At 43.3% G+C, this 288,358-nt stretch overlaps 2 protein-coding genes and 3 long non-coding RNA genes across 8 annotated transcripts; all 5 read left to right on the forward strand.

Annotated features, from left to right (window-relative positions):
• Window positions 1–2,927: 2,927 nt before the first annotated feature.
• On the forward strand, window positions 2,928–6,473 carry LOC140699611 (uncharacterized). Its single transcript, XR_012077823.1, has 3 exons — window positions 2,928–3,072; window positions 4,842–4,950; window positions 6,346–6,473. It is a non-coding gene; the product is annotated as an uncharacterized lncRNA (long non-coding RNA).
• A 200-nt stretch (window positions 6,474–6,673) lies between these two features.
• Window positions 6,674–54,900, forward strand: LOC140699562 (uncharacterized). 4 transcript variants are annotated; one of them, XM_072972217.1, is made up of 8 exons: window positions 6,674–6,898; window positions 14,173–14,332; window positions 17,508–17,681; window positions 47,858–48,010; window positions 48,547–48,670; window positions 53,455–53,548; window positions 53,828–53,948; window positions 54,660–54,900. In XM_072972217.1, the coding sequence occupies exons 3-7, from the start codon at window positions 17,524–17,526 to the stop codon at window positions 53,920–53,922; spliced, it is 624 nt and encodes a 207-aa protein (XP_072828318.1). In that variant the 5' UTR covers window positions 6,674–6,898; window positions 14,173–14,332; window positions 17,508–17,523; the 3' UTR covers window positions 53,923–53,948; window positions 54,660–54,900. The 4 variants fall into 4 exon arrangements, 1 of the variants encoding a protein (XP_072828318.1); XR_012077728.1 differs by lacking the exons at window positions 6,674–6,898; window positions 14,173–14,332; window positions 17,508–17,681; window positions 47,858–48,010; window positions 48,547–48,670 and adding an exon at window positions 18,225–18,286; XR_012077726.1 differs by lacking the exons at window positions 6,674–6,898; window positions 14,173–14,332; window positions 17,508–17,681; window positions 47,858–48,010; window positions 48,547–48,670 and adding an exon at window positions 29,049–29,321.
• Window positions 54,901–90,109: 35,209 nt separating this feature from the next.
• On the forward strand, window positions 90,110–223,846 carry LOC140699575 (trafficking protein particle complex subunit 9-like). The gene is made up of 3 exons (XM_072972236.1): window positions 90,110–90,185; window positions 121,301–121,427; window positions 223,319–223,846. Exons 1-3 carry the CDS (start codon window positions 90,163–90,165, stop codon window positions 223,565–223,567), a joined length of 399 nt encoding a protein of 132 aa, XP_072828337.1. The 5' UTR covers window positions 90,110–90,162; the 3' UTR covers window positions 223,568–223,846.
• Window positions 111,784–115,749, forward strand: LOC140699582 (uncharacterized). Its single transcript, XR_012077785.1, has 5 exons — window positions 111,784–112,049; window positions 112,601–112,744; window positions 113,379–113,500; window positions 114,528–114,751; window positions 115,489–115,749. It is a non-coding gene; the product is annotated as an uncharacterized lncRNA (long non-coding RNA).
• LOC140699604 (uncharacterized) lies at window positions 132,640–152,034 on the forward strand. The gene is made up of 3 exons (XR_012077814.1): window positions 132,640–132,868; window positions 133,464–133,589; window positions 151,845–152,034. It is a non-coding gene; the product is annotated as an uncharacterized lncRNA (long non-coding RNA).
• Window positions 223,847–288,358: the final 64,512 nt, after the last annotated feature.

A 288,358-nucleotide genomic window follows, 5' to 3' on the forward strand; every position in this document is an offset into this window, starting at 1 on the left:
CAGGCACCAGGCTGGGAGGGGTGCTACCGGGCCCCCTGCCACCCCAGAAGGGACCCCCCTCCACCCGACCCTCCACCTCACTCACTGCAGGTTCATGTCCCGGCAGGGCCAGGTCACACTGAAGCCACCAGCACACACCTCAGTGGGGCAGCTGGCCCCGTCTGAGCTGCGGGCGTGCCTGGTGTGGGGAGAGGCCCAGTTAGAGGAAGACGGTTCCTCTACTGTTCCGAGTTAAGGTGCAAGTCAGTGCCCATCACTCAGGAGAGCCAGGCTGGACGGACCTCATTGTGGTGACTAGGCTGTCTGAGTTCACTTATTACTTTCTATGTTTGAAGGCCCTGGAGGGAGAAAAAGTGAAGGTTCTAGTACTTATTTTGTGTTTCCCACGTACCAGGTGTGGTAAGCAAGCCACTTCAGACAAGGCCCAGAGCAACCACGTAAATAGGCCACGGAGCAAGTCGTGCAGTCAGGCCTCTGTGGTCCCGAAACCCGTTTCCCCATCGGCTCCATAGTTACCAGTGGAAACTAGGTGGATTTATGGGACTGTGTGCTCCTGTGGGGGCTGGGATATGTGTGTTTAAGTCCACATCTTCAGAAACTCGGCTAGAACCATAGCCACTGATTGCACAGTGGCAGAGGAAGGGAGGATTCCAGCCTCTGGTCCAGCTCGTGTGCAGCTCAGAAGTTCTTCCTCCTGTCCTGAAAATAACACCAGATCTGAGGGAGCTGCAAACCCACTGCTCTTCTTAGATCCCAGAAAACTGAGGGGGAAAGCTGCTCCCAACCCAGAGAGGTTGCAAAGGGAACAGCGGGCAGGCTTGGAGAGTCACAGCTCCCAAGGCAGAACCTGCTTTTGTAAGAATCCCGGGGGCAGGTAGATTTAACAGGTCCCTGAGGCCAGCAGGAGGCTCAGTGTGGGGAAATCAGAGTGTGACAACTCCAGGGGGCCAGTCAGAGGGGCCCCATGCTCTTTTTCATGTATTTTACATCCAGGACCGTGTCCTGTTCTCAGAATGAAGGTCAGAGGATAACTCCTCATGCTTCCTGCCTGGAAAGGAGAAAATAACTGTATTGAAATACACCCAGAACATTCCGTTTCATTGGGGGAAGTTGTTTTTTGTTTGTTTGTTTTTTTAATGAGAAATAATTTTACCAGAGCCTAACCAACCTGGGAGAAGGGAAATCCCTTCTGTGTCACCCAAATTGGGGTGGGGGGAAAGAGACACACTTGTGGAGGTCACAGCTCAGGGCACAGGCTCAATGAGAACTAATCACAGGACTGCAGATGCCCTGCTCTGTCCCGCTCCCCCAACACCTTACCTCCATGTCAGTAGGGCCCGTGTGTAATAACAGGAGTAAAACTAAAAGAAGTAAATGTCTCAGGAGTGTCTAGGGAAAACCCAAAGACAGCGGGGAGATCAAAACAAGGACACACAGGCTGTTTTAGCCTCTCACACCAATAGCTGTAGCAAACTACACACAGCCCAGCCCCAGTAGATAAATAGACAACCTCACAGAAGAAATTATTTATTTTGGTTCTCTTACCCAGTGCATTCCATGGTGCATCCTCGCCTAGAATTGAGTGGAAGCAAGTCCATCTCAGAAGGGACATAACTGAAGAGGGATGGCTTCCCAGACTCTGAGGGGCAGAGAGAGCACCAGCCTGGGTTAGAGAAACGTGAGGGGTGGGGTAGGGTGTGGGCTGCCTTCTTCCCCAAATAAGGAACCTTCCTGAGGCCAGCACAGTAGGAGGGAGGGCCATGGGGTGGAAGCAGCCAGACTTCATCCTGAGAACTGATGGGATGCCTCAAAGGGACAATTCAGGTGCCCAAACTGGGCCCTGAGTGTGGGAGCCTGTCGGTCTGACTCAGAGCCCAGGACTGAGGTGGGCGCACAGCAGGCCGGTCTTACTTGGCCGGATCCATTTCACTTCTCCGAAGCCCTGTGTAAAACATGAAGCGTGGACGGCCTGGTGAGCACAGCTCTGCCCTCAAGACCGGTTTCAACTCCTCTCTTCCCAGAGAACAGCATCTCTGAACCCATCCTGGGTGACCTCACAGAGATCACCCTAGTGGCCCAGGCTAGTGACCGGGAACATGTACCTTCCTGCAGGCAACCCCTGACGTCCACTGATGCATCATGTACTGGCAAAGAGTGAGTCCCTGTGCATTGGTCTAACAGCAGAGACTCTGCCAAAGGCCCAAGAGGTGGTGTGTGGGACATGCAGGGGTGCAGGAGTGTAAGCAGTGCAAAAGTGTAACTGGTGACAGGGGTGCAGGGGCTGTGGAGGGCGCAGGCATTTCAGGGGATGTGGGGGTGGAGGGATGCAGAATTGCAGAGTGTAGCAGGGGTTCGGAGGTGCAGGGAGTGTAGGGATGCAGGGAGGTGCTCAGGGACGTGGCCAGGATTAGAAGGCAAGTGCACATCCTTGCTGTCAGCCTGACCCCGGGAGGCTATTGCAATGCTTTGGGGCGGCGGCGGCGGCGGCGGCGGTGGCGGTTGGGAGGCTGCCCGGGCAAGCCGGTCGATTTCTTCTCTTCCCTGCAGCCTGGCCTGGGGTGGGGCTTGGCCGGCGGAGATTCGCCAGATGTTGGACTCCAGGTAAGCTTGCTCCTGGGAGGTGGGGCGGTTAGGTCAGCGGGCGGCGGCAGCGGTAGAGGGGCGGAGCGGGGCTACCCCTGGCGAACGGGTGGAATAGCTGCCATTTCCCGGCTGCTGGGCCTGGGAGCGGCCTCTGCTTCCCCAGGTCGCCGGACACTCCTGTCCCACTCAGCTTGCTGAGTGCGGAGTGGGGGCGGGGCCGTTAAGGTGCGGGGCCCACGGGGGGAGGGGGGCTGCCGCGGGGGAGCCGGTCAATTCGCTCCGCTCTCCCCAGCGGCGGAGCGAGGGGCGGCTTCTGCTGCCCTAGAGGCGGGACGCGGTTCTCCAGAAGAGCTTGCTCCTGGGAGGCGGCGGCGGAGGCGGCAGGGGCAGGGGATGTGTTCCAGGGAGCTGCTCCATTTCTTCTCTCCCCCGCGGCCTGGCTTGGGGGCGACCTCTGCCGCCGGAGATTTGCCTGAGGTCCGACTCCACGTGAGCTTGCTCCTGGGAGATGGGTGCGGTGCGGTCAGGGGGCTGGTAAGGTGGTGGCTGCGGGCATAGGGAGGCTGCCCCGGAGGAGCTTGTGGATTAGCTCCATGTCTGCACCGCGTGGCCTGAAGGCGGCCTCTGCTGCTCCAGGTCCCGGGACACCCCTGTCCCACTTTGCCTGCTGGGGGCGGGAGGCAGGGTAGTCAGGGTGCAGGGGTGGCGGTGGTCGGCGGCCTGCAGCGGGGGAGCGGCCCATTTTCTCCCATCTTCCCCGCGTCTTGTCCTGGGGGCGGTCGCTGTTGCCCTGTGTTACGAGACGCGTGTATCCTAGTCGGCCTGACCCCGGGAGTTGGACTTGGTACTTTGGGGGTGGTGGCAGCAGCGGCAGGTTTTCCCATGGAGCTTGTCCATTTGCTCCCACTTCCCCCCATGGTTTGCCCTGGGGGCGGTCTCTGTTGTCCCAAGTTCGCCGGACGTCCATCTCCAGGTCAGCCTGCTCCCTAGAGGAGGCCACTGTGAGGTCATGGGCAAGAGTGGTGGCTGCTGCGGGGGTAGGGGCTGCCTTGGGGAGCTGGTGGATTGGCTCCTGTCTCCCCAATGGCCTGGTGTGGGATTGGCCTCTCCTGCCCCAGATCACCAGACGCACCTGTCCCACTCAACCTGCTGGGGGAGGGGCGCCCTGGGCGGTGACTTTAAGGTGCGGGGGTGGCGATGGCGGAAGTAGAAGACCTGCAGCGCGGAGCCTGACAATTTGCTCTCCTCTTCCCGACGACCAATCCTGGGGGCGTCCTCTGCTGCCCAAGAAGCCGGATGCCCGTCTCCAGGTCAGCTTGCTCCTGGGAGACGGGCCCGATGCGGTCGAGGGGCAGAAGCAGTTGCGAAGGCCGGCTGCCCCGCCTAATGGGGCCACTTCTTCTCCTCTCCCCTGACCTGGCCAGGGGACGTCCTCTCCGGCGCAAGATTCGCCTGACACCCCACACCCGGTCTGATTGCTCCTGGGAGGTGGGCGCAGTGAGATCAGGAGGTGGAGAGGACAGGGGGCTGCCACTGGAGAGCTGGAGGATAAGCACCAATCTCTCTGGAGGCCTGACGTGGGGGCGGCCTCTGCTGCCCCTCGTTCCCAGGTCACACTTCTTCGGGTCATATTTCCCCGGGGTTGCAGTAGTGTGCGGGGGCCGCGGGGTGTTGGCGGGGGTATGAAGCCTGCCGCTTGGGAGCAGGGGGTTTAGCTCCCATCTTTTCCGCAGCTTGGCCTGAGGGCAGCCTCTCTTGCTCCAGGTCGCAAAGCAGTTTCCCTGACAGCTTAGCCACCAGAGGTGGGCAGGATGGGCTGAGAGCGCTGAGGCAGCCGCCAAGGCAGCGACGGAGGGGGCTGTCCCTGGCCAGCTGATCAATTTGTTCCCATCTCAACATTTGCTGCCCCAGTTTCGCAGAACGCCCTTGTCCAGTTTATTCTTCTCCAGGGAGGTGGGCGCAGTGCATGCAGCCCGAGTTCTGGGCTCTCCCTTGGGAGGGGCAGAAATCTCTTGTTCTCCTTTGTCTTTATTCTTCAGCGAAGTGGTTACTGGACGCAATTCTTAATTCTGAGAAAGTGTATCCTGTGTTACGGAAGAGCTGCTGGACAGTGAGTTTTCTGGGTGGATTTTCATATCAGCTGATGTCCCAGGCAGGCAGGAAAGCTATTACTCAGAGCTTCTTAGTCTGGGGTTGGTGATGGCCCCGCCATCCTCACCATGCTTTTTAAAAATATGTTACTCCCCTCTTTTTCCTAGGTGACATTTTAGGTTATTGGGTCTCAGATTGCTGGCACACTCATCCCTGTTCTCAAACATTTTTAAACTTGGGTGAAGTGATAAGTAGGGGAAGATGATTTACTGAAAGGTAAGACTACTTAAATTCGCATTAAAGCTACATTCTGTCAATCTTTCTCAAATGATTTTTCTCTGATTCTAAGTCCACGACCTAGTGAATGTTGTACTCCTGTGTAAATCATTGATCTTCACATCACATTTCTTGAGTGGTCAACGAGATTTGTTAATTAGATTATTCCTGAAAGGAAAAGTTCAGGCTTTTCAGAATTCCTTGTCTGATGTCACCCAGGCAGTCACAGTAGAAGACAGAGCTGATATAAAAATCCCTCAGCTGCCTGAACTGCAAAGCTTCTGGGATTACTGATCCCTGAAATGCAGGTGACTCTTGATGATAATCTGGGGGATGGTTTATATGATCAGATTCTTCCAGTCCTATAAATGGGTTCCGTGGCCCCAGCCCTGGGAGAACTGGTCATAGGGGCCATATCGTGAGGGGTGGGATGGGAAGACAATGTGTAAGAGCTGGAATCACTGAGATTCCACACTCGCTAAACACAGACTCCAGAGCCTAATTGTTGTCAGGTTCTGTTCTGGATTTGAGAGTGTGTTCATACATGATTCTTGCCCTTCTGGAGTCACTGCCTGGATGGGAGTAACCTTTACATAGATCTGTGGAGGATGACATTTAAGTAGATAGGCTGTTATGGTTCTCAGTGTGCCCAGGCTTGCTCTTCCAGGCACTCGTGGGACTAACGAGAGTCATGTTATTCACTCATTCACTGATTTATTACCCTTGAATTGATCACTCGTCCCACAGTAAGTGAAAGTAGGTATCAGGAAGCTGAGTTTTGTCCCCTGTCCTATCACTGATTGTATCTGTCAGTCGGGCGCCCTGCGTATGCATTGTGAAATGGTGGTATTTCGTGCCCAATGGGGCAGCACTGTCAGTTCTGAGAATCAGGGGAGACACGTGGGTAGGACAGCACCCTGACACACATGGCACCCCCCACCCCTTGAGACAGAATTGTCGATGCTCAGGTGACCCGATGTAGACCGCGGTGCTAAACCTGAGCATGTTTAGTGATCCTGGTGGCTATGAAAATACAGACTACCAGTCGCTACCTCTGGAGACTCTGAGGGTGTGCACCCCAGAATTCTGCATTTTAAGAAGCACTTTAACGAATCCTGATGAAGAGATCTGAGTGTCCCACGGAGAAACACTGGTGTGCGAGACACCAATATTGAGAATTCTCAGGGAACGGTGTCTTTTCAGGTTGGTCCAAGGGCCCTCACTTTAGACTTTTGCCTTGGGTTTAATTGTATGTGTTCAGAAGTGATGTCTTTCACTTCCAGTGCATGTCAGTATGCTCTGTGCAGGGATTTGCTCTCAGTAGATGGCAAAAACTGATTCTTCAGGTCACCGAGCTAAAGTGTGAACGATATTTTATTTTGGTTTTCTTTATAGCAATGCAGAGTCTCCCGAGAAGAGATTCAGACTGAACAGCTTTGTGTCAGACTTTGGAAGATGGCTGCTGCCCAAGGTGTTCTCTGGCAGTGCAATCACGAATCTAGGTCCCTCTTTCACTGCTACATCAATGGAGTGGACCACTTGGACAAAGCCAAAGCTGGTATCCCTACCATAGCCCTTTACAGTGATATTCCGCTCCAGGAAGCCATCAGAAGCAGCAGGTGGCCAGAGGAGGAGCCGAACAGACTCATGAAATGTGACATCCCCAACTTTATCAACACGGACCAGAACTCTTCCTTTGTGGAAAATGATTTCCTGATTTTGTAACTACCGATTGTTCTAGAAAATAAGCCAGTTGCCCAGAACTCACACAAAGACTTGAATTGAGAAACGTGCTTTGTCAGGTATCTTTCTGAAGATGCGAAGTCTGTCTTTGTATGGCAGGAAGCCCCCTTTCACAAAACTGAATGTGTTTGTGTCTGAGAGAGGGAAATGGAGACAGAAAGACGAAGAAGCAGAAGAGAGCCCCCTCAGAAGAGAGCTAGTTAAGGTGAGTTTTTGTGCCTTTAAAAAACATTTGGGGTTTTAGGGGGAACAAAGTATTTACACTGTCTTATTCTCCTCGTTGGAAACCTTGGCCCCGTCGTCAGAGTCAGCGGCCTTGAACGGGGGTTTCACGCTGCGTTTCATCTGGCGCTGCCACTTCCACGCTCTGCCTTTAGCACGTTGCTTTGCCTGTCAGGGTTGCCACCCTTTTAACTGTAAGGTGAGGAGTCTGGAGTGGATGATCCACCCCAACTCTGCTGTTTTGCAAATTTCTGATTTCGTATTCAGATGAGGCTGGGATACATACACCTAGAGCAGTATAAACCAGGCCCTACCTCCTGCCTATTGCTGGGGCATCCCTCAGGCCTGTGCCTTCTACTCAACCCTTTACTGATCCCAGCTTTTGTCAGGAGCCCAAGTGCCTACCGGGATGGCAGGGGACTTGTCTTTCGTGGTCACGGTGGCCAAGGATTCTATTGGTTGTTCTGAAACAACTCTTCCGAGATCCTCCACCCACCCCTGCTCAAACCTAATGACAGCCCTACGGTTCCTTTCCTAGGAGGAGGATCAATCCATGGTGCATTTTATGACAATCCTGTCCCCAGGAATGCACGGAAGTTTATCAGCTGAGTGAGGGGAGGTGCCTCTGTGTCCCTGTATCTCTGTCTGCTCACAGTTCGCGGCCACTGGCTACTGAACAAGAAAAGTGCTATTCACCATGTTGTGTGTTTTCCAAATGTGTAGGTGATGGTCTTGTGGCTCGTGCATGGGCTTTGATTTGGGATGGTGAAGGGCTTATAAATACCTCATCAACATGTATTCGAGATGGCCTGTTGCCACACAGATTTGATTCATGAAGGCGTCAAGCCTGCACACTGGTTTGGAAACAACTTGGTTTTGATCATTCACACTGCATGCATGACTCGCTGCTAATCTCTGGGTGTTTTTTTCATTTCAGATTTATTCACTCCGTGTCTTGCTTAAGCTGAAAAATACATTTGTTTCACCAGAATATCCTCTGATTCTTTGTTTACACACATCCAGTTTTTTTAATTCCTTTAAAAATGATTCTGTGTTTATAATGCCTCCTAATTTCTATCATCTCTGTGTTGCCAGTGGCCTGAGACATGCACCAGATTTGATGCCGGAACTGTTCCACCAAAAGAAATCCCTTTGTCGTAATATCTTTTGAGGAAAATATTATTCTTTAAGGCTCTAACAGTAAATCGTAGAACAAAGCATGGAACATTTCTTGTAGTTAATACATGTTCATGCAAAAAGAAATGATATTTTCATTAAACAATGTTGATTTTAATAACTTTTACAAATGTGAACATTATTATTCATAATTTAAGTAACCAGATAAAACCAGTTATTTATTATGAAGATTGAAAACTATTTACACAGTCTCTTAATTAGAAGTAGCTTTATTAGAAGACTGAAGGGTATTTAAAAGATGGAAAAATACCCATGATGACACCATCATTTTTATTAACTAAATATCAAGAACTGTGCAGGGTTAAGATTTAACCCTCTGCAAACTGCCAAGTTAGCATGAGGTAGTTTGTGGATGCTGCCAGAGGACAGGACACTCCCCCAGGATCAGAGACAAAGGACTTCCAGCCAGCACAGCAGGCAGCCTGTGGTTCAAGTTCATATTGGTTCCTGAGTTCCTTTCCTATTGCTGTTGTAACAAAGGACCACAGACTCAGTGGCTTAAAGCAATACACATTCATCTTCCCACTGTTCTAGGGTGCAGAAGTGCAAGGTCAATGTCAGTTGCTTAAACCAACGAGTGGCCAAGGCTAAGTTCCACACCGAGGCTCTTGGGAGGGATTCGTCTTCCTACCTTTCGCAGCTTGCAGAGGTGCTCACACTCCTTGGCCCAGGGCCCTGTGTCACTGTGACCTCTGCTGCCACTTTACATCCCTGTCTCTGACTATATAGATATAGAGGAAGAGTCTTCTACATCTGGTATGGACCCTTTTTCCTAAATGGACATTGTATCCCTATTTATGTGCAGATGAAAACCCCTTCCCTCCAGGGTGCGGTGGCATCAGCTCACAAGATGACCACTCTGGGCTTTAAGTGTCCTCTTTGTTTTGTCATCAGGGAACTTCTCTCTCCATAGTTAGCTCTGTATTACATTGTTGTTATATTTTACCCGGAATTACTGAAAGTTTTACTTAAAAGAGATCCTGATTAGCTCTGTTTACCTGTTTCCAGAGCTGAAAGCTTCAGTTCTAGAGTATCTGTTTGATTTTTCTTAAAAATACATTCCAGTATATTTCTCTGGTGAAAGTCTCTACCCTGTTATCTATTCTCCCATCATTTCCTTATTTTCTTGAATATATTAAAAGTATTTTATAGCCTTTATTGGTAGCTCTGATGCCTACATCACCTGGGGGTTTGCATCCTTTGTCTAATGCTCCTTATTCTCATGTTATCTGTCATATAGTCTGGACATGTTGCATGTCTAGAAATTCTTTATTACATGGCAGACATTGCAAATGAAAAATCCATGTTATCTTCCGTGAGAGCTTTTCTACCTTCCCGTTAGGCAGACAGTGTGAGGGACTGATCATGTCACTCCAATCAGGCGCTGAGGTGGATCAGGACTAAAGTGCCTTTTTTCTTAAAACAGCTTTGAGGTATACTTGGCAAAATAATTTTCACACGTTTAAAGTGTACAGCTTAATACGTTTTGACATAAGAATATCCCCAAGAAACCGTGACCACACTCAAGACAGTGAACATACCCATCACCGACAAAGCTTCTCTCCTGCTTTTTGTTGTCCCTCCCTCCCTCCCCGTCTCTTCCCCTGGGAACCATTGATCTGCTTTCTATCACAACATATTGGTTTGCATTTTCAAGATCCTTATATGAATGGATTCATGCATTATCTACTCTATGTTGTCTGACTTCTTTCATTCAGTGTAATTATTTTGAGAATCATCTGTGTTGCTGTATTAATAGCTTATTTGTCTTATAGTAGAGTATTGTTTAGTGCTGAGTTATTACTGAAGTGTTTAATGTGAGCAGTGTTTGTATAGACCATCATTTCTTTCTGCATTTACTTCTTGATGGATGCATGGGTTATTTACAACTTGAGCTGTTATAAATAAAATAGCAGTGAATATTTGGTTACAAGTCTTTGTATGGACATATGAGTTTCCTTTCTAAAGCACCAGATGAGGAATGTCTGGGTTATATGATACATAGGTGTTTACCTTTTTAAAAGAATCTGTTAAAGACTTTTCTAAAATGGTTGTACTATTGTAAATTCCTCGTGGTGTGTATCAGTTCTGGTTGCTCTACTTCCTTGCCAGCACCTTGTAAGGTCAGTCTTTCTAATCGTATTCTTTCTAGTATGTATGTGAACTAGTATCTTACTGTGGCTTTTAAAAGTATTTCTCTAATGACTAATGACATCTTTAATCAGCATCTTTTCATATGCTTATTATCCATCTGGATATCTTTACTGAAGTGTGTTTTCTGGCCTCATTCATTCATTCAGGTGTTTGAATTATTATTGAATTTTGAGACCTCTTTATTCTGGATCAGATACAAAGAGAGACCTTTATCAGATTTATGATCTGCAAATAGCTTCTGTCTATGGCTTGTCTTTTCATTTGCTTAGCAGAGTTTAGAAGAGCTTTGAAGAGTCTTCATGTTGACAAAGTTCACTCTATCAGTTTCTTTTTAAAATAGATGATACTTTTGGTGTCATAGCAAAGAAATATTTGCCAAACCCAAGGCCGTAAAGCTTAAGCCTATGCTTGTTCTCCTAGCTGTTTTATAGTTTTAGATTTCCTATTAAGATCTATGATCCATTTTGAGGTAAATTTTGTATATTTTGTGAGGTGTGGATCAAAGTTCATTTTTTTTTTTGTGTATCACTATCTAATTGTTCCAGCACTACATGTTGAAAAGACCCTTTCTCCACAGCATCCTTTTTGAGAATCAATTGTCTGTATAAGTGTTGGTTTAGTTCTGAACATTCTATTGTGTTCCATTATTCTATTTTCCTGTTTTACACCAACACCATAATTTCTGATTACTGTAGCTTTATAAAATAAAGTCTGAAAATCAGATAGTGCAAGTCTTCCAACTTTGTTTTTCTTGTTCAAAGTTGTTTTGGATATTTGGATCCTTTGAATTTTTATATGAATTTTAGAATAAGTTTTTAAATTCCTTACATCCTGTTCTGCCAAAATTCCACCCATGTCTTTGGCCGTCTCCAAAGCCACATTTTCTGAAGAAGTCTCTCTACATCCCAGGTGAAAGGAATTTTACTTTTGTCTGTGCTCAAATCACATTTGATAATATTTGATTACATTTAATCATATTTGGCTATATGTACTTGTCTGATCTTTCCAGCCATATAGTAAATCTCAAAAGATTAGGAATCTTGACTTGGTTCCCTCTGTGTGCTGAGAAACTAGTTCTATGCTTTGCAGGAGTGAGCCCTGCAGTAAGAGGTATCTGCAGCACACATCTAGCTCATTGCTTGAATATTGTCAAGGAATTCTGCAGATTTAGAATTGTTTATTGATTGTTGTCTCCAAGACGGCTCAGTCTTTTTTATTTCTATTGCTACTGCTGCAGTTTCAAAGAACAATGGGCTAATTATTTTCCAAATATCAAATCATACTCTAATTGTGTTGTCACGCAAGTTATGTGCTGCTGTGTCTTAACAACCTGCTTAGTGTTCACAGGCTCCTTCACTCATGGAACATTTGTGAGAATGTCATATCCTTAGAGATATCAATGCTGACTTTGGCGACCTGAGCAGCAGTATCTGAACTCACTCCTGCTGTTTTTCCAGTGTCCCCTCTAGCCCTCCTCCAGCCCTCCATGGGGGGCCCTGCAGTTCTGCCCTAGGAAAGCCTGTTGCTTCTCAGGAAGACTTCCCTACGAAACATAATCATGTCCTTCTTGTGGGGACATTCAGTCCAGAGACCTGAAAGCAGGGGAAAATGTTTAGCCTGCTTTTGGTAGAACCTAAATTCTTCCATATTTGTTAGAAGCAATTTCAATGAGGAAACTGTTTTGGCATCTAACAAATCAGCATAAATGACTGATGAGGAAGATCAGCTTCCCCATCCCACTCAGTCATCATGTTGATGTGACACTCACATTGGCAAACATTTTCTCCTATGAGCAACGTAAAGTTCAAGACGTTATGAATGGCTTTTTGTTTTTATTTCTTAGACTTTCCACATTCATTGTGTCTCGTGAGATTATATGAATCCTGCTTATTGTCAGCCCAGCACTAAACTTTTTAAAAGGATCACGTGTTTAAAAGGCTAGTGGGCAATTTTTTAGAAGACAGAAATCCTTAGATTTTGGTCCTAGAGTTGAATCTTGGTTAGTGGTGAATGAAAATTCCCGTTAAAATTTTAAATTCAGTGATATAAAGTCTTAAAAATAGTTAAATATTAGTCAATTTCATTAAACACTATAAGAGTTATTTACCTTTAAGCCTGTTTCTGGGGCAATTTTGCAATGATTCCCTCCCTTTATCGATTCCCTCTTTATCAGAATCCTTGAGAGGCCCCTGTCATCATTGTCACTATCGTCATCATCATCATGGAACTGATTCTTCTGGATGATTCTAGGAAAATAAAGAGATGGACGGGATTATGAGTAGGACAGTGTGTGCATATAGAATAAGAACAGCTGTCAGACATTAGATGCAAGATACCCATTTCATTTAGAGAAGAATGTGGTCATGAAATCCTGATGTGGTGAATGAAGGAAGCGGTGGGAACAGGATAGTCAATGGAAAGGAGGAGGAAGTGAGTGAAGTTGAGAGCATAGGTCCTTGGTTAGTTGATCAGCACATTGGTGAGAATGAGAGGAGTGTGATGGCAGAATCATGTCCCTCCCCGGCCACAGGGTAGCCACCTGTGACATGTTACTGTACATGGCAAAAGGGTTGACAGATATTTTAGGATAAAAATCTTAGAGGATTTCTGTCTCCTAAATTGTCTATTAGTTAGCCTTTTAAACCCATGATACATTATTAAAGATTAGTGCAGGGGCACAAATAAAAAGGATTCATATAATCTCACCAGACATACTGAATGTAGAAAGGATAAGGAAGAAAAACAAAAAGGCACTTATAAGTGCCTTGAACCATAAATTGCTCATGAGAGAAAATGTTACACAAGGTGAATGTCACAGCCACATACATACTGACTGAGTGGGATGGGACAAGGGGATCCTGAGATGAGACAATAGGGTGAGTAGCCCGGATTGTCCAGGTGGGCCCAATGTAATCACAGGTGTCCTTAAAATGGAGGATATTTCCCAGCTGAGTTTAAAATCAGAGGGAGGTGTAGCGATGGAGCAATGTTCAGAAAGGCTGCTGACCATGAAAATGGAGGAAGTTGAGGGGCACAAGCTATGGAAGGTGGGTGACCTCTGTAAACTGGGGGGAAAAAAAAGGAAACATTCTCTTCTAGACCCTCTAGAAGGAAGGAACCCTGCTGGTACCTTGAATTTAGCCCAATGAGAACTGTGTTGGATCTCTGACCTACACAGCCATAAGCTGAAAATTCTGTGCTAGTTTAAGCTATTAAGCTTATGGGAATTTGTTACAGTGGTAATAGGAAAATAACATAGTGAGCGGTAGTGTAAGGGATTAAAGGTGTAGGATCGGGTGTGGAGAGAATTCTGACATTTACACCTAAAAAACAACCAGGTGAAGTGGGAAGGTGATTTAAGGAAGACCTACCTGGCAGGGCTGTCAAGCAGACTGGAGCGAGCGAAGCCTTGGAGTTAGAGGAATCAATTAAACCTCTACAAGGAAAATAAGAAATAAAATGTAACAGGGCTTCAGTGTTAGTAGATGTAGGAATGGAAATGGGTAGAGAGATATAAACATTATTTTGAAATTAGCTACAGGTTTGATGACTGCATGTTTGGGAGAGTTAGCCGATGTGTGGATTGAATGCATCCCCTCAAAATCCATCTGTCGATACCTCATCTCCCAGGGTGATGGTACAGGGAGGCGGGGCCTTTGCGAGGTGATTAGTAGGATAAAATGAGGTCATGAGAGTAGAGCCCTCATGAATGGTATTAGTGTTCTTATACAGGGCCCCAAAGTGCTTGCTTCTCTCTCCTCTCTGGGCCATGAAGACAGTGGGAAGACAGCCATCTTCGAGCTGGCAATCCTCTCCCAGATACATTGACCTTGAAAGCCTCAGCCTCCAAACCGTAAGGAATATGCTGGTTGTTTAAGCCACCCGACCCACGGTAATTTGTTACAGAATCCCAGACTGACGAAGACAGTGGAGAATGCCACTGCGTTTGGCACTGATTGCCTGGAGAATGCTGAAACCCAGGGAAGTGGGCAGCACAGACGTTTACTCATTTAATCCTGCCAACACTGTAGGGGATAGAGTCAACATATTCCTCGCTATTTAAAAGGTAAGGAAAAAGAGGCACAAATAATAACAACGACAACGACAACAACAACAACAATAACAATAATTTGTCCAAGATTCACACAGAACTCCCTGGAGGGAGAGTGAGAATTAATACTTATGCAGGCTGGCCCCAGAGCCCCTGCTCATAACTAATAAGTCAGATCACCTTGCTTATTGGGATCAGTTTTTTCAACTGTGATATGAGTGTACTGTGTCCAGTAACTTATAATTTCAAAATACCTCACTGTAAGGGAATCATTAGTTGCAGGCATTACAAACCACAGAAAGCTAGACATACAAAAATAACTTGTTAGGGCAAGATAACCAATAATGTTTTTAAATATTATACCTGCTGACCCTTTGCAATAAAGTGTTTATTTATAATTCTGTCTGGCTACAGAATAACATCATAATCCTGCATGTGGCTGGTGGCTCCCGTGTTGGACAGCACGGGTCTAGAGAATTTAAATAACTTGCCCAGCCTTGCCCAGGAAGCTCGTGGTGGGATCAGAACTATAGTCTGGGACTGTTCCTTCCTATCCAACAAGTCCCTCATGGAAGTTTAGAAGCTTCTCCTTTGGTGCCCAGATGTCTATCCGTACTTATGACATCTTGTCAGGTGCCCCGGCCTGCTCCTGAACATCAGCCAGAACCCACTTCTGCTCTTTTTTGGCGAGGTAATACCTTCTAGCAACTTTCATTACCTTCTTGGCATCAGTTCTTACCTGGAAGGGTAGTGGCTAGAGATGGAAATGTGTCCACATGACAGGTTTTTCAAAAATATAGTAGGAGTGGTCAAGAGAAGAAAACCTCAGGAATACGAGTGGAAGCATGTCATTTAATATACCAAATGCGTACTTTCAATGTATGTTTGTGTTTCCGAGTCCAGGCTTGTTCTACTCGTGTATTACAGGCCAACACATCAGGAGACAAGGATTTGGGGCAAGAAAGAGCGGCTTAAATTTGTAAAGCCAGCGGAGAAGATGGTAGACCAATGTCCTGGAGAACCATCATCCCAAATCTGAATTCAGGCTCTTATATTAAAAAGGGGAAGCGGGAATGCTTGGTTGTTGCAAACTTGGTGTATGAATTCTTTGTTGTTAGAATCCTTTGTTCTTGCAGCTCTTCACCTGGGTCAGATCCGTGTAAACCTCCAACAAGCAAATGTTATTTTCTATTCTGTATCTTGTTATCTTTATACGAATGGAAAAGTGTTAATATCCTTCAAAGTCAGAGCCTTGAGAATAGGGTCTCCTGTATATTTCAGGATCTAGGCTACATTGTTTCACAAAAGGTGCAGAAACAACAAGACTAAGCCTAGGACACAGGGCACAGGGTTAAAGTCAAAGGAACAGATCTAATATGGAGTCAGATTTCTTCTTTCCTATTTCAGTAGTGCCATGGGGAAGGCACTTTGGGCAGCTTTCTGTAGGGTCCTGGAGGCTTTCTCTCTCAGCCTCTGTGCACCTCTATTGAAAACCGGTCATCGCTATTGGCCTGCTGGAAAACCACTCCGCCTGTTTTGCCCTGAAGTTGTGTTCTGTTTATAACTCATCTCTACTCCTTGGAAAACAACTCAATAAAGACTCAGTTGGTTTTCCACCAGCCCTGGGCAGGGGTGAGGGATAGCATGTTATTATTTTATAAAAAAATATATAAAAGAAGTTTTAAGACAACACTGGACACATAGGAGAGAGACAAACAATGCTTCCTGGCTTAAATCAAAAGTGATGACTCAGTGAGTCTATGGCTGCTGTATTTGCTGAGCTAGTTACTCCTTTGCTCCATTACACATTTATTTTAACTGAAAAAGAAATATATGCATATGGATAAAAAAATTCAAACAGAGCAAAAAATACTCAAGTGAAAGAACTTTTCCCTCATCCTCTGTTCCTACACGCCTCCCTGGAGATGCCAATGTTTACAATCCTTTGTGTGCTTTTCCAGATATGCTATGCACGTTCCCACCAATGTATGTAAATTCCTTTAAAGTTTTACTTATTTTTAACTTAAAGGGACTTAAATCCTCAAGTGGCTTCTGCCACAGTAATAGAAAAGAAGAAATCTGACTCCATATTAGATCTGTTCCTTTGACTTTAACCCTGTGCTCTGTCTCCTAGGCTTCATCTTGCTTGTAAAACAATGTTGCCTAGAGCCTAAAATATACAGGAGAGCCTATTCGGAAGGCTCTGACCTTTAAGGGTATTTAACACTTTTCCAATCATATAAAGATAACAAGTTGCAGAATAGAAAATAACGTTTGTTTTGTTGGAGGTTTACAGGGATCTGACCCAGGGAGATAGCTGCAAGAACAAAGGATTCTAACCAGAAGGAATTCCTACACCAAGAAGTTTGCAAAAACCAAGCACATAGGAAAGCAGCCTGAATTCTGACTTGGGGAGATGGTTTTCTAGGACATTAGTTTGCCATCTAGGTCTACAGAAACTTGCTATTCCATGCCCCAACACTTGGTCTCCCAACTTACTGGCCTGTCCTGCACTGAGGAGAATGAATTTGGACTCAATAACACTTCTACCTACCTAGCAAGCTGGGTACTGGGACTGAGGGCAGCTCTCCCACACACAGGGGCCTAAGGTGAGCCCTTGATTATTCCCAGAGGTTGGGGTGTGGTTTACCCAGGAGGGATGGGGACTATACACCAACACTCAGGCAGTCTGCTCCTTCTGGGGCTCTGACATTTTACCTCCCGCTCCCTGCCAGCCCAACACTTGGGACAGTGGAGCTAAGGCAGAGATCGTGCCTGCCTGTTTCCCAGCGTGTAAAAGGGGAACATGTACTCTTCCCAAGGTAGTTCTGAGAAACAACACCTGCGGGTGCTTGGTTCCCGGAGCAACAGTAAACCTAGCTCCTTGTGGGGGCAACGGGTGTGATACCCGTAGGGTTTCTGCAGAGACCTTAGCTGGAGGGCTGGGCCAGGGACGTAAAATATGAGCTGTGGGCAATGACGGGTTAGAGAAGGGTGTATAGGCAGGACTGCTGCCTCCTTCGGGATGCCCCAAGAGGTAAAACGCTTTCTCCCCATCTCTGCTACTCCCCTCCCAATTCCAGATAACTGCCTTCTCTCTGCTCCTCCTGTCCATGTGTCTCCCTCCACTTTTCCCCTCCTCCCCTCCTCCTCCCCTCTTCTCCCTCCCTCGGTTCCCCTTCTCTCTCAGGACCCAGAGCAGATCGATGGCCCTCCTGCGCATGCGCAGTCGCTGCCAGCTGGACCGCGGTTTGGAAGCTCCAGCTCCGAGCCGGGGATCGGCCCCAATGGCTTCTCAGCTCTGTCGCCCTGTAGGCCTTTGGCTCCTGCCTGGGGCCGGGGCCTCTGGCTGTGGAAGTGCAAGGTGAGGGGATATCGGGAAAGGGGTGAGGCGGCTGCGGGAGGGCGGTCGGCGTGTCACAGCCCCCCAGGGCGCCAGTCAGCGTGTGTTCAGCTGGATTGCTCGGGCCAGGCCCCTCTGCCCGCGCCACCTGCCCTGGCGCACCGGCCACAGCTGCCCAGGGCCAGGTGTGCCCCTGCCGCCTCTTGACCCAGCCGGGCTCCCCTCAGTCCGCGGCTGGCGTCCCCTTCCCCTCTCCCTCCCTCGAGTCCTCTCCTCCCGGGCTTCCTCTCCTTGGCCGCCGACCCGTCCCCACCACTGGGCGGGCTGTGTCCCGGGCGGGCGGGGTCTGCACACCCGGACGGGGCGGGCGGCTTGGGCTGGGGCTGGGGCTGGCCTCCAAGCGGGGCTGCAGCCCGCGTCCCCCACCCCGCTCTCCCTGCCCCGCGACCCCGGGGCTGCCTTCCTCTCCCTTTCCCGATCCCTGAGGTCAAGATTAGCGGCGTGGGCGCTGCTCCCTGGGCTGAGAGCCCGCGGCTGTAATGCCCAGCTTCTCCTGGTGGAGTCGGGAAAATGGAGCAGCAGTGCTGAGGGAGCTTCTGTCTCCTTGATCAGTATTTCTGCCCCAGGTAAGTACCTTGAACTCTTTCAGGTGTTATGATGGCGGTGCTTGTTGATGTAACGTGTTTTTATACTGAGAGGAATTACAGTGGTGAAAGCAGGGCTTTGTTCAGTTAAAAATGAGCTGAAGGCATGAGGCTGTCTCATCCTCCATCCTTCACTCTCCCAGGGTGAAACGTGAGACCGTTGATCTTAAAAAGATACTTATAGTCCCTAACTAGTCCAGCCCAGCTATTGTGTGTTAACAGGAACAGCACAACCCGAGGCGTTGGAGACCCAGTGACACTGCACTACTAAAGAGCTCCTGGCAAAATCTGGTTTGTTTTGTTTTGTTTTGTTTTTCTTTGTTTTTCTTAAATTGTGGGACAGACTAGTAGTATAGAGGGAAAAATAATTGGCAAGAAGGATTTTTTCATATAACAGCTTTATTGTGATATTGTTCACACACCATGAAGTCCACCCACTTAAATGTTACAATTCAGCAGCTTTTAGCATATTCACATTTGTGCAACCATTATTATTCCAGAACGTTTTCATCACATCAGAAAGACCAGTTGAAATGCATGACCTATCCACCCCTTCCCAGTGGTGGTTCTAAAGAAGTTTCTTGGCTGTTCCTGACCATAAATTAACTTGTTACATTCCATGAAATATCTAGGAGGAATTCTAATCAGAATTGCAATGAATCTGTCTATCAAAGCAGGAAGAATTAATGTCTTTATGGCATAAACTTCTACACATGAATATATCTGGGACCCTATCTTTTCATCTATCCAGAGCCATGCCTATGGGAAATCCTCATTAATTCTTGGGTTTGTGAATGATGAGGCTCAATACATCATTAGATGCAACTGTAGCCTTTCACTGAAGAGAAAAGTAACCTCGTAGAAGCCAAGTGATTCTCTGATGGTTAGAATGAGTGACCGCCAGTGCTGGAGTGTTCGAGTGGACTTGGTGCTTGCAGAGTTCTCCACCACCTACAGCTAAGGGGATTACCGTGTTCTTTTACTTTTTTTTATGGCGTTGCTTTTATTTTTACTTATTATATAAAATTATTTTTTATTGAAGTGTAGTCAATTTACCATGTTAGCTTCAGATGTACAGCAGAGATTCAGTTATAAGCTTATGCATATGTTTATAAATGTTTTTCAGATTGTTTTTAGTACAACTCATTACAAGTAATTGAAAATAGTACCCTGTGCTATATAGTAGGTCCTTGTCATTTATTTTATATTTATTAATGTGTATCTGTTAATCCTCCCTTTCCTGCCTGCTAACAACAGTTTGCTTTCTATGTCCATGAGTCTATTTCTAGCAGCACCGTTTTTGCTAGCAATATATGCTGGTTGGCTCTTTTCTGTTTCAGTAATTCCATCTTATGTGTGGGCGTTTTTCTTCTGGTGGGCCTGTGTGTGGTGTGCACACGTGGTAATAGAGATCTGTATTTGGGAGGACTCCAGGCCTTGTGTAGTCCCTCGTATGGAGCGCCCACTGAACTGATGCTTGAACTTGGAAGAAAACAGTAAAAGTTGGAATTTCCACCATGGTTGAGACTTCCAGGTTTCTATAACCTGTTTAGCCCACCTAAATTTTGGCTGCACCCATACTGGATAATTTGGTGGAACTTCATGGTATGGTGGTATAGAGACAGGGCCTTGTATGCTTCTTCTCTTTCCTTTTTCTAACAGTCATTCTCCTGGGCCTTCCAGGTACTCCCCCAGAAGGGCCCAGGGCTGGCTTGGTGCTGCACTTAGGCAATATTTGTTAATAAGTCCCTTTCCTCATCTCTTCTGAGCCTCCATTTCCTTCTCTGCACAATGAGGGCTTAGACTAGATAAGTGCTTTTCAGTTTCTTTTAAAGCCATGTTTCCTTTGAGAAACAGAAAATGCAAATCTCTCCTCCCATCCCAACCCTTTAGATTTTGACACGTCCTCCAAGGAGTCACATAGCTCTTTGTGGTAAATTGATGTGATTGTGATTCCACGTGGCACAGAAAAGACTCTTCAGAGATTGATTGCAGGGAGAGGGCAGGAAAGGGGCATTATGTCACACTTTCTTGTGTGAGCACTGGAGCAAAGGCTTGGGTTTAAATATGGTGTCTGATGTGGCATCTCTCTAATCTTGCACAATGTGATAAACCTCTATCCCTAGTTTCTTAATGTGTCAAGTTGGGGTGGTAATATTTTAAGGCTTTTGTGAAACATTATACACATAAGCCATTTGTGTCTCTGTAGATACAAGACCTGCTAGAGAGTCGGAATTTCTTTAAAAATACATATATATTGTCCACAGCACTCTGTCTGTGTGTATTTTGAAGTTCCTGGAGGGTGAGGGTTGAGTGTAATGTCCATTGTGGGACAGGTGGCCCATGGGTCTGTGTGCCTCAGATTTCCCCCTCCTCCCCAGTCCTCTTCCTCTCAGTCCAGGATGAAGTTCCCTAGTAGATTTACACAGAGGTCTTGTGGAAATGGCTCTTCATTTTATTGTTTCACCAAGAAGGGCTGCCATCATGATCTCTGTGGCCAGGTTTTGGTGACCTGAAGGCTATGCAATTGGGGATTTCTATTTAATAAAAAGAAAAAAAAATTACAAATACAAAATTAGACCTAGGTTGGTGGCAAGGGCTTTTGAAAGTGGGGACCATTAGCTTTGTTAGCTTCAGGTGCAGTGGCCTCTGGCCACAAGGACACATCCTCATGCTCTGAAGTTGGAGGGACCAGTGGGTTCAGTGGGAATATTTACTGAGTGCATCTCATGGGCTGCGCATTGTCTTAATTGTACTGTGTGTTCCTTATTTGAGACAGTGAGCTCATTTAAACACAATAGCCTCTTTAAAATATTAGACTTTTTATTTTTAGATGTAATGTAGATTCCCATGTAGTTGTAAGAGATAATATGGAGAGGGCCTATGGGCTCTTTGCCCAATTTTCTTTAATGGTTCCATCTTGCAAAGTTGGGGTACTATTCATTCGTGACTCACTAATCCTTTTAGGTTTGTGTTATTGCCCTCATTTCTATTTATGAATAAACTGGTGTTTAGAGAAGCACACAGGTCTGCCCAGGTCAACCACGTGGTTAGTGTAGATTTGGGTGGAATGTGGGCTTGGCATTTCCAAGCAATACCATTATGATGGTCTGTGGCAGGGAGCAGCATTCATTTTGCTTGTTTATTCATTCATTCAACAAACATTTATTGAATAAACTCTGTGGTTCAGATGCTTTCATAGGGTTATCTGATTCTTCAGCAGTATGGAGAATCAGGTAATATTTTGTTTTTTTTTTTAATATGAGAAAAATATCTCTGAGAGGTTATAACCTCCCCAAAGGAAAAATAGCTCATAAATGAGGGATAGTACACTTGTACAGTTCCTTCTTCTTATGCAGGTGGTACCCTAGGCATTTTACATCTGCATAATTCCATAATCCAGATATATTCTTGTAAGGCAAGGAGTTTTTTTTTAATTGAATTATAGTCAAGTTTACAATGTTGTGTCAATTGCAAGGTGGGTTTTTTTTTTGAATTTTGAATTGAGAAAATATTTTTTGAGGGGGTTAATTAAGTTTATTTATTTGTTTCATTGTTCTAAAATGAGGTACTGAGGATTGAGCCTAGGTCCTTGAACATGCTAAGCACATGCTCTACCACTGAACTGTACCCTCCTCCCCAAAGCAAGTTTTCTTACCCATTATTCTGCACCTTAGGAGTTCAAATAAATTGGAGTTGAAATCCAGATATTTTGATCCTACTATGGTTCTTTGCATTATATCCTGCTGAGGGGTGGGGAAGCAGTTCCTTTATTCATTCCTTTATTCAGCAGTTTTGAGCACCGACTGCATCAGGGCCTGCCTAGGTGGTTGGAAACAGAAAACAAGAAATGACCCTTTTCTGCAGGGGATGGAAGCCTAGACCAAAAGCTGGGCAATGTGATCTGAGCTTCAGTAGCCATGTGCAGACGCTGAGGACAAACTTATCCACGATTTGCTTGGACTTCCCTTGCCTTCTGGCTGGTGCACACCAGGTCGCTGCAACCCAGTGAGGCCCGCAGCCCACAGCACAGTATGTACATCGATTTACCCTCCCTTCTCGGCAGGGACTGCAACATGAGCGCCCCTGACTACGTGCAGTGTGCTGAGGACCACCAGACTCTCCCCGTTGTCGTCCAACCCGTGGGGATCATCTTAGAGAATTTCTTTTGCATCTATAATGGAATCTCCTTGGTGAGCCAAATCAGCCCGTGCGGCTCCCAGTGGGCACTCTGTATCTACTATAGGTATCACTATGTGCCCGAGAATGGATGGAGTGACTCCCAGACCCACCGCAATGTCGTGGGCCTTGTCACCATTACCAACTGCCTCTTGGCCAAGACCTTCTAGAAGCTCCATGCACAGAGGAGCTGTATGGCACCACGCGCTATGACTCTCAGCTCTTTGTCTTTGTGCTGTATGGGGAGGTGGCCGAGCAGCCGCGCACCGACGTGGCCTTCAATCTACGAGGACTGCAGGCTGGTGGAGAAGAGGATCGACGACTTCACTGAGTCACTCTTCATCTTGCCCAAGTCCAAGTGGCTGGATGGGGCCCCCGAAAATTCTGGGGAGAAGACCCCCCTCCTCTACATCCTATTTGAGTAGGAGGACATCGTGGGACTGGACACAGACAGCAGGCAAGTCAACCTGAAGGCCGGGCCACCCTGGCTGTGTGAAAGATTGCTTCCCTACATCCAGAATGGGATCAGCAAGGAGGAGGGCTGTCTTGTAGCCAAGGCGGGAAGGAGGTGCAGCCCGCCGGTTTTCAGACATTTAAAAGTAAATCTGCTTTTGTTTCAGAGAGATACTTTTAGGGTTAGTGTGGACACTTACTCCCCCTTTTCAGCCAGGAAACTTGGTGGGACCCCTGGAGTTGCTGTCCAATAGAGTAGCCACAGCCACTGATGTTAGGAGTGCTGGGGAGGAGGCTGGTCTGAGCTGAGATGTGCTGTAGGTCAAATGCACATCAGATGCTGAAACTTGTCTAGTAAAAAGAATATAAACTATCTTGTTACTTTCTATATTGATTACATGTCAAAATGATAGTATTTTACATACAGTAGAATAAGTAAGGTCTGTTCTTAAAATCAGTTACTTGTTTTTTTTTTTTTTTACATTTTAAACGTGGCAACTGGGAAACATTATTTACATGACTCTCATTTCATTCCTGTTGGACAGCCTGTCCTGGGACAGTTTCATCCCTTCGCTTATAGATGAGACTCTGATTCCCGAGACGCAGAACGAGGTGCTGGTTGAGCTCGGGGTGGAGCCGGTGTCTCCTGCCTCCCAGGCCCAGCACTAGCACGGCTCAGGCCCTCTCCCCTGCCTGACAGCCACCATGCCAATTTAGGACATCAGAAACACTGCCAGGGGCATCCGAATGAGCTCCTTATGCAGGGAAAGGCGTGTCACGGAGAATGGAACAGAGCAGGGAAAAATTCGTCCTCACTTTGTCCCTGTGATTATGGCAAAGGCCCCACTCTGCCTTGGAAGGGCAGACGAGCTCTTCTGGGCTGCCTACCCCCTCACCCTCTACTATGTTTCCCTGTGTATCTTTCAAGCTGTCCCTCGGGCAGAAGAGGGTGAGATGTCTTTGCCGAGAGGTGGTCCCCCTTTACTGGGGAGATTGAGGGGAGCTGTGTCCCCCCCGGCCTGCGGTCTCGGGCCTTGAGTCTCGAGAGCGTTCATGGCGGTCCCACAGGTGACGGTCGGAGGACATGACACGTGCTGCCGGGCCCGCTGTGCAGGAGGGGCTCTGTGATTGTCTGATTCTAAGGTCAGATTCTCCTTTCTTGTTGTTGGTAAGATGGAGGAGAAGATGCCAGAGAATTGATAAAAAGAAAATCCACAACAGTCCTGTGAATGACAGACAAAGGGGATCCGTGTCCCACCTGCGTATGGTGCCTGGCGGGCTCTGGATTAATTTTCACTTCCTCCCCGGACATTCCTCTATGGCTTAAGGAAGGGGAGAGGCATGTCGTGGCCATGATCTGTACTTGTCCTCACATGGTCCTGTGATCTACATGCCCACACTACCCTTCTGCTCCTTGGAGATGAGGTGTCAGGTTTAGGAAACTGGGCACTGCTGAGGGCATAGCTGCCAGAACCGTGCTACACCAAGGCTGGCTCCGTTCACCTGACCTGTCACCTCCTGTTGAGTCCCAAGGCGTCATTCAAGGTAGGCGCATCGGTGCAATGTAAGCAGGGACCACCTTCTCGCCCTGGACAGACTGGTGGGTGAGCAGTGGAAGCCCGGAGCCCTGCACCAGCCCCCAGGCCAGTGCCTCCTCTTTCGTCAAAGGAGGCACTGGTGACATTTTTGCTCAGCAACTGCTTGGCTTTGAGTCTGCAGACCCACCAGAGAATGCCAGATTGTTTTTGCCTTTTGAAGTCTGCCCTTGGGATTTGGTGGAGTAGCTGGATGTGTGCTTAGCCCATAGTGGTTGACACTGTCACCATTGTTTACCCGGAACCTCGTGTACCAGGCATGGCTCCAGGCATCAAAATACAGCAGCGCATTAAACCTCCCTCCTTGTGGGTCTGTCTGTTTTGGTACCACAAGGGCTCAGCCAGCATCTGAACGTCAGTGAGATAACGCGGCCAGTGAGCTCGGGTCAAGCACGTTCTCCTCCAGTCACTTTTACTCCATAGTTGCTTTTACTATTCCACAGTCATTAATTTTTTAAACAATGCTTTGGTTCAGGAGCAGAACCTAATTCTCCCCTGTTCCTCTTGGTGGGAGTGAGTAACATTGTCCAGCTTGAAGTGTGAACACATTTTGTAGCCCAAAAGCTGTCTACACACAACTAGGTGAAGTTTTGGTTTGGGGCGCTGACCACGTTGGGGTCCCCCGGCAGCACCGCTCCCCTCAGGCCCCTGCCTTCCCTGGATCAGGAGGTGAGGGTGGGTCTCACCGTCCCCGCGTCTCTCTCCTCATCACACTCACGTAATTTCTTGCAAATGCTGTCAGTTATTTTTGTTCTTGTGTGTTTCTTATTTTCGCTTTTCCTCTTTTCCTTTTTCTATTTTCCTTTTTCTCTTATACCACCCTGTGAGCATGTTGTTGGGTCTGAAAATGTGGGCTGTGCACACCCTGCATTGGAATAGCCAGATCGCCCTCTGTGCTGTCTCCATCGCTTTAAAAAGCAAAAACTTAACAGTTGCCATGATTCATATATTATCCTAGTCATCTTCTTATTTTCTAGTTTTTTGGAATTTTTGCTCTGTTAGCACATCACCCACTGGAGTTTGATACCTGTTAAAGTCCTTGTTTTGAGGAACCTGTTTGTTCCTCCTTATATTTGGTAACAAATGCTCTCTTACTAATTTTGTTTATTTGTTTTGAAGAAGAGAGATGCGAATTGATTTAGGCGGCTGCTGAGGGATTTTTTTCATGGAGTATTTAAACTTGGAAAGTCAAAATCTGCAGCACCTTGCTTGATTCTGGCTTTTACACAAACGTGCTCGGCACACGGTTCCTGGCTGTCGCTGTGTGACGTGCGTGACTGTGCTTCCTGGCCGGCGGTCACTGGTGAGGAAGTGGCCGGCTCGGGGGTGAGCAGCTGCAGTGGACTCTGTTGGAGGAAGCAGTCACCAGTTTTTTGTTTTTCTGGTTTTATTTTTGCATTCACCTTCCCAGAGCCATTTACTTTATTTTGCATTCATAGAGGGGCAGGAGCGGGTCTAAAACCATGCCACTCTTTTGTTCCCTTTATGAGGCTGGTTTTTCTAAGTATCAGGAAAACATTGCCTTGTCCTAAGGAGCTGGTTCACTTGGATCTGGTGGACACAGGGACCGCTAAAGGGGACCGTAGCTTCCTCTCTTCTTCAGCCAGTGGGTATTCAGAGCCGGGTCTGTGGTTTGCCTCAGCAGCCGTGCAGGCCTCCCTGCACCGGCCTTTACTTTTACCCCTTTTTGGCAGTTAATAGCTGACTCTGTGTCTGTTGCAGCTGATGTCCACCACTGACGGCCATGTCGTTATTTTGCGGTAGTGAGTCTCCAACACCCCTGTCAGCCGTGAAGGGACCTTGCATTCTCACCCCGACCCTGTTTCATCTCACCCAGGGGAAGGGTTTGGCCACCACCGTCATGCTGGACATGAGGCCTTGTTTCTCCTTTCATGCTCTGGTCCAAATGTGGACACTTCATCCTTCACTGACTTGGTCTCGCTTGAGACAGTCCAGACTTTCTGAAAGAGTCCATCACATTCTGGGGGGGGAACAGAACAAAAGTAAGAGTCGCAAGTAGGAGTCAAGGCTGTCTGGGTTGGCAAATGCAGGCTGGGATCTGTGATGTCTGGTCTGTGCCCTGGAAACAGGCCTTTCCCGTGGCTCCCGAGAGAAAAGGGGTTGGAGCGAGAACAGACTTGCCTGGGTTCCTACCATCCTCATCTACTCACTGACATGAGTGTCAGCTAACTAGGAGCTCCCCCAAACCTCGGGCCCTTCAAAGCTCAGACCACGGGAGATCCTTGAGTCCCTTCTCCTGGTCCTTCTTTGTGAGAATCCAGTGCCTTCTGAGGTGACCGGCAGCAGGAGATGCCTATCCCTCCAGGGAACTCCCATCGGAGGACTGTGACTCAGTGCACCTTGCTGTGAGCTTAACGGTTTCCATCCGTGCTCCCTGCAGAACCAGACTTGAGACTGGCTTAGCGACAGAAATGACAAGACTGATTCCAGGGCAGGGCCAGGTGGAGGGAACAGTGGAAATTGAATGTGACCTCAAAAACCTAGGTGGGTGATGGGGCTGTTACTAAAATGGGGAGCCTGGGAGGTACCTGCCAGGAATCGAAGTCTAGAGTAAATGGTGGTCATAAGGCTTTTTTTTTTTTTTTTGACATAAGGCATTTTTAAGATGCCATTTGTCATCCAAGTTAGGACTTCCAAGAGGCACTCGGGTCTATGAGCCTGGGGCTCAGGTGAAGGAGCCGGACTAGAGATACACGTTAGGATTCGTCATTCTTAGCTGGTGTTCACAGCCGTGCAAGTGGATCAGCTCATCTCAAGAGGTGCAGACTTTGGCTGGTGGGGGCAGGGCTGTGCCTGGTTTGGAGGAAAGCCCAGACCATGCAGCTTTGGTGTGTCAGTCAGCGGCGTTTGTGATTTTCAGAGCAATGGCATTTATCCTTAAGGTTCTGGGGGTTGGGCAGGGCCACCCAGGAAGAAATCTGAAGGGAGGGTTTTGGCCACGTGTGCACATCTTGGGACGATCCAGAGGCTGCAGGGTCCACAAGGGGAAACTCCTCAGAAGCTGGAGTCGCAGTGGGGAGTTGGGAGAATGTAGTCACACTCTCCTGTGAGGAAGGGAGGGAGGCCTCGGGAGTCCGCACCCTAGCGGACTCTCTTTCCCACGAACAAAAGGCAATCAGACAGAAGATTTGAAGTGAGAAGGGATGGGCGCTGGGAGAGGAGCCAACCTGGAGAAAGGTGGTTGAACAATTCTGGAATAGTCTCCCTGAAAAATAGAGTTAAAAATACCCAGACTCTTAAGAATATTGATAGTGACTGGGGAGGAGGCAGTTGTTTTTCTGGCCTCCTAAGGGTAAGGTATGTATCCAGGGATACACAGAAGAATCGGGCAGTCTGTTCCGGGGGCTTCACCCGTACCAGGGGGAAAAGTGCAAGTTTAAAGGGGGAGAAGGGCAGCTGAGGGAAACTAGCCAGGCCCCGTGTCACGTACCAGTCGGCCGCCCTACTTGCGTGTTGCATTCACATCCATGCCTCCCAAATGGGCGGTGGCAGCCCTGTTTTGAAGATTGGGAAGCCTTCTCAGAGGGGTTAAGGAATTGGTCCATTTAGCGGCTAGTAAATGCTGTAGCAGGATTCAAGCAGGGCCTTGTCAGACTTCAAGGGCATGTTCTCTCTACTAATTCCGGTACCTCCCCGTTGTACCTGAAATGGTGAAGTGAGTCAGTTTCGGACCCTTTCAGAGAAAGTACGCTTTAAGTGCCTCAGGACTGTTGCACAAAGCTCAGTGTTCTTTGATGGTTCGGAAGCACCGCAGTGCTTTTTGCTCCACAGATGTAGGGTCTTACTCTTTTGACGATGGTGTGGTTGTAAATGGTGTACAGGTGCAAAACCACACTTAGCAGCTTCTGAAGGGAAACTCTCCAGTTCTCCCTTGATCCACTTTCTTCCACGGGATGTAACTGTGCTGCAGCGTAGGCCTGAGCTTTCCGTATGGAGTGAGGGTTTGATATCCAAATTAAACATAAAACAGTCAGATGGAGAAAATCGAAGATGACAATATATTTTCGGGTTTCATTAGACAAGATATACTATCTGTTAATGGCCCATAAAGCGAATGAAATTGAGTACAGAACATTGCATTTCTTACTTTCTACTGAGAGATGTCTTCCAACATAAGATTCTCTGCTTTGGAACTTCAGCTCTGCCACTAGGGCGCCTGTCATTGTGTTGGTGTGATTGCATTTATACAGTGCATGTAATCTGGGCTTCCTTAGCCCCAAACACTCCAGTGCAGAATCATAGGCTGCAGCCATCACTTAGTTATACAAATACTTCTAAAACTATATGATACCAAAAGAAAATAAATAAAAATAGAGAGAGGGAGATTGCCTTTATCAAAGTTCCTTTGGATTTTAACTGCAAAGTGTTGTTGAGCAGCTCTGGTTTCCTTTGGATATGAATATATACATTTCTTTGCATGTAACTTGGATTTTAGGCTTGAACACCAAGCTCTTGTTTTCCATGAGCCACAAAAATCATAGCCAAATGACACACCTATGAAACATTTTATTCTTTTTATCTGAGACAGAATCCTTGAATTTGGGACTTGAGCTGTGATTTTGCTGTTTGCTCTTCCCACCCCTCTTGTCACCTCACTCCTTTTTCCCACGTGGCCTCCAAGAGTTCATGGTCTCAAAGGAACAGGTGGACAAATACCAGTTGGTCGCCAAGAAGTGCTGCTGTAGACGGAGCCCAGCCAAGAGCTAAAGGACATCATCAGGGAGGACTTCCTGGAAGAAATTGGCTCTACATTCAGTTCTGAGGACAGAGTAAGAGTCAGCCATGAGAAGGAATCAAGAGGGTGACTCAGGAGGCAGGAGCAGCCCGGGTAGAGGCCTGGAGGCTTGTGGGGTGGGGACTCGGGGAGACTGCCCTGTGTGGTCCAGGGTGGTGGGTGACCCTGCTTTGAAGGACACTGGAGAGGGCCTAGGGGTGGAGGGCTTTGGAGGAGCTTGGTTTTTACTAGAACTGACACAGAGGAGGCAGTGAATGGTGTCAGCAGGAAGTGACCTTTAGGAGAGCAGCTCTGCCTGTCCTTTTGAGTCCCACCCCTTCATTCTTTTATTCATAACACACGCAATTCTGAGTGCCTAGGGGAGAGGGGGTGGACCCACAGTAGTAAGCAAAATGTACTTGCTTCTTGAGAGCTTAGCAGTGTCAGAAGTTGACTTAGATTAAAATGTTCTATTAACACAGCAGGGCACCTAATCCAAAGTGCGGAGGTTGGAGGGAAGGAAGGCTTCCTTGACAAACAGTTAAAATGAGCCTGGAGGCTAGTGGGAAGCAGCAGTCACAGGGCCCCTGAGGTCACTGGGGACCTGGTACTGAGGTGAGGATAGGCAAGCAGGGTCGGGGGTGGGGCTAGAACTCTACCAGGGAGCCTCTGAAGGGTTTGAAGTGGGGGAGATGTAATCAAATTTGTGCTTTGGGAAGGCTGCCTTGGCTGTGTGTGTGTGTGTGTAGCAGGGAAGAGGGGGAGGGTGTCACCAACTGGGAGGGTCATTAGAAGACCATTCACAGGCTCGGAGGCCACCAGTGGGAGAGGGGCATCGGGGCTGCTTGGGGACCGCAGGGGCAGGGTGGATGCCGGATTTCCTTATGGGGAGGGCTTGTTAGCGGGGTCGCTCTAGCGACACCTTGTGGCTGGAAGTAAACAGATGGAGGCCGCCAGGTGGACTTACCTCTTCTCTCCTTCCCTGCCTTGTGTGATGATCTTAGCTCTTCCAACATATGGAAAAGAAGAGCTAAGTTCCAGAGTAGCCCAGGACTTTGCTGAGCTCGTTCAAGTGAGATTTGATAGGATTTAGTCTTGTGTTGAGATCTGTAGGTTAACTTAGCTAGAAACGTCCCGTCTTTTGGATTTCCATAGGGGTATTAATTCTTGATAAAGATTGCTTTCTTGGTGAGAGGAAATTTAATACAACTGATGTCTTTCTCAAAAAAAATCTTATCTTTTAAGAAATTTAATATTCAAAATAATAGGAATATTTTAAAATGATAAACTAAGGCTTTCGTGTAGTTTCTTTGGTTTCTGAGTTGATGTGTAGGTAGACCCTTTGCATTACATAATAGCACATCTTTGTCAGTATTTAAAGAGCTGTTAGTGAGCGCCCTAGACCCCACTTTTGAAAGCATCATTAAAGCTTGCTCTGAAATAGTGAAGTCATATAGGTCTTTTTTGCAGAAGCCAGATATTTGGTTTATAATCTGCAGCATAGCTCCCTTTATAAAATAATAATAGGTTCAAAATTAAGAAAGTGGAAAATAATTGATTTTTTTAAAAACTGAAACATAAACTTTCTTGTGCTAATGTTGCAACTGGAAATTTCGAAAAGAAAAATCCCACTGTAATATCATCTACGTGAAATACATATATGTCTGTCACGTTTGAATAGTAACTGCACAGTGGTTTTTGAAGTCAGGATCATTCCAGCTCAGATACTGGCAGTGATGGTTGCTGGTTTTCAATGGAAGAACCTAAATTTGCTTTCTTAGCTTTATTCTTTTCTTTTTCTTTTCTTTTCTTTTCTTTTCTTTTCTTTTCTTTTCTTTTCTTTCCTTTTCTCTCTCTCTTTTTTTTTTTTTTTTTTGGGTAGTGCGAGGGTTGAGTAGTGCTGTGCCAGCATGACTTGGGAGCAATTTGGGGGCAGATGTCGTGCAGCAGCAGTGAGATATTTCCATGCCTTTTACTTTCTGGACATCACCAGGGAACATGTGTGGTTTGTGCCTGCAGGATGCGATGCTGCAGGACTCCCTGGTCCATCAATGTTATGTCTTGGAGCTGCTCCGGTCAGTGAATGATTTTCTGTGGCTTGGAGCTAATGTGGTCTGATGCAGATGATCAGATGTGTAACTGAAGTACTTTTACTTGAAATAAGAGAAAAGCTAGCAAAAATGTCTCTAAAATACAGGATGAGGGAGGAGAATTGGCTGAGCTGCTTGCAGTGGGGAATATTCTCAGGTGACTCCCTCACTGTGTCTCCTGTCACTCTCCCCCACAGCCCTGCACGGCAGTCCTACTGAAGCAACCATGCACTTTCTCAGAAATGCGCTGAATTTCCTTGTGCCTCTGATTGTTCACTTTTTTTTTTTTTTGAAAGCACATCTTGCCCTTTGCTTAAATGCCGGCCTTGCTAGCCACCACTTACACTCATTCTTCTGGACCTCGTCCATATATAGCTGCTGAATGGATGAACAAAATGTAGTATCTCCATTTAGCGGAACATTATTCAGACATAAGAGTGAATAAAAAAGAAAAAATAAATAAAGGGGAATATGAAAAATCCATCTGCTCTGGGAAGTCCACCCTGACTGCTCAACCCGGCCTTTTCCCTTTGAAACCCCATCCCTTATACCCCTCTCTACTATTTTTGATAGTATTTACCACCTTCTAATAAAGTTTAACATTTTCAAAGGAAAGAGACATGCTGATACCACTTCAACATGGGAAAGCCTTGATAACAGCACGTTAATTGAAAGGAACCAGACACAAACGGCCGCATATTGTTGATTTCAGTGATCTGAAATGCCCAGAATAGGCTCATGCAGTGGCAGAGAGCAGATGATGGTTGCAAGGGGCTGGGTGGAGGAGGGTTGTGGAGTGACTGCTAGTGACAGGGGTGTTCTATTGGGGTGATGAAGTGTTCTGGAAATAGATGGTGGTGAGGGCTGCACAACCGTGAGTATGCAGAAGGCTACTGAGCGCTGTCTCTGGGAGTGCCTGTTGTTGGGGCGGCTTTATTTTGTTCTCATCCTGTAATGTGAAGGGTCATCTTGTGCTGAGATCATTCAACTCCTGTGAGTGGTAAGGCTAAGAGACTTTGCAGAGTCATGTTTCTTTTTTCCCCCTTGCTGAGTGTAGGCAAAAATGGTTTAAGCCTGAGAAAGTGCTCCATATGCAGAAATGTCTTTCAGTTTTGCCTGGTGTAAAAATCTTGAGAGCTTTTTAATCGTTTAGGACAGTCTGTAGGGAGAAACAGCCCGTGAAGCCTGGGTGAGACCTGGAAGAGCCGCTCTTCCCTCCCAGACACGGGTGGGGATTTCACCCCAGTTCAGGCAGTGAAGGGCCAAGACCCGTGAGTGAAGTTGACAGTCATGAATATTTATGTGTATCCGCTGCTTCATCTTGGATATTAATTTCTAGCTGAGTCATTTTGTGGCGGCAGACTCTTCCTACATCAGGAATTTATAGTATCTGCTCTTTGAGGTGAAGACCTGACAGACTTGATTATTTAACAGTCTATCTTGTATTGATATCTCAAATTCCTTTGTCAATCGCAAAACAGCAGAAATACAGACGTCCTTTAATGCCGATGCGACCTGGAGCAGGTTTAGTTTCTGTGCCTCAGTGGCCTTATCTGCGGGTGGGGAAGTTTATAACAGTGCTTCCCTCAGAGGAGCTGGTGAGAGGAGACTGAGAAGCACAAATGGAAGACTTACACGAGATGCTCATGAATGACAAAATTTAGTGCTGTCAGCCTGGTGAGGCCTCAGGGACAGAGATGTCAGAACAGAGCAGCCCTAGCCGGAGTTCGATCCGCATTGGCAGGTTTTATGATCACTATCACCACTGTGGGTTATCAGGTAGTTTTAAGACTTGGTAATATGAATTCATGAATAATGTTAAAGACTAGACAACTCAGATCCGGTTTACATAGTTCTCAAGATTTCCTGTGATAAATGGATATTTTTTCCCCATCTTAAATCTGAGTGGATTCTCTAAAAAAATTCCGTAGTCCTCCATCTTTTCCCTTTAATTCTCCTTTTTAAAAAAAAAAAAGTTTTTAAATGGAGTTACTGGGGACTGAACTGAGGGCCTCACGCGTGCTGAGCACATACTATCTCAACTGAGGTATACGCTCTCCCATAATTTTTTTAAACTTTACTTTCTTAGTATGCAGAGGTTAGAGGCCTCTAATTCTTTTTTTGGAGACTTGTCTATAAACCTGTAAATCTAAAATTAATGGACAAAATTTGGTTTATTAAAAAAATCATTAGAACTTTCTTCAATCCATTCAAAAGGAAATGCTTATTGAGTTAAAATGTTTCTCCTTTATGGTGATTTCTAATTTTTGGTCTCGCTTAACTTATTAAAAGTAATCCTCATCATCATAATGACCAAGCTTGCTGTGAGTGGACACCTACCAAAGGCTAAACTGTTTTTCTCATGTTTTACTTCAAAGCAGGTATTTGACGATAGGTATAAATGTCGCCTTTTTGTAGCTGAGGGATTGAGAGGTGGGCAGCTTGTCCCAAATCAAACGCAGCTGGCGGTGCCTAGCTCGGTGCTGGAACCCAGGCTGCACAGGATGCATTCTCAATTTCTCCTCTGATCAGCCTCCTGTTGAGTGGTTTCCAGAACACCTGTGAGTCCATAAATGACCGATTTTGGCGATCTCAGCCTGATGAGGCCTTCAGAGGAGAGACACCATTGAGAATGTGAGACAGAGTGGCATAAATTAAAATTGTACATTTTCACAAATGTTGCATTCTCAGGTAATGACTTAAATAGTTTATGTTTTCTTTATTTTAGTGCTATGTAAGCACTAAAAACAAAACATTAAAAATGATTATAGTGCAAAATAGGAGTGGGCTTTGAAAGTCCAATCATTGCTATTGATGTTGCTTGTTTTTCTCTAGTGGTGCTTTTTGACAGAATAATTTACAGTGACTGAATTTATTTTATGTATGTAGTCTTAGTATGGAGGAAAAGTTTGTCAGTGAATATTGAAAGTAAAATCTTTACTCTTTTCTTTACTGATGATAAATATGTACGTTGTTTCCATGGCTTAAGTATATTTCCTCATTTGTGAAATTTGAGTGATGCCGTTTACCGTGTCTGACTGTGAGAGGTAGATGCCTTGTATACAATGCATCCAAGAGCTGCTTAGTAAAAATGTGCTGTCACAATGACAGATAGTTTAGAAGGATCAACTGTGAATACTAAAGAGGGTGGCTTGTTTCTGATGCATATTCAATATGGATATATATGAATATGGCTTAAAGTAACAAGGATTCAGGGTTTTGTGTGTGTGTGTGCGTGCAGTATGAAGTTTTAATGAAATCTGTATCATTCTATTGAGACAGGGACTAGTTAAATTGACTTAAGCAGACGACCTTGAAGATTATTTACACAGAATGTGTATTGTTACAACTCAGTGTACATGCTGCCGTGTAACTATACACTCAGACATTTAAATTCGTAGGAATCTGACCAGAAGCATTAAGTTTAGAAAAATCCACATTGATCATTTTCAGGGAATAAGCTTCTCTCTTTTGTGATTAAAGAAAATTTTGATTTACTTTTCTGCACTCTTAATAGGTTTTAAAATATCAAAACATTGATTTGACATGTCAGCTTTTTTAATAGAAAAAAGCTCATGCTGTTTTAATATGTAAATAAATGTTTTTGTATTTCAATACACTTCTATGACTTCCTGGCTCTTTGAGAAGTATTTTGCAAGATACTTAGATTACCTACTGTTGGAAAAAATACAGACATGACATTTATGAATATAGGGCTAGTACAGGTCTGTTGGTTTTTGCTACAGTGCAAGACATGAGGACTAGGAGAGCTTTGCTGCTGATGGCCAGGAGGATAGATCCCAGATCTCAGTCTCCCCTCCTGTAAAATGAAGTGGCTGGACTGGATTCTTTCCACTTCAAAGATGAGTTTCCATGAGCCTGTGTCTTTTGTATATATTCAGGAGTATTAGCAATATCTGATTAAGTACTGAATACCCCTCCCTTTCCTGAAGCGAAGTGCAGTATGTGCTACAAAAGCATTTAGTTATCTGATTCTTGTTTCTGATCCACAGACAATTTTTGTGTTGCATCTTTCCAGGCAATCTGGAAGGCCTTTTAAGCCATAGGTGGCGCTGTTGCACTTTCTTACAGTCTTAACTTTCCTGTTTGTAAAGGAAGTCTTAAACAACGTTATTTTTTTTTTATTCCTTTGCTTAGTGCTTCAGGGTAGCAAATTGTCCATTATGTCTGACTACCTGGAAATATTATTCTGCTTATGACTTAGTTTTATTCTGTGATCTCGCTGTGAACATTTCAGACTTCCTGTGCAAACAGTGGCAACATCGGACTTTTCTTTTTCTTTTTTTACATTTTTTATTGATTCATAATCATTTTACAGTGTTGTGTCAAATTCCAGTGTTCAGCACAATTTTTCAGTCATTCATGGACATATACACACTCATTGTCACATTTTTTTCTCTGTGATTTATCATAACATTTTGTGTATATTTCCCTGTGCTATACAGTGTAATCTTGTTTATCTATTCTACAACTTTGAAATACCAGTCTATCCCTTCCCACCCTCTACCCCCTCCCCGGTAACCACAAGTCTGTATTCTCTGTCCATGAGTCTATTTCTGTCCTGTATTTATGCTTTGTTTTTGTTTGTTTGTTTGTTTTGGTTTTTTAGATTCCACACAATAGCGATCTCATATGGTATTTTTCTTTCTCTTTCTGGCTTACTTCACTTAGAATGACATTCTCAAAGAGCATCTATGTTGCTGCAAATGGTGTTATGTTGTCGGTTTTTATGGCTGAGTAGTATTCCATTGTATAAACATACCACATCTTCTTTATCCAGTCACCTGTTGATGGACATTTAGGCTGTTTCCATGTTTTGGCTATTGTAAATAGTGCTGCTATGAACATTGGAGTGCAGGTGTCATCCTGAAGTAGATTTCCTTCTGGATTCAAGCCCAAGAGTGGGATTCCTGGGCCATATGGTAAGTCTATTCCTAGTCTTTTGAGGAATCTCCACACTGTTTTCCACAGTGGCTGCACCAAACTGCATTCCCACCAGCAGTGCAGGAGGGTTCCCCTTTCTCCACTGCCTCTCCAGCATTTGTCATTTGTGGATTTTTGAATGACGGCCATTCTGCCTGGTGTGAGGTGATACCTCATTGTAGTTTTGATTTGCATTTCTCTGATAATTAGTGATATTGAGCATTTTTTCATGTGCTTTTTGATCATTTGTATGTCTTCCTTGGAGAATTGCTTGTTTAGGTCTTCTGCCCATTTTTGGATTGGGTTGTTTATTTTTTTCTTATTGAGATGTATGAGCTGCTTATATATTCTGGAGATCAAGCCTTTGTCGGTTACATTTGCAAAAATTTTCTCCCATTCCATAGGTTTTCTTCTTCCTTTACTTCTGGTTTCCTTTGCTCTGCAGAAGCTTGTAAGTTTCATTAGGTCCCATTTGTTTATTCTTGCTTTTATTTCTTCTAGGAGAAAATTTTTGAAATGTATGTCAGATAATGTTTTGCCTATGTATTCCTCTAGGAGGTTCATTGTATCTTTTCTTATGTTAAAGTCTTTAATCCATTTTGAGTTGATTTTTGTATATGGTGTAAGGGAGTGTTCTAGCTTCATTGTTTTACATGCTGCTGTCCAGGTTTCCCAACACCATTTGCTGAAGAGACTGTCTTTATTCCATTGTATTCTTGCCTCCTTTGTGGAGATGTGTTGATCAAAAGTTTGTGGGTTCATTTCTGGGCTCCCTATTCTGTTCCATTGGTCTATATGTCTGTTTTGGTACCAATACCATGCTGTCTTGATGACTGTAGCTCTATAGTATTGTCTGAAGTCTGGGAGAGTTATTCCTTCAGCCTCTTTCTTTCTCTTCAGTAATTCTTTGGCAATTCTAGGTCTTTGATGGTTCCATATAAATTTTATTATGATTTGTTCTAGTTCTGTGAAATATGTCCTGGGTAATTGGATAGGGATTGCATTAAATCTGTAGATTGCCTTGGGCCGTGTGACCATTTTAACAATATTGATTCTTCCAATCCAGGAGCATGGAATATCTTTCCATTTTTTAAATTCTTCTTTAATTTCCTTCATCAGTGGTTTATAGTTTTCTGTGTATAATTCTTTCACCTCCTTGGTTAGATTTATTCCCAGATATTTTATTACTTTGGGTGCTATTTTAAAGGGGAGTGTTTCTTTACTTTCTTTTTCAGTTGATTTATCGTTAGTGTAAAGAAATGCAACTGATTTTTGAACGTTAATTGTGTAACCTGCTACCTTGCTGAATTCTTCAATCAGCTCTAGAAACTTTTGTGTGGACCTTTTAGGGTTTTCTATATATAGTAACATGTCATCAGCATATAGTGACACTTTTAACTCTTCTTTTCCAATTTGGATCCCTTTTATTTCTTTCTCTTGCCTGACTGCTGTGGCTAGGACTTCCAGGACTATTTTGAATAGGAGTGGTGATAGTGGGCATCCTTGTCTTGTCCAGATTTTAGTGGGAAGCTTTTGAGATTTTCACCGTTGAGTACTATGCTGGCTGTAGGTTTGTCATATATAGCTTTTATTATGTTGAGATATGTTCCCTCTATACCCACTTTGGCGAGAGTTTTTATCATAAATGGATGTTGAATTTTATAAAATGCTTTTTCTGCATCGATTGAGATGATCATGTGGTTTTTGTCCTTTCTCTTGTTGATGTGATGTATTACATTGATTGATTTGTGTATGTTGAACCAGCCTTGTGTCCCTGCGATGAACCTCACTTGGTCATGATGTATAATCTTTTTTATGTGTAGTTGAAGTCTATTTGCTAAAATTTTGGTGAGGATTTTGGCGTTTATGTTCGTCAGTGGTATTGGCCTATAATTCTCTTTTTTTTTGTAGTGTCTTTGCCTGGTTTTGGTATCAGGGTGATGGTGGCTTCATAGAATGAGTTTGGGAGAATTCCCTCCTTTTCAATCATCTGGAAGAGTTTGAGAAGGGCTGGTGTGAGTTCTTCTTTTATGTTTGGTAGAATTCCCTGGTGAAGCCATCCGGCCCTGGACTTTTATTTGTAGGGAGGTTTTTAATTGCTATTTCTATTTCCTTTCTAGTGATCAGATTGTTCAAGTGTTCAGTTTCTTCCTGATTCAGTATGGTGGACAGTATGTTTCCAGAAATTTGTCCATCTCCTCTAGGTTATCCAGTTTGGTTCCATATACTTTTTCATAATATTTTCATATGATATTCTATATTTCTATTTTGTTTGTTGTAATTTCTCCATTTTCCTTTCTTATTTTGCTAATTTGTGCTCTCTCTTTTTTCTTCTTTGTGAGTTTAGCCAGAGGTTTGTGGACTTTATTTACTTTTCCAAAAAAAACAGCTTTTGATTCTGTTGATTTTTCCTATGGTCTTGTTAATCTCTATTGTATTTAATTCCTCTCTGATCTTTATTATTTCCTTCCTTCTGCTGCTTTTTGGGGCTTTTCGTTCTTTTTCTAATTCATTCAGGTGTTGGGTTAACTTGTTTATTTGAGATTGTTCTTTTTTGAGGAAGGCCTGTATTGCTATAAGCTTCCCTCTTAGCACTGCCTTTGCTGTCCCATAGGTTTTGAGTGGTTGTGCTTTCATTATCATTTTTCTCAAGGTATTTTTTAATTTCAGCTTTGATTTCCTCATTGATCCATTGTTTTTTCAATAACATATTGTTTAATGTCCATGCTATTCTTTTTTTCTCTTTTGTTTCTCTGTTGTTGATTTCCAGTTTCATGGCATTGTGGTCAGTAAAGATGCTTGAGATAATTTCTAACTTCTTAATATTGTTGAGGTTTCTTTTGTGCCCAAGTACATGATTGATCCTGGAAAATGTTCCATGTGCACTTGAAAAGAATGTATATTCTATTTTTGGGGGGTGTAAAGCTCTGAAAATATCCACCAAATCTAGTTTTTCTATTGTAGTATTTAATTTCTCTGTTGCCTTGTTTATTTTCTGTCTGGAAGATCTGTCTAGTGATGTTAATGCAGTGTTAAAATCTCCAACTATGATTGTATCCCCATCAATATCCCCCTTTATCTCTGTTAGTAATTCTTGTATGTACTTAGGTGCTCCTATATTGGGTGCATATATATTAACGAGTGTAATGTCTTCATCTTGTATCACTCCTTTAATCATTATAAAATGTCCCTCTTTATCTTTCTTTATGGCCTTTGTTTTAAAGTCTATTTTGTCTGAAATCAGTACTGCAACACCTGCTTTTTTGGCTTTTCCATTTGCATGGAATATCCTTTTCCATCCTTTCACTCTCAATCTATATGTGTCCTCCCTAAAGTGGGTCTCTTGTATGCAGCATATTGAAGGTTCTTGCTTTATTATCCACTCTGCCACTCTATGTCTTTTGACTGGAGCATTTAGTCCATTAACATTTACAGTAATTAATGATAGATGTGTGTTTATTGCCATTTTGAACTTATCTTTGCAGTTGAATTGATATATCCTCTTTGTTCCTTTCTTCTTCCTTTTGTGGTTTGGTAATTTTCCTTTCTATTATCATGGATTTTATTTAATTTTTGTGACTCCCTTGTAAATTTTTGACTTGTGATTACCCTTTTTTGTAAATCTATTAACCTATACCCGTTTTTATTAAACTGATAATAACATGATCTCAAACCCATCCTTCTGTTAAAAAAATTTAAAAAAGAAAGAAAAAAAGATTCTATATTTCCCTGCCTCCCTCTCCCACTCTCAGTGATTTGTATGTCTTCTTTTATAATTTCGTGTTTTCTTTATTTGTAATTCATGGGTTATCACCTTTCCAGCTGTACGTTTCTCATTTCTGTAGCATCCTGCTGCTTTTCAATTTAGAATAGCCATTTCAATATTTCTTTTAGCATGGGTTTAGTGTTGCTAAACTCCTGCAGCTTTTTTTTTTTTTTGTCTGTGAAACTCTTTATTTCTCCTTCTATCCTAAAGGGTGGCCTTGCTGGATAAAGTATCATAGGCTGCATCTTTTTTTCATTCAGGGCTTTGAATATATCTTGCCACTCCCTTCTGGCCTGTAGTGTTTGTGTAGAGAAATCAGCTGAGAGCCTTATGGGGGTTCCCTTGTAATTCACTCTTTGCTTTGCTCTTGCTGCCTTTATAATCATTTCTTTATCCTTGACTCTGGCCATCTTGATTATGATATGTCTTGGTGTGGGTCTATTTGGGTTCTTCCTGTTTGGGACCCTCTGAGCTTCCTGTACTTGTATATCTGATTCCTTCTTTAAGTTTGGGAAGTTTTCAGTAATGATTTCTTCAAAAACCTTTTCAATCCCCTTTGATCCTTCTTCCCCTTCTGGGACCCCTATTATGCGAAGATTGGGATGCTTTATATTATCCCATAGGTCCCTTATGCTATTATCATTATTTTTTATTTGCTTATCTTGTAGTTCTTCTGAATGGGTGCTTTCTGTTGCCCTGTCTTCTAGATCACTAATTCGTTCCTCTGCATTAACTAGTCAGCTTTGCACAGCTGTTAGATCATTCCTCATCTCTGTCAATGAGTTTTCCCATTTTGCTTGGCTCTTCTTTATAGCTTCAATTTCATTTTTGACATATTTTATTTCTCTAAGCACTATCTCTTTTAATTCCTTCAGCAATTTGACCACTCCTTTTTTGAAATTTTGATCTAGTTGGCTATTGAAGTCTATTTCATTGAGCTTTCTTTCAGGGGATTCCTCTTGTTCTTTTAATTGGGAAAGTTTTCTCTGCTTCTTCATCTTGCTCATACCTCTCTGGCATTGTGGTTTATGGAGCATCAATTCTCTATTTTGGATCTTAAGAATTTTATCTATCTAATGCCTATTTAGGAATAGAACTTAGAAAAAAAAGAAAAAAAAAGAAAAAAGAAAATAAAGAGAAAAAAGAGAAAAAAATAAGAGAGAGAGAGAAAGATTTTTAAAAGAAGGGAGAAAGAGGGCTTGAAAACATTGTATAATGAATAATAGAAGAGCGGGTTGAAGTAGAGTATTAATCGGGTGGAGACGTCCTTTTAAAACCTTTAAAAAATAAAAAAGGGGGGTGGGGAGATGAATATATGTGTTTGAAGCCTGTGTCTAATCAATAACAGGACATCAAAATCCAAGAGAAATAGAAATGAATTAAGAAGTAAAAATTAAGAGAGTAATTCAAAATAGAACAGGTAAAAACAGATTAAAAACAAAACAAAACAAAAACCAAAACCAAAAAACAAAAAACAAAACAAAACAAACAAACAAAAAGGGTTGTTGTCGTTGTTCTCCTGGAGTCTGTGTGCTTTTAATGTGAAGTCCTTCTGTCTTCGTCCTGTTTTGGAAGCTCAGCTTGTTTTCATATTTCATAGGCCCTCCGTTGGCGCCCTCTTCTGTGCTGCTCCCAGCACTTGTCGGCAAGCAGATCGCGCCTCCTCCTAACACGGGGTCAGATGCAGCTCTCTTTTGCTGCGGGCGGGCGGGTAACTGCCCCTCTGGATGCCGCAGTCAGATGTTGCAGACTGGACAGGCATGATGGCGGGTCGTGCCCCCTCCCAGCACCTCGGTCAGGGGTTGTGTTCCTGCCCGACAGGCGGGGGGCCGCTCTCCCCCTGCCTGCGCCGCCGGTAGCTCCGCTGCTCTGTGCGGCTGCGTGCTCTGCGCCGGCGCTCCGCCCTGGCTGGCGCTCCGAACATCGGACTTCTCTTGCAGTGTTAGAAACCAGTGAGCCGGGATTTTATAAAAGAGCTAGAAGAGGCCTCTGGAGCACCTTAAAGCTGAAAAGTGTACTGAGTTCCCTAAGTATTATCCCCACCGCTGTGTGTCAATGGGTGGTAGGAGATTTGGTACATATACGAAGGGGTGTAGTGTTTTGACTTGGGTTTGCGTGCACGCGCTGCCACTGAGCTAAGTGATCCTGAGTCAGTTCGTTCGGAGTTTTTCCCTCGTCTGTGAGATGGGGACACTCATTTCTGCTTTGTAGAATTGTGAGAATAAGAAATTATGTAAAGTGTTTAGCACAGTGTGTATGTCAAGAGGGCTCATAAACTTAACTGCTGTTTGGTGTGAAGCCATCATTTGAGAGTCTTTGGCAATTACTGAGAAACAGGAAAATAAGGAAAGCTGGTTTTATGATGAAAGATATTTGAGGAAGTTCCATAGTCCCTAAACACATAATTTAGCATCAGCAGAGTCAGGACCGTTACACAGTCGCCCTGAACCAATGTTAAGCCACAGAATTTTTTGTTACTTCATATATGTTGGGGCTTAAGGGGACCCAATACTTATACACATGTTGTGTCCAGCAGCCAACTGAGAGATGACAAAGAAGAACAGGCAGGCGATAAATGTCTCCTTTATTACTGATGAAGCTACGTTCTCCATGAAACTCAGGGCTGTGGGAGAGTGAGTGTCATGACACTATGTCCCAGAATTAGAGACTCACGCAGTCCCAGGTAACTCTGGGCCACAGCGAGCATTCCCTTGAGAGGATCTGGCCCATAATGCACAGGAGTGTCTTGCCATGGAGCTGAGCATCCCAGCTGCTTCCTAATGGTGGCCAACACTGGAGGGAAAGGAAAGGTTTCATATGCCCTGCTTGTCTCCCCGGACTCACACCTCAATCTGTTAGTGTGAGGAGGGATAGCCGTGGGCCAGTGGTCAGGGGTGTGAAGGGAGAAGCAGTCTCCCATGGACCAGAGGAGTGGGGAGGAGGGATCCCCTCCCTCAGTTTAAACAGGTGGTGGCTTGAAAGAGAAGGGTGCTCCTCAAGAGTTTATAAGAGGGGAAATAAGGATTTCCTTTGGGACTCAGACTAGCCATGAAACACAGAAGATGATTAGATGGGAGACTTGTAAATCACTTTCTTATTAAATTGACATTTGTTGGGCACCAAAAATATGCTACATTCTTTTCTGAGAGTTTTACAGAAATGAATCCTTCAATCTTCACAACAAGTGAGTAAGAAAGATTTGATTGTTATCCCAGGTTTAAGTGTGGAAATTGAGGCACACAGAGGGTAAGTAATTTGGCCAAGGTAACAGAGCTAGTAAGTGGCAGAGCTGGGGTTTAAACCCTGGCTATCTGGTTTCCAGGCTCCCAGGGATGAGCTTTGGGAGTTTAGAGGTATCTGCATCCCTGGATCTCTGTACCTCTGCATCAGTTAGACCAGAAAGGACAGGGAAAGGGGAGTTATACAGGGGCTCACAGTCGTGTCTCAGCCACTGCCCATGAACTGTGCCCCGTGATTGGCGTTAATTGTTTTCCAGGCAGTAGATCTGTTCTTATAACAGAAATTTAGTCCATTGAGTTAATCTAGAAACTCTTCCTGCTCTGCTTCTGTCCAAGCTTGCCATGTGACTGCCTGCCCGAGATTGGGCCATGGAGGAGAATCTGTACTCATGGTTGAACTCTGATATTTCAATCTCTTTTGTAGTTTCACATCTCCTGTTACATTAATAAATTGAATTTCTGGTTTTCTTGCATCAGTGTGTCATAAGTTTGGTTAATGTGAAACCAGTCCATGGGAGCCCAGGGGTGCTGACGGTATAATTTCTGAGCATGTGGCATTTCTACCCGTGCAGATATGGCTGGATGATGTCCACCTTCCTCACTGATTTCTCCCAGCAGCAGGGTCCTCTCCCACCCCTGGATGTGAGGATGGGATCTCTCTGAGTAGGTCAGTCAGAGGCCGAGTCCACCAATCAGATGAAGTACCTGGAAGTGGGTTTAATAGAAGAAAAGGGCTTCCAGGTAGTCCGATGGGCTGTTCAAGTCCGTATGGTGAAAAGCTGTCCACTGTCTGTGGTTGAGCTGCTTCTTTGCTGTTTAAAACTCTGTATTACATGAAGGGATTTTAAAATGCAGAAAGGTGTGATTTCAGGTGGTACATCCGCACCGGTGACTAGTGCTGGATGACCGCCTTTGTGAGGAATAGACGGAGTCTTACAAACTTCATAAAACAGCTTTAAAAGCTCTGCATATGGGGTGCACTTCGTATGGGATCCAGTTCATGACTGGTCGCGCTGAGAGGGCACGTAAATGATGATGGCAGAAAGGACACGGAGGCATCAAAAAGGTCTCAGTCATGTTCCGTGTTTAGAGGATGGAGCACAGTGTAATATATTTGAGCTGGTTTTTCACTGAACACTTTAGAGTATTTTCTAGGACTCCCCAATCCCCCAAGGTTCCATGCAGCTGGGTGTCCCCTCAGTGCAGCTCTGTCAGCGCTTTCCCTGGGCTGATGCGGTGTCACGGGGAGCAGGACGGTAAGCGTCCCCGGCTCCTCCGAGCTCCGTCTCCTCATCCGCAGAGCCGGGTTTCTCATGCGTGTCTACTTAGTAGGGTTGCTGAGAATCACACGTGATGGTTGTCAGGTGTGATTTGTGGTTGTCTCTGTGATTGGCGTATAGTCAATATTTGATAGAAACACTTGTTTTTTATTATAATTGTGGCTCCTAGATTGCAGTGGTTTTTAGTCTGCATTTATTTTTTTATATGAATTTATTCTTATTTTTAAATAAACACTTGTATTTATATATTTTCATGAAGGTACTGGGGATTGAAGCCAGGAACATGTGCATGCTCAACAGGTGCTCTACAGCGGAGTAATACCCACCCTCCTTGTCTGCACTTTAAAATAAATATTTCAATACACAAAATATTTCTTAAACACTATCATGGGTCCTATTTTCTGCATAGACAATTGAATACATATGCCATCTCAATACGAATAAATGTCGTAGGGACATACCTTTCTAAATCTTTTAACGTGTTTTAAAACGGTCATAGCTAGTGAAAAACACGAGTCTTGGATCCACTACTTCTTAGGGTCTGCTTTGCCATCATGGGGAATTACATTCTACAGAGAAGGCTAATTGGATCTCATTGATATTTGGATGATTTTGCAATGTTCAAGGCTTTCAAAAGCTGACCGTTTTGTATTTTAAACTAACTACAAAGTTATCTTCTAGAAGTTGTAAGTCCTTAGCTTGTGAAGTGCCCAGTAATTCAGTTTGTATATGTCTGTGTCTCTGTGAACGCGTATGTGTGTGATTTCAGGAATGTAGCAATAAGTTCCATATAGCCTTCTGAAACATTTCTCCTCCAGTTCAAGGTGTAAGTATATATTTACACAAATAAATTTTGTGATTTGGCATATTGGTGGGAATAAGAGGTTCTCATAATTGTTTCAGAAGGGTTGGGGAGCATGAGCTTAGAAAATGAGAGGAGATAGAGGCAGGGAGGTTCTTTAAACTTTGTGCAAGATGAGAAACAGTAGCTTTTCTTTTTTCTTCTAAAGCAAACTGGCACTGAATTGTAAAATACTAATACTCAGAATTGCTTTTCTGATCAGAGACAAGTTCCTCAGATTTTTCAAGGCAACATGAATGATGAAATGTGTTTTAGCAGTTATCTTTAAAAGTAGCTTTATTTTTCAAGTAAAAGGCTATAGCCTGTTCTTTTTTTCCAGCTGTACAAGAATTTCTCATTGATCCAGGTACGTGATCAATGTGTTTAGTTTCTCTGGGTTATTTTTTTTTTAAGTGCTTGATTCATTCTGGTGTGAATGAATGTTTAAAATTTCTGGATTTTGATCATTAAAACTTGCTGATTTATCAGAACTGCTAAAAACCTGATGTTTGTTCCTTGTTTGGTGGGGCAACCTATTGATTTATGTTGTCTGTTATAGAGGGAAATTCTTCCTCTAGCCTGTAGATAATTAAGTGAATGGTTTGCAGTGTGCCTTAAAAATCATTTGAATGCATTGAGCATGTTTGTCCAGTGAATTTTGGATTGAGTCATAATAATGACTTTGCTTTGATTCTGTGGCTTTTGTCCTCTCCACAAGAATTCGAATTCTCTGTTGAATTTTGTATTCGTGTTCTTAACAGGGGAAGGAATTTTGCATATTTTACAGAGGTGGGTTTTCCTATCCCCTCTGAATTCCTTCTGTAATTGATACAGCGAAAATCTGTTATTGCAGTGCTTAATTATTTCATAAAAAATGTTTTGGCTTAATCAGAAACAATGACAAAGAATGATAAGAAAAAATATGAAAACCTTCCTTCCTTTGAAGAATAGAAATGAGGTGTTCAGACTCACGCGTGCTTTGTACCTGACACACTTACTCTCATGTCATTGTGTATCATGATTCGGAGATGGAGTTGCTTCAGGTTTATAGATTTTTGTTGTAACATTTGTGTTGAATTCATTCTCTAGGCATGATGATTCCTGTTGCCTTTGTGGAAAGTGTAGATGAAGGGAAACAAATGCTTTGTTTTGTTTTCAGGAGGCCTGAGATGTTGATGAGAAAAGAGTAGAGGGTGGGCTGAGGAAAATAGTGACAGACCCTCACCTCCAGGCTGAAATTGATGAGCAAAGAAATCAATTAAGTGTATCGGTATTTGACTAATAGAAGTCAGACAGCCCAGACTGTCTAGTTATGCCCAAAGGAAAGTACTGAATTCACCTGCAGAATTAGGTGCTTTTCCATGTAGAAGCAGCTTAGCGCAATCAGAAAAATCAGTCTTATGATGAGATATAAAAAGAATACAATATCTTTTATTTCTGAAACTTTTCTACGGAAAGTTGTGTAGAGCTAAAATTAATTTTCAAGCACCAGGAGTTAAGAGTTTAGGTGGTTCTGTGGGATCGTTATTCAGGGATGTGTCTAGACCCTGCTGGAGTGGCTGAAGCTGGCAGGAAAAGACCCAGAGCCAGGATTTGTCATCCTAGGATGTCCTCCATAATGGTTCCATGTGGGAGCCCATGATTGGGTTAACAAATTGTAACACATCCCAGCCGACTGTCAACTTTAAGAAGAAAAAATGTGCTTAGTAACTGCTTTAAAGCAAGCACCTGTGCATCCTCACTTCTGTCTCCTTGCCATAAAAAGGAGAGACAATGCCTTGCTTACATATTTGAGGGTATAGATAGCACTCTGCTTATTGCACAGCAATGACCCAGGCCCTCAGCTATAAACGCCGGGCCTGTGTGGTGTTAGATAGTCTATTATCCCCAAAACAGGGACCAGGCTGGTCTGGTGGTCTGCTTTGTAATAAACATGTCTAAAAAATGTATCTTGTTCCCCTCACCCCATGACTTCCCTAAAGGTAAACTAAGCCTTAGTACTCATGGTGGAGTCTACAATCTCTGTCTCATCCCTTCTTTCCCCAAGTTCCTGCCTACTATCTCACAACTGTTAATGACTTTTTCCTTTGATTATACACAATAAATATGGGAGCATTTGAGAGACTCGTGGAGTTGGCTCCCTAATCCCTCTCGCTATCTTTCCTTTTTCCACAGTCTTGAGTAATTCATTCCTTGTCGGTAAGACTTCCGCCAGCCAGAACCCACAGTTCCAGGTGAGAAGGATGCAGGCTTTATCCCTCCTACCCGAGGGAGAGAGAGTAGATAATTGAGATATGCTCCCCTGTGGTCCCTTCCTGCCCCAGGGCCACTCCAGTTCACCTGCAGCCTTTTGGCCTCTGCTCAAAGGGCCTCTGTCCCAGGATTGACTGCAGCCTTTTATTCCCTTGTCAACATTCCCTGTGCCTTTCAGAGGTTGGTCTCTTCTCTGCAATTCAACCCTGGCAGATATGATGGTGGTCAGCATGCTTGTGGGCAGTTACTTGGGGAATCCCAGGAGCCATGCTGATTCTCCTGAGTCATTCGGGGTTACAGAACTGTCAAGCACTGCAGGAAGGCCATTCACGTGAGTTCAACACAGCATTACATCACTTTCATTTTATTTTTGAATTTTCAGTGGAGAAATTATTTGTAGCACACTGTTCCAGATTTTAGGCCGCCTGCTTTCCTCACCACCATTTCCTTGTTGGCTCTGGTGCTTGTTTTAAGAACCAGGTTTCTCCTCTGGTCATTTGTAGCAGCTGGGCTTGCCGAATCCTTGAATTGCATTTGAAGCAGAATGCTTCTTCGTGATGTCAAACTGATTTTCCTTGTCATGACTGAATATTTCGTGTACACTCAGTAACAGTTTCAAGTGAAATGCTCTTGTCCAATTTCGGTTAACTAATATTTGCTGATCTCCTGTTTTCATGCTGAGGGCAGTTTCTTCTTCCTGTAATAAATGTTAACAATTTGCATTTACTATGGAAGGTACTAGCCCAAGGTGCTTTTGTTCTTAATAGTTTTAATACAAATCACCCATTAAAATGTACAGCGGATTTTACTCTATGCCCAGAAATGTGCATCCCAGTCAATCTTAGAACATTTTCATCCCCCCAACAGGAAACCCAGTACGCATAAGCAGACATTATCAACTTCCCCATTCTCCCCAAGCCCCAGGGAGCCACTCTTCTGTCTCTGTGGATTTGCGTGTGCTGAACATTTCATGCAAATCAAGTCACTTCATGTAAGTGGAACCATCTATTTTGACTGACTTCTTTCACACTGAGTAACGTTTTCAATATTTGTCCACGTTGTGGCCCTGGGTCAGTACTCTATGCTTTGCTATTGCTGAATAATATTCCACTGTATGGCTGGGCCCCTCTGTTTACCCATTCATCACGTGATAGACATTTGGGTTGTTTCTGTTTTTTGGCTCTGAAAAGTAATGGAGAAAAGTAATGGTGAAAATTTCTGTAGGAGTTTTTATGTGAACATTTGTTTTCAGTTCTCTTACTTCTGTGCCCAGGAAGCAGAATTGCTGGATCATTCAGAAACCAAATATTCAATTCTCTGAGGACATGCCAGGATGTTTTCCAAAGAGGCCACGCTGTGTTACGTTCTCACGAGCAAGGGCTGCGAGCTCCGCTTCCTCTGTGTCCTCATTAATGCTTGTTAATCTTTTTTTGATTATAATCTATTGTAGTGAGTGTGAAGCGGTTTCTCCTAGTTGTTTTGACTTGATTTCCTTTAGAGCTAATGTTATTCAACATCGTTTCATTGTGCTTATTGGCCATTTGTATATTTTCCTTGAAAATATATTTTCAGATCCTTTATTCATTTTTTAATTGAGTTGTCTTTTTATTGTTGAGCTGTGGAATTTTATTTTTGATACACAAATTCCTTATCAGATAAATGATTTGAAAAAATTTTCTCCTGAGTGTTGTTTTTTCACTTTCTGGATGGTGTCTTTTGAAGCAAAGTTTTAAATTTTAATGAACTCCAATTTATCTCTGTTTTCATTTTTCCTTGTGCTTTTGGGATAATATTAAATATCTGATGTATTTTATTTAAACTTGTATATTTAAAATAACTTAATTCTTAGACTGTTCTAGGAGATGGGTACTGTTGTTGTCCCCAGTCTATGCATCGGAGACTGAGATGCAGAGAATTTCACTGACATATCAGTGTCAAAGCTACCCAGTGCTGTGGGAATTCAGACCCTCATATTTTCCCCTAGCATCTGAGCTCTTCACCACCATGCTCCACTCTTTCCAGGAATCGTTAAAGAAAAAGTCTTTACTTTTTTGATTTCTTGTTAGATTTTTTTCTCATTGGGGACCTCATCTCCTAATTTTACTTTTGGATATCGGTGTAGATTTATTTTAGGTCTCATATATGGAGAAGCATTGCTATCAGTTAACTTCTTTATTACTCACTCTCCAGTGATGATTGTTACTAGTTGACCTAATCAAGTCATGCTTAAGTCTTTCCTGCTCATGACACTAACAGCAGAGTCATGACTTATAGAATGCTCAAAGAAGAAAGTACTTGACTGATTTTATTTTGCTACCCAATCAAATCAATCAAATAAAAACCCCAGTGTTGACACAGACTATAAGCCCTCCAGAATAGGGTCACTGTCTTCCTTGTGTTTCATTTGTTGGGTCACATTGTCTGGATAGTGCCTTGCTGTCCAGCAGTTTTGTGAGGATACGGTGCTCGTGAATCATTTTAAGGACAGAATTTTGACAATAGACTGCTGTTTATTTCATGAGGGAAAAGGTAGTATAGAATTACTTCTCAGATCTGTTTTAAAATTAAGCTTTGAATTTTGAGAATAGTTCAAGAAACCATAAAAAGATGTTTTTCACTAATTTTAGATCTATCTTAGACACATTATGTTTACATAGCAGAGTAACTTATCAAGTAGATTTGACAAGAGGAGTGTAATATTGATTATTTGTTTTAATTGAAATATTCTACCTGGGATAAAGTAATCAGTGCCTATAAATGAACAAATATGTTTGTATTTCTATGCAACATGGGAGCAGACTTCATATGTTTCTATATAATATATATGACTGTGTGTTTTAATCTTTCTGTCAGTGTTTGAATAGTTTTTCAGCAATTTTGTAACTTTAGAATTCTTCTAAGAAAATCACCCCCGATTCTAGTGCAGTTTGTAATGTGTATCCTGTCTTATGCATGGGATTCCACTGTCCCCTCAGTGAGGAATTTCCTCTCCTATTGTGTTAGTAGCAGGAACTGTGATTTCTAGGCCTTTGCTCTCCATGTGTTTGCAGTTGGCTGTCAGTCACGATTTTCCCTTTCCTGAGTTTTCATTGTTATATTAGGATTTCTGAAAATAACTATTAATATGTTGCATTGGTCTCCCTAGAAACTTGACGTCTTAGTGCTTTTCAGTTTTCAATTTATGAAAAATGCAAATGCACTCTTGTTTTTAAGTTGTCCTTTTTCACTAGATATTTGTTTATCTCTTTATTGATAAAATAATTTTTTCCCAATGAATGAATCGGTGTGCATGTTTTAAAGGATAACTTATTTTTTATTTTTCTTATTGTAACAGTAATATTCATTGTAGAGAATTTAGTAAATAAGGATAAACACAGTAATAACTTCACAATGGCCTCTAATCTCACCTGGAGGTACAGTTGTAAGGTTTGAAATTGAGAATTACAAGTCCTCTCAAATTGTTCTTTTTCAAGTACGTTTTGTTTACTGAGATCCTCGAATTTCCAAATGAATTGTAGCAGCAGATAGTTTCTGCAGAGGAGCCCGCTGGGATTGTGATCGAGACCACGTTGAATATACGAATCGCTCTGGGGAGCACTGCCATTCCAAGAGCACTGTCTTTTGATAGAGGAATGTGTGTGGAGTGTCTGTCCTTGTATTTAGGTCTTCTTAACTTTTTTTTTCAACAATGCTTTGAGTTTACAGAGTACTATTTTACTTTTTTTATCTTTGCCTTTATACTGAGGACAAGTGTGCAAGTTACCGGGATCAGAAATGTATTTGAGCCCCGCAACTTGCTGCCACCATGGATGCTGCGCTCTTGCTTCGCCCGCTGTACAATCTTGCACAGAATACGACCTCAGTAACTCTCTCTTGAATGAATGATTATATGATTGTTGGATGATGCTTGAGAGTCATTGTGATGATTTTTTCCCCCAGCCTTTCCTCAGTTCTTAACTATGCCCTTTCCCTTCCTAAACTCCAGCCTGGGTTTCAGCCTGCCTGTGGCATTGATTTTCCCTGTTTGTGGACTCTTCCTTTCACTAGTTCACGATAAAGTTACATGTGGGCTGTGGAAACTTGCTAGATGTCAAGAAAGAGCAAATCCATTGTATGCTAATATTTTTAGAGTGTGTTATTGTTTTATCGATTGAAATTAAATGAGGCTGCCCCCTGAGCCCTCCCGTGAGCTCTTTTCGCCTTCCTACAGCTGATACTGCTCTAATTGCTGCATGTGCCCTTTCCCCAGCTTTGGTTTTGGAATTGAATAAGTCACCATCACTGGAGCCCTCTCTTTAAAAGATAAAGAGAACATTTGCTCCTTCTCCCTGTTTGGGGACTTCGATGAGATGAGATCCCAGATAAAGAATGGAGCCCCACCTCATTCTGACCTCCGCTCTTTCCGTTCATTTCTTCACAGGAAAAGAGTACTATTCAACAGTATAAAGATTAATTGTGAGCTAATGAGATAGACAGGACAACCGATCATTTATTAAATACCCTTTCATGATAGAAACAAATGTATTATACACACAAACAGCACACAAAGCACGGTAGTACCATGGTTACATTCGTGCGACCGAGTTCGATTCCTGCTCTGGAGTGACAAGTCCTGTGTGATGGAGAACTGGTAGGTTGGCTTAGCCTCTCCAGAACTGATTTTCTGTCCTGCAGAGACGGGGCTCGCTAGGCGTCCCGCCCCGTAGAGGTGCTGTGGGGTGTAAATGACGCGCGTGGGCAGCCCGAGCACAGCTGCTCGTTCCTCGTAAGTGCAGGGTAGCATAGCTTTTGCAGTGACGGCTTTATGACCGCCCCATGTAGACTGTCAGTGCTCCAAAGGGATGCCTTGTGGTTTGGAGATGGGATTCTCACTTCTGTAAATACCCAAGTATAGTGTTATTGGGCCTTGCTGATTTGAGTCTATTCTTTAGAAAGTACATATTGTAGATATATTTTTCAAGCATGCGTACTTTTTTTCTTTTACTATTTAAAGTTCTACCCTCTCATCTCTTGGTGTTACTTTTCATGGAATCCAGGAAACAGTCCTAAGCTACCTGCCTCTTCACACTTTTCCGTGGTGGTTTCCTTCCCTGATTAGAAGAGGGTTTTGCATAGGAAATTTTATTTGTTCCCCTTTTCTTGGAGTCTCTCTCTCTGTCTGCCCATCTCTCACCTCTCAATCTGTCCATTTCTCAACCCACTGATTCTTCTGACATGTTCCAAAACGCATTTCAGGCAGCTTACAGAAGAACAGATACTAAATAAACAGGTGAGAAAATGGAGCCAAGTTCAGACAGTGAGGCTAGGAGGCGAGCCTGTGTGAGGGTTGCAGGCGTGAGACACACGCCTCTGCCCTGTGACTTATAAGAACGACAGCAGCAGTGTGCTTCAAGCTCCCAGCAGACACAGGGAAGCAGGGTTTGTGGGAGATGCTTACTGGCTGTGAAATAAATAAGTGGCTTAGGAGAAGCTCAGCCTTTCCAGCTACTAAGGCTCAGGAGAATATTTTGAGTGTCTTCCAAAATCAGAGTATGGCATCTTTTCTTTTTTCAGAGTTCTATGTATAGTTGGTTACATTCTATACCTGGAAATTTCTCCAAAACTCCTTCCCACGTGAGTCCCATGGCTCGGGAATTGGGTGGTTCTGCTCATTGACGGGGGTTGGCCAGAAACAGAAAATGAGAGCCTCAAAGGAGCCTGGGATTTGTCAGTTATGTTTTGTCAGTGCTGTAGGGTTCAAGAAATGCTTTCACCATTTCTCTCCATCTGAGGCAGCAGCGTGATGTCTTACCAGCATCAGGAGCTCAGGGCCACAAGATGGTGGGGGTTGACTGCACTGCCGTCAAGACAGCTGAGCTAGTCACTGCAGGTGTGGTTCTTTTACATACTGCATTTCATGTTCTTTACTAGAATGTTTCAACAGGGAGTTAATTAACTGAGTTAATTAACATTTAATAAATATGATGCTTTGTTGAAAAGACAGTTATAGGCAGAATATAAGCCGTGAAGTCTTTAAAAACGGTTTCATTACTGAAATTTCATTTGGGTAGATACACAGTTTATCTTATATATGCCTCTCTTTTAAAGTAACAAAGAAACAAGACAGAAAAGGCAGAGGATGATTTCTGTTCTTCCTCTCGGCTTGCAGGTGCCCTCACCCCCAGTAGCATCAATCCAGACACCAGCACTGACACTGGCCGTGCTCAGAACTGCCTCAGGCCTGAAGACACTGCTGACAAATAGAAGGGGATCACGCCCTGTTACAGCAGGTGCTCTCAATTTGTGGGTCCTTATGTAACTGCATGGTGTTAATCAGGATCGCCCGTCCTACATTGTGTGATGCTGCTGCCTTGTCTCCTAGTTACTTGTTTCTCTAAGTATTCTTGTATTATTCTCCAATGCTTAGTACTACACACCTAAAAATGCTTTTTTTCAGATGAAAAAGAATGTGCATTTAAAATAATAAGTCTGAAAAAGTGGGCAAAAGAGGCTATCCTTGTCCCGCTATTCAAAGATAATAATTAACACGTTAACATATATTTTCGTCAGTGTGTATCACCTCTGTCATAAAAAACCAGAGAGCACTCTGTGACTGTTTGCTGTGTGGACACCTCCAATTTCCATTCGGCTTTTTATATGTTTTTCTACAATATTCTATCTCCTCTGGCATGATTTTTGATGACCAGTATAGCATTCTGTCTTGTGGAGGCATCGTCCATTTTACTTCGGACTTAAATAAACTTTTAAATTCCAAGTATACTTAACTGAAATACTGAAAAGAGAACTGTGGTGGTACAGGAAGACCCTACCTCCCTTCCCCTTATTTCCGAAGATTAAAAGCTGTTGAAAATTTGGTATATATATTTCATGACCTTTATGCCTATGACATACATATATACACACATATGAGAATTCCATGTATACGTGTGTGTATATAAGCTTTATTTAAAAATGAGACCATACTATATGTTTTTCTGCAGCTCGCTTTGATCACTCAGGTGTATATCATAGACGTCCTCCCACTCCAGACTCACCCGGTCCTTTCAGTAGAGTGGAGGGGTCTCCTGATTTGCGGGTGTGGTCTCTTTCCCACGCACACCTTTGGTGAGAGAATGCTGTGGACAAGGCCCTGGACCACGGCGAAACGCCGGCTCCCTCATTGCTCGCAGCTCGTCGTGATTTACCGCATCATTGTCTTGATGGTGGACAGTTAAGTTTTCTCCATTTTCCAATGTCAGAAAGGATATTTGACTGGCATCCTTCTTGTACAGACATTCCTGTGATCTTTTATGAGTATTCCTTTAGTTAAGGTTTCTGGAAATTTAGTCCCTGGATGTGACATTTACATTCATCACAGACTCCTTTCAAGTGACTCTAGAAATTCCTTCCATAGGGGAATGAAAAGATGCACAATTACTTATGTAACGAATTCTCTATTGCTGGATATGATTTCACTTCAGTTTTTCTTCCCACCATTGTAAACAGTGCTGTGTAAATGCCCTGATGGGTACATCTTTTTGGACTAAATTTGTTTTATCCTAAAGGAAACGATTTGTAGAAGTGGTGTTGAGTCAGTGTGTACGTACGTTTTTCAGAGTTTACATATCCATTGACATGTCGTCCTCTGAAAATGTCGCTCATGGTTTCTTCTCCCACAGATGGACACTAGCTAGAATATCTTTTAAAAATATTTGCCAATATGATGAGCAAAAGTGCTTTTTCATTGTTTTAGTTTGCATTTGATGACCAGTGAGGTATTGAGCATTTTTCACTCATTAGCCATTTGACTTTTTTAAAATGAATGATTCCTTTTATCCTTTGCACACATTTAAGTGGGGGAGCTTCTTGTTGCTTTGTGAAGCTCTTTGTATACTTCTTGTCTTCAACAACATGTATCACAGAGCTTTTTCTTGTCATTTCTTGCCTTTCATTTTGTTTAGGAGGATTTTTATTTTGGTAGTGTCTCAAAATATTCTTATGATAATAAATGTATTCCTTATGGGTTTTATCTTTGACATTATTCTTAAAAATAATTTCTTATATGGGAATAAATCTCTGTAGGTTTTTTTTTAATCTCTAAGATGGAGATGATAATAGTGCTTGTTAATGTAAGGGTAAGTTGAGTTAATAAGAGCAAAGTGTTGTTTTTGCTGTTATTAGTACTTTTTAATATTTACATCACTGTCTGTAATTTATCTTGTGGTCCTTATGAGAGGAATAGTATTTATTCTTTCCAGGTGATTCTCAGATTGTCTCAGGACAATTATTGAAGTCATACTTTTCTCTTTGATTTGAAATCCCACCTTTACAAATTACTTATGTACACTAGAGTCTCTTTTTGACCTCATGGTTCCCTTCTGTCAATCTGTCTTTCTTACTCCAGCACCATAACTTACATATTGTAAAAATTTATTTAATAATTGGCAGTCTGAATTTTTTTTGATTCTTTTCTTCCATCCCAAATTTTCTTGTCTAGTATTATGATTTTATTATTCCTGAAGAATTCCAAAATATTTTGTTCAAGTTAAAAAAAATCAGATTGGAGTTGTCATGGGATTTTTTAGTAAGTTTTGAATTATTCTGATGAGAACTTACATCTTTACAAAACTGCTTTCCTCCATGCAATTTGTTTATGTTTCTACATTCTCACCTCTTACTTTACCCCTCAGTACAGTCCTGAAGTTTCTCCATTTAGAACATGGGCATTATTTTTTAACTTATTCCAGATTATTGTTTCTGTTTTTGTCAATTTTGTAAGTGAAAATTTTTTGCTATTATATTTTTAAACGCTTAAAACTGAAATTTAGAAAGGAAGATTCGGTTTGTAAATACTCACTTTGTAATTTGTCATTTAAAATTGTAAGTATTAAGTAGTTGTTCCAGAATCCTTTCTTTTTTGTTTTTAAAAATTTGTGTCAAAGATTCTCAAAATGGTCATAGCTAAGTAGTATAGGTGGGGAGACAGATGGAGAGAGGTAGTGTGGCTCATGTACAAACTGTGAGCAGTGTCATGGCTGCCTTTAGGCTGGAGAAACCACAGAAGAGCCCAGGTTAGACAAGGAATGGCTTTTTATGCACTTGAAAGCCAGCTTTCCTGCCTGTATGGTGAAGCCTGGTGGGCGTGGCAGGTAGATGATCAAGGTCTGATCAAGGTCATTTGCTGCACAGAGCGCTGTGTCTGTGAGAAATGGTGACCATTGCCATGGGAAATGCTTGGTGCCAGGAACAATGCAGGGGAGCTGGGGAGCCTGTGTTAAGGATTTTCCAGTCCTGGGAGTGGGAAGATCAGACTCTGCATTCAGATCTGTGTTTGAATTAATCCTCTTTAATTTACTGGACCTCTGACTTTTGTCAAGTTATGCAACCTGTTTGAACTCCTGCTTTGTTGTCTCTCAAAACAGGAGAATTGCAGCCTGCTGCTAGAGTGTTTGATCAGGGTAAATGATTTGTGTCTATAAGATGCCACATACAGTCACAAGCTCAGTGAGCAATGAGCTGTCCCCTCTTCTCCTGCAACTCAATGCTCGATAAGTCATCAGCGGAAAGCGAGTCCCTAAATTGTATGTGGTGCAAGGAAGAACAAAACTAACGTCTTGCCTTTCCCTGGCAGTATTCTTACTTCTTTGCTTCATGTACCTCTTTTCTCCTTCACTCTCCCCTTTCACCTCCTCCACCAAGAGCCTGAGACTCTCTCAGAACACTAGATTCAAATTACTTAAATGTTGGCTCATTCCCATGAAATGACAGTGACTTAAAAAAAGCTGTACACATCCCAGAATTCATTGTATTTGATTTACACACACACACGTACACACACACACACATCAGGCTACCTCCCATTTGCTGAGGGAGAAGCACCACTTTTACTGAGTTTTCATTTACTGAGCATGAGAGCAGTCTCTTAAGCAGAATTTCACCTGGCTTCGTACATGGTTTTTTAAATTGGATTTCTGCTTTTTGTCCATAAAAATATTCTCCTATTAGAAGACAGGAAGTGGAGACATAGATGTACTGCTGAGATATTGGTGTTATCATATTTGAGTTTTAATGGACATAAGACAGCATAGAGTCATAAATTTTTATGGATGAGAATCCATGATGATGTACCTTGGACAAGAACCTGGGTCTCCTGCCATCGTGTCCACGCGGGTGAAGAGGCAACTGGGTGGGGGATGGCAGGGAACCTTCTTGCTTGAGTTCCAGGTTCTTGTTAGTTTTCATTGCTCAGCTGCCTTTAGTTTATGTCCATGAGGCCTCTCATGGGAAGGTCACTATGTCCTGAGAGACTGAGTTACTAATCAGCAGAAAGCTCTGGACCCACTCATATTTTCCAGAGTTTTTCTGCTGACCTGCTGACACTTTATATAAATGAGATCTAACAAACTACTGGATATAAAATCCTTATTGTTATCATTTGCCCTCAAGTTCAATAGGAATGGGGTGCTGTCTCAGGCTGTCTAAGGCTAGATCTGAACAAAGATAGGGTGATAGGCTGTGCTGCTGGACCCTCCCCAGTCAAATGGGATTTCCACCTTAGTTTTTAGAATCAGGCAGATGAGTTCAAATCTTGTCTTTATCAGTTATTAGATTTGTGACCTTGGGGAAATAACTACTTTTTTGGTTCCAATTTTCTTTATCTGTAAATAAGTTCAGTATTTATTTTAGGGTTTTTGTTTTAGAATTGAATGAGCTAATTCCCTAATTTATTCCTAAAATACTGATCACATGGTTCTATGCTGGTGCCTTAGTAGTTGATTACTAAGGGACACAACAGTGAGAATGGGGGTGGGGCCCCTGGATCATACAGCTTATATTCCAGGATATGCTTGTAAAAGACAGGATTGCAGTGGATTTTTAGTAAATGTCCATTCCTTTCCTAATCCCCATTGATTGTGTATATATCTTTATACTAATATATGAACAAATTTTTTGCAATTTAAATCTCTTTGTAGTATTTAAAGAATGTAGCTATAACAAAAATACGTGAAATAAAATGACATGACTTTTATTTTCCTTTCAATAAGCAAAACAAAATAAAATAGAAAAGAAAAGAAAAAGTATTGAAGGAGTAGAAATAATTTTATTTCCGTGGAATCAACTCCCTATGTTAGGTTTTTCCATTGTGTTGTTCAACAGCATATAAAATTGACAGGTTGTGACTTCAGTGTTGATAGCTAGGTGAGTATAGTTTCTTTTTGTGGTTGTCTTTGATGAATTATTTGCACTAGATCATAAATGATGTGCATGTTACATATTGGAAACAAGGAAACATTGGAGACATACTACCTCCAATGCAGTCATTTTGTTACCGAGTCCAAACTCGTTCTGCTAGCCGCATGATAGGCCAATAAACCGGGAGATGAGGTGTTGGAGCAAGGAATAGTGACTTCACTTGCAATGCTGGCAGACCCAGAAGACGGCAGACTGATGTCCTGGAGAACTATCTTCCCCAAGTAAGAATTCAGTCTCCTTTTATACTAAAAAGGGGCGGGGTTGTGGTTGGTTGTTGCATACTTCTTGCTTTATGAATTGTTTGTCCTTTGAATCCGCTGTTCTTGCAGCTGTCCATGTGGATCAAATCATGGTACTCCTGTAAAACCTCTAAAAAAACAAAGGCTATTCTCTAGTATGCAACTTGCCATCTCTACAGAAGTGCAGATGAGCTAACATTTTTAAAGATCAGGGCCAGGAGAATAGGCTTTCCTGTAGATTTCAGGCTAAAGGCAACTTTCTTTTTCAAATGGTGCAGAGCTACCAAGTCTGAGCCTAGGAAACAGGGCACAGGTTTAAACCCAAAGGAACAGATCTAACATAGGGTAAAAACAGTTATATTTTATTACAATTCCCTTTCCAGCTTCATAGATAATTTTAGTAAGAAACATGAGCAATTTTGTATTTTTGCTTCTTAATAACCGATAAGTGGACCAACTATATTTTGTGAGCAGGGATGCTGTGCAGGCATTGGGGTGACAGCAAACTCTTGTTGGGGGTGGCCGACCCTGCAACATCTCTGATGCCCCGTGAGTGTTGGTGAGGGTCCCCGTAGCCAGGGGCTCTCTTCAGGAACCAGCATATGGGCATTGACCTCTGGAGACCTCTTTTTCGGCTGCAGGAATTTTTTTTCAGATATTGAGATTGAAAAATCACTCCAGCTGGGAATAATTAGGGAAAAAAAGAAAAGGAAAAGGGTTTGGAGTAGAGTAGAAGAGTAGGACATAAGATCATGGAGCCTGAGTGCTTGGCAGCGGGGCCTCGGGAGAGAGGGGAGCAGAGGTGGGGAGGGGCCTGGCTCCGGAATCAGCTCCTGTAATTGTCCCCGCGCCCAAGCCACATAGCTTTAAATTGGCCTGGGCCACCTCTCTGGGCTGGATATCACCCTGGGGAGAACCGTGGTATCTGTAAAGTAAAATGACTTCACAACTATTGCACAGAGCTGCAGGTGTAAGAGAGCCTAAGCCTGTCTCAGAGTGCAGTGGACAAGCAGAAAGGAATGGCAAAATTTCCACTGACAGTTGAAATTTTGTTAAATAGCCTGCTACAGTTGTTTGCATCACTTGAATGAATGCAGGCATATTTCTGTGGGCATTTATAGGTTCACTCAACCCCACCAGCCCCTCTTGCCCACATCGGAGAAGGGCTTTCTCAAGCACAGTGCCCCTCCTGCTTGGGTGGAAAACGCTGCTGGTCCTTGCCTGGGGCCGGGCTGCTGCAGGGCACTGAATCCCCGAGGCACGGACTGTGAGACACGACAGGAACATCTCTGCCCTTGCCTGGGTGTCTCCGTTTCCCCTGCAGTGTAAAAATGCCGGTGACTGAGTTAGAAGCATGCTTCCAAGCTGTCCATGTCCTTGGCATCCAGAAGCAGAGCCTGGAAGCTTCAGAATTTATCCAGAATGCGGTCTACATTCACCTTCAGCAGGTGAGTGTATGTCTTTACACAAGTGGAGGAATTATTGCAGTTTTCCTGGAACTTTCTCACTACAAGTCCATTTGATTTTTCTGTGCTAGGATTCAGTATGGCCTGATAAAAACTCTGGAGTGAGATCTTGAAACCCTGATGAAGAGCATAATTTATTTCATTTCTCTATATGATACTCTTTTACTTTTAAAATTCAGAATTTTTGGTTGTTTCAGGAATATTTTGGGGGGGCTGGAGAATCATCTTTGCGACCTGTTGCTTTGTGACTCTCACCTGTCTTCTGTCACTTGTGAGGCGGTTCCATTTGTGACCCTGTCCGGGTTGTTCATGTTATAAAACATAAAGCCTGTAAAAGTACAGTCCCTTTTCCTCTGAAGACATTCCACAAATACTCCTTTAACCTGGGTGTGGTTTTAAGAAGACAGAATTTTTAGAACATGTCCTTGCAGGTTGCTAGTGCAAAATCCCAAAATCAATAGTCTAGCTCAACACCTAAAATCTTTCTAATTTACCTTGGACTTGTATGGATAAGTGAAGCAGTTTGCTAAGAACTCAGACCAGGTTTAGAATACAGGCTGGTGTAGCTCAGCAGGTCCTCCCAAGCTGATGCTCTGCCAGAGGGCGGGGCCGAGGGGAGAGGGCGGGTCCTGCCCTCCCTGAGGTGACAATTTCATGGCAAAGACTTTCACCTGGTGAAGAACTTGGAGTTTCTTCTAAGAAGAGTGGGTCTGAAAAGAGTCCAAAAAGCGCGGGAGTGGCACAGTCCCATTTGTCTCAAGTAGGGGAGAGCGGCTGTGGGGCCACTTAGGAGACTCGTGAGTCCAGGTGGGCAGTGTTGGTGGCTTCCACTTGAGCGGTGGGATGGTCAGTGTTTAAAAGCGAACATATTGAAGGCATGTTTAGATGGTAAAAAGGAAAGGATGAAGGCTGTCTGTGAATGCAGAATGGAGTAAGGCCCAGGTTTCTGGGTGGATTAATGAGTTAAATGATGGTCCTTCTGTGCTCTGAGGAGGGAAAGCTGCAGAGGGAGTTCTGTGGAAAACTGATGAGTTCAGCTGTGGGTAAAGTGAAAGGTTGTTAGATATGTGGTCTGGGAGCTCAGGTGAGAGCCAGTAGTGAATAGGGGGAGGTGAGAGGGACTTTCAAATAATTCTGTCTTGTGAACATACAAATAAGTATGAGTAATGACACAATTAACACCTCTATATTCTGGATTTAAAGCCCAGTAACATTTTGCTATACTGACTGCAGAGGTTCTTAATATTTTTTAATAGAAATAAGTAGAAACAAAATAGTGGAGTTAGTGAGCATCTTAGAGTAGATATGTGTCCTTGTATGTATTTTTATACCTCATCTGTTTATAACCATAATCTACAAAAAGTTATCTTGCTTAGCATAAGAGTTAAACACAGGGACGTGACACACACTGTTGGGGGTTGAAGCTGATCTTCTCGGGCAAATTATGGACCCTCTCTTTGCCTTAGTTGTATCGTCTGTGACTGCCCCAGGGCCCTTCATCACAGCTGATTTCCTAGAGTAGATGTTGGGAGGGAGGCTGCTGAAGGGATTAAGAGGTGGCAACTGCTATGGATATTGAAGAGAGAGACAAAAACAGATTAAAGCCGATAAACTGAGTACAAATACCATCTAAATAGAAGGAATCCACAGTGTTTTGAGCCGCTTATCATAAGAGAAAGAAAATCACGTGGATCCAAAGCTCTTGAGCATATGAGTATTGTGGGTGGGAGGGTGTCTTTATAAAAGTGTTGAGAAAAGGCCTCTTTGTTTTCCTTGGCATTCCCAGTAAGGATGGGGAGCAGAAGCAAAACCCTCTGCTTCACAGTTGAAGGTGCTGTTTTGTGCGAAACTGACCAAAGTTTGGAAACCAGTCATCAGCGATGCTGGCAAATGAAGAGGCTTCTGGATTGGGTGGGGCACTTGCTGTGACTTCCAGGTGACCTGCTGGCTGGGGGCTGTGAGGCGGGCAGTAGTTTTGCAGGGTGGCCCGGGCATAATCCCTGGCTCTGATGCTGCTGGTCTGATTAACAGATCTGGGCGCACACTGTCCTAATGGGGCAGCTCGGGATGTGGCCTGGGACACCTGCCATGCTGAGAGCGAGAAGAGGGCTCCCCTGAGGGGGTGTCCCTGCGGAGATTGGAAACCTACACCTGCAGGGAAGGAAGAGCCTCTGAGCAGCGGGCCGGATGCACAGGCAAGACCAGCCTGAGCAATGAGGTTTCCGGGAGCCGGAAGTCATACAGTGGCCCAAACGGCCTTGTTCCTGAGAGACTGGAGGGAATAGATGCTGAAAAGGCAGGCTAGGGTCAGACCCTGTGGTGGGTTATGAGTGACAGGAGAGGATTGTTCAGGCAAGCATGAGAGAACCCTGTGGGCGTCCCAGCTGGGGTGTCACGCCGAAGGGAAGAACAGAGATATAGACTTTGCCACTTATTAGCTGTGTGACTTTGAGCAATATCACCCCACATCTCTCTCTATATATATTCATCTGTAAAGTGACACAGCGACAAGGTCGTGTCATCAGAAGTATTAGCTTAGCTCTGATCCTCTTTGTCCAGTCCTGTCAGTGCTTCCCTGCAAGGTACTGCAACGGCTGCCCTTACCCTGAGACGGGAGGGCATAGAGGGACAATGTAATTCCCGAGGGCAGGAAGGGGTTGCCTTAAAAGCAGACATGTAACCGCCTGCAGCTGCAGACCTGCAGGCAGTTTGGTTGACGGTCCTTGAGAGGACTTTGGAGGCCTTAGCGTCGTCTTAAGTCTTGTTTCCCCTTGGGGACCGGATTTGCCTTTGGGGATTGATGTTGAAGATTTGAGCTTCTGCAAAGCTGTTTTCAGAGATGTGTATATACGTAAAATATCATATAAAATAAAATGATTTATTTAACGTGTGCGACTTTGTAGCTGTTAGGAACAGCTCTGTTGGCCTGGTCTCCACGGAGGACACCAAGGGTGAGCAGAGCGTGCAGGAGGGCAGGCAGCCTGCAGTGCTTCTGTGGGGTGTTCTCCCCAGCAGGGCGCTCTGCTGAGTTGAGTCTTCTATGAGTTTGGTTGCCAGAGGAGCAGACAGCAAATTAATGAGTTCTGGAGGGATTGTATAATGACAGGAAGAAATAGGAACCTGGAGATTTTCCAGACTAAAACACGCTTTTGGTTCCTGATTCAGTGTGTTCCATTACAGAACTGATGAGTTGTGTCTATTCTGGAACATCATTGAAATAAACGTTCAGCCTAAATGTTAAGGGCTTTTTTTATTTGGCTGGAGGACTCGAGCCGGGATGACATCCTCTCACATCACTCTGAGGGACTGCTCCCAAGAGGTAGGGGAGGAGCTAGGATATATAGAAGCATACAACAAGGACCAGGTAATTGGAACAATAAAATATTGCTTGTTATCTAAAGAAAACCAGATATCTCAAGTTCAAGTATTTACTGCTTTTCTATGTATGGTGAGAAGCAAACATCTGGGTCTTTGAATTCATTCTTTTGGCAAGCACCTGGCTATCTAGGGCCAGTATCCTGTCCTTTCTTACTCTGAGTCTGCTCAGAGGGCACCACTGTGAGTGGCTGAGAGGCCGGGCTGCAGGCATGTACTCGCTGGGGGTTGGCAGCAGCCGCTGATGACTTGGATTCAGCATTCTTTGTTTACTGTCATGGATGCAGTATTTTCATTCACATTGTAGTATTTTCATTCACAGTGCTCCCGTTTGGTCCTAAATTCGACCAATATTTTGAGAGACATTTCATGACCAGTTTTGTCCCACGGTGCTAGGATGGCTCATTCCTAGTTCAGGTGAAGAATCTTCTGAGTTGCCATTCAAGGTGTAATTTTTTTTATCAGGCCCTGTTGATAACTAAAAGTTATCTGGATCACCTGTCTTACTAGTCTATTATGATCCAGAAAGTGTTAACCCTTCTTTGCTCATTTCCATACCTAGAATCACACTATTATATTTATTTTATTCAGGGTTATAAATTTTATCTGTTTCTTCAAGATGTTTAGCCATCATCAATCTTGTGGGCCTAGTTACACATTGGGAAATGTAACAGACAACAATTTTATAAAATAGACAGGTTATAAATAATACAGCTAGTAATGTTAATAAAGTCACGAGTAAGAATTTAATAGTCGAGAAGTTGTATTTTTGGGTTAAAATTTTGCTTGTGTTTCTGAGTTTGATCCTATGAGAAAGTTCATATTTATGGTCAGGGTCAGAGCAGGTATTAATTGGCCAGGTGAAATCTCCCACCTTGTAAGATCAACGGTGGCCTAAACAGAACTATAATTTCTTTTGAGAATAACATTTCTGAGGGCTATCTAGTTAGAGCCTTGGAGTAGGGAAACCCACCAAGGTAACACAGAAGTACTAGACAGGTAATTTATCATAAACTTAACAAGTGGAGTAGTTCATAATCAAAGGTTGGAGAAATTATCAAAGTAATTGGTATACAGTCCTGGTCCGGTGTCTTGGGTCAGCTGTCTAGCTCAGATGGCGTCTTCTTCTCATCCTGGTCTGGTAGCTTTTTCTCCATTTGGGCATTGTTTTAAGGTGAGCAGCTCTCGATAGGCCAGTGCACTGCAGGGGATGTTTCTGATAGGAAATGAATCCGAGACTCCGTTTCCTTCAGCTTTGGTTTGTATGGTCTAGTTAAGAGTACCTGAAAAAGGGTCCTTCCATTCAGGTTGGAGACAGTTCTTTAAGTCATGCCTGTTGCAGTATGTATAATCCCCTGGCTGCAGGTCATGAGGCATTGGAACTTTACCCAAGGATAGATTACTGAGCTTCAGAACAAACCTAGAGTATCCTTTTCATAATTCAATTAAACTGTACAGTAATGTGACATAACAGCAAGGAATGATCTGGGAACTGTCTTAGTAAATATGGACCTCAATTAACAAAACTAGAATTTAATATCCACTAAAATATAATTTTTTTCTCTCTTAAGTTACCCTCAGTTTTCTCAAATATAGCCAAATCAAGATTAATTTTTTACAAGTTAAGCTTGATTATTTGATCATATAGCCTTTTTTAAATTGGCTGTGTTGGAAGTTTTAATACGGAGTCTCAGGGTAGAATGCTAAGGTTTTCTAAGGCCAAGAAAGCCACGTCAAGGCTTTTCATGGGTTTCTGCCTTACAGATTTAGGTAAATTCTTTTCTCTTTAAAATCCTTAAAATACCTTTATACTCCTATATCTGTTAGGAGATGATCTCCCTAATTTGTTTGATAAAGCCACTGGGGACCTAAGTGTTTTTAGTCTCTTGAGGGATCAGATAGAGAGAAAAGATAACTGTTCCAAGTGTGATTACATAGGTATAATGTATCAAATTGCTGTGAACCATAACTAGCTTAAGGAGAAGAGATTCTTTATGTCTGGGAAGCAGGTTAAAAGCCACTAGTATTTCAAACAATATCAAAAATTATAACCATATTCAACAGGTTAATCAGTCCCATGTAACTAATTCTTTTAATGAGAGTTTTCATTAGAACTTTAAAATGTCTTACCCAGTTTAGTTCACTGCTATAGTGTGAAATTTATTAGAAATCAGTAAATCTCCTTGAAGAGAAAGCATTTTGCAAAACCATCAGAAGAAAACAATTAACTGTCTATAAATGACAAAAGATTTAAAAGCATGGTTAAACACCATTACACTATAATCAATAAAGAAACATGTTCTCTATACCCATAATTATCACTGGTAACATTTCAGATATACCAGAATTTTAGGGAGTCCATATAATTTCTACAATATCTATATTAATAATATTGGCTCATTCAATATAACCTTAGAAGTTTTATGATTCATTTGACAATTCCATGTTATTTAAAATGCCAAATGAAAATTTATAGTTTAAAGTCTCTCTTTGGGATATTTCAGGGGCCTTCTGTAGCATCCCAAACTTAACTGGAGATTAAAAGAATTTTAATTAATTAAATTAATTTTTATTTAATTAATTAGAATTTTATATTTGGGGAGCTTTTTGAAAGATTTCAGAACACTTGGTCAGATAAACATATAGATCACTGTAAAGTAGTACTAATTCATTAACAAGAAAATACGTCAAATGTAAAGGCAGAACAGATCAGCTAAGTGGTATAAGAAGTTTTACAATCTGTTACTGAAGGTGGATTAACATTTTAAGAAAATTTTTTCCTCTTAACAGAGAGAAAAACAATTCTAATCTTGTACCAGCTTACTTGTAAGATTCATTTACGTTGCCCAATTTGTTTCTAAACTTAGCCAATTCTGACCATGTACAAAACTCTTTCCTCGGGGTTCCTTTTCCACAAGCCTTCCACAGCTTTCTATACTTATATTAGTGTGTCCCTTATTTTTCTTCCATTCAGAAGTAACCAGGTTCAGGAGAAAGTCACTATTTTTCATTAACAAAATATAATTCCATTCTTATATCTTCCTTTACATATTTATATTACTTTCCTAGGATACTGAGATCATTCCCTTACTAATAGAGACTATTTCCGTGTGGCACCAACCATATATTAATATTTCTATACACCTTTAGTTTCACTGTAAGAGGAAGTTAAATGTTAAGTAATTCGTATTTCAATGTTATTTTATCTGAAAATGGCATAGCTATTTAATAAAATCTTGTAATTTAACTTAATTTAGCACAACACTAGAATTTAACGATACCAAACATTTAGAGATTATCTTAAGCATACATTTTAAAAATATATTTTAAATATTTACCCAAAGCTCTCATCTCATTTGCATTTAATTTACTTAAAATTTTACCACAGCACATTACTTTTATTTCTTTTCTGACAAATCTGCAACAGATATAACAGGATCTTATTTGACTTTCATTAAACCTAGGTACAGTAAAGGTATTATACATAATATTGAAGACTTTAAAGATGTCTATATTAATTAGAACATACTTAAACTAAACAATATCAAATATTATCTTAATATTGAATATTTTCCAATTCACATGACGCTGAAAGTCAATTTGTTCAGTTTTTATTTTAAAAATACTTAATGTTCAAGCTCTTATATTTTTATGTCAATTAAGCAGAGCTCTTTGACTTTGAATTTTTTTTCTTTAGCAGTAGAAATATCTCACTTCTATAATGTGTACACAGGCTTATAATCAGACAAAAGCTAGAGATCTCATAGCTTCACTTTAAAACTTACTTATAAGATAGGTATAATAATAGTTGGAGTAAGCTGAATTTGCTTGCTCAAATCACTAAGGCTTACTATTTATGAAACAGACAGTTAAAATTTCTTCACAAAGTCTGAAGGACCCGTCAGAGTTCTGAGTTCTAATATGCCAAAAATTTCTTGGCCTTAAGTTTTATTTCGTTGAGCTATTTAGGCTCAGTTCTAGGTCACTGTTTGTTGTATTTATATTTCTGATCTGCAAGACAAAGACACTGACTTCCAGGTCCCCAGATAACTGCTCTGTCACCCAGGCCGTATTTTATCTCCTTAATTGGCATTTTTGTATCAGTGAGAAGAGCTGTAAACAAAGAATTCCATGTTTTAAAACTTTAAGGTTTACTTAATTATGTCTTCCAAAACTTGCATAAGGCATTTAGTAAGGTCTCTTTTCCTTGTGTTATAAGTTAAACCCAGGGTAAACCTGTATTTTTTTATTAGCCACTCAAATTAGTTTTTAGTTTTACATTATATTGGAAGGCTTATGTAACTATATTGGTTTATTTTAATTTGTTCAATTAATATTTTCATAGGGACAGATATGTGCCCAGCCTTATAATACCAAGAAGGGGAAGCGTTTTTCCTCTGAAACATACGTATCCCACAACATAAGCAAAAGTTTTGTATAAAGACCATTTAAATATACCAATTTCACAAACTTTTATCTCAATTTTATTAAATCTTATACCTTTAATTTTTATATTTATTAAGTTTAATCAATAATTCTTATTTCTAGAAGGAGTGCAAGAAACCTTTTTTGTGTGTGTTTGCATTGTATATAATTTTATAGAAGTCTCTAGGATGCCCAAGTTTCAGCCAAAGAGCTTAGGCACTTCTCAGTTTTTAATTTCATTAATTGGTCTGTTATCCCAATTATTGATCAAGTATTTCAGTCTATATATACATATATTTTAAACTGTGGTAAATAAAATGGACTTGTTTGAACTTTAATCTTGGGGGGGAGTAGGCGAACTATTTGGCCCTTTTTTTTTTAACTTTACGTTGTGTAGTATCAAAACCTTGTTTGTAAATCCAAAAATGTCCATTTTATTTATTTGATTCAAAATAACCATATAAAAATATTTATCCTTTTGGGATAAGCCACTTATTATTTTTTTGACATTTTTACAATCATTTTTCCAGTTATTCAACCTAATTAACATTAATTATCCTAAATTTTTATTAGCATATCTAGAAACATTTATCGGGAAGGAAAAACACAAATGTAGCTTTTCAAACCAGTTTTATTTTTTTAACTAAGTTCTTAGGTTAACCATTAGATATATTTTTCTACATTTAAACTTGATTTTAATAGACACCAATAAAACAGCTGTTTATAATGAGATCTCTTTAAACTTTCACCAATTAAAAAGTTTTTCCAAATTAAAAAATCCATCATATGGCCATCAAATTATATACAAATATATATATAGTGATTTTAAACCAATAAGATGAAGAGGCCCTTCCACATGAGAGTCGGGGTGTTGCCTAAATGAAATTCAAAGGTTTACTCTCCAAAAGCTAAAAGCCTTTGTGGTCCAAGCTGATGCAACAAAGTTTAAGATGACAAAATATCTGAAAATTGGTACAATCAAAGAATTGCTTAGAATCCCAATTTATTTGCGTGGCCACCATATGTACACAATACTTGAAACTTTTGTATGGCGGAGTCCAAGGTTTCCTTTAAAAAATAAACTAAACATACATATACATACATACACACACTTAAAACACACAAAGATAAAACATTTAAATTTCAAGGACACAGGAAGAGAAATCCAAGTTCCCCCTAAAGGGGATTTTGTTTTTATAAGTTCAGAATTCCAAAAAATGCTTTTATCAGGCCTGGTTAGTTATTTTCAGAGTAAGTTTTTTTTTTTCCTTTTTCCCAATTAATGTTGTAAGTTTTGTATGTACATAAGCCTGGCTGGGGTAATAGTTGGAGACTGGCAATCTGTCATTTATTTTTCTTTTCTTTTCTTTTCTGTTCTTTATTTTTTTTTGAAAGTTCTATTCCCCATTGTAAGGTCGGGTTCTCAAAATAAATTTGTTAGTAAGATTTCCCACAGGGACAACTCTGTGGCATGAAGTCTTTGTCTCTACCACTCCTGGAAGACCCTCTGTCACCCGAGAAAGCTGTCACCAGCCAGGAGGATGTTCCGAATTTTGGAGTTGAAAGTTTCCTCATAAGAGTTTTACTTTTATCCTGAAAAATTCAATGGAGGTAACCAAATTGAGGAAAATATTAGACCAGAATCTTACCTAACCACTCAGTCCTGAACCCAGTGTCTTCCAACTTGGACTCACTCGGGATGTCTCCACTGGGTGAATATTTTCCTCATATGTTTCCACCAGCCCCACTTTGGACATATCCTTTAGGTGGGTATTTCCTATTTCCTTTCAAACAGGCCCCACACAGTATGTCTCCACTGGGTGGGTAATTCACCTCAGTTTCTTTCAACTGGAGGGCCACGTACCTGGATACACCGCCAGATAAAACTTAGGATCATCAACCAATATGTGAGATCCGAGAACCAGGAGAGACTCACCCAAATTCATCTGGACTCCGCGAGGAGGCAGATGGGCACAAAGGGCCACTGCTGGTACCAAGGCTCCGGTTACTCGGAGAGTTCAGGTGGAGAGAAATCTGCTGTGGTGCTTCATGGTGTCCAAAACTGTTGACTGAAATACATGTGCAGTCTAAAAGTTAAGAGTTATGTTTTATTTGGCGGGAGGACTCGAGCTGAGAGGACAGCCACACAGAACTCTATGAGGGACTGCTCCCAAGAGGTTGAGGAAGAGCTAGGATATATAGGAGCTTTACAACAAAGACCAGGTTGTTGGAACAATAAAAGATTGCTTGTTATCTAAAGAAAGCCAGGTATCTCAAGTTCAAGAATTTAGTACTTTTGTATGTATGAGAGGAAGCAAATATTTGGACTCACTGAATTCATTTTTTAGACAAGCACCTAGCTATCTCGGGCCAGTAGCCTGTCCTTTCTTATTCTGAGTCTGCTCAGACGACACCATTGTGAGTTGCTGTAGCAGCTGGGCTGCAGGCCTGTCCTAGCTGGGGGTGGTGGCAGCCTTTAATGACTTGGTTTCAGTATTCTTTGTTTACTGTCATGGTTGCAGTATTCTCAATCACATTGTAGTATTTTCGTTCACAGACTGATTATGGATAATCTGCAACCTTGGAAAGCAACCGAGATGGAATTACTGCAGGTACCTTCTGCTTTAATAAGCCGTGTGCAAACATAAACATGGAGGAAGCATGCACTTGGATTTGGTGGTGCAGGGAAGGGTTTCTGCACATTACAGGAGAACGCAATGCAGAAATCCTTAAGTCCACCTTTCTTTACTGTAGTGGTTTCTGAGAACATTTTATGGTAATTAACCAACATTGACAAACGGCACAAATTGCATTTAAGAGCTGGCTGGCTGAAACTTGTGTATTGGACAGGTGGAATTCATAGGCAAGTGGTCAGGTGGATTGGAGAGAGATGGAGCCAAGGCCTGGGCCCAGATTCCAGTTTAAATCGCCATTTCTTCAACCTAGGGCCTTGGAATAGAATTCAAATTCTATTAACCTGTTGGTGAATCTGTGAAATTGGCATGATAATATTCGTTTCATTCTGGGATTGTTGTAAGATCTAAAGAGTATTATAGCACACATGAAGCACTTAACGCACTGGCAGTTAGCAGCGTTCACTGTGTGGGGCCGCCCCGCTTAACATGTGTCAGAGCCGTAAAGGCAGCATTTGTCTGTTGAGGATGCACTTGTAGCCCCTTGGCTAGGTTATGAATTTGGTGATTTCCTTTAATCCTTGTAACTCTATGTGCCATGGACAGTTATTTTCATGGACAGATGAGGAATCTCATGGTAAAAAGACTGTATAATTTGCCCAAAATCAGACCATAATTTTGGGTTCAGTGGCCTCGGTTCAGCATGGGCCCCTGGGCCTTCTCCCCTCTCTGTTCAGCACCAGAGCCAGATATGGAGTCGGCTGTTTCCCTGCCCAGGGTATCAGGCAGGCCGCAAGACACATCTGGCCCTGTGCTGCTTGAGCAAAAACTCCGAGGAGAGACAGTTACAAAAGGGATAAACATAAAAACAGACGACAGCAAATTGTGATCAGCTCTGAGAAGGAAAGGAACACGTCTCGCCGTGCAGAGCTGGGAGCTTTCCCGTCGGGGCTGGTCTGGGGGTGTTCATCTCAGCTAAACAAGTTCTGCTGCTGCACCAAGGCAGGAAGGCAGGGCGCGTGTGGCCAGGTAGACAGGGTCTCATTGATCGTACTCATTCCCCATTAAGCGGCAGCTTTCACGGGCACTTACCTAGTAAACAGATGTGGGCCATAATCATCACGCACTTTGCTTGGTAGTTTTATTTGCCCCAGCTTTGAGATGAGGTCATTGAACCCGGGGAGTTTGCTGCATGCCCGTGATTACCTTGCAAATACCCCAACTGTTCTTTCAATCTAGACTGGTGTGGCTGTCATGCCCCAGCCCTGTGAATGGCATCGTGTAGCTTCTCCCAAGTGGCCCAAATGACTGACATTGATATGCTTAATTCGTTGGAAATGGTATGTGGCAATAATAGAAAAAGGTAGTAAGAAATTGTTTGGAAAACTGGAAAAAACCTATTCTTCCCCAGCTGGGGGAGCGTAACCTGTATCATTCACCCTACTCACTGCCTGTCACCTCCTCCCTGCCGACTCCGTGTTCAGAAGCCACTCTGAGCCTTGGGAGAACATTTTTCCTCATGACACTTTTGACTAGGACCCGCGACATCTCTGTCCCTGGTTAACTCTCTCTTCAAAGCCATTTAAATTTTTTGCAGGCTCCTCCACTCAGATGTAAGAATAGCCTCTTTAAACTTCTTGATGCAGCTCCTTAATGAAGATCTTGCGATGGAAACCTAACCAAAACTGGGATGTATGCACAGTGACTGCAACCTCAGCACATTGTGAGTTCATAATCAGAGGGGTGGGTGACTCAGGAAAGGCTTTTTTAAGGTAACAAGGGGAAAGTGAAAGGACGCAGGCTGTTTGAGAAAGAAACATCTCGGTCACAGCCAACAAGACACCTGTGTTCAGGATGGGGTGTGGCGAGTGCAGAGTTCTCACAAATAAAGAAGTGATGTGATGGGAGGGAGGACAGCTGGGTACTTTATTGGGGAGAAAAAAGTGGGCTGAACATTTCCTGGTTGAACAAGAGGATTGTGACATGATGTGCTTGTATTTTGGAGAGAAGGGTTTTGTGGGGACAGGCCTAGGATTACGCTGTCTGGCTGGGGAGTCAGCACAACAGAGAAACAGAGATCCTGGCAGACCCCAAGGCCCAAGCTGGCGAGAGGCTGCCCGCAAATTGGAGCCCTGGAGGCTGGTTCTGTCCCTTAGCTGGGGACTCAGACCTCGCTTCACAGCCCAGTCCTGTTGATACAAGAATAAAAAGCGTTGGGCATGAGAAGGGCTGTGTCCCACGCTTTCGTTTAGCCCCTGGGATGTGCCCCAACAGATTTTGTTCTTTGACTTCATGCAGTAAAGAATTCAAGAGCAAGCCAGTGTTGAGTAAAGGTATATATATTCAGAGAGATACATTGAAATGCAAGAGAAACGTCACGAGGTGTGGGGGTTTGATGCACAGATTAGAAGTAGGTACACACTCCACAGACAGAGTGTGGGCCTTCTCCAAAGAGGGAGAGAGAGTGGTGACCGCGAGGTGGCGCTGTGTTGCTTGTTTTCTTGGGCTTGGTGGTTTCATATGCTAATAAGTAGAAGGACCAGCCCTAGGGCAAGGGGCTGGGATTCCCAGGGAGTTGGCCATTTCCCACCCTTTGACCTTTTGTGGCTATCATTGGGACTGCCATGTGCCTGGGGCATGTTATTCACCACGTTACTATTACAATGGGTGTTTACTGAATCTCAAGATCTGCTAGAAGTTAAATCTCTTCATCCTGAGCCTCAAGGCCTTTTGGGGGTTGAATGCTTCACCATTTTGATGTCAATTGCTGTGGCCTTCCTTGAATGGCTGTGCTCTTCCCCCTTCCATCCTGTATCACTGTGATGACACAAAGACAGTAAAGGCTGGGCCCTAACCGTGCTCCTGCATTTAAGGGCGGGAACTGTGGGGTGGGCTTATGATGACTCTGAGTGGTGAGAAGGATGTTTCAGATTTTCTCACGTGAGACATGGGGATCTACCAGCAGCCTCCCCAGATTTATCCCACGGGCATTATCCCTTGTGTTGTTATGGAAACAACAGGCCAGCCAAGAAACAAGAATCACACAGAGGGTTGGAGTACTGAGATTTATTACGCTGGCAGGCTCAGAGAGGTTTCTTTTCCAAAGCTCTGAGCACCTCCAAGATGTGCACATGAGGTTTTATAGGATTAATTACAAGTATGGGGCTATTAGCCAATAAGGCTCAAACAACAAAAAGCAAGGAATCAGTACACTTAAGCTTATCAATTTGGAACAGATCCCGTTACTGACAATTGTTGTCCTTGGATTTACGTGTTAGCTTATTAGCCCAGTAAACTGACACTAAACTTCAGGTTTACCAGGTAGCTCAGCAAAACTTAGATCAGTAAACCGACACTTATCACACTTAGATTTGTGACTTAGCTTGTTAGCCCAGCTGGGGTTTTCCTTCACAGTGTCACTTATCTTTTCTATTTTTCTTTTTATCTTTTATTTAAGTATTTAATCCAAATTTAATATCAGAGTTTTTTGGGAAAGATATTTCTCTTTATCTTTTCTTTGGGGCTCTTTTGGGGAGCAGGTAATTAGATGTATTTATCTGTTAGTGGAGGCCCTGGGGCTTGAACCCAGGACCCCGTGCACGCTAAGCACACGCTCTACCACCCGCCCCATCATCTTTTTGCTTTAGCTGCCAAGAATCTTACAGCTGAATTTCTAGTCGGCCTTTAACACTTGCCCTGACTTCATGTAATCCATTTTTATGAGTTTATCTCCCCCTGGTTTCATTTAAGTATTGAATGTCCATTTTCTCTTCACTCTCCGTTTTGCCTTTTTGTTGTTATGGTTGTTAAGCTGTGTTTAAAAAAATGTTTAAATTCTCTTTTAGCAAGAGTCTGATTGTAAATATATATGTAAACAAACAACACAAATAAATGCTTTTATATATTCTAAGCTGTTTAGTAGTTACATAAAAACCGAATTGAATATTAAAGTGATAACATTTTAAAAATATTTTTTAATTTTTTATAGAGATATAGCTGATTTAAAATATGATATTAGTTTCAGGTGTACAAAAATGCTCCATTTATAGTTACTGTAAAACATTGTCTGTATTCCCTGTGTTGTAAGATACATCCCTCTAGCGTGTTTACATTACATGTTGCAGTTTGTGTAAGAAAGTTGGGTAACGCAGAGTCTGGTACGTGGCTGTGTCTGACGCAGGTTCACGCTCACCCTGCCTGTCAGAGCTCAGGCCTTCACTCCTTTCTGCAGGGGAGCCAGTGTAGGCAGCTCTCATCAGTGCTGGCACCACCCTCTGAGTGGCAGTGACAGCAGTGACTGTGTGTGGACGTGCAAATTGTTGTTCCAAGAGCTTTATATGCGTTTCTGAATTTAATAATTAAAGCCCTCCTGTGAGGAAACGTTTTAAGTTTTTAATGCATAATGCATTTTATTTTGATATTGATAGATTTCAAATCTCCGGAAAATTTACAGGAGTACTACAGTAAACGCTTAGATACAGTTCACCTTAAAGGGCACTATTTGGCTTTTTGTGTCTGGCTTATTTTAACATAAAATTTCAAGGTTCATCCATATTGTAGCCTGCATCAGTACTTTATTCTTTTTGTTTGATAATATCCTTTTCCATTTTATTTTGGTTTTAGTCTATTTAAAAATATTTTCATTGAAGTCTAGTCAGTTTATAATGTTGTGTCAGTTTCTTGTGTACAGCACAACACTTCAGTTAAATAGGAACATACCTGCATTCATTTTCATACTGTTTATAAACATAAGATACTATAAGTTATTAAATATATTCCCCTGTGCTATACAGTATAAACTTGCTGTTTATTCTTTACATACTCAGTATCTGCAAATCTTGAACTCCCAATTTATTCCTTCCCACACCCTCCCCCCTCTGGTAACCATAGTTTGGTTTCTGTGATTCTGTGTCTGTTTCTGTTCTGTAGATAAATTTATCTTATTGTTTCTTTTTTTTTTTTTTTAGATTCCACATGTGAGCAATCTCATATGGTATTTTCCTTTCTCTTTCTGGCTTACTTCACTTAGAATGACATTCTCCATGTCCATTGATGTTGCTGCAAATGGCATTATTTTATTATTATTTTATGGCTGAATAGTAGTCTATTGGACAAATATGCTACAACCTCTTTATCCAGCCATCTGTCAGTGGACATTTTGGTTGTTTCCATGTCTTGCTATTGTAAATAGTGCTGCTGTGAAGATTGGGGTGTAGGTGTCTTTTTGAATTAGGGTTCCTTCTAGATATATGCCCAGGAGTGGGATTGCTGGGTCACCTGGGAGGTCAAGGTTTTGTCTTTTGATGAACCTCTATACATTTTTCCACAATGGCTCCACCAAACTGCATTCCCACCACAGTGTAGGAGGGTTCCCAATTTTCCGCAGCCTCTCCAGTATTTATTGTCTGTGAACTTCTGAATGATGGCTATTCTGACTAGTGAGAGGTGATACTTGATAGCAGTTTTGATTTGCATTTCTCTGATAAAGATATTGAACATTTTTTCATGTGCCTACTGGCCATTTGTGCGTCTTCATTGGAGAAATGTTTCTTTAGGACTCCTGCTAATTTTTGAATTGAATTGTTTGTTATTCTTTCTTATTAAGTGTAAAAGCTGTTTACATATTCTGGGAATTAAGCCCCTAGCCGTTTCATTTATTGCAAATATTTTCTCCCATTCCATAGGTTGGTTGTCTTTTTGTTTTGCTTACTGCTTTCTTAGCTGTGTAAAAGTTTGTAAGTTTAATTCGATCCCTCTTGTATATTTTTGGTTGTTTTTCTATTGCTTGAGTAGACTGCTCTAGGAAAACATTGCTGAGATGTATGTCAGATGTTTTGCCTATGGTTGTTTCTAAGAGGTTTATAGTGTCTTGTCTACATGTTTAATTCTTTAACACATTTTGAATTCATTTTTGTGTATGCTGTGAGGGAGTAGTCTAACTTCAATGATTTACATGCAGCTGTGCAGTTTTCCCTACACCATTTGCTGAAGAGGCTGTCTTTACTCCATTGTATGTTCTCACCTCCTTTGTCAAAGTTTCAATGACCAAAAGTTTGTGGGCCTATTCTTGGTAAATTTGTTTATCCGTTCATTGATGGATGGATATTGTTAGTAACTTTTGGCTACTCTGAATGATACTGCTATGAATATTGATGTGAAATTTTTTATGAGAATATGTTTTCATTCTTTTGGCTGTACAATTGGCCCTCCATATCTGTAGTTTCCACTACATGGATCCAGATGGCTGATTGTAAAGGGACTCGAACATCCTTGGATTATGGTATCCAGGGTGTGGGGTTCCTGAAACCAACCCCCCAAGGATACTGAAGGATGACTCTTTATGTAGGAGTGGAATTGCTGAGCCATATAACTCTAAGCTTTTGAGGAAATACCAGACTTCTCCAAAGAAGCTGCACCATTGTCCCTTTCCCCTGGTCGCATATGAGGTTTCTCTGCCTCCTGAATTTGTTATTGTCCATGATTTGGTAATAACCATCCTAGTGGGTGTAAAATGAGATCTCATTTTGATTTTGATTTGGCTAGTGATGCTGAGCATCTTTTCATATGCTTATTGGCCATTTGTATATGTATCTAAATTCGTGGTAAATTTAAAAATTGGGTCTATTTTATTGTATTGTTCAGTTGTAAGCATTCATTATATATCCTGGATGCTACTCTCTTATTAGATACATGCTTTGCAAAATTTTTCTTCCATTCTGCACATTGTCTTTCACTATATTTTTTTAAACATTAAAACAATTTCTTTACAGGGGATGTAGTTAGATGTAATGATTTATTTTATTTTTCTTGCTAAGCACGCACTCTCTGACTTGAGACACCCTTTTCCCCCGTCATTTCACTTTCTTGATGATATCCTTTGTAAGAAAAAGGTTTTAATTTTGATGAAGTCCAGTTTATCTGCTTTTTTCTTCCATCAATTGTGCTCTCGGTATTGTATCCAGGAAACCAAAGCCTAACCTAGGACCACAAAGATTTATACTGTGTCTTCTTTTAGAAATTTTATAGGTTTAATTTTTACATTTCTGTCTGTGATCTATTTTGTTTTAATTTTTATTTGTTATATAAAATATGGGCGTTCAGATTCCAGATTGATTCTTTTGCCTGCAGATACCCAGCTGTCCCTGCACCATTTATTGAATAGACTATTCTTTCAATGGGGTGTTTTTGGCCCCCTAGTGGAAAACTGTAAGTGTAAGTTTTTCCCCCTGGGTTTTTATTGTGTCTCATAGATTTATTTATCCAAACTTATGCCAGTATCATACTGACATATTACTATAGAATTTTAGTACCCTTCAAAGTGAGTCCCCCAACTTTACTCTTCTTTTGCAAGGTTGTTTTGGCTATCCTGGGCCCCTTGCACGTCCATATGAATTTTGGGATCAGTTTTTCAATTTTTGCAAAGAAGTCAGCTGGAATTTTGCTAGGGATTCCACTGTATATGTAGATCATTTTGAGGAGTCTTAACATTTTTAATAATATTGTCTATCATTCCATGAAAATGGGATGTCTTCCATATATGTAGATCTTTTAAAATTTATTTTGGTGATACTTCAAAAAGTTCAATGTACAAATCTTGTAAATTTTTGTTAAATGTATCTCTCATTTTATTTTTAATGCTGCTGTAATTGGAAATGCTGAGTTTCTTATGGGTGGGACTATATATCAATCTTCTTATTTCTAGAAGTCCTTAACAGCAAATACCCTAGGTATATATTTACTACATAAATCTATCCACAACTATTCCCCGCCCCGTGTTATAAGAAACCAAGACCCAAGTTAAGCTACCTGAACACCTATGTGGAAATGTGAAATGAGACCCTTGGGTGGGGCTTTGTGCAGATGATACTGGAGCTTATTCAGAATGGCTTCATCGTAATTTCTTTTAAACAACCCTTTCGGTGTATTTAGTCAGATATATTAAGAACATGCCCTATTGATGTGCGGAGTAGCTAAGACTATGATTTTCAAATAATTTCTAGTGAGAGTATTGATCTTGAAACCTAATTTGCATCAATCATTGAAGATTTAAGTTTCAGGAGCTTTGACTAAAGAACACCTGTCTTTAATCAATAATGACAACTAAATGCTCAAGCAACATGTAAGAGCTTGAGCAAACTGCCCCCGCCCCGTAGTGCTGGGTGGCTGCAGCTGCAACTGGAGTCAGCGCTTACCTCTCCCAGTACGCTTGTGCTGATCTGTTCAAAGGGGATCGTCCAACAGTTTGTCAGTAGTCTGTTGGACAATGTCATAAAACATTGATTGAAGGTTGCTGGAATGCAATATATTCTTATTAATATTAATTAAGCACATATTGAGTGCTTATTGTATGATGGAATTGTCCCTCAGCCTCACATGAATATTATTTCTCATAAAACCTCACATATTTCCTTGTTATTCTCACTTTACAGATAAGGAGACTGACAATTAGGTCTCTCTTTTGGGGGGAGCTCATCATCACTGATGGGAAGTTATAAGGAAAAAGATATTGATTCATCATGAGAAAACATTTTTCTGAGGGTCAGCAAAGAAGAAGATGAACACTGAAGAAAATGATCATTGTTCTAGTGAGACAAGCCCTGGGTTGTGCGGAGTCAGCATCCCTGTCCTAGACAAGGCACGTGTAGAGCTGCGTAGTGGGTGAGGCGGCGCGGCCGCGCAGGGAACGCGGATGCTGGGGCCTTAGGCTGTGCTCAAGCCCGGTGGGGCTTTCTCCTAAAGGCAGTGGACCATCATTGACAGATTTTAAGTAGGAGAGTGGGGTGATCTCGTAGTTCACTTTTGTCTTGTAGAATGCTTAGAAACATTTAGAAGGCTTGGCAGGAGGTGATGTGATGAGTCAGAGTAGGGTGGCTGCGAGGTGTAGCAGTGTTCAAGTTTCAAGTTGTTTTCAGGCCCAGGCTTGTGGCTCAGTAGCCGTGTCAGTTTGAATGACGCACGCAAGGAAGTGAAACAATTTATCTAATCAATTGAAGCAGTGATGTACCCAATTCCCAGGACTGTTGTGGAGATCCAGTGAGATAACGTTTGCAGTGTGCAGCGTGGTCCCCAGCACAGAGTCAGGGCTGAGTGAGTGTCAGTGAGTATCTGGTAGCTCAGGTGTGGGTGGTGGGATTCGGTGACTGAGGATATCTGGGCCCTGAAAGAGGGGTCCATTCACATCTGTGAGTGATGGGCCTGAGTTGGGAGAGGCATGGAGACCTTACCCCCCGACCAGAGGCCCTGGGCAGGACGGCTATGGGAGGAGCACGATGAAGTCAGCTCTTTGCAGGTGGAGTTAGAGGTGTCCTTGTGACATCTACGTGCAGTGTCACGAGCTGAAAGAGGAGGTCTGGGCCCAGGCTGTGCATTTTCCCATAAAGTCAACTCCTGAGGATGCCGAAGTATTGATCACTGAACGGAAGTCATACTTTACAGGACAAATGAATATTAGTATCAGCTCTGTCATCAAAGCTCACGTCTATTTATTCATCACTCAGTTTGCTAATTGGGTACTTACAGAGCTCACTTCACCGTCCTCCCGTGGGCTCAGGCTCCACAGAAAAGAGCTGGTGTGTCTCCCTCTTTTCCAGAAGAATACACATTTAGCTTGTAGCCTTCTGTACTTTGCCAGACTTAGGATATTAGTTTGTTGGTTTAATTGTTTTTTCTGTTGGCCATGTCCTGACAGGAGAGTAATTTTACCTCATGGTCATGTTTCAATTAGCTGTTACTGAGAAGTGCTGATCTGATACATAGTGTATGTATTATATTAAATTTGTAGAGTAGTTATCATTTTTCTGTCTTTGCCCTTTAATTTTGTTTGCCCCTTCAGTGTTCTATCCTTTTTGGGGCCTTATATTTTTTTAATTAAAAAATGTCTGTTAACAGTTAAGAAAACAAAAGCAAAGAAAAAATGCACATGAGAGCTAAATTTAGAAAATGTCTAGTGTGTTTTCTATCTCGGCAATGGAGGGTTCTAGAAACTCGTGAAAAGTTTCATTACACAAGTTCCTTAAAATGCTGGTTAAGAAATAAAACCTTCCTTCCTCATCTTTCAAGCTGCACAACTAATTGTCAAGAAAGTGAGGGGAAATTCTCAGAAGCCAAGAAAAACGAGAAAGCAGGGTTTCTGGGAGATATGCGAGCCTTAGAATCCCTCGGGTATTGGTTCGCTCCTGAACTGATTTTCAGTTGCCTTGACAGGAGGGCAGGATGTGAGCCCCAGGCCTCTCACACTAGGAGTTGGATGGGGGTTCATATTATGGGCCAAGCCCATCCTGAGGATCTTGGTTTACTAAAGGGTGAAAGAGGAAAAAAAAAATTCCTCAAGACAAGAAAGTAAGGAAAGTCAGTTTTGTTGGAAGAGGGGAAAAATAACAAATCCAAAGTAAGGATATAGTTTAAAGCTGTTCTGGCATGAGAGTGACCACAAACTCCTGGCAGAAAAGCACAGCTACTCCTTGATTGATAAGTTGAGTTTTGAATGAATCAGTGAACAGCCATTCCGAAAACGGCCTCCAGAGTCTTGTGGATCAAGATACTGGACAGCAAACACCTCTCTTCCAAGGTCTCATTCAAATAACCTGAAAGGTTTTAAAGGAAAGAAGCCATAATCATAGTTCTATTTATTGACATTTCTATATGCTACGAATTCAGAGGTGACTATGAAGTTGTCTCCTCTTTTATGGACCTCACTTTCTTTTTGGGGAGATAAAATGACATAGTTGGTTATCTTGGTGAGGGAGGAGTTAGTCTGTTGCAATTAGTCAGGAGAGGAGATTAAGAAACAGTGAAGGGTGGGTGAACTTTTTAGCTGAGGACAGTCTTGTTCACTTGGCTTTTAATTGCAGGCTCAATGAGCTGTCCCTGGAGGGAATAGATCTTACGGATGATGAACTTAGCTCAGGCCTCTTTGGAATGGACAAGTGAACCTGGAGTAAGACAGTCAAATCTGTGCAGACATTAAATTCACTTGAACGTGCTCCATCCCTGAGCCAAAGATAGGACAAATATGCAGCACTTCTTGAAGACAGAGGAGTGGTTTTTAAGGTTCTTCAAGAATGAATCCCAGGGAACCGAGATGGCCAGTTGTCAAACTGAGACTTTTTTCTTTGGACGGTGTACCCAGCAAGGGTATTGGACTTTTATATGTTTCCATTTGTCTTTAATACATGTCTGTTGATGAGGACGTGGGCACAAGTGTTTGACACCTTGTCGAGGCGATTTTGGATACCTGCCTAGAAGCACGGGCACAGTTGCTGCTGCGTCATACATCTTGCAGTCCATCCCTTTCTCCGGCTCTGTAATCACGGCAGAGTGGTTCCTTGTTGACCTGTCCATCTCCTCTGTGACATCAAACCCATGAAAAGACCGGAGCATATTAACTTGGCTTTGTTAAAGTCAAAGGTACAGATCAAATATGGAGTCAGATTTGTTCTTTCCTATTTCAGTAGTGCCATGGAGAAGGCAGTTTGGGCAGCTTTTTGTAGTGTCCTGGAGGCTTTCTCTCTCAGCTTCTGGGCGCCTCTGTTGAAAACCCTTCATAGCTGTCTGGCCTGCTGGAAAAGCACTCTGCTGTTTTACCCTGAAGATGTGTTCTGTTTATAAACTCATCTCTACTCCTTGGAAAACAACTCAAGAAAAACTCAGTTGGTTTTTCACCAGCCATGGGCAGGGGTGAGATAAACCGTGTTATTATTCCATAAAATAATAGTAATAATAGTAATATTAATAGTAGTAGCAGTATTAGTAGTAATAATAATACTAATAATAATAATTATATTAAAAGAATTCTTAAAACACGACTGCACATTGGAGAGAGTCAATAAATGCTTTCTGGCTTAAATCAAAAGTGATGACTTAGTGATTCCATGGCTGCTGTATTTGCTATGCTAGTTACTCCTTTGTTCCATTACACATTTTTTTTAACTGAAAAAGAAATACAAGCAAATGGTTAAAAAAAAAACTCAAAAACACAGCACAAAAATACACAAGTGAAAGAAGTTTTCCCTCATCTTCTGTTCTTTCAGCCCTCTCTGGAGATGACACTGTTTGCTATCCTTTGGGTGCTGTTCCAGATATGCTTTGCACATTCCCACATATGTATGTAAATTCCTTTAAAATTTTAGTTATTTTTAACTTAAAGGGATTTAAATCCTCAAGTGGCTTCTGGCCGGGTAATAGAACAGAACAAGTCTGACTCCATATTAGATCTGTTCCTTTGAATTTAACCCTATGCTCTGTCTCCTAGGCTTCATCTTGCTTGTAATCAATGTTGCCTAGAGCCTGAAATAAACAGGAGATCCTATTCTGAAGGCTCTGACCTTTAAGGATATTTAACACTTTTTCATTCATTAAAAGATAGCAAATTGCATAATAGAAAATAACTTTTGTTTTGTTGGAGGATTGCAGGGATCTGACCCACGCAGATAGCTGCAAGAAGAAAGGATTCTAAGAAGAAGGAATTCCTACACTAAGAAGTTTGCAACAACCAAGCACACAGGAAAGGAGCCTGAATTGTGACTTGGGGAGATGGTTTTCCAGGACATTAGTTTGCCATCTAGGTCTACAGAAACTTGCTATTCCGTGCCCCAACATCTGGTCTCCCAACTTATTGTCCTGTCCTGCACTGAGGAGAAAGAATTTCGACTTGGTAACACTCCTATCTACCTAGAAAGCTGGGCACTGGAGCTGAGTGTTATGGAAACAGGCCAGCCAAGAAAAGCACCAATCGGGGTGTTGGGTGTACTCAGAAGTATTATGCCGGTGGGCTCAGAGGGGCTCCTGCTCCGAAGTTCTGAGCACCTCCAAGACGTGCACATGAGGTTTTAAAGGCTTAATTACAAGTAAGGGGGAATTAGCCAATAAGGCTCAAAGAACAAAAAGCAAGGAATCAGTACACTGGAGCTTATCAATTTGTAGTAGATCACATTACTGACACTTGTTGAGCTTGGAATTACGAGTTAGGTTGTTAGCCCAATAAACTGACACTAAACTTCAGATATATGAGATAGCCCAGCAGAATTTAGATCATTAAACCGACACTAATCACACTTAGATTTGTGACTTAGCTTGTTAGCCCAGCTGGACTTTTCCTTCACATGAGGACAGCTCTCCCACACCCAGGGAACTACTGTGAGCCCTTGATGTTTCCACTAGGGTTGGGTATGGTTCACCCAGGAGGGATGGGGACTATACACCAACACTCAGGCAGTCTGCTCTGTCTGGGGCTCTGATCTTGTACCATCCCGCTCCCCGCCAGCCCAACACCTGAGACAGTGGAGCTAAGGCAGTGATCCTGCCTGCCTGTTTCCCAGCGTGTAAAAGGGGATTATGTACCTTTCCCAAGGTAGTTCTGAGCGACAACACCTGCGGGTGCTTGGTTCTCAGAGCAAGAGAAAACCCAGGTCCGCGTGGGGGCAATGGGTGTGATCCCCATAGGGTTTCTGCAGAAGCATCCGATGGAGGGCTGGATCAGGGAGGTAAAACTTGAGCTGCGGGACTTGAAGGGTTACAGAAGGGTACAGAGGCAGGTCTGCCGCCTAGGGGTGCCCCAGAGGTAAAGCTTTTTCTCTCCAACTCCGCTAAGACCCTCCCCTCTCCAGATCCCTCCCTACTCTCTGCTCATCGTGTCCATCTGTATCTCTCCAATTTTCCCGTCCTCTCCACCCGCTCCCATCTTCTCCCTCCCTCCCTGTCCCACCTTCTCTCACAGAACCCAGAGAGGATCGCTGGCCCTCCTGCGCATGCGCAGTCAGTGCCAAGTGGTCCGCTGGTTGGAAGCTCCATATCCTAGCCGGGGATCGGGCCCAAAGTTTTCTCAACTCTGTCGCCCGGTAGGCCTTTGGTTCCTGTCTGGGGCCGGGGCCTCTGGCTGTGGAAGTGCAAGGTGGGGGGCTCCCGGAAAAGTGTTCAGGCGGTTGCGGGAGGGCGGTCCGCCTGTCACAGTCCCCAAGGGCGCCAGTCAGCCCGTGTTCAGATGAATTGCTCAGGCCAGACCCCTCTACCCGCGCCACCTGCCCCGGCGCCCCGGCCACAGCTGCCAAGGGCCAGGTGTGCACCTGCCACCTCTCACCCAGCCGGGATCCCCTCAGTCCGCGGCTGGCGTCCCCTTCCCCTCTCCCGCCCGCGAGTCCTCTCCTCCCTGGCTTCCTCTCCTTGGCCGCCGGCCCGTTCACGCCCCTGGGAGGGCTGTGTCCGGGCGGGCGGGGACTGCGGACTCTGACGGGGCGGGGGGCTGGGGCTGGGGCTGGGGCTGGCCTCCGAGCAGGGCTGCAGCCCCCGTCCCTCCCCTTTCCCTCCCCCCCGGGGCAGCCCTCCTCTCCCTTTCCGGCTCCCGGAGGACCAGCTCAGTGGCGCGGGCACTGCTCCCTGGGCTGAGAGCCTCAGGCTGTAACGCCCTGCTTCTCCAGTTGGAGTCGGGAAAAGGGAGCCTCAGTGCTGAGCGAGCTTCTGTCTCCTCCCTCAGTTTTTCTGCTGCAGGTAAGTACCTTGAACACTTTCAGGTGTTATCATGGCTGTGCTTGTTGATGTCACGTGTTTTTATAGTGAGAGTGATTACAGTGGTGAAAGCAGGGCTTGGTTCTGTTAAAAATGAGCTGAAGGCATGAGGCTGTGACATCCTCCTTCCTTCCCTCTCCCAGGGTGAAAGGAGTGATCCTCGATTTTAAAAAGATAGTTACAGTCCCTAACTAGCCCAGCCCAGCTAGTGTGTGTTAAGAGGAACAGCACCACCAGAGGCCTTGGAGACCCAGGGATATTGCAGTCCTAAAGAGCTCCTGGCACTGTTTGGTTTGTTTTGGTTTTTTGTTTTTCTTAAATTGTGTGATAGACTAGTGGTATAAACAGAAAAATAATTGTCAAGAAATATTTCTTCATGTAACAGTGTTATTGTGATATAGTTCACACACCATGAATTCCATCCATTTAAATGGTACAATTCCGCAGCTTTTAGCATATTCACAGTGGTGCAACCATTATTATTCCAGAACGTTTTTATCCCTTCAGAAAGAGCAGTGGAAATTAATGACCTATCCACCCCTCCCCAGTGGTGGTTCTAAAGAAATTTCTTGGCTATTCTTGACCATAAATTCACTTGTTACATTCCAAGAAAAATCTGGTAGGAATTCTAATCAGAATTGCAATGAATCTGTCTATCAAAACAGGAAGAATTAATGTCTTTAAGGCATAAACTTCTTCTACCCATGAATATATCTCGGACCCTATCTTTTCCTCTGTCCAGAGCCGGGCCCATGGGAAGTCCTCACTACTTGTTGGGCTTGTGAATGATGAGATTCTATACATCGTTAGTTGCAGCTGTAGCCTTTCACAGAAGAGAAAAGTAACCTCAGTGAAGCAAGTGACTCTCTGATGGTCAGAAAGAGTGACAGCCAGTGCTGGAGTGATCCAGTGGACTTGGTGCTTGCAACCAGAATTCTCCACCACCTACAGCTAAGGGGATTAGAGTATTCTTTTACTTTTTCTTAATGGCGTTGCTTTTATTTTTACTTATTTTTTTAAATTATTTTTTATTTAAGTGTAGTCAATTTACAATGTTAGTTTCAGGTGTACAGCAGAGATTCAGTTATAAACATATGCATATGTATATACATATGTTTTAGATTGTTTTTAGTATAACTCATTACAAGAAATTGAATATATTTCCCTGTGTTATATAGCAGGTCCTTGTCATTTATTTTATATTTACTAATTTGTATCTGTTAATCCCCCCTTTCCTGCCTGCTAAACACAGTTTGCTTTCTATGTCCATGAGTCCATTTCTAGGAGCACCGTTTTTCCTAGTAATATATGTTCTTTGGCTGCTTTCGGTTTCAGTAATTCCATCTTATCGGTGGGCGCTTTTCTTCTGGTAGCCTTTATGTGGTTTGCACACGTGGTAATAGAGATCTGTAATTGGGAGAACTCCAGGCCTCGTGTAGTCCCTGGTACAGAGTGTCCACAGAATTGATGGTTGGACTGGGAAAAAAGCACAGTAAATGCTGGAATTTCCACTATAGTTGAGAATTCCAGGTTTCAATAACCTGTTTAGACAACCTTAATATTGGCTGCACCCATACTGGGTAATTGGTGGAAATTCATGGTATGGTGGTGTAGAGACAGGGCCTTATATGCTTCTTCTCTTTCTATTTTCTAACACTCATTCTCCTGGGCCTTCCAGATCCTCCCCTAGAAGTGCCCAGGGCTGGCTTGGTGCCGCGCTGAGGCAATATTTGTTAATAACGCCCTTTCCTCTTCTCCTCTGAGCCTCCGTTTCTTCCTGTGCACAATGAGGGCTTAGACTAGATAAGTACTTTTCAGTTTCTTTTAAAGCCATGTTTCCTTTGAGAAACAGAAAATGCAAATTTCTCCTATCAACCCAACCCTTTAGATTTTGATAAATCCTCTAAGGAGTTACATAGCTCTTTGTGAAAAATTGATGTGAGTTTGATTCCAGGTGACACAGAAAAGACTCTTCAGGGATTTATTGCAGGGAGAGGGCAGGAAAGGGGCAGTATGTGACACTTTCTAGTGTGAGCACTCGAGCAGGGACTTGGATTTAAATACGGTGTCTGATGTGGCCTCTCTCTAATCTTGTAGAATGTGATAAACTTTTCTACCTCAGTTTCTTGATGGGTCAAGTTGGGGTGATAATATTTTAAGGCTTCTGTGAAACATTATACACATAAGACATTTGTGTCTCGGTAGAAACAAGATCTGCTAGGGATTCAGGGATTTGTTTAAAAAAAACTTCTTGTCCATAGCACTCTGTCTGTGTGTATTTTGAAGTTCCTGGAGGGTGAGGGTGAGTCTAAAGTCCATCGTGGGACAGGTGGCCCCTATTTCTCCATGCCCCAGTTTACCCGCTACTCCCCAGTCCTCTTCCTCAGTCCAGGATGAAGTTCCCTAGTAGATTTACACAGAGGTCTTGTGGAAATGGCTCTTCATTTTATTGTTTCACCAAGAAGGGCTGCCATCATGATCTCTGTGGTCAGGTTTTGAAGGGCTGCCATCATGATATCTGGTAAGAATTCTATGCAATTGGGAGTTTCAATTTAATGAAAAGAAAAAAATTACAAATAGAAAATTAGAACAAGGGTGGTGACAGGGGCTCTTTTAAGTGGACACCATTAGCTTTGTTAGCTTCAGGTGCTGCGGCCTGTTGCCACGAGGACCCATCCTCTTGCTCTGAAGTTGGAGAGACTAGTGGGTTCAGTGGGAATGTTAACTGAGTGTATCTCATGGGCTGGGCATTGTCCTATTTGTACTGTGTGTTCCTTATTTGAGACAGTGAGCTCACCTAACCTCAATGACCTCTTTAAAATATTAGACTTCTTATTTTGAGATGTAATGTAGATTCCCATGTGGTAGTAAGAGATTATATGGAGAGGGCATGTGGACACTTTGCCCAGTTTTCTTAATGGTTCCATCTTGCAGTGTTGGGGTACAATTAATTACTGACTCACTAACAATTTGAGGTTTGTGTTATTGCCGTTATTTCTATTCATGATTAAACTGGGGCTTAGAGAAGCACACAGGCCTGCCCAGGTCACCCACATTGTTAGTGCAGAGTCGGGTGAACATGGGCTTGGGATTTCCAGGCAGTACCATTATGATGGCTTGTGGCAGGGAGCAGCATTCACTTTGAATGTTTATTCATTCATTCAACAAACATTTATTGAGTAATCTCTGTGGGTCAGATGCTTTCTTAGGGTTATCTGATTCTTCAGCAGTATTGAGAATCAGGTAATATTAATATTTTTAATCTGAGAAAATTAGCTCTGTGAGTTTATAACCCACCCAAAGGAAGTATAGCTCATAAAGGAGGGATAGAACATTTGAACAGTCACCTCCTTTTATGCAGGTGGTACCCTAGGCATTTTACATTTGAACACATCTGTAATCCAGATATATTCTTCTAAGGCAAAGATTTTTTTTTAAATGAAGTATAGTCAAGTTTACAATGTTATGTCAATTGCAAGGTGCTTTTAGACTTTTGAATTAAAAAATACATTTTCAGCTGGGTAATTAGGTGTATTTATTTGTTTCATTTTTAAAATGAGGTACTGGGGTTTGAACCCAGGACGTCATACATGCTAAGCATGTGCTCTACCACTGAACTGTACACTCTTCCCCAAGGCAAGTTTTCTTATCCATTATTATGAAGCTTAAGGGTTCAAATAAATTGGATAGAAATCCAGATCTTTTGATACTACTGTGGTCCTTTTCTTTATATTCTGCTGAAGGGGGTTGGGGAAAGCATTTCCTTTGTTCATTTCTTTATTCAGCATTTTTGAGCAGTGACTTTGCATCAGGGCCTTGCTAGGTGCTTGGAAATATAAAATAAGAACTGACCCTTCTCTGCAGAGGCAGGAAGCCTAGGCCAAAAGCTGGGTAATGTGATCCGAGCTACAGTGGCCATGTGCAGACTCTGAGGACAAACTGTACCGTTGGATTTGCTTTGGCTTCCCTTGCTTTCTGGCTGGTACACACCAGGTCACCGCAACCCAGATGGGCCCGTAGCACACAGCAGATTATGTACCTCGATCTCCTCTCCCCTCTCGGCAGGGCCTGCAACATGAGCATCCCTGACTACGTGCAGTGTGCTGAGGACCACCAGACTCGTCCCGTTGTGGTCCAATCCATAGAGATCATCTCAGAGGAGAATTTCTTTTGCATCTATCAGCTACTCACCTTGGTGAGCCATATCAGCCCATGCGGCTCACAGTGGACACACTGTATGCACTACAGGCACCACTATGTGCCCGACAATGGGTGGAGCATCTTCCAGACCCACCGCAAGGTCGTGGGCCTTGTCACCATTACCGACTGTCTCTCTGCCAAGGCCTTCGAGAAGCTGCACGTGCAGAGGGGCTGTATGGCACCTCGTTCAATGAGTCTTAGCTTTTGTCTTTGTGCAGCATGGGGAGGTAACCGAGCAGCCGCGCACCGAAGTTGCCCTCAAACTAAGAGGACTGCAGGGTGGTGGAGAAGAGGATCGAGGACTTCACTGACTCACTCGTCATCTTGCTCAAGTCCAAGTGGCTGGATGGTGGCCCCAAGATATCTGGGGACAAGATCCCCCTCCTCTGCATCCCGTTTGAGAAGGAGGAATTCATGAGACTGAACACAGAGAGCAGGTAAGTTTACCTGGAGGCCAGCCCACCCTGGCTGTGTGCCGGATTGCTTCCCTACATCCAGAAAGGGATCAGCAAGGAAGAAGTCTGTCTTGTAGCCAAGGGGAGGGGAGGTGCAGCCCGCCGCTTTACAGATATTTCAAAGAGAATCCGCCTTTGTTTCAGAGAGATCCTTTTAGGGTTAGTGTGGACCCTTACTCCCGCTTTACAGCCAGGAACATGGTGGGAACCCTGGAGTTGCTGTCCAAGAAAGTAGCCAAAGCCACGGATGCTAGGAGCACTGGGGAGGAGGCTGGACTGAGCTGAGATGTGCTGTAGGTCAAATGCACATTAGACGCTGAGGCTTGTCTAGTAAAAGTACATAAACTATCCCTTTACTTCCTATATTGATTACATGTCAAAATGATAGTATTTAACATACAGTAGATTAAGTAAGATCTGTTCTTAAAATCACATTCTAGTATTTGTTTTTTGTTTGTTGGTTTGTTTCTTTGTTTAAAATTTTAAACGTGGCAACTGGGAAACTTTCTTTACATGGCTCTCATTTCATTTCTGTTGGGCAGCCTGTCCTGGGACAGTCTCATCCCTTTGCTTATAGATGAGATGCTGAACCCCGAGAGGCAAAACGAGGCGCTGGTTTAGCTGCTGCTGGATCCGCTGTCACCTGCCTCCCAGGCCCAGCACCTTTTCAGCTCAGGCAGTCTCTTCCTGCCCGACAGCCACCATGCCATGTTAGGACATCAGAAACACCGCCAGGGACTTCTGAATGAACTCCTTATGCAGGGAAAGGCGTATCACGGTGTTTGGGACAGAGCAGGGAAATGTTCATTCTCAGTTTGTCCCTGTGATTAAGTCAAAGGCCCCACTTTGCCTCGGAAGTACAGACGAGCTCTTCTGGGCTGCCTTCCCCCCCACCTTCTGCTCTGTTTCCCTGTGTATCTATCGTGCTGTCCCTCGGGCAGAAGAGGGTGAGATGCCTTTGCCGAGACGTGGTCCCCCTTTTCTGGGGTGAGTGAGGGAAGCTGTGTCCACCTAGCCTACGGCCTCTGTCCTTGAGTCTGGAGAGGGCTCATGGTGGTCCCACAGGTGACGGTCAGAGGACCTGGCATGTGCTACCAGGCCCGCTTTGGAGGAGGTGCTCTGTGATTCTTGAACTTACGTAAGATCAGATCCTACTTTCTGGTTGTTGGTAAGTTGGAGGAGAAGATGCTAGAGAATTGATAAATAGAATGTCTAGACCAGCCCTGTGAGTGAAAAGCACGGGGGACCCGAGTCCCACCTGCGAGAGCCCACCTAGCAAGCTCTGGATGAATATTCTGTTCCTCCCCGGACATACCTCTATGGCTTAAGGAAGAGGAGAGGCATGTCGTGGCCATGATCTGTACTTGTCCTCACAGGGCCCTGTGATCTTCATGCCCGCAATCCCCATCTACTTCTTGGAGATGAGCTGACATGTTTAGGAGCCTGGGCACTGCTGAGGGCATAGCTGCCAGCACCGTGCTACACAGAGTCTGGCTCCGTTCACCTCATCTGTCAACTCCTGCTGAGGCCCCAGACATTAGTCAAGGTAGGTTCATCAGCGAAACCTAAGCAGGGACCTTCTTCTCCCCCTGGACAGACTGGTGAGTGAGAAGTGGAAGCCTGGAGCCCTGCCCCAGACCCCACGCCAGTGCCACTTCTTTTGTCATAGGAGGCACTGGTGACATTTTTGCTCAACAAATGCTTGTCTCTGAGTCTGCAGACCCACCAGAAAATGCCAGCTTGTTTTTGCCTTTTGAAGTCTGCCCTTGGGACTTAGCGTAGTAGCCGGATGTGTACTTAGCCCACAGTGGTTCAGCGCATTAAACTTCCCTCCTTGTGGGTCTGTCTGTTCTGGTACCATAAGGGCTCAGCCAGCATCTGAACGTCAGTGAGATAACGCGGCCAGTGAGCTAGGGTCAAGCATATTCTCCTCCAGTCACTTCTACTCCATTGTTGCTTTTACTATTCCACAGTCATTAATTTTTTAAACAATGCTTTGGTGCAGGAGCAGAGCCTCATTCTCTCCTGCTACTCTTGGTGGAAGTGAGTAAATCTGTCCAGACTGAAATGCGACCAAAATTTGTAGCTCAAAAGCTGCCTCGACGCTTGTAGGTGGAATTTTGGTTAGGGGCGCTGAACACGTTGTGGTCCCCTGGCAGCGCCGCTCCCCTCAGGCCCCTGCTTTCCCTGGAGCAGGAGGTGAGGGTGGGTCTCACCATCCCCACGTCCCTGACCTCACACACTCACGTAAATTCTTGTACATGCAGTCAAAATCATTTTTGTTCTTGTGTGTTTCTAATTTTCTCTTGTTCCTCTTTTCTTTTTTCTTTATTCCTTTTTCACTTGTACTGCCCAGTGAACATGTTGTTGCTTCTGAAAATGTGGGCTGTGCACACCCTGCATTGGAAATAGCCAGATTGCCCTCCGTGCGTCTCCATCGCTTTAAAAAGCAACAACTTAACAGCTGTTTTGATCCATCTATTATCTTAGTCATTTTTTAATTTTCTAATTTTTTGGAATATTTGCTTTGTTAGCTCATCACCCACTGGTGTTTGATACCTGTTGAAATCCTTGCTTTTGAGGAACATGTTTGGTCGTCCTTTTATTTGGTGACAAATGCGCTCTTATTAAATTTGTTTGATTGTTTTGTAGAAGTAAGATGCGATTTGATTTAGGCGGCTGCTGAGGCATTCTTTTCATGGAGTATTTAAACTTGTAAGGTTTAATTCTGCAGCATTTTGCTCGATTCCTGCTTTTACACAAACGTGCTCGGCACGCGGTTCCTGGCTGTCGCTGTGTGACGTGCGTGACGGCGCTTCCTGGCCGGCGGTCACTGGAGAGGAAGTGGCCGCCACGGAGGTGACAGCTGCAGGGGCCGCTGTTGGAGGAAGTGGTCACCGTTTGGTTCTTTAATTTTTTTTTTTTTTTACATTCAACTTCCCCGTGCCATTTACATTACTTTGCCTTCATAAAGGGGCAGAATTGGGTCTAAAATCCATGCCACTATTTTGTTCCCTTTACGAGGCTGGTTTTTCTGAGTATCAGGACAACATGGCCTTCTCCTAAGTAGCTGGCTCACCTGGATCTGTTGGACACAGGGACTGCTAAAAGGGCCGTAGCTTCCTCTCTGCTCCAGCCAGTGGGCATTCAGAGCTGGGTCTGTGGTTTGCCTCAGCAGCCGTGCAGACCTCCCTGCCTCGGCCTTTACTTTTAACCCATGTTGGCAGTAAAGAGCTGAATCCGTTTCTGTTGCAGCTGACGTCCACCACTGACGGCCGTGTCGTTAGTTTGTGTTAGTCAGTCTCCAACACCCCAGACAACCGTGAAAGAAGATGATTTGGCAGACCTAGGACCTTGGATTCTCACCCCTACCCTGGTTCATCTCACCTGGCGGAATTGTTTGGTCACCACCATCATGCTGACCATGAGGCCTTGTTTCTCCTTTCATGCTCTGGTCCAAATGTGGACACTTCATTTTTCACTGAATTTGTCTCGCTTGAGACAGGCCAGAATATCTGAATGAGTCCATCACATTCTGGGTGGGGAACAGAACAGAAGTAAGTGTCACAAGTAGATGGAGTCTAGGCTGTCCGGGTTGGCAAATGCAGGCTGGGATCTGTGATGGCCGGGCTGTACCTTGGACACAGGCCTTTCCCGTGGCCCCTGAGAGCCCATGAGTTGAAGTGATAACAGCCTTGCATGGGTTCCCTCATCCTCATCTGCTCATTGGCAAGTGTGTCTGCTAATTAGGAGCTCCCCCAGACCTTGGGCCCTTCAAAGCTCAGACCACGGGAGAACCTTGAGTCCCTCCTCCTGGGACTCCTGTGTGAGAATCCAGTGCCTTCTGAGGTGAACAGCGGCAGGAGATGCCTCCCCCTCCAGGGAGCACCCTACGGAGGACTGTTAGTGCACCATGCTGTGAGTTTGTGTGTTTCCGGCCATGGTCCCTGCAGAACTACACTTGAGATGGGCTTATTGACGGACTGATTCCAGGGCAGGGCTGGGGGGGACGGAACAGTGGAAATTGAATGTGACCTCAGACACCTCGGTGGGTGCTGGGGCTGTTACTAAAATGGGGAGTCTGGGAGATACCTGCCAGGAATGGAATTCCAGAGTAAATGGTGGACATGAGGCATTTTTAAGATGCCATTTGTCATCCAAGTTAGGACTTCAAAGAGGCACTCGGGTCGATGAGCCTGGGGCTCAGGTGAAGGAGCCGTACTAGAGATACATTCTTAGCTGCTGTTCACAGCCTTGCATGTGAATTAGATCATCTCGAGGGCTGCAGACTGAGGCTGAGGTGGGGTAGGACTGTGTCTGGATTGGAGGAAAGCCCAGACCATGCAGCTTTGGTGTGTCAGTCAGTGGCGTTTGCCATTGTCAAAGCAATGCCAGTTATCCTTAAGGGGCCGGGGGCTGGGCAGGACCAGCCAGGAAGAAATCTGAAGGGAGGGTCATGGCCAAGTGTGCGTCTTGGGAAGGTGCAGAGTCTGCAGGGTCCGGGAGGATAGACTCCTCAGAAGCTAGAGTTGGAGTGAGGAGTGGGGAGAAGTTTGTCACAATCACCTGTGAGGGAGGGAGGGAGGCCTTGGGAGCCCCACCATACCGGACTCGTTTTCCCATGAACAGAAGGCAGTTAGACAGAGGATCTGAGGTGAGAAGGGATGGGCACTGGGAGGGGAGCCAACCTGGAGAATGGTGCTTGGAAAGTTCTGGAATAGTCTCCCTGAAAAATAGAGTTAAAAATACCCAGACTCTTAAGAACATTGTTAGTGACTTGGGAGGAGGCAGTTGTTTTTCTGGCCTCCTAAGGGTAAGGCATGTATCCAGGGATACACAGAAGATACGGGTAGTCTGTTTCAGGGGCTTGATCATTACCGGGGGAACAGTGCAAGTTTAAAGGGGGAGAAGGGCAGCGGAGGGAAACTAGCCAGGCCCCGTGTCACGTACCAGTCGGCCGCCCTACTTGCGTGTTGCATTCACATCCATGCCTCCCAGGTGGGCGGTGGCAGCCCCCTTTTGCGGTTTGGGAAGCCTTCTCAGAGGGGTTAAGGAATTGGTCCATTTAGCGGCTAGTAAATGCTGTAGCAGGATTCAAGCAGGGCCTTGTCAGACTTCAAGGGCATGTTCTCTCTACTGTTTCCAGTACTTCCCTGTTATACCTGGAATGGTGAAGTGGGTCAGTTTTGGAGCCTTTCAGGAAAAGTATGATTTAAGCGCCTCTGGACCGTTTTACAAAGCTCAGCGTTGTTTGATGGTTCTGAAGCACGCAGTGATTTTCGCCCCACAGAGGTAACGTCTAACTCCTTTGTCGATGTCGTGGTTGCAAATGATGTACAGGTTCAAAACCACACTTCGCAGCTTCTGAAGGGAAACTCTCCAATTCTCCCTTGATCCGCTTTCTTCCACGGGATGTAAATGTGCTGCAGCATAGGCCTGAGCTTTCCGTATGGAGTGAGGGTTTAATATCCGATGTTAGCATAAAACGGTCAGATGAAGAAAATCGACGTTGACAATTTATTTTTGGGTTTCATTAGTCAAGATATACTATCAGTTAATGGCCCATATTACAAATGAAATTGAGTACAGGACATTGCATTTCTTCCTTTCTATTTAGAGTTCTCTTACAGAATAATGTTGCCTGCTTTGGAACATCAGCTGCACCACTCACGGCACCTATCAGTGTGTTGGTGTGATTGCACTTACAGAGTGAATGTAATCTGGGCTTCCTCAGCCCCGAACACTTCAGTGCAGAATCACGGGCTGTAGCCATCTGTTAGTCACGCAAATACTTCTAAAATTATATGATGCTAGAAAAGGAAGAAGAGAGAGAGAGAGATTGCCTTTATCAAATTTCCTTTCAGTTCTAACTGCAAACTGTTGTTGAGCAGCTCTGGTTTCCTTTGGATATGAATATATACATTTCTTTGCATGTAACCTGGGTTTTGGACTAGAACACCAAGTTTTTGCTGTCCCCAAGCCACAAAAATAGTAGCCAAATTGGACCCGTGTGAAATAGTTTATAGTTTTTTCTGAGAATGTATCCTTGAATTTGGGACTTGGGCTGTGATTTTTGCTTTTTGCTTCCCCCACCCGTCTTGTAATCTCTCACTCCTTCCCACGTGGCCCCCAAGGGTTCGTGGACTCAAAGGAGCGGGCAAACACCCAGTTGGTCACCATGTACTGCTGCTATAGATAGAGGCCAGACAAGACCTAAAGGACATTATCAGAGAGGACTTCCTGGAAGAAATGGGCTCTACATTCAGTTGTGAGGACAGAGTAAGAGTCAGCCAGGAGAAGGAGTCAAGAATGTGGCTCAGGTCGCAGGTGCAGCCCGGGTAGAGGCCTGGAGGCTTTTGGCGTGGGGACCTGGGGAGAGTGCCCTGTGCGGTCCAGGGTGGAGGGAGCCCCTGCTGGGGAGGACACTGGAGAGAGTCCGTGGTGTAGGGCTTTGGAAGAAGTTGAGTTTTACTAGAACTGACACAGTAGGCAGTGAAGGGTGTCAACAGCAAGTGACCCTAAGGAAAGGTACTTCTGGTTTTGCTTCAGATATACTACAGACAAAAGGGTCGGGATGGGCGAGAGCAGGTATGTCAGTCCCTTTGAGACCCAACCCGTCATTCATTTATTCATAACACGTGCACTTCAGTGAGTCTAGGGGAGACAGAGTGTAGCCACATTAGTAAGCAAAATGTATTTGCTTCTTGAGAACTTAGCATTGTCAGAAGTTGACTTAGCCTAGAATGTTTTAGGAAGAGAGGAACAAATTGTGGAGGTTGGAGGGAGGGAAGGCTTCCTTGGGAAACAGTCAAAATGAGCCTGGAGGCAAGTGGGAAGTAGGAGCAGGTCTGGGGGCTCCTGAGGTCACTGGGGACCTATGTCCTGAGATGAGACTGGGCGAGCAGGGCCTGGGGTGGGGCTAGAACTCTACCAGGGAGCCTCTGAAGTGTTTGAAGTGGGATTGATGTAATCAAATTTGTGCTTTGGGAAGGCTGTCATGGCTCTGTGTATCTGTGTGTAGTGGGGAAGAGGGGGAGGGTGCCACCAACTGGGGGATCATTAGAAGGCCATTCACAGGCTGGGATATGGGCATCGGTGCTACTTCGGGATGGCAGGGGCAGTGTGGATGCCGGCTTTCCTTATGTGGGGCTTGTTACCGGGGCTGCCCTAGAGGCACCTTGTGGCTGGAAGGAAACGGATGGAGGCCGCCAGGTGGACATTCCTCTTCTCTCCTTCCATGCCTAGTGTGATGATCTTAGCTCAGCCAACATTTGGAACAAAAGAGCTAATCTCCCGGGTTGCCCAGGCCTTTGTTGAGCTCCTTCGAGTGAGATCTGGTAGGATTTAGGTTTGTGTTCATATCTGGATGTTCACTTAGCTAGAAACGTCCTGTCATTTTGATTTCCATAGGGGTTTTTATTCCTGATAAAGACTGCTTTCTTGGTGAGAGGAAAATTAATACAGCTGTTGTCTTTTTCAAAAAACATCATATATTTTAAGAACTTTAATATTCAAAAGAATAGGAATATAAAAATATTTAAGGAAGACTTTGGTGTGGTTTCTTTGCTTTCTGAGCTAATGTGGAGTTAGAGCCATTGCATTACTTAATAGCACATCCTTGCCAGTATTTAAAGAGCTGTTAGTGAGCGCCCCAGGCCCCACCTCTCAGAATCGTTAAAGTTTGCTCTGAAATAGTGAGGTCATAAAGGTCTTGTTTTCAGAAATCAAAAGGTTTTAAATACGCACCATAGCTCCATTTATAAAATAATAATAAGTTCAAAATTAAGAAAGTGGAGGATAATTGATTTTTTTTAAAGCCTAAACATAAACTTTCTTGTGCTAATGTTGCAACTGGAAATTTTGAAAAGAAAAATCCTACTGCAATATCATCTACGTGGTATATATATATCAGTTTCACGCTTGAAAAGTAACTGCGCAGTGGTTTTCAAAGTCAGGAGCATTCCAGCTGAAATACTGGCAGTGGTGGCTGCTGGTTTTCAATGGAAGAGCCTAAATTTGCCTTCTTAGCTTTTTTTTTTTTTTTTTGTACTGAGAAGGTTGAGTAGTGCTTTGCCAGCATGATTTTCGGGCAATTTGAGGTCAGATGTCGTGTACCAGCAGTGAGATATTTCCATGCATTTTATTTTCTGGACATCACCAGGGCACATGTGGGGTTTGTGCCTGCAGGCTGGAATGCTGTAGGACTCCCTGATCCATCACCGTTATGTCCTGGTGCTGCTCCAGTCAGTGAATGATTTTCTGTGACTTGGAGGTAATGTGGTCTGATGGAGATGATCAGATGTGCAGTTAAAGTGCTATTAATTGAAATAAGAGTAACCTAGACACATTGCTCTAACAATACAGGATGAGGGAGGAGGATTGGCTGAGCTGCTTGCAGTGGGGTGTCTTCTCAGGTGACTCCCTCACCGTGATTCCTGCCAATATCCGCCCCAGCCCTGCACGGTAGTCCTGCCGAAGCAAGCAAGCACTTTGCTCAGAAACGCACTGAATTTCCTTGTGCCTCTGTTTGTTGGCTTTTTTTTTGAAAGCACATTTTGCCCTTTGCTTAAATGCCATCCATGCTAGTCACCTCTTACACTCATTTTTCTGGACCTCGTCCATAAATAGCTGCTGAATGGATGAACAGAATGTAGTATCTCCATGTAGTGGAACATTATTCACACTTAAGAGTGAGTAAAAAAGAAAAAAAAAGAGGAGAATGAAAAAGCCACCTGTTTGGGAATTCCACCCTGACTCTTCAACCCACACTTTTCCGTTTGAAACCCAATCACTTATGCTCCACTCTACTCTTTTTGATAGTACTTACCACCTTCTAATAATCTTTAACGTTTCCAAAAAAAAAAAAAGAAAGAGATGCTGATACCACTTCAAAATATACAAGCCTTGATAACAGCTTGTTATTTGAAAGGAAGCAGACACAAACGGTCACAAATTGTTGATTTCAGTGATCTGAAATGCCCAGAATAGGCACATGCAGAGGCAGAGAGCAGGTGATGGTTGGAAGGGGCTGAGTGGAGGGGGATTAGGGAGTGAATGCTAGTGATAGGGGGATTCTTTTGGGCTGATGAAGTGTTCTGGAAATAGAAGTTGATGAGGGCTGCACAACCGTGATTGTGCAGAAGACTGCTGAGCGCTGTGTCTGGGAGTGCCTGTCGTTGGGGCATCTTTATTTTGTTCTCATTCTGCAATGTGAAGTGCCATCTTCTGCTGTGGTCATTCTACTCCTGTGAGTGGTGAGGGTCAGAGACTTTGTAGAGTTCTGTTCCTTTTCTCCCTCTGGCTGAGTGTAGGCAAAAAAATTTAAGCCTGAGAAGTGCTCCATCTGCAGAAATGTCTTTCAGTTTTGCCTGGTGTAAAAATCTTGAGAGCTTTTAACCGTTGAGGCTAGTCTGTGGGGGTAAATAGCCCATGAAGCCTGGGTGAGCCCGGGAAGAGCCGGGCTTCCCTCCCAGACACAGGTGGGGATTTCACCCCCTTTCAGGCAGTGAAGGGCCCAGACCCGTGAGCAGAGTTGACAATCGTGAATATTTACGTGTATCCGCTGCTTCATCTTGGATATTAATTTCAAGCTGAGTCAGTTTGTGGCGGCAGCCTCATCCTACATCAGGAATTTATAGTATCTGCTCTTTGAGGTGAAGACCTGACAGACTTGATTATTTAACAGTCTGCCTTGAATTGATATCTCAGATTCCTTTGTGAAAAGCAAAACAGCAGAAATACAGACGTCCTTTAATGCCAATGTGGCCTGGAACAGGTTTAGTCTCTGTGCCTCAGTGGCCTTATCTGTGGGTGGGGAAGATGATAACAGTGCTTCCCTCAGAGGAGCTGGTGAGGGGAGAGTGAGAAGCACAAATGGAGGACTTACACGAGATGCTCATAAATGACCGAATTTAGTGCTCTCCGCCTGGTGAGGCCTGAGGTGCAGAGATGTCAGAACAGAGCAGTCCTAGCCGGAGCTCGATACGTGATGGTAGCTGTTATGATCAGTATCACCACTGTGGTTTATCAGGTAGTTTTAAGACTTGGTAATATGATTTCATGAATAATGTTAAAAGACTAGACATCTCAGATCCAGTTTACATAGTCCTCAAGATTTCTTCTGAGAATTGGATGGTTTCTTCCCCATCTTAAATCTGAGATGAGTCTCTAAAAAATTCCCTATTCCTCCATCTTTTTGCTTTAATTCTCTATTTCTTACAAAACAAAGTTTTTAGATGGAGTTACTGGGGACTGAACTGAGGGCCTCATGCATGCTAAGAACATACTCTCCCAAATGAGGTATAATCTCTTCCCTGATTTTTTTTAAAATTTACATCTTAGTTTTCAGAGGTTAGAGGCCTCTAATTCTTTTTCTGGAGACTTGTCCATGAACCTGTAAATCTACAATAAATGGACAAAATTTGGTTTATTAAAAAAAAATCTATAGAATATTCTGCAATCCATCCAAAAGGAAATTCTCATGGACTTAGAATGTTTCTCCTTTAAGGTGATATCTCCTGTTTGGTCGAGCTTAATTTATTAACTGCCATCCTCCTCATCTTCATGACCAAACTCGCTGTGAGTGGACGCCTAACTGAGGCTAAAATGCTTTGCTCATATTTTACTTCATAGCAGGTGTTTGATTGTAGGTATCAGTGTCTCCTTTTTTGTAGCTGAGGGATTGAGAGATGGGTCAGCTTGCCCCAAATCACACGCAGCTGGCGGTGGCTAGCTCGATGCTGGAATCCAGGCTGCACAGGATGAATTCTCAATTGCTCCTCTAATCAGCCTCCCGTTGAGTGTTTTCCCGAACTCCTGTGAGTCCATAAATGACCGATTTTAGCTATCTCAGCCTGATGAGGTCTTCAAAGGAGAGACACCAGTGAGAATGTGAGGCAGAGTGACATAAATTAAAATTGTACATTTTCACAAATGTTTTATTCTCAGGTAATGACTTTAAAGGTAATATTTTTTTAATTTAGTGCTTTGTGAGAACTAAAAACAAAACATTTAAAATAACTATTGTGCAAGAGAGAAGTGGTCTTTGAAAGTCCAACTGTTGCTAATGATGTTACTTGTTTTTTCTAGTGGTGTTTATTTACTGAAAAATTTCCAAACACTGAATTTGTTTTATGTAGTCTTAGTATGAAAGAAAACTTTGTCAGTGAGTATTGTAAGTAAAATCCTTACTCTTTTCTTTCCTGATGATGAATATCTTAGTTGTTTACCTGGCTTAAGTATATTTCATCATTTGTGAAATTTGAGTAATATGGTTTACCTTGTCTGACTGTGAGAGCTGGACGCCTTGTATACAAAGCACCGTATAGGTGCTTAATAAAAATGTGCTGTCACAGTGACTGATAGTTTAGAAGTATCAACTCTGAATACTAAAAAGTGTAGCTTATTTCTGATGCATATTCAATATGTATATATATGATATACATTAATATGGCTTAAAGAAACTAGGATTCAGTTTTTTTATAAGTGCAGTATGAAGCTTTATTGAAATCTGTGTCATTCTAGTGAGACAGGGACTACTTAAATTGCCTTAAGCAGACGACCTTGAAGATTATTTACACAGAATGTGTATTGTTACAGCTCAGAATTCATGTTGCCGTGTAACCATCCATCAGACATTTAATTTCTCGGGATTCTGACCAGAACCATTAAGTTTAGAAAAATCCACATTGATTATTTTCAGGGAATAAGCTTCTCTCTTTTGTGATTAAAGAATATTTTGATTTTTTTCTGCACTCTTTTCAGGTTTTAAAATTTCAAAATTTTGATTTGACATGTCACTTTTTTAATAGAGAGAATAAAGCTCATGCTGTTTTAATATGTAAATAAATGTTTTTGTATTTCAACAAACTTGTATCATTTTCTGGCTCTTTGAGAACTATTTTGCAAGATACTTAGATTACCTACTGTTGGAGAAATACAGACGTGACTTCTATGAATATAGGCGTAGTACAGTTCTGTTGGTTTTTACTACAGTGCAAGACATGAGACCTAGGAGAGCTTTGCTGCTGATTGCCAGGAGGACAGATCTCAGGTCTCAGTCTCCCCTCATGTAAAATGAAGTGGCTGGACTGGAATCTTTCCACTTCTAAGATGAATTTCCATGAGCCTATGTATTTTGTTTATATTTAGGAGTATTAGCAATATCAGATTAAATACTGAATACCCGTCCATTCCCCCGAAGCAAAGTGCAGTATATGCTACATAAGCTTCTAGTTACCTGATTCTCGTTTCTCATCCTACAGTCAATTTTTGTGTTGCATGTTTCCCGGCAACCTGGAAGGTCTTTTTAGCCATAGGTGGCGCTGTTGCAACTTTTTACAGTCTTAATTTTTCTGTTTGTAAAATAAGGCTTAAACAATGTGATTTTATTTTGATTTCTTTGCTTAATGCTTCAGAATAGCACAATGTCCATTATGTCTTTCTACCTGGAAAAATTTTTCTGCTTATATCATAGTTTTATTCTGTTATCTCGCTGTGAACATTTCAGACTTGCTGTGCAAACAATGGCAAAATCGGCCTTTTCTTCTAGTGTTAGAAACCAGTGAGCCGGGATTTTATAAAACAGCTAGAAGCTGCCTCTGGAGCACCATAAAGCTGAAAAGTGTGTTGAGTTCCCTGAGTATTGACCCCGCCGCTGTGTGTTAATTGGTGGCAGTTGATTTGGTACATATATGAAGGGGTGTAGTTTCTTGACTTGGGTTTGCCTGCACGTGCTGCCACTGAACCACGTGATCCTGAGTCAGCTCGTTCTGAGTTTTCCCCTTGTCTGTGAGAAGGGGACGCTCATATCTGCTTTGTAGAATTGTGAGAATTATTAATTATGTAACATGTTTAACACAGTGGGTACGTCAAGAGAGCTCATAAACTTTAGCTGCTGTTTTGTGTGAAGCCATCATTTTATAGTCTTTGGTAATTACAAAGAAACAAGAAAATAAGAAAAGCTGATTTTATGATGAAAGATATTTGAGGAGGTTCCATAATTCCTACACCCATAATTTAGCATCAGCAGAGTCAGAACTGTTACACAGTCGCCCTGGACCAACGTTAAGCCACAGAAATTTTTGTTACTTCATATATGTTGGGGCCTAAGGGGAACCAATACTTATACACATGTTGTCTCCAGCAGCCAACTGAGAGATGACACAAAAGAGTAGGCAGGCGTTAAATGTCTTCTTTGTTACTGATGAAGCCACGTTCTCCATGAACTTCAGGGCTGTGGGTAAATGAGTGTCATGATACTGTGTCCCAGAAGTAGAGACTCACCCTGTCCCAGGTATCTCTGGGCCACAACAAGCCTTCCCTTGAGAGAATCTGCCCCATCATGCACAGGGCTGTTCTGCCATGGAGCTGAGCATCCAGGGTGCTTCCCTAGGGTGGCCAACACTGGAGGGAAAGGAAGGGTTTCACATGCCCTGCTTGTCTCCCTGGAATCACAACTCAATCTGTTAATGTGAGGAGGGCTAGCTGTGGGCCAGGGGTCAGGGCTGTGAAGGGAGTAGCACTCTGCATGGCCCAGAGGAGTGGGGAGGAGGTATCCCTTCCATCAGTTTAAACAGGTGGTGGGATGGAACAGAAGGGTGCACCCCAAGAGTTTATAAAAGGAGAAATAAAAATTTCCTTTGGGTATTAGTCTAGCCAGGAAACACAGAAGATGATTAGGAAGGAGACTTGTAAACCACTGTAATATTAATTTGACATTTGTTGAGCACCAAAAATGTGCTACATTCTTTTCTGAGTGTTTTACAGAAATGAATCCTTCAATTTTGTCAACAAGCGAGTAAGGAAGGTTTGATTGTTATCCCAGTTTTACAGTGTGGAAATTAAGGCACACAGAGGGTAAGTTGGCCAAGGTCACAGAACCAGTAAGTGGCAGAGCAAGTATTTTCACCCTGGCTGTATGGTATTGTGGCTCCCAGAATGGGCTTTGGGTGTTTAGATGTATCTGCATCCCTCGATTTCTGTACGTCTGTGCCTCAATTAGCCCATAAAGGACAGGGAAAGGAGAGTTACACAGGTGCTCACAGTCGTGTCTCGGCAACTGTCCACGAAGAGTGCACCGTGATTAGCATTAATTGTTTTCCAGGCAGCAGATCTGTTGGTATAACAGAAATTTAGTCCATTGAATTAATGTAGAAATCCTTCCTGCTCTGCTTCTGTCCACACTTGCCATGTGACTGCCTGCCCGTGATTGGGCCGTGGAGGAGAACATATACTCATGGTTGAACTCTGATATTGCAGTCTGGTTCATAGTTTCACGTCTTCTGTTACATTAATAAGTTAAATTTCTGGTTTTCTTGTATCAGTGTCTCATGAGTTTGGTTAATGTGAAACCAGTCCATGGGAGCCCAGGGGTTATGACGGTATAAATTTTTAGCACGTTGTGGCACTTCTTGCCGTGCAGACCTGACTAGGGGATGTACGCCTTTCTCACTGATTTCTCCCAACAGCAGGGTCCTCTCACGGATGTGAGGCTGGGAGCTCTCTGAGTAGCTCAGTCAGAGGCCAAGTCCACCAATCAGAAAATGATGAAGTACCTGGAAGTGGGTTTAATAAAAGTAAAGGGCTTCCAGGTAGTCTGATGGGCCGTTCAAGAAATTTGGTGAAAAGCTGTCCACTGTCTGTGGTTTAGCTTCTTCTTTGCTGTTGAAAAGTCTGGAGTAGATGAAGGGATTTTAAAAAGCAGAAAGGAGTGATTTCAGGTGGTACGTCCACACCGGTGAGAAGTGATGGATGACCGCCTGTGTGAGGCACAGAGTCTTACAAACTTCATAAAACAGCTTCAAATGCTCTGCCATCTGAGTGCACTTCATATGGGGTCCAGTTCATCACTGGTCACGCTGTGAGGGCAAGTAACTGACGATGGCAGAAAGGACACGGAGGCATCAAAAAGGTCTCAGTCATGTTCCCTGTTTAAACAATGTGGCACAGTGTATTATATTTGAGCTGGTTTTTCACTGAACAGTTTTTAGTGTTTTCTGGGACTCCCCAGTGCCCCAAGGTTCCATGCAGCTGGGTGTCCCCTCATAGCAGCTCCGTCAGCGCTTGCCCTGGGCTGATGTGGTGTCACGGGAAGCAGGACGGTCAGCGTCCCCGGCTCCTCTGAGCTCCGTCTCCTCATCCGCAGAGCCTGGTTTCTCATCCGTGTCTACTTAGTAGGGTTGCTGAGAATCACACGTGATGGTTATCAGGTGTGAATTCTGGTTGTCTCTGCGATTGGCAAATAGCCAATAATTGATAGAAACTCTTGTTTTTTTATTGTAATTGTGTCTCCTAGATTGCAGTGGTTTTTAGTCTGCATTTTTTTATAACTTTACTCATTTTTAAATATGCCCTTATTTTATTTATATTTTTTGAGGTACGGGGGACTGAAGCCAGGACATTGTGCATGCTATGCAGGTTCTCTACAACTGAGTAATACCCACCCTCCTTGTCTGCACTTAAAAATAAATATTGCAATACACAAAATAGCTCTTAAACTCCATCATGGGACCTGGTCTCTGTATAGGCAATTGAACACGTATACTATTTCAATAAGAATAAATGCTGTTGAGACATACGTTTCTGAATCTGTTAATGTGCTTAAAAGCGATCATAGCTAGTGATAAACACGAGACTTGGATCCAGTACTTCTTAGGGTATGTTTTGCCATCATGGGAAATTACATTCTACCGAGAAGGCTAATTGGGTCTCTTTGATATTTGGATGCTTTAGCAGGTGATCAAGGCTTTCCAAAGCTGACAGTTTTGTATTTTAGACTAACTACAAAGTTATCTTCTAGAAGATGGAAATCATAACCTTGTGAATTTCCCAGTAATCCAGGGGGTATGTGTCTGTGTCTGTGTCTGTGTGAACGTTTGTGTGTGTGATTTCAGGAATGTAGAAATAAGTTCCATATAGACTTCTGATATCTTTCTCTTCCAGTTCAAGGTATAAGCATATACTTACACAAATAAATTGATTTTCTTTTGTCATTTGGCATATTGGCGGGAATAAGAGGTTCTCATACTTGTTTCAGAAGGTTTGGGAAGCATGAGCTTAGAAAACGGGAGGAGAAAGAGGCAGGGAGACACTTCACACTTTGTGCAGGATATGAGAAACAGTAGCTTTTCTTTTCTCTTTTCTTCTAAAGCAAACTGGCACTGAATTGTAACACACTATTACTCAGAATTGCTTTTCTAATCAGATACAAGTGCCTCAGATTTTTCAAGGCAACATGAATGATGAAATGTGTTTTAGCATTTATCTTTAAAAGTAGTTTTATTTCTCAAGTAAAAGACTATAGCCTGTTTCTTCCAGTGTCACAAGAAATTCTCATTGATCTATGTACATGTTCTATGTGCTTATTTTCTTTGGGTTTTTTTTAAGTGCTTGTTTCATTGTGGTGTGAATGAATGTTTAAAATTTCTGGATTTTGATCTTTAGAAAATGCTGATTTATCAGAACTGTTAAAAACCTGATTGTTCTTTGGTCCTTGTTTGGTGGGGCACCCTGTTGATTAATCTTGTCTGTTAAAGAGAGAAATTCTTCCTCTAGCCTGCAGATCATTAAGTATATGGTTTGCAGTATGCCTTTAAATTTCATTGAATGCATTGAACATGATTGTCCAGTGAATTTTGAGTTGACTCATAGTAATGACTTTGCTTTGTTTCTGTGGCTTTTACTCCCCACAAGAGCTTGAATTCTCTGTTGCATTTTGTATACGTGTTCTTCACAGTGGAAGACATTTTTTACAGAGGTGGTTTTTCCTAACACCTCTGAATGCCTTCTGTAATTGATACAACAATAATCTGTTATTTCAATGCTTAATTATTTCATAAACTAGTTTTTGGCTTAATCAGAAACAATGACAGAGTGATAATAAAAAATAAGAAAACTTTCCTTCCTTTGAAGAATAGAAATCAGGTGGTCAGGCTCACCCATGCTTTGTGCCTGACACACTTAATCTCATGTCATTGTGTATCATGATTCGGAGATGGAGTTGCTTCAGGTTTATTGATTTTTGTTTTAACATTTGTTTTGAATTCTTTCTCCAGGCTTATGTATCCTGTTGGGTTTGTTGAAACTGTAGAAGGGAAACAAAAGCTTTTTTTGGTTTCCAGAGGCCTGAGTTGCTGATGATAAAGAGTTGAGGGTGGGCTGAGGAACAGAGTGACACTCCCTCTGCTCCCAGCTGAAATTGATGAACAATGAAATCAATTAAGTGTATCGGTATTTGACCAATAGAAGTTAGCGAGCCCAAACTGGCTAGTTATGCCCAAAGAAAGTACTGAATTCACCTGCAGAATTAGGTGCTTTACCAAGAAGAAGCAGCTTAGAGCAATCAGAAAAATCAGTCCTATGATGAGATATAAAATAAATATAATATCTTTTATTTCTGAAACTTTTCTACGTTAAGTTGTGTAGAGCTAAAATTAAGTTTCAAGCACCAGTAGTTAACAGTGTGGGTGGTTCTGTATGATCATTATTCAGGAATGTGCCTAGACTCTGCTAGAGTGGCTGAAGCTGGCAGGAAAAGACCCAGAGCCAGGATTTGTCACCCTAGGGTGTCCTTCATAATGGTTCCATGTGGGAGCCCATGATTGGGTTAACAAATTTTAACAGACCCCAGCCGCCTGTCAAATTTAAGAAGAAAACGTATGCTTAGTAACTGCTTTGCAAGCAGGGCCCTGTGCATACTCACTCCTGTCTCCTTGCCTTAAAAAGCAGAGATAATGCTTTGCTTGCGTAGATGAGGTTTTAGATAGCACTCTGCTCATCGCAAAGCAATGACCCAGGCCCTCAGCTATAAAGGCTGGGCTTGTGTGCAGTTAGATACTCTATTATCCCCCAAACAAGGACCTAGCTGGTCTGGTGGTCTGCTTTGTAATTCACATGTCTAAAGAATGTATCTTATTCCTCTCACACCATGACTTCGCTAAAGATACACTAAGCCTTTGTACTCATGGTGGATTCTACAATCTCTGTCTCATCCTTCTTTCCCCAAGTTCCTGCTTACTATCACTCAACTGTTAATGACGTTTTCCTTTGATTATACACAATAAATATGGGAGCATTTGAGAGGCTCGCGGAGTTGGGTCCCTACGCCCTCTCGCTTTCTTGACTTTTTCCACAGAGTCTTGAGTATTCATTCCCTGTACGTAAGACTTCTGCCAGCCAGAACCCACAGTTCCAGGTGAGAAGGATGCAGGCTTTATATCTCCTACCCGAGGGAGAGAGAGTAGAAAATTGAGATCTGCTCTTCCGTGGTCCCTTCCTGCCCCAGGTCTACTCCAGTTCACCTGCAGCCTTCTGGCCTCTGCTCACAGGGCCTCTGTCCCAGGACTGACAGCAGCCTTTTCTTCCCTGGTAAACATTTCCTGTGCCTTTTAGAAGTTGGTCTCTTCTGTGCAGTACAACCCTGGCAGATGTGATGGTGGTAAGCGTGCTGGTGGGCAGTCACTTGGGGACTGCCAGGAGCCATGCTGATTCTCCTGAGTCTCACATTCGGGGTTACAGAACTGTCGAGCAGCAGAGGAAGCCCTTTAACGTGAGGCCAGCTCAGCATTGCATCACTTTCATTTTATTTTTGAATTTTCAGTGGAGAAATTATTTGTAGCAAACTGTTCCAGATTTTTGGCTGCCTGCTTTCCTCACCACCATTTCCTTGTTGGCTCTGGTGCTTGTTTTAAGAACCAGGTTTCTTCTCTGGTTATTTCTAGCAGCTGGGCTTGCCGAATCCTTGATCTGCATTTGAAGCAGAATGCTTCTTCGTGATGTCAAGCTGATTTTCCTATTTCTGAATATTTCGTGTACACTCAGCAACTCTTTCAAGTGAAATGCTCTTGTCCAATTCTGTTAACCCACATTTGCCGATCTCCTGCTTTCATGCTGAGGGCAGTTTCTTCTTCCTGTAATAAAAGTTAGCAATTTGCATTTACTATTTGAAGGTTCTGGCCCTAGGTGCTTTTGTCCTTAACAGTTTTAATACAATTCACCCATTAAAATGTACAGCGGTTTTTACTCAATGCCCAGAATTGTGCATCGCAGTCAATCTTAGAATATTTTCATCCCCCAACAGGAAGCCCTGTATGCACAAGCAGTCATTCCCATCTTCCTCATCCTCCCCCAGCCCCAGGCAGCCACTGTTCTCTCTCTGTGGATTTGCCTGTGCTGGACATTTCATGTAAAACAAGTTATTTCATGTAAATGGAACTGTCTATTGTGACTGACTTCTTTCACACTGAGTAACTTTTTCAATGTTTTTCCAGGTTGTGGCCTGGGTCAGTACTCTATGCTTTGCTATTGCTGAATTATATTCTACTGTATATCCGGGCCCCACTGTTTACCCATTCATCAGGTGATAGTCATTTGTGTTGTTTCTGCTTTTTGGGTGTGAAGAGTAATGGCGCCGTGAATACTCCTGTAGGAGTTTTTATGTGGACATTTGTTTTCAGTTCTCTTACTTGGGTGACCAGAGAGCAGAAATGCTGGGTCATTCATAAACCAAATGTTCAACTCTCTGAGGACCTGCCAGGCTGTTTTCTAAAGTGGCCACGCTGTGTTACATCCTCACCAGTAAGGGCTGCGCACTCCGCTTCCTCTGTGTCTTCATTAGTGCTTGTTACACTTTTTTTTATTATAACCTATTGTAGTGAGTGTGAAGCGGTTTCTCCTAGTGGTTTTGACTTGATTTCTTTTACAGCTAATGATATTGAACATCGTTTGATTGTGCTTATTGGCCATTTGTGTATTTTCTTTGAAAAATACATTTTCAGATACTTTATTCACATTTTAATTGAGTTCTCTTTTTCTTGTTGAGTTGTAGGAGTTTTTTCTTTTATTTTATCTGAATACTTAATCAGTTAAATAATTTGAAAAAATTTTCTCCTCTCTGTTGTTTTTTCACTTTCTGGATGGTGTCCTTTGAAGCAAATTTTTAACATTTGATGAACTCCAATTTATCACTGTTTTCTTTGTTCCTTGAGCTTTTGGGGTAATATTTAAAATCTGAGGTATTTTATTTAAACTTTTATATAAAAAATAACTTAATTCTTAAGACCGTTCTAGGAGATGGGTGCTGTGGTTGTCCACAGTCTATGGATAGGAGACTGAGGTGCAGAAAATTTCACTGAAATATCAGTGTCACAGCTACCCAGTGCTGTGGGATTTCAGACCCTCATGTTTGTCCCCAGCATTTGTGATCTTCACCACCATGCTCCACTACTGCCTGGAATCGTTAATGAAAAAGTTTTCCTTTTTTGATTTCTTGATTGTTTGTTTTCTCATTGGGGAACTCACCTCTTCATTTTCCTTGTAGAGATCTGTGTAGGTTTATTTTAGGTCTCATGTACTTATTTATTACTCAGGCTCCAGTGATGATTGTGCCTAGTTGATCTAATCAATTCATGCTCAAGTCTTTCCTGCTCATGACACTAAAAAGAGTCATGATTTACATAATGCTCAAAGAAGAGTGTACTTGAGTGATTTTATTTTTCTAACCAATCAAACCAATCAAATAAAAACCCAGTGTTGGAACAGATTATTAGCCCTGCAGAATAGGGTCACTGTCTTCCTTGTGTTTCATTTCTTTTGTCACAGTGTCTGGATAGTGCCTTGCTGTCCAGCAGTTTTGTGAGTATACGGTGCTCGTGAATCATTGTAAGGAAAGAATTTTGACAACAGACTGTGTTGTTCATTTCACGAGGGAAAAGATCATATAGAAATACTGCTCAGATTTATTTTAAAATTAAGCTTGGTGTTTTGAGAAGGGTTCAAGAAACCATACAAAAATCTTTTTCACTAATTTAAAATCTATCTTAGACACATTATGCTTACATAGCAGAGTAACTTATCAACTAGCCTTGACAAGAGGAGTGTATTATTGATTATCTATTTTAGTTGAAATATTCTACCTGGGATAAAGTAATCAGTGCCCATAAATGAACAAATATGTTCGTATTTCTATGCAACATGGGAGCAGACTTCATATCTTTCTATATAATATATATGACTGTGTGTTTTAATCTGTCTGTCAGTGTTTTTATAGTTTTTCAGCAATGTTGTAACTTTAGAATTCTTCTAAGGAAACCACCCCCAATTCTAGTGCAGTTTGTACTGTGTATCCTTTCTTATGCATGGGATTCCACTGTCCCCTCTGTGAGGAATTTCCTCTCCTATTGAGTTAGTAGCAGAGTTAAAGGAACTATGATTTCTAGGCCTTTGATCTCCATGTGTTTGCAGTTGGCTGTCAATCAAGATTTTCCCTTTCTTGAGTTTTCATTGTTCAATTAGAATTTTGGAAATAACAATTAATATGTTGCAACACTCTCCCTAGAAACTTGATGTGTCTGTGCTTTTCAGGTTCCAATTTAGGAAAATGTAAATGCACTCTTGTTTTTAAATAGTCCTTTTTCACTAGATATTTGTTTTCTTCTTTATAGTCAAAATATTTTTTTCCCAATGAATGAATCGGTTTGCATGTTTTAAAAAATACCTTACTTTTTATATTTCTTATTCTAACAGGTATATTCATTGTACAGAATTTAGAAAATAAGGATAAACACAATTATAACTTAAAAATGGCCTCTAATCTCACCTGGAGATACAGTTGTAAGGTTTGAAATTGAGAATTACAAGTCCTCTCAAATTGTTCTTCTATTTCAACTACGGTTTGGTTACTGAGATCCTCGAATTCCCATATGAATTGTAGCAGCAGATAGTTTCTGCAGAGCAACCCACTGGGATTGTGATCGAGTCAACGTTGAATATATGGATCGCTCTGGGGAGCACTGCCATCCCAAGAATGCTGTCATTTGATCCAGGAATGTGCGTGGTGTGTCTGTCCAGGTATTTAGGTCTTCTTTAATTTTTTTTCAGCATTGCATAGAGTTTACATTGGATTATTTTACTATATTTTTTGCCTTTATACTGAGGACAAGTGTGCAAGGTACCGGGATCAGAAGTGTATTGGAGCTCCGCAACTTGCTGCCACCGGACGCTGTGCTCTTGCTTCGCCCACTGTACAATGTTGCACAAAATAGGACCTAAGTAACTTTCTCTTGAAAGAATGATTATATGATTGCTGGATGATGCTTGAGAGTCCTTGTGATGATGTCTTTTTCCCAGAATTTCCCCTCTTCTTAACTATGCCCTTTCTCTTCCTTTCCTCCAGCCTGTGTTTCAGCCTGCCTGTGGCATTGATTTTCCTTGTCTGTGGACTCTTCCTTTCACTAGTTCATGATAATGTTACATGTGAGATGTGGAAACTTGCTAGATGTCAAGAAAGAGCAAATCCATTGTATGCTAATATTTTTAGAGTGTGTTATTGTTTTATCGATTGAAATTAAATCAGGCTGACCCATTGAGCCATCCCCTGAGCTCTTTTTGCCTTCCTACAGGTGATACTGTTCTCGTTGCTACATGTGCCCTTCCCCCAGACTTGGTTTTGGAGTTGAGTAAGTCACCATCACTGGAGCCCTCTCTTTAAATGATGAAGAGAACATTTGCTCTTTCTCCCTGTTTGGGGACTTGGATGAGATGAGGTAACAGATAAAGAATGGAGCCCCACCTCATTCTGACCCCCGCTCTTTCCGTTCCTTTCTCCAGGGGAAGAGTACAATACAAAAATATAAAGATTGTGAGCTAATGAGATAGACAAGACAACCGATCATTTATTAAATACCCTTTCATGCCAGAAACAAATGTATTATACACACAAAAAGCACATAAAATACGGTAGTACTTTGGTTACAAACGTGGGTCCGAGTTCAAGTCCGGGTCTGGAGTGACAAGTCCTGTGAGATGGAGAATTGGTGGGTCGGCTTAGCCTCTCCTGGACTTGTTTTCTGTCCTGCAGAGATGGGGCTCGCTAGGCGTCCCTCCCCCGTAGAGGTGCTGAGGGCTGTAAAAGACGCGTGTAGGCAGACCAAGTACAGCTGCTCTTTCCTCGTAAGTGCAGGATAGCATAGCTTTTGCGGTGACGGCTTTATGACCACACCGTGTAGACTCTCAGTGCTCCAAAGGGATGCCTTGCGGATTGGAGATGGGATTCTCACTTCTGTAAATACCCAAGGATTGTGTTATTGGGCCTTGCTGATTTGACTCTATTCTTTAGAAAGTACATAATGTAGATATATTTTTCAAACATGCATGCTTTTTTTCTTTTATTATTTATAGTTCTACCCTCTCATCTCTTGGTGTGACTTTTCATGGAATCCAGGAAACAGTCCTAAGCTACCTGCCTCTTCACACTTCTCCGTGGTGGTTTCCTTCCCTGACTAGAAGAGGGTTTTGCATAGGTAATTTTGATTGCTCCCCTTCTCTTGGAGACTCTCTGTTTGTCTGCCCATCTCTCACCTGTCCTTCTGTCCATTTCTCTACCCACTCATTCTTCTGACTTGTTCCAAGAAGCATTTCAGGCAGCTTACAGAAGAACAGATACCAAATAAACACGTGAGAAAATGGGGCCAAGTTCATACAGTGAGGCTAGGAGTTGAGCCTGTGTGAGATTTGCAGGCGTGAGACACACGCCTCTGCCTTGTGACTTATAAGATAGACAGCATCAATGTGCCTGAAGCTCCCAGCAGACACAGGGAAACAGGGTTTGTGGAAGATGCTCATTGGCTGTGAAATAAATAAGTGGCTTAGTAGAAGCCCAGCTTTTCCAAATACTAAGGATTAGGAGAATATTTTAGTGTCTTCCAAAATCAAAGTATTGCATCTTTTCTTTTTCAGAGTTTTATGTATAGTTGGTTTACATTCTATACCTGGAAATTTCTCCAAAACTTCTGCCCACGTGAGTCCCATGACTCGGGAATGGGGTGGTTCTGCTCATTGACGGGTGTTGGCCAGAAACGGAAAATGGCAGCCTCAAAGGAGCCTGGGATTTATCACTTATGTTTTTTCAGTGCTGTAGATTTCAGAAAATGCTTTCACCGTTTCTCTCCATCTGAGGCAGCAGCGTGCTCTCTTACCAGCATCAGAAGCTCAGGGCTACGGGATGGTGGGGTTTGACTGCACTGACGTGAAGACAGCTGAGCTAGTCACTGCAGGCTTGGTGCTTTCACGTAGTGCATTTCATGTTCTTTAATTGGTTTCAACAAGTAGTTAATTAACTGAGTTAATTAACATTTAATAAATATGATGCTTTGTTGAAAAGACAGTCATAGGCAGAATATAAGTTGTGAACAGTTTAAAAACGGTTTCATTACTGAAATTTCAGTAGGGAAGATTCAGTTTATCTTATTTACGCCTCTCTTTAAAAGTAACAAAGAAACAAGACAGAAAAAGCAGAGGATGATTTCTATTCTTCCTCTCGGCTTGCAGGTGCCTTCACCTCCAGTGGCATCCATCCAGACATCAGCACTGACACTGGCCGTGCTCAGAATTGCCTCAGCCCTGAAGACACAACTGACAAATAGAAGGGGGGGCGCCCTGTTACAGGGGGTGCTGTCACTTTGTGGGTCCTTATGTAACTGCGTGGTGTTATTCAGGATTGCCCTTTCTACACTGCGTGACGGTGCTGTGGTGTCTCCTAGTTATTTGTTTCTGTAAGTACTCGTGTGTTTTTTCCAATGTGTGGTACTAGACATCAAAAAATGCTTTTTTCAGGTGAAAAATAGTGTGTATTTAATATAAAAGTCTGAAAAAAGTGTCAAAAGTGTCTATCTTGTTCCCAGTACTCAGAGATAATAATTAACACTTTAAAATCTATTTTCTGTTCTTTTCATCAGTGTGTATTACCTCTGTCATAAAAACCAGCGAGCACTGTGTGCCTGTTTACTGTATGGAGACCTCCATTTTCCATTCGGCTTATTACACATTTTGCTACAATATTCTATCTCCACTGGCATGATTTTTAATGACCAGTATAGCATTCTGTCTTGTGGAGGCATCGTCCATTTTACTTTGGACTTAAATAAACTTTTAAACTCCAAGTATACTTAACTGAAATACTGAAAAGAGAACTGTGGTGGTACCGAAAGTCCCCTAATTCCCTTCCCCTTATTTCCAGAGAGTAAAAACTGCTGACAATGTGGAGTATGTATTTCATGACCTTTATGCCTATGTCATATATATATACACATACATCACGAATATGAGAAATCTATGTATATGTGAGTGTATATATGCTTTATTGAAAAATAAGTCCATACTATATGTTTTCTGCAGCTCGGTTTATTCACTCAGGTATATATCATTGACTTCTTCCCCCTCTAGACTCACCCAGTCCTTTCAGATAGAGTAGAGGGTTTTCCTGATGTGCAGGTTTATTCTCTTGTGTAAGGACACCTTTCGTGGGAGAGTACTGTGGACAAGGCCTTGGACCACGCCGAAACGCCGGAACTTAAGTGCCCACAGCTCGCCGTGATTTACCGCATCATTGTCTTGATGGTAGACACTTAAGTTTTCTCCATCTTCCACTGTCAGAAAGGGTGTTTGACTGGAATCCTTCTTATACAAACATTCCTGTGATCTTGTATGAGTATTTCTTTAGTTAAAGTTTCTGGAAATTTAGTCCTTGGATGTGACAACTTCATAAATCACAGGCTCCTTTCAAGTAAATCTAGAAATTCCTTCTCCTGTGGGGAATGAAAAGATGTAGAATAACTTATGTAACCAATTCTCTATCGCTGGATATGATTTCACTTCAGCTTTTCTTCTCACCATTTTAAACAGTGCTGTGTAAATGCTCTGATGAGTACATCTATTTGAACTGATTTTTTCTAAATGAAACAATTCCTAAAAGTGGAGTTCAGCCTGTGTGTACACACGTTTTTCAGAGTTTACATATCCATTGACATGTCGTCCTCCAAAAGATCGCTCACAGTTTGTTCTCTCAAAGATGGACACTAGCTAGAATATCTTTTAAAAATATGTGCCAATATGATGAGCAAAAGTGCTTTTTCATTGTTTTAATTTACACTTGATGACCAGTGAGGTATTGAGCATTTTTCATTCATTAGCCATCTGACTTTTAAAAAGTGAATGATCTCTTTTGTCCGTTGAACACATTTAAGTGAGGGAGCTTCTCGTTGCTTTGTGACAGCTCTATGTATATTATGAACATTAGCCCCTTGTCTTCATCAAGATGTATCAGAGAGCTTTTCCTTGTAATTTTTTGCCTTTCATTTTGTTCAGTAGGTTCATTTTTGTTGTGGCCCAAAATAATCTTAAGATAGTAAATGTCTTCTTTTTGGGTTTTATTCTTGATATTATTCTTAGAAATGCTTTCTTATAATGGTATAAATTTCTTCTGTAGGTTTTTTTAATCTCTAAGATGGAGATGATAATGGTACTTGTTATAGTGAGGAGAAGTTGAATTAATATGAGCAAAGAATTATATTCGCTGTTATTAGTACTTTCTAATATTCACATCACTTTCTGTAATTTTTCTTGCGGTCAATATGACTGGAATAGAATTTGTTCTTTCCAGGGGATTCTCTGATTGTCCCAAGACAATTATTGAATTCATACTTTGCTTTTTAACTTGAAATCCCACCTGTAAAGAATACTTATGTACACTAGAGTCTCTTTTTGAGCTCATGGTTTATTTCTGTCAACCTTACTTTCTTACTTTAGCACTATATCTTACATATTGTAAAAAATTATTTAATATCTGACAGTGCGATTTTTTTGATTCTCTTTACCATCCCAAATTTTCTTGGCTAGTATTATGACTTTATTATTCCTGAAGAATTCTAATATAATTTTTCAAGTTAAAAAAAAAAGAAGTGTTGTCATGGGATTTTTTAGTAATTTTGAATTATCTTTAGGAGAACGTACATTTTTTCAAAACTGCTTTCCTCCATACAAAATGTTGTTGTCTCTACTTTCACACCTCTTACTTTACCCCTCAGTACAGTCCTGTACTTTCTCCATGTACAACATGGGCATTGTTTTTGAGTTTATTCCAGATTATTGTTGATGATTTTGTTAATTTTTTACGTGAGAATTTTTTGCTATTATATTTTTTAACTGTTAAAACTGACACCTAGGAAGGAAGATTCGGTTTGTAAATACTCACTTTGTGACTTCTCATTTAAAATTGTAAGTTTTAAGTACTTGTTACAGAATCCTTTCTTTTCTGTTTTTAAAAATTTGTTTCCAAGATTCTCAAAATGGTCATAGCAAAGTAGTATAGGTGAGGAGACAGATGGAGAGAGGTAGTGTGGCTCATTTACAAACTGTGAGCACTTTCATGGTTGCCTTTACGTTGGAAAAGCTGCTGAAGAGTCCAGGATAAACCAGGGGTGGCTTTGTATGCACTTGAAAGCCAGCTTTCCTGCCTGGTGAAGCCTGGTGGGCATGGCAGGTAGATGATCAAGGTCGAATGGAGGTTATTGGCTGCACAGAGTGCTGTGTCTGAGAACTGGAGAATATCACCATGGGAAATGCTTGGTGCCAGGAACAATGCAGAGGAGCTGGGGACCCTGTGTGTTAAGGATTTTCCAGCCCTGGGAGTGGGAAGATCAGACTCTGCATTCAGATCTGAGTTTGAATTCATCCTCTTTAGTTTACTTGTCCTCTGACTTTGGTCAAGCTATATACCCTCTTTCACTTCCTGTTTTCTTATCTCTCAAAATAGGAGAATTACAGCCTGCTGCTAGATTGTTTGGTCAGGTTAAATAATTAGTGTCTATAAGATGCCACGTACAGTCACAAGCTCAGTGAGAAATGGGCTGTCGGCTGTTCTTCTGCAACTCAGTGCTTGACAAGACATGGGGGAAAGCCAGTCCCTAATTTGTGTGTGATGCAAGTAGGAACAGAATTAATGACTTGCCTTTCCCTAGCAGTACTCTTACAGCTTTGCTTCATTTACTTCTTTCCTCCTTTCCTTTCCCCTTTCCCATCCTCCACCAAAAGAGCCTGAGACTCTCTCAGAATACTAGATTCAAATTAATTTAAAGGTTGGCTCATCCTCATGAAATGATAGTAACATAAAGAAAATCTGTGCACATCCCAGAATACATTGTATTTGATTTACACACACACACGTGTGCGCACACACACACACAATCAGGCTACCTCCCACTTGCAGAGGGAGAAGGACCACTTTTTCTGAGTTTTCACTCACTGAGCGTGAGAACAGTGTCTCTTACACAGACGTTCACCAGGCTTCGTGCATGGTGTTTTTAATTGAATTTCGGCTTTGTAGCCATAGATATAGTCTCCTAATAGAAGAGAGAAAGTGGAGACATAGACATTCTGCTGAGATATTGGTGTCATCATATTTTAGTTGGAAAGGACTTAAGACAGAATAGAGTCGTAATATTTTATGGGTGAGAATCCATGATGTTGTAACTTGGACAAGAACTTGGACCTTCTGCCATCTTGTCCACAAGGGTGAAGAGGCAACTGGGCAGGGAATGGTAGGGATCCTTCTTGCTTGAGTTCCATGTTCTTGCTAGTTTTCATTGCTCAGCTGCCTTTAGTTTATGTCCATGAGGCCTCTCATGGGAAGGTCACTCTGTCCTGATAGATTGAGTTTCTTATCAGCAAAAAGCTCTGGACCCACTCATATTTCCCAGAGTTTTCTGCTGACCTGCTGACACTTTATATAATTGAGACCTAAGAAACTACTGAATATAAAATACTTATTGTTATTGTTTGCCCTCGAGTTCCATAGGAATGGGGTGCTGTCTCAGGCTGTCTAAAGCCAGATCCGAACAAAGATAGGGTGACAGGTTGTGCTGCTGTTTCTCCACAGTCGAAGGGGATTACCACCTTAGCTTTATATTCAAGGCAGATGAGTTCAAATCTTGCCTTTACCAGTTATTATCTTTGTGAATTTGGGGAGAAACTGTACTTTTTTGTGTCCAAATTTGTTTATCTGTAAATAAGTTCAGTATTTATTTTAAGGTTTCTGTTTTAGAATTGAATGAGCTAATTCCCTCATTTATACCTAAAATAGCGATCGCATGGTTCTATGCTGGTGCCTTGGTAGTTGATTACTAAGGGACACGGCAGTGAGAATGGGGGTGGGGGGCCCCTGGATAATAGAGCTTATATTCCAGGATATGCTTGTAAAAGACTGGATGTGCAGTGGATTTTTAGTAAATATCTACTCCTTTCCTAATCTGCATTGATTGTGTATATATCTTTATACTAATATATGAACAATTTTTATTGCAATTTAAATATCTTTGTAGTATTTACAATATCTAGCTATAAAAATACGTGAAATAAAATGATTTGAATTTATTTTCTTTTCAATAAGCAAAACAAAATAAAATAGAAAAGAAAAAAGTTTTGAAGGAGTAGAAATAATTTTATTTCTGTGGAATCAATTCCTTATAATAGGTTTTTTGTTCGTGTTGTTAAAAAGCATATAAAATTGATAGGTTGTGACATACTGGAAATGAGGAAACAGTGGAGACATACTACCTCTAAGGCAGTCAATTTGTTACCAAGTCCAAACTCATTCTGCTTGCTGCATGACAGGCCAATAAATCGGGAGATGAGATGTTGGAGTAAGGAAAAGAGACTTTATTTGTAAAGCTGGCAGGCCCAGAAAATGGCATATTGTTATTCAGTAGAACTCTCTTCCCCAGGGCAGAATTCAGTCTCCTTTTATACCAAAAAGGGGCGGGGATGTGGCTGGTTGTTGCAAACTTCTTGTTGTATGAATTGTTTGTCCTTGAAATCCTTTGTTCCTGCAGCTGTCCATGTGGGTCAAATTATGGTGCCCCCGTATAACCTCCAAAAAAAAGAAAGGTTATTCAGTATTTTACAACTTGCCATCTATACATAAGTGTAGAAGAGCAAATATTCTTAAAGATCAGAGCCCGGAGAATAGGCCCTCCTGGATATTTCAGGCTAAAGGCAACTTTCTTTTACAAAAGGTGCAGAAACATCAAGTCTGAGCCTAGAAAACAAGGTACAGGATTAAAGCCAAACGAACACATCTAACATGGAGTGAAATTTGTTCTTTCTATTACAATTTCTTTTTCTCCCTCATAAATAATTTTACTAAGAAACATGAGTAATTTTTTTATTTTTGCTTCTTAATAAAGGACTACAACTATATTTTAGTGAGCAGGGATGCTGTGCGTGCCTTGGGGTCACAGCAAACTCTTATTGGGGGTGGTCGACCCTGCAACATGCCTGATGCCCCGTGAGTGTTGGTGAGGGCCCCCTAACCAGGGGCTCTCTTCAGGAACCACCATATGGGCGTTGACCTCTGGCACCTCTTTTTCAGCTGCAGGAAATTTTTTCAGATTCTATGATAGAAAAATCACTCCAGCTGGGGATAATCAGGGAATAAAGGAAGAGGAAATGGGCTTGAAGTAGAGTAGAAGAGAAGGACAGAAGCTCAGGGAGCCTGGGGGCTTGGCAGCGGGGCCTCAGGGGAGAGAGGAGCAGAGGTGTGGATGGGACCGGCTACGGAACCAGCTCCTGCTGCTTTCCCTGCACCCAAACCACACAGCTTTTAATAGGGCCCAGGACTCTCTCCTGTCTAGATGTCACTCTGGGCAGAACCTTGAGAATCGAAGGTAAGGGGTGGGCAGCACTCACCTAGGGGGTCACTGAGGAATTTGTTCAAGTCCACATTGACTTTTCCAGTCATGTGCCTTCACCTGTTCTTTATCTCAGGATCTGAGAAGCAGAAGCAAGGAACTCAGGGAGAGATCCAGGAAGATATCTGACTGTGTTAAGAGACGACAGTCACAGTGACACTGGGAGGGAAGACACTTGCAGCAAAGTAAAATAAATTCACAACTATTGCATCAGAGCTGCAGGTGTGAGAGAGCCTAAGCCTGTCTCAGAGTGCAGGGGACAAGCGGAATGGAATGGTAAAATTAACACTGACAATTGAAATTTTGTTAAATAGCCTGCTACTTTTAATTTTATCACTTGAATGTATGCAGATGTATTTCTATGAGCATTTATAGGTTCACACAACCCCACCAGCCCCTCTTGCCCCCATGGGGGATGGGATTTCTCAAGCACAGTGCCCCTCCTGCTTGCTTGGGCCACGCTGCGGGTCCTCGCCTGGGGACGGACAGCTACAGGACACTGAGTCCCCGAGGCACGGCCTGGGATACATGATAGGAACATCTGTGCTATTGGCTGACGGCCTCCATTTCCCCCTGCAGTGTAAGAATGCCGGTGACTCAGTTAGAAGCATGCATCCAAGCCATCCTTCCGTGTCATCACCATCTAGAAGCGGTGCCTGAATCTTCTGAATTTCTGCAGAATGTGGTTTACAATCACCTTCAACAAGTGAGTGTGTGTCCTCTTTCAAGTGGAGGAATTACTGCCGTTTTCCTGGAACTTACCACTAGTCCATCTGATTTTTCTGTGCTAGGATTCAGTATGGCCTGCTAATAACTCTGCAGTCAGATCTAGAAACCCTGATGAAGAGGATTATTTATTTTCTTTCTTTATATGATAGTATTTTACTTTCAAAATTCTTAGTTTTCAGTTCTTGGAGGAATTTTTTCGGGGGTTGGAGAAACAACTTTGCTCTTACCATCTATATTACCTTTTGCTATATGCGTCTCACCTGTCTTCTGTCACTTGTGAGGCGGTTCCATTTGTGACCCTGTCCGGGTTGTTCATAGTATAAAACATAAAATCTGTAAAAGTACAGTCCCTTTTACTCCGAAGACATTCCACAAATACTCCTTTAATCTGGGTGTGGTTTTAAGAAGACACAAACATTAGAATATATACTTGCAGGTTGCCAGTGCAAAATCCCCAAATGAATAGTCGAGCTCAACATCTAAAATCTTTCTAATGTACCATGGATTTGTATGGATAAGTGAATTAGTTTGCTAAGAACTCAATCCTCCCAAGCTGATGCTCTGCCAGATGGTGGGGCCGAGGAACGAGGGCGTGTCCTGCCCTTCCTGAGCTGATATTTTCATGGCAAAGACCTTCACCAGGTGAAGAAATTGAAGTTTCTTCTAAGAACAGTGGGTCTGAAAAGAGTCCAAAAAGCGTGGGAGTGACACAATCCCATTTGTCTCAAGTAGGGGAGAGTGGCTGTGGGGCCACTTGGGAGACTCATGAGTCCTGGTGGGCAGTGTTGTTGGCTTCCACTTGAGCGGTGGGACGGTCAGTGGGTAAAAGTGAACATATTGAAGGCATGTTTAGATGGTAAAGAGGAAAGGGTCAATGCTTTCTGTGAAGGTAGGATGGAGTAAGGCCCATGTTTCTGGGTGGATTAATGAGTTAAATAATGGTCCTGCTGTGTTCTGAGGAGGGAAAGCTGCAGAGGGAGTTCTGGGGGAAAACTGATGAGTTCAGCTGTTGGTAAAGTGAAAGGCTCTTAGATGCGTGGTCTGGGAGCTCTGGTAAGAGCCAATAGTGAGTAGGGGGCGGGGAGAGAGACTTTCAAATCATTTTGTCTTGTGAATATACATATAAGAATGAGTAATGACACAACCCCTCTATATTCTGGATTTAAAAGCCAGTAACATTTTGCTATATTGACTGCAGGGGTTCTTAATTTTTTAATAGAAATAAAATAAATAGAAACAAAATAGTGGAGTTAATGAATATCTTAGAGTTGATGTGTGCCCTTGTATGTATTTTCATACCTCATCTGTTTATAAACATAATCTACAAAAAGTTAACTTGCTTAGCATAAGAGTTAAACAGAGGGACGTGACACACTCTGTTGGTGGTTCAAGGTGATTTCTTAGGCAAATTATGTAGCCTCTCTCTGCCTTAGTTGCATCTTCTGTGACGGCCCCCGGGCCCCTCATCACAGCTTATTTCCTAGACTAGATGTTGGGAGGGAGGCTGCTGAAGGGAGTAAGAGGTGGCAACTGCTAGGGTCACTGAAGAGAGAGACAAAAACAGATTAAAGCCGAGAAACTGAGTGCTAATACCCTCAAAGGAGAAAGAATTCCTCAGTTTTTTGAGCCACTTAGCGTAAGGGAAAGAAAATCATGTGGATCCAAAGCTCTTGAGCATATGAGTATTGTGGGTGGGAGGGTTTCATCAGAAAAGGGTTGAGAAAAGGCCTTTTGGTTTCCCTTTACGTTTCCAGTAAGGATGAGGCGCAGAAGAAAAACCACCCGCTTCACTGTAGAAGGTGCTGTTTTGTGAGAAACTGACCAAAGGTTGGAAACCAGTCATCAGTGGTGCTGGCAAAAGAAGAGACTTCTGGATTGGGTGGGGCACTTGCTGTGACTTCCAGGTGACCTGCTGGCTGGGGGCTGTGAGTCGGGCAGTAGGTTTGCAGTGTGACCTGGGCATAATCTCTGGCATTGAGGCTGCTGTTCTGACTAGCAGAGCTGGGCAGACACCGTCCTAATGGGGCTGCTCGGGATGAGGTCTGGGACACCTGCCGTGCTGAGGGCGAGAGGAGAGCTCTCCTGAGGTTGTGTCCCTGTGAAGATTAGAAACGTCCTCCTGCAGGGGAGGAAGAGCCTCTGAGCAGCATGCCAGATGCACAGGCAAGACCAGCCTGAGCATGGAGATTTCAGGAAGCCGGAATTCATACAGGCCCGAACAGCCTTGTTCCTGAGAAACTGGAGGGAAAAGATGCTGCAAAAGCATGCTAAGTTCAGACACTGTGGTGTGTCATGAGTGATAGGAAAAGACTGTTCAGGCAGCCACGAGAGAACCCTGTGGGTGTCCCAGTTGGGCGTCACACAGGAGGGAGGAGCAGAGTTATATACTGTGTCACTTATTAGCTGTGTGACTTTGAGCAATATCACCCCACCTCTCTGTATATATATCTACATCTGTAAAGTGACACAGTGACAAGCTCGTGTCATCAGAATGCTTAGTTTAGCTCTGATCCCCTTTGTCCAGTCCTGTCAGTGCTGCCCTGCAAGGTTCTGCAGCGGCTGCTCTTGCCCTGCGATGGGAGGGCATAAAAGGGCATTGTAGTACCCGAGGGCAGGAAGGGATTGCTTTAAAAGCAGACATGTAGCCTCCTGCAGCTGCAGACCTGCAGGCAGTTTGGTTTATATTCTTGGAGAGGACTTTGGAGGCCTTTGCATTGACTTAAGACATGTTTTCCCTTGGGGACCTGATTTGCCTTTGCAGATTATTGTTGAAGATTTGGGCTTCTGGCAAAGCTGTTTTCAGAGATGGGTATATACGTAAAATATCATATAAAATAAAATGATTTATTTAACGTGTGCGACTTTGCAGCTGTTGGGAACAGCTCTGTTGGCCTGGTCTCCATGGAGGACACCAAGGATCAGCAGAGCATGCGGGAGGGAAGGCAGACTGCAGTGTTTCTGCGGGGGGTTCTCCCCAGCATGGTGCTCTGCTGAGTTGACTCTTCTCTGAGTTTGGTTGCCAGAGGAGCAGACAGCAAAGTAATGAGTTCTGGAGGGATTGTATAATGACAGGAAGAAATAGGAACCTGGAGATTTTCCGGACTAAAACACGCTTTTGGTTCCTGATTCAGTGTGTTCCATTACAGAATTGATGAGTTGTGTCTATTCTGGAACGTCATTGAAATAAACGTTCAGCCTAAATGTTAAGGGCTTTGATTTATTTGGCTGGAGGACTCGAGCCGGGATGACAGCATCTCAGATCACTCTGAGGGACTGCCCCCAGGAGGTAGGGGAGGAGCTAGGATATATAGAATCTTTACAACAAAGACCAGGTAATTGGAACAATAAAATTTTGCTTGTTATCTAAAGAAAACCAGATATCTCAAGTTCAAGTATTTACTGCTTTTCTATGTATGGTGGGAAGCAAACATTTGGGTCATTGAATTCATTCCTTTGGCAAGCACCTGGCTATCTAGGGCCAGTATCCTGTCCTTTCTTGCTCTGAGTCTGCTCGGAGGGCACCACTTTGAGTGGTTGAGAGGCCGGGCTGCAGGCATGTTCGCTGGGGGTTGGCAGCAGCCGCTTTTGACTTGGATTCAGCATTCTTTGTTTACTGACATGGTTGCAGTATTTTCATGCACATTGTAGTATTTTCATTCACAGTGTTCCCCCTTGGTCCTAAATTCGACCAATATTTTGAGAGACATTTCATGACTAATTTTGTCCCACGGTGCTAGGATGGCTCATTCCAAGTTCAGGTGAAAAATCTTCTGAGTTGCCATTCAAGGTGTTAGTTTTTTTATCAGGCCCTGTTGATACTAAAAGTTCTCTGGATCACCTGTCTTACTAGTCTATTATGATCCAGGAAGTGTTTAACCTTCTTTGCTCATTTCCATACCTAGAATCACACTATTATATTTATTTTATTCAGGGTTATAAATTTTATCTGTTTCTTCAAGATGTTTAGCCATCATCAATCTTGTGGGCCTAGTTACACATTGGGAAATGTAACAGACAACAATTTTATAAAATAGACAGGATATAAGTAATAAAGCTAGTAACGTTAATAAAGTCATGAGTAAGAATTTAATAGTCGAGAAGTTGTATTTTTGGGTTAAAATTTTGCTTGTGTTTCTGAGTTTGATCCTATGAGAAAGTTCATATTTATGGTCAGGGTCAGGGCAGGTATTAATTGGCCAGGTGAAATCTCCCACCTTGTAAGATCAACAGTGGCCTAAACAGAACTATAATTTCTTTTTAGAATAACGTTTCTGAGGGCTATCTAGTTAGAGCCTTGGAGTAGGGAAACCCACCAAGGTAACACAGAAGTACTAGACATAGGTAATTTATCATAAACTTAACAAGTGGAGTAGTTCATAATCAAAGGTTGGAGAAATTATCAAAGTAATTTTTATACAGTCCTGGTCCGGTGTCTTGGGTCAGCTGTCTGGCTCAGATGTCGTCTTCTTCTCATCCTGGTCTGGAAGCTTTTTCTCCATTTGGGCATTGTTTTAAGGTGAGCAGCGCTCTATAGGCCAGTGCACTGCAGGGGATGTTTCAGATAGGAAATTAATCCGAGACTCCGTTTCCTTCAGCTTTGGTTTGTATGGTCTAGTTAAGAGTACCTGAAAAAGGGTCTTTTCATTCAGGTTGGAGACAGTTCTTTAAGTCATGCCTGTTGCAGTATGTATAATCCCCTGGCTGCAGGTCATGGGGCATTGGAACTTTACCCAAGGATAGATTACTGAGCTTCAGAAACAAACCTAGAGTATTCTTTTCATAATTCAATTAAACTGTACAGTAAAGTGACATAACAGCAAGGAATGATCTGGGAAGTGTCTTAGTAAATATGGACCTCAATTAACAAAACTAGAATTTAATATCCACTAAAATATAATTTTTTTCTCTCTAAAGTTGCCCTCAGTTTTCTCAAATATAGCCAAATCAAGATTAATTTCTTTACAAGTTAAATCTGATTATTTGATCATATAGGCTTTTTAAATTGACTGTGTTGGAAGTTTTAATACGGAGTCTCAGGGTAGAATGTTAATAAGGTTTTCTAAGACCAAGAAAGCCACGTCAAGGCTTTTCATGAATTTTTGCCTTACAGATTTAGGTAAATTCTTTTCTCTTTAAAATCCTTAAAATACCTTTATACTCCTATATCTCTTAGGAGATGATCTCTCTAATTTGTCTGATAGAGCCACTGGGGACCTAAGTATTTTTAGTCTTTTGAGGGATCAGATAGAGAGAAAAGATAACTGTTCCAAGTCTGTATACATAGGTATAATTTATCAAATTGCTGTGAACCATAACTAGCTTAAGGAGAAGAGATTCTTTATGTCTTGGAAACAGGTTAAAAGCCAGTAGTATTTGAAACAAAATCAAAAATTATAACCATATTCACCAGGTTACTCAGTCCCATGTAACTAATTCTTTTAATGAGAGTTTTCATTAGAACTTTAAAATTTCTTACCCAGTTTAGTTCAGTGCTGTAGTTTGAAATTTATTAGAAATCAGTAAATCTCCTTGAAGAGAAAGCATTTTGCAAAACCATCAGAAGAAAACAATTAACTGTCTATAAATGATAAAATATTTAAAAGCATGGTTAAACACCGTTACACTATAATCAATAAAGAAACCTGTTCACTATACCCATAATTATCACTGGTAACATTTCAGATAAACCAGAATTTTAGGGAGTCCATATAATTTCTACAATACCTATATTAATAATATTTCTCATTCAATATAACCTTAGAAGTTTTATGATTCATTTGACAATTCCATGTTATTTAAAATGCCAAATGAAACTTTATAGTTTAAAATCTCTCTTTGGGATGTTTCAGGGGCCTTCTGTAGCATCCCAAACTTAACTAGAGATTAAAAGAATTTTAATTAATTAAATTAATTTTAATGTAATTAGTTATAATTTTATATTTGGGGAGCTTTTTGAAAGATTTCAGAACACTTGATCAGATAAACATATAGATCACTGTAAAGTAGTACTAATTCATTAACAAGAAAATATGTCAAAGGTAAAGGCAGAACAGGTCAGCTAAGAGGTATAAGAAGTTTTACAATCTGTTACTGAAGGTGGATTAATATTTTAAGAAAATTTTTTCCTCTTAACAGAGAGAAAACCAAATCTAATCTTGTACCAGCTTACTTCTAAGATTCATTTACGTTGCCCAATTTGATTCTAAACTTAGCCAATTCTGACCTCGTACAAAACTTTCCTCAGGGTTCCTTTTCCACAAGCCTTCCACAGCTTTCTATACTTATATTAGTGTGTCCCTTATTTTGTCTTCCATTCAGAAGTAACCAGCTTCAGGAGAAAGTCACTATTTTTCATTAACAAAGTATAATTCCATTCTTACATCTTCCTTTACACATTTATATTACTTTCCTAGGATACTGAGATCATTCCCTTACTAATAGAGACCATTTCTGTGTGGCACCAACCATTGATTAGTATTTCTAAACACCTTTAGTTTCACTGTAAGAGGAAGTTAAATGTTAAGTAATTCATATTTCAATCTTATTTTATCTGACAATGGCATAGATATTTAATAAAATCTTGTCATTTAACTTAATTTAGCACAACTCTAGAATTTAAAGATATCAAACATTTAGAGATTATTTTAAGCATACATTTTAAAAATATATTTTAAATATTTACCCAAAGCTCTCATCTCATTTGCATTTAATTTACTTAAAATTTTACCACAGCACATTACTGTTATTTTTTTTTGACAAATCTGCAACAGATATAACAGGATCTTATTTGACTTTCATTAAACCTAGGTACAGTAAAGGTATTATACATAATATTGATGACTTTAAAGATGTCTATATTAATTAGAACATACTTAAACTAAACAATAACGAATATTATCTTAATATTGAATATTTTCCAATTCACATGACGCTGAAAGTCAATTTGTTAAGTTTTTATTATAAAAATACTTAATTTTTAAGCTCGTATATTTTTACATCAATTAAGCAGAGCTCTTTGACTTTGAATTTTTTTTTTTAGCAGTAGAAATATCTCACTTCTATAATCTGTACGCAGGCTTATAAAAAGACAAAAGCTAGAGATCTCATAGATTCACTTAAAAACTTACTTATAAGATATTTATAATAATAGTTGGAGTAAGCTGAATTTGCTTGCTCAAATCACTAAGGCTTACTATTTATGAAACAGATAGTTAAGATTTCTTCACAAAGTCTGAAGGACCCGTCAGAGTTCTGAGTTCTAAAATGCCAAAAATTTCTTGGCCTCAAGTTTTATTTCGTTGAGCTAATTAAGCTCAGTCCTAGGTCACTGTTTGTTGTATTTATATTTCTGATCTTCAAGACAAAGACACTCTCTTCCATGTCCCCAGAGAACTGCTCTGTCACCCAGACCCAATTTTATCTCCTTAATTGGCATTTTTGTATCAGTGAGAAGAGCTGTAAACAAAGAATTCCATGTAATAAAACTTTAAGGTTTTCTTTATTATGTCTTCCAAAGCTTGCATAAGGCATTTATTAAGGTCTCTTTTCCTTGAGTTATAAGTTAAACCCAGGGTAAACCTATATTTTTTTATTAGCCACTCAAATTAGTTTTTAGTTTTACGTTATATTGGATGGCTCATGTAACTATATTGGATTCCTTTAATTTGTTCAATTAATATTTTCAGAGGGACAGATATATGCCCAGCCTTATAATACCAAGAAGGGGAAGCGTTTTTCCACTGAAACATATCTATCCCACAACATAAGCAAAAGGTTTATACAAAGACCATTTAAATATACCAATTTCACAAACTTTTATCTCAATTTTATTAAATCTTATAACTTTAATTTTTATATTTATTAAGTTTAATCAATAATTCTTATTTCTAGAAGGAGTGCCAGAAAACTTTTTTTTGTGTGTTTGCATTATATATAATTTTATAGAAGTCTCTAGGATGCCCAAGTTTCAGCCAAAGAGCTTAGGCCCTTCTCGATTTTTAATTTCATTAATTGGTCTGTTGTCCCAATCATTGATCAAGTATTTCAGTCTACATATAAATATATTTTAAACTGTGGTAAATAAAACGGACTTGTTTAAAGTTTATTGTTGGGGGGGAGTAGGTGATCTCTTTGGCCCTTTTTTTTTTAACTTTACATAGTGTAGTATCAAAACCCTGTATGTAAATCCAAAAATGTCCATTTTATTTATCTCATTCAAAATAACCATATAAAAATATTTATCATTTTGGGATAAGCTACTTATCTGTTTTTTCGACATTTTTACAATCAATTTTCCAGTTATTCAACCTACATAACATTAATTATTCTAAGTTTTTATTAGCATCCCTAGAAACATTTATCAGAAAGGAAAAACACAAATGTAGCTTTTCAAACCAGTTATATTTTTTTATCTGAGTTCTTAGGTTAACCATTAGATATATTTTTCTGCATTTAAACTTTATTTTAATAGGTACCAATAAAACAGCTGTTTATAATGAGATCTCTTTAAACTTTCACCAATTAAAAAGTTTTTCCAAATTAAAAAATCCATCATATGGCCATCAAATTATATACATATATATATATATATATATATATAGTGATTTTAAACCAATAAGATGAAGAGGCCCTTCCACATGAGAGTCGGGGTGTTGCCTAAATAAAATTCAAAGGTTTACTCTCCAAAAGCTTAAAGCCTTCGTGGTCCAGGCTGATGCAGCAAAGTTTAAGATGGCAAAATATCTGAAAATTGGTACAATCAAAGAATTGCTTAGAATCCCAATTTATTTGTGTGGCCACCATATGTACACAATACTTGAAACTTTTGTACGGCAGAGTCCAAGGTTTCCTTTAAAAACTAAACTAAACATATATATACTTACATACACACACTTAAAACACCCAGAGAAAGATAAAACATTTACATTTCAAGGACACAGGAAGAGAAATCCAAGTTCCCCCTAAAGGGGATTTTGTTTTTATAAGTTCAGAATTCCAAAAAATGTTTTTATCAGGCCTGGTTATTTTCAGAGTGAGTTTTTTTTTTTTCTTATTCCCGATTAATGTTGTAAGTTTTGTATGTACATAAATCTGGCTGGGGTAATAGTTGGAGACTGGCAATCTGTCATTTCTTTTTCTTTTCTTTTTTGTTCTTTATTTTTTTTGAAAGTTCTATTCCCCATTGTAAGGTCGGGTTCTCAGAATAAATTTGCTAGTAAGATTTCCCACAGGGACAACTCTGTGGCATGAAGCCTTTGTCTCTACCACTCCTGGAAGATTCTCTGTCACCCGAGAATGCTGTTACCAGCCAGGAGGATGGTCCGAATTTTGGAGTTGAAAATTTCCTCATAAGAGTTTTACTTTTATCCTGAAAAATTCAATGGAGGTAACCAAATTGAGGAAAATATTAGACCAGCCACTTACCTAACCACTCAGTCCTGAACCCAGTGTCTTTCAACTTGGACCCACTCGGGATGTCTCCACTGGGTGAGTATTTTCCTCATATGTTTCCACCAGCCCCACTTTGGACATATCCTCAAGGTGGGTATTTCCTGTTATCTTTCAAACAGGCCCCACCCAGTATGTCTCCACTGGGTGGGTAATTCACCTCAGTTTCTTTCAACTGGAGGGCCACGCACCTGGATACACCGCCAGATAAAACTTAGGATCATCAACCAATATGTGAGATCTGAGAACCAGGAGAGACTCAGCAAAATTCATCTGGACTCCCCGAGGAGGCGGATGGGCACAAAGGGCCAGTGCTGGTAGCAAGGCTTCGGTTACTCGGAGAGTTCAGGTGGAGAGAAATCTGCTGTGGGTCCCTTCATGGTGTCCAAAACTGTTGACTGAAATACATGTGCAGCTTAAAAGTTAAGAGTTTTGTTTTATTTGGCGGGAGGACTCGAGCCGGGATGACAGCCTTTCAGAACTCTCTGAGGGACTGCTCCCAAGAGGTTGAGGAAGAGCTAGGATACATAGGAGCTTTACAACAAAGACCAGGTTGTTGGAACAATAAAAGATTACTTGTTATCTAAAGAAAGCCAGGTGTCTCAAGTTCACGAATTTAGTGATTTTGTATGAATGGGAGGAAGCAAATATTAGGACTCACTGAATTCATTTTTTAGACAAGCACCTAGCTATCTCAGGCCAGTAGCCCGTCCTTTCTTATTCTGAGTCTGCTCAGAGGGCACCATTGTGATTTGCTGCTGTGGCTGGGCTCCAGGCCTGTCCTCGCTGGGGGGTGACGGCAGCCTTTAATGACTTGGTATCAGTATTCTTTGTTTACTGACATGGTTGCAGTATTCTCAATCACATTGTAGTATTTTCGTTCACAGACCGATTATGGATAATCTGCAACCTTGGAAAGCAACCGAGATGGAATTACTGCAGATACCTTCTGCTTTAATAAGCCGTGGGCAAACATAAACATGGAGGAAGCATATACTTGGATTTGGAGGTGTAGGGAAGGGATTCTGCACATTACAGGAGAACGCAATGCAGAATTCCTTAAGTCCACCTTTCTTTACTGTAGTGGTTTCTGAGAACATTTTATGGTAATTAAACAACATTGACAAATGGTGGCACACATTGCATTTAAGAGATGGCCGGCTGCAAACTTGTATATTGGACAGGTGGAATTCATAGGCAAGTGGTCAGGTGGATGGGAGAGAGATGGAGCCAAGGCCTGGGCCCAGATTCCGGTTTAAATCGCCATTTCTTCAACATAGGGCCTTGGAACAGAATGCATACTCTCTTAACCTGTTGGTGAATCTGTGAAATTGGCATGATAATATTCGTTTCATCCTGGGATTGTTGTAAGATCTAAAGAGTATTATAGCACACATGAAGCATTTAACACGCTGGCACTTAGCAGTGTTAACTGTGTGGGGCCGCCCCGCTTAGCGTGTGTCAGAGCCGTAAAGGCAGCATTTGTCTGTTGAGGATGCACTTGTAGCCCCTTGGCTAGGTTGTGAATTTGCTGATTTCCTTTAATACTTGTAACTCTGTGTGACATGGGCAGTTATTTTCATGGACAGATGAGGAATCTCAGGGTAAAGAAGACTGTGTAATTTGCCCAAATTCAGACCATAATTTTGGGTTCAGTGGCCTCGGTTCAGCATGGGCCCCTGGGCCTTCTGCTCTCTCCGTTCAGCACCAGAGCCAGAAATGGATTTGGCTGTTTCCCTGCCCAGAATATCCAGCAGGCCGCAAGACACCCCTGGCCCTGTGCTGCTTGAGCAAAAACTCCGGAGGAGAGGCAGTTACAAAAGGGATAAACATAAAAATAGACGACAGCAAACTGTGATCAGCCCAGAGAAGGAAAGGAACACGTCTCGCCGTGCAGAGCTGTGAGCTTTCCCTTCTGGGCTGGTCTGGGTGCGTTCATCTCAGCTAAACAAGCTCTGCTGTTGCAGCAAGGTAGGAAGGCAGGGCGCGTGTGGGTAGGTAGACAGGGCCATATTGATCGTACTCATTCCCCATTAAGTGGCAGCTTTCACGGGCACTTACCTAGTAAACAGATGTGGGCCATAATCATCACGCACATTGCTTGGAAGTTTTATTGACCCCAGCTTTGAGATGAGGTCATTGAACCCGGGGAGTTTGCTGCATGCCCGTGATTACCTTGCAAATACCCCAACTGTTCTTTCAATCTAGACTGGTGTGGCTGTCATGCCCCAGCCCTGTGAATGGCATCGTGTAGCTTCTCCCAAGTGGCCCAAATGACTGACATTGATATGCTTAATTCGTTGGAAATGGTATGTGGCAATAATAGAAAAAGGTAGTAAGAAATTGTATGGAAAACTGGAAAAAACCTATTCTTCCCCAGCTGGGGGAGCGTAACCTGTATCATTCACCCTACTCACTGCCTGTCACCTCCTCCCTGCCGACTCCGTGTTCAGAAGCCACTCTGAGCCTTGGGAGAACATTTTTCCTCATGACACTTTTGACTAGGACCCGCGACATCTCTGTCCCTGGTTAACTCTCTCTTCAAAGCCATTTAAATTTTTTGCAGGCTCCTCCACTCAGATGTAAGAATAGCCTCTTTAAACTTCTTGATGCAGCTCCGTAATGAAGATCTTGCGATGGAAACCTAACCAAAACTGGGATGTATGCACAGTGACTGCAACCTCAGCACATTGTGAGTTCATAATCAGAGGGGTGGGTGACTCAGGAAAGGCTTTTTTAAGGTAACAAGGGGAAAGTGAAAGGACGCAGGCTGTTTGAGAAAGAAACATCTCGGTCACAGCCAACAAGACACCTGTGTTCAGGATGGGGTGTGGCGAGTGCAGAGTTCTCACAAATAAAGAAGTGATGTGACGGGAGGGAGGACAGCTGGGTACTTTATTGGGGAGAAAAAAGTGGGCTGAACATTTCCTGGTTGAACAAGAGGATTGTGACATGATGTGCTTGTATTTTGGAGAGAAGGGTTTTGTGGGGACAGGCCTAGGATTACGCTGTCTGGCTGGGGAGTCAGCACAACAGAGAAACACAGAGATCCTGGCAGACCCCAAGGCCCAAGCTGGCGAGAGGCTGCCCGCAAATTGGAGCCCTGGAGGCTGGTTCTGTCCCTTAGCTGGGGACTCAGACCTCGCTTCACAGCCCAGTCCTGTTGATACAAGAATAAAAAGCGTTGGGCATGAGAAGGGCTGTGCCCCACGCTTTCGTTTAGCCCCTGGGATGTGCCCCAACAGATTTTGTTCTTTGACTTCATGCAGTAAAGAATTCAAGAGCAAGCCAGTGTTGAGTAAAGGTATATATATTCAGAGAGATACATTGAAATGCAAGAGAAACGTCACGAGGTGTGGGGGTTTGATGCACAGATTAGAAGTAGGTACACACTCCACAGACAGAGTGTGGGCCTTCTCCAAAGAGGGAGAGAGAGTGGTGACCGCGAGGTGGCGCTGTGTTGCTTGTTTTCTTGGGCTTGGTGGTTTCATATGCTAATAAGTAGAAGGACCAGCCCTAGGGCAAGGGGCTGGGATTCCCAGGGAGTTGGCCATTTCCCACCCTTTGACATTTTGTGGCTATCATTGGGACTGCCATGTGCCTGGGGCATGTTATTCACCACGTTACTATTACAATGGGTGTTTACTGAATCTCAAGATCTGCTAGAAGTTAAATCTCTTCATCCTGAGCCTCAAGGCCTTTTGGGGGTTGAATGCTTCACCATTTTGATGTCAATTGCTGTGGCCTTCCTTGAATGGCTGTGCTCTTCCCCCTTCCATCCTGTATCACTGTGATGACACAAAGACAGTAAAGGCTGGGCCCTAACCGTGCTCCTGCATTTAAGGGCGGGAACTGTGGGGTGGGCTTATGATGACTCTGAGTGGTGAGAAGGATGTTTCAGATTTTCTCACGTGAGACATGGGGATCTGCCAGCAGCCTCCCCAGATTTATCTCACGGGCATTATCCCTTGTGTTGTTATGGAAACAACAGGCCAGCCAAGAAACAAGAATCACACAGAGGGTTGGAGTACTGAGATTTATTACGCTGGCAGGCTCAGAGAGGTTTCTTTTCCAAAGCTCTGAGCACCTCCAAGATGTGCACATGAGGTTTTATAGGATTAATTACAAGTATGGGGCTATTAGCCAATAAGGCTCAAACAACAAAAAGCAAGGAATCAGTACACTGAAGCTTATCAATTTGGAACAGATCCCGTTACTGACAAATGTTGACCTTGGATTTTCGGGTTAGCTTCTTAGCCCAGTAAACTGACACTAAACTTCAGATTTACCAGGTAGCCCAGCAAAACTTACATCACTAAACCGACACTTATCACACTTAGATTTGTGACTTAGCTTGTTAGCCCAGCTGGGGTTTTCCTTCACAGTGTCACTTATCTTTTGTATTTTTCTTTTTATCTTTTTTTAAATATTTAATCCAAATTTAATATCAGGGTTCTTTGGGAAAGATATTTCTCTTTTTCTTTTCTTTGGGGCTCTTTTGGGGGGCAGGTAATTAGATGTATTTATCTGTTAGTGGAAGCCCTGGGGCTTCAACCCAGGACCCCGTGCACGCTAAGCACACGCTCTACCACCCGCCCCATCATCTTTTCTTTTTGGTTTAGCTGCCAAGAATCCTACAGCTGAATTTCTAGTCAGCCTTTAACACTTGCCCTGACTTCATGGAATCCATTTTTATGAGTTTATCTCCCCCTGGCTTCATTTAAGTATTGAATATCCATTTTCTCTTCACTCTCCGTTTTGCCTTTTTGTTGTTATGGTTCTTAAGCTGTTTATAAAAGAATTGTTTAAATTCTCTTTTAGCAAGAGGCTGAATGTGAATAAATATGTAAACAAACAGCACAATTAAATGTTTTATACATTCTGATCTGTTTAGTAGTTACTTAAAAACTGAATTGAATATTAAAGTAATAGCATTTAAAAATATTTTTTAATATTTTATAAAAATATAGCTGATTTAAAATATGATATTAGTTTCAGGTTTACAATAGATGCTCCATTTATAGTTACTGTAAAACATTGTCTGTATTCCCTGTGTTGTAAGATACATCCATGTAGCGTGTTTACATTACATGTTGCAGTTTGTATAAGAAAGTTGGGTAACGCAGAGCCTGGGACGTGGCTGGGTCTGACCCAGGTTCACGCTCATCCTGCCTGTCAGAGCTCAGGCCTTCACAACTGTCTGCACGGGAGCGAGTGGAGGCAGCTCTCATCAGTGCTGGCACCACCCTCTGAGTGGCAGTGACAGCAGTGATTTTGTGTGGAGGTGCAAAGTGTTTTTCCAAGAGCTTTATATGCGTTTCTGCATTTAATAATAAAAGCCCTCCTGTGAGGAAGCGTTTTAAGTTTTCAATGTATAATACATTTTATTTTGATATTGATAGATTTCAAATCTCTGGAAAATTTACAGGAGTAGTAAAATAAGTGCTTAGATAGAGTTCACTTTAAAGGGCACTATTTGGCTTTCTGTGTCTGGCTTATTTTAGCATTAAGTTTCAAGGTTCATCCATATTGTAGCCTGAATCAGTTCTTTATTCTTTTTGTTTGATAATATCATTTTCAATTTTTTTTCGTTTTTGGTCTATTTAAAAATATTTTCATTGAAGTCTTGTTAGTTTATAATGTTGTGTCAGTTTCTTGTGTACAGCACAACACTTCAGTTAAATAGGAACATACCTGTAGTCATTTTCATACTCTTTTTAAACATAAGTTACTATAAGATATTAAATATATTCTCCTGTGCTATACAGTATAAACTTGCTGTTTATTCTTTACATACTCAGTATCTGCAAATCTTGAACTCCCAATTTATTCCTTCCCACACCCTCTCCCCACTGGTTACCATAGTTTGGTTTCTAAGTCTCTGTGTCTGTTTCTGTTCTGTAGATATTCTTTTTTCTTTCTTTCTTTTTTTTTAGATTCCACATGTGAGCAATCTCATATGGTATTTTCCTTTCTCTTTCTGGCTTACTTCACTTAGAATGACATTTTCCATGTCCATTGATGTTGCTACAAATTGCATTATTTTATTATTATTTTATGGCTGAATAGTAGTCTATTGGACAAATATGCTACAACCTCTTTATCCAGCCATCTGTCAGTGGACATTTCGGTTGTTTCCATGTCTTGCTATTGTAAATAGTGCTGCTGTGAAGATTGGGGTGTAGGTGTCTTTTTGAATTAGGGTTCCTTCTGGATATATGCCCAGGAGTGGAATTGCTAGTTCATATGGGAGGTCAATATTTTGTCTTTAGAGGAACATCTATACAGGTTTCCACAATGGCTCCACCAAACTGCATTCCCACCACAGTGTAGGAGGGTTCCCAATTTTCCGCAGCCTCTCCAGTATTTATTGTCAGTGAACTTCTGAAAGATGGCTATTCTGACTGGTGAGAGGTGACACTTGATTGCAGTTTTGATTTGCATTTCTCTGATAATGATATTGAACAATTTTTCATGTGCCTACTGGCCACTTGTACGTCTTCATTGGAGAAATGTTGCTTTAGGACTTCCGTAAATTTTTGAATTGAATTGTTTGTTTGTTTTTCTTATGAAGTATAAAAGCTGTTTACATATTCTGGGAATTAAGCCCCTAGCAGTTTCATTTATTGCAAATATTTTCTCCCATTCCATAGGTTGGTTGTCTTTTTGTTTTGCTTACTGTTTTCTTAGCTGTGTAAAAGTTTGTAAGTTTAATTAGATCCCTCTTGTATATTTTTGGTTGTTTTTCTATTGCTTGAGTAGACTGCTCTAGGAAAACATTGCTGAGATGTATGTCAGATGTTTTGCCTATGGTTGTTTCTAAGAGGTTTATACTATCTTGTCTACATGTTTAAGTCTTTAACACATTTTGAATTCATTTTTGTGCATGCTGTGAGGAAGTAGTCTAACTTCAATGATTTACATTCAGCTGTTCAGTTTTCCCTACACCACTTGCTGAAGAGGCTGTCTTTACTCCATTCTATGCTCTGACCTCCTTTGTCAAAGTTTCAATGACCAAAAGCTTGTGGGCCTATTCTTGATAATTTTGTTTATCCGTTCATTGATGGGTGGATATTGTTAGTAACTTTTGGCTACTCTAAATGATACTGCTATGAATATTGATGTGAAATTTTTTATGAGAATATGCTTTCATTCTGTTGGCTGTACATTTGGCCCGCCATATCTGTAGTTTCCACTACATGGATCCAGATGACTGATTGTAAAGGGACTCGAACATCCCTGGATTATGGTATCCAGGGTGTGGGGTTCCTGAAACCAACCACCCAAGGTTATTGAGGGATGACTCTACATATAGGAGTGGAATTGCTGAGCCATATAACTCTAAGCTTTTGAGGAAATACCAGACTTCTCCAAAGAAGCTGCACCATTGCCCCTTTCCTCTGGCCGCATAAGAGGTCACTCTGCCTCCTGAATGACATTTGTTATTGTCCATGTTTTGGTTATAACCATCTTAGTGGGTGTAAAATGAGATCTCATTTTGTTTTTGATTTCCCTAGTGATGCTGAGCATCTTTTCATATGCTTATTGGCCATTTGTATATCTATTTAAATTCGTGGTAAATTTAAAAATTGGGCTTATTTCCTTGTATTGTTCAGTTGAAAGCATTCGTTATATATCCTGGATACTACTCTCTTATTAGATAAATGCTTTACAAAATTTTTCATCTATTCTGCACATTGTCCTTTCACTATATTTTTTTTAAACATTAAAACAATTTCTTTACAGGGGAGGTAGTTATGTAATGATTTATTTTATTTTTCTTGTTAAGCATGCACTCTCTCACTTGAGATACCCATTTTCCCTGTCATTTCACTTTCTTGATGATGTCCTTTGTAAGGAAAAGGTTTTAATTTTGATGAAGTCCAGTTTATCTGCTTTTTTCTTCTATCATTTGTGCTCTTGGTTTTGTATCTATGAACCAAAAGCTTATCCTAGGCCCACAAAAATTTATACTGTGTTTTCTTTTAGAAAGTGTATAGGTTTAATTTTTACATTTCTGTCTGTGATCTATTTTGAATTAATTTTATTTGTTATATAAAATATGTGTGTTCAGATTCCAGATTGATTCTTTTGCCTGCAGACACCCAGCTGTCCCTGAACCATTTGTTGAATAGACTATTCTTTCAATGGAGTGTTTTTGGCCCCCTAGTGGAAAACTGTCTGTAAATGTAAGTTTTCCCCGTGGGTTTTTATTGTGTCTCTTAGCTATATTTATCCACACTTATGCCAGTATCATACTGACTTAGTACTATAGCATTTTAGTACACTTTAAAGTGAGTCCTCCAACTTTATTCTTCTTTTTCAAGGTTGTTTTTGCTGTCCTGGGCCCCTTGCACGTCCATGTGAATTTTGGGATCAGTTTTTCAATTTTTGCAAAGAAGTTAGCTGGAATTTTGATAGGGATTCCACTGAATATATAGATCACTTTGAGGAGTCTTAACATTTATAATAATTTTGTCAATCATTCCAAGAAAATGGAATGTCTTCCATATATGTAGATCTTTTAAAATTTATTTAGGTGATACTTCAAAAAGTTCAATGTAGAAATCTTGTAAATTTTTGTTAAATGTATCTCTCACTTTATTTTTAATGCAAAGGCTGAGTTTCTTATGGGTGGGACTATATATCAATCTTCTTATTTCTAGAAGTCCTTCACAGCAAATACCCTAGGTATATATTTGCTACATAAATCTATCCACAACTATTCCCCGCCCCATGATATAAGAAACCAAGACCCAAGTTAAGCTACCTGAAAACACATATGTGGAAGTGAGAAATGAGACCCTTGGGTGGGGCTTTGTGCAGATGGTACTGAGAGCTTATTCAGAATGGCTTTTTCTTAATTTCTTTTAAACAACCCTTTCAGTGTATTTAGTCAGATACATTAAGAAAATGCCCTTTTGATGTGTGGAGTAGCTAAGACTATAATTTTCAGATAAATTCTAGTGAGAGTGTTGTACTTGAAACCTAATTTGCATCAATTTTTGAAGATTTATGTTTCAGGAGATTTGACTAAAGAACACCTGTCTTTATTCAATAACGAGAACTAAATGCTCAAGCAACATGTAAGAGTTTGAGCAAACTGCCCCCGCCCCGTAGTGCTGGGTGGCTGCAGCTGTAACTGAGTCAGCGTTTACCTCTCCCAGTATGCTTGTGGTGATCTGCTCTAAGGGGCTCGTCCAACAGTTTGTCAGTAGTCTGTTAGACAATGTCATAAAACATTGATTGAAGGTTGCTGGAATGCAATATATTCTTATTAATATTAAGTAAGTACATATTGAGTGCTTACTGTATGATGGAATTGTCCCTCAGCCTCACATGAATATTATTTCTCTTAAAACCTCTCATATTTCCTTGTTATTCTCACTTTACAAATAAGGAGACTGAGAATTATGTCTTCTCTCTTTTGGGGGGAGCTCATTATCAATGATGAGAATTTGTAAGGAAAAAGATATTGATTCATCATGAGAAAACATTTTTGTGAGAGTCAGCAATGAAGAAGATGAACACTGAAGAAAGTGATCATTGTTCGAGTGAGACAAGCCCTGGGTTGTGCGGAGTCAGCATCCCTGTCCTGGACACGGTATGTGTAGGGCTGCGTGGTGGGTGAGGTGGCGCGGCCACGCAGGGAACGCGGATGCTGGGGCCTTAGGCTGTGCTCAAGCCCGGTGGGGCTTTCTCCTAAGGGCAGTGGACCATCATTGACAGATTTTAAGTAGGAGAGTGGGGTGCTCTCGTAGTTCACATTTGTCTTGTAGAATGCTTGGAAACATTTAGAAGGCTTGGCAGGAGGTGATGTGATGAGTCAGTGTAGGGTGGCTGCGAGGTGTAGCAGTGTTCAATTTTCAAGTGGTTTTCAGGCCCATGCTTATGGCTTAGTAGCTGTGTCAGTTTGAATGACACAGGCAAGGAAGTGAAACAATTTATCTAGTCAATTGAAGCAGTGATGTACCCAATTCCCAGGACTGTTGTGGAGATCCAGTGAGATACACTGTGCAGTGTGCAGCATGGTCTCCAGCACAGAGTCAGTGCTGAGTGAGTGCCAGTGAGTATCTGGTAGGTCAGTTTAGGGTGGTGGGACTCGGTGACTGAGGATATCTGGTCCTTGAAGGAGGGGTCCATTCGCATCTGTGAGTGATGGGCCTGAGTTGGTAAACGCAGGGAGACCTTACCCCCCGACCAGAGGCCCTGGGTAGGACGGCTCGGGAGGGGCACCGTGAAGACAGCTCTTTGCAGGTGGAGTTGGAGGTGCCCTTGAAACATCTACGTGCAGTGTCACGAGCTTAAATAGGAGGTCTTGGCCCAGGCTGTGCATTTTCCTAAAATCTCAAGTCCTGAAGACGCCAAAGTATTGATCACTGAAAGTGAAGTCATACTTTAAAGGACAAATGAATAGTAGTATCATCTCTGTCATCAAAGCTCACGTCTATTTATTCATCACTCAGTTTGCTAATTGGGTACTTACAGAGCTCACTTCACCCTCCTCCCGTGGGATCAGGCTCCACAGAGAAGAGCTGGTGAGTCTCCCTCATTTCAAGAAGTAGACACATTTAGATTGTAGCGTTCTGTACCTTGCCAGACTTAGGATATTAGTCTGTTGGTTTAATTGTATTTTCTGTTGGCCATGTCCTGACAGGAGAGTAATTTTACCACATGGACATGTTTCTATTAGCTGTTACTGAGATTTTCTGATCTGATACATAGTGTATGTATTATATTAACTTTGTAGAGTAGTTACCATTTTTCTGTCTTTGCCCTTTAATTTTGTTTGCCCCTTCAGTGTTATATCCTTTTTGGGGCCTTACTTTTTTTTAATTAAATAATATCTGTTAGCAGTTAAGAAAACAAAAGCAAAGAAAAAATGCACATGAGAGCTAAATTTAGAAAATGTCTAGTGTGGTTTCTGTCTCGGCAATGGAGGGTTCTAGAAACTCTTAGAAACCTTCATTAGACAAGTGTTATAAAATGCTGATTAACAAATAAAACCTTCCTTCCTCATCTTTCAACCTGCACAACTAATTGTCAAGAAAGTGAGGGGAAATTCTCAGAAGCCAAGACAAACGAGAAAGCAGGGATTCTGGGAGATACGTGAGCGTTAGAAGCCGTGGGGTGCTGCTTGGCTTCTGGACTTATTTTCAGTTGCCTTGACAGGAGGGCAGGAGATGAGCCCCAGGCCTCTCAAAATAGGAGTTGGATGGGTGATCATATTATGGGCCTAGCCAATCCTGAGTATCTTGGTTTACTAAAGGGTGAAAGAGGAAAAAAAATTCCTCAAGGCAAGAAAGTAAGGAAAGTCAATTTTGTTGGAAGTAGGGAAAAATAACAAATCCAAAGTAAGGATATAGTTTAAAGCTGTTCTGACATTAGAGTGACCACAACCTCCTGGCAGAAAACCACAGCTACTCCTTGATTGATAAGTTGTGTTTTGAATGAATCAGTGAACAGCCATTCTGAAAAAGGCCTCCAGAGTCTTGTGGATCAAGATACTGGACAGCAAACACCTCTCTTCCAAGGTCTCATTCAAATAACCAGAATGGTTTTAAAGGAAACTATCAATAATCTGAGTTCTATTTATTGACATTACTATATGCTAGGAATTCAGAGGTGACTATGTAGTTGTCTCCTCTTTCATGGACCTTACTTTCTCTTTGGGGAGACAAAATGACATAGTTGGGTATCTTGGTGGAGGGAGGTGTTAGTCTGTTGCAATTAGCCAGGAGAGGAGATTAAGAAAACAGTGAAGGGTGGGTGAACATTTTAGCTGAGGACAGTCTTGTTCACTTGGCTTTTAATTGCAGGCTCAATGAGCTGTCACTGGAGGGAATAGATCTTACGGAGGATGGACTTAGCTCAGGTCTCTTTGGAATGGACAAGGGAACCTTGAGAAAGACTGTCAAATCTGTGCAGACATTAAAGTTCACTTGAACGTGCTCCATCCCTGAGCCAAAGATAGGACAAATATGCAGCACTTCTTGAGGACAGAGGAGTGGTTTTTAAGGTTCTTCAAGAATGAATCCCAGGGAACCGAGATGGCCAGTTGTCAAACTGAGACTTTGCTCTTTGGACGGTGTACCCATCAAGGGTATTGGCCTTTTATATGTTTCCATTTGTCTTTAATACATGTCTGTTGATGAGGACGTGGGCACAAGTGTTTGACACCTTGTCGAGGTGATTTTGGATACCTGCCTAGAAGCACGGGCACAGTTGCCGCTACATCATACATCTTGCAGCCCGTCCCTTTCCCCAGCTCCGTAATCACGGCAGAGTGGTTCCTTGTTGACCTGTCCATCTCCTAAGTGACATCATAACCCATGAAAAGACCGGAGCATATTAACTTGGCTTTGTTAAAGTCAAAGGTACAGATCAAATATGGAGTCAGATTTGTAATTTCCTATTTCAGTAGTGCCATGGAGAAGACAGTTTGGTCAGCTTTTTGTAGTGCCCTGGAGGCATTCTCTCTCAGCTTCTGGGCGCCTCTGTAGAAAACCCTTCATAGCTGTCTGGCCTGCTGGAAAAGCACTCTGCCTGTTTTACCCTGAAGATGTGTTCTGTTTATAAACTCATCACTACTACTTGGAAAACAACTCAATAAAAACTCAGTTGGTTTTCCACCAGCCATGGGCAGGGGTGAGGTAAACAGTGTTATTATTTCATAAAATAATAGTAATAATAGTAATTGTGATATTAGTAGTAGTAGTAGTAGTAATAATAATAATAATAATATTAAAAGAAGTCTTAAAACAGGACTGAGCACATTGGAGAGAGTCAATAAATGCTTTCTGGCTTAAATCAAAAGTGATGACTCAGTGATTCCATGGCTGGTCTATTTGCTAAGCTAGTTACTCTTTGCTCCATTACACATTTTTTTTAAGTGAAAAAGAAATACAAGCAAATGGTTAAAAAAAAACTCAAACAGAGCACAAAATACACAAGTGAAAGAAGATTTCCCTCATCCTCTGTTCTTTCAGCCTTCTCTGGAAATGTCACTGTTTACTATCCTTTGGGTGCTTTTCCAGATATGCTTTGCACATTCCCACCTATGTATTTAAATTAGTTTAAAATTTTAGTTATTTTTAACTTAAAGGGATTTAAATCCTCAAGTGGCTTCTGGCCGGGTAATAGAAAAGAACAAATCTGACTCCATATTAGATCTGTTCCTTTGAATTTAACCCTATGCTCTGTCTCCTAGGCTTCATCTTGCTTGTAAAACAATGTTGCCTAGAGCCTGAAATAAACAGGAGATCCTATTCTGAAGGCTCTGACCTTTAAGGATATTTAACACTTTCATTCATTAAAAGATAGCAAATTGCATAATAGAAAATAACTTTTGTTTTGTTGGAGGATTGCAGGGATCTGACCCACGCAGATAGCTGCAAGAACAAAGGATTCTAAGAAGAAGGAATCCCTACACTAAGAAGTTTGCAACAACCAAGCACACAGGAAAGGAGCCTGAATTGTGACTTGGGGAGATGGTTTTCCAGGACATTAGTTTGCCATCTAGGTCTACAGAAACTTGCTATTCCGTGCCCCAACATCTGGTCTCCCAACTTATTGTCCTGTCCTGCACTGAGGAGAAAGAATTTCGACTTGGTAACACTCCTATCTACCTAGAAAGCTGGGCACTGGAGCTGAGTGTTATGGAAACAGGCCAGCCAAGAAAAGCACCAATCGGGGTGTTGGGTGTACTCAGAAGTATTATGCCGGTGGGCTCAGAGGGGCTCCTGCTCCGAAGTTCTGAGCACCTCCAAGACGTGCACATGAGGTTTTAAAGGCTTAATTACAAGTAAGGGGGAATTAGCCAATAAGGCTCAAAGAACAAAAAGCAAGGAATCAGTACGCTGGAGCTTATCAATTTGTAATAGATCACATTACTGACACTTGTTGAGCTTGGAATTACGAGTTAGGTTGTTAGCCCAATAAACTGACACTAAACTTCAGATATATGAGATAGCCCAGCAGAATTTAGATCAGTAAACCGACACTTATCACACTTAGATTTGTGACTTAGCTTGTTAGCCCAGCTGGACTTTTCCTTCACATGAGGACAGCTCTCCCACACCCAGGGAACCACTGCGAGCCCTTGATGTTTCCACTAGGGTTGGGTATGGTTTACCCAGGAGGGATGGGGACTATGCACCAACACTCAGGCAGTCTGCTCTGTCTGGGGCTCTGATCTTGTACCATCCCGCTCCCCGCCAGCCCAACACCTGGGATAGTGGAGCTAAGGCAGTGATCCTGCCTGCCTGTTTCCCAGCGTGTAAAAGGGGAATATGTACCTTTCCCAAGGTAGTTCTGAGCGACAACACCTGCGGGTGCTTGGTTCTCAGAGCAAGAGAAAACCCAGGTCCGCGTGGGGGCAATGGGTGTGATCCCCATAGGGCTTCTGCAGAAGCATCGGTTGGAGGGCTGGATCAGGGAGGTAAAACTTGAGCTGCGGGACTTGAAGGGTTACAGAATGGTACAGAGGCTCGTCTGCCACCTCTGGGTGCCCCAGAGGTAAAGCTTTTTCTCTCCAACACCGCTACCACCCTCCCCTCTCCATATCCCTCCCTAGTCTCTGCTCATCCTGTCCATCTGTATCCCTCCACTTTTCCCCTCTGCTCCACCCACTCCCATCTTCTCCCTCCCTCGCTGTCCCACCTTCTCTCGCAGAACCCAGAGAGGATCGCTGGCCCTCCTGCGCATGCGCAGTCAGTGCCAAGTGGTCAGTGCCCTGAAGACACAACTGACAAATAGAAGGGGGCCGCACCCTGTTACAGCGGGTGCTTTCACTTTTTGGGTCCTTATGTAACTGCGTGGTGTTATTCAGGATCACCCATTCTGAACTGTGTGATGGTGCTGCGGTGTCTCCTAGTTATTTGTTTCTGTAAGTACTCATGTATTTTTTCCAATGTGTGGCACTAGACATCTAAAAATGCATTTTTCAGATGAAAAATAATGTGTATTAAATATAAAAGTCTGAAAAAAGGGTCAAAAGGGTCTATCCTTTTCCCAGTATTCAGAGATAATAATTAACACTTTAAAATCTATTTTCTGTTCTTTTCATCAGTGTGTATTAACTCTGTCATAAAAACCAGCGAGCACTGTGTTCCTGTTTGCTGTATGGAGACCTCCATTTTCCATTCGGCTTATTACAATTTTTTTTACAGTATTCTATCTCTGCTGGCATGATTTTTAATGACCATTATAGCATTCTGTGTTGTGGAATCCCCGTCCATTTTACCTTGGACTTAAGTAAACTTTTAAATTCCAAGTAAACTTAACTGGAATACTGAAAAGAGAACTGTGGTGGTACCGAAAGTCCCCTACTTCCCTTCCCCTTTATTCCTGAGAGTAAAAACTGCTGACAATGTGGAGTATATATTTCATGACCTTTAGGCCTATGTCATATATATATACACATACATAAATGTATATGAGTAATCTATGTATATGTGTGTGTATATAAGCTTTATTGAAAAATAAGGCCATACTATATGTTTTCTGCAGCTCGGTTTATTCACTAAGGTATATATCACAGACGTCCTCTCCCTCCAGACTCACCCGGTCCTTTCAGATAGAGTAAAGGGGTCTCCTGATGTGCAGGTTTGGTCTCTTGTGTAAGGACACCTTTCGTGGGAGAGAACTGTGGACAAGGCCTTGGACCACGCTGAAACACCGGAACTTCAGTGGCCACAGCTCACCGTGATTTACCGCATCATTGTCTTGATGGTGGACACTTAAGTTTTCTCCATTTTCCACTGTCAGAAAGGGTGTCTGACTGGCATCCTTCTTGTACAAACATTCCTGTGATCTTGTATGAGTATTCCTTTAGTTAAGGTTTCTGGAAATTTAGTCCTTTGATGTGACAACTACATAAATCCCAGGCTCCTTTCAAGTGAATCTAGAAATTCCTTCTCCTGTGGGGAATGAAAAGATGTAGAATAAATTTTGTAACCAATTCTCTATCGCTGGGTATGATTCCACTTCAGCTTTTCTTCCCACCAATGTAAACAGTGCTGTGTAAATGCTCTGATGAGTACATCTTTTTGAACTGATTCTTTTTGTAAATGAAACGATTCCTAAAAGTGAAGTTCAGCCTGTGTGTACACACGTTTTCCAGGGTTTATATATCCATTGACATGTCGTCCTCCAAAAGATCACTCCCAGTTTGTTGTCTCAAAAATGGACACTAGCTGGAATATATTTTACAAATATTTGGCAATATGATGAGCAAAATGATTTTCATTGTTTTAGTTTGCACTTTATGACCAGTGTGGTATTGAGCATTTTTCACTCATTAGCCACCTAACTTTTAAAAAGTGAATGATCCCTTTGTCCTTTGCAAATATTTCAGTGAGGGAGCTTCTTGTTGCTTTGTGACAGCTCTATGTATATTATGAACATTAGCCCCTTGTCTTCATCAACATGTATCACAGAGCTTTCCCTTGTCATTTTTTGCCTTTCATTTTGTTCAGTAGGTTCATTTTTGTTGTGGCCTAAAATAACCTTTAGATAGTAAATGTTTTCTTTTTGGGTTTTATTCTTGATATTATTCTTAGAAATGCTTTCTTATAATGGTATAAATTTCTTCTGTAGGTTTTTTTAATCTCTAAGATGGAGATGATAATGGTACTTGTTACAGTGAGGAGAAGCTGAATTGATATGAGCAAAGAGTTGTATTTGCTCTTATTAGTACTTTCTAATATTTACATCACTTTCAGTAACTTTTCTTGTGGTCATTATGACTGGAAAAGAATTTGTTATTTCCAGGGATTTTCTGATTGTACCAAGACAATTATTGAATTCATACTTTGCTTTTTAATTTGAAATCACACCTGTAAAAAATACTTATGTACACTAGAGTCTCTTTTTGAGCTCATGATTTATTTCTGTCAATCTTACTTTCTTACTCTAGCACTATATCTTACATATTGTAAAAATTTATTTAATATCTGACAGTGCAATTTTTTGATTTGCTTTTCGATCCCTATTTTTCTTTGCTACTATTATGACTTCATTTTTCCTGAAGAATTCTAATATAATTTTTTCAAGTTAAAAAAAGGATAAGTGTTGTCATGAGATTTTTTAGTAATTTTGAATTATCTTTAGGAGAACGTACATCTTTACAAAACTGCTTTCCTCCATACAAAAAGTTGATGTCTCTACTTTCATACTTCTTACTTTACCCCTCAGTACAGTCCTGTACTTCCTCCATATACAACATGGGCATTGTTTTTGAGTTTATCCCAGATTATTGTTGATGTTTTTGTTAATTTTTTAAGTGAGAAATTTTTGCTATTATATTTTTTAACTGTTAAAACTGACACCTAGGAAGGCAGATTCGGTTTGTAAATACTCACTTTGTAACTTCTCATTTAAAATTGTAAGTATTAAGTACTTGTTACAGAATCCTTTCTTTTCTGTTTTTAAAAATTTGTTTCCAAGATTCTCAAAATGGTCATAGCTAAGTAGTATAGGTGGGGAGACAGATGGAGAGAGGTAGTGTGGCTCATGTACAAACTGTGAGCACTTTCATGGCTGCCTTTACGTTGGAAAAGCTGCTGAAGAGTCCAGGTTAGACCAGGGGTGGCTTTGTATGCACTTGAAAGCCAGCTTTCCTGCCTATATGGTGAAGCCTGGTGGGCGTGGCAGGTAGATGATCAAGGTCGAATGGAGGTTATTGGCTGCACAGAGCGCTGTTTCTGAGAACTGGAGACCATCGCCATGGGAAATGCTTGGTGCCAGGAACAATGCAGAGGAGCTGGGGACCCTATGTGTTAAGGATTTTCCAGCCCTAGTAGTGGGAAGATCAGACTCTGCGTTCAGATCTGAGTTTGAATTCATCCTCTTTAGTTTACTTGTCCTCTGACTTTGGTCAAGCTATATACCCTCTTTCACTTCCTGTTTCCTTGTCTCTCAAAGTAGGAGAATTACATCCTGCTGCTAGAGTGTTTGATCAGGTTAAATAATTTGTGTCTATAAGATGTCACGTACAGTCACAAGCTCAGTGAGAAAAGGGCTGTTGCCTGTTCTTCTGCAACTCAGTGCTTGACAAGACATGGGGGAAAGCCAGTCCCTAATTTGTGTGTGATGCAAGTAGGAACAAAATTAATGTCTTGCCTTTCCCTAGCAGTACTCTTACAGCTTTGCTTCATTTACTTCTTTCCTCCTTTCCTTTCCCCTTTCCCATCCTCCACCAAAAGAGCCTGAGACTCTCTCAGAATAATAGATTCAAATTAATTTAAAGGTAGGCTCATTCTCACGAAATAATAATAACATAAAAAAAACTGTGCATATCCCAGAATACGTTGTATTTGATTTACACACACACACGTGTGCGCGCACACACACACACACACACAATCAGGCTACCTCCCACTTGCAGAGGGAGAAGGACCACTTTTTCTGAGTTTTCACTCACTGAGCGTGAGAACAATGTCTCTTACACAGACTTTCACCAGGCTTCGTGCATGGTGTTTTTAATTGAATTTCGGCTTTGTAGCCATAGATATAGTCTCCTAATAGAAGAGAGAAAGTGGAGACATAGACATTCTGCTGAGATATTGGTGTCATCATATTTTAGTTGTAAAGGACTTAAGACAGCATAGAGTCATAACATTTCATGGGTGAGAATCCATTTTGTTGTCACTTGGACAAGAACCTGGATCTTCTGCCATCTTGTCCACGTGGGTGAAGAGGCAACTGGGCAGGGGATGGCAGGCATCCTTCTTGCTTGAGTTCCATGTTCTTGCTAGTTTTCGTTGCTCAGCTGCCTTTAGTTTATGTCCATGAGGCCTCTCATGGGAAGGTCACTCTGTCCTGATAGAATGAGTTTCTTATCAGCAAAAAGCTCTGGAGCCACTCATATTTCCCAGAGTTTTCTGCTGATCTGCTGACACTTTATATAATTGAGACTTAAGAAAATACTGAATATAAAATCCTTATTGTTATTGTTTGCCCTCGAGTTCCATAGGAATGGGGTGCTGTCTCAGGCTGTCTAAAGCTCGATCTGAACAAAGATAGGGTGATAGGTTGTGCTGCTGTACCTCCAAAGTCAAAGGGGATTTCCACCTTAGCTTTTAGAATCAGGCAGATGAGTTCAAATCTTGCCTTTACCAATTATTATCTTTGTGTCTTGGGGGAGAAATTGTACTTTTTTGTGTCCAAATTTGATTATCTGTAAATAAGTTCAGTATTTATTTTAAGGTTTCTGTTTTAGAATTGAATGAGCTAATACTCTCATTTATACCTAAAATAGTGATTGCATGGTTCTATGCTGGTGCCTTGGTAGTTGATTACTAAGGGACTCCGCAGTGAGAATGGGGGTGGGGGACTCCGGGGTAATAGAGTTTATATTCCAGGATATGCTTGTAAAAGACTGGATGTGCAGTGGATTTTTAGTAAATATCTACTCCTTTCCTAATCTGCATTGATTGTGTATATATCTTTCTACTAATGTATAAACAATTTTTATTGCAATTTAAATATCTTTGTAGTACTTACAATATGTAGCTTTAAAAAATACGTGAAATAAAATGATTTGACTTTTATTTTCTTTTCAATAAGCATAACAAAACAAAAGAAAAAGAAAAAAATGTTTGAAGGAGTAGAAATAATTTTATTTCTTGGAATCAGTTCCGTATAATAGGTTTTTTGTTCGTGTTGTTAAACAGCATATAAAACTGATAGGTTGTGACATTCTAGAAATGAGGAAACAGTGGAGACATACTACCTCTAATGCAGTCACTTTGTTACCAAGTCCAAACTCGTTCTGCTTGCTGCATGACAGGCCAATAAATCGGGAGATGAGATGTTGGAGTAAGGAATAGTGACTTTATTTGAAAATCTGGCAGACCCAGAAAATGGCATATTGATATCCAGTAGAACTCTCTTCCCCAAAGCAGAATTCAGTCTCCTTTTATACTAAAAAGCGGCGGGGATGTGGCTGGTTGTTGCAAACTTCTTGCTGTACGAATTGTTTCTCCTTGGAATCCTTTGTTCCTGCAGCTGTCCATGTGGGTCAAATTATGGTGCCCCCGTATAACCTCCAAAGAAAAGAAAGGTTATTCTCTATTTTGCAACTTGCCATCTGTACATAAGTGTAGAAGAGCTAATATCCTTAAAGATCAGAGCCCGGAGAATAGGCCCTCCTGGGTATTTCAGGCTAAAGGCAACATTCTTTTACAAAAGGTGCAAAAACATCAAGTCTGAGCCTAGAAAACAAGGTACAGATTTAAAGTCAGACGAACACATCTAACATGGAGTGAAATTTGTTCTTTTCTATTAGAATTAATTTTTCTACCTCATAAATAATTTTAGTAAGAAACATGAGCAATTTTTAAATTTTTGCTTCTTAATAAAGGACTAAAACTACACTTTAGTGAGCAGGGATGCTGTGCGTGCTTTGGGGTCACAGAAAACTCTTGTTGGGGGTGGTCGACCCTGCAACATGTCTGATGCCCCGTGAGTGTTGGTGAGGGTCCCCCTAACCAGGGGCTCTCTTCAGGAACCACCATATGGGCATTGACCTCTGGAGACCTGTTTTTCAGCTGCAGGAAAATTTTTCAGATTTTGTGATGGGAAAATCACTCCAGCTGGGGATAATCAGGGAATAAAGGAAGAGGAAAAGGGCTTGAATTAGAGTAGAAGAGAAGGACAGAAGATCAGGGAGCCTGGGGGCTTGGCAGCGGGGCCTCGGGAGAGAGAGTAGCAGAGATATGGAAGTGACCGGCTACGGAACCAGCTCCTGCACCTTTCCCCGCACCCAAGCCACACAGCTCTTAATTGGGCCCAGGAATCTCTCCTGTCTGGATGTCACTCTGGGCAGAACCTTGAGAATCGAAGGTAAGGGGTGGGCAGCACTCACCTAGGGGGTCACTGAGGACTTTGATCAAGTCCTCATTGACATTCCCAGTCATATGCCTTCACCTGTTCTTTATCTCAGGATCTGAGAAGCAGGAGCAAGGAACACAGGGAGAGATCCAGGAAGATATCTGACTGTGTTAAGAGACGACAATCACAGCGACACTGGGAGCGAAAACACTTGTAGCAAAGTAAAATAAATTCACAACTATTGCATCAGAGCTGCATGTGTGAGAGAGCCTAAGCCTGTCTCAGAGTGCAGGGGACAAGAGGAAAGGAATGGTAAAATTAACACTGATAATTGAAATTTTGTTAAATAGCCTGCTACAGTTAATTCTATCACGTGAATGTATGCAGGTTTATTTCTATGAGCATTTATAGGTTCACACAACCCCACCAGCCCGTCTTGCCCCCATCGGGGATGGGATTTCTCAAGCACAGTGCCCCTCCTGCTTGCGTGGGCCATGCTGCGGGTCCTCGCCTGGGGCCGCACTGCTACAGGACTACTGAGTCCCCGAGGCACGATCTGGGATACATGACAGGAACATCTGTGCTCTTGGCTGAGGGCCTCCGTTTCACCCTGCTGTGTAAGAATGCCGGTGACTCAGTTAGAAGCATGCATCCAAGCCGTCCTTCCGTGTCATCACCATGTAGAAGCGGTGTCTGAATCTTCTGAATTTCTGCAGAATGCGGTTTACAGTCACCTTCAACAAGTGAGTGTGTGTCCTCTTTCAAGTGGAGGAATTACTGCCGTTTTCCTGGAACTTACTCACCACTAGTCCATCTGATTTTTCTGTGCTAGGATTCAGTAAGGCCTGCTAATAACTCTGCAGTCAGATCTAGAAACCCTGATGAAGAGGATTATTTATTTTCTTTCTTTAGATGATAGAACTTTATTTTCAAAATTGTGAGTTTTCTGTTCTTGGAGGAATTTTTTCGGGGGTTGGATAAACAACTTTGCTCTTACCATCTTTGTGACCTGTTGCTATATGCGTCTCACCTGTCTTCTGTCACTTGTGAGGCGTTTCCATTTGTGACCCTGTCCTGGTTGTTCATGTAATAAAACATAAAATCTGTAAAAGTACAGTCCCTTTTACTCCGAAGACATTCCACAAATACTCCTTTAATCTCTGTGTGGTTTTAACAAGACACAATCATCAGAACATATACTTGCAGGTTGCCAGTGCAAAATCCCCAAATCAATTGTCTAGCTCAACATCTAAAATTTTTCTAATCTACGTTGGATTTGTATGGATAAGTGAAGTTGTTTGCTAAGAACTCAAGACCAGGTTTATAATACAGGCTGATTTAGCTCAGCAGGTCCTCCCAAGCTGAAGCTCTGCCAGAGGGCGGGGCCAAGGGGAGAGGGCGGGTCCTGCCCTCCCTGAGCTGACAGTTTCATGGCAAAGACCTTCACCAGGTGAAGGAATTGAAGTTTCTTCTAAGAAAATTGGGTCTGAAGATTCCAAAAAGCGTGGGAGTGACACAATCCCATTTGTCTAATGTAGGGAAGAGTGGCTGTGGGGCCACTTGGGAGACTCGTGAGTCCAGGTGGGCAGTGTTGGTGGCTTCCACTTGAGCGGTAGGACAGTCAGTGGGTAAAAGCGAACAGATTGAAGGCATGTTTTGATGGTTAAAATGAAAGGATCAATGCTGTCTGTGAAGGTAGGATGGAGTAAGGCCCAGGTTTCTGGGTGGATTAATGAGTTAAATAATGGTCCTGCTGTGTTCTGAGGACGGAAAGCTGCAGAGGGAGTTCTGGGGGAAAACTGATGAGTTCAGCTGTGGGTAATGTGAAAAGGTATTAGATGTGTGATCTGGGAGCTCTGGTGAGAGCCAGTAGTGAGTAGGGGGCGGGGAGAGAGACTTTCAAATCATTTTGTCTTCTGAACATACATATAAGATTGAGTAATGACATAACCCCTTTATATTCTGGATTTAAAACCCAGTAACATTTTGCTATATAGGCTGCAGGGGTTCTCAATTTTTTAATAGAAATAAAACAAATTGAAACAAAACAGTGGAGTTAATGAACATCTTAGAGTTCATGTGTGTCCTTGTATGTATTTTGATTTCTCATCTGTTTATAAACATAATCTACAAAAAGTTAACTTGCTTAGCATAACTTTTAAATAGAGGGACGTGACACACTCTGTTGGTGGCTCAAGGTGATTTCTTGGGCAAATTATGTAGCCTCTCTGTGCCTTAGTTGCATCTTCTGTGACTGCCCCCGGGCCCCTCATCACAGCTGATTCCCTAGAATAGATGTTGGGAGGGAGGCTGCTGAAGGGAGTAAGAGGTGGCAACTGCTAGGGACACTGAAGAGAGAGACAAAAACAGATTAAAGCCGAGAAACTGAGTGCTAATACACTCAAAGGAGAAAGAATCCCGCAGTGTTTTGAGCCACTTAGCATAAGGGAAACAAAATCACGTGGATCCAAACTCTTGAGCATATGAGTATTGTGGGTGGGAGGGTGTCATCAGAAAAGGGTTGAGAAGAGGCCTTTTGGTTTCCCTTAACGTTTCCAGTAAGGATGGGGCACAGAAGCGAAAACCACCCGCTTCACAGTAGAAAGTGCTGTTTTGTGCAAAACTGACGAAGGTTGGAGACCAGTGATCAGTTGTGCTGGCAAATGAAGAGACTTCTGGATTGGGGCACTTGCTGTGACTTCCAGGTGACCTGCTGGCTGGGGGCTGTGAGGCGGGCAGTAGGTTTGCAGTGTGACCTGGGCATAATCCCTGGCTCTGAGGCCCCTGCAAGTTTCTGCAGCGGCTGCTCTTGCCCTGCGATGGGAGGGCATAAAAGGGCATTGTAGCACACGAGGGCAGGAAGGGGCTGCTTTAAAAGCAGACATGTAGCCTCCTGCAGCTGCAGACCTGCAGGCAGTTTGGTTCATTGTCGTGGAGAGGACTTTGGAGGCCTTAGCGTCGTCTTAAGACTTGTTTTCCCTTGGGGACCAGGTTTGCCTTTGCATATAAATATTGAAGGTTTGGGCTTCTGGCAAAGCTGTTTTCAGAGATGGGTATATACGTAACATATCGTATAAAATAAAATGTTTTTATTTAATATGTGGGACTTTGCAGTTGTTGGGAACAGCTCTTTTGACCTGGTCTCCACGGAGGACACTAGCGGTCGGCAGAGCGTGCGGGAGGGCAGGCAGCCTGCAGTGCTGCTGCGGGGGGTTCTCCCCAGCATGGTGCTCTGCTGAGTTCACTCTTCTCTGAGTTTGGTTGCCAGAGGAGCAGACAGCATAGTAATGAGTTCTGGTGGGATTGTATAATGACAGGAAGAAAGAGGGAGCCGTAGTTCTTCTGGACTACTACACTCTTTTGGTTCCTGATCCAGTGTGTCCCATTACAGAATTGATGAGTTGTGTCTATTCTGGGACTTGATTGAAATAAACGTGCAGCCTGAATGTTAAGAGTTATGTTTTATTTGTCAGGAGGACTCGAGCCAGGATGACCGCCTCTCGGAACACTCTGAGGGACTGCTCCCAAGAGTAGGGGAGAAGCTGGGATTATATAGGAGCTTTACAACAAAGACCAGGTAGTTAGAACAATAAAACATTGCTTGTTATCTAAAGAAAGCCAGGTATCTCAAGTTCAAGAATTTAGTGCTTTTCAATATACGGGAGGAAGCCAACATTTGGGCTCACTGAATATATTCTTTAGACAAGCACCTAGCTATCTAGGGCCAGTAATCTGTCCTTTCTTATTCTGAGTCTGCTCAGAGGGCACCGTTGTGAGTGGCTGCAGGCCTGTTTTCACTGGGGTGCGGCAGCAGTCGCTGATGACTTGTTTTCAGCATTCTTTGTTTAGTGACATGGTTGCAGTATTTTCATTCACATTGTAGTATTTTCGTTCACAGAAAATTATGATATTACCCTGATTATGGATAATCTGGAACCTTGGAAAGGAACCGAGATGGAATTACTGCAGGTAACTTCTACTTTTATAAGCCGTGTGCAAACATGAACACGGAGGAAGCATACAAAAGGATTCGGTGGTGAATGGGAAGGGTTTCTGCATGTTACAGGAGAAGGCAAGGCAGAATTCCTCTTCTTTGTGGGCAGGGACGTGAGTCCAACTTTCCTTTCTGAAGTGCTTTCTGAGAACTGTTTATGGTAATTAAGGAACATAGACAAACGGTGGCACACATTGCATTTAAGAGCTGGCCGGCTTCAAACTTGGGTATTGGACAGGTGGATTTCATAGGCAAGTGTTCAGGTGGATGGGACAGAGATGGAGCCGAGGCCTGGGGCCATATTCACGTTGAAATCGCCATTAACTCACCATAGCGCCTTGGACTAGAATGTAACCACTCTTAATCTTTTGGTGAATCTGTGAAATGGGCATGATAATATTCGTTACTTCCTGGGATTGTTGTAAGTTCTAAAGGGTATTATAGCACACATGAAACACTTAACACACTGGCACTTAGCAGTTTACACTTTGTGCGGCCACCAAGCTTGGCGTGTGTCAGAGCCGTAAAGGCAGTATTTATCTGTTGAGGATGCACTGGTAGCCCCTTGGCTAGGTTGTGAATTTGGTGATTTCCTTTAATACTTGTAACTCTGTGTTCCATGGGCAGTTATTTTCATAGACAGATGAGGAATCTCAGGGTAAAAAGACTATGTAATTTGCCCAAAGTCAGACCATAATTTTGGGTGCAGGGGCCTCGGTTCAGCATGGGCCCCTGGGCCTTGTGCCTTCTCCGTTCAGCACCAGATCCAGATGTGGGCTCGGCTGTTTCCCTGCCCAAAATATCCGGCAGGCCGCAAGACACAACTGGCCCCGTGCTGCTTGAGCAAAATCTCCGGAGGAGAGGCAGTTACAAAAGGGATAAACATAAAAACAGACGACAGCAAACTGTGATCAGCCCTGAGAAGGAAAGGAACACGTCTCGCCCTGCAGAGCTGGGAGCTTTCCCGTCGGGCTGCTCTGGGGGCGTTCATCTCAGCTTAACAAACTCTGCTGCTGCACCAAGGCAGGAAGGCAGGGCGCGTGTGGCCAGATAGACAGGGCCTCGTTGATCTTACTCATTCCCCATTAAGCGACAGCTGTCTCGGGCACTTAACTAATAAACAGATGTTGGCCATAATCATCACGCATTTTGACTGGTAGCTTTATTGGCGCCAACTTTGAGAGGAGGTCATTGAAGCTGGGGAGTTTGCTGCATGCCCGTGATTACCATGGAAATATTCCCACTGGTCTTTCAACCTTGACTGGTGTGGCTGTCATGTCCCGGCCCTGTGAATGGCATCGTGTAGCTTCTCCCAAGTGCCACAAATGACTTACATTGATATGCTTAATTCGTAGGAAATGGTATGCGGTAATAAGGGAAAAAAGGCAGTAAGAAATTGTTTGGAAAACTAGAAAAAAACCTATTCTTTCCCGGCTGGTTGAGCGTACCCTGTATCACCCACCCTAATCACTGCCTGTCACCTCCTTCCGGCCGACTCCATGTTCAGAAGCCACTCTGAGCCTTGGGAGAACATTTTGCCTCATGAAACTTTTGACTAGGTCCCGTGACTTCTCTGTCCCTGGTTAACTCTCTCTAAAGCCATGTAAATTTTTTGCAGGCTCCTCCACTCAGATGTAAGAATAGCCTCTTTAAACTTCTTGATGCAGCTCCGTAATGAAGATCTTGCGAAGGAAACATAGCCAAAACCTGGGAGTTATGCACATAGTGACTGCAACCTCAGCACTTTGTTAGTTCAGAATCAGAGGGGTGAGTGACTCAGGAAAGGCTTTTTTAAGGTAACAAGGGGAAAGTGAAAGGACGCAGGCTGTGTGAGAAAGAAACATCTCGGTCATAGCCAGCAAGGCACCTGTGTTCAGGATGGGGTGTGGCGAGTGCAGAGTTCTCACTAAGAAAAGAGTGGTGTGATGGGAGCGAGGACAGTTGGGTACTTTATTGGGGAGGAAAAAAAGTGGGCTGTACATTTCCTGGTTGAACAAGAGGATTGTGACATTATGTGCTTGTATTTTGGAGAGAAGGGTTTTGTGGGGACAGGCCTAGGAGTACGCTGTATGGCTGGGGAGTCAGCACAACAGAGAAACACAGAGAACCGGGCAGACTCCAAGACCCATGCTGGGGGAGAGGCTGCCTGCAAGCTGGAGTCCTGGAGGCTGCTTCTGTCCCTTAGCTGGGGTCTCAGACCTCACTTCACATCCCAGTCCTGTTGATAGAAGAATAAAAAAACGTTGGGCATGAGAAGGGCTGTGTCCCAGGCTTTTGTTGAGTCCCTGGGATGTGCCCCACCAGATTTTGTTCTTTGACTTCATGCAGTAAAGAATTCAAGAGCAAGCCAGTGTTGAGTAAAGGTATATTTATTCAGAGAGATACATTGACAGGCAAGAGAAACTTCACGAGGTTTGGGGGTTTGATGCTCAGATTAGAAGTAGGTACACACTGCACAGACAGAGTGTGGGCCTTCACCAAAGAGGGAAAGAGAGTGGTGACCGCGAGGTGGCGCTGTGTTGCTTGTTTTCTTGGGCTTGGTGGTTTCATATGCTAATAAGTAGAAGGACCAGCCTTAGGGCAAGGGGCTGGGATTTCCTGGGAGTTAGCCTTTTCCCACCCTTTGACCTTTTGTGGCTATCATTGGGACTGCCATGTTGCCTGTGGCATGTTATTCACCACGTTACTATTACAATGGGTGTTTACTGAATCTCAAGATCTGCTAGAAGTTAAATCTCTTCATCCTGAGCCTCAAGGCCTTTTGGGGGTTGAATGCTTCACCATTTTGATGTCAATTGCTGTGGCCTTCCTTGAATGGCTGTGCTCTTCCCCCTTCCATCCTGTATCACTGTGATGACACAAAGACAGTAAAGGCTGGGCCCTAACCGTGCTCCTGCATTTAAGGGCGGGAACTGTGGGGTGGGCTTATGATGACTCTGAGTGGTGAGAAGGATGTTTCAGATTTTCTCACGTGAGACATGGGGATCTGCCAGCAGCCTCCCCAGATTTATCTCACGGGCATTATCCCTTGTGTTGTTATGGAAACAACAGGCCAGCCAAGAAACAAGAATCACACAGAGGGTTGGAGTACTGAGATTTATTACGCTGGCAGGCTCAGAGAGGTTTCTTTTCCAAAGCTCTGAGCACCTCCAAGATGTGCACATGAGGTTTTATAGGATTAATTACAAGTATGGGGCTATTAGCCAATAAGGCTCAAACAACAAAAAGCAAGGAATCAGTACACTGAAGCTTATCAATTTGGAACAGATCCCGTTACTGACAAATGTTGACCTTGGATTTTCGGGTTAGCTTCTTAGCCCAGTAAACTGACACTAAACTTCAGATTTACCAGGTAGCCCAGCAAAACTTACATCACTAAACCGACACTTATCACACTTAGATTTGTGACTTAACTTGTTAGACCAGCTGTGGTTTTCCTTCACAGTGTCACTTATCTTTTCTATTTTTCTTTTTTGCTTTTTTTAAGTATTTAATCCAAATTTAATATCAGGGTTTTTTGGGAAAGAAATTTCTCTTTTTCTTTTCTTTGGTGATCTTTTATGGGGGCAGGTAATTAGATGTATTTATGTGTTAGTGGAAGCCCTGGGGCTTGAACCCAGGACCCCGTGCACGCTAAGCACACGCTCTACCACCCGCCCCATCATCTTTTCTTTTTGGTTTAGCTGCCAAGAATCCTACAGCTGAATTTCTAGTCAGCCTTTAACACTTGCTCTGACTTCATGGAATCCATTTTTATGAGTTTATCTCCCCCTGGTTTCATTTAAGTATTGAATCTCCATTTTCTCTTCACTCTCAGGTTTGCCTTTTTGTTGTTAAGGTTGTTAAGCTGTTTTTAAAAGAACTGTTTAAATTCTCTTTAGCAAGAGGCTGAATGTGAATAAATATGTAAACAAACAGCACAATTAAATGCTTTTATACATTCTAAGCTATTTAGTAGTTACTTAAAAACCGAATTGAATATTAAAGTGATAACATTTTAGAAATATTTTTTAATTTTTTAGAAAGATATAGCTGATTTAAAATATGATATTAGTTTCAGGTGTACAATAGATGCTCCATTTATAGTTACTGTAAAACATTGTCTGTATTCCCTGTGTTGTAAGATACATCCCTCTAGCATGTTTACATTTCATGTTGCAGATTTTATAAGAAAGTTGGGTAACGCAGAGCCTGGGACATGGCTGTGTCTGACCCAGGTTCACGCTCACCCTGCCTGTCAGAGCTCAGGCCTTCACTCCTTTCTGCAGGGGAGAGAGTGGAGGCAGCTCTCATCAGTGCTGGCACCACCCTCTGAGTGGCAGTGACAGCAGTGATTGTGTGTGGAGGTGCAAAGTGTTTTTCCAAGAGCTTTATATGCGTTTCTGAATTTAATAATAAAAGCCCTCCTGTGAGGAAGCGTTTTAAGCTTTTAATGTATAATACATCTTATTTTGATATTGATAGATTTCAAACCACCGGAAAATTTACAGGAGTAGTAAAATAAAAGCTTATATACAGTTCACCTTAAAGGGCACTATTTGACTTTTTGTGTCTGGCTTTTTAGCATAAAGTTTCAAGGTTCATCGATATTGTAGCCTGAATTAGTACTTTATTCTTTTTGTTTGATAATATCATTTTCCTTTTTTTCGTTTTTGGTCTATTTAAAAATATTTTCATTGAAGTCTAGTCAGTTTATAATTTTGTGTCAGTTTCTTGTGTGCAGCACAACACTTCAGTTAAATAGGAACATACCTGTATTCATTTTCATACTCTTTTTAAACACAAGATACTATAAGATATTAAATATATTCTCCTGTGCTATACAGTATAAACTTGCTGTTTATTTGTTACATACTCAGTATCTGCAAATCTTGAACTCCCAATTTATTCCTTCCCACACCCTCTCCCCTCTGGTAACCATAGTTTGGTATCTATGACTCTGTGTCTGTTTCTGTTACGTAGATAAGTTTATCTTTTTGTTTCTTTCTTTTTTTTTTAGATTCCACATGTGAGCAATCTCATATGGTATTTTCCTTTCTCTTTATAGCTTACTTCACATAGAATGACATTCTCCAGGTCCATTGATGTTGCTACAAATGGCATTATTTTATTATTATTTTATGGCTGAATAGTATTCTATTGGACAAATATGCTACAACCTTTTTATCCAGTCATCTCTCAGTGGACATTTCGGTTGTTTCCATGTCTTGCTATTGTAAATAGTGCTGCTGTGAACATTGGGGTGTAGGTGTCTTTTTGAATTAGGGTTCCTTCTGGATATATGTCCCAGAGTGGCCTTGCTAGTTCATATGGGAGGTCAATTTTTGTCTTTAGAGGAACATCTATACACTTTTCCACAATGGCTCCACCAAACTGAATTCCCTCCACAGTGTAGGAGTGTTCCCAATTCTCCGCAGCCTCTCCAGTATTTATTGTCAGTGAACTTCTGAATGATGCCTATTCTGACTGGTGAGAGGTGATACTTGATTGCAGTTTTGATTTGCATTTCTCTGATAATGATATTGAACATTTTTTCATGTGGCTACTGGCTATTTGTACGTCTTCATTGGAGAAATGTTTCTTTAGGACTTCTGCCAATTTTTGAATTGATTGTTTGTTTTTTTTCATATTAACTGTAAAAGCTGCTTACATATTCTGGGAATTAAGCCCCTAGCAGTTTCATTTATTGCAAATATTTTCTCCCATTCCATAGGTTGGTTGTCTTTTTGTTTTGCTTACTGTTTCCATAGCTGTGCAAAAGCTTGTAAGTTTAATTAGATCCCTCTTGTATATTTTTGGTTGTTTTTCTATTGCTTGAGTAGACTGCTCTAGGAAAACATTGCTGAGATGTATGTCAGATGTTTTGCCTATGGTTGCTTCTAAGAGGTTTATAGTGTCTTGTCTACATGTTTAAGTCTTTAACACATTTTTAATTCTTTTTTGTGTATGCTGTGTGGCAGTAGTCTAGCTTCAATGATTTACATGCAGCTGTTCAGTTTTCCCTACACCATTTGCTGAAGAGGCTGTCTTTACTCCATTGTATGTTGTCACCTCCTTTGTCAAAGTTTCAATGACCAAAAATTTGTGGGCCTATTCTTGGTAATTTTGTTTATCCGTTCATTGATGGATGGATATTGTTAGTAATTGTTGGCTACTCTGAATGATACTGCTATGAATATTGATGTGAAATTTTTTATGAGAATATGTTTTCATTCTTTTGGCTGTACATTTGGCCCGCCATATCTGTAGTTTCCACTACATGGATCCAGATGGCTGATTGTAAAGGGACTCGAACATCCTTGGATTATGGTTTCCAGGGTGTGGGGTTCCTAAAACCAACCACCCAAGGGTATTGAGGGATGACTCTACATATAGGAGTGGAATTGCTGAGCCATATAACTCTAAGCTTTTGAGGAAATACCAGACTTCTCCAAAGAAGCTGCACCATTGTCCCTTTCCCCTGGCCGCATATGAGGTTTCTCTGCCTCCTGAATGACATTTGTTATTGTCCATGTTTTGGCTATAACCATCCTAGTGGGTGTAAAATGAGATCTCATTTTGTTCTTGATTTTGCTAGTGATGCTGAGCATCGTTTCATATGCTTATTGGCCGTTTGTATATCTATTTAAATTCATGGTAAATGTAAAAATTGTGTCTATTTCCTTGTATTGTTCAGTTGAAAGCATTCGTTATATATCCTGGATACTACTCTCTTATTAGATACATGCTTTGCAAAATTTTTCTTCTATTCTGCAAACTGTCTTTTCACTATATTTTTTTTAAACATTAAAACAATTTCTTTACAGGGGAGGTAGATAGATGAAATGATTTATTTTATTTTTCTTGCTAAGCACGCCCTCTCTGACTTGAGATAACAATTTCCCCTGTCATTTCACTTTCTTGATGATGTCCTTTGTAATAAAAAGATTTTAATTTTGATGAAGTCCAGTTTATCTGCTTTTTTCTTCTATCACTTGTGCTCTTGGTTTTGTATCTAGGAAACCAAAGCCTATCCTAGGCCCAAAAAGATTTATACTGTGTCTTCTTTTAGAAAGTTTATAAGTTTAATTTTTACATTTCTGTCTGTGATCTGTTTTGAATTAATTTTATTTGTTATATAAAATATGGGTGTTCAGATTCCAGATTCCAGATTCCAGATTGATTCCAGATTCCAGATTGATTCTTTTGCCTGCAGATACCCAGCTGTCCCTGCACCATTTGTTGAATAGACTATTCTTTCAATGGAGTGTTTTTGGCCCCCAGGTGGAAAACTGTTTGTAAATGAAAGTTTTCCCCGTGGGTTTTTGTTGTGTCTCTTAAATTTATTTATCCAAACTTATGCCAGTTTCATACTGACTTAGTGCTATAGAATTTTAGTACACTTTAAAGTGAGTCCTCCAACTTTACTCTTCTTTTTCAAGGTTGTTTTTGCTGTCCTGGGCCCCTTGCACGTCCATATGAATTTTGGGTTCAGTTTTTCAATTTTTGCAATGACGTTAGCTGGAATTTTGATAGGGATTCCACTGAATATATAGATCATTTTGAGGAGTCTTAACATTTTTAATAATATTGTCAATCATTCCATGAAAATGGAATGTCTTCCATATATGTAGATCTTTTAAAATTTATTTTGGTAATACTTCAAAAAGTTCAATGTACAAATCTTGTAAATTTTTGTTAAATGTATCTCTCACTTTATTCTTAATGCTGTTGTAAATGGAAAGGCTGAGTTTCTTATGGGTGGTACTATATATCAATCTTCTTATTTCTAGAATTCCTTCACAGCAAATACCCTAGGTATATATTTGCTAGATAAATCTATCCACAACTATTCCACGCCCCGTGTTATAAGAAACCAAGACCCAAGGTAAGCTACTTGAAAACACCTATGTGGAAGTGAGAAATGAGACCCATGGGTGGGGCTTTGTGCAGATGATACAGAGAGCTTATTCAGAATGGCTTCTTCTTAATTCCTTTTAAACAACCCTTTCAGTGTATTTAGTCAGATACATTAAGATTATGCCCTTTTGATGTGTGGAGTAGCTAAGACTATAATTTTCAAATAAATTCTAGTGAGAGTGTTGTACTTGAAACCTAATTTGCATCAATCTTTGAAGATTTATATTTCAGGAGATTTGACTAAAGAACACCTATCTTTATTCTGTAACGAGGACTAAATGCTCAAGCAACATGTAAGAGTTTGAGCAAACTGCCCCCGCCCCGTAGTGCTGGGTAGCTGCAGCTGTAAATGGAGTCAGCGCTTACCTCTCCCAGTACGCTAGTGCTGATCTTCTCAAAGTGGTTCGTCCAACAGTTTGTCAGTAGTCTTTTGGACAAAGTCATAAAACATTGATTGAAGGTTGCTAGAATGCAATATATTCTTACTAATATTAAGTAAGCACACATTGAGTGCTTACTGTATGATGGAATTGTCCCTCAGCCTCACATGAATATTATTTCTCTTAAAACCTCATATATTTCCTTGTTATTCTCACTTTACAGATAAGGAGACTGAGAATTAGGTCTTCTCTCTTTTGGGGGGAGCTCATTATCAATGATGGGAAGTTGTAAGGAAAAAGATATTGATTCATCATGAGAAAACATTTTTGTGAGAGTCAGCAATGAAGAAGATGAACACTGAAGAATGTGATCATTGTTCGAGTGAGACAAGCCCTGGGTTGTGCGGAGTCAGCATCCCTGTCCTGGACACGGCACGTGTAGAGCTGCGTGGTGGGTGAGGCAGCGCGGCCACGCAGGGAACGCGGATGCTGGGGTCTTAGGCTGTGCTCAAGCCCGGTGGGGCTTTCTCCTAAGGGCAGTGCACCATCATTGACAGATTTTAAGTAGGAGAGTGGGGTGCTCTCGTAGTTCACATTTGTCTTGTAGAATGCTTGGAAAAGTTTAGAAGGCTTGGCAGGAGGTGATGTGCTGAGTCAGAGTAGGGTGGCTGCGAGGTGTAGCAGTGTTCAATTTTCAAGTGGTTTTCAGGCCCAGGCTTGTGGCTTAGTAGCCGTGTCATTTTGAATGACACACACAAGGAATTGAAACAATTTATCTAATCAATTGAAGCAGTGATGTACCCAATTCCCAGGACTGTTGTGGAGATCCAGTGAGATACACTGTGCAGTGTGCAGCGTGGTCTCCAGCACAGAGTCAGTGCTGAGTGAGTGCCAGTGAGTATCTGGTAGGTCAGTTGAGGGTGGTGGTACTCTGTGACTGAGGATATCTGGTCCCTGAAGGAGGGGTCCATTCACATCTGTGAGTAATGGGCCTGAGTTGGGAGACGCAGGGAGACCTTACCCTCCGACCAGGAGCCCTGGGCAGGACGGCTATGGGAGGAGCACCGTGAAGTCAGCTCTTTGCAGGTTGAGTTGGGAGTGCCCTTGAGATATCTACGCAGAATCACGAGCTTAAAGAGGAGGTCTGGGCCCAGGCTGTGCATTTTCCTAAAATCTCAACTCCTGAGGACACCGATGTATTGATCACTGAAAGTGAAGTCATACTTTAAAGGACAAATGAATAGTAGTATCATCACTGTCAACAAAGCTCACGTCTATTTATTCATCACTCACTTTGCTAATTGGGTACTTACAGAGCTCACTTCACCGTCCTCCCGTGGGCTCCGGCTCCACAGAGAAGAGCTGGTGTGTCTCCTTCTTTTCCAGAAGAAGACACATTTAGCTTGTAGCCTTCTGTACCTTGCCAGACTTAGGATATTAGTTTGTTGGTTTAATTGTATTTTCTGTTGGCCATGTCCTGACAGGAGAGAAATTTTACCTCATGGTCATGTTTCAATTAGCTGTTACTGAGAATGGTGATCTGATACATAGTGTATGTATTATATTAACTTTGTAGAGTAGTTATCATTTTTCTGCCTTTGCCCTTTAATTTTGTTTGCCCCTTCAGTGTTATATCCTTTTAGGGGCCTTACTTTTTTTTAATTAAATAATGTCTGTTAGCAGTTAAGAAAACAAAAGCAAAGAAAAAATGCACATGAGAGCTAAATTTAGAAAATGTCTAGTGTGTTTTCTGTCTCGGCAATGGAGGGTTGTAGAACCTCTTGGAAACCTTCATTAGACAAGTTTCTTAAAATGATGATTGAGAAATAAAACCTTCCTTCCTCATCTTTCAAGCTGCACAACTAATTGTCAAGAAAGGGGAAATCCTCAGAAACCAAGACAAACGAGAAAATAGGGATTCTGGGAGATAAGTGAGCGTTAGAATCCGTGGTGTGCTGGTTGGCTCCTGAACTGATTTTCAGTTGCCTTGACAGGAGGGCAGGAGGTTAGCCCCAGGCCTCTCACATTAGGAGCTGGATGGGTGATCATATAATGGGCCTAGCCCATCCTGAGAATCTTGGTTTATTAAAGGGTGAAAGGGGAAAAAAAAAATTCCTCAAGACAAGAAAGTAAGGAAAGTCAATTTTGTTGGAAGAGGGGAAAAATAACAAATCCAAAATAAGGATATAGTTTAAAGCTGTTCTGGCATGAGAGTGACCACAAACTCCTGGCAGAAAAGCACAGCTACTCCTTGATTGATAAGTTGTGTTTTGAATGAATCAGTGAACAGCTATTCCGAAAAAGGCCTCCAGAGTCTTGTGGATCAAGATACTGGACAGCAAACACCTCTCTTCCAAGGTCTCATTCAAATAACCAGAATGGTTTTAAAGGAAAGTAGCAATAATCTGAGTTCTATTTATTGACATTACTATATGCTAGGAATTCAGAGGTGACTATGTAGTTTTCTCCTCTTTTATGGACCTTACTTTCTCTTTGGGGAGACAAAATGACATAGTTGGGTATCTTGGTGGAGGGAGGTGTTAGTCTGTTGCAATTAGCCAGGAGAGGAGATTAAGAAAACAGTGAAGGGTGGGTGAACTTTTTAGCAGAGGACAGTCTTGTTCACTTGGCTTTTAATTACAGGCTCAATGAGCTGTCCCTGGAGGGAATAGATCTTACGGAGGATGGACTTAGCTCAGGTCTCTTTGGAATGGACAAGGGAACCTGGAGTAAGACAGTCAAATCTGTGCAGACATTAAAGTTCACTTGAACGTGCTCCATCCCTGAGCCAAAGATAGGACAAATATGCAGCACTTCTTGAGGACAGAGGAGTGGTTTTTAAGGTTCTTCAAGAATGAATCTCAGGGAACCGAGATGGCCAGTTGTCAAACTGAGACTTTGCTCTTTGGACGGTGTACCCATCAAGGGTATTGGCCTTTTATATGTTTCCATTTGTCTTTAATACATGTCTGTTGATGAGGACGTGGGCACAGGTGTTTGACACCTTGTCGAGGCGATTTTGGATACCTGCCTAGAAGCACGGGCACAGATGCCGCTGCGTCATACATCTTGCAGCCCATCCCTTTCCCCAGCTCCGTAATCACGGCAGAGTGGTTCCTTGTTGACCTGTCCATCTCCTCTGTGACATCATAACCCATGAAAAGACCGGAGCATATTAACTTGGCTTTGTTAAAGTCAAAGGTACAGATCAAATATGGAGTCAGATTTGTTCTTTCCTATTTTAGTAGTGCCATGGAGAAGGCAGTTTGGGCAGCTTTTTGTAGTGTCCTGGAGGCTTTCTCTCTCAGCTTCTGGGCGCCTCTGTTGAAAACCCTTCATAGCTGTCTGGCCTGCTGGAAAAGCACTCTGCCTGTTTTACCCTGAAGATGTGTTCTGTTTATAAACTCATCTCTACTCCTTGGAAAACAACTCAAGAAAAACTCAGTTGGTTTTTCACCAGCCATGGGCAGGGGTGAGATAAACCGTGTTATTATTTCATAAAATAATAGTAATAATAGTAATATTAATAGTAGTATCAGTAGTAGTAGTAATAATAATAATAATAATAATAATATTAAAAGAATTCTTAAAACACGACTGCACATTGGAGAGAGTCAATAAATGCTTTCTGGCTTAAATCAAAAGTGATGACTCAGTGATTCCATGGCTGCTGTATTTGCTATGCTAGTTACTCCTTTGTTCCATTACACATTTTTTTTTAACTGAAAAAGAAATACAAGCAAATGGTTAAAAAAACTCAAACAGAGCACAAAAATACACAAGTGAAAGAAGTTTTCCCTAATCTTCTGTTCTTTCAGCCCTCTCTGGAGATGACACTGTTTGCTATCCTTTGGGTGCTGTTCCAGATATGCTTTGCACATTCCCACATATGTATGTAAATTCCTTTAAAATTTTAGTTATTTTTAACTTAAAGGGATTTAAATCCTCAAGTGGCTTCTGGCCGGGTAATAGAACAGAACAAGTCTGACTCCATATTAGATCTGTTCCTTTGAATTTAACCCTATGCTCTGTCTCCTAGGCTTCATCTTGCTTGTAATCAATGTTGCCTGGAACCTGAAATATACAGGAGAGCCTATTCTGAAGGCTCTGACCTTTAAGGATATTTAACACTTTTTCATTCATTAAAAGATAGCAAATTGCATAATAGAAAATAACTTTTGTTTTGTTGGAGGATTGCAGGGATCTGACCCACGCAGATAGCTGCAAGAAGAAAGGATTCTAAGAAGAAGGAATTCCTACACTAAGAAGTTTGCAACAACCAAGCACACAGGAAAGGAGCCTGAATTGTGACTTGGGGAGATGGTTTTCCAAGACATTAGTTTGCCATCTAGGTCTACAGAAACTTGCTATTCCGTGCCCCAACATCTGGTCTCCCAACTTATTGTCCTGTCCTGCACTGAGGAGAAAGAATTTCGACTTGGTAACACTCCTATCTACCTAGAAAGCTGGGCACTGGAGCTGAGTGTTATGGAAACAGGCCAGCCAAGAAAAGCACCAATCGGGGTGTTGGGTGTACTCAGAAGTATTATGCCGGTGGGCTCAGAGGGGCTCCTGCTCCGAAGTTCTGAGCACCTCCAAGACGTGCACATGAGGTTTTAAAGGCTTAATTACAAGTAAGGGGGAATTAGCCAATAAGGCTCAAAGAACAAAAAGCAAGGAATCAGTACACTGGAGCTTATCAATTTGTAGTAGATCACATTACTGACACTTGTTGAGCTTGGAATTACGAGTTAGGTTGTTAGCCCAATAAACTGACACTAAACTTCAGATATATGAGATAGCCCAGCAGAATTTAGATCATTAAACCGACACTAATCACACTTAGATTTGTGACTTAGCTTGTTAGCCCAGCTGGACTTTTCCTTCACATGAGGACAGCTCTCCCACACCCAGGGAACTACTGTGAGCCCTTGATGTTTCCACTAGGGTTGGGTATGGTTTACCCAGGAGGGATGGGGACTATGCACCAACACTCAGGCAGTCTGCTCTGTCTGGGGCTCTGATCTTGTACCATCCCGCTCCCCGCCAGCCCAACACCTGGGACAGTGGAGCTAAGGCAGTGATCCTGCCTGCCTGTTTCCCAGCGTGTAAAAGGGGATTATGTACCTTTCCCAAGGTAGTTCTGAGCGACAACACCTGCGGGTGCTTGGTTCTCAGAGCAAGAGAAAACCCAGGTCCGCGTGGGGGCAATGGGTGTGATCCCCATAGGGTTTCTGCAGAAGCATCCGATGGAGGGCTGGATCAGGGAGGTAAAACTTGAGCTGCGGGACTTGAAGGGTTACAGAAGGGTACAGAGGCAGGTCTGCCGCCTAGGGGTGCCCCAGAGGTAAAGCTTTTTCTCTCCAACTCCGCTAAGACCCTCCCCTCTCCAGATCCCTCCCTACTCTCTGCTCATCGTGTCCATCTGTATCTCTCCAATTTTCCCGTCCTCTCCACCCGCTCCCATCTTCTCCCTCCCTCCCTGTCCCACCTTCTCTCACAGAACCCAGAGAGGATCGCTGGCCCTCCTGCGCATGCGCAGTCAGTGCCAAGTGGTCCGCTGGTTGGAAGCTCCATATCCTAGCCGGGGATCGGGCCCAAAGTTTTCTCAACTCTGTCGCCCGGTAGGCCTTTGGTTCCTGTCTGGGGCCGGGGCCTCTGGCTGTGGAAGTGCAAGGTGGGGGGCTCCCGGAAAAGTGCTCAGGCGGTTGCGGGAGGGCGGTCCGCCTGTCACAGTCCCCAAGGGCGCCAGTCAGCCCGTGTTCAGATGAATTGCTCAGGCCAGACCCCTCTACCCGCGCCACCTGCCCCGGCGCCCCGGCCACAGCTGCCAAGGGCCAGGTGTGCACCTGCCACCTCTCACCCAGCCGGGATCCCCTCAGTCCGCGGCTGGCGTCCCCTTCCCCTCTCCCGCCCGCGAGTCCTATCCTCCCTGGCTTCCTCTCCTTGGCCGCCGGCCCGTTCACGCCCCTGGGAGGGCTGTGTCCGGGCGGGCGGGGACTGCGGACTCTGACGGGGCGGGGGGCTGGGGCTGGGGCTGGGGCTGGCCTCCGAGCAGGGCTGCAGCCCCCGTCCCTCCCCTTTCCCTCCCCCCCGGGGCAGCCCTCCTCTCCCTTTCCGGCTCCCGGAGGACCAGCTCAGTGGCGCGGGCACTGCTCCCTGGGCTGAGAGCCTCAGGCTGTAACGCCCTGCTTCTCCAGTTGGAGTCGGGAAAAGGGAGTCTCAGTGCTGAGCGAGCTTCTGTCTCCTCCCTCAGTTTTTCTGCTGCAGGTAAGTACCTTGAACACTTTCAGGTGTTATCATGGCTGTGCTTGTTGATGTCACGTGTTTTTATAGTGAGAGTGATTACAGTGGTGAAAGCAGGGCTTGGTTCTGTTAAAAATGAGCTGAAGGCATGAGGCTGTGACATCCTCCTTCCTTCCCTCTCCCAGGGTGAAAGGAGTGATCCTCGATTTTAAAAAGATAGTTACAGTCCCTAACTAGCCCAGCCCAGCTAGTGTGTGTTAAGAGGAACAGCACCACCAGAGGCCTTGGAGACCCAGGGATATTGCAGTCCTAAAGAGCTCCTGGCACTGTTTGGTTTGTTTGGGTTTTTTGTTTTTCTTAAATTGTGTGATAGACTAGTGGTATAAACAGAAAAATAATTGTCAAGAAATAATTCTTCATGTAACAGTGTTATTGTGATATAGTTCACACACCATGAATTCCATCCATTTAAATGGTACAATTCCGCAGCTTTTAGCATATTCACAGTGGTGCAACCATTATTATTCCAGAACGTTTTCATCACTTCATAAAGACCAGTAGAAATGAATGACCTATCCACCCCTCCCCAGTGGTGGTTCTAAAGAAATTTCTTGGCTATTCCTGATCATAAATTAACTTGTTACATTCCAAGAAAAATCTGGTAGGAATTCTAATCAGAATTGCAATGAATCTGTCTATCAAACCTGGAAGAATTAATGTCTTTATGGCATAAACTTCTTCTACCCATGAATATATCTGGGACCCTATCTTTTCATCTGTCCAGTGCCTGGCCCATGGGAAGTCCTCACTACTTGTTGTACTTGTGAATGATGAGATTCTATACATCGTTAGTTGCAACTGTAGCCTTTCACAGAAGAGAAAAGTAACCTCAGGGAAGCAAGTGACTCTCTGATGGTCAGAAAGAGTGACAGCCAGTGCTGAAGTGATCTAGTGGACTTGGTGCTTGCAACCAGAATTCTCCACCACATACAGTTAAGGGGATTAGAGTGTTCTTTTTTTTTTCTTAATGGCGTTGCTTTTATTTTTACTTATTTTTTTAAATTATTTTTTATTTAAGTGTAGTCAATTTACAATGTTAGTTTCAGGTGTACAGCAGAGATTCAGTTATAAACATATGCATATATATATATATATGTTTTAGATTGTTTTTAGTATAACTCATTACAAAGAATTGAATATAGTTCCCTGTGTTATACAGCAGGTCCTTGTCATTTATTTTATATTTACTAATTTGTATCTGTTAATCCCCCCTTTCCTGCCTGCTAAACACAGTTTACTTTCTATGTTCATGAGTCCATTTATAGGAGCACTGTTTTTCCTAGTAATATATGCTCTTTGGCTGCTTTCAGTTTCAGTAATTTCATCTTATCTGTGGGTGCTTTTATTCTGGTGGCCTTTATGTGGTTTGCACATGTGGTAATAGAGATCTGTATTTGGGAGAAATTCAGGCCTCTGTAGTCCCTGGTACAGAGTGCCCACTGAATTGATGCTTGAACTGGGAAAAAGGCACAGTAAAGTTTGGAATTTCAACTATGGTTGAGAATTCCAGGGTTCTATAACCTGTTTAGACAACCTTAATATTGGCTGCACCCATACTGGGTAATTTGGTGGAAATTCATGGTATGGTGGTGTAGAGACAGGGCCTTGTATGCTTCTTCTCTTTCTGTTTTATTACACTCATTCTCCTGGGCCTCCCAGATCCACCCCCAGAAGTGCCCAGGGCTGGCTTGGTGCTGCGCTGAGGCAATATTTGTTAATAAGGCCCTTTCCTCTTCTCATCTGAGCCTCCGGTTCTTTCTCTGCACAATGAGGGCTAAGACTTGATAAGTAAGACTTTTAAAGCCATGTTTCCTTTGAGAAACAGAAAATGCAAATCTCTCCTCTCAGCCCAACCCTTTAGATTTTGATAAGTCCTCCAAGGAGTGACATAGCTCTTTGTGGAAAATGAATGTGATTGTGATCCCAGGTGAAACAGAAAAGACTCTTCAGAGATTGATTGCAGGGAGAGGGCAGGAAAGCGGCATTATGTCACACTTTCTAGTGTGAGATCTGGAGCAGGGGCTTGGATTTAAATATGGTGACTGACGTGGCCTCTCTCTAATCTTGTAGAATGTGATAAACTTCTCTACCTCAGTTTCTTGATGTGTCAAGTTGGGGTGATAATATTTTAAGGCTTTTGTGAAACATTATACACATAAGCCATTTGTGTCTCGGTAGAAACCAGACCTGCTAGGGATTCAGGGATTGGTTTTAAAAAATCTTGTCCATAGCAGACTGTCTGTGTGTATTTTAAGTTCCTGGAGGGTGAGGGTGGGTCTATAGCCCATCGTGGGACAGGTGGCCCATAGTTCTCTGTGCCCCAGATTACCCCTTCCTCCCCAGTCCTCTTCCTCAGTCCAGGATGAAGTTCCCTTGTAGATTTACTCAGAGGTCTTGTGGAAATAGCTTTCCATTTTATTGTTTCACCAAGAAATTCTGCCATCATGATCTCTTTGGTCAGGCTTTGAAGGGCTGCCATCATGATATCTAGTAAGAATTCTATGGAATTGGGAGTTTCTATTTAATGAAAAGGAAAAAAAATTACAAATAGAAAATTAGAACAAGGGTGGTTTCAGGGGCTCTTTGAAATGGACACCATTAGCTTTGTTAGCTTCAGGTGCTGTGGCCTGTTGCCACGAGGACCCATTCCCTTGCTCTGAAGTTGGAGGTACCAGTGGGTTCAGTGGGAATGATAACTGAGTGTATCTCATGGGCTGGGCATTGACCTATTTGTACTGTGTGTTCCTAATTTGACACAGTGAGCTTACCTAACCTCAATAACCTCTTTAAAAAATTAGACTTCTTATTTTGAGATGTAATGTAGATTCCCATGTGGTAGTAAGAGATTATATGGAGAGGGCATATGGACCCTTTGCCCAGGTTTCTTAACGGTTCCATCTTGCAGTGTTGGGGTACAATTCATTACTGGCTCACTAACAATTTGAGGTTTGTGTTATTGCCCTCATTTCTATTCATGATTAAACTGGGGCTTAGAGAAGCACACAGGCCTACCCAGGTCACCCATTTTGTTAGTGCAGAGTCGGGTGAACGTGGGCTTGGGATTTCCAGGCAGTACCATTATGATGGTCTGTGGCAGGGAGCAGCATTCACTTGCTTGTTTATTCATTCATTCAACAAACATTTATTGAGTAAACTCTGTGGGTCATACGCTTTCTTTGGCTTATCTGATTATTCATCACTACTGAGAATCAGGCAATGTTTATATTTTTAATCTGAGAAAATTAGCTCTGAGAGGTTATAACCCCCCCAAAGGAAGTATAGCTCATTAAGGAGGGATAGTACATTTGTACAGTCACCTCTTTTTATGCAGGTGGTACCCTAGACATTTTACATTTGCAAACATCCGTAATTCAGATATATTCTTGTAAGGCAAGGATTTTTTTTTTAATTGAAGTATAGTCAAGTTTACAATGTTGTGTCAATTGCAAGGTGTTTTTTGACTTTTGAATTAAAAAATACTTTTTCAGGAGGGTAATTAGGTGTATTTATTTGTTTCATTTTTTAAAATGAGGTACTGGGTTTTGAACCCAGGACCTCGTACATGGTAAACATGTGCTGTACCACTGAACTGTATCCTCTTCCCCTAGGCAAGTTTTCTTATCCATTATTATGAAGCTTAGGGGTTCAAATAATTTGGATAGAAATCCAGATCTTTTAATCCTACTGTGGTCCTTTTCTTTATATTCTGCTGAAGGGGTTTGGGGAAAGCATTTTCTTTGTTCATTTTTTATTCAGCATTTTTGAGCAGTGACTTTGCATCAGGGCCTTGCTAGGTGCTTGGAAATAGAAAATAAGAAATGACCCTTCTCTGCAGAGGCAGGAAGCCTAGACCAAAAGCTGGGTAATATGATCTGAGATACATTAGCCATGTGCAGACTCTGAGGACAAACTGTACCCCCGGATTTGCTTTGGCTTCCCTTGCCTTCTGGCTGGTACACACCAGGTCACAGCAACCCAGATGGGCCCGTAGCACACAGCAGATTATGTACCTCCATCTCCTCACCCCTCTCGGCAGGGCCAGCAACATGAGCATCCCTGACTACGTGCAGTGTGCTGAGGACCACCAGACACTTCCCATTGTGTTCCAACCAATGGAGATCATCTCAGAGGAGAATTTCTTTTGCATCTATCAGCTACTCACCTCGGTGAGCCATATCAGCCCATGCGGCTCCCAGTGGACATTCTGTATCCACTACAGGCACCACTATGTGCCTGAGAATGGGTGGAGCGTCTTCCAGACACACCGCAAAGTCGTGGGCCTTGTCACCATTACCAACTGTCTCTCTGCCAAGGCCTTGGAGAAGCTGCACGTGCAGAGGGGCTGTATGGCACCGGGCTTAATGACCCTCAGCTCTTTGTCTTTGTGCTGCATGGGGAGGTAGCCGAGCAGCCGTTCACCGACGTGTCCTTCAATCTACGAGGACTGCAGGGTGGTGGAGAAGAGGATCGAGGACTTCACTGACTCACTCTTCATCTTGCTCAAGTCCAAGTGGCTGGATGGTGGCCACAAGAATTTTGGGGCAAGATTCCCCTCATCTGCATCCCTTTTGAGAAGGAGACACAGACAGCAGGTAAGTTTACCTGGAGGCCAGCCCACCCTGGCTGTGTGCCGGATTTCTTCCCTACATCCAGAAAGGGATCAGCAAGGAAGAAGTCTGTCTTGTAGCCAAGGGGGGAGGGAGGTGCAGCCCGCCGGTTTACAGACATTTCAAAGTGAATCCGCCTTTGTTTCAGAGAGATCCTTTTAGGGTTAGTGTGGACACTTACTCCCGCTTTACAGCCAGGACCATGGTGGGAACCCTGGAGTTGCTGTCCAATAAATTAGCCAAAGCCACTGCTGCTAGGAGCACTGGGGAGGTGGCTGGACTGAGCTGAGATATGCTGTAGGTCAAATGCACATCAGACGCTGAGGCTTGTCTAGCAAAAGTATATAAACTATCTCTTTACTTCCTACATTGATTACATGTCAAAATGATAGTATTTTGCATACAGTTGATTAAGTAAGATCTGTTCTTAAAATCAGTTTCTAGTATTTGTTTTTTGTTTGTTGGTTTGTTTCTTTGTTTACTATTTTAAACGTGGCAACTGGGAAACTTTCTTTACATGGCTCTCATTTCATTTCTGTTGGGCAGCCTGTCCTGGGACAGTCTCATCCCTTTGCTTTTGGATGAGATGCTTAACCCCGAGAGGCGGAACGAGGCGCTGGTTGAGCTGGGGCTGGAGCCGGTGTCTCCTGCCTCCCAGACCCAGCACCTGTTCGGCTCAGGCCCTCTCTTCTTGCCCGACAGCCACCATGCCAAGTTAGGACATCAGAAACACCGCCAGGGACTTCCGAATGAACTCCTTATGCAGGGAAAGGCGTATCACGGTGTATGGGACAGAGCAGGGAAATGTTCATTCTCAGTTTGTCCCTGTGATTAAGTCAAAGGCCCCACTTTGCCTCGGAAGTACAGACGAGCTCTTTTGGGCTGCCTACCCCCCCACCTTCTGCTCTGTTTCCCAGTGTATCTATCGTGCTGTCCCTCGGGCAGAAGAGGGTGAGATGTCTTTGCCGAGAAGTGGTCCCCCTTTGCTGGGGAGAGTTAGGGAGGCTGTGTCCCCCCGTCCTACGGCCTCTGTCCTTGAGTCTGGAGAGGGCTCATGGTGGTCCCACAGGTGACGGTCGGAGAACCTGGCACATGCTGCTGGGCCCGCCGTGAAGGCAGTGCTCTGTGATTCTTGAACTTACCTAAGATCAGATCCTACTTTCTGGTTGTTGGTAAGTTGGAGGAGAAGATGTTAGAGAATTGATAAAAAGAATGTCTAGACCAGCCCTGTGAGTGAGAAGAGAAGTGGACCCGAGTCCCACCTGCGAGAGCCCACCTAGCGGTCTCTGGATGAATTTTCTGTTCCTCCCAGATATACCTGTATGGCTTAAGGAAGGGGAGAGGCTTGTCGTGGCCATGATCTGTGCTTGTCCTCACAGGGTCCTGTGACCTACATGCCCGCACTCCCCTTCTGCTTCTTGGGGATGTGCTGGTATGTTTAGGAGCCTGGGCACTGCTGAGGGCATAGCTCCCAGCACCGTGCTACACAGAGTCTGGCTCTGTTCACCTCACCTGTCAACACCTGCTGAGGCCCCAGGCATTAGTCAAGGTAGGTGCATCGGTGCAACGTAAGCAGGGACCACCTTCTCCCCCTGGACAGACTGGTGAGTGAGCATTGGAAGCCTTGAGCCCTGCCCCAGCCCCCACGCCAGTGCCTCCTCTTTTGTCATAGGAGTCACTGGTGACATTTTTACTCAACAAATGCTTGTCTCTGAGTCTGCAGAGCCACCAAAGAATGCCAGCTTGTTTTTGTCTTTTGAAGTCTGCACTTGGGACTTGGCGGAGTAGCCGGATGTGTACTTAGCCCACAGTGTTTGACACTGTCACCATTGATTACCCAGAACCTCATGTACCAGGCATGGCTCCCGGCATCAAAATACAGCCGCGCATTAAATCTCCCTCCTTGTGGGTCTGTCTGTCCTGGTACCATAAGAGCTCAGCCAGTATCTGAACGTCAGTGAGATAACGCGGCCAGTGAGCTCGGGTCAAGCACATTCTCCTCCAGTCACTTTTACCCCATTGTTGCTTTTAGTATTCCACAGTCATTAGTTTTTTAAACAATGATTTGGTGCAGGAGCAGAGCCTAATTCTCTCCTGCTACTCTTGGTGGAAGTGAGTAAAACGGTCCAGACTGAAATGCGACCACAATTTGTAGCTCAAAATCTGCCTAGACGCTTGTAGGTGGAATTTGGGTTAGGGGCGCTGACCACGTTGGGGTCGTCCGGCAGCACCGCTCCCCTCAGGCCCCTGCTTTCCCTGGAGCAAGAGGTGAGGGTGGGTTTCACCATCCCCGCGTTCCTGGCCTCACACACTCACGTAAATTCTTGTACATGCTGTCAAAATCATTTTTGTTCTTGTGTGTTTCTAATTTCTCTTGTTCCTCTTTTCCTTTTTCTTTATTCCTTTTTCACTTGTACTGCCCAGTGAGCATGTTGTTCCATCTGAAAATGTGGGCTGTGCACATCCTGCATTGGAAATAGCCAGATTGCCATCCGTGCTGTCTCAATCGTTTTAAAAAGCAAAAACTTTACAGCTGTGTTGATCCATGTATTATCCTCGTCATTTTGTATTTTCTTAATTTTTGGACTATTTACTTTGTTTGCACATTACCCACTGGTTTTTGATACCTGTTAAAATCCTTGCTTTGAGGAACCTGTTTGGTCCTCCTTTTATTTGGTGACAAATGCGCCCTTATTAAATTTGTTTCATTGTTTTGAAGAAGTGAGATGCGAATTGATTTAGGCGGCTGCTGAGGGATTCTTTTCATGGAGTATTTAAAATTGTAAAGTCAAATTCTGCGGCAACTTGCACGATTCCTGCTTTTATACAAATGTGCTCGGCACGCGGTTCCTGGCTGTCGCTGTGTGACGTGCGTGACGGCGCTACCTAGCCGGCGGTCACTGGTGAGGAAGTGGCCGGCTCGGGGGTGAGCATCTGCAGGGGACGCTGTTGGAGGAAGCAGTCACCGTTTGGTTCTTTAATTTTCTTTTTTTGCATTCAACTTCCCCGTGCCATTTACTTTACTTTGCCTTCATAAAGGGGCTGAATTGGGTCTAAAATCCATGCCACTATTTTGTTCCGTTTACGAGGCTGGTTTTTCTGAGTATCAGGAATACATGGCCTTCTCCTAAGTAGCTGGCTCACCTGGATCTGTTGGACACAGGGACAGCTAAAACGGCCATAGCTTCCTCTCTGCTTCAGCCAGTGGGCATTCAGAGCTGGGTCTGTGGTTTGCCTCAGCAGCCGTGCAGACCTCCCTACCCAGGGATTTACTTTTAACCCATGTTGGTAGTAAATAGCTGAATCCGTTTCTGTTGCAGCTGACGTCCACCACTGACGGCCATGTCATTAGTTTGTGGTAGTCAGTCTCCAACACCCCAGACAACCGTGAAGGAAGATGATTTGGCCGACGTAGGACCTTGGATTCTCACCCTCACCATGGTTCATCTCACCCGGTGGAAGGGCGTGGCCACCACCATCATGCTGACCATGAGGCCTTGTTTCTCCTTTCATGCTCTGGTCCAAATGTGGACACTTCATTTTTCACTGAATTTGTCTCACTTGAGACAGGCCAGAATATCTGAATGAGTCCATCACATTCTGGGTGGTGAACAGAACAGAAGTAAGTGTCGCAAGTAGATGGAGTCTAGGCTGTCCGGGTTGGCAATTGCAGGCTGGGATCTGTGATGGCCGGGCTGTACCCTGGACACAGGCCTTTCCCGTGGCTCCCGTGAGCCCAGGAGTTGGAGTGAGAACAGCCTTGCCTGGGTTCCCACATCCTCATCTGCTCACTTTCAAGTGTGTCTGCTAATTAGGAGCTCCCCCAGACCTCGGGCCCTTCAAAGCTCAGACCACGGGAGAACCTTGAGTCCCTTCTCCTGGGCCTCCTGTGTGAGAATCCAGTGCCTTCTGAGGTGGCCAGTGGCAGGAGATGCCTCCCCCGCCGGGGAGCACCCTACGGAGGACTGTTACTCAGTGCACCATGCTGTGAGCTTGTGGGGTTCCGGCCATGGTCCCTGCAGAACCACACTTGAGATGGACTTATTGTCATAAATAACAGGACTGATTGCAGGGCAGGGCCGGGGGGAGGGAAGAGTGGAAATTGAATGTGACCTGAGACAACTAGGTGGGTGCTGGGGCTGTTACTAAAATGGGGAGTCTGGGAGATACCTGCCAGGAATCGAATTCCAGAGTAAATGGTGGACATGAGGCATTTTTAAGATGCCATTTTTCATCCAAGTTAGGACTTCAAAGAGGCACTCGGGTCGATGAGCCTGGGGCTCAAGTGAAGGAGCCGGACTAGAGATACACGTTGGGAGTCGTCATTCTTTGCTGGTGTTCACAGCCTTGCATGTGAATTAGATCTTCTCGAGGGCTGCAGACTGAGGCTGAGGGGGGGCAGGGCTGTGCCTGGGTTGGAGGAAAGCCCAGACCATGCAGCTTTGGTGTGTCAGTTAGCGGCGTTTCCCATTTTCAGAGCAATGCTATTTATCCTTAAGGGGCCGGGGGGTGGGCAGGGCCAGCCAGGAAGAAATCTGCAGGGAGGGTCGTGGCCACATGTGCGTCTTGGGAAGGTGCAGAGGCTGCAGGGTCTGGGAGGGTAGAGCCCTCAGAAGCTGAAGTTGGAGTGGGGAGTGGGGAGAATGTAGTCACAGTCACCTGTGAGGGAGGGAGGGAGGCCTAGGGAGTCCCCACCCTACCGGACTCTCTTTCCCATGAACAGAAGGCAGTCAGACAGAGGATCTGAGGTGAGAAGGGATGGGCAAAGGGAGGGGAGCCAACCTGGAGAATGGTGCTTGGAAAGTTCTGGAGTAGTCTCCCTGAAAAATAGAGTTAAAAATACCCAGACTCTTAAGAACATTGTTAGTGACTTGGGAGGAGGCAGTTGTTTTTCTGGCCTCCTAAGGGTAAGGCATGTATCCAGGGATACACAGAAGATACGGGTAGTCTGTTCTGGGGGCTTGATCATTACCGGGGGAACAGTGCAAGTTTAAAGGGGGAGAAGGGCAGCGGAGGGAAACTAGCCAGGCCCCGTGTCAGGTACCAGTCGGCCGCCCTACTTGCGTATTTCATTCACATCCATGCCTCCCAGGTGGGCGGTGGCAGCCCCCTTTTGCAGATTGGGAAGCCTTCTCAGAGGGGTTAAGGAATTGGTCTGTTTAGCGGCTAGTAAATGCTGTAGCAGGATTCCCAGGTGGGCGGTGGCAGCCCCCTTTTGCAGATTGGGAAGCCTTCTCAGAGGGGTTAAGGAATTGGTCTGTTTAGCGGCTAGTAAATGCTGTAGCAGGATTCAAGCAGGGCCTTGTCAGACTTCAAGGTCATGTTCTCTCTACTGTTTCCAGTACTTCCCTGTTATACCTGGAATGGTGAAGTGGGTCAGCTTTGGAGCCTTTCAGAAAAAGTATGATTTAAGTGCCTCAGGACTGTTTCACAAAGCTCAGCATTCTTTGATGATTCTGAAGCACGCAGTGCTTTTCGCCCCACAGAGGTAACGTCTAACTCCTTTGAAGATGACGTGGTTGCAAATGATGTACAGGTGCAAAACCAGACTTTGCAGCTTCTGAACGGAAACTCTCCAGTTCTCCCTTGGTCAGCTTTCTTCCGCGGGATGTACATGTGCTGCAGCGTAAGCCTGAGCTTTCCATATGGAGTGAGTGTTTAATATCCAAAGTTAGCATAAAACGGTCAGATGAAGAAAACCGACGTTGACAATTTATTTTTGGGTTCCGTTAGTCAAGATATACTATCAGTTAATGACCCATATAGCAAATCAAATTCAGTATAGTACATTGCATTTCTTGCTTTCTATTTAGAGTTCTCTTACAGAATAAGGTTGCCTGCTTTGGAACATCAGCTCCACCACCACGGCACCTATCAGTTTGTTGGTGTGATTTCATTTACAGAGTGAATCTAATCTGGGCTTCCTAAGCCCCAAACACTCCTGTGCAAAATCACGGACTGTAGCCATCTGTTAGTCACGCAAATACTTCTAAAATTATATGATTCCAGAAAAGAAAGAAGAGAGAGAGAGAGATTGCCTTTATCAAATTTCCTTTCAGTTCTAACTGCAAACTGTTGTTGAGCAGCTCTTGTTTCCTTTGGATATGAATATATACATTTCTTTGCATGTAACCTAGGTTTTGGACTAGAACACCAAGTTCTTGCTGTCCACAAGCCACAAAAATAGTAGCCAAATTGGACACGTGTGAAATAGTTTATACTTTTTTATGAGAAAGTATCCTTGAATTTGGGACTTGGGCTGTGATTTTTGCATTTTGATTTCCCCATCCTTCTTGTAATCTCTCACTCCTTCCCACGTGGCCCCCAAGGGTTCGTGGTCTTATTAGGAGCAGGCACCCAGTTGGTCTCCATATATTGCTGCTATAGATAGAGCCCAGACAAGACCTAAAGGACATTATCAGAGAGGACTTCCTGGAAGAAATGGGCTCTAAATTCAGTTGTGAGGACAGAGTAAGAGTCAGCCAGGAGGAGTCAAGAATGTGGCTCAGGTCGCAGGTGCAGCCCAGGCAGAGGCCTGGAGGCTTTTGGCGTGGGGACCCGGGGAGAGTGCCCTATGCAGTCCACGGTGGAGGGAGCCCCTGCTTGGGAGGACACTGGAGAGAGTCTGGGGTGTAGGGCTTTGGAATAAGTTGAGTTTTACTAGAACTGACACAGTAGGCAGTGAAGGGTGTCAACAGAAAGTGACCCTCAGGGAAGGTACTTCAGGTTTTGCTTCTGATATTCTACAGACAGAAGGATCGGGATGGGCGAGAGCAGGTATGTCAGTCCCTTTGAGACCCAACCCGTCATTCATTTATTCATAACACGTGCACTTCTGTGAGTATAGGGGAGAGAGGGTATAGCCACGATAATAAGCAAAATGTATTTGCTTCTTGAGAGCTTAGCATTGTCAGAAGTTGACTTAGCCTAGAAAGCTCTAGGAAGAGAGGAACAAATTATGGAGGTTGGAGGGAAGGAAGGCTTCCTTGGGAAACAGTCAAAATGAGCCTGGAGGCAAGTGAGAGGGAGGAGCATGTCAGGGGACCCCTGAGGTCACTGGGAACCTGTGTACTGAGGTGAGGCTGGGCAAGCAGGGTCTGGGGTGGGGCTAGAACTCTAACAGGGAGCCTCTGAAGCATTTGAAGTGGGGTTGATGTAATCAAATTTGTGATTTGGGAAGGCTGCCGTGGCTCTGTGTGTGTAGCGGGGATGAGGGGGTAGGTGCCACCAAATGGGGGATCATTAGAAGACCATTCACAGGCTGGAATATGGGCATCGGGGCTACTTGGGGACGGCAGGGGCAGTGTGGATGCCGGCTTTCTTTATGGGGGGCTTGTTAGCGGGGCCGCCCTAGAGGCACCTTGTGGCTGGAAGAAAACTGATGGAGGCTGCCAGGTGGACTTTCGTCTTCTCTCTTTCCCTTCCTTGTTTGATTATCTTAGCTCAGCCAACATTTGGAACAAAAGAGCTAATTTCCAGGGTTGCCCAGGACTTTGTTGAGCTCGTTCAAGTGAGATCTGATTGGATTTAGGTTTGTGTTCAGATCTGGATGTTCACTTAGCTAGAAACGTCCTGTCATTTCGATTTCCATAGGGGTTTTTATTCTTGACAAAGATTGCTTTCTTGGTGAGAGGAAATTTAAAACAGCTGTTGTCTTTTTCAAAAAAAATCATCTTTTAAGAATTTTAATATTCAAAAGAATACGAATATATAAAATATTTAAGGAAGTCTTTGGTGTAGTTTCTTTGCTTTCTGAGCTAATGTGGAGTTAGAGCCTTTGCATTACTTAATAGCATATCCTTGTCAGTATTTAAAGAGATGTTAGTGAGCGCCCCAGGTCCCACCTCTCAAAGAATCGTTAAAGTTTGCTCTGAAATAGTGAGGTCATAAAGGTCTTGTTTTCAGAAATCAAACGGTTTATAATACACAGCATAACTCCATTTATAAAATAATAATAAGTTCAAAACTAAGAAAGTGGAGGATAAATGATTTTTTAAAGCCTAAACATAAATTTTCTTGTGCTAATGTTGCAAGTGGAAATTTTGAAAAGAAAAATCCTACTGCAATATCATCTATTTGGAATACATATATGAGTTTCACGCTTGAAAAGTATCTGCGCAGTGGTTTTCGAAGTCAGGAGCATTCCTGCTCAGATACTGGCAGTGATGGTTGCTGGTTTTCAATGCAAGAGCCTAAATTTGCCTTCTTAGCTTTTTGGTTTTTTTATAGTGAGAGGGTTGAGTAGTGCTTTGCCAGCATGATTTTGGGGCAATTTGAGGGCAGATGTCGTGTACCAGCAGTGAGAAATTTCCATGCATTTTATTTTCTGGACATCACCAGGGTACATGTGGGGTTTGTGCCTGCAGGCTGGAATGCTGCAGGACTCCCTGATCATTCACCTTTATGTCCTGGAGCTGCTCCGGTCAGTGAATGATTTTCTGTGGCTTGGAGATAATGTGATCTGATGGAGATGATCAGATGTGCAGTTAAAATGCTATTACTTGAAATAAGAGTAACCTAGAAACATTTCTCTAACAATACAGGATGAGGGAGGAGGATTGGCTGAGCTGCTTGCAGTGGGGAGTCTTAGTTGACTCCCTCACCGTGACTCCTGCCAATATCCACCCCAGCCCTGCACAGTAGTCCTGCCGAAGCAAGCAAGCACTTTGCTCAGAAACACACTGAATTTCCTTGTGCCTCTCTTTGTTGGATTTTTTTGAAAGCACATTTTGCCCTTTGCTTAAATGCCATCCATGCTAGTCACCTCTTACACTCATTTTTCTGGCCTCGTCCTTAAATAGCTGCTGAATGGATGAACAGAATGTAGTATCTCCATGTAGTGGAACATTATTCACACGTAAGAGTGAATAAAAAAGACAAAAAAGAAGAGGAAAATGAAAAATGCCACCTGTTTTGGGAAGTCCACTTTGACTGTTCAACCCACCCTTTTCCCTTTGAAACCCAATCACTTATGCTCCACTCTACTCTTGCTGATAGTACTTACCACCTTCTAATAATCTTTAAAGTTTTCAAAAAAAAAAAAGAAAGAGATGCTGATACCACTTCAAAATGTACAAGCCTTGATAACAGCATGTTAATTGAAAGGAAGCAGACACAAATGGCCACATATTGTTGATTTCAGTGATATGAAAAGCCCAGAATAGGCACATGCAGAGGCAGAGAGCAGGTGATGGTTGGAAGGAGCTGGTTGGAGGGGGATTAGGGAGTGACTGCTAGTGACAGGGGGATTCTTTGGGGGTGATGAAGTGTTCTGGAAATAGAAGGTGATTAGGACTGCACAACCGTGAGTGTGCAGAAGACTGCTGAGCACTGTCTCTGGGAGTGCCTGTTGTCGGGGCATCTTTATTTTTTTCTCATCCTGCAATGTGAAGAACCATCTTCTGCTCTGGCCGTTCTACTCCTGTGAGTGGTGCGGGTCAGAGACTTTGTAGAGTCATGTTTCTTTTTTCCCCCTGGCTGAATGTAGGCAAAAAAGATTTAAGCCTGAGAAAGTGCTCCATCTGCAGAAATGTCTTTTAGATTTGCATGGTGTAAAAATCTTGAGATCTTTTAATCGTTGAGGCCAGTCTGTGGGGGGAAATACCCCGTGAAGCCTGGGTGAGCCGGGGAAGAGCCGCGCTTCTCTCCCAGACACGGGTGGGGATTGCACCCCCGTTCAGGCAGTGAAGGGCCCAGACCCGTGAGCAGAGTTGACAATTGTGAATATTTACGTGTATCCGCTGCTTCATCTTGGATATTAATTTCAAGCTGAGTCAGTTTGTGGCGGCAGCCTCATCCTACATCAGGAATTTATAGTATCTGCTCTTTGAGGTGAAGACCTGACAGACTTGATTATTTAACAGTCTGCCTTGAATTGATATCTCAGATTCCTTTGTCAAAAGCAAACAGCAGAAATACAGAAGTCCTTTATTGCCAATGTGACCTGGAACGGGTTTAGTCTCTGCCTCAGTGGCCTTATCTGTGAGTGGGGAAGATGATAACAGTGCTTCCCTCAGAGGAGCTGGTGAGGGGAGAGTCAGAAGCACAAATGGAGGACTTACAAAAGATGCTCTTGAATGACCGAATTTAGTGCTCTCATCCTGGTGAGGCCTGAGGGGCAGAGATGTCAGAACAGAGCAGTCCTAGCCGGAGCTCGATCCGTGATGGCAGCTGTTATGATCAGTATCACCACTGTGCGTTATCAGGTAATTTTAAGACTTGGTAATATGAATTCTTGAATAATGTTAAAGGACTAGACATCTCAGATCCAGTTTACATAGTCCTCAAGATTTCTCCTGAGAAATGGATGGTTTCTTCCCCATCTTAAATCTTAGATGAGTCTCTAAAAAATTCTGTATTCCTCCATCTTTTTGCTTTAATTTTCCATTTCCTAAAAAACAATGTTTTTAAATGGAGTTAATGGGGACTGAACTGAGTGCCTCATGCATGCTAAGCACATACTCTCCCAAATGAGGTATAATCTCCTCCGTGATTTTTTTTAAAATTTACTTTCTTAGTTTACAGAGGTAAGAGGCCTCTAATTCTTTTTCTGGAGTCTTGTCCATGAACCTTTAAATCTATAATTAATGGACAAAATTTGGTTTATTAAAAAATCATTAGAATATTCTGCAATTCATCCAAAAGGAAATGCTCATTGACTTAAAATGTTTCTCCTTTAAGGTGATTTCTCCTGTTTGGTCGAGCTTAATTTGTTAACAGCCATCCTCATCATCATAATGACCAAACTCGCTGTGAGTGGACACCTACCTAAGGCTAAAATGCTTTCCTCATGTTTTACTTCATAGCAGGTGTTTGATTGTAGGTATCAGTGTCTCCTTTTTTGCAGCTGAGGGATTGAGAGATGGGGCAGCTTTTCCCAAATTACACACAGCAGGCTGTGGCTAGCTCGGTGCTGGAACCCAGGCTGCACAGAATGCATTCTTAATTGCTCCTCTTATCAGCCTCCCGTTAAGTGGTTACCCGAACACCTGTGACTCCATAAATGGCCGAGTTTAGTGATCTCAGACTGATGAGGCCTTGAAAGGAGAGACACCATTGAGAAGTTGAGACAGAGTGGCAGAAATTAAAATTGTTCATTTTCACAAATTTTTAATTCTCAGGTAATTACATAAAAAGTTATTTTTTTTTTATTTTAGTGCTCTGTAAGCACTAAAAACAAAACATTAAAAATAATTATAGTGCAAAAGAGAAGTGAGCTCTTAAAGTCCAACCACTGCTAATGATGTTGCTTGTTTTTCTCTTGTGGCCCTTTTTGACAGAAATACTTACAAAGACTGAATTGGTTTTATGTAGTTTTAATATGGAAGAAAAGATTGTCAGTGAATATTGTAAGAAAAGTCTTTACTCTTTTCTTTCCTGTTGATGAATATGTACGTTATTTTCATGGCTTAAGTACATTTCCTCATTTGTGAAATTTGAGTAATATCGTTTAATTTGTCTGACTGTGAGAGGTAGATGCCTTGTATACAAAGAACCCAAGAGGTGCTTAAAAAAAGTGTGCTGTCACAATGACAGATATTTTAGAAGGATCAACTCTGAATACTAAAGAGTGTCGCTTATTTCTGATACATATTCAATATGTATTTGTATGATATATTTGAATATGGTTTAAAGTAACAAGGATTCATTTATTTTTTTTGGTGTAGTATGAAGTTTTAATGAAATCTGTATCATTCTAGTGAGACAGGGACTAGTTAAATTGCCTTAATCAGATGACCTTGAAGATTATTTACACAGAATATGTATTGTTACAAATCAGAATTTATGTTGCCGTGTAACCATCCACTCAGACATTTAAATTCGTGGGATTCTGACCAGATCCGTTAAGTTTAGTAAAATCCATATTGATCATTTTCAGGGAATAAGCTCCTCTATTTTGTGATTAAAGAAAATTTTGATTTTTTTCTACAATCTTAACAGGTTTAAATATCAAAATATTGATTTGACATGTCACTTTTTTAATAGAGAGAATAAAGCTCATGCTGTTTTATTATGTAAATAAATGTTTTTGTATGGCAACAAAATTGTATGATATCCTGGCTCTTTTAGTATTTTGCAAGATACTTAGATAACCTACTGTTGGAAAAATACAAACGTGAATTTTATGAATATAGGCCTAATACAGATCTGTTGGTTTTTGCTACAGTGCAAGACATGAGGCATAGGAGAGCTTTGCTGCTGATTGCCAGGAGGACAGATCCCATGTCTCAGTTTCCCCTCCTGTAAAATGAAGTGGCTGAACTGGATTCTTTCCTCTTCTAAGATGAGTTTCCATGAGCCTATGTCTTCTGTTTATATTCAGGAGTATTAGCAATATCAGATTAAATACTGAATATCCCTCCTTTCCCCCGAATCAAAGTGCAGCATGTGCTGCACTTTTATTTATCTGATTCTCGTTACTGATCCTACAGGCAATTTTTGTGTTGCATCTTTCCCGGTAACCTGGAAGGTCATTTTAGCCATAGGTGGCACTGTTGCACCTTCTTACAGTCTTAACTTTCCTGTTTGTAAAAGAAGGCTTAAACAACGTTATTTTATTTTGATTACTTTACTTAATGCTTCAGAATAGCCCAATGTCCATTATGTCTGTCTAACTGGAAAAGTTATTCTGCTTATATCTTAGATTTATTCTGTCATCTCACTGTGAACATTTCAGACTTGCTGTGCAAACAATAGCAAAATCGGGCTTTTCTTCTAGTATTAGAAACCAGTGAGCCGGGATTTTATAAAACAGCTAGAAGCGGCATCTGGAGGACCTTAAAGGTGAAAAGTGTATTGAGTTCCCTGAGTTTTGACCCCGCCGCTGTGTGTTAATTGGTGGTAGGAGATTTGGTACATATACGAAGGGGTGTAGTTTTTGATATGGTTTGCCTGCACGCGCTGCCACTGAGCCACCTGAGCCTGAGTCAGTTCGTTTTGAGTTTTTCCCTCGTCTGTGAGATAGGGACATTCGTATCTGATTTGTAGAATTGTGAGAATTAGAAATTATGTGCAGTGTTTACCACAGTGTGTATGTCAAGAGGACTCTTAAACTTTAGCTGCTGTTTTGTGTGAAGCCATCATTTGAGAGTCTTTGGCAATTACTAAGAAACAGGAAAATAAGAAGAGATGGTTTTATGATGAAAGATATTTGAGGAGGTTCCATAGTTCCTATACCCATAATTTAGCATCAGCAGAGTCAGAACTGTTACACAGTCGCCCTAAACCAACGTTAAGCCACAGAATTATTTGTTACTTCATATATTTTGGGGTTTAAGGAGATCCAATACTTATACACATGTTGTCTCCAGCAGCCTACTGAGAGATGACACAAAAGAGTATACAGGCGATAAATGTCTTCTTTGTTACTGATGAAGCCACGTTCTCCATGAACTTCAAGGCTGTGGGAAAATGCGTGTCATGATACTGTGTCCCAGAAATACAGAATCACCCTGTCCCATGTAGCTCTGGGCCACAGCGAGCCTTCCCTTGAGAAGACCTGCCCTTTCATGCACAGGGCTTTCCTGCCATGGAGCTGAGCATCCCGCGTGCTTCCCAATGGTGACCAACACTGGAGTGAAAGGAAGGGTTTCACATGCCCTGCTTGTCTCCCCGGACTCACACCTCACTCTGTTAGTGTAATGAGTGCTAGCTGTGGGCCAGAGGCCAGGGGTGTGAATGGAGAAGCACTCTCCATGGCCCAGAGGAGTGGTTAGGAGACATCTACTCCCTCAGTTTAAACAGGTGGTTGGATGGAACATAAGGGTGCTCCCCAAGAGTGTATAAAAGGAGAAATAAGGATTTTATTTGGGACTTAGGCTAGCCAGGAAACACATAAGATGATTAGAGGGGAGACTTGTAAAACAATTTGATATTAAGTTGACATTTGTTGAACACCCAAAATGTGCTACATTCTTTTCTGAGAGTTTTACAGAAATGAATCCTTCAATCTTCTCAACAAGCGAGTAAGGAAGGTTTGATTGTTATCCCAGTTTTACAGTGTGGAAATTGAGGCACACAGAGGGTAATTAAGTTGGCAAAATCACAGAACTAGTAATTGGCAGAGCTGGTATTTAAACCCTGGCTGTCTGGTTTTGAGGTTCCCAGAGATGGGCTTTGGGTGTTTAGCATTATCGGCATCCCTGAATCTTTGTACCTCTGTGCATCAGTTAGCCTAGAAAGGACAGGGAAAGGAGTGTTACACAGGAGCTCATAGTCATGTCTTGGCCACTGTCCACGGAGAGTGCACCGTGATTGGCGTTAATTGACTTCTGGGCAGTAGATCTGTTCGTATAATAGAAATATACTCCATTGAATTAATCTAGAAACCCTTCCTGCTCCGTTTCTGTCCATGCTTGCCATGTGACTGCCTGCCCGTGATTGGGCCGTGGAGGAGAAAATGTACTCATGGTTGAACTCTGATATTTCAGTCTGGTTCATAGATTCACATCTTCTGTTACATTAAAAAGTTAAGTTTCTGGTTTTCTTGCATCAGTGTCTCATGAGTTTGGTTAATGTGAAACCAGTCCATGGGAGCCCAGGGATGATGACGGTATAATTTCTGAGCACGTTGAGGCACTTCTACCCGTGCAGACGTGGCTGGAGGATGTCCAGCTTCCTCACTGATTTTCCCCAACAGCATGGTCCTCTCCCACCCCTGGATGTGAGGTTGGGAGCTGTCTGAGTAGGCCAGTCAGAGGCCGAGTCCACCAATCAGAAAATGATGAAGTACCTGGAAGTGGGTTTAATAGAAGACAAGGGCTTCCAGGTTGTCAGATGGGCTGTTCGAGTCCATTTGGTGAAAAGCTGTCCACTGTCTGTGGTTGAGCTACTTCTTTGCTGTTGAAAAGTCTGGAGTAGATGAAGGGATTTTAAAAAGCAGAAAGGAGTGCTTTCAGGTGGTACGTCCACACCGGTGAGAAGTGATGGATGACCGCCTTTGTGAGTCATAGACAGTCTTACAAACTTCATAAAACAGCTTTAAAAGCTCTTCCATCTGAGTGCACTTCATATGGGGTCCAGATCATCACTGGTCACACTGTGAGGGCAAGTAACTGATAATGGCAGAAAGGACACGGAGGCATCAAAAAGGTCTCAGTCACTTTCCCTGTTTAAAGGATGCAGCACAGTGTAATATATTTTAGCTGGTTTTTCACTGAAAAGTTTTTAGTGTTTTCTGGGACTCCCCAGTGCCCCAAGGTTCCATGCAGCTGGGTGTCCCCTCAGTGCAGCTCTGTCAGCGCTTGCCCTGGGCTGACACGGTGTCACGGGGAGCAGGACGGTCAGCGTCCCCGGCTCCTCCGAGCTCCGTCTCCTCATCTGCAGAGCCGGGTTTCTCATCCGTGTCTACTTAGTAGGGTTGCTGAGAATCACACGTGATGCTTCATGTGTGACTTGTGGTTGTCTCTGTGATTGGCATATAGTTATTTGATAGAAACACTTGTTTTTTTAGTATAATTGTAGCACCTAGATTGCAGTGGTTTTTAGTCTGCATTTTTTATAACTTTATTCTTATTTTTAAATATGCACTTATTTTTATTTATTTTTTTTGGAGGTACTGGGGACTGAAGCCAGGACATTGTGCATGCTAAGCAGGTGCTCTACAACTGAGTAATACACACCCTCCTTTTCTGCACTTGAAAGTAAATATTGCTATACACAAAATAGCTCTTAAACACCATCATGGGACCTAGTCACTGTATAGACAATTGAACACGTATACTATTTCAATAGGAATAAATGTTTTTGAGACATACATTTCTGAATCTGTTAATGTGCTTAAAAACGATCATAGGTAGTGATAAACACGAATCTTTGATCCAGTACTTCTTAGAGTCTGTTTTGCCATCAAGGGAAATTACATTCTACAGCGAAGGCTAATTGGGTCTCTTTGATATTTGGATGGTTTAGCAGATGATGAAGGCTTTCAAAAGCTGACAGTTTTGTATTTTAAAGTAACTACAAAGTTACCTTCTACAATTTGTAAGTACTAAGCTTGTGAAGTGCCCAGTAATCCAGGGGGTATTTGTCTGTGTCTGTGTCTGTGTCTGTGTCTGTGTCTGTGTCTGTGTGAACGTTGGTGTGTGTGATTTCAGGAAGGTAGAAAGAAATTCCATATAGACTTCTGATACCTTTCTCCTCCATTTCAAGGTGTTGGCATATATTTACACTAATAAATTGATATTCAGTTGTCATTTGGCATATTGGGAATAAGACTTTCTCATACTTGTTTCAGAAGGGTTAGGGAGCATGAGCTTAGGAAATGGGAGGAGATAGAGGCAGGGAGGTTCTTTAAACTTTGTGCAGAATTAGAAACAGTAACTTTTCTCTTTTCTTCTAAAGTAAACTGGCACTGAATTGTAACATACTATTACTCAGAATTGCTTTTCTGATCAGATACAAGTACCTCAGATTTTTAAAGGCAACATGAATGATGAAATGTGTTTTAGCAGTTATTTTTTAAAGTAGTCTCTTTTCAAGTAAAAGGCTATAGCCTGTTCTTTCTTCCAGCGGTACAAGAAATTCTCATTGTTCTGTTGAAATGATCTATGTGCTTACTTTCTTTTCTTTTTTTCTTTAAGTGCTTTTTTCATTGTGGTTTGAATGAATGTTTAAAATTTCTGGTTTTTGATCTTTAGAACATGCTGATTTATCAGAACTGTCAAAAACCTGATTGTTCATTGCTCCTTGTTTGGTGGGGCACCCTATTGATTTCTGTTGTCTGTTAAAGAGTGAAATTCTTCCTCTAGCCTGCAGATCATTAAGTGAATGGTTTGCAGTGTGCCTTTAAAATTATTTGTATGCATTGAGCATGTTTGTCCAGTGAATTTTAAATTGACTCATTGTAATGACTTTGATTTGATTCTGTGGCTTTTGCTCCTCTCCACAAGAATTTGAATTCTCTGTTGCATTTTGTATACGTGTTCTTAACAGGGGAAGAAATTTTGCATATTTTACAGAGGTGGGTTTTTCTATCCCCTCTGAATGCCTTCTAAAATTGATACAATAAAAATCAGTTATTGCAGTGCATAATTATTTCATAAATTATTTTTTGGCATAATCAGAAACAATGACCAAGAATGATAATAAAAAATACGAAAACCTTCCTTCCTTTGAAGAATAGAAATCAGGTAGTCAGGCTCCCGCATGCTTTGTGCCTGACACACTTACTCTCATGTCATTGTGTATCATGATTCGGAGATGGTATTGTTTCAGGTTTATAGATTTTTGTTTTAACATTTGTGTTGAATTCTTTCTCCAGGCTGATGTTTCCTGTTGGGTTTGTGGAAAGAGTAGAAGGGAAACAAATACTTTGTTTTGTTTTCAGGAGGCCTGAGTTGATGGGAAAAGAGTTGAGGGTGGGCTGAGGAAAAGAGTGACACTCCCTCTCCTCCTGGCTGAAATTGATAAACAAAGAAATCAATTAAGTGTATCGATATTTGACCAAAAGAATTTAGCGAGCCCAAACTGGCTAGAAATACACAATGGAAATTACTGAATTCAGCTTCAGAATGAGGTGCTTTACCAAGTAGAAGCAGCTTAGAGCAATCAGAAAATCAGTAATATGATGAGATATAAATGGAATATTATATCTTTTATTGCTGAAACTTTTCTACGTTAAGTTGTGTAGAGCTAAAATTAAGTTTCAATCACCAGGAGTTAAGAGAGTGAGTGGTACTGTAGGATCGTTATTCACGGATGTGCCTAGACCCTGATAGAGTGGCTGAAGATGGCAGGAAAAGACCCACATCCAGGATTTTCATCCTAGGGTGTCCTCCATAATGGTTCCATGTGGAAGCAGATGATTGGGTTAACAAATTGTAACACACCCCAGTCGCCTCTGAATTTTAAGAAGAAAAAATATGCTTTGATACTGCTTTATAAGCAAGTTCCTGTGCATCCTCACTCCAGACTCCTTGCCTTAAAAATCAGAGACAATGCTTTGCTTGTGTAGTTGAGGTTTTAGATAGCACTCTGCTGGTTGTAAAGCAAGGACCGAGACCCTCAGCTATAAACGCTGGGCTTGTGTGTTGTTAGATAGTGTATTATCCCCAAAACAAGGACCTGGCTGGTCTGGTGGTCTGCTTTTTAATGAACATATCTAAAAATGTATCTTGTTCCCCTCACCCCATGACTTCCCTAAAGATACACTAATCCTTTGTACTCATTGTGTATTCTACAATCTCTGCCTCATCCTGTCTTTCCCGAATTTCCTCCTTACTATCTCACAACTGTTAACGAAGTTTTCCTTTGATTATACCCTATAAATATGGGAGCATTTGAGAGGCTCATGGAGATGGCTCCCTACTCCCTCTCGATTTCTTGACTTTTTCCACAGAGTCTTGAATAATCATTCCGTGTCAGTAAGACTTCTGCCAGCCAGAACCCACAGTTCCAGGTGAGAAGGATGCAGGCTTTATCTCTCCTACCGGAGGCAGAGACAGAAGAGAATTGAGATATGCTCCCCCGTGATCCCTTCCTGCCCCAGGTCTACTGCACTTCACTTGCAGCCTTCGGGCCTCTGCTCAGAGGGCCTCTGTCCCAGGACTGACCTCAGCGTTTTCTTCCCTTGTCAATATTTCCTGTGCCTTTCAGAACTTGGTCTCTTCTCTGCAATTCAAACCTGGCAGATGTGATGGTGGTCAGCGTGCTGGTGGGCAGTCCTTTGGGGACCCCCAGGAGCCATGCTGATTCTCCTGAGTCTCTCAATCGGGGTTAAAGAACAGTCCAGCACCGAAGGAAGCCCATTCTCGAGCGGTCAACAGATCATTTCATCACTTTCATTTTATTTTTCAATTTTTGATGGAGAAATTATTTGTAGCGAACTGTTCCAGATATTCGCCGCCTGCTTTCCTCATCACCATTCCTTGTTGTCTCTGGTGCTAGTTTTATAAACCAGGTTTCTTCTCTGGTCATTTCTGGCAGCTGGGCTTGCCGAATCCTTGATCTGTATTTGAAACAGAATGCTTCCTCGTGATGTCAAGGTGATTTTCCTATTTCTGAATATTTCGTGTACACTCAGCAACTGTTTCAAGTGAAATGCTCTTGTCCAATTTCGGTTAACTCACATTTGCTGATCTCCTGCTTTCATGCTGAGAGCAGTTTCTTTTTCCTCTAATAAAAGTTAGCAATTTGCATTTACTATGGAAGATACTGGCCCAAGGTCCTTTTGTTCTTAAGAGTTTTAATAGAATTCACCCATTAAAATGTACAGCGGTTTTTACTCTATGCCCAGAATTGTGCATCCCAGTCAATCTTAGAATATTTTCATCCCCCCAACAGGAAGCCCCGTACGCATAAACAGACATTCTCATCTTCCCCATCCTCCCCCAGCCCCAAGGAGCCAATTTTCTCTCTGTGGATTTGCCTGTGCTGGACATTTCATGTAAATCGAGTCACTTCATATAAGTGGAAACGTCTATTGTGACTGACTTCTTTCACACTGAGTAACGTTTTCAATGTTTGCTCATGTTGTGGCCTTAGTCACTATTCTGTGCTATGCTATTGCTGAATAACATTCCACTCTATGGCTGGGCCCCACTGTTTACCCATTCATCAGCTGATACGCATTTGGGTTGTTTCTGTTTTTGGCTGTGATGAGTAATGTCGCCGTGAACACTCATGTGGTATCATTTACGTGGATATTTGTTTTCCGTCCTCTTACGTGTGTGCCCAGAGAGCAGAATTGCTGGGTAAGTCAGAAACGAAATGTTCAACTCTCTGAGGCCCTGCCAGGCTGTTTTCCAAAGTGGCCACGCTGTGTTACATCCTCACCAGCAAGGGCTGCGTGCTCCGCTTCCTCTCTGTCCTCTTTAGTGCTTGTTACCATTTTTTTTTTATTATACCCTATTGTAGTGAGTGTGAAGCGGTTTCTCCTAGTGGTTTTGACTTGATTTCCCTTACAGCTAATGCTATTGAACATCATTACATTGTGCTTTATGGACATTTGTATATTTTCCTTGAAAAATACCTTTTCAGATACTTTATTAACCTTTTAATTGAGTTGCCTTTTTATTGTTGACTTGTAGGTTATTTTTTTCTTCATTTTGAGATACAAATTCCTTACCAGATAAGTGATTTGAAAAAATTTTCTCCTCTGTGTTGTTGTTTCACTTTCTGGATGGTGCCCTTTGAAGCAAAGTTTTAAATTTTGATGAACTGCAATTTGTCTCTGTTTTCTTTGTTTCTTGTGCTTTTGGGGTATTATTTAAACTCTGAGGTATTTTATTTAAGCTTTTATATATAAAATAACTTAATTCTTAGGACCGTTATAGGAGATGGGTGCAGTTGTTGTCCCCAGTCTATGGATAGGAGACTGAGATGCAGAAAATTTCACTGAAATATCAGTGTCACATCTACCTAGTGCTGTGGGATTTCAGACCCTCATGTTTGTCCCCAGCATTTATGATCTTCACCACCATGCTCCACTACTGCCTGGAATCATTAATGAAAATGACTTTCATTTTTTGATTTCTTGTTAGTTTGTTTTCTCATTGGGGACCTCATCTCCTTATTTTCCTTTCGGATATCAGTGTAGATTTATTTTAGGTCTCATGTAGGCAGAAGCATTGCTATCAGTTAACTTCTTTATTACTCACTCTCCAGTGATGATTGTTGCTAGTTGACCTAACCAAGTCATGCTTAAGTCTTTCCTGCTAATGACACTAAAAACAGTCATGACTTATAGAATGCTCAAAGAAAGTACTTGATTGATTTTATTTTGCTACCCAATCAAACCAATCAAGTAAAAACCCCAGTGTTGACACAGACTATAAGTCCTCCAGTATAGGGTCACTGTCTTCCTTCTGTTTCATTTATTTGGTCACAGTGTCTGGATAGTGACTTGCTGTCCAGCAGTTTTGTGAGGATACTGTGCTCGTGAATCATTGTAAGGACAGAATTTTGAAAAAAGACTGTGTTGTTCATTTCACAAGGGAAAAGATAATATAGAAATACTGCTCAGATCTATTTTAAAATTAAACTTGGAATTTTGAGAAGAATTCAAGAAACCATACAAAGCTCTTTTTCACTAATTTTAGATCTATCTTAGACACATATGTTTACATAGCAGAGTAACTTATCAAGTACATTTGACAATAGGAGTGTAATATTGATTATTTGTTTTAGTTGAAATATTCTACCTGGGATAAAGTAATCAGTGCCCATAAATGAACAAATATGTTTGTATTTCTATGCAACATGGGAGCAGAGTTCATGTTTCTATATAATATGTATGACTGTGTGTTTTAATCTGTCTGTCAGTGTTTTTATAGTTTTTCAGCCATGTTGTAACTTCAGAATTCTTCTAACATATTCACTCCCGATACTACTGCAGTTTGTACTGTGTATCCTATCTTATGCATGGGATTCCACTGTCCCCTCAGTGAGGAATTTCCTCTCCTATTGAGCTAGTAGCAGAGTTAAAGGAACAGTGATTTCAAGGCCTTTGCTCTCCACGTGTTCGCAGTTGCCTGTCAATCACGATTTTCCCTTTCTTGTGTTTTCATTGTGCAATTAGAATTTTTGAAAATAATTATTAATATGTTTCACCAGTCTCCCTAGAAACTTGATGTGTTTGTGCTTTTCAGTTTTCAATTTATGAAAATTGTAAATGCACACTTGTTTTTAAGTAGTCCTTTTTCACTAGATATTTGTTTACCTCTTTATAGTTAAAATAATTTTTCCCAATGAATGAATCGGTGTGCATGTTTTAAAAGATACCTTACTTTTTATTTTTCTTATTCTAACAGGTATATTCGTTGTACAGAATTTAGAAAATAAGGATAAACACAATAATAACTTAAAAATGGCCTCTAATCTCACTTGTAGATACAGTTGTAATGTTTGAAATTGAGAATTACAAGTCCTCTCACTTTGTTCTACTCTTTCAAGTAAGTTTTGGTTACTGAGACCCTCGAATTCCCATATGAATTGTAGCAGAAGCTAGTCAGTTATTGCAGAGGAGCCCGCTGGGATTGTGATCGAGACCACGTTGTATGTGTGCTTCACACTGGGGAGCACTGCCATCCCAAGAATATTGTCATCTGATCCAGGAATTTGCGTGGTTTGTCTTTCCAGGTATTTAGGTCTTCTTTAATTTATTTCAGCAATGTGTATGGTTTACATAGTATTATTTTACTTTAATTTTTGCCTTTATACTGAGGACAAGTGTGCAAGGTACCAGGATTAGAATTGTATTATAGCCCCGCAACTTGCTGCCACCATGGACGCTGCGGTCTCTCTTTGCCCTTTGTAAAATCTCGCACAAAATAGGACCTAAGTAACTCTCTCTTGAAAGAATGATTATATGATTGCTGGATGATGCTTGAGAGTCCTTGTGATGATGTCTTTTTCCCAGACTTTCCCCTCTTCTTAAATATGCCCTTTCTCTTCCTTTCCTCCAGCCTGGGTTTCAGCCTGCCTGTGGCATTGATTTTCCTTGTCTATGGACTCTTCCTTTCACTAGTTCCTGATAATGTTACATGTCGGCTGTGGAAACTTGCTAGATGTCAAGAAAGAGCAAATCCATTGCATGCTAGTATTTTTAGAGTGTGTTATTGAATTATCAATTGAAATTAAATCAGGCTGACCCATTGAGCCATCCCCTGAGCTCTTTTCGCCTTCCTACAGGTGATACTGCTCTCGTTGCTGCATGTGCCCTTCCCCCAGACTTAGTTTTGGAGTTGAGTAAGTCACCATCACTGGAGCCCTCTCTTGAAAAGATGAAGAGAGCATTTGCTCCTTCTCCCTGCTTGGGGACTTGGATGAGATGAGGTAACAGATAAAGAATGGAGCCCCACCTCATTCTGACCACTGCTCTTTCCGTTCATTTCTCCAGGGGAAGAGTACAATTCAAAAATATAAAGATTGTGAGCTAATGAAATATACAAGACAACCGATCATTTATTAAATACACTTTCATGCCAGAAACAAATGCATTATACACACAAAAAGCACATAAAGTACGGTAGTACTGTGGTTACAAACGTGGGCCGAGTTCGAGTCCTGCTCTGGAGTGACAAGTTCTGTGAGATGGAGAACTTGTAGGTCGGCTTAGCCTCTCCCGGACTTTTTTTCTGTCCTGCAGAGACAGGGCTCGCTAGTCATCCCTCCCCCGTAGAGGTGCTGTGGGTTGTAAATGATGCGCGTGGGCAGGCCGAGCACAGCTGCTCGTTCCTCGTAAGTGCAGGATAGCACAGCTTTTGCGGTTACGGCTTTATGATCGCACCGTGTAGACTCTCAGTGCTCCGAAGGGATGTCTTGCGGATTGGAGATGGGATTCTCACTTCTGTAAATACCCAAAGATTGTATTATTGAGCCTTGCTGATATAAATCTATTCTTTAGAAAGTACATAATGTAGATATATTTTTCAAACATGCATGCTTTTTGTCTTTTATTATTTATACTTCTACCCTCTCATCACGTGGTGTGACTTTTGATGGAATCCAGGAAACAGTCCTAAGCCACCTGCCTCTTCACACTTCTTCGTGATGGTTTTCTTCCTTGACTAGAAGAGGGTTTTGCATAGGAAATTTTGTTTGCTCCCCTTCTCTTGGAGTCTCCCTGTTTGTCTGCCCATCTCTCACCTGTCCATCTGACCATTTCTCTACCCACTCATTCTTCTAACTTGTTCCAAGAAGCACTTCAGGCAGCTTACAGAAGAACAGATACCAAATAAACAGGTGAGAAAATGGGGCCAAGTTCACAAATTGAGGCTCGGAGTTGAGCCTGTGTGAGAGTTGCAGGCGTGAGACACACGCCTCTGCCTTGTGACTTATAAGATAGACAGCATCAATGTGCCTGAGGCTCCCAGCACACACAGGGAAGCAGGATTTGTGGGAGATGCTCACTGGCTGTGAAATAAATAAGTGGCTTAGGAGAAGCCCAGCCTTTCCAACTACTAAGACTTAGGAGAATATTTTGAGTGTCTTCCAAAATCTGAGTATTGCATCTTTTCTTTTTCAGAGTTTTATGTATAGTTGGTTAACATTCTATAACTGGAAATTTCTCCAAAACTGCTGCCCACGTGAGTCCCATGACTCGGGAATGGGGTGGTTCTGCTCATTGACGGGTGTTGGCCAGAAACGGAAAATGACAGCCTCAAAGGAGCCTGGGATTTGTCAGTTATGTTTTGTCAGTGCTGTAGATTTCAGAAAATGCTTTTACCGTTTCTCTCCATCTGAGGAAGCAGCGTGCTCTCTTCCCAGCATAAGGAGCTCAGGGTCTCGGGATGGTGGGGGCTGACTGCACTGCCGTAAAGACAGCTGAGCTAGTCACTGCATGTGTGGTGCTTTCACGTAGTGCATTTCATGTTTTTTAAAAGGTTTCAACAGGTAGTTAATTAACTGAGTTAATTAACATTAAATAAATATGAGGCTTTTTTGAAAAGACAGTTATAGGGAGAATATAAGTTGTGAACACTTTAAAAATGGCTTCATTACTGAAATTTCAGTAAGGAAGATTCAGTTTATCTTATTTACGCCTCTCTTTAAAAGTAACAAAGAAACAAGACAGAAAAAGCAGAGGATTATTTCTGTTCTTCCTCTCGGTTTGCAGGTGCCCTCACCTCCAGTGGCATCCATCCAGACACCAGCACTGACACTGGCCATGCTCAGAAATGCCTCAGCCCTGAAGACACAACTGACAAATAGAAGGGAGCCGCGGCCTGTTACAGCGGGTGCTCTCACTTTGTGGGTCCTTATGTAACTGCGTGGTGTTATTCAGGATCGCCCTTTCTACACTGTGTGACGGTGCTGCGGTGTCTCCTAGTTATTTGTTTCTGTAACTACTCATGTATTTTTTTCAATGTGTGGTACTAGACATCTAAAAATGCATTTTTCAGATGAAAAATAATGTGTATTTAATATAAAAGTCTGAAAAAAGAGTCAAAAGGGTCTATCCTGGTCCCAGTACTCAGAGATAATAATTAACACTTTAACATCTATTTTCTGTTCTTTTCATCAATGTGTATCAGCTCTGTCATAAAAACCAGCGAGCACTGTGTGCATGTCTACTGTGTGGAGACCTCCATTTTCCATTCGGCTTATTACACATTTTTCTACAATATTCTATCTCCCCTGACATGATTTTTAATTACCAGTATAGCATTCTGTTTTGTGGAGGCATCGTCCATTTTACTTTGTACTTAAGTAAACTTTTAAATTCCAAGTATACTTACTTGAAATTCTGAAAAGAGAACTGTGGTGGTACCTAAAGTCCCCTACTTCCCTTCCCCTTTTTTCCTGAGAGTAAAAGCTGCTGACAATGTGGAGTATATATTTCATGACCTTTATGCCTTTGTCATATATATATACACACATACATACACGTATATGAGAAATCTATGTATATGTGTGTGTATATATGCTTTATTGAAAAATAAGGCCATACTATATGTTTTCTGCAGCTCGGTTTATTCACTAACGTATATATCATAGACGTCCTCCCCCTCCAGACTCACCCGGTCCTTTCAGATAGAGTAAAGGGGTCTCCTGATGTGCAGGTTTGGTCTCTTGTGTAACGACACCTTTCGTGGGAGAGTACTGTGGACAAGGCCTTGGACCACGCCGAAACGCCGCTACTTTAGTGCCCACAGCTCGCCGTGATTTACCGCATCATTGTCTTGATGGTGAACACTTAAGTTTTCTCCATTTTCCACTGTCAGAAAGGGTGTTTGACTGGCATCCTTCTTGTACAAACATTCCTGTGATCTTGTATGAGTATTCCTTTAGCTAAGGTTTCTGGAAATTTAGTCCTTGGATGTGACAACTTCATACATCACAGGATCCTTTCAAGTGAATCTAGAAATTCCTTCTCCTGTGGGGAATGAAAAGATGTAGAATAAATTATGTAACCAATTCTCTATCGCTGGATATGATTTCACTTCAGCTTTTCTTCCCACCATTGTAAACAGTGCTGTGTAAATGTTCTGATGAGTACATCTTTTTGAACTGATTTTTTCTAAGTGTAACGATTCCTAAAAGTGGAGTTCAGCCTGTGTGCACACACGTTTTTCAGAGTTTACATATCCATTGACATGTCATCCTCCAAAAGGTCGCTCACAGTTTGTTGTCTCAAAGATGGACACTAGCTATAATATCTTTTAAACATATTTGCCAATATGACGAGCAAAATGATTTTCATTATTTTAGTTTGCACTTGATGACCAGTGAGGTTTTGAGCATTTTTCACTCATTAGCCATATGACTTTTAAAAAGTGAATGATCCCTTTTGTCCTTTGCAAACATTTAAGTGGGGGAGCTTCTTGTTGCTTTGTGACAGCTCAATGTATATTATGAACATTAACCCCTTGTCTTCATCAACATGTATCAGAGAGCTTTTACTTGTCATTTCTTGCCTTTCATTTTGTTCAGTAGGTTCATTATTGTTGTGGCCCAAAATAATCTTAAGATAGTAAATGTCTTCTTTTTGGGTTTTATTCTTAGAAATGCTTTCTTATAATGGTATAAATTTCTTCTGTAGGTTTTTTTAATCTCTAAGATGGAGATGATAATGGTACTTGTTACAGTGAGGAGAAGCTGAATTGATATGAGCAAAGAGTTGTATTTGCTCTTATTAGTACTTTCTAATATTTACATCACTTTCTGTAATTTTTCTTGCGGTCATTTTGACTGGAATAGAATTTGTTTTTTCCAGGTATTCTCTGATTGTAACAAGACAATTATTAAATTCATACTTTGCTTTTTAATTTGAAATCTCACCTGTAAAAAATACTTATGTACACTAGAGTCTCTTTTTGAGCTCATGATTTATTTCTGTCAATCTTACTTTCTTACTCTAGCACTATATCTTACATATTGTAAAAATTTATTTAATATATTACAGTGTGAATTTTTTGATTCTTTTTTCGATCCCTAAATTTCTTGGCTTGTATTATGACTTTATTATTCCTGAAGAATTCTAATATAATTTTTTCAAGTTAAAAAAAACAGATAAGTGTTGTCATGGGATTTTTTAGTAATTTTGAATTATCTTTAGGAGAACGTACATCTTAAAACTGCTTTCCTCAATACAATATGTTGATGTCTCTACTTTCACACTTCTTACTTTACCCCTCAGTACAGTCCTGTACTTTCTCCATGTACAACATGGGCATTGTTTTTGAGTTTATTCCAGATTATTGTTGATGTTTTTGTTAATTTTTTAAGTGAGAAATTTTTGCTATTATGTTTTTTAACTGTTAAAACTGACACCTAGGAAGGCAGATTCGGTTTGTAAATACTCACTTTGTAACTTCTCATTTAAAATTGTAAGTATTAAGTACTTGTTACAGAATCCTTTCTTTTCTGTTTTTAAAAATTTGTTTCCAAGATTCTCAAAATGGTCATAGCTAAGTAGTATAGGTGGGGAGACAGATGGAGAGAGGTAGTGTGGCTCATGTACAAACTGTGAGCACTTTCATGGCTGCCTTTATGCTGGAAAAGCTGCTGAAGAGTCCAGGTTAGACCAGGGGTGGCTTTGTATGCACTTGAAAGCCAGCTTTCCTGCCTGTATGGTGAAGCCTGGTAGATGTGGCAGGTAGATGATCAATGTCGAATGGAAGTTATTGGCTGCACAGAGCACTGTGTCTGAGAACTGGAGACCATCGCCATGGGAAATGCTTGGTGCCAGGAACAATGCAGAGGAGCTGGGAAGCCTTGTGTTAAGGATTTTCCAGCCCTGGGAGTGGGAAGATCAGACTCTGCGTTCAGATCTGAGTTTGAATTCATCCTCTTTAGTTTACTTGTCCTCTGACTTTGGTCAAGCTATATACCGTCTTTCACTTCCTGTATTCTTGTCTCTCAAATTAGGAGAATTACAGCCTGCTGCTAGAGTGTTTGATCAGGTTAAATAATTTGTGTCTATAAGATGCCACGTACAGTCACAAGCTCAGTGAGAAATGGGCTGTCGCCTGTACTTCTGCAACTCAGTGCTTGACAAGACATGGGGGAAAGCCAGTCCCTAATTTGTGTGTGATGCAAGTAAGAACAAAATTAATGTCTTGCCTTTCCCTAGCAGTATTCTTACAGCTTTGCTTCATTTACTTCTTTCCTCCTTTCCTTTCCCCTTTCCCATCCTCCACCAAAAGAGCCTCTCAGAAAAGTAGTTTCAAATTACTTTAAAGGTTGGCTCATCCTCATGAAATGATAGTATCATAAAAAAAACTGTGCACATCACAGAATATATTTTATTTGATTTACACACACACATGTGCATGCAAACACACACACACAAAATCAGTCTACCTCCCACTTGCAGAGGGAGAAGGTCCACTTTTTCTGAGTTTTCATTCACAGAGAGTGAGAACAATGTCTCTTACACAGACTTTCACCAGGCTTCGTGCATGGTGTTTTTAATTGAATTTCTGTTTGTGGCCATATATATAGTCTCCTAATAGAAGAGAGAAAGTGGAGACATAGACATTCCGCTGAGATATTGGTGTCATCATATTTTAGTTGTAAAGGACTTAAGACAGCATAGAGTCACAACATTTTATGGGTGAGAATCCATGATGTTGTAACTTGGACAAGAACCTGGGTCTTCTGCCATCTTGTCCACGCGGGTGAAGAGGCAACTGGGCAGGGGATAGTAGGGATCCTTCCTGCTTCACTTCCATGTTCTTGCTAGCTTTCATTTCAGCTGCCTTTAGTTTATGTTCATGAGGCCACTCATGGGAAGGTCACTCTGTCCTGATAGATTGAGTTTCTTATCAGCAAAAAGCTCTGGACCCACTCATATTTCCCAGAGTTTTCTGCTGACCTGCTGACACTTTATATAATTGAGACCTAAGAAACTACTGAATATAAAATCCTTATTGTTATCATTTCCCCTCGAGTACCATAGGAATGGGGTGCTGTCTCAGGCTGTCTAAAGCCAGATCTGAACAAAGATAGGGTGATGGGCTGTGCTGCTGGACCTACACAGTCGAAGGGGATTTCCACCTTAGCTTTATAATCAGGCAGATTAGTTCAAATCTTGCTTTTACCAATTATTATCTTTGTGTCTTGGGGGAGAAACTGTACTTTTTGTGTCCAAATTTGTTTATCTTTAAATAAGTTCAGTATTTATTTTAAGGTTTCTGTTTTAGAATTGAATGAGCTAATTCCTTCATTTAACCTAAAATAGTGATCGCATGGTTCTATGCTGGTGCCTTGGTAGTTGATTACTAAGGGAATTGGCAGTGAGAATGGGGGTGGGGGACCCCTGGATAATAGAGCTTATATTCCAGGATATGCTTGTAAAAGACTGGATGTGCAGTGGATTTTTAGTAAATATCTACTCCTTTCCTAATCTGCATTGATGGTTTATATATCTTTATACAAATATATGAACAATTTTTATTGCAATTTAAATATTTTGTCGTATTTACATTATGTAGCTATAAAAAATACGTGAAATAAAATGATTTGACTTTTATTTTCTTTTGAATAAGCAAAACAAAATAAAATAGAAAAGAAAAAAGTTTTGAAGGAGTAGAAATAATTTTATTTCTTTGGAATCAATTCCGTATAATAGGTTTTTTGTCGTGTTGTTAAACAGCATATAAAATTGATAGGTTGTGACATACTGGAAATGAGGAAACAGTGGAGACATACTACCTCTAATGCAGTCATTTTGTTACCAAGTCCAAACTCGTTCTGCTTGCTGCATGACAGGCCAATAAATGGGGAGATGAAATGTTGGAGTAAGGAATAGTGACTTTATTTGAAAATCTGGCAGACCCAGAAAATGGCATATTGATATCCAGTAGAACTCTCTTCCCCAAAGCAGAATTCTGTCTCCTTTTATACTAAAAAGCGGCGGGGATGTGGTTGGTTGTTGCAAACTTCTCGCTGTACGAATTGTTTCTCCTTGGAATCCTTTGTTCCTGCAGCTGTCCATGTGGGTCAAATTATGGTGCCCCCATAAAACCTCCAAATAAAAGAAAGGTTATCTATTTTACAACTTGCCATCTGTACATAAGTGTAGAAGAGCTAATATCCTTAAAGATCAGAGCCTGGAGAATAGGCTGTCCTGGATATTTCAGGCTAAAGGCAACTTTTTTTCAAAAGGTGCAGATAGCAAGTCGGAGCCTAGAAAACAAGGTACAGTTTTAAAGCCAAACAAACACATCTAACATGGAGTCAAATTTGTTCTTTTCTATTACAATTTCTTTTTCTAACTCATAAATAATTTTAGTAAGAAACATGAGAAATTTTTTTTATTTTTGCTTCTTAATAACGAATTACAACTACACTTTATTGAGCAGGGATGCTGTGCGTGCCTTGGGGTCACAGCAAACTCTTGTTGGGGGTGGTCGACCCTGCAACATGCCTGATGTCCTGTGTGTGTTGGTGAGGGTCCCCCTAACCAGGGGCTCTCTTCAGGAACCACCATATGGGCATTGACCTCTGGAGACCTCTTTTTCAGCTGCAGGAAATTTTTTCAGATTTTGTGATGGAAAAATCACTCCTGCTGCAGATAATCAGGGAATAAAGGAAGAGGAAAAGGGCTTGAAGTAGAGTAGAAGAGAAGGACAGAAGATCAGGGAACCTGGGGGTTGGCAGCGGGGCCCCGGGAGAGAGAGGAGCAGAGGTGTGGTGGGTCCCGGCTACGGAACCAGCTCCTGCACCTTTCCCCGCACCCAAGCCACACAGATTTTAATTGGGCCCAGGACTCCCTCCTGTCTGGATGTCACCCTGGGCAGAACTTTGAGAATCGAAGCTAAGGGGTGGTCAACACTCACCTAGGGGGTCACTGAGGACTTTGCTCATGTCCACATTGACTTTTCCAGTCATGTGCCTTCACCTGTTCTTTATCTCAGTATCTGAGAAGCAGGAGCAAGGAACTCATGGAGAGATCCAGGAAGATATCTGACTGTGTTAAGAGACGACAGTCACAGCGACACGTGGAGCGAAGACACTTGCAGTAAAGTAAAATAACTTCACAACTATTGCATCAGAGCTGCAAGTGTGAGAGAGCCTAAGCCTGTCTCAGAGTGCAGGGGACAAGAGGAAAGGAATGGTAAAATTAACACTGACATTTGAAATTTTGTTAAAAAGAATGCTACTGTTAATTGTATCACTTGAATGTATGCAGGTGTTTTTCTATGAGCATTCATAGGTTCACAAAACCCCACCAGCCACTCTTGCTCCCATCAGGTGTGGGCTTTCTCAAGCACAGTGCCCTTCCTGCTTGGGTGGGCCACGCTGCTGGTCCTTGCCTGGGGCCGGACTGCTACAGGACACTGAGTCCCCAAGGCACGGCCTGGGATACATGACAGGAACATCTCTGCTCTTGGCTGAGGGCCTCCGTTTCCCCCTGCAGTGTAAGAATGCCGGTGACTCAGTTAGAAGCATGCATCCAAGCCATCCTTCCGTGTCATCACCATCTAGAAGCGGTGCCTGAATCTTCTGAATTTCTGCAGAATGTTGTTTACAATCACCTTGAACAAGTGAGTGTGTGTCCTCTTTCAAGTGGAGGAATTACTGCCGTTTTCCTGGAACTTACTCACCACTAGTCCATCTGATTTTTCTGTGCTAGGATTCAGTAAGGCCTGCTAATAACTCTGCAGTCAGATCTTGAAACCCTGATGAAGAGGATTATTATTTTCTTTCCTTATATGATAGTATTTTACTTTCAAAATTCTGAGTTTTCTGTTCTTGGAGGAATTTTTTGGGTGTTTGGAGAAACAACTTTGCTCTTACCATCTTTGTGACCTGTTGCTATATGCATCTCACCTGTCTTCTGTCACTTGTGAGGCGGTTCCATTTGTGACCCTGTCCGGGTTATTCATGTTATAAAACATAAAATCTGTAAAAGTACAGAACCCTTTTACTCCGAAGACATTCCACAAATACTCCTTTAATCTGGGTGTGGTTTTAACAAGACACAATCATTAGAACATATACTTGCAGGTTGCCAGTGCAAAATCCCCAAATGAATAGTCTAGCTCAACATCTAAAATCTTTCTTATCTACCTTGGATATGTATGGATAAGTGAAGCAGTTTGCTAAGAACTCAAGACCAGGTTTAGGATACAGGCTGATGTAGCTCAGCAGGTCCTCCCAAGCTGATGCTCTGCCAGAGAGTGGGGTTGAGGGGAGAGGGCGTGCCCTGCCCTCCATGAGCTGACAGTTTCATGGCAAACACCTTCACCAGGTGAAGAAATTGGAGTTTCTTCTATGAAGAGTGAGTCTGAAAAGAGCCCAAAAAGCGTGGGAGTGACACAATCCCATTTTTCTCAAGTAGGGGAGAGTGGCTGTGGGGCCACCTGGGAGACTCGTGAGTCCAGGTGGGCAGTGTTGGTGGCTTCCACTTGAGCGGTAGGATAGTGGGTAAAAGCGAACAGATTGAAGGCATGTTTAGATGGTAAAAAGAAAGAATTAAAGCTGTCTATGAAGGTAGGATGGAGTAAGGCCCAGGTTTCTGGGTGGATTAATGAGTTAAATGATGGTCCTGCTGTGTTTTGAGGACGGAAAGCTGCAGAGGGATTTCTGGGGGAAAACTGATGTGTTCAGCTGTGGGTAAAGTGAAAGGTTGTTAGATGTGTGGTCTGGGAGCTCAGGTGAGAGCCAGTAGTGAGTAGGGAGAGGGGAGAGAGACTTTCAAATAATTTTATCTTGTGAACATACATATAAGGATGAGTAATGACACACTTAACCCCTCTATATTCTGTATTTAAAACCCAGTAACATTTTGCTATATTGATTGCAGGGGTTCTTAATTTTTTAATACAAATAAAATAAATAGAAACAAAATAGTGGAGTTAATGAATATCTTAGAGTTGATGTGTGTCCTTGTATGTATTTTGATTTCTCATCTGTTTATAAACATAATCTACAAAAAGTTAACTTGCTTAGAATAAGAGTTAAACACAGGGGCATGACACACTCTGTTGGGGGTTGAAGGTGATATCTTTGGCAAATTATGTAGCCTCTCTTTGCCTTTGTTGCATCTTCTGTGAATGCCCCCGGGCCCCTCATCACAGCTGATTTCCTAGACTAGAAGTTGGGAGGGAGGCTGCTGAAGGGAGTAAGAGGTGGCAACTGCTAGGAACAAAGAAGACAGAGACAAAAACAGATTAAAGCCTAGAAACTGAGTCCTAATACCCTCAAAGGAGAAATAATCCCACAGTGTTTTGAGCCACTTACCATAAGGGAAACAAAATCACGTGGATCCAAATCTCTTGAGCATATGTATATTGTGGGTGGGAGGGTATCATCAGAAAAGGGTTGAGAAGAGGCTTTTTGGTTTCCCTTAACGTTTTCAGTAAGAATGGGGCGCAGAAGCGAAAACCACCTGCTTCACAGTAGAAGGTGTTGTTTTGTGCGAAACTGACCAAAGTTTGGAAACCAGTCATCAGTGGTGCTGGGAAATGAAGAGGCTTCTGGATTGGGTTGGGCACTTGCTGTGACTTCCAGGTGACCTGCTGGCTGGGGGCTGTGAGGCGGGCAGTAGGTTTGCAGTGTGACCTGGGCATAATCCCTGGCTCTGAGGCTGCTGGTCTGACTAGCAGACCTGGGCAGATGCAGTCCTATTGGGGCATCTCGCGATGTGGCCTGGGACAACTGCCATGCTGAGGGCGAGAGGAGGGATCCCCTAAGGAGGTGTCCCTGTGAAGAGTAGAAACGTCCTCCTGCAGGGGAGGAAGAGCCTCTGAGCAGCGGGCCGGATGCACAGGCAAGAGCAGCCTGAGCACGGAGATTTCGGGGACCTGGAAGTCATAAAGTGGCCCGAACAGCCTTGTTCCTGAGAAACTGGAGGGAAAAGAAGCTGCAAATGCAGGCTAATTTCAGACCCTGTGGTGGGTCATGAGTGATAGGAAAGAAATGGTCAGGGAGGCACGAGAGAACCCTGTGGTTCTCCCAGTTGGGGCGTCACACCAGAGGGAGGTGCAGAGTTATAGACTTTGTCACTTTTTATCTGTGTGACTTTGAACAATATCACCCCACCTCTCTATATATATATCTTCATCTGTAAAGTGACAGAGTGACAACTCGTGTCATCAGAAGGCTTAGTTTAGCTCTGATCCTCTTTGTGCAGTCCTGTCAGTGCTGCCCTGCAAGGTTCTGCAGTGGCTGCTCTTACCCTGAGATGGGAGGGCGTAGAAGGGCATTGTAGCACCCAAGGGCAGGAAGGGGTTGCTTTAAAAGCAGACATGTAGCCTCCTGCAGCTGCAGACCTACAGGCAGTTTGGTTTATGGTCGTGGAGAGGACTTTGGAGGTCTTAGCATCGCCTTAAGACTTGTTTTCCCTTGGGGACCTGATTTGCCTTTGCAGATTAATGTTGAAGATTTGGGCTTCTGGCAAAGCTGTTTTCAGAGATGGGTATATATGTAACATATAGTATAAAAGGAAAGGTTTTATTTAATATTTGGGACTTTGTAGCTGTAGGGAACAGCTCTGTTGGCCTGGTTTCCACGGAGGACACTAGCGGTCGTCAGAGCGTGCGGGAGGGCAGGCAGCCTGCAGTGCTGCTGCGGGGGTTCTGCCCAGCAGGATGCTCTGCTGAGTTGACTCTTCTCTGAGTTTGGTTGCCAGAGGAGCAGACAGCAAATAATGAGTTCTGGTGGGATTGTATAATGACAGGAAGAAAGAGGGAGCCGTAAGTTCTTCGGGACTACTATACTCTTTTGGTTCCTGATCCAGTGTGTCCCATTACAGAATTGATGAGTTGTGTCTATTCTGGGACTTGATTGAAATAAACGTGCAGCCTGAATATAAGAGTTAGGTTTTATTTGTCAGGAGGACTCGAGCCAGGATGACCGCCTCTCGGAACACTCTGAGGGACTGCTCCCAAGAGTAGGGGAGAAGCTAGGATTATATAGGAGCTTTACAACAAAGACCAGGTAGTCAGAACAATAAAACATTGCTTGTTATCTAAAGAAAGCCAGGTATCTCAAGTTCATGAATTTAATGCTTTTCAATATATGGGAGGAAGCCAACATTTGGGCTGACTGAATATATACTTTAGACAAGCACCTAGCTATCTAGGGCCAGTAATCTGTCCTTTCTTATTCTGAGTCTGCTCAGAGGGCACCGTTGTGAATGGCTGCAGGCCTGTCTTCACTGGGGGGTGGCGGCAGCCGCTGATGACTTGTTTTCAGCATTCTTTGTTTAGTGACATGGTTGCAATATTTTCATTCAATTTGTATTATTTTCTTTCACAGAAAATTATGATATTACCCTGATTATGGATAATCTGGAAGCTTGGAATGGAACCGAGATGGAATTACTGCAGGTAACTTCTACTTTAATAAGCCATGTGTAAACATGAACATGGAGGAAGCATACAAAAGAATTCGGTGGTGAATGGGAAGGGTTTCTGCACGTACAGGAGAAGGCAAGGCAGAATTCCTCTTCTTTGTGGGCAGGTATGTGAGTCCAACTTTCCTTTCTGAAGTGCTTTCTGAGAACTGTATATGGTAATGAACCAACATTGACAAACGGTGGCACACATTGCATTTAAGAGCTGGCTGGCTTCAACTTGGGTATTGGACAGGTGGAATTCATAGGCAGTGGTCAGGTGGATGGGACAGAGATGGAGCCCAGGCCTGGGCCCATATTCAGGTTGCAATCGCCATTTACTCACCATAGCGCCTTGGACTTGAATGTAACCTCTCTTAAACTGATGGTGAATATGTGAAATGGGCATGATAATATTCGTTACTTCCTGGGATTGTTGTAAGTTCTGAAGATTATTATAGCACACATGAAGAACTTAACACACTGACACTTAGCAGTGTACACTTTGTTCGACCACCACGCTTGGTGTGTGTCAGAGCCTTAAAGGCAGCATGTGTCTGTTTAGGATGCACTGGTAGCCCCTTGGCTAGTTTGTGAATTTGGTGATTTCCTTTAATACTTGTAACTCTGTGTGCCATGGGCAGTTATTTTCATAGACAGATGAGGAATCTCAGGGTAAAAAAGACTGTGTAATTTGCCCAAAGTCAGACCATAATTTTGGGTGCAAGGGCCTCGGTTCAGCATGGGTTCCTGGGCCTTCTGCTCTCTCCGTTCAGCACCAGAGCCAGATGTGGGCTCGGCTGTTTCCCAGCCCAGAATATCCGGCAGGCCACAAGACACACCTGGTCCTGTGCTGCTTGAGCAAAATCTCCGGAGGAGAGGCAGTTACAAAAGGGATAAACATAAAAACAGATGACAGCAAATTGTGATCAGCTCTGAGAAGGAAAGGAATACGTCTGGCCGTGCAGAGCTGGGAGCTTTCCCATCGGGGCTGCTCTGGGGGCGCTCATCTCAGCTAAACAAGCTCTGCTGCTGCACCAAGGCAGGAAGGCAGGGCGCGTGTGGCCAGGTAGACAGGGCCTCGTTGATTGTACTCATTCCCTATTAAGTGGCAGGTGTCACAGGCACTTAACTAATAAACAGATGTTGGCCATAATCATCACGCATTTTGCTTGGTAGTTTTATTGGCGCCAACTTTGAGAGGAGGTCTTTGAATCTGGGGAGTTTGCCGCATGCCCGTGATTACCATGGATATACCCCCACTGGTCTTTCAACCTAGACTGGTGTGGCTGTCATGTCCCAGCCTTGTGAATGGCATCGTGTAGCTTCTCCCAAGTGGCCCAAATGGCTGACATTGATATGCTTAATTCGTAGGAAATGGTATGTGACAATAAGAGAAAAAGTTAGTAAGAAATTGCAAAACTAGAAAATAACCAATTCTTCCCCTGCTGGGGGACCGTACCCTGTGTCACTCACACCACTCACTGCCTGTCACCTCCTCCCTGAGGACTCCGTGTTCAGAAGCCACTCTGAGCCTTTGAAGAACATTTTGCCTCATGACACTGTTGACTAGGACCTGCGACCTCTCTGTCCCTGGTTAACTCTCTCTTCAAAGCCATTTAAATTTCTTGCAGGCTCCTCCACTCAAATGTAAGAATAGCCCCTTTAAACTTCTTGATGCAGCTCCTTAATGAAGATCTTGGGAAGGAAACCTAGCCAAAACCTGGGAGGTATTCACATAGTGAATGTAACCTGAGCATTTATTGACGTTCAGAATCAGAGCGGTGGGAGACACAGGAAGGCCTTTTTAAGTTAGAAAGTGGAAAGAGAAAGGACTCAGGATGTTTGAGACTGAAACATCTCAGTCCCAGCCAGCAAGGCACCGGCGTTCAGGATGGTGTGTGGGGAGTGCAGAGTTCTCAAAAAGAAAGAAGTGGTGGGATGGCAGGGAGGACATTTAGGTACTTAACTGGGGAAGGAAAAAGTTGGCTGAACAATTCATGGTTGAACAAGAGGATTGTGACATGATGTGCTTGTATTTTGGAGAGAAGGGTTTTGTGGAGCCAGGCCTAAGGAGAAATCTCTCTGACTGGGGAGTCAGCACAACAAAAAAACACAGAGAACCGGGCAGACCCCATGGCCCCTGATGGGGGAGAGGCTGCCCACCAATTGGAGACCTGGAGGCTGCTTCTGTCCCTTAGCTGGGGCCTCAGACCTCACTTCACATCCCAGTCCTGTTGATACAAGAAAAAATATGTGGGGCATGAGAAGGGCTGTGTCCCAGGCTTCCGTTGAGCCCCTGGGATGTGCCCCACCAGATTTTGTTCCTTGACTTCATGCAGTAAAGAATTCAAGAACAAGCCAGTGTTGAGTAAAGGTAGATTTATTCAGAGAGATACATTGACAGGCATGAGAAACATCACGAAGTATGGGGGTTTGATGCTCAGATTAAAAGTAGGCACATACTCCACAGAAATAGTGTGGGCCTTCTCCGAAGAGGTAGAGAGAGGGGTTCCTGGGAGGTGGCTCTGTGTTGCTCCTTTTCTTGGGCTTGGTGGTTTCATATGCTAATAAGTAGAAGGACCAGCCTTAGGGCAAGGGGCTGGGATTCCAGGGAGTTGGCCATTTCCCACCCTTTGACCTTTTGTGGCTAGCCTTGTGACTGCCATGGTGCCTGGGGCCGTGTTATTCACCATGTTACTATTACAATGGGTGTATAATGAAGCTCAAGATCTGCTAGAAGTTAAATCTCTTCATCCTGAGCCTCAAGACCTATTGGGGGTTGAATTCTTCACCATTTTGATGTTAATTGCTGTGGTCTTTCTTGAATGGCTTGCTCTGCCCCCTTCCATCCTGTCTCACTGTGATGACACAGAGAGAGCAAAGGCCGGGCCCTGCGTGTGCTCCTGCATTTAACAGCGGGAGATGTGGGGTGGGCTGAGGATGACTCTGAGTGGTGAAAAATATGTTTCAGATATTCCCACATGAGACATGGGGACCTGCCAGCAGCCATCGCAGATTTATCTCACGGGCATTATCACTTGTGTTGTTACGGAAACAACAGGCCAGCCAAGAAATAAGCACCACTCAGAGGGTGGGAGTACTGAGATTTATTATGCCAGCGGGCTCAGAGGGGCTTCTGTTCCCAAGCCCTGAGCACCTCCAAGACGTGCACATGAGGTTTTATAGGGTTAATTACAAGTATGGGGCTTTTAGCCAATAAGGCTCAAACAACAAAAAGCAAGGAATCAGTACACTGAAGCTTATCAATTTGGAACAGATCATGTTACTGACAATTGTTGACCTTGGATTTACGAGTTAGCTTGTTAGCCCAGTAAACTGACACTGAACTTCAGATTTACGAGTTAGCCCAGCAAAACTTAGATCAGTAAACCGACACTTATCACACTTAGATTTGTGACTTAGCTTGTTAGCCCAGCTGGGGTTTTTGTTCACAGTGTCACTCATCTTTTCTATTTTTCTTTTTTTTTTAAAGTATTTAATCCAAATTTAATATCAGGATTTTTTTGGAAAGAAATTTCTCTTTTTCTTTTCTTTGGGGCTCTTTTGGGGGGTAGGTAATTAGGTATATTTATCTGTTAGTGGAGGCCCTGGGGCTTGAACCCAGGACCCCGTGCACACTAAGCACACGCTCTACCACCTGCCCCATCATCTTTTTCTTTTTGCTTTAGCTGCCAAGAATCTTACAGCTGAATTTCTAGTCGGCCTTTAACACTTGCCCTGACTTCATGGAATCCATTTTTATGAGTTTACCTCCCCCTGGTTTCATTTAAGTATTGAATCTCCATTTTCTCTTCACTCTCAGTTTTGCCTTTTTGTTGTTATGGTTGTTAAGCTGTGTTTAAAAAATTGTTTAATTTCTCTTTTAGCAGGAGGCTGAAGTAAATAAATTTGTAAACAAACATCACACTTAAATGCTTTTATATATTCTAAGCTGTTTAGTAGTTAATTAAAAACCAAATTGAATATTAAAGGGATAACATTTTTAAATTATTTTTTAATTTTTTATAAAGACATAGCTGATTTAAAATATATGTTTCAGGTGTACAATAGATGCTCCATTTATAGTTACTGTAAAACATTGTCTGTATTCCCTGTGTTGTAAGATACATCCCTCTAGAGTGTTTACATTACATGTTGCAGTTTGTATAAGAAATTTGGGTAACGCAGAGTCTGGGACGTGGCTGTGGCTGACCCAGGTTCACGCAAACCCTGCCTGTCAAAGCTCAGGCCTTCACTCCTGTCTGCAGGGGAGCGAGTGGAGGCAGCTCTCATCAGCGCTGGCACCACACTCTGAGTGGCAGTGACAGCAGTGACTGTGTGTGGACGTGAAAATTGTTGTTCCAAGAGTTTTACATGCTTTTCTGCATTTAATAATTAAAGCCCTCCTGTGAGGAAGCGTTTTAAGTTTTTAATGAATAATACATTTTATTTTGATACTGATAGACTTCAAAACTCCGGAAAATTTACAGGAGTAGTACAATAAATGCTTAGATACAGTTCACCTTAAAGGACACTATTTGCCCTTTTGTGACGGGCTTATTTTAGCATAAATTTTCAAAGTTCATTCATATTGTAGCCTGAATCAGTACTTTATTCTTTTTGTTTGATAATATCCTTTTCCTTTTTTTTGTTTTTGGTCTATTTAAAAATATTTTCATTGAAGTCTTGTTAGTTTATAATGTTGTGTCAGTTTCTTGTGTACAGCACAAAACTTCAGTTAAATAGGAACATACCTGTATTCATTTTCATATTCTTTTTAAACATAAGTTACTATAAGTTATTAAATATATTCTCGGGTGCTATACAGTATAAACTTGCTGTTTATTGTATACATACTCAGCATCTGCAAATCTTGAACTCCCAATTTATTCCTTCCACACCCTCTCCCCTCTGGTAACCATAGTTTGGTTTCTATGTCTCTGTGTCTGTTTCTGTTCTGTAGATAAGTTTATCTTTTTGTTTCTTTGTTTTTGTTTTTTCTATTTGTTTGTTTTAGATTCCACATGTGAGCGATCTCATATGGTATTTTTCTTTCTCTTTCTGGCTTATTTCACTTAGAATGACATTCTCCTGGTCCATTCATATTGCTGCAAGTGGCATTATTTTATTATTATTTTATTGCTGAATAGTAGTCTATTGGACGTATATACTACAACCTCTTTATCCAGTCATCTGTCAGTGGACATTTAGGTTGTTTCCATGTCTTCATATTGTAAATAGTGCTGCTGTGAACATTGGGGTGAAAGTGTCTTTTTGAATTACGGTTCCTTACGGATATATGCCCTGGAGTGGGAATGCTGTGTCATCTGGGCCCCCAAGGTTTTGTCTTTTGAGGAACCTCTATACAGTTTTCCACAATGGCTCCACCAAACTGCATTCCCACCACAGTGTAGGAGTGTTCCCAATTCTCCACAGCCTCTCCAGCATTTAGTGTCTATGAACTTCTGAATGATGGCTATTCTGACTGGTGAAAGGTGATACTTGTTTGCAGTTTTGATTTGCATTTCTCTGATAATGATATTGAGCATTTTTTCATGTGCCTATTGGCCATTTGTATGTCTTCATTGGAGAAATGTTTCTTTAGGTCTTCTGCCCATTTTTGGATTGAATTGTTTGTTTTTCTTTTTTATCAAGTGTAAAAGCTGTTTACATATTCTGGGAATTAAGCCCTTGTCACTTTCATTGAATGCAACTATTTTCTCCCTTTCCATAGGTTGTCTTTTTGCTTTAATTTTTGTTTTCTTTTCTGTGCAAAAGCTTGTAAGTTTGATTAGAACCCACTTGTATATTTTTGCTTGTATTTCTATTGCTTGAGTAGACTGCTCTTGGAAAACATTGTTGAGATATATGTCAGATGTTTTGCCTATGTCTTCTTCTAAGAGGTTTATAGTGTCTTGTCTACAATTTTAAGTCTTTAAGCCATTTTGAATTCATTTTTTTGTATGTTGTGAGGGGGTAGTCTAACTTCATTGATTTACATGCAGCTGTGCAGTTTTCCCTGCACCATTTGCTGAAGAGGCTGTCTTTACTCCATTGTATGTTCTCACCTCCTTTGTCAAAGATTCAATTACCAAAAGTTTGTGGGACTATTCTTGGTAATTTTGTTTATCCATTCATTGATGGATGGATATTTTTAGTGACTTTTAGCTACTCTGAATGATACTGCTATGAATATTGATGTGCAAGTTTTTGTGAGAATACATTTCCATTCTGTTGGCTGTACAGTTGGCCCACCATATCTGTAGTTTCCACTTCATGGATCCAGATGGCTGATTGCAAAAGGACTTGATCATCCTTGGATTATGGTATCCAGGGTGAGGGGTTCCTGAAACCAACCCCCCGAGGACACTGAAGGATGACTCTACATGTAGGAGTGGAATTGCTCAGCCACATAACTCTAACCTTTTGAGGAAACATCGGGCTTTTCCAAAGAAGCTGCCCCATTGCCCCTTTCCAACGGCTGCATATTGAGGGTATCCATTTCTCTGCCTCCTGACTGACACTTGTTATTGTCCATGTTTTGATTATAACCATCCTAGTGAGTTTAAAATGAGATCTCATTTTGATTTTGATTTCGCTAGTGATGCTGAGCATCTTTTCAGATGCTTATTGGCCAATTGTGTATCTATTTAAATCCTTGGCAAATTAAAAAATTGGGTCGATTTTCTTTGTATTGTTCAGTTGTAAGCATTTGTTTTATATCCTGGATACTAGTCTCTTATTAGATATATGCTTTGCAAGATTTTTCTCCTTTTCTGCAGATTGTCATTTCACTTTAATTTTTTTAAACATTAAAACAATTTCTTTATAGGGGAGGGAATTAGATTTATTCATTTTGTTTTTCTTCCTTAGCACGCACTCTATCATTTGAGCTACCCCTTTCCCCTTTCATTTCACACTCTTGATGATGTCCTTTGTAACAAATGATTTTAATTTGATGAAGTCCATTTTATCTATTTTGTTTTATCACTTGTGCTCTTGGTATTGTATCTAGGAAGCCATAGCCTATCCTATGACCACAAAGATTCATACTATGTCTTCTTTTAGAAAGTTCATACATTTAGTTTTTACGTTTCTGTCTGTGATCCATTTTGAATTAATATTTGTTATATAAAATATGGGGTCCAGATTCCAGATACATTCTTTTGCCTTCAGATACCCAGGAGTCTCTGCTCCATTTGTTGAATAGACTATACTTTCAATGGAGTTTTGTTGGCACATTTCTGGAAAACTGACTGTAAATGTATGTTTCCCCCCAGGATTTTTTATTGTGTCTCATAGATTTCTGCATCCAAACTTATGACAGAAGCATAATGACTTGAGTGCTATAGATTTGCTGTAACCTTTGAGTGAGTCCTCCAAATTTGCTCTTCTTTTTCAAGATTGTTTTGGCTGACCTGGGTCCCTTGCTTTCAATATGAATTTTGGGATCAGTTTTTCAATTTTTGCAAAGAAGTCAGCTGGAATTTTGATAGGGATTCCATTAAATATGTAGATTACTTTGGGAAGTCTTAACATTTTTAACAATATTTTCTACCATTGCATGATCATGGGATGCCTTCCATATATGAAGATATTTTAAATTTTTTTTGGTGATACTTCAAAATATTCAATGTACAAATCTTGTAAACTTTTGTTAAATGTATCCCGCATTTTATTTTTTATGCTGTTGTAAATGGAAAGGCTTAGCTTCATAAGGGTGGGACTATATATATCAATTTATTTATTCCTAGGATTCCTACATAGCAAATACACTAGGTTTATATTTGCTACATTGATCTATCCACAATTCTTCCCACCCCCGTGTCATAAGAAACCAAGACCCAGCTTAAGCCATCTGAACACCTATGTGGAAGTGAGAAATGAGACCTTTGGGTGGGGTTTGTGTAGATGATACTGAGATCTTATTCAGGATGGCTTCATCTTAATTTCTTTTAAACAATCCTTTCAGAGTATATAGTCAGATACATTAGGAAAATGCTCTTTTGATGTGCAGAGGAGCTAAGACTATAATTTTCAAGTAATTTCTAGTGAGAGTGTTGTACTTGAAACATAATTTGCATCAATCTTTGAAGATTTATGTTTCAGGAGCTTTGAGTAAATAATACCTGTCTTTATTCAATAACTACAACTAAATGCTCAAGCAACATGTAAGAGTTTGAGCAAACTGCTCCCGCCCCGTAGTGCTGGTTGGTTGCAGCTGTAACTGGAGTCAGCGCTTACCTTGCCCAGTACACTTGTGCTGATCTGCTCAAAACAGTTCGTCCAACAGTTTGTCGGTAGTCTTTTAGACAAAGCCATAAAGCATTGATTTAAGGTTGCTGGAATGTAATCTATTCTTATTAATATTAAGTAAGCACATATTGAGTACTTACTGTATGTTGGGAATTGTCCCTCAGCCTCACATGAATATTACTTCTAATAAAACCTCTCATATTTCCCTGTTATTTGCACTTTACAGATAAGGAGACTGAGGATTAGGTCTTCTCTCTTTTGGGGGGAGCTCATTATCAATGATGGGAAGTTGTAAGGAAAAAGATATTGATTCATCCAGAGAAAATATTTTTCTGAGATTCAGTATTGAAGAAGGTAACCACTGAAGAGGGTGATCATTGTTTGAGTGAGACGAGCCCCGGGTTGTACGGAGTCAGCATCCCTGTCCTGGACGCTTCACGTGTAGAGCTGCGTGGTGGGTGAGGTGGCACGGCCGCGCAGGGAAAGCGGATGCCGGGCCGTTGGGCTGTGCTCAGGCCCGGTGGGGCTTTCTCCTAAGAGCAGTGGACCGTCATTGACAGATTTTAAGTAGGCTAGTGCGGTGCTCTCGTAGATCACTTTTGTCTTGTAGAATGCTTAGAAACATTTAGAAGGCTTGGCAGGAGGTGATGTGATGAGTCAGAGTAGGGTGGCTGCGAGGTGTAGCAGTGTTCAATTTTCAAGTGATTTTCAGTCCCAGGTTTGTGGCTCAGTAGCCGTGTCACTTTGGATGACACACCCAAGGAAGTGAAACAATTTATCTAATCAATAGAAGCAGTGATGTACCGAACTCCCAGGACTGCTGTGTAGATCCAGTGAGATAACGTGTGCACAGTGTGCAGCATGGTCCCCAGCACAGAGTCAGTGCTGAGGGAGTGCCAGTGAGTACCTGGTAGGACAGGTGTGGGTGGTGGATCTCGTTGACTGAGGAAATTTGTCCCTGAAGGAGGGGTCTTGTCACATCTGTGAGTGATTGGCCTGAGCTGGGAGAGGCAGGGAGACCTTGTCCCCGACCATGGGCCCTGGGCAGGATGGCTATGGGAGGAACACCGTGAAGTTAGCTCTTGGCAGGTGGAGTTGGAGGTGCCCTTGAGACATCTAAGTGCAGTGTCACAATCACAGAAGTGGTCTGGTCCCGGGCTGTGCATTTTCCTGCCGAGATATTGATCTCTGAACGTGAAGACATACTTTACAGGACAAGTGAATAGTAGTATCATCTCTCATCAAAGCTCACATCTCTTTATTCATCACTCACTTTGCTAATTGGGTACTTACAGAACACACTTCACTGTCCTCCCCTGGGCTCAGGCTCCACAGAAAAGAGCTGGTGAGTCTCCCTCTTTTCCAGAAGAAGACACATTTAGCTGGTAGACTTCTATACCTCGCCAGACTTAGAATTTTAGGTTGTTGATTTAATTCTATTTTCTGTTGGTCATCTCCTGACAGGAGAGACGTTTTACCTCATGGTCAGGTTTCAATTAGCTGTTACTGAGAATTGCTGGTCTGATCCATAGTGTATTTATTCTATTAACTTTGTAGAGTACTTATCATTTTTCTGTCTTTGCTCTTTAATTTTGTTTGCCCCTTCAATTTTCTATCTTATTTGGGACCTTATTTTATTTTTTAATTAAAAAATGTCTATTAGCAGTTAACAAAACAAAAGCAAAGAAAAAATGCACATGATAGCTAAATTTAGAAAATATCTTGTGTGTTTTCTGTCTCAGCCATGGAGGGTTCTAGAAACTCGTGAAAAGCTTCATTACATAAGTTCCTTTAAATTCTGATTAAGAAATAAAACCTTCCTTCCTCATCTTTCAAGCTGCACAGCTAATTGTCAAGAAAGTGAGGGGAAATTCTCAGAAGCCAAGACAAACCAGAAAGCAGGGATTCTGGGAGATACGTGAGCCTTAGAAGCCCTGAGGTGCTGGTTGGCTCCTGAACTGAGTTTCAGTTGCCCTGGCAGGAGGGCAGGAGGTGAGCCTGTGGCCTCTCACACTGGGAGTTGGATGGATGTTCTTATGTAAGGCCAAGCACATCCTGAGAATCCTGCTTTATAAAAGGTTGAATTAGAAAGAAAAGAATAAAAGCATTCCTCAAGGCAAGGAAGTAAGGAAAGTAAAATTTTTTGGAAGCGGGAAAAAATAACATATCCAAAGTAAGGATTTAGTTTAAAGCTGTTCTGGCATGAGAGTGACCACAAACCCATGGCAGAAAATCACAGCTCCTCCCGGAAAGAGAAGGTGTGTTTTGAATGAATCAGTGGACAGCCATTCTGAAAAAGGCCTCCAGAGTCTTCTGGATCAAGATACTGGACTCAAACACCTCCCTTCCATGGTCTCATTTAAATAACCAGAAAGGTTTTAAAGGAAAGAAGCCACAATCATATTTCTATTTGTTGACATTACTTTATGCTAGGAATTCAAAGGTGACTATGGAGTTGTCTCCTCTTTATGGACCTTACTTTCTATTTGACATAGTTGGGGAACTTGGTGGAGGGTGGTGTTAGTATGTTGCAATTAACCAGGAGAGGAGTTTAAGAAAGCAGTGAAGGGTTGGTGACATTTTTCGCTGAGGACAGTCCTGTTCAGTTGGCTTGTAATTACAGGCTCGTTGAGTTGTCACTGGAGGGAATTAATCTTAAGGAATTTGGACTTAACTCAGGCCTCTTCAGAATGGACAAGTGAACCTGGAGAAAGACAGTCAAATCTGTGCAGACATTGAAGTTCACTTCAACATGCGGTATCCATGAGCCAAAGATAGGACTAGTAGGCAGCACTTCTTGAGGACAGAGGAGTGGTTTTTAAGGTTCTTCAAGAATGAATCCCAAGGTACCGGGATGGCCAGTTGTCAAACTGTGACTTTGCTCTTTGGACAGTGTATCCACCAAGGGTATTGGCCGTTTACAAGTTTATAAGTTTATAAGTTTCCATTTACATGTCAGGTTATGAGGACGTGGGCATAAACGTTTCACACCTTGTCAAGGTGACTTTCGGTACCTGCCTAGAAGCATGGGCACAGTTGCGGCTGCGTCATACATCTTGCCGCACATCCCGCTCCCCGGCTCCGTGATCACGGCAGAGTGGTTCCTTATTGAGCTGTCCATCTCCTCTGTGACATCGTAACCAAACAAAAGACTGGAGAGTATTAGCTTGGCTTTTTTCTTTTCTAACATTCCCTTCAAATTATGATGACTGATAGTGGACCCAGTTACGTTTGCAGATGATTTACAAGTAGGGCTGTCAGTACAAACCTTGTAATCCCCGCTGTGTGATCTAGAGAAGAAAGTTACACTCTTTCCAAATTGTTTTGATGCACTTATGTGGGAAAATGATGTATGTTTGAATATGTATTTCCTCTCTTAATCATCATGGCTAGAGATGAATATTTGTAGACATGGAATGAGTACTCTGTATTTGAACTGTATGGTCCCCTAAATTCTCCCCAGCTTTTTAAAGTCATCACTGGAGTGCTACCTCCAGAGTGCCGCAAAGCATCCAACACTGCCTGCTCTTCGGACACTGTAAGTTTCCAAGTTGGAGAAGGCTGCTGGCTGGTGAGGCATTCTCTCGCACATCTCTGGTTGGGTGATGTGAGCTGAGAACACAAGAATTGGCAGACAGTAACTAACCACGATCACGTCCATTTCTGGAACACTCATGGAGGATTTTACACCTATGCTAGTGGAATACATTATTTCATTTAGTTTTCCCAACAATCATAATTAGATTTTATCACCTGTATTAAAAAGGAAACTGTCAAAGCGAGTGACGTGCAGACTTTGGACTGGAACACGGGTCTTTCTGATCCCTGTCTCTGTTCCCTCCCCGGCCTATCCTTGCAAGTGACCAGGAGACTCTTCCTCAGTCTTGAGTTTCCCTCTGATGTTACCGCTCTCTTTGTTTCTAAGAGAGGAAAACAAGTCTAAACTTACTTTCCAGTCGGAAATGGAATGGAGAGTTAACGTTGGAAGCCGGGAGAATCTGTCCTGTGATGAAGTGGTCTCCGAGCCACTTCCACTGGGATGTCACATCACTGTCTGGGCCCCTTGCTCAGCCTGTGCACAGGTGACAGCGCAGTTGTGCCGAGCAGTCCTCCCGGACAGGGCAGTGGGTTGGAAATGAGTTTGGGGATTTGGTTTCATTACACAAGTTCCTGAGGGCCTTGACCTGGCACTTCGAGTGGGAGCATTCCCTGTCCCACAGACTGTGCTCTGGGCCCATGCAGACCTGACGTGGCCTCAGCGTGAGTCTCAGGGCCCGTGGTGATGAGGAGCATTTTAGCCCAGGGTCTGCCGGAGGCTCTGAGACTACTGGGCTGTGGGACTTTGTCCAGGATGATAATAATTCCTCCCCGAGTTTCAGATTTCCTTGCCTGTGAGCCGGGGTAGTAGTTGTTTCTGAGATGATTGTAATGATTCAGTAACGGGCGCAGCATATGCTGACAGGTAGCTGGGTGCTTTAGGAGCAGAAGTCGCAATCACTCTGTCAGCCTCTCCCTGTGCGCTCTGTGCTTTGAGAAGTTGTGTGTTTGGTGAAAGTCCCGCCCAGACCCTAGGGTCTAGATGAACTGTTGTTCCTTTACTTTCCCTTCCTTTTCCTCTTTCCCTTCTCTGTGTCCCATGTTTAGGTAGCAGATTCCTCTATTTCAGGGAATACGGGCTTTTCTAGTAAAGGGACAGGTGGAATGCGGAGAGGTGGGGCCCAGAGGGGGTCTGGAGTGTCTGCACAGTGCTGCTTCCCTGCGTTTCTGCATCCGGTCCCATCAGTGCACTAAGTCAGCCTTCCTCTTCCTTCCTGTGTCATCGGGTCTCTGTTTTAAGGGAAAACCATTTTTATAGGTCTTTTTTCACTTACGTGTTTCATTCAGATGCTTGTTGCTTTTCTCCCTGTGCTTCAGCGTTCCGAGGAGAGAATTCAGCCGTGCAGCATCCTCTCCGAGCTCTACGAGTTGATCGGCTTCCACTGCAAGTCCACCTTCTTCAAGCGGGTGGCCCCCGTGCGGCACGCGGCCCCCGGCATCCCAGAGCCTGGCGGGAAGGCCTGCTCCCGACTCCTCCTGCAGACGCTTCCTGGCTACAGTCTGTCGCTGGACCTGCAGGACTTCAGCAAATGTGTTGGAACTAAAACATTGCTTCAGTCCCATTAACCATGCCTGGTTTGGGCCCTGCTGTCCTGCCTCATCAGGGTGAATTTTGATTCATTTAGAACAGGGCTCAGCAGACTTTTCCTTTCAAGGGCTTGGGGGTAAATATTTCAGGGTCTGAAAACCTCCTGATCTCTGGTGCAGCTGCTCAGCTCTGCTGTTTAGATGCCAGAACAGCCAGACAGTCCACACACCCATAGAGCTTTATTAACAGCGGTGGCTGGGGCTGGATTGGGTGTATGAACTGCAGTTTGTCCCCACAGCCTCCTCAATATTGACACCTGCAACAGAGTGTACATTTGTGACAATGGGTGAACCTACACTGACACATCATCATCACCCATAGCCCATACTTGACACTAGGATTTACACATTGTGTTGTGCACTCTGTGGGTTTGGACAGATGTACAATGACATGTATCCACCATCACAGCATCATACAGAGTCGTCTGTCTTAGTGACCTTAAAATGCTCCGTGCTGCACCTCATTCATTGCTCTTTCCCCTCTAGCCTCTGGCAGCCACTGATCTTTCAGTCTCTGTGTTTTTCCCTTTCCCAGAACACCATACAGTTGGAATCTGACAGTTGCTGAAACTTCCCAGATTGGCTTCTTTCACTTGGTAATATGCATTTAAGGTTCCTCTATGTCTTTCCATTCCTTGATAACTCATTTCATTTTAGCACCAAATAATAGTCCATTTTCTGGTGGAACCACAGTTTATTTATCCATTCACTTACTGAAGAAGAGCTTAGTTGCTTCTGAATTCTGTTGAGTATGAATAAAGCTGCTATTAACATCTGTATGCAGATTTGTGTGTGAACATAAGTTTCCATTTCATCGAGTAAACACCAAGGAGCACAGTTGCCAGATCAGATGTTAGAATTACGTCTAGCTCTGTAAAAAATTGCCAGAACATCTTCCAAAGTACCTGGGACATTTTTCATTCCCACCAACAATGCATTAAAATTTCTGGTGCTCCACATCCTCACCAGCATTCGGTGCTGTCAGTGTTCTGCATTTTGGCAGTTCTGACAGGTGTGCAGTGGTATCTCGCTGTTTCAGTCTGCATCCCCTTGATGACAGGTGCTGTGGAGCATCTTTCCAAAGGCTTCTTTGGCATCTAGATTTCTTCTTTGATGAGGTGTGTTTTCAGGCATTTTGCTCATTTTTTAATCAGGTTATTCATCCTTCTTGTTGAGTGTAAAGAAATTTTGGTATATTCTGGATTTCAGCCCTTTATCAGTGTGTCCCTGCCCTTCACCTGCAGTGTCAGAGTTGTCCTTTGGGTCTCAGTGGAGTGTTAGATCTTCAAAGAGATTCCCTGTCTTCCTTCAGCCTAAATACTGTCCTTGTATTTTTCACTTTCATTGACTCATTTTGTTCTTTTTAAATAGCATTTCCCATAATTTGTAAGTACATAAAAGAGAAAAGGGCAATGATTGAACACCGCCTGACCCACCAGGCTGTGTGCCCTGTGAGAGCAGAGGCCATGTCCCCACTCACCGTTTCCCATGACAGCACATGGCACATGTCCATGTAAAAGTGTGTAACGTGGGGCCAAACCTGATGAGCAGCTATGACGACATGTGTTGTCTAACATTTATTGAGTAGACTTTGTTTCTGATCTTAATTATTAAATCATATGAATGAAACTTGGTTGTTTTGAAAAATAAAACAACAAAGCACACCTCAATGTGATTGGTAATTTCTACTTAGATTTCTGACCCAGGAGGGGATGTTCACCATCATTTTGTGGAGGAGGTTGGGGAGGTAAAGTAAGAGAGTGAGATCAAATAAAGTAAAAATGATAACTGTCAGTTGGCTTTATTTTCACTGACATAAAAGGTACTTTAAACCCAATCTCAGCTGTTGTCCTGTGGTTTTAAATATTTCTCATAGAATTAAATGGAAGTCCACTAAACCCTGAAAGGGAAATTGTGTGCTCAGGTCTGAAAAATTTTTATGTGTATTTCTTGAGATGCACATTTCCCTACTGGTTAAAGAAATTCGAGGCGGGAACACAACAGTGCACGGTGTGTGTCTGCCGGCTTCACAGGCTGCTCAGTGTCATTTTCATTTTCTTGTGTTGCAGTTTATGACGGTTATCCATGAGATATATTGCTCAGCATTTTCCTGAATGAAGGATTGAATTTTTTACAGGAAATCTAATGACAGAGAGTAACAAGGCACATGGGTTTCCCATAAAGGAATAGTTGATGTAATAAACTCGCACAATGCTGAACTTTTTTAATAAAAGCCAGTTGGAAATTTTATCACTAGGTCATATGGCACAAAAACGTCTTAAGAAAAAAAGATTCAAATTTCATAGAAGAAGCAGTTTGAATGAAGTAGAAATTATGATTTGTACATTATTTGTTGTTAGAAATTATACTCAGTCTTATCATAATAGACTGTGGTAGGAACAGGATAATTATTTATTTATTTAAATAAAATACACGAGATGCTATTTGCCCCATTCTTGATGAGGCAGTGCTGTGCTTAGTTAAGTTGGGCCATTTAGGAATCTTAGCTAGGGTTTCCGGACATTGCTTTCAGAGTCTTTAACTTTTCTACATCTCTTGTTTTGTGTCGGCCTATGGTCCATACATATATATGGGGAGGTAAAAGCTCCAACTCGTTTTTACAGTGAAAACGGCAGGCACTTCAAACCGGGACTAGGAAACAGACTGAGAAACCAGAGTAGGTGTTTCTCCTGCAACCCGTTCCCTTTGTGCTGGATGAACGAACATCTCTCCACATGCTCAGTTCTGAGAGATAAGTGTGTGTGAAAGCCGTCCTTCAACTAGCTTGAAGGGAACACGAAGTTTCTTTTCAGTTGCCAAATCCACTCCATACATATATATGGGGAGGTACAAGCTCCAACTCGGTTTTACAGTGAAAACGGCAGGCACTTCAAACCGGCACTAGGAAACAGACTGAGAAAGCAGAGTAAGTGTTTCTCCTGCAACCCGTTCCCTTTGTGCTGGATGAACGAACGTCTCTACACATGCTCAGTTCTGAGAGATAAGTGTGTGTGAAAGCCGTCCTGCACCTAGCTTGAAGGGAACACAAAGTTTCTTTTCAGTTGCCAACTCCACTCCATACATATATATGGGGAGGTACAAGCTCCAACTCGGTTTTACAGTGAAAACGGCAGGCACTTCAAACCGGCACTAGGAAACAGACTGAGAAACCAGAGTAAGTGTTTCTCCTGCAACATGTTCCCTTTGTGCTGGATGAATGAACGTCTCTCCACATGCTCAGTTCTGAGAGATAAGTGTGTGTGAAAGCCGTCCTTCACCTAGCTTGAAGGGAACACGAAGTTTCTTTTCAGTTGCCAACTCCACTCCATACATATATATGGGGAGGTACAAGCTCCAACTCGGTTTTACAGTGAAAACGGCAGGCACTTCAAACCGGCACTAGGAAACAGACTGAGAAACCAGAGTAAGTGTTTCTCCTGCAACCAGTTCCCTTTGTGCTGGATGAACGAACGTCTCTCCAATTGCTCAGTTCTGAGAGATAAGTGTGTGTGAAAACCGTCCTTCACCTAGCTTGAAGGGAACACAAAGTTTCTTTTCAGTTGCCAACTCCACTCCATACATATATATGGGGAGGTAAAAGCTCTAAATCGGTTTTACAGTGAAAACGGCAGGCACTTCAAACCGGCACTAGGAAACAGACTGAGAAACCAGAGTAAGTGTTTCTCCTGCAACACGTTCCCTTTGTGCTGGATGAATGAACGTCTCTTCACATGCTCAGTTCTGAGAGATAAGTGTGTGTGAAAGCAGTCCTTCACCTAGCTTGAAGGGAACACGAAGTTTCTTTTCAGTTGCCAACTTCACTCCATATATATATATGGGGAGGAACAAGCTCCAACTATTTTTTACAGTGAAAACGGCAGGCACTTCAAACCGGCACTAGGAAACAGACTGAGAAACCAGAATAAGTGTTTCTCCTGCAACCCGTTCCCTTTGTGCTGGATGAACGAACGTCTCTCCAAATGCTCAGTTCTGAGAGATAAGTGTGTGTGAAAGCCGTCCTTCACCTAGCTTGAAGGGAACACGAAGTTTCTTTCCAGTTGCCAACTCCACTCCATACATATATATGGGGAGGTACAAGCTCCAACTCGGTTTTACAGTGAAAACGGCAGGCACTTCAAACCGGCACTAGGAAAAAGACTGAGAAACCAGAGTATGTGTTTCTCCTGCAACCAGTCCCCTTTGTGCTGGATGAACGAACGTCTCTCCACATGCTCCGTTCTGAGAGATAAATGTGTGTGAAAGCCGTCCGTCACCTAGCTTGAAGGGAACACAAAGTTTCTTTTCAGTTGCCAATTCCACTCCATACATATATATGGGGAGGTACAAGCTCCAACTCGGTTTTACAGTGAAAACGGCAGGCACTTCAAACCGGCACTAGGGAACAGACTGAGAAACCAGAGTAAGTGTTTCTCCTGCATCCCGTTCCCTTTGTGCTGGATGAAAGAACGTCTCTCCACATGCTCAGTTCTGAGAGATAAGTGTGTGTGAAAGCCGTCCTTCACCTAGCTTGAAGGGAACACAAAGTTTCTTTTCAGTTGCCAACTCCACTCCATACATATATATGGGGAGGTACAAGATCCAACTCGGTTTTACAATGAAAACGGCAGGCACTTCAAACCGGCACTAGGAAACAGACTGAGAAACCAGAGTAAGTGTTTCTCCTGCAACCAGTTCCCTTTGTGCTGGAAGAACGAACGTCTCTCCACATGCTCAGTTCTGAGAGATAAGTGTGTGTGAAAACCGTCCTTCACCTAGCTTGAAGGGAACACAAAGTTTCTTTTCAGTTGCCAACTCCACTCCATACATATATATGGGGAGGTAAAAGCTCTAACTCGGTTTTACAGTGAAAACGGCAGGCACTTCAAACCGGCACTAGGAAACAGACTGAGAAACCAGAGTAAGTGTTTCTCCTGCAACACGTTCCCTTTGTGCTGGATGAATGAACGTCTCTTCACATGCTCAGTTCTGAGAGATAAGTGTGTGTGAAAGCAGTCCTTCACCTAGCTTGAAGGGAACACGAAGTTTCTTTTCAGTTGCCAACTTCACTCCATATATATATATGGGGAGGAACAAGCTCCAACTATTTTTTACAGTGAAAACGGCAGGCACTTCAAACCGGCACTAGGAAACAGACTGAGAAACCAGAATAAGTGTTTCTCCTGCAACCCGTTCCCTTTGTGCTGGATGAACGAACGTCTCTCCAAATGCTCAGTTCTGAGAGATAAGTGTGTGTGAAAGCCGTCCTTCACCTAGCTTGAAGGGAACACGAAGTTTCTTTCCAGTTGCCAACTCCACTCCATACATATATATGGGGAGGTACAAGCTCCAACTCGGTTTTACAGTGAAAACGGCAGGCACTTCAAACCGGCACTAGGAAACAGACTGAGAAACCAGAGTAAGTGTTTCTCCTGCAACCAGTTCCCTTTGTGCTGGATGAACGAACGTCTCTCCACATGCTCCGTTCTGAGAGATAAATGTGTGTGAAAGCTGTCCGTCACCTAGCTTGAAGGGAACACAAAGTTTCTTTTAAGTTGCCAACTCCACTCCATACATATATATGGGGAGGTACAAGCTCCAACTCGGTTTTACAGTGAAAACGGCAGGCACTTCAAACCGGCACTAGGAAACAGACTGAGAAACCAGAGTAAGTGTTTCTCCTGCAACCAGTTCCCTTTGTGCTGGATGAACGAACGTCTCTCCACATGCTCAGTTCTGAGAGATAAGTGTGTGTGAAAGCCGTTCTGCACCTAGCTTGAAGGGAACACAAAGTTTCTTTCCATTTGCCAACTCCACACCATACATATATATGGGGAGGTACAAGCTCCAACTCGGTTTTACAGTGAAAACGGCAGGCACTTCAAACCGGCACTAGGAAACAGACTGAGAAACCAGAGTAAGTGTTTCTCCTGCAACCCGTTCCCTTTGTGCTGGATGAAAGAACGTCTCTCCACATGCTCAGTTCTGAGAGATAAGTGTGTGTGAAAGCCGTCCTGCACCTAGCTTGAAGTGAACACAAAGTTTCTTTTCAGTTGACATCACCGCTCCATACATATATATGGGGAGGTACAAGCTCCAACTCGGTTTTACAGTGAAAACGGCAGGCACTTCAAACCGGCACTAGGAAACAGACTGAGAAACCAGAGTAAGTGTTTCTCCTGCAACCCGTTCCCTTTGTGCTGGATGAACGAACGCCTTTCACATACTCAGTTCTGAGAGATAAGGGTGTGTGAAAGCCGTCCTTCACCTAGCTTGAAAGGAACACAAAGTTTCTTTTCAGTTGCCAACTCCACTCCATACATATATATGGGGAGGTACAAGCTCCAACTCGGTTTTACAGTGAAAACGGCAGGCACTTCAAACCGGCACTAAAAACAGACTGAGAAACCAGAGTAAGTGTTTCACCTGCAACCCGTTCCCTTTGTGCTGGATGAACGAACGTCTCTCCACATGCTCAGTTCTGAGAGATAAGTGTGTGTGAATGCCGTCCTTCACCTAGCTTGAAGGGAACATGAAGTTTCTTTTCAGTTGCCAACTCCACTCCATACATATATATGGGGAGGTATAAGCTCCAACACGGTTTTACAGTGAAAACGGCAGGCACTTCATACCGGCACTAGGAAACAGACTGAGAAACCAGAGTAAGTGTTTCTCATGCAACCAGTTCCCTTTGAGCTGGATGATCGAACGTCTCTCCACATGCTCAGTTCTGAGAGATAAGTGTGTGTGAAAGCCGTCCTTCACCTAGCTTGAAGGGAACACGAAGTTTCTTTTCAGTTGCCAACTCCACTCCATACATATATATGGGGAGGTACAAGCTCCAACTCGGTTTTACAGTGAAAACGGCAGGCACTTCAAACCGGCACTAGGAAACAGACTGAGAAACCAGAGTAAGTGTTTCTCCTGCAACCAGTTCCCTTTGTGCTGGATGAACGAACGTCTCTCCACATGCTCAGTTCTGAGAGATAAGTGTGTGTGAAAGCCGTTCTGCACCTAGCTTGAAGGGAACACAAAGTTTCTTTCCATTTGCCAACTCCACACCATACATATATATGGGGAGGTACAAGCTCCAACTCGGTTTTACAGTGAAAATGGCAGGCACTTCAAACCGGCACTAGGAAACAGACTGAGAAACCAGAGTAAGTGTTTCTCCTGCAACCCGTTCCCTTTGTGCTGGATGAACGAACGTCTCTCCACATGCTCAGGTCTGAGAGATAAGTGTGTGTGAAAGCCGTCCTGCACCTAGCTTGAAGGGAACACAAAGTTTCTTTTCAGTTGCCAACTCCACTCCATACATATATATGGGAAGGTACAAGCTCCAACTCGGTTTTACAGTGAAAACGGCAGGCACTTCAAACCGGCACTAGGGAACAGACTGAAAATCAGAGTAAGTGTTTCTCCTGCAACCCGTTCCCTTTGTGCTGGATGAACGAACGTCTCTCCACATGCTCACTTCTGAGAGATAAGTGTGTGTGAAAGCCGTCCTGCACCTAGCTTGAAGGGAACACAAAGTTTCTTTTCAGTTGCCAACTCCACTCCATACATATATATGGGGAGGTACAAGCTCCAACTCGGTTTTACAGTGAAAACGGCAGGCACTTCAAACCGGCAGTAGGAAACAGACTGAGAAACCATAGTAAGTGTTTCTCCTGCAACCCGTTCCCTTTGTGCTGGATGAACGAACGTCTCTCCACATGCTCACTTCTGAGAGATAAGTGTGTGTGAAAGCCGTCCTTCACCTAGCTTGAAGGGAACACGAAGTTTCTTTTCAGGTGCCAACTCCACTCCATACATATATATGGGGATATACAAGCTCCAACTCGGACTTACAGTGAAAACGGCAGGCACTTCAAACCGGCACTAGGAAAAAGACTGAGAAACCAGAGTAAGTGTTTCTCCTGCAACCCGTTCCCTTTGTGCTGGATGAACGAACGTCTCTCCACATGCTCAGTTCTGAGAGATAAGTGTGTGTGAAAGCCGTCCTTCACCTAGCTTGAAGGGAACACGGAGTTTCTTTTCAGTTGCAAACTTCACTCCATACAAATATATGGGGAGGTACAAGCTCCAACTCGGTTTTACAGTGAAAATGGCAGGCACTTCAAACCGGCACTAGGAAACAGACTGAGAAACCAGAGTAAGTGTTTCTCCTGCAACCCGTTCCCTTTGTGCTGGATGAACGAACGTCTCTCCACATGCTCAGTTCTGAGAGATAAGTGTGTGTGAAAGCCGTCCTGCACCTAGCTTGAAGGGAACACAAAGTTTCTTTTCAGTTGCCAACTCCACTCCATACATATATATGGGAAGGTACAAGCTCCAACTCGGTTTTACAGTGAAAACCGCAGGCACTTCAAACCGGCACTAGGGAACAGACTGAAAATCAGAGTAAGTGTTTCTCCTGCAACCCGTTCCCTTTGTGCTGGATGAACGAACGTCTCTCCACATGCTCACTTCTGAGAGATAAGTGTGTGTGAAAGCCGTCCTGCACCTAGCTTGAAGGGAACACAAAGTTTCTTTTCAGTTGCCAACTCCACTCCATACATATATATGGGGAGGTACAAGCTCCAACTCGGTTTTACAGTGAAAACGGCAGGCACTTCAAACCGGCAGTAGGAAACAGACTGAGAAACCATAGTAAGTGTTTCTCCTGCAACCCGTTCCCTTTGTGCTGGATGAACGAACGTCTCTCCACATGCTCACTTCTGAGAGATAAGTGTGTGTGAAAGCCGTCCTTCACCTAGCTTGAAGGGAACACGAAGTTTCTTTTCAGTTGCCAACTCCACTCCATACATATATATGGGGATATACAAGCTCCAACTCGGACTTACAGTGAAAACGGCAGGCACTTCAAACCGGCACTAGGAAAAAGACTGAGAAACCAGAGTAAGTGTTTCTCCTGCAACCCGTTCCCTTTGTGCTGGTTGAACGAACGTCTCTCCACATGCTCAGTTCTGAGAGATAAGTGTGTGTGAAAGCCGTCCTTCACCTAGCTTGAAGGGAACACGGAGTTTCTTTTCAGTTGCAAACTTCACTCCATACAAATATATGGGGAGGTACAAGCTCCAACTCGGTTTTACAGTGAAAACGGCAGGCACTTCAAACCGGCACTAGGAAACAGACTGAGAAACCAGAGTAAGTGTTTCTCCTGCAACCCGTTCCCTTTGTGCTGGATGAAAGAACGTCTCTCCACATGCTCAGTTCTGAGAGATAAGTGTGTGTGAAAGCCGTCCTGCACCTAGCTTGAAGTGAACACAAAGTTTCTTTTCAGTTGACATCACCGCTCCATACATATATATGGGGAGGTACAAGCTCCAACTCGGTTTTACAGTGAAAACGGCAGGCACTTCAAACCGGCACTAGGAAACAGACTGAGAAACCAGAGTAAGTGTTTCTCCTGCAACCCGTTCCCTTTGTGCTGGATGAACGAACGCCTTTCACATACTCAGTTCTGAGAGATAAGGGTGTGTGAAAGCCGTCCTTCACCTAGCTTGAAAGGAACACAAAGTTTCTTTTCAGTTGCCAACTCCACTCCATACATATATATGGGGAGGTACAAGCTCCAACTCGGTTTTACAGTGAAAACGGCAGGCACTTCAAACCGGCACTAAAAACAGACTGAGAAACCAGAGTAAGTGTTTCACCTGCAACCCGTTCCCTTTGTGCTGGATGAACGAACGTCTCTCCACATGCTCAGTTCTGAGAGATAAGTGTGTGTGAATGCCGTCCTTCACCTAGCTTGAAGGGAACATGAAGTTTCTTTTCAGTTGCCAACTCCACTCCATACATATATATGGGGAGGTATAAGCTCCAACACGGTTTTACAGTGAAAACGGCAGGCACTTCATACCGGCACTAGGAAACAGACTGAGAAACCAGAGTAAGTGTTTCTCATGCAACCAGTTCCCTTTGAGCTGGATGATCGAACGTCTCTCCACATGCTCAGTTCTGAGAGATAAGTGTGTGTGAAAGCCGTCCTTCACCTAGCTTGAAGGGAACACGAAGTTTCTTTTCAGTTGCCAACTCCACTCCATACATATATATGGGGAGGTACAAGCTCCAACTCGGTTTTACAGTGAAAACGGCAGGCACTTCAAACCGGCACTAGGAAACAGACTGAGAAACCAGAGTAAGTGTTTCTCCTGCAACCAGTTCCCTTTGTGCTGGATGAACGAAAGTCTCTCCCCTTGCTCAGTTCTGAGAGATAAATGTGTGTGAAAGCCGTCCTTCACCTAGCTTGAAGGGAACACAAAGTTTCTTTTCAGTTGCCAACTCCACTCCATACATATATATGGGGAGGTACAAGCTCCAACTCGGTTTTACAGTGAAAACGGCAGGCACTTCAAACCGTCACTTCGAAACAGACTGAGAAACCAGAGCAAGTGTTTCTACTGCAAACCGTTCCCTTGTGCTGGATGAACGAACGTCTCTCCACATGCTCAGTTCTGAGCGATAAGTGTGTGTGAATGCCGTCGTGCACCTAGCTTGAAGGGAACACAAAGTTTCTTTTCAGTTGCCAACTCCACTCCATACATATATATGGGGTGGTACAAGCTCCAACTCGGTTTTACAGTGAAAACGGTAGACACTTCAAACCCGCACTAGGAAAAAGCCTGAGAAACCAGAGTAAGTGTTTCTCCTGCAAACCGTTCCCTTTGTGCTGGATGAACGAACGTCTCTCCACATGCTCAGTTCTGAGAGATAAGTGTCTGTGAAAGCCGTCCTTCACCAAGCTTGAAGGGAACACGAAGTTTCTTTTCAGATGCCAACACCACTCCATATATATATATGGGGAGGTACAAGCTCCAACTCGGTTTTACAGTGAAAACGGCAGGCACTTCAAACCGGCACTAGGAAACAGACTGAGAAACCAGAGTAAGTGTTTCTCCTGCAACCCGTTCCCTTTGTGCTGGATGAACGAACGTCTCTCCACATGCTCAGTTCTGAGAGATAAGTGTGTGTGAAAGCCGTCCTGCACCTAGCTTGAAGGGAACACAAAGTTTCTTTTCAGTTGCCAACTCCACTGCATACATATATATGGGGAGGTACAAGCTCCAACTCGGTTTTACAGTGAAAACGCAGGCACTTCAAACCGGCACTAGGGAACAGACTGAGAAACCAGAGTAAGTGTTTCTCCTGCAACCCGTTCCCTTTGTGCTGGATGAACGAACGTCTCTCCACATGCTCAGTTCTGAGAGATAAGTGTGTGTGAAAGCCGTCCTGCACCTAGCTTGAAGGGAACACAAAGTTTCTTTTCAGTTGCCAACTCCACTCCATACATATATATGGGGAGGTACAAGTTCCAACTCGGTTTTACAGTGAAAACGGCAGGCACTTCAAACCGGCACTAGGAAACAGACTGAGAATCCAGAGTAAGTGTTTCCCTGCAACCCGTTCCCTTTTTGGTGGATGAACGAACGTCTCTCCACATGCTCAGTTCTGAGAGATAAGTGTGTGTGAAAGCCGTCCTTCACCTAGCTTGAAGGGAACACGAAGTTTCTTTTCAGTTGCCAACCCCACTCCATATATATGTGTGGGGAGGTACAAGCTCCAACTCGGTTTTACAGTGAAAACGGCAGGCACTTCAAACCGGCACTAGGGAACAAACTGAGAAACCAGAGTAAGTGTTTCTCCTGCAACCCGTTCCCTAAGTGCTGGATGAACGAACGTCTCTCCACATGCTCAGTTCTGAGAGATAAGTGTGTGTGAAAGCCGTCCTTCACCTAGCTTGAAGGGAACACAAAGTTTCTTTTCATTTGCCAACTCCACTCCATACATATATATGGGGAGGTACAAGCTCCAACTCGGTTTTACAGTGAAAACGGCAGGCACTTCAAACCGGCACTAAGAAACAGACTGAGAAACCAGAGTAAGTGTTTCTCCTGCAACATGGTCCCTTTGTGCTGGATGAACGAACGTCTCTCCACATGCTCAGTTCTGAGAGATAAGTGTGTGTGAAAGCCGTACTTCACCTAGCTTGAAGGGAACATGAAGTTTCTTTTCAGTTGCCAACTCCACTCCATACATATATATGGGGAGGTACAAGCTCCAACACGGTTTTACAGTGAAAACGGCAGGCACTTCATACCGGCACTAGGAAACAGACTGAGAAACCAGAGTAAGTGTTTCTCATGCAACCAGTTCCCTTTGTGCTGGATGATCGAACGTCTCTCCACATGCTCAGTTCTGAGAGATAAGTGTGTGTGAAAGCCGTCCTTCACCTAGCTTGAAGGGAACACGAAGTTTCTTTTCAGTTGCCAACTCCACTCCATACATATATATGGGGAGGTACAAGCTCCAACTCGGTTTTACAGTGAAAACGGCAGGCAATTCAAACCGGTAATAGGAAACAGACTGAGAAACCAGAGTAAGTGTTTCTCCTGCAACCAGTTCCCTTTGTGCTGGATGAACGAAAGTCTCTCCCCTTGCTCAGTTCTGAGAGATAAATGTGTGTGAAAGCCGTCCTTCACCTAGCTTGAAGGGAACACAAAGTTTCTTTTCAGTTGCCAAATCCACTCCATACATATATATGGGGAGGTACAAGCTCCAACTCGGTTTTACAGTGAAATCGTCAGGCACTTCAAACCGTCACTTCGAAACAGACTGAGAAAACAGAGCAAGTGTTTCTACTGCAAACCGTTCCCTTGTGCTGGATGAACGAACGTCTCTCCACATGCTCAGTTCTGAGCGATAAGTGTGTGTGAAAGCCGTCCTGCACCTAGCTTGAAGGGAACACAAAGTTTCTTTTCAGTTGCCAACTCCACTCCATACATATATATGGGGTGGTACAAGCTCCAACTCGGTTTTACAGTGAAAACGGTAGACACTTCAAACCCGCACTAGGAAAAAGCCTGAGAAACCAGAGTAAGTGTTTCTCCTGCAACCCGTTCCCTTTGTGCTGGATGAACGAACGTCTCTCCACATGCTCAGTTCTGAGAGATAAGTGTGTGTGAAAGCCGTAATGCACCTACCTTGAAGGGAAAACAAAGTTTCTTTTCAGTTGCCAACTCCACTCCATACATATATATGGGGATGTACAAGCTCCAACTCGGTTTTACAGTGAAAACTGAAGGCACTTCAAACCGGCACTAGGAAACATACTGAGAAACCAGAGTAAGTGTTTCTCCTGCAACCCGTTCCCTTTGTGCTGGATGAACGAACGTCTCTCCACATGCTCAGTTCTGAGAGATAAGTGTGTGTGAAAGCCGTCCTTCACATAGCTTGAAGGGAACACAAAGTTTCTTTTCATTTGCCAACTCCACTCCATACATATATATGGGGAGGTACAAGCTCCAACTCGGTTTTACAGTGAAAACGTCAGGCACTTCAAACCGGCACTAGGAAACAGACTGAGAAACCAGAGTAAGTGTTTCTCCTGCAACCCGTTCCCTTTGTGCTGGTTGAACGAACGTCTCTCCACATGCTCAGTTCTGAGAGATAAGTGTGTGTGAAAGCCGTCCTGCACCTAGCTTGAAGGGAACACAAAGTTTCTTTTCAGTTGCCAACTCCACTCCATACATATATATGGGGAGGTACAAGCTCCAACTCGGTTTTACAGTGAAAACGGCAGGCACTTCAAACCGGCACTAGGAAACAGACTGAGAAATCAGAGTAAGTGTTTCTCCTGCAACCGGTTCCCTTTGTGCTGGATGAACGAACGTCTCTCCACATGCTCAGTTCTGAGAGATATGTGTGTGTGAAAGCCGTCCTGCACCTAGCTTGAAGGGAACACAAAGTTTCTTTTCAGTTGCCAACTCCACTCCATACATATATATGGGGAGGTACAAGCTCCAACTCGGTTTTACAGTGAAAACGGCAGGCACTTCAAACCGGCACTAGGAAACAGACTGAGAAACCAGAGTAAGGGTTTCTCCTGCAACCCGTTCCCTTTGTGCTGGATGAACGAACGTCTCTCCACATGCTCAGTTCTGAGAGATAAGTGTGTGTGAAAGCCGTCCTGCACCTAGCTTGAAGGGAACACAAAGTTTCTTTTCAGTTGCCAACTCCACTCCATACATATATATGGGGAGGTACAAGCTCCAACTCGGTTTTACAGTGAAAACGGCAGGCACTTCAAACCGGCACTAGGAAACAGACTGAGAAACCAGAGTAAGTGTTTCTCCTGCAACCCGTTCCCTTTGTGCTGGATGAACGAACGTCTCTCCACATGCTCAGTTCAGAGAGATAAGTGTGTGTGAAAGCCGTCCTGCACCTAGCTTGAAGGGAACACAAAGTTTCTTTTCAGTTGCCAACTCCACTCCATACATATATATGGGGAGGTACAAGCTCCAACTCGGTTTTACAGTGAAAACGGCAGGCACTTCAAACCGGCACTAGGGAACAGACTGAGAAACCAGAGTAAGTGTTTCTCCTGCAAACCCTTCCCTTTGTGCTGGATGAACGAACGTCTCTCCACATGCTCAGTTCTGAGAGATAAGTGTGTGTGAAAGTCGTCCATCACCTAGCATAAAGGGAACACGAAGTTTCTTTTCAGTTGCCAACTCCACTCCATATATATATATGGGGAGGTACAAGCTCCAACTCGGTTTTACAGTGAAAACGGCAGGCACTTCAAACCGGCTCTAGGGAACAGACTGAGAAACCAGAGTAAGTGTTTCTCCTGCAACCCGTTCCCTTTGTGCTGGATGAACGAACGTCTCTCCACATGCTCAGTTCTGAGAGATAAGTGTGTGTGAAAGCCGTCCTTCACCTAGCTTGAAGGGAACACAAAGTTTCTTTTCAGTGGCTAACTCCACTCCATACATATGTATGGGGAGGTACAAGCTCCAACCCGGTTTTACAGTGAAAAAGGTAGGCACTTCAAACCGGCACTAGGAAACATACTGAGAAACCAGAGTAAGTGTTTCTCCTGCAACCCGTTCCCTTTGTGCTGGATGAACGAAAGTCTCTCCACATGCTCAGTTCTGAGAGATAAGTGTGTGTGAAAGCCGTCCTTCACCTAGCTTGAAGGGAACACGAAGTTTCTTTTGAGTTGCCAACTTCACTAAATACATATATATGGGGAGGTACAAGCTCCAACTCGGTTTTACAGTGAAAACGGCAGGCACTTCAAACCGGCACTAGGAAACAGACTGAGAAACCAGAGTAAGTGTTTCTCCTGCAACCCGTTCCCTTTGTGCTGGATGAACGAACGTCTCTCCACATGCTCAGTTCTGAGAGATAAGTGTGTGTGAAAGCCGTCCTGCACCTAGCTTGAAGGGAACACAAAGTTTCTTTTCAGTTGCCAACTCCACTCCATACATATATATGGGGAGGTACAAGCTCCAACTCGGTTTTACAGTGAAATCGTCAGGCACTTCAAACCGTCACTTCGAAACAGACTGAGAAAACAGAGCAAGTGTTTCTACTGCAAACCGTTCCCTTGTGCTGGATGAACGAACGTCTCTCCACATGCTCAGTTCTGAGCGATAAGTGTGTGTGAAAGCCGTCCTGCACCTAGCTTGAAGGGAACACAAAGTTTCTTTTCAGTTGCCAACTCCACTCCACACATATATATGGGGTGGTACAAGCTCCAACTCGGTTTTACAGTGAAAAGGGCAGACACTTCAAACCCGCACTAGGAAAAAGCCTGAGAAACCAGAGTAAGTGTTTCTCCTGCAACCCGTTCCCTTTGTGCTGGATGAACGAACGTCTCTCCACATGCTCAGTTCTGAGAGATAAGTGTCTGTGAAAGCCGTCCTTCAACTAGCTTGAAGGGAACACGAAGTTTCTTTTCAGATGCCAACTCCACTCCATACATATATATGGGGAGGTACAAGCTCCAACTCGGTTTTACAGTGAAAACGGCAGGCACGTCAAACCGGCACTAGGAAACAGACTGAGAAACCAGAGTAAGTGTTTCTCCTGCAACCCGTTCCCTTTGTGCTGGATGAACGAACATCTCTCCACATGCTCAGTTCTGAGAGATAAGTGTGTGTGAAAGCCGTAATGCACCTACCTTGAAGGGAAAACAAAGTTTCTTTTCAGTTGCCAACTCCACTCCATACATATATATGGGGATGTACAAGCTCCAACTCGGTTTTACAGTGAAAACTGAAGGCACTTCAAACCGGCACTAGGAAACATACTGAGAAACCAGAGTAAGTGTTTCTCCTGCAACCCGTTCCCTTTGTGCTGGATGAACGAACGTCTCTCCACATGCTCAGTTCTGAGAGATAAGTGTGTGTGAAATCCGTCCTTCACATAGCTTGAAGGGAACACAAAGTTTGTTTTCATTTGCCAACTCCACTCCATACATATATATCGGGAGGTACAAGCTCCAACTCGGTTTTACAGTGAAAACGTCAGGCACTTCAAACCGGCACTAGGAAACAGACTGAGAAACCAGAGTAAGTGTTTCTCCTGCAACCCGTTCCCTTTGTGCTGGTTGAACGAACGTCTCTCCACATGCTCAGTTCTGAGAGATAAGTGTGTGTGAAAGCCGTCCTGCACCTAGCTTGAAGGGAACACAAAGTTTCTTTTCAGTTGCCAACTCCACTCCATATATATATATGGGGAGGTACAAGCTCCAACTCGGTTTTACAGTGAAAACGGCAAGCACTTCAAACCGGCACTAGGAAACAGACTGAGAAACCAGAGTAAGTGTTTCTCCTGCAACCGGTTCCCTTTGTGCTGGATGAACGAACGTCTCTCCACATGCTCAGTTCTGAGAGATATGTGTGTGTGAAAGCCGTCCTGCACCTAGCTTGAAGGGAACACAAAGTTTCTTTTCAGTTGCCAACTCCACTCCATACATATATATGGGGAGGTACAAGCTCCAACTCGGTTTTACAGTGAAAACGGCAGGCACTTCAAACCGGCACTAGGAAACAGACTGAGAAACCAGAGTAAGGGTTTCTCCTGCAACCCGTTCCCTTTGTGCTGGATGAACGAACGTCTCTCCACATGCTCAGTTCTGAGAGATAAGTGTGTGTGAAAGCCGTCCTGCACCTAGCTTGAAGGGAACACAAAGTTTCTTTTCAGTTGCCAACTCCACTCCATACATATATATGGGGAGGTACAAGCTCCAACTCGGTTTTACAGTGAAAACGGCAGGCACTTCAAACCGGCACTAGGAAACAGACTGAGAAACCACAGTAAGTGTTTCTCCTGCAACCCGTTCCCTTTGTGCTGGATGAACGAACGTCTCTCCACATGCTCAGTTCTGAGAGATAAGTGTGTGTGAAAGCCGTCCTGCACCTAGCTTGAAGGGAATACAAAGTTTCTTTTCAGTTGCCAACTCCACTCCATACATATATATGGGGAGGTACAAGCTCCAACTCGGTTTTACAGTGAAAACGGCAGGCACTTCAAACCGGCACTAGGGAACAAACTGAGAAACCAGAGTAAGTGTTTCTCCTGCAAACCCTTCCCTTTGTGCTGGATGAACGAACGTCTCTCCACATGCTCAGTTCTGAGAGATAAGTGTGTGTGAAAGTCGTCCATCACCTAGCATAAAGGGAACACGAAGTTTCTTTTCAGTTGCCAACTCCACTCCATACATATTTATGGGGAGGTACAAGATCCAACTCGGTTTTACAGTGAAAACGGCAGGCACTTCAAACCGGCTCTAGGGAACAGACTGAGAAACCAGAGTAAGTGTTTCTCCTGCAACCCGTTCCCTTTGTGCTGGATGAACGAACGTCTCTCCACATGCTCAGTTCTGAGAGATAAGTGTGTGTGAAAGCCGTCCTTCACCTAGCTTGAAGGGAACACAAAGTTTCTTTTCAGTGGCTAACTCCACTCCATACATATGTATGGGGAGGTACAAGCTCCAACCAGGTTTTACAGTGAAAACGGTAGGCACTTCAAACCGGCACTAGGAAACAGACTGAGAAACCAGAGTAAGTGTTTCTCCTGCAACCCGTTCCCTTTGTGCTGGATGAACGAAAGACTCTCCACATGCTCAGTTCTGAGAGATAAGTGTGTGTGAAAGCCGTCCTTCACCTAGCTTGAAGGGAACACGAAGTTTCTTTTGAGTTGCCAACTTCACTAAATACATATATATGGGGAGGTACAAGCTCCAACTCGGTTTTACAGTGAAAACGGCAGGCACTTCAAACCGGCACTAGGAAACAGACTGAGAAACCAGAGTAAGTGTTTCTCCTGCAACCCGTTCCCTTTGTGCTGGATGAACGAACGTCTCTCCACATGCTCAGTTCCGAGAGATAAGTGTGTGTGAAAGCCGTCCTGCACCTAGCTTGAAGGAAACACAAGGTTTATATTCAGTTGCCAACTCCACTCCATACATATATATGGGGAGGTACAAGCTCAACTCGATTTTACAGTGATAACGGCAGGCACTTCAAACCGGCACTAGGGAACAGACAGAGAATCCAGAGTAAGTGTTTCTCCTGCAACATGTTCCCTTTGTGCTGGATGAACGAACGTCTCTCCACATGCTCAGTTCTGAGAGATAAGTGTGTGTGAATGCCGTCCTGCACCTAGCTTGAAGGGACAACAAAGTTTCTTTTCAGTTGCCAACTACACTCCATACAAATATATGGGGAGGTACAAGCTCCAACTCGGTTTTACAGTGAAAACGGCAGGCACTTCAAACCGGCACTAGGGAACAGACTGAGAAACCAGAGTATGTGTTTCCCCTGCAACCCGTTCCCTTTGTGCTGGATGAACGAACGTCTCTCCACATGCTCAGTTCTGAGAGATAAGTGTGTGTGAAAGCCGTCCTTCACCTAACTTGAAGGGAACACGAAGTTTCTTTTCAGTTGCCAACTCCAATCCACACATATATATGGGGAGGTACAAGCTCCAACTCGGTTTTACAGTGAAAACGGCAGGCACTTCAAACCGGCACTAGGAAACAGACTGAGAATCCAGAGTAAGTGTGTCTCCTGCAACCCGTTCCCTTTGTGCTGGATGAACGAACGTCTCTCCACATGCTCAGTTCTGAGAGATAAGTGTGTGTGAAAGCCGTCCTTCACCTAGCTTGAAGGGAACACAGAGTTTCTTTTCAGTTGCCAACTCCACTCCATACATATATATGGGGAGGTACAAACTCCAACTCGGTTTTACAGTGAAAACGGCATGCACTTCAAACCGGACCTAGGAAACAGACTGAAAAACCAGAGTAAGTGTTTCTCCTGCAAACCCTTCCCTTTGTGCTGGATGAACGAACGTCTCTCCACATGCTCAGTTCTGAGAGATAAGTGTGTGTGAAAGCCGTCCTTCACCTAGCTTGAAGGGAACACGAAGTTTCTTTTGAGTTGCCAACTTCACTAAATACATATATATGGGAGGTACAAGCTCCAACTCGGTTTTACAGTGAAAACGGCAGGCACTTCATACCGGCACTAGGGAACAGACTGTGAAACCAGAGTAAGTGTTTCTCCTGCAACCCGTTCCCTTTGTGCTGGATGAACGAACGTCTCACCACATACTCAGTTCTGAGAGATAAGTGTGTGTGAAAGCCGTCCTTCACCTAGCTAGAAGGGAACACAAAGTTTCTTTTCAGTTACCAACTCCACTCCATACATATATATGGGGAGGTACAAGCTCCAACTCGGTTTTACAGTGAAAACGGCAGGCACTTCAAACCGGCACTAGGGAACAAACTGAGAAACCAGAGTAAGTGTTTCTCCTGCAAACCCTTCCCTTTGTGCTGGATGAACGAACGTCTCTCCACATGCTCAGTTCTGAGAGATAAGTGTGTGTGAAAGCCGTCCATCACCTAGCTTGAAGGGACAACAAAGTTTCTTTTCAGTTGCCAACTACACTCCATACAAATATATGGGGAGGTACAAGCTCCAACTCGGTTTTACAGTGAAAACGGCAGGCACTTCAAACCGGCACTAGGGAACAGACTGAGAAACCAGAGTAAGTGTTTCCCCTGCAACCCGTTCCCTTTGTGCTGGATGAACGAACGTCTCTCCACATGCTCAGTTCTGAGAGATAAGTGTGTGTGAAAGCCGTCCTTCACCTAACTTGAAGGGAACACGAAGTTTCTTTTCAGTTGCCAACTCCAATCCATACATATATATGGGGAGGTACAAGCTCCAACTCGGTTTTACAGTGAAAACGGCAGGCACTTCAAACCGGCACTAGGGAACAGACTGAGAAACCAGAGTAAGTGTTTCTCCTGCAACCCGTTCCCTTTGTGCTGGATGAACGAACGTCTCTCCACATGCTCAGTTCTGAGAGATAAGTGTGTGTGAAAGCCGTCCTTCACCTAACTTGAAGGGAACACAAAGTTTCTTTTCAGTGGCTAACTCCACTCCATACATATATATGGGGAGGTACAAGCTCCAACTCGGTTTTACAGTGAAAACGGCAGGCACTTCAAACCGGCACTAGGAAACTGACTGAGAAACCAGAGTAAGTGTTTCTCCTGCAACCCGTTCCCTTTGTGCTGGATGAACGAACGTCTCTCCACATGCTCAGTTCTGAGAGATAAGTGTGTGTGAAAGCCGTCCTTCACCTAGCTTGAAGGGAACACGAAGTTTCTTTTAAGTTGCCAACTTCACTAAATACATATATATGGGGAGGTACAAGCTCCAACTCGGTTTTACAGTGAAAACGGCAGGCACTTCAAACCGGCACTAGGGAACAGACTGAGAAACCAGAGTAAGTGTTTCTCCTGCAACCCGTTCCCTTTGTGCTGGATGAACGAACGTCTCTCCACATGCTCAGTTCTGAGAGATAAGTGTGTGTGAAAGCCGTCCTTCACCTAGCTTGAAGGGAACACGAAGTTTCTTTTGAGTTGCCAACTTCACTAAATACATATATATGGGAGGTACAAGCTCCAACTCGGTTTTACAGTGAAAACGGCAGGCACTTCATACCGGCACTAGGGAACAGACTGAGAAACCAGAGTAAGTGTTTCTCCTGCAACCCGTTCCCTTTGTGCTGGATGAACGAACGTCTCACCACATGCTCAGTTCTGAGAGATAAGTGTGTGTGAAAGCCGTCCTTCACCTAGCTTGAAGGGAACACAAAGTTTCTTTTCAGTGACCAACTCCACTCCATACATATATATGGGGAGGTACAAGCTCCAACTCGGTTTTACAGTGAAAACGGCAGGCACTTCAAACCGGCACTAGGGAACAAACTGAGAAACCAGAGTAAGTGTTTCTCCTGCAAACCCTTCCCTTTGTGCTGGATGAACGAACGTCTCTCCACATGCTCAGTTCTGAGAGATAAGTGTGTGTGAAAGCCGTCCTTCACCTAGCTTGAAGGGAACACGAAGTTTCTTTTCAGTGACGAACTCCACTCCATACATATATATGGGGAGGTACAAGCTCCAACTCGGTTTTACAGTGAAAACGGCAGGCACTTCAAACCGGCACTAGGGAACAGACTGAGAAACCAGAGTAAGTGTTTCTCATGCAAACCCTTCCCTTTGTGCTGGATGAACGAACGTCTCTCCACATGCTCAGTTCTGAGAGATAAGTGTGTGTGAAAGCCGTCCTTCACCTAGCTTGAAGGGAACACAAAGTTTCTTTTCAGTGGCTAACTCCACTCCATACATATGTATGGGGAGGTACAAGCTCCAACCCGGTTTTACAGTGAAAACGGTAGGCACTTCAAACCGGCACTAGGAAACAGACTGAGAAACCAGAGTAAGTGTTTCCCCTGCAACCCGTTCCCTTTGTGCTGGATGAACGAACGTCTCTCCACATGCTCAGTTCTGAGAGATAAGTGTGTGTGAAAGCCGTCCTTCACCTAGCTTGAAGGGAACACAAAGTTTCTTTTCAGTTGCCAACTCCACTCCATACATATATATGGGGAAGTACAAGCTCCATCTCGATTTTACAGGGAAAACTGCAGGCACTTGAACCGGCACTAGGAAACAGACTGAGAAACCAGAGTAAGTGTTTCTCCTGCAACCCGTTCCCTTTGTGCTGGATGAACGAACGTCTCTCCACATGCTCAGTTCTGAGAGATAAGTGTGTGTGAATGCCGTCCTGCACCTAGCTTGAAGGGACAACAAAGTTTCTTTTCAGTTGCCAACTTCACTAAATACATATATATGGGGAGGTACAAGCTCCAACTCGGTTTTACAGTGAAAACGGCAGGCACTTCAAACCGGCACTAGGGAACAGACTGAGAAACCAGAGTAAGTGTTTCTCCTGCAACCCGTTCCCTTTGTGCTGGATGAACGAACGTCTCTCCACATGCTCAGTTCTGAGAGATAAGTGTGTGTGAAAGCCGTCCATCACCTAGCTTGAAGGGAACACAAAGTTTCTTTTCAGTGGCTAACTCCACTCCATACATATATATGGGGAGGTACAAGCTCCAACTCGGTTTTACAGTGAAAACGGCAGGCACTTGAAACCGGCACTAGGAAACTGACTGAGAAACCAGAGTAAGTGTTTCTCCTGCAACCCGTTCCCTTTGTGCTGGATGAACGAACGTCTCTCCACATGCTCAGTTCTGAGAGATAAGTGTGTGTGAAAGCCGTCCTTCACCTAGCTTGAAGGGAACACGAAGTTTCTTTTCAGTTGCCAACTCCACTCCATAGATATATATGGGGAGATACAAGCTCCAACTCGGTTTTACAGTGAAAACGGCAGGCACTTCAAACCGGCACTAGGAAACAGACTGAGAAACCAGAGTAAGTGTTTCTCCTGCAAACCCTTCCCTTTGTGCTGGATGAACGAACGTCTCTCCACATGCTCAGTTCTGAGAGATAAGTGTGTGTGAAAGCCGTCCTTCACCTAGCTTGAAGGGAACACGAAGTTTCTTTTGAGTTGCCAACTTCACTAAATACATATATATGGGAGGTACAAGCTCCAACTCGGTTTTACAGTGAAAACGGCAGGCACTTCAAACCGGCACTAGGGAACAGACTGTGAAACCAGAGTAAGTGTTTCTCCTGCAACCCGTTCCCTTTGTGCTGGATGAACGAACGTCTCACCACATGCTCAGTTCTGAGAGATAAGTGTGTGTGAAAGCCGTCCTTCACCTAGCTTGAAGGGAACACAAAGTTTCTTTTCAGTTACCAACTCCACTCCATACATATATATGGGGAGGTACAAGCTCCAACTCGGTTTTACAGTGAAAACGGCAGGCACTTCAAACCGGCACTAGGGAACAAACTGAGAAACCAGAGTAAGTGTTTCTCCTGCAAACCCTTCCCTTTGTGCTGGATGAACGAACGTCTCTCCACATGCTCAGTTCTGAGAGATAAGTGTGTGTGAAAGTCGTCCATCACCTAGCATAAAGGGAACACGAAGTTTCTTTTCAGTTGCCAACTCCACTCCATACATATATATGGGGAGGTACAAGCTCCAACTCGGTTTTACAGTGAAAACGGCAGGCACTTCAAACCGGCTCTAGGGAACAGACTGAGAAACCAGAGTAAGTGTTTCTCCTGCAACCCGTTCCCTTTGTGCTGGATGAACGAACGTCTCTCCACATGCTCAGTTCTGAGAGATAAGTGTGTGTGAAAGCCGTCCTTCACCTAGCTTGAAGGGAACACAAAGTTTCTTTTCAGTGGCTAAATCCACTCCATACATATATATGGGGAGGTACAAGCTCCAACTCGGTTTTACAGTGAAAACGGCAGGCACTTCAAACCGGCTCTAGGGAACAGACTGAGAAACCAGAGTAAGTGTTTCTCCTGCAACCCGTTCCCTTTGTGCTGGATGAACGAACGTCTCTCCACATGCTCAGTTCTGAGAGATAAGTGTGTGTGAAAGCCGTCCTTCACCTAGCTTGAAGGAAACACAAGGTTTACATTCAGTTGCCAACTCCACTCCATACATATATATGGGGAGGTACAAGCTCAACTCGGTTTTACAGTGATAACGGCAGGCACTTCAAACCGGCACTAGGGAACAGACTGAGAAACCAGAGTAAGTGTTTCTCCTGCAACCTGTTCCCTTTGTGCTGGATGAACGAACGTCTCTCCACATGCTCAGTTCTGAGAGATAAGTGTGTGTGAAAGCCGTCCTTCACCTAGCTTGAAGGGAACACAAAGTTTCTTTTCAGTTGCCAACTCCACTCCATACATATATATGGGGAGGTACAAGCTCCAACTCGATTTTACAGGGAAAACTGCAGGCACTTGAACCGGCACTAGGAAACAGACTGAGAAACCAGAGTAAGTGTTTCTCCTGCAACCCGTTCCATTTGTGCTGGATGAACGAACGTCTCTCCACATGCTCAGTTCTGAGAGATAAGTGTGTGTGAATGCCGTCCTGCACCTAGCTTGAAGGGACAACAAAGTTTCTTTTCAGTTGCCAACTCCACTCCATACATATATATGGGGAGGTACAAGCTCCAACTCGGTTTTTCAGTGAAAACGGCAGGCACTTCAAACCGGCACTAGGGAACAGAATGAGAAACCAGAGTAAGTGTTTCTCCTGCAAACCCTTCCCTTTGTGCTGGATGAACGAAAGTCTCTCCACATGCTCAGTTCTGAGAGATAAGTGTGTGTGAAAGCCGTCCATAACCTAGCATAAAGGGAACACGAAGTTTCTTTTCAGTTGCCAACTCCACTCCATACATATATATGGGGAGGTACAAGCTCCAACTCGGTTTTACAGTGAAAACGGCAGGCACTTCAAACCGGCTCTAGGGAACAGACTGAGAAACCAGAGTAAGTGTTTCTCCTGCAACCCGTTCCCTTTGTGCTGGATGAACGAACGTCTCTCCACATGCTCAGTTCTGAGAGATAAGTGTGTGTGAAAGCCGTCCTTCACCTAGCTTGAAGGAAACACAAGGTTTACATTCAGTTGCCAACTCCACTCCATACATATATATGGGGAGGTACAAGCTCAACTCGGTTTTACAGTGATAACGGCAGGCACTTCAAACCGGCACTAGGGAACAGACTGAGAAACCAGAGTAAGTGTTTCTCCTGCAACCTGTTCCCTTTGTGCTGGATGAACGAACGTCTCTCCACATGCTCAGTTCTGAGAGATAAGTGTGTGTGAAAGCCGTCCTTCACCTAGCTTGAAGGGAACACAAAGTTTCTTTTCAGTTGCCAACTCCACTCCATACATATATATGGGGAGGTACAAGCTCCAACTCGATTTTACAGGGAAAACTGCAGGCACTTGAACCGGCACTAGGAAACAGACTGAGAAACCAGAGTAAGTGTTTCTCCTGCAACCCGTTCCATTTGTGCTGGATGAACGAACGTCTCTCCACATGCTCAGTTCTGAGAGATAAGTGTGTGTGAATGCCGTCCTGCACCTAGCTTGAAGGGACAACAAAGTTTCTTTTCAGTTGCCAACTCCACTCCATACATATATATGGGGAGGTACAAGCTCCAACTCGGTTTTTCAGTGAAAACGGCAGGCACTTCAAACCGGCACTAGGGAACAGAATGAGAAACCAGAGTAAGTGTTTCTCCTGCAAACCCTTCCCTTTGTGCTGGATGAACGAAAGTCTCTCCACATGCTCAGTTCTGAGAGATAAGTGTGTGTGAAAGCCGTCCATAACCTAGCATAAAGGGAACACGAAGTTTCTTTTCAGTTGCCAACTCCACTCCATACATATATATGGGGAGGTACAAGCTCCAACTCGGTTTTACAGTGAAAACGGCAGGCACTTCAAACAGGCTCTAGGGAACAGACTGAGAAACCAGAGTAAGTGTTTCTCCTGCAACCCGTTCCCTTTGTGCTGGATGAACGAACGTCTCTCCACATGCTCAGTTCTGAGAGATAAGTGTGTGTGAAAGCCGTCCTTCACCTAGCTTGAAGGGAACACGAAGTTTCTTTTGAGTTGCCAACTTCACTAAATACATATATATGGGAGGTACAAGCTCCAACTCGGTTTTACAGTGAAAACGGCAGGCACTTCAAACCGGCACTAGGGAACAGACTGAGAAACCAGAGTAAGTGTTTCTCCTGGCAACCCGTTCCCTTTGTGCTGGATTAACGAACGTCTCACCACATGCTCAGTTCTGAGAGATAAGTGTGTGTGAAAGCCGTCCTTCACCTAGCTTGAAGGGAACACAAAGTTTCTTTTCAGTTACCAACTCCACTCCATACATATATATGGGGAGGTACAAGCTCCAACTCGGTTTTACAGTGAAAACGGCCGGCACTTCAAACCGGCACTAGGGAACAAACTGAGAAACCAGAGTAAGTGTTTCTCCTGCAAACCCTTCCCTTTGTGCTGGATGAACGAACGTCTCTCCACATGCTCAGTTCTGAGAGATAAGTGTGTGTGAAAGCCGTCCATCACCTAGCATAAAGGGAACACGAAGTTTCTTTTCAGTTGCCAACTTCACTCCATACATATATATGGGGAGGTACAAGCTCCAACTCGGTTTTACAGTGAAAACGGCAGGCACTTCAAACCGGCTCTAGGGAACAGACTGAGAAACCAGAGTAAGTGTTTCTCCTGCAACCCGTTCCCTTTGTGCTGGATGAACGAACGTCTCTCCACATGCTCAGTTCTGAGAGATAAGTGTGTGTGAAAGCCGTCCTTCACCTAGCTTGAAGGGAACACAAAGTTTCTTTTCAGTGGCTAACTCCACTCCATACATATGTATGGGGAGGTACAAGCTCCAACCCGGTTTTACAGTGAAAACGGTAGGCACTTCAAACCGGCACTAGGAAACAGACTGAGAAACCAGAGTAAGTGTTTCTCCTGCAACCCGTTCCCTTTGTGCTGGATGAACGAAAGTCTCTACACATGCTCAGTTCTGAGAGATTAGTGTGTGTGAAAGCCGTCCTGCACCTAGCTTGAAGGAAACACAAGGTTTATATTCAGTTGCCAACTCCACTCCATACATATATATGGGGAGGTACAAGCTCAACTCGGTTTTACAGTGATAACGGCAGGCACTTCAAACCGGCACTAGGGAACAGACTGAGAAACCAGAGTAAGTGTGTCTCCTGCAACCCGTTCCCTTTGTGCTGGATGAACGAACGTCTCTCCACATGCTCAGTTCTGAGAGATAAGTGTGTGTGAAAGCCGTCCTTCACCTAGCTTGAAGGGAACACAGAGTTTCTTTTCAGTTGCCAACTCCACTCCATACATATATATGGGGAGGTACAAACTCCAACTCGGTTTTACAGTGAAAACGGCATGCACTTCAAACCGGCACTAGGAAACAGACTGAGAAACCAGAGTAAGTGTTTCTCCTGCAACCCGTTCCCTTTGTGCTGGATGAACGAACGTCTCTCCACATGCTCAGTTCTGAGAGATAAGTGTCTGTGAAAGCCGTCCTTCACCTAGCTTGAAGGGAACGCGAAGTTTCTTTTGAGTTGCCAACTCCACTGCATACATATATATGGGGAGGTACAAGCTCCAACTCGGATTTACAGTGAAAACGGCACGCACTTCAAACCGGCACTAGGGAACAGACTGAGAAACCAGAGTAAGTGTTTCTCCTGCAACCCGTTCCCTTTGTGCTGGATTAAAGAACGTCTCTCCACATGCTCAGTTCTGAGAGATAAGTGTGTGTGAAAGCCGTCCTGCACCTAGCTTGAAGGGAACACGAAGTTTCTTTTCAGTTGCCTACCCCACTCCATACATATATGTGTGGAGGTACAAGCTCCAACTCGGTTTTACAGTGAAAACGGCAGGCACTTCAAACCGGCACTAGGGAACAGACTGAGAAACCAGAGTAAGTGTTTCCCCTGCAACCCGTTCCCTTTGTGCTGGATGAACGAACGTCTCTCCACATGCTCATTTCTGAGAGATAAGTGTGTGTGAAAGCCGTCCTTCACCTAGCTTGAAGGGAACACGAAGTTTCTTTTCAGTTGCCAACTCCAATCCATACATATATATGGGGAGGTACAAGCTCAAACTCGGTTTTACAGTGAAAACGGCATGCACTTCAAACCGGCACTAGGAAACAGACTGAGAAACCAGAGTAAGTGTTTCTCCTGCAACCCGTTCCCTTTGTGCTGGATGAACGAACGTCTCTCCACATGCTCAGTTCTGAGAGATAAGTGTGTGTGAAAGCCGTCCTTCACCTAGCTTGAAGGGAACACGAAGTTTCTTTTGAGTTGCCAACTCCACTCCATACATATATATGGGGAGGTACAAGCACCAACTCGGATTTACAGTGAAAACGGCAGGCACTTCAAACCGGCACTAGGGAACAGACTGAGAAACCAGAGTAAGTGTTTCTCCTGCAACCCGTTCCCTTTGTGCTGGATGAACGAACGTCTCTCCACATGCTCAGTTCTGAGAGATAAGTGTGTGTGAAAGCCGTCCTGCACCTAGCTTGAAGGGAACACAAAGTTTCTTTTCAGTTGCCAACTCCACTCCATACATATATATGGGGAGGTACAAGCTCCAACTCGGTTTTACAGTGAAAACGGCAGGCACTTCAAACCGGCACTAGGAAACAGACTGAGAAACCAGAGTAAGTGTTTCTCCTGCAACCCGTTCCCTTTGTGCTGGATGAACGAACGTCTCTGCACATGCTCATTTCTGACAGATAAGTGTGTGTGAAAGCCGTCCTGCACCTTGCTTGAAGGGACCACAAAGTTTCTTTTCAGTTGCCAACTCCACTCCATACATATATATGGGGAGGTACAAGCTCCAACTCGGTTTTACAGTGAAATCGGCAGGGACTTCAAACCGGCACTTGGGAACAGACTGAGAAACCAGAGTAAGTGTTTCTCCTGCAAACCGTTCCCTTTTTGCTGGATGAACGAACGTCTCTCCACATGCTCAGTTCTGAGAGATAAGTGTGTGTGAAAGCCGTCCTTCACCTAGCTTGAAGGGAACACGAAATTTCTTTTCAGTTGCCAACTCCACTCCATACATATATATGGGGAGGTACAAGCTCCAACTCGGTTTTACAGTGAAAACGGCAGGCACTTCAAACCGGCACTAGGGAACAGAATGAGAAACCAGAGTAAGTGTTTCTCCTGCAAACCCTTCCCTTTGTGCTGGATGAACGAACGTCTCTCCACATGCTCAGTTCTGAGAGATAAGTGTGTGTGAAAGCCGTCCATAACCTAGCATAAAGGGAACACGAAGTTTCTTTTCAGTTGCCAACTCCACTCCATATATATATATGGGGAGGTACAAGCTCCAACTCGGTTTTACAGTGAAAACGGCAGGCACTTCAAACAGGCTCTAGGGAACAGACTGAGAAACCAGAGTAAGTGTTTCTCCTGCAACCCGTTCCCTTTGTGCTGGATGAACGAACGTCTCTCCATATGCTCATTTCTGAGAGATAAGTGTGTGTGAAAGCCGTCCTGCACCTAGCTTGAAGGGAACACAAAGTTTCTTTTCAGTTGCCAACTCCACTCCATACATATATATGGGGAGGTACAAGCTCCAACTCGGTTTTACAGTGAAAACGGCAGGCACTTCAAACCGGCACTAGGGAACAGACTGAGAAACCAGAGTAAGTGTTTCTCCTGCAACCCGTTCCCTTTGTGCTGGATGAACGAACGTCTCTCCACATGCTCAGTTCTGAGAGATAAGTGTGTGTGAAAGCCGTCCTTCACCTAGCTTGAAGGGAACACGAAGTTTCTTTTGGGTTGCCAACTTCACTAAATACATATATATGGGAGGTACAAGCTCCAACTCGGTTTTACAGTGAAAACGGCAGGCACTTCAAACCGGCACTAGGGAACAGACTGAGAAACCAGAGTAAGTGTTTCTCCTGCAACCCGTTCCCTTTGTGCTGGATGAACGAACGTCTCACCACATGCTCAGTTCTGAGAGATAAGTGTGTGTGAAAGCCGTCCTTCACCTAGCTTGAAGGGAACACAAAGTTTCTTTTCAGTTACCAACTCCACTCCATACATATATATGGGGAGGTACAAGCTCCAACTCGGTTTTACAGTGAAAACGGCAGGCACTTCAAACCGGCACTAGGGAACAAACTGAGAAACCAGAGTAAGTGTTTCTCCTGCAAACCCTTCCCTTTGTGCTGGATGAACGAACGTCTCTCCACATGCTCAGTTCTGAGAGATAAGTGTGTGTGAAAGCCGTCCATCACCTAGCATAAAGGGAACACGAAGTTTCTTTTCAGTTGCCAACTCCACTCCATACATATATATGGGGAGGTACAAGCTCCAACTCGGGTTTACAGTGAAAACGGCAGGCACTTCAAACCGGCTCTAGGGAACAGACTGAGAAACCAGAGTAAGTGTTTCTCCTGCAACCCGTTCCCTTTGTGCTGGATGAACGAACGTCTCTCCACATGCTCAGTTCTGAGAGATAAGTGTGTGTGAAAGCCGTCCTTCACCTAGCTTGAAGGGAACACAAAGTTTCTTTTCAGTGGCTAACTCCACTCCATACATATGTATGGGGAGGTACAAGCTCCAACCCGGTTTTACAGTGAAAACGGTAGGCACTTCAAACCGGCACTAGGAAACAGACTGAGAAACCAGAGTAAGTGTTTCTCCTGCAACCCGTTCCCTTTGTGCTGGATGAACGAAAGTCTCTCCACATGCTCAGTTCTGAGAGATTAGTGTGTGTGAAAGCCGTCCTGCACCTAGCTTGAAGGAAACACAAGGTTTATATTCAGTTGTCAACTCCACTCCATACATATATATGGGGAGGTACAAGCTCAACTCGGTTTTACAGTGATAACGGCAGGCACTTCAAACCGGCACTAGGGAACAGACTGAGAAACCAGAGTAAGTGTGTCTCCTGCAACCCGTTCCCTTTATGCTGGATGAACGAACGTCTCTCCACATGCTCAGTTCTGAGAGATAAGTGTGTGTGAAAGCCGTCCTTCACCTAGCTTGAAGGGAACACAGAGTTTCTTTTCAGTTGCCAACTCCACTCCATACATATATATGGGGAGGTACAAACTCCAATTCGGTTTTACAGTGAAAACGGCATGCACTTCAAACCGGCACTAGGAAACAGACTGAGAAACCAGAGTAAGTGTTTCTCCTGCAACCCGTTCCCTTTGTGCTGGATGAACGAACGTCTCTCCACATGCTCAGTTCTGAGAGATAAGTGTCTGTGAAAGCCGTCCTTCACCTAGCTTGAAGGGAACACGAAGTTTCTTTTGAGTTGCCAACTCCACTCCATACATATATATGGGGAGGTACAAGCTCCAACTCGGATTTACAGTGAAAACGGCACGCACTTCAAACCGGCACTAGGGAACAGACTGAGAAACCAGAGAAAGTGTTTCTCCTGCAACCCGTTCCCTTTGTGCTGGATGAACGAACGTCTCTCCACATGCTCAGTTCTGAGAGATAAGTGTGTGTGAAAGCCGTTCATCACCTAGCATAAAGGGAACACGAAGTTTCTTTTCAGTTGCCAACTCCACCCCATACATATATATGGGGAGGTACAAGCTCCAACTCGGTTTTACAGTGAAAACGGCAGGCACTTCAAACCGGCTCTAGGGAACAGACTGAGAAACCAGAGTAAGTGTTTCTCCTGCAACCCGTTCCCTTTGTGCTGGATGAACGAACGTCTCTCCACATGCTCAGTTCTGAGAGATAAGTGTGTGTGAAAGCCGTCCTTCACCTAGCTTGAAGGGAACACGAAGTTTCTTTTGGGTTGCCAACTTCACTAAATACATATATATGGGAGGTACAAGCTCCAACTCGGTTTTACAGTGAAAACGGCAGGCACTTCAAACCGGCACTAGGGAACAGACTGAGAAACCAGAGTAAGTGTTTCTCCTGCAACCCGTTCCCTTTGTGCTGGATGAACGAACGTCTCACCACATGCTCAGTTCTGAGAGATAAGTGTGTGTGAAAGCCGTCCTTCACCTAGCTTGAAGGGAACACAAAGTTTCTTTTCAGTTACCAACTCCACTCCATACATATATATGGGGAGGTACAAGCTCCAACTCGGTTTTACAGTGAAAACGGCAGGCACTTCAAACCGGCACTAGGGAACAAACTGAGAAACCAGAGTAAGTGTTTCTCCTGCAAACCCTTCCCTTTGTGCTGGATGAACGAACGTCTCTCCACATGCTCAGTTCTGAGAGATAAGTGTGTGTGAAAGCCGTCCATCACCTAGCATAAAGGGAACACGAAGTTTCTTTTCAGTTGCCAACTCCACTCCATACATATATATGGGGAGGTACAAGCTCCAACTCGGGTTTACAGTGAAAACGGCAGGCACTTCAAACCGGCTCTAGGGAACAGACTGAGAAACCAGAGTAAGTGTTTCTCCTGCAACCCGTTCCCTTTGTGCTGGATGAACGAACGTCTCTCCACATGCTCAGTTCTGAGAGATAAGTGTGTGTGAAAGCCGTCCTTCACCTAGCTTGAAGGGAACACAAAGTTTCTTTTCAGTGGCTAACTCCACTCCATACATATGTATGGGGAGGTACAAGCTCCAACCCGGTTTTACAGTGAAAACGGTAGGCACTTCAAACCGGCACTAGGAAACAGACTGAGAAACCAGAGTAAGTGTTTCTCCTGCAACCCGTTCCCTTTGTGCTGGATGAACGAAAGTCTCTCCACATGCTCAGTTCTGAGAGATTAGTGTGTGTGAAAGCCGTCCTGCACCTAGCTTGAAGGAAACACAAGGTTTATATTCAGTTGTCAACTCCACTCCATACATATATATGGGGAGGTACAAGCTCAACTCGGTTTTACAGTGATAACGGCAGGCACTTCAAACCGGCACTAGGGAACAGACTGAGAAACCAGAGTAAGTGTGTCTCCTGCAACCCGTTCCCTTTATGCTGGATGAACGAACGTCTCTCCACATGCTCAGTTCTGAGAGATAAGTGTGTGTGAAAGCCGTCCTTCACCTAGCTTGAAGGGAACACAGAGTTTCTTTTCAGTTGCCAACTCCACTCCATACATATATATGGGGAGGTACAAACTCCAACTCGGTTTTACAGTGAAAACGGCATGCACTTCAAACCGGCACTAGGAAACAGACTGAGAAACCAGAGTAAGTGTTTCTCCTGCAACCCGTTCCCTTTGTGCTGGATGAACGAACGTCTCTCCACATGCTCAGTTCTGAGAGATAAGTGTCTGTGAAAGCCGTCCTTCACCTAGCTTGAAGGGAACACGAAGTTTCTTTTGAGTTGCCAACTCCACTCCATACATATATATGGGGAGGTACAAGCTCCAACTCGGATTTACAGTGAAAACGGCACGCACTTCAAACCGGCACTAGGGAACAGACTGAGAAACCAGAGAAAGTGTTTCTCCTGCAACCCGTTCCCTTTGTGCTGGATGAACGAACGTCTCTCCACATGCTCAGTTCTGAGAGATAAGTGTGTGTGAAAGCCGTTCATCACCTAGCATAAAGGGAACACGAAGTTTCTTTTCAGTTGCCAACTCCACCCCATACATATATATGGGGAGGTACAAGCTCCAACTCGGTTTTACAGTGAAAACGGCAGGCACTTCAAACCGGCTCTAGGGAACAGACTGAGAAACCAGAGTAAGTGTTTCTCCTGCAACCCGTTCCCTTTGTGCTGGATGAACGAACGTCTCTCCACATGCTCAGTTCTGAGAGATAAGTGTGTGTGAAAGCCGTCCTTCCCCTAGCTTGAAGGGAACACAAAGTTTCTTTTCAGTTGCCAACTCCACTCCATACATATATTTGGGGAGGTACAAGCTCCAACTCGGTTTTACAGTGAAAACGGCAGGCACTTCAAACCGGCACTAGGGAACAGACTGAGAAACCAGAGTAAGGGTTTCTCCTGCAACCCGTTCCCTTTGTGCTGGATGAACGAACGTCTCTCCACATGCTCAGTTCTGAGAGATAAGTGTGTGTGAAAGCCGTCCTGCACCTAGCTTGAAGGGAACACAAAGTTTCTTTTCAGTGGCTAACTCCACTCCATACATATATATGGGGAGGTACAAGCTCCAACTCGGGTTTACAGTGAAAACGGCAGGCACTTCAAACTGGCACTAGGAAACAGACTGAGAAAACAGAGTAAGTGTTTCTCCTGCAACCCGTTCCCTTTGTGCTGGATTAAAGAACGTCTCTCCACATGCTCAGTTCTGAGAGATAAGTGTGTGTGAAAGCCGTCCTTCATCTAGCTTGAAGGGAACACGAAGTTTCTTTTGAGTTGCCAACTTCACTAAATACATATATATGGGAGGTACAAGCTCCAACACGGTTTTACAGTGAAAACGGCAGGCACTTCAAACCGGCACTAGGGAACAGACTGAGAAACCAGAGTAAGTGTTTCTCCTGCAACCCGTTCCCTTTGTGCTGGATGAACGAACGTCTCACCACATGCTCAGTTCTGAGAGATAAGTGTGTGTGAAAGCCGTCCTTCACCTAGCTTGAAGGGAACACAAAGTTTCTTTTCAGTTACCAACTCCACTCCATACATATATATGGGGAGGTACAAGCTCCAACTCGGTTTTACAGTGAAAACGGCAGGCACTTCAAACCGGCACTAGGGAACAAACTGAGAAACCAGAGTAAGTGTTTCTCCTGCAAACCCTTCCCTTTGTGCTGGATGAACGAACGTCTCTCCACATGCTCAGTTCTGAGAGATAAGTGTGTGTGAAAGCCGTCCATCACCTAGCATAAAGGGAACACGAAGTTTCTTTTCAGTTGCCAACTCCACTCCATACATATATATGGGGAGGTACAAGCTCCAACTCGGGTTTACAGTGAAAACGGCAGGCACTTCAAACCGGCTCTAGGGAACAGACTGAGAAACCAGAGTAAGTGTTTCTCCTGCAACCCGTTCCCTTTGTGCTGGATGAACGAACGTCTCTCCACATGCTCAGTTCTGAGAGATAAGTGTGTGTGAAAGCCGTCCTTCACCTAGCTTGAAGGGAACACAAAGTTTCTTTTCAGTGGCTAACTCCACTCCATACATATGTATGGGGAGGTACAAGCTCCAACCCGGTTTTACAGTGAAAACGGTAGGCACTTCAAACCGGCACTAGGAAACAGACTGAGAAACCAGAGTAAGTGTTTCTCCTGCAACCCGTTCCCTTTGTGCTGGATGAACGAAAGTCTCTCCACATGCTCAGTTCTGAGAGATTAGTGTGTGTGAAAGCCGTCCTGCACCTAGCTTGAAGGAAACACAAGGTTTATATTCAGTTGTCAACTCCACTCCATACATATATATGGGGAGGTACAAGCTCAACTCGGTTTTACAGTGATAACGGCAGGCACTTCAAACCGGCACTAGGGAACAGACTGAGAAACCAGAGTAAGTGTGTCTCCTGCAACCCGTTCCCTTTATGCTGGATGAACGAACGTCTCTCCACATGCTCAGTTCTGAGAGATAAGTGTGTGTGAAAGCCGTCCTTCACCTAGCTTGAAGGGAACACAGAGTTTCTTTTCAGTTGCCAACTCCACTCCATACATATATATGGGGAGGTACAAACTCCAACTCGGTTTTACAGTGAAAACGGCATGCACTTCAAACCGGCACTAGGAAACAGACTGAGAAACCAGAGTAAGTGTTTCTCCTGCAACCCGTTCCCTTTGTGCTGGATGAACGAACGTCTCTCCACATGCTCAGTTCTGAGAGATAAGTGTCTGTGAAAGCCGTCCTTCACCTAGCTTGAAGGGAACACGAAGTTTCTTTTGAGTTGCCAACTCCACTCCATACATATATATGGGGAGGTACAAGCTCCAACTCGGATTTACAGTGAAAACGGCACGCACTTCAAACCGGCACTAGGGAACAGACTGAGAAACCAGAGAAAGTGTTTCTCCTGCAACCCGTTCCCTTTGTGCTGGATGAACGAACGTCTCTCCACATGCTCAGTTCTGAGAGATAAGTGTGTGTGAAAGCCGTTCATCACCTAGCATAAAGGGAACACGAAGTTTCTTTTCAGTTGCCAACTCCACCCCATACATATATATGGGGAGGTACAAGCTCCAACTCGGTTTTACAGTGAAAACGGCAGGCACTTCAAACCGGCTCTAGGGAACAGACTGAGAAACCAGAGTAAGTGTTTCTCCTGCAACCCGTTCCCTTTGTGCTGGATGAACGAACGTCTCTCCACATGCTCAGTTCTGAGAGATAAGTGTGTGTGAAAGCCGTCCTTCCCCTAGCTTGAAGGGAACACAAAGTTTCTTTTCAGTTGCCAACTCCACTCCATACATATATTTGGGGAGGTACAAGCTCCAACTCGGTTTTACAGTGAAAACGGCAGGCACTTCAAACCGGCACTAGGGAACAGACTGAGAAACCAGAGTAAGGGTTTCTCCTGCAACCCGTTCCCTTTGTGCTGGATGAACGAACGTCTCTCCACATGCTCAGTTCTGAGAGATAAGTGTGTGTGAAAGCCGTCCTGCACCTAGCTTGAAGGGAACACAAAGTTTCTTTTCAGTGGCTAACTCCACTCCATACATATATATGGGGAGGTACAAGCTCCAACTCGGGTTTACAGTGAAAACGGCAGGCACTTCAAACTGGCACTAGGAAACAGACTGAGAAAACAGAGTAAGTGTTTCTCCTGCAACCCGTTCCCTTTGTGCTGGATTAAAGAACGTCTATCCACATGCTCAGTTCTGAGAGATAAGTGTGTGTGAAAGCCGTCCTTCATCTAGCTTGAAGGGAACACGAAGTTTCTTTTGATTTGCCAACTTCACTAAATACATATATATGGGAGGTACAAGCTCCAACACGGTTTTACAGTGAAAACGGCAGGCACTTCCAACTGGCACTAGGAAATAGTCTGAGAAACCAGAGTAAGTGTTTCTCCTGCAAACCGCTCCCTTTGTGCTGGATGAACGAACGTCTCTCCACATGCTCAGTTCTGAGAGATAAGTGTGTGTGAAAGCCGTCCTGCACCTAGCTTGAAGGGAACACAAAGTTTCTTTTCAGTTGCCAACTCCACTCCATACATATATATGGGGAGGTACAAGCTCCAACTCGGTTTTACAGTGAAAACGGCAGGCACTTCAAACCGGCACTAGGTAACAGACTGAGAAACCAGAGTAAGTGTTTCTCCTGCAACCCGTTCCCTTTGTGCTGGATGAACGAACGTCTCTCCACATGCTCAGTTCTGAGAGATAAGTGTGTGTGAAAGCCGTCCTGCACCTAGCTTGAAGGGAACACAAAGTTTCTTTTCAGTTGCCAACTCCACTCCATACATATATATGGTGAGGTACAAGCTCCAACTCGGTTTTACAGTGAAAACGGCAGGCACTTCATACCGGCACTAGGGAACAGACTGAGAAACCAGAGTAAGTGTTTCTCCTGTAACCCGTTTCCTTTGTGCTGGATGAACGAACGTCTCTGCACATGCTCATTTCTGACAGATAAGTGTGTGTGAAAGCCGTCCTTCACCTAGCTTGAAGGGAACACGAAGTTTCTTTTGAGTTGCCAACTTCACTAAATACATATATATGGGAGGTACAAGCTCCAACTCGGTTTTACAGTGAAAACGGCAGGCACTTCCAACTGGCACTAGGAAACAGTCTGAGAAACCAGAGTAAGTGTTTCTCCTGCAAACCGCTCCCTTTGTGCTGGATGAACGAACGTATCTCCACATGCTCAGTTCTGAGAGATAAGTGTGTGTGAAAGCCGTCCTGCACCTAGCTTGAAGGGAACACAAAGTTTCTTTTCAGTTGCCAACTCCACTCCATACATATATATGGGGAGGTACAAGCTCCAACTCGGTTTTACAGTGAAAACGGCAGGCTCTTCAAACCGGCACTAGGAAACAGACTGAGAATCCAGAGTAAGTGTTTCTCCTGCAACCCGTTCCCTTTGTGATGGATGAACGAACGTCTCTGCACATGCTCACTTCTGAGAGATAAGTGTGTGTGAAAGCCGTCCTGCACCTAGCTTGAAGGGACCACAAATTTTCTTTTCAGTTACCAACTCCACTCCATACATATATATGGGGAGGTACAACCTCCAACTCGGTTTTACAGTGAAAATGGCAGGCACTTCAAACCGGCACTAGGAAACAGACTGAGAAACCAGAGTAAGTGTTTCTCTTGCAAACCGTTCCCTTTGTGCTGGATGGACGAACGTCTCTGCACATGCTCACTTCTGAGAGATAAGTGTGTGTGAAAGCCGTCCTGCACCTAGCTTGAAGGGACCACAAATTTTCTTTTCAGTTACCAACTCCACTCCATACATATATATGGGGAGGTACAAGCTCCAACTCGGTTTTACAGTGAAAACGGCAGGCACTTCAAACCGGCACTAGGGAACAGACTGAGAAACCAGAGTAAGTGTTTCTCCTGCAACCCGTTCCCTTTGTGCTGTATGAACGAACGTCTCTCCACATGCTCAGTTCTGAGAGATAAGTGTGTGTGAATGCCGTCCATCACCTAGCTTGAAGGGAACACAAAGTTTCTTTTCAGTGGCTAACTCCACTCCATACATATATATGGGGAGGTACAAGCTCCAACTCGGTTTTACAGTGAAAACGGCAGGCACTTCAAACCGGCACTAGGAAACAGAATGAGAAACCAGAGTAAGTGTTTCTCCTGCAACCGGTTCCCTTTGTGCTGGATGAACGAACGTCTCTCCACATGCTCAATTCTGAGAGATAAGTGCGTGTGAAAGCCGTCCTTCACCTAGCTTGAAGGGAACACGAAGTTTCTTTTGAGTTGCCAACTTCACTAAATACATATATATGGGGAGGTACAAGCTCCAACTCGGTTTTACAGTGAAAACGTCAGGCACTTCAAACCGGCACTAGGAAACAGACTGAGAAACCAGAGTAAGTGTTTCTCCTGCAACCCGTTCCCTTTGTGCTGGATGAACGAACGTCTCTCCACATGCTCAGTTCTGAGATGTAAGTGTGTGTGAAAGCCGTCCTTCACCTAGCTTGAAGGGAACGCGAAGTTTCTTTTCAGTTGCCAACTCCACTACATAAATATATATGGGGAGATACAAGCTCCAACTCGGTTTTACATTGAAAACGTCAGGCACTTCAAACCGGCACTAGGGAACAGACTGAGAAACCAGAGTAAGTGTTTCTCCTGCAACCCGTTCCCTTTGTGCTGGATGAACGAACGTCTCTCCACATGCTCAGTTCTGAGAGATAAGTGTGTGTGAAAGCCGTCCATCACCTAGCTTGAAGGGAACACAAAGTTTCTTTTCAGTGGCTAACTCCACTCCATACATATATATGGGGAGGTACAAGCTCCAACTCGGTTTTACAGTGAAAACGGCAGGCACTTCAAACCGGCACTAGGAAACAGACTGAGAATCCAGAGTAAGTGTTTCTCCTGCAAACCGTTCCCTTTGTGATGGATGAACGAACGTCTCTCCACATGCTCAGTTCTGAGAGATAAGTGTGTGTGAAAGCCGTCCTTCACCTAGATTGAAGGGAACACGAAGTTTCTTTTGAGTTGCCAACTTCACTAAATACATATATATGGGGAGGTACAAGCTCCAACTCGGTTTTACAGTGAAAACGGCAGGCACTTCAAACCGGCACTAGGAAACAGACTGAGAAACCAGAGTAAGTGTTTCTCCTGCAACCCGTTCCCTTTGTGCTGGATGAACGAACGTCTCTCCACATGCTCAGTTCTGAGAGATAAGTGTGTGTGAAATCCGTCCTTCACCTAGCTTGAAGGGAACATAAAGTTTCTTTTCAGTTGCCAACTCCACTCCATACATATATATGGGGAGGTACAAGCTCCAACTCGGTTTTACAGGGAAAACTGCAGGCAATTCAAACCGGCACTAGGAAACAGACTGAGAAACCAGAGTAAGTGTTTCTCCTGCAACCCGTTCCGTTTGTGCTGGATGAACGAACGTCTCTCCACATGCTCAGTTCTGAGAGATAAGTGTGTGTGAATGCCGTCCTGCACCTAGCTTGAAGGGACCACAAAGTTTCTTTTCAGTTGCCAACTCCACTCCATACATATATATGGGGAGGTACAAGCTCCAACTCGGTTTTACAGTGAAAACGGCAGGCACTTCAAACCGGCACTAGGGAACAGACTGAGAAACCAGAGTAAGTGTTTCTCCTGTAACCCGTTCCCTTTGTGCTGGATGAACGAACGTCTCTCCACATGCTCAGTTCTGAGAGATAAGTGTGTGTGAAAGCCGTCCTGCACCTAGCATAAAGGGAACACGAAGTTCCTTTTTAGTTGCCAACTCCACTCCATACATATATATGGGGAGGTACAAGCTCCAAATCGGTTTTACGGTGAAAACGGCAGGCACTTCAAACCGGCTCTAGGGAACAGACTGAAAAACCAGAGTAAGTGTTTCTCCTGCAACCCGTTCCCTTTGTGCTGGATGAACGAACGTCTCTCCACATGCTCAGTTCTGAGAGATAAGTGTGTGTGAAAGCCGTCCTTCACCTAGCTTGAAGGGAACACAAAGTTTCTTTTCAGTTGTCAACTCCACTCCATACATATATATGGGGAGGTACAAGCTCCAACTCGGTTTTACAGTGAAAACGGCAGGCACTTCAAACCGGCACTAGGGAACAGACTGAGAAACCAGAGTAAGTGATTCTCCTGCAACCCGTTCCCTTTGTGCTGAATGAACGAACGTCTCTCCACATGCTCAGTTCTGAGAGATAAGTGTGTGTGAAAGCCGTCCATCACCTAGCTTGAAGGGAACACAAAGTTTATTTTCAGTGGCTAACTCCACTCCATACATATATATGGGGAGGTACAAGCTCCAACTCGGTTTTACAATGAAAACGGCAGGCACTTCAAACGGGCACTAGGAAACAAACTGAGAAACCAGAGTAAGTGTTTCTCCTGCAACCCGTTCCGTTTGTGCTGGATGAACGAACGTCTCTCCACATGCTCAGTTCTGAGAGATAAGTGTGTGTGAAAGCCGTCCTTCACCTAGCTTGTAGGGAACACGAAGTTTCTTTTCAGTTGCCAACTTCACTCCATACATATATATGGGGTGGTACAAGCTCCAACTCGGTTTTACAGTGAAAACGGCAGGCACTTCCAACCGGCACTAGGAAACAGACTGAGAAACCAGAGTAAGTGTTTCTCCTGCAACCCGCTCCCTTTGTGCTGGATGAACGAACGTCTCTCCACATGCTCAGTTCTGAGAGATAAGTGTGTGTGAAAGCCGTCCTGCACCTAGCTTGAAGGGAACACAAAGATTATATTCAGTTGCCAACTCCACTCCATACATATATATGGGGAGGTACAAGCTCAACTCGGTTTTACAGTGATAACGGCAGGCACTTCAAACCGGCACTAGGGAACAGACTGAGAAACCAGAGTAAGTGTTTCTCCTGCAACCCGTTCCCTTTGTGCTGGATGAACGAACGTCTCTCCACATGCTCATTTCTGAGAGATAAGTGTGTGTGAAAGCCGTCCTTCACCTAGCTTGAAGGGAACACAAAATTTCTTTTCAGTTGCCAAATCCACTCCATACATATATATGGGGAGGTACAAGCTCCAACTCGGTTTTACAGTGAAAACGGCAGGCACTTCAAACCGGCACTAGGGAACAGACTGAGAAACCAGAGTAAGTGTTTCTCCTGCAACCCGTTCCCTTTGTGCTGGATGAACGAACGTCTCTCCACATGCTCATTTCTGAGAGATAAGTGTGTGTGAAAGCCGTCCTTCACCTAGCTTGAAGGGAACACAAAGTTTCTTTTCAGTTGCCAAATCCACTCCATACATATATATGGGGAGGTACAAGCTCCAACTCGGTTTTACAGTGAAAACGGCAGGCACTTCAAACCGGCACTAGGGAACAGACTGAGAAACCAGAGTAAGTGTTTCTCCTGCAACCCGTTCCCTTTGTGCTGGATGAACGAACGTCTCTCCACATGCTCAGTTCTGAGAGATAAGTGTGTGTGAAAGCCGTCCTTCACCTAGCTTGAAGGGAACACGAAGTTTCTTTTGAGTTGCCAACTCCACTCCATACATATATATGGGGAGGTACAAGCTCCAACTCCGATTTACAGTGAAAACGGCAGGCACTTCAAACCGGCACTAGGGAACAGACAGAGAAACCAAAGTAAGTGTTTCTCCTGCAACCCGTTCCCTTTGTGCTGGATGAACGAACGTCTCTGCACATGCTCATTTCTGACAGATAAGTGTGTGTGAAAGCCGTACTGCACCTTGCTTGAAGGGACCACAAAGTTTCTTTTCAGTTGCCAACTCCACTCCATACATATATATGGGGAGGTACAAGCTCCAACTCGGTTTTACAGTGAAAACGGCAGGCACTTCAAACCGGCACTAGGGAACAGACTGAGAAACCAGAGTAAGTGTTTCTCCTGCAACCCGTTCCCTTTTTGCTGGATGAACGAACGTCTCTCCACATGCTCAGTTCTGAGAGATAAGTGTGTGTGAAAGCCGTCCTTCACCTAGCTTGAAGGGAACACGAAGTTTCTTTTCAGTTGCCAACTCCACTCCATACATATATATGGGGAGGTACAAGCTCCAACTCGGTTTTACAGTGAAAACGGCAGGCACTTCAAACCGGCACTAGGGAACAGACTGAGAAACCAGAGTAAGTGTTTCTCCTGCAACCCGTTCCCTTTGTGCTGGATGAACGAACGTCTCTGCACATGCTCATTTCTGAGAGATAAGTGTGTGTGAAAGCCGTCCTGCACCTAGCTTGAAGGGAACACGAAGTTTCTTTTCAGTTGCCAACTCCACTCCATACATATATATGGGGAGGTACAACCTCCAACTCGGTTTTACAGTGAAAACGGTAGGCACTTCAAACCGGCACTAGGAAACAGACTGAAAAACCAGAGTAAGTGTTTCTCCTGCAACCCGTTCCCTTTGTGCTGGATGAACGAACGTCTCTCCTCATGCTCAGTTCTGAGAGATAAGTGTGTGTGAAAGCCGTCCTTCACCTAGCTTGAAGGGAACACAGAGTTTCTTTTCAGTTGCCAACTCCACTCCATACATATGTATGGGGAGGTACAAAATCCAACTCGGTTTTACAGTGAAAACGGCAGGCACTTCAAACCGGCACTAGGGAACAGACTGAGAAACCAGAGTAAGTGTTTCTCCTGCAACCCGTTCCCTTTGTGCTGGATGAACGAACGTCTCTCCACATGCTCAGTTCTGAGAGATAAGTGTGTGTGAAAGCCGTCCTTCACCTAGCTTGAAGGGAACACGAAGTTTCTTTTGAGTTGCCAACTCCACTCCATACATATATATGGGGAGGTACAAGCTCCAACTCCGATTTACAGTGAAAACGGCAGGCACTTCAAACCGGCACTAGGGAACAGACAGAGAAACCAAAGTAAGTGTTTCTCCTGCAACCCTTTCCCTTTGTGCTGGATGAACGAACGTCTCTGCACATGCTCATTTCTGACAGATAAGTGTGTGTGAAAGCCGTACTGCACCTTGCTTGAAGGGACCACAAAGTTTCTTTTCAGTTGCCAACTCCACTCCATACATATATATGGGGAGGTACAAGCTCCAACTCGGTTTTACAGTGAAAACGGCAGGCACTTCAAACCGGCACTAGGGAACAGACTGAGAAACCAGAGTAAGTGTTTCTCCTGCAACCCGTTCCCTTTGTGCTGGATGAACGAACGTCTCTCCACATGCTCAGTTCTGAGAGATAAGTGTGTGTGAAAGCCGTCCTTCACCTAGCTTGAAGGGAACACGAAGTTTCTTTTGAGTTGCCAACTCCACTCCATACATATATATGGGGAGGTACAAGCTCCAACTCCGATTTACAGTGAAAACGGCAGGCACTTCAAACCGGCACTAGGGAACAGACAGAGAAACCAAAGTAAGTGTTTCTCCTGCAACCCGTTCCCTTTGTGCTGGATGAACGAACGTCTCTGCACATGCTCATTTCTGACAGATAAGTGTGTGTGAAAGCCGTACTGCACCTTGCTTGAAGGGACCACAAAGTTTCTTTTCAGTTGCCAACTCCACTCCATACATATATATGGGGAGGTACAAGCTCCAACTCGGTTTTACAGTGAAAACGGCAGGCACTTCAAACCGGCACTAGGGAACAGACTGAGAAACCAGAGTAAGTGTTTCTCCTGCAACCCGTTCCCTTTGTGCTGGATGAACGAACGTCTCTCCACATGCTCAGTTCTGAGAGGTAAGTGTGTGTGAAAGCCGTCCTTCACCTAGCTTGAAGGGAACGCGAAGTTTCTTTTCAGTTGCCAACTCCACTACATAAATATATATGGGGAGATACAAGCTCCAACTCGGTTTTACATTGAAAACGTCAGGCACTTCAAACCGGCACTAGGGAACAGACTGAGAAACCAGAGTAAGTGTTTCTCCTGCAACCCGTTCCCTTTGTGCTGGATGAACGAACGTCTCTCCACATGCTCAGTTCTGAGAGATAAGTGTGTGTGAAAGCCGTCCATCACCTAGCTTGAAGGGAACACAAAGTTTCTTTTCAGTGGCTAACTCCACTCCATACATATATATGGGGAGGTACAAGCTCCAACTCGGTTTTACAGTGAAAACGGCAGGCACTTCAAACCGGCACTAGGAAACAGACTGAGAATCCAGAGTAAGTGTTTCTCCTGCAAACCGTTCCCTTTGTGCTGGATGAACGAACGTCTCTCCACATGCTCAGTTCTGAGAGATAAGTGTGTGTGAAAGCCGTCCTTCACCTAGCTTGAAGGGAACACGAAGTTTCTTTTGAGTTGCCAACTTCACTAAATACATATATATGGGGAGGTACAAGCTCAACTCGATTTTACAGTGATAACGGCAGGCACTTCAAACCGGCACTAGGGAACAGACTGAGAAACCAGAGTAAGTGTTTCTCCTGCAACCCGTTCCCTTTGTGCTGGATGAACGAACGTCTCTCCACATGCTCAGTTCTGAGAGATAAGTGTGTGTGAAATCCGTCCTTCACCTAGCTTGAAGGGAACATAAAGTTTCTTTTCAGTTGCCAACTCCACTCCATACATATATATGGGGAGGTACAAGCTCCAACTCGGTTTTACAGGGAAAACTGCAGGCAATTCAAACCGGCACTAGGAAACAGACTGAGAAACCAGAGTAAGTGTTTCTCCTGCAACCCGTTCCGTTTGTGCTGGATGAACGAACGTCTCTCCACATGCTCAGTTCTGAGAGATAAGTGTGTGTGAATGCCGTCCTGCACCTAGCTTGAAGGGAACACAAAGTTTCTTTTCAGTTGCCAACTCCACTCCATACATATATATGGGGAGGTACAAGCTCCAACTCGGTTTTACAGTGAAAACGGCAGGCACTTCAAACCGGCACTAGGGAACAGACTGAGAAACCAGAGTAAGTGTTTCTCCTGTAACCCGTTCCCTTTGTGCTGGATGAACGAACGTCTCTCCACATGCTCAGTTCTGAGAGATAAGTGTGTGTGAAAGCCGTCCTGCACCTAGCATAAAGGGAACACGAAGTTTCTTTTTAGTTGCCAACTCCACTCCATACATATATATGGGGAGGTACAAGCTCCAAATCGGTTTTACGGTGAAAACGGCAGGCACTTCAAACCGGCTCTAGGGAACAGACTGAAAAACCAGAGTAAGTGTTTCTCCTGCAACCCGTTCCCTTTGTGCTGGATGAACGAACGTCTCTCCACATGCTCAGTTCTGAGAGATAAGTGTGTGTGAAAGCCGTCCTTCACCTAGCTTGAAGGGAACACAAAGTTTCTTTTCAGTTGTCAACTCCACTCCATACATATATATGGGGAGGTACAAGCTCCAACTCGGTTTTACAGTGAAAACGGCAGGCACTTCAAACCGGCACTAGGGAACAGACTGAGAAACCAGAGTAAGTGATTCTCCTGCAACCCGTTCCCTTTGTGCTGAATGAACGAACGTCTCTCCACATGCTCAGTTCTGAGAGATAAGTGTGTGTGAAAGCCGTCCATCACCTAGCTTGAAGGGAACACAAAGTTTCTTTTCAGTGGCTAACTCCACTCCATACATATATATGGGGAGGTACAAGCTCCAACTCGGTTTTACAATGAAAACGGCAGGCACTTCAAACGGGCACTAGGAAACAAACTGAGAAACCAGAGTAAGTGTTTCTCCTGCAACCCGTTCCGTTTGTGCTGGATGAACGAACGTCTCTCCACATGCTCAGTTCTGAGAGATAAGTGTGTGTGAAAGCCGTCCTTCACCTAGCTTGTAGGGAACACGAAGTTTCTTTTCAGTTGCCAACTTCACTCCATACATATATATGGGGTGGTACAAGCTCCAACTCGGTTTTACAGTGAAAACGGCAGGCACTTCCAACCGGCACTAGGAAACAGACTGAGAAACCAGAGAAAGTGTTTCTCCTGCAACCCGCTCCCTTTGTGCTGGATGAACGAACGTCTCTCCACATGCTCAGTTCTGAGAGATAAGTGTGTGTGAAAGCCGTCCTGCACCTAGCTTGAAGGGAACACAAAGATTATATTCAGTTGCCAACTCCACTCCATACATATATATGGGGAGGTACAAGCTCAACTCGGTTTTACAGTGATAACGGCAGGCACTTCAAACCGGCACTAGGGAACAGACTGAGAAACCAGAGTAAGTGTTTCTCCTGCAACCCGTTCCCTTTGTGCTGGATGAACGAACGTCTCTCCACATGCTCATTTCTGAGAGATAAGTGTGTGTGAAAGCCGTCCTTCACCTAGCTTGAAGGGAACACAAAATTTCTTTTCAGTTGCCAAATCCACTCCATACATATATATGGGGAGGTACAAGCTCCAACTCGGTTTTACAGTGAAAACGGCAGGCACTTCAAACCGGCACTAGGGAACAGACTGAGAAACCAGAGTAAGTGTTTCTCCTGCAACCCGTTCCCTTTGTGCTGGATGAACGAACGTCTCTCCACATGCTCATTTCTGAGAGATAAGTGTGTGTGAAAGCCGTCCTTCACCAAGCTTGAAGGGAACACAAAGTTTCTTTTCAGTTGCCAAATCCACTCCATACATATATATGGGGAGGTACAAGCTCCAACTCGGTTTTACAGTGAAAACGGCAGGCACTTCAAACCGGCACTAGGGAACAGACTGAGAAACCAGAGTAAGTGTTTCTCCTGCAACCCGTTCCCTTTTTGCTGGATGAACGAACGTCTCTCCACATGCTCAGTTCTGAGAGATAAGTGTGTGTGAAAGCCGTCCTTCACCTAGCTTGAAGGGAACACGAAGTTTCTTTTCAGTTGCCAACTCCACTCCATACATATATATGGGGAGGTACAAGCTCCAACTCGGTTTTACAGTGAAAACGGCAGGCACTTCAAACCGGCACTAGGGAACAGACTGAGAAACCAGAGTAAGTGTTTCTCCTGCAACCCGTTCCCTTTGTGCTGGATGAACGAACGTCTCTCCACATGCTCAGTTCTGAGAGATAAGTGTGTGTGAAAGCCGTCCTGCACCTAGCTTGAAGGGAACACGAAGTTTCTTTTCAGTTGCCAACTCCACTCCATACATATATATGGGGAGGTACAACCTCCAACTCGGTTTTACAGTGAAAACGGTAGGCACTTCAAACCGGCACTAGGAAACAGACTGAAAAACCAGAGTAAGTGTTTCTCCTGCAACCCGTTCCCTTTGTGCTGGATGAACGAACGTCTCTCCTCATGCTCAGTTCTGAGAGATAAGTGTGTGTGAAAGCCGTCCTTCACCTAGCTTGAAGGGAACACAGAGTTTCTTTTCAGTTGCCAACTCCACTCCATACATATGTATGGGGAGGTACAAAATCCAACTCGGTTTTACAGTGAAAACGGCAGGCACTTCAAACCGGCACTAGGGAACAGACTGAGAAACCAGAGTAAGTGTTTCTCCTGCAACCCGTTCCCTTTGTGCTGGATGAACGAACGTCTCTCCACATGCTCAGTTCTGAGAGATAAGTGTGTGTGAAAGCCGTCCTTCACCTAGCTTGAAGGGAACACGAAGTTTCTTTTGAGTTGCCAACTCCACTCCATACATATATATGGGGAGGTACAAGCTCCAACTCCGATTTACAGTGAAAACGGCAGGCACTTCAAACCGGCACTAGGGAACAGACAGAGAAACCAAAGTAAGTGTTTCTCCTGCAACCCGTTCCCTTTGTGCTGGATGAACGAACGTCTCTGCACATGCTCATTTCTGACAGATAAGTGTGTGTGAAAGCCGTACTGCACCTTGCTTGAAGGGAACACAAAGTTTCTTTTCAGTTGCCAACTCCACTCCATACATATATATGGGGAGGTACAAGCTCCAACTCGGTTTTACAGTGAAAACGGCAGGCACTTCAAACCGGCACTAGGGAACAGACTGAGAAACCAGAGTAAGTGTTTCTCCTGCAACCCGTTCCCTTTTTGCTGGATGAACGAACGTCTCTCCACATGCTCAGTTCTGAGAGATAAGTGTGTGTGAAAGCCGTCCTTCACCTAGCTTGAAGGGAACACGAAGTTTCTTTTCAGTTGCCAACTCCACTCCATACATATATATGGGGAGGTACAAGCTCCAACACGGTTTTACAGTGAAAACGGCAGGCACTTCAAACCGGCACTAGGGAACAGACTGAGAAACCAGAGTAAGTGTTTCTCCTGCAACCCGTTCCCTTTGTGCTGGATGAACGAACGTCTCTCCACATGCTCAGTTCTGAGAGATAAGTGTGTGTGAAAGCCGTCCTGCACCTAGCTTGAAGGGAACACGAAGTTTGTTTTCAGTTGCCAACTCCACTCCATACATATATATGGGGAGGTACAACCTCCAACTCGGTTTTACAGTGAAAACGGTAGGCACTTCAAACCGGCACTAGGAAACAGACTGAAAAACCAGAGTAAGTGTTTCTCCTGCAACCCGTTCCCTTTGTGCTGGATGAACGAACGTCTCTCCTCATGCTCAGTTCTGAGAGATAAGTGTGTGTGAAAGCCGTCCTTCACCTAGCTTGAAGGGAACACAGAGTTTCTTTTCAGTTGCCAACTCCACTCCATACATATGTATGGGGAGGTACAAAATCCAACTCGGTTTTACAGTGAAAACGGCAGGCACTTCAAACCGGCACTAGGGAACAGACTGAGAAACCAGAGTAAGTGTTTCTCCTGCAACCCGTTCCCTTTGTGCTGGATGAACGAACGTCTCTCCACATGCTCAGTTCTGAGAGATAAGTGTGTGTGAAAGCCGTCCTTCACCTAGCTTGAAGGGAACACGAAGTTTCTTTTGAGTTGCCAACTCCACTCCATACATATATATGGGGAGGTACAAGCTCCAACTCCGATTTACAGTGAAAACGGCAGGCACTTCAAACCGGCACTAGGGAACAGACAGAGAAACCAAAGTAAGTGTTTCTCCTGCAACCCGTTCCCTTTGTGCTGGATGAACGAACGTCTCTGCACATGCTCATTTCTGACAGATAAGTGTGTGTGAAAGCCGTACTGCACCTTGCTTGAAGGGACCACAAAGTTTCTTTTCAGTTGCCAACTCCACTCCATACATATATATGGGGAGGTACAAGCTCCAACTCGGTTTTACAGTGAAAACGGCAGGCACTTCAAACCGGCACTAGGGAACAGACTGAGAAACCAGAGTAAGTGTTTCTCCTGCAACCCGTTCCCTTTTTGCTGGATGAACGAACGTCTCTCCACATGCTCAGTTCTGAGAGATAAGTGTGTGTGAAAGCCGTCCTTCACCTAGCTTGAAGGGAACACGAAGTTTCTTTTCAGTTGCCAACTCCACTCCATACATATATATGGGGAGGTACAAGCTCCAACTCGGTTTTACAGTGAAAACGGCAGGCACTTCAAACCGGCACTAGGGAACAGACTGAGAAACCAGAGTAAGTGTTTCTCCTGCAACCCGTTCCCTTTGTGCTGGATGAACGAACGTCTCTCCACATGCTCAGTTCTGAGAGATAAGTGTGTGTGAAAGCCGTCCTGCACCTAGCTTGAAGGGAACACGAAGTTTCTTTTCAGTTGCCAACTCCACTCCATACATATATATGGGGAGGTACAACCTCCAACTCGGTTTTACAGTGAAAACGGTAGGCACTTCAAACCGGCACTAGGAAACAGACTGAAAAACCAGAGTAAGTGTTTCTCCTGCAACCCGTTCCCTTTGTGCTGGATGAACGAACGTCTCTCCTCATGCTCAGTTCTGAGAGATAAGTGTGTGTGAAAGCCGTCCTTCACCTAGCTTGAAGGGAACACAGAGTTTCTTTTCAGTTGCCAACTCCACTCCATACATATGTATGGGGAGGTACAAAATCCAACTCGGTTTTACAGTGAAAACGGCAGGCACTTCAAACCGGCACTAGGGAACAGACTGAGAAACCAGAGTAAGTGTTTCTCCTGCAACCCGTTCCCTTTGTGCTGGATGAACGAACGTCTCTCCACATGCTCAGTTCTGAGAGATAAGTGTGTGTGAAAGCCGTCCTTCACCTAGCTTGAAGGGAACACGAAGTTTCTTTTGAGTTGCCAACTCCACTCCATACATATATATGGGGAGGTACAAGCTCCAACTCCGATTTACAGTGAAAACGGCAGGCACTTCAAACCGGCACTAGGGAACAGACAGAGAAACCAAAGTAAGTGTTTCTCCTGCAACCCGTTCCCTTTGTGCTGGATGAACGAACGTCTCTGCACATGCTCATTTCTGACAGATAAGTGTGTGTGAAAGCCGTACTGCACCTTGCTTGAAGGGACCACAAAGTTTCTTTTCAGTTGCCAACTCCACTCCATACATATATATGGGGAGGTACAAGCTCCAACTCGGTTTTACAGTGAAAACGGCAGGCACTTCAAACCGGCACTAGGGAACAGACTGAGAAACCAGAGTAAGTGTTTCTCCTGCAACCCGTTCCCTTTTTGCTGGATGAACGAACGTCTTTCCACATGCTCAGTTCTGAGAGATAAGTGTGTGTGAAAGCCGTCCTTCACCTAGCTTGAAGGGAACACGAAGTTTCTTTTCAGTTGCCAACTCCACTCCATACATATATATGGGGAGGTACAAGCTCCAACTCGGTTTTACAGTGAAAACGGCAGGCACTTCAAACCGGCACTAGGAAACAGACTGAGAAACCAGAGTAAGTGTTTCTCCTGCAAACCCTTCCCTTTGTGCTGGATGAACGAACGTCTCTCCACATGCTCAGTTCTGAGAGATAAGTGTGTGTGAAAGCCTTCCATCACCTAGCATAAAGGGAACACGAAGTTTCTTTTCAGTTGCCAACTCCACTCCATACATATATATGGGGAGGTACAAGCTCCAAATCGGTTTTACAGTGAAAACGGCAGGCACTTCAAACCGGCTCTAGGGAACAGACTGAGAAACCAGAGTAAGTGTTTCTCCTGCAACCCGTTCCCTTTGTGCTGGATGAACGAACGTCTCTCCACATGCTCAGTTCTGAGAGATAAGTGTGTGTGAAAGCCGTCCTTCACCTAGCTTGAAGGGAACACAAAGTTTCTTTTCAGTTGTCAACTCCACTCCATACATATATATGGGGAGGTACAAGCTCCAACTCGGTTTTACAGTGAAAACGGCAGGCACTTCAAACCGGCACTAGGGAACAGACTGAGAAACCAGAGTAAGTGATTCTCCTGCAACCCGTTCCCTTTGTGCTGAATGAAAGAACGTCTCTCCACATGCTCAGTTCTGAGAGATAAGTGTGTGTGAAAGCCGTCCATCACCTAGCTTGAAGGGAACACAAAGTTTCTTTTCAGTGGCTAACTCCACTCCATACATATATATGGGGAAGTACAAGCTCCAACTCGGTTTTACAATGAAAACGGCAGGCACTTCAAACGGGCACTAGGAAACAAACTGAGAAACCAGAGTAAGTGTTTCTCCTGCAACCCGTTCCGTTTGTGCTGGATGAACGAACGTCTCTCCACATGCTCAGTTCTGAGAGATAAGTGTGTGTGAAAGCCGTCCTTCACCTAGCTTGTAGGGAACACGAAGTTTCTTTTCAGTTGCCAACTTCACTCCATACATATATATGGGGTGGTACAAGCTCCAACTCGGTTTTACAGTGAAAACGGCAGGCACTTCCAACCGGCACTAGGAAACAGACTGAGAAACCAGAGTAAGTGTTTCTCCTGCAACCCGCTCCCTTTGTGCTGGATGAACGAACGTCTCTCCACATGCTCAGTTCTGAGAGATAAGTGTGTGTGAAAGCCGTCCTGCACCTAGCTTGAAGGGAACACAAAGATTATATTCAGTTGCCAACTCCACTCCATACATATATATGGGGAGGTACAAGCTCAACTCGGTTTTACAGTGATAACGGAAGGCACTTCAAAACGGCACTAGGGAACAGACTGAGAAACCAGAGTAAGTGTTTCTCCTGCAACCCGTTCCCTTTGTGCTGGATGAACGAACGTCTCTCCACATGCTCATTTCTGAGAGATAAGTGTGTGTGAAAGCCGTCCTTCACCTAGCTTGAAGGGAACACAAAGTTTCTTTTCAGTTGCCAAATCCACTCCATACATATATATGGGGAGGTACAAGCTCCAACTCGGTTTTACAGTGAAAACGGCAGGCACTTCAAACCGGCACTAGGGAACAGACTGAGAAACCAGAGTAAGTGTTTCTCCTGCAACCCGTTCCCTTTGTGCTGGATGAACGAACGTCTCTGCACATGCTCATTTCTGACAGATAAGTGTGTGTGAAAGCCGTCCTGCACCATGCTTGAAGGGACCACAAAGTTTCTTTTCAGTTGCCAACTCCACTCCATACATATATACGGGGAGGTACAAGCTCCAACTCGGTTTTACAGTGAAAACGGCAGGCACTTCAAACCGGCACTATGAAACAGACTGAGAATCCAGAGTAAGTGTTTCTCCTGCAACCCGTTCCCTTTGTGCTGGATGAACGAACGTCTCTCCACATGCTCAGTTCTGAGAGATAAGAGTGTGTGAAAGCCGTCCTGCACCTAGCTTGAAGGGAACACAAAGTTTCTTTTCAGTTGCCAACTCCACTCCATACATATATATGGGGAGGTACAAGCTCCAACTCGGTTTTACAGTGAAAACGGCAGGCACTTCAAACCGGCACTAGGGAACAGACTGAGAAACCAGAGTAAGTGTTTCTCCTGCAACCCGTTCCCTTTGTGCTGGATGAACGAACGTCTCTGCACATGCTCATTTCTGACAGATAAGTGTGTGTGAAAGCCGTCCTGCACCTTGCTTGAAGGGACCACAAAGTTTCTTTTCAGTTGCCAACTCCACTCCATACATATATATGGGGAGGTACAGGCTCCAACTCGGTTTTACTGTGAAAACGGCAGGCACTTCAAACCGGCACTAGGGAACAGACTGAGAAACCAGAGTAAGTGTTTCTCCTGCAACCCGTTCCCTTTGTGCTGGATGAACGAACGTCTCTCCACATGCTCAGTTCTGAGAGATAAGTGTGTGTGAAAGCCGTCCTTCACCTAGCTTGAAGGGAACACGAAGTTTCTTTTCAGTTGCCAACTACACTCCATACAAATATATGGGGAGGTACAAGCTCCAATTCGGTTTTACAGGGAAAACTGCAGGCACTTGAAACCGGCACTAGGAAACAGACTGAGAAACCAGAGTAAGTGTTTCTCCTGCAACCCGTTCCCTTTGTGCTGGATGAACGAACGTCTCTCCACATGCTCAGTTCTGAGAGATAAGTGTGTGTGAATGCCGTCCTGCACCTAGCTTGAAGGGACAACAAAGTTTCTTTTCAGTTGCCAACTACACTCCATACAAATATATGGGGAGGTACAAGCTCCAACTCGGTTTTACAGTGAAAACGGCAGGCACTTCAAACCGGCACTAGGGAACAGACTGAGAAACCAGAATAAGTGTTTCCCCTGCAACCCGTTCCCTTTGTCCTGGATGAACGAACGTCTCTCCACATGCTCAGTTCTGAGAGATAAGTGTGTGTGAAAGCCGTCCTTCACCTAACTTGAAGGGAACACGAAGTTTCTTTTCAGTTGCCAACTCCAATCCATACATATATATGGGGAGGTACAAGCTCCAACTCGGTTTTACAGTGAAAACGGCAGGCACTTCAAACCGGCACTAGGGAACAGACTGAAAAACCAGAGTAAGTGTTTCTCCTGCAACCCGTTCCCTTTGTGCTGGATGAACGAACGTCTCTCCACATGCTCAGTTCTGAGAGATAAGTGTGTGTGAAAGCCGTCCTTCACCTAGCTTGAAGGGAACACAGAGTTTCTTTTCAGTTGCCAACTCCACTCCATACATATATATGGGGAGGTACAAGCTCCAACTCGGTTTTACAGTGAAAACGGCAGGCACTTCAAACCGGCACTAGGAAACAGACTGAGAATCCAGAGTAAGTGTTTCTCCTGCAACCCGTTCCCTTTGTGCTGGATGAACGAACGTCTCTCCACATGCTCAGTTCTGAGAGATAAGTGTGTGTGAAAGCCGTCCTGCACCTAGCTTGAAGGGAACACAAAGTTTCTTTTCAGTTGCCAACTCCACTCCATACATATATATGGGGAGGTACAAGCTCCAACTCGGTTTTACAGTGAAAACGGCAGGCACTTCAAACCGGCACTAGGAAACAGACTGAGAAACCAGAGTAAGTGTTTCTCCTGCAACCCGTTCCCTTTGTGCTGGATGAACGAACGTCGCTGCACATGCTCATTTCTGACAGATAAGTGTGTGTGAAAGCCGTCCTGCACCTTGCTTGAAGGGACCACATAGTTTCTTTTCAGTTGCCAACTCCACTCCATACATATATATGGGGAGGTACAAGCTCCAACTCGGTTTTACAGTGAAAACGGCAGGCACTTCATACCGGCACTAGGGAACAGACTGAGAAACCAGAGTAAGTGTTTCTCCTGCAACCCGTTCCCTTTGTGCTGGATGAACGAACGTCTCTGCACATGCTCATTTCTGACAGATAAGTGTGTGTGAAAGCCGTCCTTCTCCTAGCTTGAAGGGAACACGAAGTTTCTTTTCAGTTACCAACTCCACTCCATACATATATATGGGGAGGTACTAGCTCAAACTCGGTTTTACAGTGAAAACGGCAGGCACTTCAAACCGGCACTAGGAAACAGACTGAGAAACCAGAGTAAGTGTTTCTCCTGCAAACCCTTCCCTTTGTGCTGGATGAACGAACGTCTCTCCACATGCTCAGTTCTGAGAGATAAGTGTGTGTGAAAGCCGTCCATCACCTAGCATAAAGGGAACACGAAGTTTCTTTTCAGTTGCCAACTCCACTCCATACATATATATGGGGAGGTACAAGCTCCAACTCGGTTTTACAGTGAAAACGGCAGGCACTTCAAACCGGCACTAGGGAACAGACTGAGAAACCTGAGTAAGTGTTTCTCCTGCAACCCGTTCCCTTTGTGCTGGATGAACGAACGTCTCTCCACATGCTCAGTTCTGAGAGATAAGAGTGTGTGAAAGCCGTCCTGCACCTAGCTTGAAGGGAACACAAAGTTTCTTTTCAGTGGCTAACTCCACTCCATACATATATATGGGGAGGTACAAGCTCCAACTCGGGTTTACAGTGAAAACGGCAGGCACTTCAAACTGGCACTAGGAAACAGACTGAGAAAACAGAGTAAGTGTTTCTCCTGCAACCCGTTCCCTTTGTGCTGGATTAAAGAACGTCTATCCACATGCTCAGTTCTGAGAGATAAGTGTGTGTGAAAGCCGTCCTTCACCTAGCTTGAAGGGAACACGAAGTTTCTTTTGAGTTGCCAACTTCACTAAATACATATATATGGGAGGTACAAGCTCCAACACGGTTTTACAGTGAAAACGGCAGGCACTTCAAACCGGCACTAGGAAACAGACTGAGAAACCAGAGTAAGTGTTTCTCCTGCAACCCGTTCCCTTTGTGCTGGATGAACGAACGTCTCTGCACATGCTCATTTCTGACAGATAAGTGTGTGTGAAAGCCGTCCTGCACCATGCTTGAAGGGACCACAAAGTTTCTTTTCAGTTGCCAACTCCACTCCATACATATATACGGGGAGGTACAAGCTCCAACTCGGTTTTACAGTGAAAACGGCAGGCACTTCAAACCGGCACTATGAAACAGACTGAGAATCCAGAGTAAGTGTTTCTCCTGCAACCCGTTCCCTTTGTGCTGGATGAACGAACGTCTCTCCACATGCTCAGTTCTGAGAGATAAGAGTGTGTGAAAGCCGTCCTGCACCTAGCTTGAAGGGAACACAAAGTTTCTTTTCAGCTGCCAACTCCACTCCATACATATATATGGGGAGGTACAAGCTCCAACTCGGTTTTACAGTGAAAACGGCAGGCACTTCAAACCGGCACTAGGGAACAGACTGAGAAACCAGAGTAAGTGTTTCTCCTGCAACCCGTTCCCTTTGTGCTGGATGAACGAACGTCTCTGCACATGCTCATTTCTGACAGATAAGTGTGTGTGAAAGCCGTCCTGCACCATGCTTGAAGGGACCACAAAGTTTCTTTTCAGTTGCCAACTCCACTCCATACATATATATGGGGAGGTACAAGCTCCAACTCGGTTTTACAGTGAAAACGGCAGGCACTTCAAACAGGCACTAGGGAACAGACTGAGAAACCAGAGTAAGTGTTTCTCCTGCAACCCGTTCCCTTTGTGCTGGATGAACGAACGTCTCTCCACATGCTCAGTTCTGAGAGATAAGTGTGTGTGAAAGCCGTCCTTCACCTAGCTTGAAGGGAACACGAAGTTTCTTTTCAGTTGCCAACTACACTCCATACAAATATATGGGGAGGTACAAGCTCCAATTCGGTTTTACAGGGAAAATTGCAGGCACATGAAACCGGCACTAGGAAACAGACTGAGAAACCAGAGTAAGTGTTTCTCCTGCAACCCGTTCCCTTTGTGCTGGATGAACGAACGTCTCTCCACATGCTCAGTTCTGAGAGATAAGTGTGTGTTAATGCCGTCCTGCACCTAGCTTGAAGGGACAACAAAGTTTCTTTTCAGTTGCCAACTACACTCCATACAAATATATGGGGAGGTACAAGCTCCATCTCGGTTTTACAGTGAAAACGGCAGGCACTTCAAACCGGCACTAGGGAACAGACTGAGAAACCAGAGTAAGTGTTTCCCCTGCAACCCGTTCCCTTTGTGCTGGATGAACGAACGTCTCTCCACATGCTCAGTTCTGAGAGATAAGTGTGTGTGAAAGCCGTCCTTCACCTAACTTGAAGGGAACACGAAGTTTCTTTTCAGTTGCCAACTCCAATCCATACATATATATGGGGAGGTACAAGCTCCAACTCGGTTTTACAGTGAAAACGGCAGGCACTTCAAACCGGCACTAGGGAACAGACTGAAAAACCAGAGTAAGTGTTTCTCCTGCAACCCGTTCCCTTTGTGCTGGATGAACGAACGTCTCTCCACATGCTCAGTTCTGAGAGATAAGTGTGTGTGAAAGCCGTCCTTCACCTAGCTTGAAGGGAACACAGAGTTTCTTTTCAGTTGCCAACTCCACTCCATACATATATATGGGGAGGTACAAGCTCCAACTCGGTTTTACAGTGAAAACGGCAGGCACTTCAAACCGGCACTAGGAAACAGACTGAGAATCCAGAGTAAGTGTTTCTCCTGCAACCCGTTCCCTTTGTGCTGGATGAACGAACGTCTCTCCACATGCTCACTTCTGAGAGATAAGTGTGTGTGAAAGCCGTCCTTCACCTAGCTTGAAGGGAACACAGAGTTTCTTTTCAGTTGCCAACTCCACTCCATACATATATATGGGGAGGTACAAGCTCCAACTCGGTTTTACAGTGAAAACGGCAGGCACTTCAAACCGGCACTAGGAAACAGACTGAGAATCCAGAGTAAGTGTTTCTCCTGCAACCCGTTCCCTTTGTGCTGGATGAACGAACGTCTCTCCACATGCTCAGTTCTGAGAGATAAGTGTGTGTGAAAGCCGTCCTGCACCTAGCTTGAAGGGAACACAAAGTTTCTTTTCAGTTGCCAACTCCACTCCATACATATATATGGGGAGGTACAAGCTCCAACTCGGTTTTACAGTGAAAACGGCAGGCACTTCAAACCGGCACTAGGAAACAGACTGAGAAACCAGAGTAAGTGTTTCTCCTGCAACCCGTTCCCTTTGTGCTGGATGAACGAACGTCGCTGCACATGCTCATTTCTGACAGATAAGTGTGTGTGAAAGCCGTCCTGCACCTTGCTTGAAGGGACCACATAGTTTCTTTTCAGTTGCCAACTCCACTCCATACATATATATGGGGAGGTACAAGCTCCAACTCGGTTTTACAGTGAAAACGGCAGGCACTTCATACCGGCACTAGGGAACAGACTGAGAAACCAGAGTAAGTGTTTCTCCTGCAACCCGTTCCCTTTGTGCTGGATGAACGAACGTCTCTGCACATGCTCATTTCTGACAGATAAGTGTGTGTGAAAGCCGTCCTTCACCTAGCTTGAAGGGAACACGAAGTTTCTTTTCAGTTACCAACTCCACTCCATACATATATATGGGGAGGTACTAGCTCAAACTCGGTTTTACAGTGAAAACGGCAGGCACTTCAAACCGGCACTAGGAAACAGACTGAGAAACCAGAGTAAGTGTTTCTCCTGCAAACCCTTCCCTTTGTGCTGGATGAACGAACGTCTCTCCACATGCTCAGTTCTGAGAGATAAGTGTGTGTGAAAGCCGTCCATCACCTAGCATAAAGGGAACACGAAGTTTCTTTTCAGTTGCCAACTCCACTCCATACATATATATGGGGAGGTACAAGCTCCAACTCGGTTTTACAGTGAAAACGGCAGGCACTTCAAACCGGCACTAGGGAACAGACTGAGAAACCTGAGTAAGTGTTTCTCCTGCAACCCGTTCCCTTTGTGCTGGATGAACGAACGTCTCTCCACATGCTCAGTTCTGAGAGATAAGAGTGTGTGAAAGCCGTCCTGCACCTAGCTTGAAGGGAACACAAAGTTTCTTTTCAGTGGCTAACTCCACTCCATACATATATATGGGGAGGTACAAGCTCCAACTCGGGTTTACAGTGAAAACGGCAGGCACTTCAAACTGGCACTAGGAAACAGACTGAGAAAACAGAGTAAGTGTTTCTCCTGCAACCCGTTCCCTTTGTGCTGGATTAAAGAACGTCTATCCACATGCTCAGTTCTGAGAGATAAGTGTGTGTGAAAGCCGTCCTTCACCTAGCTTGAAGGGAACACGAAGTTTCTTTTGAGTTGCCAACTTCACTAAATACATATATATGGGAGGTACAAGCTCCAACACGGTTTTACAGTGAAAACGGCAGGCACTTCAAACCGGCACTAGGAAACAGACTGAGAAACCAGAGTAAGTGTTTCTCCTGCAACCCGTTCCCTTTGTGCTGGATGAACGAACGTCTCTGCACATGCTCATTTCTGACAGATAAGTGTGTGTGAAAGCCGTCCTGCACCATGCTTGAAGGGACCACAAAGTTTCTTTTCAGTTGCCAACTCCACTCCATACATATATACGGGGAGGTACAAGCTCCAACTCGGTTTTACAGTGAAAACGGCAGGCACTTCAAACCGGCACTATGAAACAGACTGAGAATCCAGAGTAAGTGTTTCTCCTGCAACCCGTTCCCTTTGTGCTGGATGAACGAACGTCTCTCCACATGCTCAGTTCTGAGAGATAAGAGTGTGTGAAAGCCGTCCTGCACCTAGCTTGAAGGGAACACAAAGTTTCTTTTCAGCTGCCAACTCCACTCCATACATATATATGGGGAGGTACAAGCTCCAACTCGGTTTTACAGTGAAAACGGCAGGCACTTCAAACCGGCACTAGGGAACAGACTGAGAAACCAGAGTAAGTGTTTCTCCTGCAACCCGTTCCCTTTGTGCTGGATGAACGAACGTCTCTGCACATGCTCATTTCTGACAGATAAGTGTGTGTGAAAGCCGTCCTGCACCATGCTTGAAGGGACCACAAAGTTTCTTTTCAGTTGCCAACTCCACTCCATACATATATATGGGGAGGTACAAGCTCCAACTCGGTTTTACAGTGAAAACGGCAGGCACTTCAAACAGGCACTAGGGAACAGACTGAGAAACCAGAGTAAGTGTTTCTCCTGCAACCCGTTCCCTTTGTGCTGGATGAACGAACGTCTCTCCACATGCTCAGTTCTGAGAGATAAGTGTGTGTGAAAGCCGTCCTTCACCTAGCTTGAAGGGAACACGAAGTTTCTTTTCAGTTGCCAACTACACTCCATACAAATATATGGGGAGGTACAAGCTCCAATTCGGTTTTACAGGGAAAATTGCAGGCACATGAAACCGGCACTAGGAAACAGACTGAGAAACCAGAGTAAGTGTTTCTCCTGCAACCCGTTCCCTTTGTGCTGGATGAACGAACGTCTCTCCACATGCTCAGTTCTGAGAGATAAGTGTGTGTTAATGCCGTCCTGCACCTAGCTTGAAGGGACAACAAAGTTTCTTTTCAGTTGCCAACTACACTCCATACAAATATATGGGGAGGTACAAGCTCCATCTCGGTTTTACAGTGAAAACGGCAGGCACTTCAAACCGGCACTAGGGAACAGACTGAGAAACCAGAGTAAGTGTTTCCCCTGCAACCCGTTCCCTTTGTGCTGGATGAACGAACGTCTCTCCACATGCTCAGTTCTGAGAGATAAGTGTGTGTGAAAGCCGTCCTTCACCTAACTTGAAGGGAACACGAAGTTTCTTTTCAGTTGCCAACTCCAATCCATACATATATATGGGGAGGTACAAGCTCCAACTCGGTTTTACAGTGAAAACGGCAGGCACTTCAAACCGGCACTAGGAAACAGACTGAAAAACCAGAGTAAGTGTTTCTCCTGCAACCCGTTCCCTTTGTGCTGGATGAACGAACGTCTCTCCACATGCTCAGTTCTGAGAGATAAGTGTGTGTGAAAGCCGTCCTTCACCTAGCTTGAAGGGAACACAGAGTTTCTTTTCAGTTGCCAACTCCACTCCATACATATATATGGGGAGGTACAAGCTCCAACTCGGTTTTACAGTGAAAACGGCAGGCACTTCAAACCGGCACTAGGAAACAGACTGAGAATCCAGAGTAAGTGTTTCTCCTGCAACCCGTTCCCTTTGTGCTGGATGAACGAACGTCTCTCCACATGCTCACTTCTGAGAGATAAGTGTGTGTGAAAGCCGTCCTGCACCTAGCTTGAAGGGAACACAAAGTTTCTTTTCAGTTGCCAACTCCACTCCATACATATATATGGGGAGGTACAAGCTCCAACTCGGTTTTACAGTGAAAACGGCAGGCACTTCAAACCGGCACTAGGAAACAGACTGAGAAACCAGAGTAAGTGTTTCTCCTGCAACCCGTTCCCTTTGTGCTGGATGAACGAACGTCTCTGCACATGCTCATTTCTGACAGATAAGTGTGTGTGAAAGCCGTCCTGCACCTTGCTTGAAGGGACCACATAGTTTCTTTTCAGTTGCCAACTCCACTCCATACATATATATGGGGAGGTACAAGCTCCAACTCGGTTTTACAGTGAAAACGGCAGGCACTTCAAAACGGCACTAGGAAACAGACTGAGAATCCAGAGTAAGTGTTTCTCCTGCAACCCGTTCCCTTTGTGCTGGATGAACGAACGTCTCTCCACATGCTCAGTTCTGAGAGATAAGTGTGTGTGAAAGCCGTCCTGCACCTAGCTTGAAGGGAACACAAAGTTTCTTTTCAGTTGCCAACTCCACTCCATACATATATATGGGAGGTACAAGCTCCAACTCGGTTTTACAGTGAAAACGGCAGGCACTTCATACCGGCACTAGGGAACAGACTGAGAAACCAGAGTAAGTGTTTCCCCTGCAACCCGTTCCCTTTGTGCTGGATGAACGAACGTCTCTGCACATGCTCATTTCTGACAGATAAGTGTGTGTGAAAGCCGTCCTTCACCTAGCTTGAAGGGAACACGAAGTTTCTTTTCATTTACCAACTCCACTCCATACATATATATGGGGAGGTACTAGCTCAAACTCGGTTTTACAGTGAAAACGGCAGGCACTTCAAACCGGCACTAGGAAACAGACTGAGAAACCAGAGTAAGTGTTTCTCCTGCAAACCCTTCCCATTGTGCTGGATGAACGAACGTCTCTCCACATGCTCAGTTCTGAGAGATAAGTGTGTGTGAAAGCCGTCCATCACCTAGCATAAAGGGAACACGAAGTTTCTTTTCAGTTGCCAACTCCACTCCATACATATATATGGGGAGGTACAAGCTCCAACTCGGTTTTACAGTGAAAACGGCAGGCACTTCAAACCGGCTCTAGGGAACAGACTGAGAAACCAGAGTAAGTGTTTCTCCTGCAACCCGTTCCCTTTGTGCTGGATGAACGAACGTCTCTCCACATGCTAAGTTCTGAGAGATAAGTGTGTGTGAAAGCCGTCCTTCACCTAGCTTGAAGGGAACACAAAGTTTCTTTTCAGTTGCCAACTCCACTCCATACATATATATGGGGAGGTACAAGCTCCAACTCGGTTTTACAGTGAAAACGGCAGGCACTTCAAACCGGCACTAGGGAACAGACTGAGAAACCAGAGTAAGGGTTTGTCCTGCAACCCGTTCCCTTTGTGCTGGATGAACGAACGTCTCTCCACATGCTCAGTTCTGAGAGATAAGTGTGTGTGAAAGCCGTCCTGCACCTAGCTTGAAGGGAACACAAAGTTTCTTTTCAGTGGCTAACTCCACTCCATACATATATATGGGGAGGTACAAGCTCCAACTCGGGTTTACAGTGAAAACGGCAGGCACTTCAAACTGGCACTAGGAAACAGACTGAGAAAACAGAGTAAGTGTTTCTCCTGCAACCCGTTCCCTTTGTGCTGGATTAAAGAACGTCTATCCACATGCTCAGTTCTGAGAGATAAGTGTGTGTGAAAGCCGTCCTTCACCTAGCTTGAAGGGAACACGAAGTTTCTTTTGAGTTGCCAACTTCACTAAATACATATATATGGGAGGTACAAGCTCCAACACGGTTTTACAGTGAAAACGGCAGGCACTTCCAACTGGCACTAGGAAACAGTCTGAGAAACCAGAGTAAGTGTTTCTCCTGCAAACCGCTCCCTTTGTGCTGGATGTACGAACGTCTCTCCACATGCTCAGTTCTGAGAGATAAGTGTGTGTGAAAGCCGTCCTGCACCTAGCTTGAAGGGAACACAAAGTTTCTTTTCAGTTGCCAACTCCACTCCATACATATATATGGGGAGGTACAAGCTCCAACTCGGTTTTACAGTGAAAACGGCAGGCACTTCAAACCGGCACTAGGGAACAGACTGAGAAACCAGAGTAAGTGTTTCTCCTGCAACCCGTTCCCTTTGTGCTGGATGAACGAACGTCTCTCCACATGCTCAGTTCTGAGAGATAAGTGTGTGTGAAAGCCGTCCTGCACCTAGCTTGAAGGGAACACAAAGTTTCTTTTCAGTTGCCAACTCCACTCCATACATATATATGGGGAGGTACAAGCTCCAACTCGGTTTTACAGTGAAAACGGCAGGCACTTCATACCGGCACTAGGGAACAGACTGAGAAACCAGAGTAAGTGTTTCTCCTGCATCCCGTTCCCTTTGTGCTGGATGAACGAACGTCTCTGCACATGCTCATTTCTGACAGATAAGTGTGTGTGAAAGCCGTCCTTCCCCTAGCTTGAAGGGAACACGAAGTTTCTTTTGAGTTGCCAACTTCACTAAATACATATATATGGGGAGGTACAAGCTCCAACGCGGTTTTACAGTGAAAACGGCAGGCACTTCAAACCGGCACTAGGAAACAGACTGAGAAACCAGAGTAAGTGTTTCTCCTGCAACCCGTTCCCTTTGTGCTGGATGAACGAACGTCTCTCCACATGCTCAGTTCTGAGAGATAAGTGTGTGTGAAAGCCGTCCTGCACCTAGCTTGAAGGGAACACAAGGTTTATATTCAGTTGCCAACTCCACTCCATACATATATATGGGGAGGTACAAGCTCAACTCGATTTTACAGTGATAACGGCAGGCACTTCAAACCGGCACTAGGGAACAGACTGAGAAACCAGAGTAAGTGTTTCTCCTGCAACCCGTTCCCTTTGTGCTGGATGAACGAACGTCTCTCCACATGCTCAGTTCTGAGAGATAAGTGTGTGTGAAAGCCGTCCTTCACCTAGCTTGAAGGGAACACAGAGTTTCTTTTCAGTTGCCAACTCCACTCCATACATATATATGGGGAGGTACAAGCTCCAACTCGGTTTTACAGTGAAAACGGCAGGCACTTCAAACCGGCACTAGGAAACAGACTGAGAATCCAGAGTAAGTGTTTCTCCTGCAACCCGTTCCCTTTGTGCTGGATGAACGAACGTCTCTCCACATGCTCAGTTCTGAGAGATAATTGTGTGTGAAAGCCGTCCTGCACCTAGCTTGAAGGGAACACAAAGTTTCTTTTCAGTTGCCAACTCCACTCCATACATATATATGGGGAGGTACAAGCTCCAACTCGGTTTTACAGTGAAAACGGCAGGCACTTCAAACCGGCACTAGGAAACAGACTGAGAAACCAGAGTAAGTGTTTCTCCTGCAACCCGTTCCCTTTGTGCTGGATGAACGAACGTCTCTGCACATGTTCATTTCTGACAATAAGTGTGTGTGAAAGCCGTCCTGCACCTTGCTTGAAGGGACCACATAGTTTCTTTTCAGTTGCCAACTCCACTCCATACATATATATGGGGAGGTACAAGCTCCAACTCGGTTTTACAGTGAAAACGGCAGGCACTTCAAACCGGCTCTAGGGAACAGACTGAGAAACCAGAGTAAGTGTTTCTCCTGCAACCCGTTCCCTTTGTGCTGGATGAACGAACGTCTCTCCACATGCTCAGTTCTGAGAGATAAGTGTGTGTGAAAGCCGTCCTTCACCTAGCTTGAAGGGAACACAAAGTTTCTTTTCAGTTGCCAACTCCACTCCATACATATATATGGGGAGGTACAAGCTCCAACTCGGTTTTACAGTGAAAACGGCAGGCACTTCAAACCGGCACTAGGGAACAGACTGAGAAACCAGAGTAAGTGTTTCCCCTGCAACCCGTTCCCTTTGTGCTGGATGAACGAACGTCTCTCCACATGCTCAGTTCTGAGAGATAAGTGTGTGTGAAAGCCGTCCTTCACCTAACTTGAAGGGAACACGAAGTTTCTT

The sequence above is a fragment of the Vicugna pacos genome, chromosome 11 (genome assembly GCF_048564905.1).
Source record: "Vicugna pacos chromosome 11, VicPac4, whole genome shotgun sequence".
NCBI classification, from domain to species: domain Eukaryota; kingdom Metazoa; phylum Chordata; class Mammalia; order Artiodactyla; family Camelidae; genus Vicugna; species Vicugna pacos.

What these genes read in the sequence shown, in the direction of transcription:
- LOC140699562 (XM_072972217.1), top strand. Translation starts at nt 17,524, where the DNA reads ATGGCCCTCCTGCGCATGCGCAGTCGCTGCCAGCTGGACCGCGGTTTG. An exon ending in ACTGCAGGAAGGCCATTCAC is followed by an intron (nt 48,011 to 48,546) that starts GTGAGTTCAACA and finishes TCCCCCCAACAG; the next exon opens with GAAACCCAGTACGCATAAGC. An exon ending in TGCAAATCAAGTCACTTCAT is followed by an intron (nt 48,671 to 53,454) that starts GTAAGTGGAACC and finishes CATCTGAGGCAG; the next exon opens with CAGCGTGATGTCTTACCAGC.
- LOC140699575 (XM_072972236.1), top strand. Translation starts at nt 90,163, where the DNA reads ATGAGACTGAACACAGAGAGCAG. An exon ending in AGACTGAACACAGAGAGCAG is followed by an intron (nt 90,186 to 121,300) that starts GTAAGTTTACCT and finishes TTCCCCCTGCAG; the next exon opens with TGTAAGAATGCCGGTGACTC. An exon ending in TTTACAATCACCTTCAACAA is followed by an intron (nt 121,428 to 223,318) that starts GTGAGTGTGTGT and finishes CCTGTGCTTCAG; the next exon opens with CGTTCCGAGGAGAGAATTCA.